This window comes from Rhinolophus sinicus, chromosome 3 (genome assembly GCF_057876585.1).
Source record: "Rhinolophus sinicus isolate RSI-liver-muscle chromosome 3, RSI-T2T, whole genome shotgun sequence".
In the NCBI taxonomy this organism is placed as follows: domain Eukaryota; kingdom Metazoa; phylum Chordata; class Mammalia; order Chiroptera; family Rhinolophidae; genus Rhinolophus; species Rhinolophus sinicus.
In genome coordinates, this window is record NC_142503.1 from 23,675,828 (window position 1) to 23,964,185 (window position 288,358).

At 38.3% G+C, this 288,358-nt stretch overlaps 4 protein-coding genes and 1 long non-coding RNA gene across 16 annotated transcripts; 1 reads left to right on the plus strand and 4 right to left on the minus strand.

Annotated features, from left to right (window-relative positions):
- Nucleotides 1–4,801: 4,801 nt before the first annotated feature.
- On the minus strand, nt 4,802–46,685 carry LMBRD2 (LMBR1 domain containing 2). 7 transcript variants are annotated; one of them, XM_074329000.2, is made up of 19 exons: nt 46,459–46,685; nt 40,134–40,236; nt 38,703–38,932; nt 38,344–38,441; nt 36,996–37,091; nt 34,207–34,374; nt 33,078–33,288; nt 26,970–27,044; nt 25,659–25,772; nt 25,159–25,342; nt 21,869–22,050; nt 21,198–21,331; nt 19,687–19,792; nt 18,939–19,036; nt 16,745–16,848; nt 15,505–15,551; nt 14,073–14,178; nt 11,753–11,882; nt 4,802–9,762 (listed from the first exon to the last, which is right to left on the minus strand). In XM_074329000.2, exons 3-19 carry the CDS (start codon nt 38,874–38,876, stop codon nt 9,723–9,725), a joined length of 2,067 nt encoding a protein of 688 aa, XP_074185101.2. In that variant the 5' UTR covers nt 38,877–38,932; nt 40,134–40,236; nt 46,459–46,685; the 3' UTR covers nt 4,802–9,722. The 7 variants fall into 7 exon arrangements, with proteins under 7 accessions (XP_074185101.2, XP_019592806.2, XP_074185095.2 ...); XM_019737247.3 differs by having other exon boundaries at nt 4,802–10,785; XM_074328994.2 differs by having other exon boundaries at nt 4,802–10,809.
- Nucleotides 46,686–46,817: 132 nt separating this feature from the next.
- On the plus strand, nt 46,818–78,109 carry SKP2 (S-phase kinase associated protein 2). The gene is made up of 10 exons (XM_019737226.3): nt 46,818–47,012; nt 47,382–47,653; nt 58,850–58,961; nt 61,338–61,481; nt 62,760–62,894; nt 64,385–64,483; nt 65,639–65,769; nt 71,447–71,498; nt 71,680–71,787; nt 76,188–78,109. Exons 1-10 carry the CDS (start codon nt 46,969–46,971, stop codon nt 76,399–76,401), a joined length of 1,311 nt encoding a protein of 436 aa, XP_019592785.1. The 5' UTR covers nt 46,818–46,968; the 3' UTR covers nt 76,402–78,109.
- Nucleotides 58,340–61,344, minus strand: LOC141570723 (uncharacterized). The gene is made up of 2 exons (XR_012495167.2): nt 60,915–61,344; nt 58,340–58,680 (listed from the first exon to the last, which is right to left on the minus strand). It is a non-coding gene; the product is annotated as an uncharacterized LOC141570723 (long non-coding RNA).
- A 1,680-nt stretch (nt 78,110–79,789) lies between the features above and the next one.
- On the minus strand, nt 79,790–128,696 carry NADK2 (NAD kinase 2, mitochondrial). Of its 3 annotated transcripts, XM_019737223.3 has the most exons (13): nt 128,081–128,689; nt 117,663–117,751; nt 116,652–116,740; nt 115,530–115,611; nt 109,644–109,727; nt 108,136–108,272; nt 103,223–103,301; nt 94,417–94,482; nt 92,984–93,079; nt 86,733–86,788; nt 86,543–86,596; nt 84,176–84,299; nt 79,790–81,912 (listed from the first exon to the last, which is right to left on the minus strand). In XM_019737223.3, exons 1-13 carry the CDS (start codon nt 128,666–128,668, stop codon nt 81,774–81,776), a joined length of 1,683 nt encoding a protein of 560 aa, XP_019592782.1. In that variant the 5' UTR covers nt 128,669–128,689; the 3' UTR covers nt 79,790–81,773. The 3 variants fall into 3 exon arrangements, with proteins under 3 accessions (XP_019592782.1, XP_019592783.1, XP_019592784.1); XM_019737224.3 differs by lacking the exon at nt 94,417–94,482 and having other exon boundaries at nt 128,081–128,696; XM_019737225.3 differs by lacking the exons at nt 117,663–117,751; nt 128,081–128,689 and having other exon boundaries at nt 116,535–116,670.
- A 4,398-nt stretch (nt 128,697–133,094) lies between these two features.
- RANBP3L (RAN binding protein 3 like) lies at nt 133,095–178,011 on the minus strand. Of its 4 annotated transcripts, none has more exons than XR_016020605.1 (14): nt 177,442–177,998; nt 154,915–154,973; nt 154,025–154,064; nt 152,776–152,853; nt 149,836–149,907; nt 149,362–149,501; nt 145,725–145,828; nt 144,446–144,530; nt 141,782–141,884; nt 141,297–141,427; nt 139,804–139,924; nt 138,023–138,165; nt 135,469–135,596; nt 133,095–133,903 (listed from the first exon to the last, which is right to left on the minus strand). XR_016020605.1 is itself a non-coding variant. In XM_019737316.3 (14 exons), exons 1-14 carry the CDS (start codon nt 177,530–177,532, stop codon nt 133,860–133,862), a joined length of 1,401 nt encoding a protein of 466 aa, XP_019592875.3. In that variant the 5' UTR covers nt 177,533–178,011; the 3' UTR covers nt 133,095–133,859. The 4 variants fall into 4 exon arrangements, 3 of the variants coding, with proteins under 3 accessions (XP_019592875.3, XP_088652612.1, XP_088652611.1); XM_019737316.3 differs by having other exon boundaries at nt 135,469–135,658; nt 177,442–178,011; XM_088796486.1 differs by lacking the exons at nt 154,025–154,064; nt 154,915–154,973; nt 177,442–177,998 and adding an exon at nt 151,897–151,971 and having other exon boundaries at nt 135,469–135,658.
- Between the last annotated feature and the right edge of the window lie 110,347 nt (nt 178,012–288,358).

The window sequence follows — 288,358 nt, forward strand, 5'->3', positions numbered from 1 at the left end:
CCACGGGTATGAACAGGCACCCAAAGACAAGACCAGGATTTGGGCGCCTTCCCGGGGCAGAAGCCAGGACAGCATGAAGACCACAAGCGGCGCCGGCTGCCCAGCGGTGCTCAGTCGCGCTGTGTCCTGCGGAGCGGAGCCGGGGGCGGTGCGGCCTGCGCAATGGTTGGTTCCTCCTGCCTCGGCTCCACACAGCGATCGCTGCAAACTCCTAGCTAGCCTACCGGACCAGAGCCAGGTGTCTCATCGGTGCTTTTTTTTTTTTTTTTTTTTTTTTTTTTACCTCCGCCTCTTCTCGGCCCTATTGATTCCGGCCCTGCTGACTTGTCACCTTGGTCCTGCTTAGAAACCTCGGGCTGGAGTCGCTACGAAAATCACATGCCCCTCTTCAAAGTAGGTATGTGACACTGTGAGCAGCGCTGGCCCAGATACCGGTAAATTTTGGCTATCAAGTCTGCCTTCGGTAATCCCATGTCCCCTTTTCTGGATCTTGCTCCCAACTTTTGGGTGCCCCAGCGCCCTTTTCACTAATTCTAATAGGCACACATACCTACTCTCCAACCCCCGCCCCCCCAGCGCCACCATCTCCTCCCGAGGAAGGGATCTGGAGTTGATGAGGTTTAGAAGGCATCACCAGGGTGCCCCTCTCCCCCCAACCAGTAGCCTAGTGAACACTCCCCATACCTATTACGTATAATCCAGTAGCATAGATCACTGCGGGATGGTGACAATAAATTCATCCAATTACCTGACTCAACACAAATTTATTGAGCGCCTATTATGGGGTCAGGCACGGGTGGTTCTGCAAACAAAACAAACAAAAATCATTGCTCATGGAGCTTATGTTTGAGTGAGAGGTGATATTAACATGTTAGTATGTTAGGTAGTGCTAAATTTTAAGGATTAAAAATTAAGTAGGGACGGCACCTCTGAGAAATGACTTCCAGATAAGGACCTGAAGGAAGGGGGCGAGCTTAACCAAGTGGGTGCCCAATGTTTCTTAATAATTGAGTATCTGCTGTGGGGCAGCATTATTCTTGGCGTTTACAAAATCACTACTTGATTCCAATCTCACAGCCACCCTGAGGAGTATTGTATTATAAGCCATCCCACTGTCCCCCAACCCCTTTCCTTTTAACATACATGAGGTTCAGGTTTACTTGGGGGTCACTGACTTAACCGGGTTTCAGGGTTCCCAAACACCATATTAAGAGATGCCATTTTCTTATCAAGTCTAATCATGCGTGTATTTTTGGCTCTCCCACATACATATTATAGCATAATAAATAAAAGCCTGTTTCTTTTTTCATCCTTACGCCTTTTCTCTTTCTTTGTCTTATGGTTATGGAACATGCAATGTTGACTAGAACTGGTGATGGTGGGCATCTTGCCTTGTTCTGGACCTCAAAGGGAAAGCTTGTAGCATTAAGGATATTTGCAGTAGTTTGGTGTTCTTGTTTATACATACACATGTCTGCATATACATATGTAGACACATCCTTTAAAGATACACATCCTTTTTAAAAAAAGAATGCTTGTTTTAAAAAATAGGACTTTAAAAAAATATAAATCAGTGTTGAATTTTATCAAAATGTTTTCTGCATCTATTTGAGATGATCCTATGATTTTACTCTTTTCAACTATTACATTGACAGAAATTGATTTTTTAGAAACCTTTTACATTTTGAAATACATAAAATATAAATGTATGGTATAGTTAATAGGTAGTTTAAAAAAATGCTTATAAAAAACACCCAGGTGAAGAAACAAGATGTTGCGCCCTGACCCAAGGCCTATGAGGGATTCTAGAGTGTCCATCCCCACCAGTGCAGTACCTGGACTTAAACAATATTGTAAATCACATCTCATGGCTTTGTTTCTAGTTTGCCCAGCCAGGTATGCATTTTTAAACAATAAAGTTTAGTTTGGGGCTGTTATTGTCCTTTTGCTGTTTCAAATTAATTGGATTAAAAAATCTTTCCATCTTTCCTCTATTTGAAGCTACATCCCATTTCTACTGTTCTAATGATGACCAAAGTATCGCATGCATCCTTAACCTGCTTAACCAGTATCTCACCATGACCTTAGAAGACTACAACATGGTCTCCTCCATTCCCACCTTAAACGGTAAGTTACGTAATTTAATTTTCTATGTATTTAAACTTCATTGTGAAATAAAATATACATATAATAAAGCACACACAAAAGCATGTACTACTCAGCAAGGCATTACAAAGTGAACACCTATAAATCACCACCCAAGAAAGAGAACACAGGCAGCAATCCAGAAGCTTCTCTTGTGCTCCATCCCAATCTCTATCCCTTCCTTCTCCTAAAAGGTAAACAATAGCTTGACATGCATTGGAATCTCTTCCTTGTTTTTCTAAAATAGTTTTACTACAGTGCATTCATTTTTTTTAACTCTACCACTTAGTTTTGTTTTTTAATTTTATGTAAGTGGAATCACACTATATTATTTGCATTACATATATGTTTCATCCATATTGTTGCACAGCAGCGATTAGTTCACTTTCATTGTTATTCATGTATTTATCATGTTGGATAAATAAATCCATTCTGTTGATTGAACTGTTTATGATTGAGGCTATTATGAATAACGCTATGCACATTCTTGTGCCTGTCTCGATGTACATACACATGTTTACATGATATATACCCATTGCCAAGCCCAAAGTCACCTTGTTTTCTCCTACGTTATCTTCTCAAAATTTCAATTTTGTGTAATTTTGGCTTTATGATCCATTTTGAGTTAATTTTTGTGAAAGGAATAAAGTCAATGTATAGACTCCTTCTTTTTGTATGTGGTTGTCCAGTTGTTCCAGCATTATTTGTTTAAAAGACTCCTTTCTCCATTGAATTGCCTTTATTCCTTTGTCAAAGACCAATTGACTATATTTATGTGGGTCTATTTCTGGGCTCTCTATTCTGTTCCATTAATCTATTTGTCTCTTCTTTCACCAATCCCCCAATGTCTTGATTACTGTTGCATTAGAGTAAATCTTGAAGTTGGGTAGTGTCACTCCTCTCACTTTGTTCTTCTTCAATATTGTGTCGGCTCTTCTGAGTCTTTTGCCTCGCTCCATGTAAACTTTATAATCATTGTGTTAACATCCACAAAATAACTTAATGGGGTTACACTGAATCTATAGATCAAGTTGGGAAGAACAGACATCTTTTTTTCATTTTCTTTTGAGCAAAACAAAATCAAATTTAACAGTCTTAAATGTGAAAGTAAAAACAAACTAAAAACACAAAAAAAGCAAAAGAAAAATGAACAGAACCCAAAATGTCAAGGCAGTTATGAAGAGAACTTTGAGGGTTAATCTTTAAAATCAAATATCAAAGGTTATTTCTGTTAATAGATAACTGGCAAGAAGTACTTTCCTGCTGAGTGTTCACACGAAAGCAAAGTGTCAAAATAAAATCAGACTATAATACAAAAAAAGTCACCAGAAGGGATGTGAGAAATACAATGCTCAAATGGTTATATGTTACTAAAAAAATAATGCTATCTTAAGCACTCAAGTTATGCTAAATGCTCTTGGAAACTGGAGAAATGACTGTGAACAACAGTAACCAATGTGTGGGGCACCATGCATGGCAATGTGTGGACAGGAATTTGGGATATCAGAGTAGCAACATATCTTCAGGTGTGTGTGGAGCTTAGATCTGACTCAGGAATACATGGAAATTCCCTGGAACTCTTGGGTCCATTCCCATTGTGGCCTGGGCTTATGAAACACGAAACACGTTCATGTCCTTCCCTGGGGGCGGGGGGCCTGGTCCTGAATGTGGTCTGGGTGTGGCTCACTGGTGGTGACACCCATTGTGTGGGCCTCCAGCTATTGTCAGAACCACCTGGTAGAGTTCGGGGCTGGGTGAGCAGGAGATGAAAATGGGAGCTGCTTGGAGAAGCAATTTCATGTCAACCAAAGCAGAAATTGCTTAAAACATTGAAGTGGTTGAGAAAACACACTCAGCATCTAAGAACTGACATCTTGACAATATTGAGTCTTCCTATCCACGAACATGAAATCTCTATTTATTTATTCTTTGATTTCTTTCATCAGGGTTTTGTGGTTTTCCTCATACAGATCTTATATAGTTTTGTTAAATCTATACCTAAATCTTTCATTTTGGGGGGTGATAATGAATATGGTATTGTGTTTTAATTTCAAATTCCGTTGGTCCATTGCTGGTACATAGGAGTGACTGACTTTTGCATAATAACCTTGAATCTTACAAACTTGTTATAATCACTTATTAGTTACAGAAGTTTTCTTTCGATTTTTACATAGATGATCATGTCATCTACAAACAAAAGACAGTTTTATTTTTTCCTTCCAAAATGTGTATCTTTTACGTCCTTTCTTATCTTATTGTATTAGTTAGGACTAATGTAAATGGTGTTGTTTTCTGTTTCAAATTTTAATTGTTCTTTTTGGTATACAGAAAAGCAAGTCTCTGTTTTCTTGGTCATCCTGGCTAGGGTTTCATCAATTTTATTTATCTTTTGAAACACCCAGCTTTTGGTTTTGTTGATTTTCATTATTGTTTTCCTGTTTTCAATTTCAGTGATTTCTGCTCTAATTTTTATAACAATTACTTATTTTAATTATAAACTCAGGATAATGTAATATAGAACCTAAAGCACATGTATTTATCTTAAAACATTTCTTTTATAATATCAGTTAATAAATTTATAAGGGACAAAGAATGCTTCAGTCTACTTTAAAAAGTTTAATGTCAATGATGTAAAATGCATAAATAATGAGCAAAATTTCTTAGTAACTTGTAGAAATGTACTTTATTTCATGCAAAGCTATATCATTTTCTGTATTTTAACAGCCAATCAAATTAACATTTCAAAAAATTCATTACATCAATAAATTAAAATACTACAGAGTAATTGCAAGTCCATGAGTTTGTCAAAACCAAAATGAGAGAACATTATGCATAGATAAGGCCAAAGATGCTAATTTACTTATAGGTAACAGTTTGTGGCTTTTTCCAAATATATATTTGAAAATGTAGTGAGAATCTGCAGAGAAAAATAGTTAAATCTACAGTCCACTGATCAGATAGAAAAACATTTGTCATTACATATCAGGTAGCAATGGCTGATTAAAGATAAATTTGCCCTCATGCACAAAAAATGAACATAATGAACATTTTGAAAAATTGTAATCTGGTACACATTCGAAAAGACTTATCTTTTATTTCACCTAATCCACTGAATTAGATAAATATCACATACTTTACTAATGCAACACAGAAATTAGTCTTTTGGTATACTTTGCTTAGGTACTGGTATATATCAAAACATACTGAAGAAAAGTAGGAATATTTCAAATTCACACTGGACTACTGAACTTTAGAATATTGCCCTAAGGAACTAGGTTCTGGGCAGAACTTATTTGAGAAAGATTTTTAAACTACTACAATTAGTTACTTACAAAAACATTTTATAAAAATTAAATACCAGAAATTAACAACAACATTAGAGCTCTTTTTCAATGCTATAATTTATAAATATATATTAGATTACAGTAATTTAAAAGACAGGTCCACAGGTTTTCTACCTTCTAAAATGAGAAAAAAATCCTTTAAGCTGTTTTCAAAATATGGACAAAAACAAATCCATTGGATTGCTTTCAAAAAATAAATAAATAGTCTCTCCCCTACAACTTCGGTACTAAGTAGGGAAGATGCTAGCCAGCATTCTTTTGAGAAATACAGATCTAAATGACTAGGTTGATAAGATTTATGGCAATAATATCAACTCAAAATGGTGTTGTATAGTCAGATTAATAAATTATGACTTTACCCTACATGTCTGCCATAGTAAGCCACTCTCTATTTTTTCTGCACTAAGTACAGTAAAAAAAATCACTTTTTGTAAAAATAATTTGAGATCAAGATAACAACAAAAGAAAATATTTTCAGGGGAAAAAGTTAATTCTCCCCAGGGAGTGTGTTAAAAACAAATACTTTCAGGGTATCGATGAGTAGAGGAACATGCCAATATTCTTGCATTAACAAACTTAAATTACAACAAGGCTTCCATCAACTTCAATAGACACAACTTTTGAAAATGAGAAGAAAGTTTTAGAAAAACCAGGCTGAACACGAAAGGAATTAGAGGTGAGGTCATGTTACCATTGCAATGGCACTGGGGATGAGCAAGGCTAGCGCCTGCTCTGCTAGGAGAGGTGGTTCACAGGGCCTGGTCCCCAGGAACTAGGAAGGGAATAACACTGCCTGGTCTTCCAGGTCTCTGAGCAGGAAAAAGTCATTGAGTTAGAAAGAAGTATCTTACACACAGGGAATTCGTATTTCAGAAGGATTCCTGTAACCCTCTTATTGTTCCAACCTCTCCTAATTAAAATTTTAACAATGGCGTATGGTACTTACAAATTCCTTTTCAGAAAAACAGGTTTCAAGGTTCTTAATGTATTTTGTTTTCATTTTTTAACAATCACTGCTTTTGGAAATCCATTTCTATGCCAAAACATTACATTGAGAATAATTCATTTTACTGGTGTGCTATCCTAGGAGATGTAAAAGACAACACACTGAGCCAGTATACATCACATTTACATTCAGATGTTGCTTAGTTGAATAGTAAAATCTGTTTCACTACTTTAGGTGCAATACCGCTAATTCAAGTAGTGGGATTTGTCGTCAGAACTAGTTCCATTTAAGACTACTGATCATCAAAAACAACTGTGTGTGTACACAAAACAAACAGAAGAAAAATCTGTCAACACGTTAAAAGTCCCACTATATAGAAAGGCCTCAGAAAGGAAGGAAGGTGTAAAGGAATGAGGAAACGGAAAAGAAAAGGTTAAGATAAACCTCTAAATCCATTTACTTCTCAGTATTTAGAATTTAATACGTATCATTACACTTTGGAGATTCAAGAATGTTAAGATTTTTCAGGCACATGTTTGTCTCAGTGTAAATATATTTATCCTTGTGATTTTCAGGCATGGGCCACTCAAATCACAAGTAAAACTCACATTACTGAACAGTGTGAATTGTAAATATGGAGAGCTTATTTTTCCTTTAAAATGGTAATCAACACACTACCTAGACCATTCTCTAAATCTATTAAAGGCATAAGAAAGTGAAGGTTGTTATTGTACATAAATGAAATTCCTTCATTAATATGCTAAAATATACTTATGAAAATACACACTACCTTTCCCATCCACATTTAATTTTATTTGGATACACAAAAGGCATAAATTTAAGAACTGATAATCTGATCAAATAATAGAGTCCAAAAACAAATCAATTGGCAGCATTTCTTTTTGAAGAATTGTCAAAATCTCTGATCTGTCCTTTGTAAATCGAAAACCCTTGAATGTTTTGATTTAGCTCTTACCGCTCTTGTGAAATGAGGTCTTCTTGTATGATTAAATTATTCCAAAACTCCTTATTCATTTGGTAAGAGAACAAATTCTAATAATTAGGCTTATTTCTTATTAATGATTTTCACGAAAACACTCTATTGATAACTGATTATTGATGTAGTAACAAAAATTAATTAGCAATTTACAGGTGATTCATGAAATTAATAGATTATTATTACTTTCTGCAATGGTTATTTTGAATTACTGGCTTACTAAATATCCTTACCTAACAATTATTTAGAAAAATAATTTAGAAAATTTGATCAGGTATTTATTATGTAAGAAAAACATTAAAAGGTAATTGACAGAAATAACTCTTCAAGAAATGTACTTTGCATGTAAAGTGTATTAATTTAGTAGTAATGTTTTGCAGTAGATGTCATTACATTTTAATAAGCTTCTCAAAAAAAAACAACACTTTTGTTTTTACTACAGGTTTTTACCCAAGGTGGGTTAATAAATATTAACTTAGTTCCCCAGCAATAAACTCTTAGTCTTCAGGGGTTAAATCATTACATTCTGAACTCAAATTTACCCAGCCAGATAACATTCCTATATGATTGTATATAAAATCCTATAAGACAAATGCTGCTTAAAAATTTGAATACTCTGGATCACTTAAATAACCAAAAATTATTTTGGGAATAACTCTAAAGTCATAAAGGGAATCTACTGTTTGTGAAGTATGCTTCCATTATTATAATCATAAAAAATTTAATAAAGGAAAGTGGTAGATTCCCTTACACATTCCTATCAATTTATCTTACGGCACTGTAAGTTATAAAAGTAATTGGATAATTTCTTCTCTTTTCCTACTTCTCTTTCTACAACAGCATCTGAGTTTTATGACAAAACCTTATGAGAAACATTACACTTAAGGAAACTATTCCAAAGTAAACCCAAAGACTACATAATAAAACAATACCATTTTCACAGGACTTTTGATGAATTATTCCCAAGAGAATTTTTGCTTTGGGGATTTGTAAGCTTCTCTGTAATAATGAGAAACTAGACACCTTTGCGGGATCATTTCCCCATCCAACACCTTCAAGTACCACCAGGAAAAACAGCATAGCTAACAATCAATTTTGTTTTCTTTTTAAACCCCCGTATACAAACATCAACTCAAAACCCTCACAATAGCTTTGTGAGGTAGATCAGAAGGTAAATACCAAGTATCATCTTCATTTCACAAATGAAGAAATAGAGGCACTGACAGGTTACTTGATTTGCCCACAGTATTCACTGGTCAATCATGAAGTTACAAACAATATTACATTCTCTCTGCTTCTGGCCTATTGCTCTTTAACTACACTTTACAATAAAAGATAAGAGAGTGTGTGTGTGGGTGTGTGTGTGTTTTCTAAATGGACACTCTATATGACCTTCAATTCAGAGTAAAAATCTATTCACTGATAATTATTTTAAAGAGGACCTAATCTCAAAAATCATAAAAATTGAAGAAAATCAGGTAATTAGGATGATACATTATTCTTTTCGGTATCTGCATCTTAAAAAATTTACTAAGTAAAGAGGAAAATAAAAAATTTAAATTACGATTCAGGGAAAGATCACCTTCAAGAAACATATAATCTTATTGTTAGAGTAACTATATAATTCATCTTCAAACTGCAATGCTTCAGAGTGAAAGTGAGCAGTATTAAAAATTACACAGGATAGATAAGGGTAAAGGGGATCAAATATATGGTGATGGAAGGAGAACTGACTCTGGGTGGTGAACACACAATGGGATTTATAGATGATGTATTACAGAATTGTACACCTGAATACCTATGTAATTTCACTAACAATTGTCACCCCAATAAATTAAAAATAAAATAAAATTTAAAAAAATTACACAGGATAATAGGTGTTACTGAGACTGTCGTGAGCAAGCTCAAGTACAGTCACCACTGGGTGAATCCATACCATGGATCCTCGAAGGCTTGCAAACATTTCAAGGGCATAAAAATGTCTCTGCAAGCATGTTCTGCTCAACTATAGTCACTGTGTAAATAAAGCACTGATGATTTAAAATGTAATACCTAACTCTGGCTTAAACACAAAGGTTAAAAAAAATAATCAATTCAAAACAATTAGCATGTTAATCAAGTTATTACATATTTCCATTCTAACATACAGGCATACCTCATTTTATTGCGCTTCACTTTATTGTGCCCCAGACGTTAACATTTTTTACAAACTGAAAGCAAGATCCTTCACCAGCAAAGAGATTATGACTCACTTTATCTTGATACTTTATTGCGGTGGTCTTGAACCAAATCAGCAATATCTCCAAGATATGCCTGTAATTTTCTGTTTTCTATAAAACACAATTTAAATGTTGGTAATAACAGTAAATGGATTCACTATTTATCTTTGAGTAACCAGATGTTCTTTTTCAAAAAGTATAAACAGGCACCTTCAAAAATTAGAAAATTTTGTGGGACTCACTGGTAATTAAACAAACAAACAAACAAAAACCCCACTATTTACCATTAATGCTTAGGATTCTCTTTAAATGGAATGATCAACACTTAAATCAACATGCTAAATCATAAAGGTGAACACTTCTCTCGGAAATGAAAATGTTTTACAAAATAAGACCAAAGGCATAAAACCATTTCCCATTACTACCAAAGACTGAAAGAATACGTCACCCGATTATGGAACACATGTTAAAGATACTAACACTATCAGTTGAAGTATAATCTTAATTGTACATGCAAAAACCTCACTAACATGCATAGAGTTGAAAAAGAGCTTTCTACATTCAGGTATGACTGGCAAGGAAGCCTTGTTTTAAACATGGGTTTTGTAAATATAGTTATTTTTTGAGGTCTCCAACTCTTTGTGAAATACAGGATTAACGTATTCTTTAGAAACAGCAAAAATGTAAATCACAATAATAAAACAGTATAATATTATTTAGTTTGACTTATGGCTTCCTTGGACCTTTAAAACAATTTTCCTGGGGGAAAAAATCCGAAACAAACTGAACTACATGTTCTCAACATATACTGATCTTTATCATGAATTAAATCCTTCCACTGTTACTGTGCTTCTAAGGCAGAAACTTCAGGAATGGTATGTAATAAATCCTATTCGAAAAGATGATATCCTAGTCAATGAATAATAAACCATTATTACTAAGATGTAATTTTCAGTATCTTTTTTATCCTGACACTTTTCACTGAGAATACAGTGTAAGCTCTAGGGTATGTAGATGTTCATAAGACTGAACTGATGTGCTGACTGTGGTTATTCCATAAATCCTTTCAGACTTTAAACATCATCGAATATTCTGCTGCGAGACATTGAGAGGTATCGTCCACCAGGCTGATACCTGAAAGGTGGATAAAGAAATGATCTAAGGCATCAAAAATAATAAAGGAGGAGAGAAAAACGAGGACATGTTAAAAGGAAGTGGCTACCTAATTTGTAAGCACTGTAAAATCTATTCAGAAGCTGAAAGCAGAAATTTCTTCTCCAAGGACATTATCTCAAAGGGATTTACTTAATTATACATCAACCAACAACTGTTTAGTGCCTGGAATACATGTATAACAGAGTGAGAGATGTAAAAAGAAAGGGGTGAAGAGATATAAAACACATCATGGAACTTAAAAGATTTAATGACCACTCTTGATTGTTGAATATAAATAAGACTATTTGAGTTTTGTTTTGTTTCGTTTTTTGCTATTTAAAGGTAATACTATAGCAAATATCTTCATGCATATGATTTTTTGTTTTTGTTTAATTATGTCCACATAGCATAGTGGCTAAAAACACAGACTTTATAGCCAGAGTCCTAAGGTTTAAACACCTGACTTTGCCATTTACAAGCTGTGTGACCCTGGGTAAGTTACTGAGACTCTCTGATTTCAAATCCAATTGGAATTACAACCATAAAATACAATAATCGTTAAAGTGCTTAGAATGGTGTCTGACACACAGTCATAGCTATGTGGCTACTGCTAAATACGACAAATTTCATAAGTGAGATTGTCAGAACTTATTAAGATTGTCAGGACATTATTAAGATTCTTACTATCAATTTCAATTTTTCTTGCTTATTTATAATACCACTATTAGTTTATTAAGATACCAATTTCAATTACCACCACTGGATGGTATAATTTTAAAAATAGAAAAGCATTAGAATGTATAAAAAGGTATCAAAGGTTGCTTAATATGCTTTTCATTAGTAGTAAAGATAAACATTTGCCTTATGTTTATTTATCTTGTCAAGTCAGTATGTTATTAAAATTTTAGAGGAGTGCTGGAGCCAAGATGACACAGCTGGAACTTACCTTCCTGATTCAGATTCTAGAGGATCATCAGTAAACGCTTCTGCATTAAAATCCAAAGGTTCTGCATCTTGTAGGAGTTCTATTCTGTCCCTTTCAGTCCTATTATTAGCTCTGGTATATTTGGATGCCGCTGCAAAGGAAGAAAAAAAGTATTTACTTTTCTATTGTCTTTATGGGCTCAAGTCTTTGGACTCACAGACAGGAAAGTCGAGATTATAAAGGATCTGAATTTTGATTGTGAAGACAATATTAAGAAAAGATAACCATGTGGTTCCTTAAAATCAGAATAAAATGATAAATAGTATGATAGAAAATAACAAGGAAAAGTTCTCCCTCGTAGCTAGTCTAAGCTCAGACACAGCTACAGTGCAAAGACTTAATTAATATGAATTAGCATTAATATTTCACTATGGCATCATAACAGTGAAACTGTTCATAATCAAATCAAGTTTCAGTTGGTTTCATAGTGAATCCAGGGACTGTCCCACCTAATTTCTTGGATAGGATTTTCTTTACAGTGTACTCAACTCCAGCGCTTTAAGAAAGGCCTAAATCTTTTTCCCATCAGGCAGGAATTTAGGGCAGCAATGTCCAACAGAAATAAAATGTAAGCCCCATGTTTACCTTTAAATTTTCTAGTACCTGCATTAAAAAATTAAAAACAAATAGGTGAAATTAATTTTAATATATTTAATTTAACCCAATATAGCCAAAATATTATCATTTCATCACATTGCACCAGCCACATTGCAAATGCTCAACAGCCACCTGTGGCTAATGGTTACCATCCTGGTCAGCCACATCTAAAGCACTAACTCTCCCTGCCCTACATGGATAGGGTTTCTTCATACACAATCTCAATGTTTGCAGTGTGGTTTTGAGCAGTTCAATAGCTTCAAAATAACTGTATAATATAGTTCTTTCTGAAAACTTAAGGCAAACCTATCTTACATTTTCGTCATCTTGGACTCTGCCCTTCATCTTTTCTCTCACTCATCCAGCAAATATTGGTTGCCTACCCACATGTTACGTTCTCTCTAACTCATCATCCTAAGACTTTGTTTCCTCTTCTCTGAATCATTCTCCCACACTCTCAGATTCTCTCTCTGTGTTAACTCCTATTCCATGGTAATCAAACTTCAAAATCTTTCTGTAAAATCCTCCCTCTATGTCCTAGCTTTAATTAAATTTTAGCTCTCTCCTATTTCTTCCACCCGATTCTTGAAATGTCATTCAAATCCATCGTTTCCTCTTTATCTCCAGGACATTGCTCATTTTAGGCCGTCATCATGTCTTGACTGCATTTCCAAAATAGAACTGGTTTCTGTCTCACTTCCCTGAAAATCATGCTGTCAAAATCTTTCTAAATCAAAAATCTGAGCATACTTCTTTCCAGATTGAAATCTTATCTTTGGGATAAATTCCAAACTTCTGAGCACAATAATACATGTTTCCCAACTATATCTGCAGCCTCCCCTCTTATCAGGCTCCTCTTACTGAAGCTCTAATCACAGAGAAGAACTGCATTTCCCCAAAGGATCTCTCATGTCACTCATTCTTCCTTCTGCCTAAAACATCTTCGCCTGGCTAAGTACTATTCATTTCAAAATACTCAGTTAAGTATTTCTTTATCACGGAAATCCTTTCCCAATAAAGAACTGCTCTTTCCACCCCCTGAGGTGAGTTCCCTGAGCATCAGGTATGCACCCTTCTACTTTCTCAGCATTTCTGCATCTCCCCCTAAGAGAGACAACCTCCACCTTTTACTCCGTGCTGGGTCCTGCACAAAAAGCTTTCTTGTCACCTTTCCAGGGGCAGATGGCAGGATGAAGGACGTGGGGAGGTTTCCTAACCCAACACACTGACAGACGTCTCCTGCCTGGTATGAGTCCCTCACTAAATTATGAGCACCCCAAGGATGGAAATTTATGTTCCCTGTATACCTGGACAGTATTCAATGTATATGGGTCAGTCAGTAAATTATTACAAAAATGACTGAGTAGCCTAAATCTACTAATAGAAAAGAAAAACATCTATGTAAGTAACAGAAATAAGTACCTGCATAAATATGCCTGGGATAAGTAGTACTATTATTTAGGGTAGTACAATTACAACTATTCATTTGCTAGCCCAGGTATCTCCTTCCCCTACCAGAATGCATATTTCAATTTTCCTACCTCTGATACATTAAGGGATGAAAAAGGAAAGTCACTGCAGAATCACATTTACAGTTCTCTAAAGGCATTTCTGAATGAGTATCCTAATCCTCAGTCTCTACGCAAACATAATAAAAAAATTTCTAAGACAATAAACTACTTACTTCGGTTGGTATTTATATCTGAGAAGTTTGACTCTTTTGGGTCAATATGAACATTTCTGTTTCTGGTGGAATCTTCCCTACTGTGTCCGTAACGTTCTTTCCATTCCTAGGAAAGAAACACAGATGAATATATAACAAAAAAACTCACAAGCAGAAAATAATTCATCAGTGTCAAAAGATTATCTTTGTAAAGTAATGTAATTTAATCTTTTCATCAGAAATTCATCAGATAATCAGTAAAACTAGCACAGTGCCTTAAAAAGCAAAGATCAAAAGATCAATAATTTTTCTTATCTCTACATGATTTTAATAGTATCCAAACTTAACTTTTACAAATGAAGACATTTATATACATTTCTGCTAGCTATGATTATTTTAAGTTATTCACTTCTTCGATCTAAAGTGTCAAAAGAATATTACAACTATAATAAACTTCTTTGGCAATGTATAATTTATGAGAACTGATAATAATTAATGAGATGTTAACAAAATTGTCTTCTACCCAAATTAACTAAAAATATTAGAGACCTCTAACCTCAATTTTGATAGCGAAATTAAAGTTTTACACAAAGATAATTAGGTAATTACTCACATAGCATTGTGTATAGTCTTAACTTCACTAAAATCATATTAACTAGGATTCTGTTCATTAAATCTTACATTCGAAAGGCATATTAAAGGTCACCTAATTCAATCTCCCATGCAGCACAGGGCTTCATTGTAAAATAGCCACGGCAGGTGCTTTTTGGCTCTCTTACTAGATGACATGCAAATTTCCATGTGTGATCACCCCATTGCAATATTGGTAAACTGTGGAAGTTTTCATAGGTAGGTGAATTCTATCTCCCATAACTTCCACTCTGGTTCTATTTATGCGTCTGAAATAAATAAGAAGTCTCCCTTTGCATGACACACACTAAAATACATGAAGACCACTATCATGTCTCCTGAGCCCTCCCTTCGCTAGGGTAGATACACTCAGGTTTTGAAAATGTGTGATAACTCATTTTCTGCCTTGTCACTCGCTAGGAGGAGGTTAGTTTGCCTCAGCAAAAGGAAGATTGAAGACAAATTAAAGAGGAATACAATTAATGTCATACTATAAAAAAGTGTAATTGTAAAGCAATCAAAATCACTTTCATAGAAAGACTGCACGAATTTATTCCTTCATTCAACAAACGGCACTTACTGAGCCTTAGGCAAGACACTGCTGGACACGAAGTAATTTATCACTAATGACTTTTTAAATCACATCTGACAAGACACCTAGTATGTACATCTGAAACTACTAAAATTACCTTTCTTTAAAAATATATCCTGTGTCTCTTCCCGCTATTCTTCGGTCTTCAGCCAATTATTCTAAATCAGTAAGACTCTATGACATTTGCCATTAACCCTGAGGCTACAGCAGTTTAATAAGTGCTGTACTTACTCTTCTTCGGTGTTCACCTTCTTCTTGCCTTTGCCTTTTTCTCTTCTCTAGAGACAGAAAAGTGGTCTCAAATTTGGTATAACATGGTTTAATTAGATGGAGAGTAACTGAAGTAAAGGTATCAGGCTATGACCAATTTCCTTTAAATTACTACAAAGTCAAAGGTAATAGGTTATTGTTGGAAAGAACTCAGAGATCACCTACCTCCACAGAGAATGCACTCTTTACTTTGGCTGGAGATGGCCCTTTAGGCTTCGTCTAAATAGGTTTCAATGAGGAAAAAGTTCTTCCTCATGGTGACTTGCAATGTGGTCCTCTGTAACTTCTCTTTTCTTGATGTCCTATCTTCTAAATTAAGTTCATACTTCTTTCTACATAAGAGTCTTGCCCTTATTCTCTTCTGGCTATATACTCAGTGTCCGCCCCCGCCCCCGACCCCATAAGATATGGTCTCCAGACTCATAACTCTGGCTATCCTCTAAATCCTTTCTGACTTATCAGTCTTAATCTTAAAAATCTTACCCAGGACTGGATATGATACTCCTTATGAGGTCTAATTAATGCAAAAAGCACTGGAACTATTACACTGACTACACACCACCTTCCTATGAGAGCTTGTGAAGGCTACACCAGCTTATTTTGAGCTGCAACACATTTGGGCTTACATTTAACTAATAATCACACAAAGCCCCAGACTCAAGTAGGGAGAATGTCTAAGAATCAATGTCCAAAAAGCCAAGTTTTGTTTTTCTTTTTCCATTATCCAATCATCACTTGAACTTCAGGAAATTTGATCTGTTCAGTTTTGAGGTTAGAGTCTAGGAGAACGCCATGTATTCTAACAGGTTGTTAATGATTATCTATTACATTCTAAAAACCAGCTTTGGCTTGAATTATTTTGTACGTAGTATTAAACTGATGATTCTTTAAATTAATGAGTTTTATAGTTGTATTGAACTTGGCATATCCGTTTCACAGCAAACATGAAATGACTCCACCACCACACAAGGGCATTATTTAGCTGCAAACATACTAAATAATTTCTGCTGCAGAATTTCTTAAAGACAAATGAGACAATCATTTATATTTTCAAATTATTTTTGCTATGAAGGATTTATGTAGGTTTTTAGTTGAAAAACATTAATTTGTAATTTCTAAAGATAGATTACGAATTATACAAACATTAATTTTATACCTTGAGTCTTAGCACTTTCCCTTCATTTTAAAAGACAAATCTTACCTCGTCTGATTAATTCTTTTCCTTCATCAACTAAGTCTGATGTCATATCATTATCTCCCATAAACTGCTGGAAGCCAAGTAGATTCAAACAACGAGTTCCCAAACTAATAAAAGTAGATTTTCAAAAAGATAAGCATTACTTCACATTGTAAATATTTATGTAAACTGTTCTTTATTGTCGTCACCCCCAAAGAAACCTATGTTATATTATTAGTTATCTCAACAAGCTACCTCGAGTTATATTTGTCTTTAAGAAGTATTATTTCCCTTTCTAAGATTACATGCCTAGTACTACACTGACTAGCGTATGCATCACGCCTAGATTTCTTGTAGAAACAAATTAAGTTGGGTCATTAGCAACCTTCAGAAAATTAATATATAAATTATTATATTATTATTATTATAGGATGCTAAATAATAGCGAGAATACAAAAGGAATTTGTTTCTTTTCTTATATTCAAACATAAATTTTAATACTGCTAATTCTGTGACTTTACATATTGCCTTGCCATCCAATTATTCTTGTGGAAATACTATACCCCAGGATAAGAAACCCCAAACTTGGTAACTATCTCTGGAAAGGTCTTGGCTTTGTGTAAAGCATCAGGAAATGCATTACACTCTCTAGACAGTTAAGTCTGAAGATTAGCTCTAGGTGTGGCTGTGTTGCTAACAACATGGTAATTATTTAGACTAATTATGGCAGCATTTAAAAAGAAAATGCATCTATAAAGTCAAGTTACCATTGAAATGTCAGCAAGGCATTGCTTCACATACTTCAATAATAGAATATCTACTTTGAGAATTAATTTGAAAATGGAGGAATACAATCTTTTTCTCCCTTAAAGACAAATTGACATCCAAAATTTATCCTAGTGAACTCTAAAACAACACTATTAAGAAATTATTTTTAAGTTTAACAATTTTCCTTTACACATAATTCGTCGTATTTGTTTCAGACTTTATAGCTGACAAGGCAGTATCCCACCCATCTGTTACATGATCCATATAACAATCTAAGAAGGCAGGTAAAAAGAGACGCTAATCTTACTAACATCATCACTAACACGAGAAGACATAATTTATACATCACATGATCTTAATGTTCCATTAATAGTTTATAAACTTTTAAAATGAATAAGCATATAATCAAAACTTAGTTTCAGACATTCAAAGGATGATTGTTCTCTTCCTTTAATACATCATTTTCACAGTATATAAACCTGTCTTTTCTACCTTATACAAAAAAACCCAAAATAATAGATTTACTATCATTTCATATTAAATTTTATTTTAAATTAGAATCCTTTAGCTCCTTTACTTATGAGTAGGTAAAATATAGATGTTTTTAAAAATTCAATAGATAATTTATTTCAAAGCATACTTACCTGTTTATTCAATATTCTAATGTGAGTATATACATATTATTTATAATAGGTACTGGTACTGGAAAATTTAAATTAAAAAGTGGTTGGATGAAACTCATTTTCGTTAGAAAAGTAAACTGATTAACATCAATAAAATATATTTTTTAAGTGGCATTTTTGGTATGTCACGGAGCATTCAAGCAGTGAAAAGGGCCAAGTACAGGATGGGGGCACCTGACATGTGGAAACAGGGAAGCCAGGGCGCTAGAAGCCAAGCATACCTGTCCTTTAACTCCTTTTGAATCTTACCTCTGCCTAGATTCTACCACTTTTCCTCATCTTATAAAAAGAGCAGCCTGTGTACTTTCCAGCCTTACATGTACAGCCTGATTACAATTGCTCCTCACCCGATCTTCTGTGATGGCTATGGTCTGAAAAACCAAGAAACCCAGCAATAATTATGGGGAAAGCCCTAAGACTAACTTATGTTACTGGATAGAAGCTGGGCATGGGGTATTTTATAAGCTACATTGGCTGTCAGTGTCCAATGCCAGGACTCAATATTCTGTAAATTAATCCTATCGCTTTGTAACCTAAAACTTGCAACAGAATAATTCTACTTCTCTTTTCTTGAAAATATTTTCAGAGAACGAGCCTTACCTGATCACTCAAGTAATCCTTTACACTATCCCCAGAATCCCCAAAGCCACAACAAAACAAACAAAGCCAGAACCCGACCAGCGAATATTTTAAAAAGCTTTGAGAAGAAAGGACAGCCAGATTGGGCTAAGAGTATGTGAAAAAATAAGTAATGTTAAGTTTCTTACCTAAAATAAGTAGCAATGCAGAGAATTACGACCAGCATAGGATAATATATATAGAATCCATCTGCAATAAAGGATAAAACTTTCATGGAACCCATAATCTGAGGAGCAAGAAAAAAGTAAGTTAAATCAGTACAGTTCTATATTTTTCATTCTTTTCCATTATTAGAAAATTCAGGCATAACCAGCTATACCAATAAATTTGGACTTTTCAAAAAGTAGAAAGCACAAAGTGGGCTGATTTTTAAGTTCTCATCACAAGAAAAAAAACTGTAACTGTGAGGTGATGAATGTTAACTAAACTTATTGTGGCATCATTTCACAGGGCATATATCAAATCATCATGTCATACACCTTAAACTAATACCATGTTATATGTTGATTATATCTTAATTTGCTTATTTATTAAGGTTTTATCCTAAACAAAATTAATATTTTATAAATATTACTGAAAATTATATACATAAGACTATAATTGTAAAAGTTAATATTATTATTGGTCAAGTCTATTGATTCTACTCAGTTGGATGACCTATGTGAACCAAAAAACATTTTTTTATAATAAAAGAAAGCAAAATCACTTTTATCCAGTCATTAGTAATTACAAATTACAACCTTTAAAAGAAAGTTTTAGCTATTAAAAAGATCCAAATAATGCTATAGAACTTTTCTGCATTAAAATAAATTTATAACAATAAAATCCCATACAGATAATGAATCCAAAGAACCGTAGTTTTCTGACCATACTTACAGATGTGTAAGCAGTTGGCTGCGTATTCTTGTGAGAGATGGATGAATCCATATGGGTCAAACCCAAGAAATTAAGACATAAAGGAGGAGTCAAACGGCAAAATAACCTGCAATAAGCATTTATAAACAGAATATATAAAAAAAATAAAGCAGCAAAATACATTTTCTATTATATTGAAATGCATTAAAAACATTTCACATCATTGGAACTATTTTCATTTCCGTGTATTATACATATTTTGAATTATTAATGTAACCTTCCTTACTTGAGAAACATTCTGAAAATCCTATTAATCACGTCTTCCTTAAAAAACACAACCTACAAGGTGAGACTGCAGTGTCAGGCTGCCTGCTTTGGTGGTATTCACCATTGCTTTATCCCAGGCATTTGTGAAGTGTCTTTGTACAGGCCTCTTCAAGTCTACCCTCTGTGCAATGTGTCCCAGCAGCATGACAGGGATGGTAACATCCTCACCGTGAATTGTACACACTACATAAAAGATCTGAAGTTGTATTAAAATATATCACCCTGACAACTACAGGTATAAAGAACTGTTAGAGCTCAGTTTTGTCCAAGATAAAAAGAGTAGGGCGAGAGGGAGTATATGAATACAAAGAGGTAATCTGAGAAGTGCTTGTATATCTTGTTTGTGGTGGTGGTTATATCTTGGTTGTATATCTTGATTGTGGTGGTGATTATAGGAATGTAAACACACACACACACACACACACACACACACACACACAAATAAAGGAAGGATAAAAAAATGATGAGAATTAAATGTCTGTAGTCTAGTTAACAGTAATGTATCAATGCAAATTTCCTGGTTTTGATATTATCCAACAGCTATATAAAAATATCTCCATTCAGGGAAGCTGGGTAAAGGTTAATAGGACTCTTTGTATTGTATTTGCAAGTTCCTGTGAGTCTATACTTAATTTAAAAAAAAAAAAAAGTCTTAGAGATGCTTCATGTATTGATTCCTATGTGAACCTCCCAAAGTCCAGCCTTTATAAATTACCCAATATGATTTATCTAACAATGTGGGCAAATAACAGATGGTGCAACCTAGTCCAAGCTGGAGCCATTTCTCAAAACTCTTGCTAAATCTCTTAGCAAAAATTATTCCTGTTGGTTTCCTCAGTTCTCTACAATTCAGCTGAGGCCACTGAATCTTAGGATACTCTCTAGGTCTGACTTAGTCTCTAAACTCTCAAATGTTCCTATTTTTTACTAACTTATTTATTGAACCTCACATTGGTAAATTCAGGCTCATTAAGTCTTTCTTTTCCTTCCTAATCTATTTCCTTCCTAATACCTATTTTAACCTTAAACTTCAAGCAAGATGTTTAGTAGCAATCAACAAACATCTAATATTTAAACCTAATCGATTAGTTCAGAGAAATGCAGGTGTTAGTGGAAGACCTATAAACAACATGAAATAAAAGAGAGATCCGTAAGAATACAAGCATTGGAGACATTTCCCTTATTTCTAAACACAATCTACTTACATGCCACTGAAAAGAAGACTGTAAGCATCAGTCTGATGGTGTGAAGCCAAGTAATAATAGTTAAAGACCCGAATCCTGAACACGGTAGAATAAACACAGATACTTAGGAAGAAGATGGAAAGAAAGCAAGCGATCTGAAAAAAACAAAAACAAACAATTAAGACTAATGGACTGCAGCACTTTATATACTATCACAAGCATTATCCATTATTGCCTGCTAACATTTATTGACATTTTAATACTTAAATACACTAACTGTTGTTTTAACCACTTAAGAAAAAAGTTATGAAAAAATTTACATCTCAACCAGTTCCACATCCTATCCCTCAGTTTCAAATCTACTGCCTGAAGTGAGCCTGCACTCTCCCACGCCTTGGCAACTCTTCACATGAAGACTGTAAGTTATGGATCAAAGTATGTAAGAGGATCAAAGTATTCTCATAAAAGTATTTGGCACTATTTTGCATCTTTTCATCTCTTCTCAAATATTGTTCTTAGTTTTTATAGTCTGGGTAAATTGACGAAGCTCATATTTGGAAGTTTGAATAATAACTGTGGGAAACTTCAACGCTTTCATTATTACTAGAAGAAATACATGGAGAAAAGATACAGCAGTTAAGGATTACCTTATGAACTGACATTTATTTATGACAGATCTAAAATAAACTGACCTCGATATAAATATAATTGTATGTTTTCTCAGCCAGCTGTATGAAGACTGCAAAGAGGGATAAGACAGGTGTAGTGCTAAAGAACGTGCACTCTGACCACACAACAATCACAGAGAAGATAGACAAAACCACAGCAAGTATTCTATAAAACCATGGTCGCAAAAGACATTCCCAGTACCATTCTGGAAGATAAAAGAAAAAAAAAAATGATTAGAAAAACCACAAAGGAGTAACAGGGTATTTATACTGTTTCAAAATATCTCCATACCAGATATCTAATTGTAAAGAGAAAATTTTACAGTCGAGGAACCAGGCAGACACCATCCTAACTGAACGACCCCCAGTAAAGGAACACACGTCATGTGCCTCCTGCTACAATGCGATGAGAACACAACATCACTGCTGTGGTATTCCAGCCAAAAATACAGAACCTGCATCTAATTATGAGAAAACATTAAATGCAAATTCAGGAGCACTCAAAAAAATAAAAAATAAAAACCCAACAACAACAAAAAAACTGGCCTGTACCCTCCAAAAACATCAATGTCATAAAACACAGAGACTTATAAATTGTTGCAGATTAAAGGAGACTAAGGAGACATGACAACTGAAGGCAATGCACGACCTGGAATTTTTTACAAGGAATATTATTGAAACATTTAGCAAAATTTGAATAAGGTCTGTAGATAACAGCACTATATTGATGCTAATTTCCTGATTTTGATCACTATACTTGGTTATATAAGAAAATGTCTTTATTTTTAGAAAATACACACTGGAATATTTAGGGGTAAAGAGGCATCATGTCCAGATTCAACTTTGAAAAGATTAAGGAAAAATACATAGGCAGAGAGAAAGATAAAGAAATGAATATGGTAAAATGCTAACATTTGGAGAATCTTGGGTGAAGGATATATGGCAACTTTTTGTTAAGTCTGAATTTAGGTGAAAACAAAAGTTAAAAAAAAAAGAAGAAAGCTCACAAAATTGAAAAGCTGTATTTCACTTCATTCACTGAAGAGTTGAGCTCCTAGCTCACCCTAAATCTTTTCAACCCTACTCTCAGCATAATTAATTCCTGCTGATTTCAATATCAACATAGGTGATACCCCTTTCAAAACTTTGGTCTTTCATTTCCTTGACCCCCACCCCTCCAATGATTCTGTCTTCCACTCTACAACTACTCGTTCCGTAAACCCTCTATTGCCCAGAACGACAACCCTTCATTATAATCTCATTACAACATCCTTGTAGCCAAACAATGCCTTCACCTAGTATTCCAACTACTGACTACCTCTACCTGGACCAACAATCCATGTATTCTACTACCTTTCTATTGCCACTTAACACTCTCACGTCCTTTATTGCTTTCTTTACCCCATAAATAAAGCTCAGATTCCATCATCTTTGAGGATACTCACTCTCCAATATATCAAGTCTTTTGCTTCCTCTTGCTTCCCTGTACTTGCGAGACTGAACCACACCCTGGCTACCAACTCCTTGGCTACCGTGAGCCTGCACCCACGGAGCTGCACGTGGCAGGAGTAAGACACATCACTTGACTGACGCGTCTCACTTTAAATTCTTAATCACTAGCTTCAAGTGGCCCCCGAGCGCTGCCTGGCTAGCCCACTGTAACTCACCAACTTTCTCCCATGCACCATCTCCTAAGCAACTATTTGGCAACTTCTCTCTTTCTTCAAATCTCTAAAATCTCTTCCCCTATACTTACTCTCAGCACTTCACCGAGAAAATAAATAAAGAAAATAAAAAGCTGGCAGAAGAAAACCTCCCCAAATTTCCACCACTACATCTTCTTACCTGCTCAGGTACATTTGGGTCTTACCTCCTAATCTAAAGCCTCTCTCTTTATTGCTCACTATTTCCCATTTCATCTCTCCTATACACAGTCATTTTCTTCTATCTCATCAAATTTCCTCTAAGATATCATTCGCATGTGACAAGCTATAATTTCCCTTCACTCTACCATCCTCTGTCAGCTAGTACTTCTTGTCTCTATTCCTTGTTATAAGAAAAACATTTTGAGAGTTTTCTATATTTAATGTTTCTATACCTGCTCTCCTTATTTCTTTTAAATTCTAATCAGGTTTTTTACCCTCACCCCACCTCACCTCTCTGAAATCCAGTCAAGTCTTAATATTCATGATAATGGACCCACCTGCAATATTTGCAAAGGTACTTTGTACACCCTTTTCCTCAAAACACTTACCGGCTTTGTTTTCCTGTCTTACTGGCCGCTCCTTTTCTAGTCTATCCTGCTGGTCCCTCCTCAACCTGGTGTCTAAACTCTGGAGTACCTCAGGCTCTGTCCTCAGATAATCTCTTCTCTCAGTCACTTCTTCACTGATCTTATCCTGACCCATGGTCCACCTATCCATTGATGACCCCCTAAGTATAGTTGCAGACCAGACTTCTCCCTAGAACTCCAGTTTCTATAGCCAACTACCAACTCAACATCTTATTTATACCTTTATGTGTATATTGCCTGTTTTTCTCACTCCACCAAGGGAGAAATTTTTGCCTTTTTCATTCATTGATATATATACCAAGCACCTAACAATACATAGCATATAGGCGCTCAAATATTTATTGAATGAATGAAAACAAGTGTCACATCATTCACTCATTTAATTAGAAAAGATCTTCATTGAAGAAGTTTTCTGAGACATTTGTTATGGCCATTATGTGTTTATACTCAAGACCAAACATGCAAAAGAGAATCAAGTGAACATTACCATTTATTTGAATACAAAAGGTAAGCAGAAGTTTCAATGTTGTGACACTGGTATTTTCATTAAGTTCTTTATACTAAATTGGTAACACTGAATAAAGTGTCATAAATAATCATAAAGTAGAATGGAATAATTATGACCATTGAGTGTAGGTTTTGTAAATAGACTAATAAATGTAAATAAATAGGACTTGTTGGGGGAATATTTTAGTACTATGTCATGACCGTAGGAGAGACCCAAGCTTGTGTTATAAAATTGCTTAAAATGCTAATTATTTTAAGTATATATTCTGTACACAAAATATGCTTGATTTATTGCATATATTTTTGCATAGAGTTTTGGTTATCTGTGAAGTAACAGTGGACACTGATAAATAACATATTATAATATATGACAAGTAAGATAGTTTGTCAGATTCATAATTTACCACATGATATAAGTCAAATACAATTCAACTCTCCATTGGTAAAAATATATATATTTTCCTTGAGAAAAATTATGATCATTAAACTTTGAAATTTATATCAAATTACATACCAACTGTAGGATTATAAAAATATTGGATAAATCTATTTTCTGGCTCTGGCGACTGAAAGGTATGAACAAACTGATGAGTAGCACTAGTTTCATTTTTTGCAACATCTTCTAGATAAAACGCTTGTTCCAAAAGAATCTGCCACTGTACTTGAGTTCGACGGTGCCTCTGAACTGAATAAATAACCTAAAAAAGAGAGCAGAGGGTATGTCTGTTAGTGTTCTAATCCAACAGTGATTCAACTCCCCACTAAGGAGTTGTTTTGGTTGTCACAACAATGGGGAACTGCTAGTGGCATTTACTGGATGGGGCCAAAAACGTTAACATTCTGGAACACATTTAACAGTTATGTTTAGTGAATAATTCTCCTTCCCCAAACGCCAATAGTACCCCTGTCAAGAAACATGAAAACATTTCACTCAAAATTCCTTTTTTTGTGGGACGTATTTATAAATCTAACTAAAACATCAGTACATAAAATAGCTATTTTTAATAAAGTTACCTGTTTATGTAGTTTCACCAGACTCTTTTCACTTGGGTAGGTATTATGCTTTTCATCAAAATCTTCATAATCATCCATGTTCCTGCCCATTTTTTCCTGGTATTCTGTAGGGCACTAAAAGGAACAAGTAAATTTTTTAAAATCTTATTTGCAAAAAGATAAAAATTTTATTTTTATTAAAAAATCTTCATTCTTGGGCATTTCTAATTTTCTTACAAATATCACCCTTTACTGTCACGTCTAAATAGTTGGAATTTTAGTTGCTGACATTTTAAAAAAAGTTTTAAAAGATGCACTGAGTTTCTTCTTACCTCTATTAATATTAATCTTTGTGCTCAGATATACTGGCTGGGGATGGCCAGTGCAGGGGAGCTGACCTACATGAAGTAACTAGTATGTGAGAGGATTATTCTAGGTAAGTGCTTGATGAAATTATCAATTATTTGCCTAGCTAAATAATGAAAAAGAATCACAATAAATCCAAGGTGCTGAATTTTTGAAAAGGATAGTACAAAGGAATACATGATTTAGAGTCAATTGCCCTACTGTTAGTCATTTATTATCTACATGAACTCTGGCAAGTTAGTTAACTTTCCTGAATAGGTCTCAAAAGGTAGCAAATATGAGAGAAATGATTAGACAATTGATTCTCATGACTATTATCTTAGCCAAAAGAAATACTAACTAAAAATCAATATAATAAATTTAAAATATAGGAGAAGAGATAGTTCAGTGGTTCTGTAGTTGCAGAAAAGATAACTGGGGAACTTATTTTTGGAATAATTATTTTTGAAAGTATATGAATACTCTTAATTCAATAATAATACATCAAAACCATAATTGTACAGCTTCTTACTAAATATGTATTGAACATCTCATGTCATTCATTTTATAATGTATGGAATATATTGCAAAATGACATGCAGGAAGCTGACTGAAACAAACTATTACAGCTCTTGTTTACTTGCTTACAGAAGATATGCCTTTAGTAACCACATTCTATGACACGTTTACAAACTGTAAAGGCCCATCTCCATCATTATGTTGTGGCAATAATTATACATTACTTAACATAACCTCTGTCCTCACATTTCAATGGAAAATATTGCCAATAAGTAATGTTAAACTTGTAACAACAAAGGAATAAATTTTATGTACACATTACTACTGGTTTACGGTCAATATTTCCATGAAAATGGAAAGGAGTTGGGGAGACTTCTGTGATAGGCTGTTCTCATACTTTCCCAATGCTTTTATTATAATATTATAGAAATTTAAATTTCAAAATAGCTGAGAATATGATTTAATTACCTTTTTAAGTATTGTGTCAACACATTTTCTCAATGGGTGGTTATACTTGATGCTTTCATTCACTTTACGAACCTCCTATAAAAACAGTAAGAGAAATAAAAATATTTCCATTTCTATAGATCAGATATTTGAAATGTGAATGCTCTCTAGGTATTATATAAATACACATATGTTCACAAGTTTAATTTCAATCCAAATTACTTAGCGTATATACCTGAAGTTCCATTCAATGAATAAAAAAGAACACAAGTAAAAATACGTACAGTTATATAATAGCTATATCTGTACCCTCACACTTTTAATTACTTTCTAGATTTACTCCCTTATCATTTGCTCACTTGGTACACAAAGATTATAAGCATTATAAAAAATTCATGAAGGATCAGACCAACTTTGTGATCCTAAAAGAACAGGACTGTTTTACTTCACCTTGGTCATTAAATTATCCCATTATCTCAAATCCAGTGAAGAAAACAGAGGAAGCAGAACAGGTTAGCAATGTCACAAAGCACCTGCTCCTTTCCAGTGGGAGAATACTCCACAGCAGTCACAACTAATGATTCATTCCATGTTGGTTTAATAAAAGCACATTATAGGCCAGCACAGTGCTGTAAGGTCTCCACAATCCACACCGGAGGGTAGGGTTGGAAGACATGGTGTTGTAAGTCTTTGACTAAGATTAGAGTCTAGTGATGCAATCATTAAAAAAGCAACTTATGGTGATGGAAGGAGAACTGACTCTGGGTGGTGAACACACAATGGGATTTATAGATGATGTAATACAGAATTGTTCACCTGAAATCTATGTAATTTTACTAACAATTGTCACCCCAATAAATTTAATTAAAAAAATAAAATTAAAAAAAATAAAAAAAAAAAGCAACTTAATGAGTATGAAAGGCATACAGGGGTTAGGGAGAACCAGTACTTCTAAAAGAATCATAACATTCTATAATATTAATGAAATTTTTAAAAAGATGGAACCACTGTTCTAGATAAACGGTATGTTCAAAGGCTAGGAAGCAAGAGAGAACTGACCAGACTATTAAAAAGAACATTCTGATTGTAGGGTAGAGAATGGCCTTAAGGTATACAACACTGGTGGCAGGGAAACCATCTGGTACATAGAAAAAGTTAGGAGAAAATACTTGCAACTTATATGACAAAAAACATCACTATCATTAGTATATGGAGAGCGCTTACACAGCCACAGAAATGGAAAAATACAGAAGGAATACAATTGGTCAATAAATATCTGAAAAGATATTCAAGCTCACTAAAAACAATTACAAATTTTAAACTGAGAACAATTTCTTACAAAATTATAAAAATTGGTATCATGTAATGAAGATTATATTCCCCTATACAGTCAAATGTGGAAAGTAATTTAGCAACTAGCCATCAAAATTTTAAATTGCTGACCCTATGAATAATCTGTACCAAAAGACATTGTACCAAAGCTTAGTTTAATGAGGAAAACACGATATTCAAACAGAAATGGTGAGAAAACTGCTGTATAATTTAGCATGGGAGACTTTACGATGAACTGATTATTAAAACTGAGATAAAAAGCATGAGTAGGAAGTCAGTCCATCAAAGGAAGGAGCAAGAATATTCTAGGCAGAGGGACAGCATGTAAGAAGGCCTTCAAGCAGAAGTGAACAAGGAATTTCAAGGAAAAACTCCAGTGTGACTACAGGGAAAAGAAGAATGAGGGCCTGAGAAGCATTTGATTAGGCTGAGTAAGAGCAAAGCACTCCAAAAGTCCTTAGTAAGTTTATTTTGAAGGCAACGTGTGAGACCTAAACATGGAGTGACAAGAATTGCGATTTTAAAAGGTGCTTGAAGCATCATTACATTACAATTTTCCATTACTAAGCTGCCTTAACGTTTGACTTGTTATTACAACTTTGAATATAAACTATACAGTCTGGTTATATATTATATATGAAATATATTTTTCCTTTACATTCTTTAGCTATATTAAACCAAAATAAGTAATGAAACAGTTAACTATTGATATTTGCTATAACTGTTATAAAATTAAGTTTCCTTCAAAAGCTTGCAATTTTTATAAAGTGTGGAAAGTATTTGAAATATTAGCTTATTTTCTTCATATAAAATAACTCTGAGCTCTGTCAATACTGTGCCTAATCAATTCTTTACTAGGCAGGCCAGATAATATCCATTAGGTCAGGATAATAGACAATTTTCAGTAAGAAATAAATAGTTATTTCTCCCTCTCCAAAATCCTCTACCTCGAAAGATGACAAAAGGTAGAGGTGACTCCTTAGGCGATCTAGCAAATGCCTTTTGAATGGTTTGACATGGCTTATAAGTTTTATTAATGCTTCAAAGAAAAGTAAGAGACACACAATCTATACAGTCACTTCAAAGAGAAACATCAAAACACTAAACTGGTTTTTATAAAACTGCATTTGGAAGATTTTATGGATAGCTGAAAAGTATGATTAATAATTAGAGGGTTATCACTTTGTGAGGGGTGTAGATGTTTAACTAGTACACTGTTTTGTACACCTTAAACTAATTTTTAAAAAAAGACTGGGGAGAGGAAAAAAAACAATTACAAAAAAAAATAAGGGTGACTGAACTTTGTGTTCTGTTAAAAGATGTATTCAAAACCAATGTATTTTAAGTTTTCTCTCTAAGTAAATTATTCATAATCTTGTTCCATGCTTTATTCTGCACACCTCCATCAACTTGGTCATCCTACACGACAGGATCATGTCTCTTCCCCGCTTGCAAGGTGCCAGTGATTTCTCACTGCTTTCAAAATATAGCCTGAACTTTTCAGTCTGACGTCCAAGGCCCCTATCAGACTAAAAACTATCTTTCAAAGTTTACAAGCTTTATCTTTCCAACATAAACCTCATACTCAAATAATCTGGTTTTAAAACCTCCTGATATCTGACCAGGATGCTGCCAGCTATAAAAAATTCTACCCATCCTGCAAGGCCCTGGTCATATTTCACCCTCTCCCCTGATCATTATTCAGAAGTGAAACCTCTCTATATTAGAGCATTTCCTTTGTATAATTCATATCACATTAATCATAAACTATAAAGGACTGTACAATTCTCCACCCTAGATAGTATCCTAATGGCCACTTCTGTAGAGCACTTAACACAGGAAGAAGACAATAAATATTAAATAATGAAAAAAAATTTCTTCTCAAGTTTATCAATATTCACACATTCAGAAAAACATAAAAGATCCCAAATTCCCGTGAAATATATAGACAAAAAAATTCATACTTGGCATGCATTTTTTGAGGGAAGAAAAAAGGGGCCAAAATTCTCCTGCTGTCTATGTGGACCTGCTGCTATTTTCGAAACATCTATCAAGAAGAATGGTTTCTTACAATATATAAATGTATCAAATTATCATTTTGTACACCTTAAATTTACATGATGATACATGTTAAATATATGCAATAACAAAGAGTGGTTTCTAATTTACCTGGAAAATTTTCTCCTATCTAAAACTTTTTAAATCCCTCACACCTTAAACGTATAGCAAAACAGCAAAGGCACCGATACCTATCCTTAATTTTCCACATCCTATTCCTAAGTAAATGGCTCCTGCTTCACAACAACAAAAACAAAACTGATCATTGTTCAGACACTGAAGATTCCTCCTAACAAAATCCAGATCTCAAGTAACAAACAGGATTTACATTTGCTGAATATTGAATGAGCTGGTGGAATCCATATTCCTCAAATCGGAAACAACTGAATTTGATACCAATTTTTGAGGGGAACACTATCACCTTACATTATCTTGTTTTAATTACTTTATTATCAAATAGAAATTTTCAAACATTTTTCAAAAAAATTCAAATTTTCAGATATAAAAACTATCAGATATAAATGATCTTCTTTTAAAAAATGTAATATCTATCATATGCCCGAGGAACTATAATAGATTACTATTTATAGGAGATTTACTCCTACATTTTGAATCAATGTTTTCTGCTACAGTTCTTACATTTCATAGGGAATGAAAGCTGAAAAGTCAACATAAAAATTTTCAAGTATACACTTGTTTGTTTATTTATTCATTCACTTAAAAATGGGTGTACAAATGTCTGAGTCTGGAGGACCAGGGAAGATGTTATGGTTTGAATTTTGTCTCCTCCAAACTTCGTACGTTCAAGTGCCAACCTCCAGTACCACAGAAAAATGTGATTTTATTTGAAAGTAGGATTGTTGCAGATATAATTAGTTAAATTAAGATAAGGTCATACTGGAGTAGGGAGGACCCCTAATCTAATAAGATTGTGTCCTTATAACATGGGGAAATTTGGACACAGATAGGAACACAGGGAGGACACCACGTGAATATGAAGGCAAGGATCTACAAGCCAAACAGCAGCAAAGACGGCCGCAAACCACCAGAAGTTGAGGGTATGGTAGAGATTCTCCCTACAGTTCTCTGAAGGAACCAACCGTGCTGACATCTTGAGCTTGGACTTTTAGCCTTCAGAACTGTGTGACAATACATTTCTGTTGTTTAAACCACCCAGTTGTGGTACTTTGCTATGGCAGCCCTAGGAAACTGAGACAGAAGGCTTGCTTCCCTGAAGAATTCTCCACTTATGTTGAGACCTGAAAATGAAGTAGGAATTAGCTGAAGAGAGTGGAGAAAGGGCATTCCCAGAGTTTGGGAACATCGTGCTCAAAGGCAGAGAAGAGAGGCAGTGGATGTAATGGTTAAGAGCAGGGGTCAGCAAACCAGATCGAATCCGGCCCAACCACCTGTTCTGGTTTGGAACACATCCAGTCATTCATTTATTTACATACGTAGCTGCTTCCATGCTACAGGGATAGAGCAGTTGCAACAGAGAGCATATGGCCTACAAAGACTAAAATACTTACTATGTGGCCCTTTACAGAAAGTTTGCTAATCCCCATTAAGGCACGAATTAAAATCAGATAGCCTGGCTCTACCACTCACAAGCTGTGTGAATATGGGAAACTTACTTAACCTCTGTGTGCCTCATTTTCTTCATTTATAAAATGGGGATTAATAAAATCTCCCTCATAAGGCTGTTGTGAGACTTAAATGTATTAATATATATGAAGTTCTTAGAAAGCCATTAGTATTAATAAATAAGTCTGTATACTTGTTTGCTATTATCATCACCATTATTAAGTTTGAGGAACCAAAGTTGAGACTTGGGCAAATTTAAGTCTATAGAATTGTTTACTATTTCATTATCATTAACAAGTTTGAGGAACCAAAGTTGACCATGTGAGGAAGATAGAGGAAGATAAGGGTGGAGAGCTAAACGTGGGCCAAATCATTTTTTGGTAGGCCACATTAAAACATTTTGGAGTTTACGCTAACATGAATGAAAAGCCTTCAACATGAGGTTTTAAGTTGGAGAGTAACATCATTAGAATAGTATGTTTTCCCAGAAGAGCAAAATGTTAGGTGACTACAATAATCTCACTTCAAATCAATAACCAAATTATTATTTAATAATAAAATTTTATAATTTGTTACATATTTTTGTGTGTATTATTGAAATTTATACTTTTAACAACTTTGTGAAGTTAGTTGAAATCATCTGCATTTTACAGGTAAACTGCAGTGACTTATTAAGATTACTAATAGAAACTAAAGTTACTGATACAAATTGCTATGCAAATTGTTCTCTACAGAGGTTTCCAGATTTGGTGGGACTACTTTGGGTTAAAGTTTCAGGAAGAAGTGTCCTCTGATTGCTAATTTTCACTTCCACTATGTCAGGGTAAGTAACCATATAACTTATCATCTATTCTGAGAGACTTCAAAAAGTAAAAGAAAGCACTATCAGAAGTTACCCAAGGACCACAAGCATAAACCTGCACTGCTGAATATATTCTCCCAGTATATAGTCAGTTAGACTATAGAGATGACAGGTCACGAAGCTGAGCTGCCAATAAGAAGTCATCCAAATGGCGAAACATTCTTAAGGATTGCATATTGCCAAGTTTTCAGTCTAAAGCCCATCAATGTGCTAACAACAATAATTCAAACAGTGTATCCAAAAGGAGATACACACAACTTGCTGTTGACGGTTAAGGTCTAAAACTTGCTTACCTCCATGACATCTTCTAAAGTCTCTTCTGCATCTGCTTTCTCTGTCATCAATTTGGCTGCCTTAAAATAAGTTTTCATAAGTAGATAACCTCTTTTTGCTCCATTCCAATATGACCGAGGAATTTCCACCAAGCCATACCCCAACAATAACACAAGAAGAAAGAGACCCCATGTATTTGCAGCGGCTATCCCAATGGTCTGAAGCTGATTCCTAAGAGAGAGAAAACATAGCTGTGATAGATTAATTTTTCTGACAAAAATGTAAAATGAAACTACTCAATGTTAAATGGTTTGCAGAAAACAACCACCCTAAAGGATGGCTAAAATTTTATATGAAAAAAATTAGACCCTCATAGCCTCAGCTACCCTTTTAATAACAGCATATAATCTGTGTGTTTTAATGAAAAATTAGAATGTAACTGCAGAAATAGGCTTTAACATAGGAAACATTGCTACTATTATAGTTAAAATGAAAATCTAGGATCATTCATGAGAAAAATTATCCCGAAGAAAAGATATTTTTCATTAGGTGCTTTCTTACTCAATATTAACCAAGAGAAGCCTGAAAAAATTTTAAAGCTTGAAAAATTAACTTGTGCTGAGGCAGACCTACACAAATCTCAGGAATGAAACAGTGAGGAATATCACTACTGATCTATTCCTAAATTTTTCAGATCTAGCACTTCACATACATTACAGATCACAAGTATGATACTGACTTCAATTTATTGCAATGTCTGAATATAACATTAAAGAGAAATATGCTCTCAAACTATAGTCAGAACAAAAGAAAAAATATTAACAATTTCCAATGAAAAAGAAAACTAGAAATTTTGTCACATACAAAATTTGAAAGCCTATAAAAAAATCATGAGGATTAATACTTTTAACATATGGCTATTAGACAAAACATTAATCATTAGTGTAATAGCTGTATTTAAAGATACTATTCCATATTTTCCTTCTTAGTAGTAAGGATTATTCAGATATTCTTTTTGAGGAATCTATAAAGCATATAATTTGATATGTTTCTCAATGAAATGTCTGTTTACCTACACGTACGCTCTAAAAATTAATTTAAAAATGGAAACATATACAGAAACAATGCTAAGAACACGATTTTTCTTACCATTCTAAGTGCAAATGTGGGTTTACAGCAACATAAATTAAAAATGCTCCAAAAATCAGCAAATAGGTGCCATAATAGATTGCATTCTCAATCAGTGCAGTTTTGATCTTTCCAGTGATGGAAAACCCTCCTGATCTTGCATAGGACTGCATAAAAGGTAACAGAATCCTAGACAGTTGGAAAGAATATGATTAAAAAACAGTTGGTACGTCTGTATAATCTCAAAATACTGGAATGCGTGAATCTCAATTTTAAAATAGTTCTTTTCACAAACAAATACAATTTTGAGTAATTATTAATACCAAACAAACTGTAAGAGATGATTGAAAACTTTTGTAATATTAAATTCGGGGGGGGAAAAAGCACATTCCTGGGAGCAAAGGAGGCCACAAAGACCAGCAGAGACTTCAACAGAGTGCATGAATTACGATGAGGTTAAAAAAAGGAGTTTAAAACTTTTATGAAGAGTTTGGACTGTATCCGAAAAATAATGAGGAATCATTATTTAACAGAAACGAGACATGATCAAATTTTAGTTTTCTAAAGACTGGTCAGACTTCAGTATGGAGAATGGACTTAAAGGGAATAAAACTGGAACGATGTGGGAGAGGGTAAGGAGCGGTGATGTGGTAAAAAGGAGGGGAGAAGACTGGCTCTCAGTATACCGATTTTGAAGAACCTAAGACACATCCCAAAGGAGCTGCACAGGAAGTCGTTGGCTAACTAGCTTCAGAGTTCTGGAGAGAGGATTAGAAATAAAGATAGATTCAGAGTCATCACCATATCAATGGTGATGAAATAACATTGGCAGATGAGATCTAGAAGGGTCATACGTAGAATGGAAAGAAAAGAAATGAGACTGACCCCTGAGAAATATCTACTTATAAGGGAGAGGAAGAGAAACAGGAGAGGAGGAGAGGTCAGTAAAGGAGACTGATACAGAACAGTAGAAAGGCATGGAGGAAAACTAAAGAGTATGTATAGAGTAGAAACCAAAAGAAAGTGTTTGAAACTGGAGAGAGAGAACAATAGAATCAAATCCTGCCAGGAGGTCAGTTAATTAAGAATGTGCATGTATGCGTGAAGGAGTGGGGGTAGAAAAGGGTTCAGTGGGTTGAGGAAAGAGTAAGCAGTGAGCAAATGGAGACACTAAATATAGACTATTCATTTAAGAAGGTGGGGTAGGATAAACTATAATATGTTCATAAAATGTAATATTTCACAGAAATGAAAAAGAAAATAATGCTTCTACATATAACACAACATAGAAGAATCTTCCAAATATATAAGTAAAAAAAAAGAGAGGCAAAAAAGTACATACTGTATAATTCCATGTTTATAAAGTTCAAAAACAGGCTAAACTAATGGTGATGGAAGTCAGAATCCTGGGTCCCTTTGGAGAGAGTAATGACTGGGAGAGAGATATGAGGGAAACTTCTGGGGACATTGTTAATGTTCTTTATTATCATCTGAGTGCCGGTTACATGGGTGTATTCACTTTGAAAAAAGTAAAACTAAACACACTTTTCTGTGCTAACTTATATTTCAAGGTCTCCAAAAAAAAAACAAAAAAAACTTAGTTGTGATGAGTAGATCACTGAGGTGGAAGATAGAAAGCTGGAAAGGGTTGTGACTTGAGAGACTTTGTTTAAGGAGGAGAGAATTGTGCATGCTTTGCACAAGTATAGGTAAGTATATAGGTAACAAAAACTGAAGGGGATGAGTCCATATTTCAGGAAGAGGGACTAATTTTAAGAGTGACTCTTTCTCGGTGGGGAAGGAAGAAAGGATGAGTACATAGGTAGGTAAGTTTGTTAGTGAGAAGCTGCAAGAGCTGCCATCTGATGACTTCTATTTTCATGTGAGGTAGAAAGTAAAGATGTTCAAGGAAAGAAGGTACTGTTTCTAGGATGCCAGAGAGAGAGAGAGAGCGAGAGAGAGAGAGAGAGAGAGAGAGAGAGACAGAGAGACAGAGAGAGACAGAGAACTACAAAGCGAACAGCAGAGGTTTGAAGTGATTAGAAAGACTTGTTGTGGAGAATGGAGAGCAAGCAGACTAGAGAAACAAATAAGGAAAATCAGGCAATGTTGAGGACCCAGCTGAGTTCAATGAACATATGAACATGAATTTACAGGGGTATTACGCTGCTGTGTGACTTTTCTCTTGCAACGTTCAGAGCTTAGTTGCCTGAAGAACAATCTGAAATGCTCAGTAAGTAGTAAAGTGTAAGTCTGGAGCACAGCAGAAATACAAAGCAATAGTAGATAGAAAACAAGATTTGGAATGCATCACAGGTCAATGAAACCATGGCTACAATTAAAACTATGCAGGGAGAGTCAAATAATATGATGACCAAACATGGGACCACAGAGAACACCAACATTTAGGAAATGGACCAGAAATGGAGCCCATGAAGGATGGGCTAAGGATGGACTGAACAGATAGAAAGAAAACCAGGGAATAATGATGACATTAGCAAGAGCAATTTCACATAATAATGGCTCTGGAAGACTGAACTGAAGGTCAAGAAAGGAAGCAATATATGGGAAATGGTGACAAGGAAAATTTTTTTCTATTTTCTATTTCTTGTTTGTTTTTTTCTTTTCAGTTCTTTTCTTTTACAATGGGAGGGACTTGAACAAGCAGAAAGGCAGAGGATACAAATTTAAGGGAAATAAATAAATAACACTTGAATAAATTCTAAAATATGAAAGTTCACTGAAAAAAATAATGACCTTTTTTAACATTAGCCAAAATTTAAAAAATGTTGTCTTTTACTACCACTTACCACGTTAAGAATTGTGACGTCCAATATACTACCCTCCAGAAAATTGGCATGATTCCATCAGGAATGTAACTCCATGGCTTGAAACACGGATGTTGGCTGTTGAATAACAATTTAAAGCAGATTAATCATAAATGAGGACTACTTAAAAGAGTTATATAATTAATTTGTACACGGCAAAGTTTATTTACATTCAAATTTTAAATTATTGACTCTAACTTGTAAAATTTCATAGAAAACAAATTCAAAGCTGATTGTCAAACTAAAAAAACACACGAAGGGAACAAAACAGCTTGAGGACACAATTTTCACATAATAGACTAATAATGCAATAGTTTTTACAAGCAGATGCATCATAAAATTAAATCTCTGATATGATTACCTTAAAAACTGATGATTACTTTTAAAATATACACTCATCCTATTTGTGGCGTTGGTTATTTTGGGGAAGGAGAACAGGGAGGAGAAAGACACTGGGTGATTAATCCCTGGAAATTAGAATGCTAATTAATCAGTCACAGCATAGAGCCTATGGAGATAGATGCCAATATCTATACATAATCTGTTAGAACTTTCTGAAAATATGTGTATCTGACCATAGATTCTTCCATTAATAGTCAGTCTTCCTAGACTGTAAGGATATCCTTCAGTCCAAGGGCTTCCAATAATCCACAAGTGCTGCTGACCTAGATCCAATTTTTAATGGTGGTTCAGTGGGGAGTAACATCCACATTTTAAATTAGCCCTTGTCCAGGTTAGGTTTTTAAAAACTAAAATAAAATCTGTATAAAGATGTATGCAAATACTACTTAAAAACTTAACAAAAGCTACAGTCAATATTTCTTAGTTTTTTATTTGGAAATTTGACAATTCAATATAACCTTTTGATAATTTGAATTTTATTCATTCTCAGTCTAGAAATGATTTCGAGGGATGTGCAATATGAAAGGAATATCCTACATGCAGAATAACTCCCTTGTCCTTTATTATTACCTTGTATATTAGTAGACAAAAGAGAAAATGCATGACGTATTTTTTATATCGGAGAGAGGCTTCTCCAAGTTTCTTATTAGCATCTACTGGAAGGCCTTGTACACCAACAAATATTTAAATTTACTTAAGATTTAAATTTAAACAGAATACAAAGTAACAAAATCTACTAGTAAAGGATGGAGTTGGGGGAAGGAGGGAAGAGGATCGGGATAAACTTTAATAAATATAAAATCCAGATGGCAAAAACTGACAATTTTTAAACAATTTGCCTTCTACAATATCAAGAAAGAAAAAACGAAACAAACAAAGGAGGGAAGGAGGGAGGGAGAAAGAAAAGAGAAGAAAAGAAAGAAAATACCTTGGAACTGGGGTAGCAGGTGTGTACAATCCTGTAATGTTGTTATTCTCAGGAGGGCTTGAGTTTGCAGCAGCATGCTTGCACCGGTTGTATATTGTCTGAAGCAATGAATGCATGGTTAAAAAATGAAAACCAAAAGGTTACCAAGTACTTAAGGGATATTGGAGAGTATCAACCTATCCACCCCAAATTATCTTCCTGGCTATGCTTTTTAATGATCAAATTCATACAGTGATATTTAAAATCAAACTATAAGTATAACTTTACATAATTCAGCTGTCTGAAGAACTAACATATCTCAAACATGCTATATGATTACAAATGCCTTTCAAATAGTCCAAGTCAGTTTCACGTCTTACCGTACTAACATCCAGAGGCAGTATGAAGACAATAAGAAAGCAGAGATACCAAGCTAGCAGTGTTCCAATAATTACAAGTCTATGCTGTTTCTTAAAGTCTCCATATCGATGAAGTAGGAATAATGCCAGAAAAAAGACAAAAATAATCTCGAGTCCCAAAGCTGCACCGCTCATTATTGAATGTTCACTCTGACTAACCAAAGTAATTCACGTACAGGACTGGATCATATCTGTAAATTGAAAAAAAAAAAAAAAGCATTATTAACATAGGAAATGACCACTTGGGAATTCTATAAATATTTGTTTATTAAGGTATTAATAAATTCTTTGGAAAACTGTCAGGCTTTACAATGGACTATGACTAAGATGAAAAGGATAATTCCTACTCTCGAGTTCTTATATTTTTTTAAAGCATATCTTAAAATTTCACATAAATTGTATCTTTAGGAAAAAAGTTATTTTAACAAAAATTACACTAGTTCTAAAAATATTACAAAATAAGAATACCAGATGTGAACAGTTTAAATATAGTGTCATTTGGAGCTTGTTCCTTAATGTTATAAGCCCTAATAGAATATTTTATACAAATACACTATTGACTAGATCCTAGGAAATTAGATATTTTATAAAATAAAGTTTTCTAAGTCATCCATAACCCATTACTTAAAATTCTCTAAAAGAGAGGGAGGGAGAGACAGATTATTTTTAAGCCAAGAATAGATTAAGTGGTTAGGCTATAGCTTGACGTAAGATGTGCTGGTGAAAAACGTGACCAGCCTCAAGATCCAGCTTTAAAAAAATATTATTCAATGTGAATTTAACATAATTATTATCTGAAAATTCCTTTATGGTTTGAGTTAGATATTTATTTGCCTGAAATTGTCCAGTGGAAGGGATGTGACAATCAGAGAAAAAAAGACTATCAGAGACTACCAAGGAAATGCTAATTCAAGTATGGCAGAACCAAATGATGGAATATTACTGATGGAATATTACTGAAGCATAAGGAATGAAGTTTGTTAAGATCATTTAATAACATAGACAATTACCATACCATTTATTGAAAAACTAGATTCACACATTTTTATAATATGCATAAAAAAAGAATAAGACAACAATGAAATATATACAGATATCAATAATAGCTAGGTTATGGTAAGATTATGGGCATAAGCAAACCACAATTTATAAACTTGCCACTAGCTAATAATATTTTTTTACAATGGCTGTCAATTTTTCAGCCTGATTCATAGCCCATACTTTAAAATGTCATAGATAAGTAAACAGAATTATAGATCCTCTAAGAAATGATTTGCTACATCACTTCCCCATACTTATTGCATTAGTCTCCCATTGCTGCTGTAAACAATTACTATAAACTTAGTGGTTTAAAACAACACCCATATGTTTATGTTTATGTGGGTCAAATACCTCATGGTTTCTGTGGGTCACATGTTCAGGCACAGTGTGGCTCAAATGAGTTCTCAAAATTGAAATCAAGGTGTCAGCAGGTTTGTGTTCCTCTCTGGAGACTCTGGGGAAGAATACATTTCTAGGATCATTCAGGCTGCTGGCAAAATTCAGTTTGTTATGGTTATAGGAATGAGATCCCCATTTCCTTGCTGGCTGTCAGCTGGCATTTGCCCTCAGCTCTAGAGGACTCTCTCTAGGCTTTGCATGTGGCCAGCAATGAGTGGCTTGTCAAATCCTTCTCATTCTTGGAATCTGCCTTTCTCTTCCACCTTCAGCTGGAAAAAAGCTCTGCTTTTAAGGGCTCGTTTGATCTCACTGGGCCCACCAGAAAAATCTAGTCATATTTACTGGTTCCAGGGATTAAGGCTTCGATATTCTTAGGGGTCTATTATTCTGTTTACTACACCATCTATTTCTGTTCAAGTTGAACTCCTGATGCCTTGTTATTGCACATGAAATTGAAGAGGAAAACTGGGGTTTCCCTAACCTGACATGAGAAAATAATAATTTTAAAGTCTGTATCTTTAACTTTGTACCTAAATTCAAGGTAGAAATTTTTTTTCTTTTTTTAACAGTCCAGAATGATAGCACTTTCCAAGGTTCCTTATGAATTCCTATAGCCTGTTTTGGTTATTTCAGCTGAATAATTTTCTGCTCAAAGCAAGGGATGCCTTATTCTCCATCTGATTCAGTTATTTGTATGTTAAATTCATAAAATAACTGTCAACTGAAATCTAATAAAAACAAACAAAGATTGGACAACTCCAGTTTGGTTTATTAAAAAAACTCATTGCCAGGGAGGACAGCAATTTGGCAATATGTACCAAAGATCTTAAAAAAGGTATCATACTCTTTATCCTAGCAATTCCTCTTCAAAAAAAGGAAAACCAAAATGGGAGCAAAAAATTATCTACAATGTTATTTTTCACAGCAGCATTATTTAAACGTGAAAACATAGAGGCAACTTAAATGTTTGTACTAAATAGTCCAGGAAGTCTTAAAAATATCCACTAGTCACATAGTTATTCATTGCCTTTTGAGAAAAGCAGTGAAGGGTGTCCTAAATGACTAATCCTGCTAACCTGGCAAGGACTGACGGGAGCAAAGAGCTGCGCCTGTGTCAAGCACAGACTACCTAATAGAAACGCTCCATTGCAGACAGTGACTAAAGAAGTCCACCAGATCCCACCAGCCTAGAAGAAAGGGGAGATCCAGAGAGACACCTTAGAGATGTCAAAAGGGACACAGGTGGGACCTGAGCGAGCACACACAAGAAAGAAACACACACACACACACACACACACACACACACACACACACGCATGGACCAATATAAACCAAAATGCTAACAGTGGCTGTCACAAAGTAGTAAAGAGATGACCTGTAACTTTCCTTGTGCTTCCTTGTGCGTGTTTTTAATTTTAAATAATGAACATGTATTATTTTGTAATTTTAAAATTATTTAAAAATCAATATAATAATATGAAATAGAACACATAGCAAAACTGAAAAATGAAAAATTTTGCTGTGGCGTTATTAAGTGCCTAAACATTACAAGCATTTTAAAATACAAATGTTTTATTATACCATGGTAAACCTGGGTTCCAAATCCCAACTCTGTTTACTAATTGTGTAACCTTATGCAGTGTAAGCTGTTAAATGAGGATAATCACCTCACACAGGTCGCTAAGAATGAGAGATAAAACACCAAATCAGAGTTGCAGGCACCGAGTAGGTCTTCAATAAATGCTTGCTGCTAATCTCCACCTCTTTCCTATCATGTGCTTCTAGAAGATAATTAGTTGCCTCAGTGGTCTCAAAACATAGCTTTACCCTTTGGTCTTCCCCACCCCCAGAAAAACTATGGGGTACCCAATGCTTTCTCTTCTCATTCTCTGTGATTACCACAGCCTGGCCCACCCTCATTCCTATAAAAAAAAAAAGTGATCTTTGCTCACAGAAACTGCTCCATTTGCCTCCGATGACAAATTGGGATTACCTGCCTAGGTCTGCAAGGCAGCCAAACACCACTGCTTCATCTGACCATGGTGAAGAGACAGAATACCTCTTAGAGCCATCACAAGAAAGTGCATTTGACACATCAATGTCATACAGAAAAGACAATGCCATTCTTCTTGGCACATGATCAAATAGAGGTGGATCAAAACGGATCATTTGCTGAACTGTAAATATGTGCAGCTGTGCAAAAATATACTCAAAGGCAAAATATACCTCTGACCACACAACGGTCCTATAAATATTCTTCAAATATTAATATGTATAGGTTAAATGACAAGAATAAAAGAAGAAAATGCTAAAATTTGGAGACAAATAAAAATTCAGTCCCATATGATTACAAATGAAAAAGGGATTTAAAGTTATTATAGTAACACCACAGCAGCAAAAGTAGATTTCACTCAAAATCAAAACACTAGTTCATTCAAATTTAAGCACCTGACATGTAGGCATAGTCTTCTTTTCAAAACACCAGTTCCGAAAGTCTTAAACATTTAAAACCCAATTCAGTCTTTTATCAATCATCAAGATAACACAGAACATCACTTTCAAACGCCTCTCATAATTAGCATGTTATGTTACTGACTTGGAGTCGTTTCCTAAGCATTTTATGGCTGATAATGGTTTCTCAAGCTAACCATACTTTAAGAGGAAAATTTAGAAATTAAAACAATTTTGAAGCATTGAAGCATTCCAAATATTTTCTAAACAGAGAGAGATAAGGAAAAGACAGGAAGAAGGAAGGAAAGGAGGAAGGGAGGGAGGGAGGGAGGAATGGAGGGAAGATTGGTAGCAATTGAACAGACAAAAATTTTATCTAAGATTCTGAAGTTGAGTGAAAAATTTCCAACTAGAAGTTAATGATTCATCAGAATCAGACTGTTAATTTAAAATGTGCACCTTTACTCAGCTATGTGAAATAATAAAAAGTAGGAGACAACTCAATATCCTAATAATAAAAAAGAATCAGGACCACATGTGAGTGATGAAAGTCAACAATTATTTACCCTCCAATCAAAGTTTACATTCTGAAGATTATCATTATTCTCATGATTCAAGATTTCAGGTACAGGTAGAATTCAGCTTAGGATACAGATAGAATACCACAAGAAATGTCATTAAAAATGTGGAAAAAGTCGTTAACATTTCTTGAATCCATCTTCAAAAAATAAGCTGATTCGGCAAACCAACCAGATGAACTGAACTGTACAGCATGACTGCCCTTCCGACGAAAGATGGACACAAAAAAACTTTCACCTTTGGCAAGGCATGAGAGGGAGAGGTAGCAACCACGTAAGCAGGAAAGAAGAAAACAACTGGAATTGTAATGGAAGATTTCAGGTAAAGATATTGTAAGACTTATTTTGGTAGTTAGAGAATAATCCTTAGAATCCGTCCTAGCAAGACAATATTTTTTTTAAAAAAGGAATAGCTAACGTTTGGTGTGAGTTTACTAGATTCCAAGGATGTGCTAGCATACTTTACTGAATTAAACCTCATAACCCAGTAATAAAGGACTGTTAGTATCCTGTTTAACAAAGGAGAAACAGCACAAAAAGGGTCAGAGCTGGGATTCAAACACAGGCATCCTGCCTGCAGAGCCTAGCTCACAATTAGGATACTACACAGTCTCTTCTACAGTGCAGACAAACTTTATTAATACAATTTCAACTGTTTAAATCATTTATTTTGTTCAGGTTTCATAGTGAACAATTACAAACATTCTCCTATTAACTATTCCCTTAAATATATCAAGGTAGAATGCTAAGAAAGTCATGTTTAATACAGAATTTCACTAAGCCTTTTTATTTTGCAGGTCAGGCAAATAATGTATGCCTCTAATCTATGCGGGAAAAGTAGGAAAGAAAACATAGATAAAATAAGAATTGGGAAAGAACCCTTCTTGGACTTTTGTTCCCCTAAGCTAAATAACATTAAAAAAAAATAACTAAAGGAATCTTAAGATTTACCTCATGCTATTATGGAGCTAAGAAAAAAGCACACCACCCTTCTATTTAAATAGAATCTCTTTTGTCATATTTGATTTTCAAAAATACTAATATATTACTGAATATAGATAGAGCTTATAGTCAAATGTAATTTCCACTCCTTTTTGGCCTCTCCTGTGCCGACAATATTGACCACCTTGTAACTATGCACTTTGGATGATAAACACTTTCCCAATTTGCAAAGTCACTTCGTATTCTATCCTAATCTTAAAAAGAGTACCAGAAATTACTCACTTTAATGTTATTTGCAGGCATTAAAAAATTAGTTCATCTGTCCTAGATATTGATCTAGTAATTCTACTTCTAGAAATTTGGTATACCTCTTTTACTAAAATGGGACATGGGTGTGCTGAGTAAGACTCAATGAATAAAATTAATCAGGAAAATAATCCATATCAGTTGCAATCACAATGTAGTTTTTGAAAACACCAGACATCAATCTCTACATAGCTAGTAATTTCATGTCTTCAATGGATACAATTCCTTAAACAGAATTACATGTACCAATTTAAACTTTTATTTACTATATTATGAGAACAGCCATGATTAGAAGGAATGCAGAAAAAAAGTATTCCCATTTTGGCAAGCTAAAGTTTTTCCGTGACCAGGGCAAACTATTAGGCAAATGGCTATTTTAGAATTTGAAGACTTTGAATTTCAAAGTTGACAGGCTCTCTCTCTGAAGTCCTATACAGGACCTCATGTCCACCAATTCAGATATTTCTAATATTCTGAGAATTAGAAATGTTCCCTAGCTCTCAGGCAACGAATAGTTAAATCACAGCAAAAGAATATTTCTCATCTTTAAATTTAGAATCACCTCGTCTATTAGACTTTCCTACTTATAAGCTCTATTTAAAGTGGTCTTTACATGTCAAATTTTTGTTTATTCTTATTATGGCATTTTAAATAGTTTTTTTTCTTACTTATGCTTTCTCCTCCATTAGTTTTTAAGCTCCATCTTGTTCAATTTCCTGAAGGAGACTATAACATTTTTGTTAAAAATAATTTCTCTAATGACTTGCAATTTTAAGTGAAAGGATGTAGATTTCAAACTAACTCAACTGCTTGTTCCTTAGCCAAAGTAACAAAGACAAGTTTATGGAAAAAAATCGGAATATTACATTTTAAAATATTTTCCATGTAACACTAGTTTAATGAATTCTGAACATTCAGCCTAGTTATTTTTAACCTAGTTTCTATCCAAATGAATTTGTGAACAGATCCCTTTTCACAACAATTCCACCTCCTTTCAAGAACAAACTAAAAGTCATGAATACCTTTCTGTCAAGAGTCGGTATTTACTTTTCAAGCTAAGAACCGAGCCCCAAACAAGCACATACTCGGGCAAAGGAGGTTTAATTCTAGTACAAAGTATATCAGTTAAAGAAATAAGAAGGTATGTCATACAGCATACTGATGTAATGTTTGTGGTGACGCTGGCCTGCTTACTGGTGAACTTCATAAATCTTCTCCATTTTTATTAGGGTTGGAATTTATTCCCCTTCTCTCTTCCACTGTTTAGCCGGGCTCACGGTCATAGTATAGCTCGCACAATGGATTTCGCATGGTCATCCTACCTGGAATATGGCACACTCTCTACTCTAACCGCCTCCCTTCCAAACTCTTCTCCCGGGAGATAGACTAAAGGCAGCTCCCTTTCAGACGGCGACGCAACCGGACGCAGGCGGTGGAGCGAAAGCAACAGAATGGCTTTGCTGGTGGCCCTAGCATCGCACTGTACAGCCCTTTGCAAACACAGTTACCTTATCTGTGCCGGTGCTAGCATTTAGGAGACTTGTCAACACTGCAAGGGGATGTGCGGCTTTCCCAGGGTACACAGGCATCACTGTGGTTTCCTGCTCCCCTAAAATTAAACAACCGCCTCTCGTTCGAACTGCGCTTTCATTTACAAAACGCTTTCACACGCGTTATCTAATCTGACCCTCACTCCAAGCCTGTGAAACGAGCGTGGTGGTCGCCGTGCCTATTTTACAGATGAGGAAAGGATCCAGTCCACAGACCCAGTCCTATTAAGGGCCGCAGCTTCCGGGCAGAGGTGAGCAGGTGTGACGCCCGCGGCTCGCAGCCTCTCACCTGGCCGGCGGGCTGGGCCACCGCCTCCACTCCGCTGCTGAGGACTTGGGCCCCGCCGCCGCGGCCGCGGCCCCTCGGGGTTTTCGGAGTCCCGTCTCCGCCTACGCCCGGCCCCACATCCCAGACCCCAAAGTGCTTCACGCTCTCCCCTTGAGGCTCACCGTCCGATCTCCCCAGACAGCGTCTGGAATGACCGGGAATCTCCGCGTCCGCCACAGCCTCCAGGATCTGGGACCCGCGCTCCGAGGCGATGGTAGTGGCGGTCACCAGAAGGCCTGCGGGTTCCCGGGAAAGGAATACCCGGTCCCGGTCACACGGATGACAAGTCCCAGTCAGCCGAAGCGCCGCCCGCTTCCGCTTCCCCGCCTATGCCGTGAGCTGTTCAACCCCGCAACCGAGGAGGGTTGTGGGTATCTCGAAGGCTGGCAGAGCTGCAAGGGAAGGAAGTAGTGTCGAGCCATCCCGACTACGCGGCACGGCAGAGACTACAATTCCCAGCAGGCAGCGGGGCCGCAGACGGCAACCGCGGAGATCAAGTAGACAAGCCCTGCGCGCGCGGCGGGGATAGAACGTTGGTAGAGTTGGCGGGTCTCGCTGCTGGGGGCCGGAGCCACAAGCCTTGCACCGCCGCGCGCCAAAGCGGGAATCCGGGAGGCTGGCAACTGCAATTAATGCATGCATTTAAAACTCCCGAACCTGTGGACGCCATGCACAGGTAACTCGATTACAAAAAGCAGCAGGACATGAATGGACTGTCTTAATTCATTTAGGCCATGGATACTGTATTGGGCTTTCCTGCTACCGTTTTGAATTGCTGTATGATTTCCCTCCTTCGCTTGTCTGTTCCCTCCACTTTAAGAAATTCCTGAGGCCTTCTGCATGATCGTAAATCAAAAAGCCTTTTCGATTTGTTCGGTTATTTTATCTTTCATTCTTGGGAACTTGCCTGCGGCACGTAAAGAATGCAATTCAGTTAGTTGCTGTGAAAGTTTTCTACATTGCATAACTTGCAGTTTCCTTTAGGCCTACCAGTTATTATGGGTGTGTTTCTGAAAGGAGCAGGGGCTATTGTGCATTTCTACAGGAAACACCTCCAGGAGATTCCTGACCAGAGTAGCAACGTTACCACCAGCTTCACGTGGGGATGGGATTCTAGCAAGACTTCTGAACTGCTGTCAGGCATGGGGGTCTCCACCCTGGAGAAGGAGGAGGTGGACAGTGAGAACATCCCCCAGGAACTTCTTTCAAACCTGAGTCACCCGCAGAGCCCCCCACGTAAACGGCTGAAGAGCAAAGGGAATGACAAGGACTTTGTGATTGTCCGCAGACCCAAGCTAAATCGAGAGAACTTTTCAGGTAAGATGCAAGGGTAAAACTGTCAGTCACACAAGGGGTTAGTTGAACTATTTTGCTGGTAAACCTTTGTTCAGGGGTCTTTAGGATGGGGCCCTTAAAAAAATGCCTAATTCTGAAAGAAATGGAACAATTCATTGTCGCTGAAGTATGTAGGAATCTTAGGTATGTACTATCTTCTACTGCACAATTGATTTTTAACCTATGTGAAATTTTAACCCTTGAGAAGACATTCCTGCCTTTTTCCTTAGAAAGGAATCTGCCGGCTCAAAAGCTAGCTCGGTGCCACTGATAAATGGGAACATAAGCAATGATCTTCTTCTAAGACTTTTTGTTTTTATTCTGCTGTTCTATAGCCCTGGTTGAGCTTTTTGCCATTATGATTTGTCAAAAGACTGCTAAAGTGAATGTTAAACTAAATGGAATTTTAAGACTTAACCTGCCCAGGTCCACTCCCAAATGGGATTCTTCTGGTATGCTCTATCTCCATTATGTAATGGAGACAGAGCATTATTTGTTCAGTCACCCAACCCAAAAACCTGAGGGTCAGTCATATTCCCACCATCCCCCAACATCCAGCCAATGATTGAATTTTTTCCCTCTTGTCTCCTAAATATTTCCCAAGCTGTCATCATCACTACCCTGAATATTTGCATCAACTCGTTATTCCAGCCTTGTCCTTCCTAGATCCATCCCCCAGAGCTAGAATGGACTGACTGAAATGCAGGACTCACCATATCATTCCCCGCTTAATTAGCATCAAAGCCGTAGGGTAAACAGTGTATTACATTGACCTCGGGTTATCAGTTTTTCTTGCCAGTAAGCCATTTAAGACATTCATTCAGCAAGTATTTGCTGAGTACATACTATGTGCTTGGCATTGTTCAAGGTGCTAAGGAAATAGCAATGAGCAAAGCATAAAGATTCCTACCCTTATGGAGCTTCTGTTCTAGAGAGGACACAATAAACTTGCTAAATATGGTATGTGGTATGTTAGAACGTGATGAGTGCTAGCTATGGTGAAAAACAAAAATTGAACAAGCCAAGAGGGATTGGAAATCCTGCGGTGGGAAGATGGATTGCAATTTTAAACAGGGTATTGACGGAAAGCCTCACTTGAACAGTGAGCTTTAAGCAAAGGCATAAGGAAGGCGAGGGAATGTGCCATGCAAGTATCTTGGAGAACAGAGCCCTAAGCCGAAGGAGCAGCCAGTGCAAAGCCCCTGGGGCAGAAGCATGTCCTGTTTCTTCAGGAACAACAAGGAAGCCATTTTTCAAAAGTGAGCAAGGGGGAGAGTAGTGGGAGATCAGGCTAGAGGTGATACTGGGCAAAGTTGTGATGTGACCTTTTAAAATGATGCACTGATGTGTGGAGACTAAACTGTATGAGGTCAAGGGTAAAAGCATAGAGACTTGTCAAGAGGGGGGTGGCCAGATTCTGGATAGATTCTTACATTAATAGAGTTCTGGAATGATGGGAAATGACTGGGATAGATTCTGAAATTGGAGCTGATAGAGTAGGATGACTGTTGAAATTGTTGAAGAGCAATCAGAGTGTAAACTGGATTTGGGTGGGTGATGGTAGAGAAGAAGAAACAGATTAGAGAAATAAAAAGGAAGTCGTGTAGAACCAAGGTAAATAAGTATATTCCTAAATTCTCTCATCTGGCTTTCTTTGCAGAAGGGTTGCTTGCTTTGCTTTAAAAAAAAAAAAAATCTTTTTTTTTTTTTTTTTTTCAGTTTTCAATCCTTTCTTTAGGAAAGAGAATCTTCAAGCTATGATCTTAGAATCTATATCAGGAGTTTGATTAATTAGAAAGGCAGTAAAAACTTGTGGTGAAGTCAGACAAATCTGGGTTTGAATCCTTATTCTGTTTATCAGCCTTGGGAAGTTATTTGAGCTCCCTGTGCCTTAGTTTCTTTGAGAAATGGACAAATAATACCCACTTCATAGGTTGCTGTGAAGATTAAATGAAAGAATGCATGTAAAACTCTTAACATGCGCTGCCTGTACATAACAGTCAGTAAGTAAATCCATTTAATTTGGTCAACAAAATGTATGACATCCATATCAGAGATTACTTCACTTTTTCTTTTGTCATTAATATTGTTAACCTGACCCTATTAGTGTAGGTTGTTTTTTTTTCCTTCAAAATTTAATGTCACTGCTTTCTTTAGTGTCTGGAATGCAGCACTAGCAATTTGATGTTTAACCAACCAAATGTAATAAAAAGTCACTTCCTGCTAAACGAGCAGATGTTAATTTGTCCAGTGCCGATAGCTTTTAACGAGGAATATGATTGCTGTATGGGCTTCCACCTTCACATACACAGTTGTAAATAAAAAAAAAGACATTTTTTTAAGTAAGGCACTGTGGAAACAAGACAAGATTAATGGATGGTTGCTGTCTTCTAGGCAATTACAAGTCAAGTCGAGGAGGAAAGAGAAACTCACAGCAAAAGATGGCAGTTAGCAGCCAATGTGTAGTTCAGGCAGCAAGTGCCATAGGAGGCCAGAGGGAGAGAACTGCCTGTGCCAAAGTGACCCTAAGTTTCCCAGCTGCAGAGGGTTTCCTAGGGGAATCCCCACCGGATGTGGACGGTCTTCCTCCTTCCACTCAACAAAAGCACAGGCTCTGAGAAAATGGAGAAGGATCTGGAAGTGGTCCAATCAGAGACTAGATTATTAGAATTGACTTCAAATATACAGAGGGTGCCAAAAAATGTATACACATTTTAAGAAAGGAAACAACTGTATTAAAATTGTAATACTCAATACATACCAATAACAAAATATGAATACAAGTCATATGTATACCTTTTTTTGTCACCGGTGGTATATATGTAAAGTGAGAAGAGAAAAACATAGTGAATTTTATTTTTATAATCATTATTACCTAAGAGAGAGAGAGGCAGGGAGGGAAACTACAGTGTTTCCCTGAAAATAAGACCTAGCCGGACCACCAGCTCTAATGCATCTTTTGGAGCAAACACTAATATAAGACCCGATCTTATTTTACTGTAAGACCGGGTCTTATATAATATAATATAGTATAAGACCGGGTCTTATATTAATGTTTCCTCCAAAAGACGCATTAGAGCTGATGGTCCGGCTAGGTCTTATTTTCGGGGAAACAGGGTAGTATACATTGTACGTGTGTGGAATTACACGCAATGGAGACTGCTGAGTTGGTGTGGGTGGAGGCCACAGAGATGGATTCCGTGATGCAGGAGGAGGACAGCTGGTACAGAGGATTCCCAGTGGGCCTTTAGGAGCCCACTCCAGTGTACTGGATCGTCATTCCAGGGAGTTTTGTGTGCAGTTGTCAGGACAGGTGGCTAACAGCTCTGCCAGGATTAGGGTAGAACAGGCCACACCTGCTATACATAGAGATCTGATGACAGTGGCCCTGGGCTGTGAGTTTTTCTTGGTTCTTCACTCAGCAGTCTCTCCCTGCAGGCTCCAAGCCAGGTTCACATCTGGCCAGTAAATCCTTTTTATCTGTTTATTTTGGAAGATAAAAACTATGTGGCCAACTGTACCAGGACAGGTCTGATTGGCCCCTGGGGTGAGTGGAGTTGGGAAGAAATGGCCAGTAGCAAGGTCATTAATGAGCAGTAAGAGGACCTACATTTATTCATGGTCATGAAATGCCTGTCCTGGTCCCCTGTCTTCCCCACGTCCCCCTCCAAACAGAGGATGGCCATGAAAACACTGTTGAACTAATTTGTGGATCAGCTCTTCCATGGCTATTAAACTGCTTCAAATTCCAGACCCTACACTGGTTCTCAGACTGGAGACTCCAAAGTTTAGAATATGCTGATATCCCCAAGGGAACTTGTTCAAAGTGCAAAATTCCTGAGATTCTGATCAAGAAGTTCCTGCCTTGAGCCTGGGAATCAGCTTTAACACCCGCAGGCAAACATTTCCTCCACTTTTTTTTTTTTTAACCAGTAAGTAATGTATTTTACATTGCAATCCTGGTGTGTATCTGAAACAGAAATTTCACAAAACTATGTTTCTCCTTAGTAAGATATTTCCTATTCTGTTCCATTCCATTCTTTCAAAAACATTGCTGATCAAACTAAATTCATGTCGTGACTCACCCATGAATCCCAGCCTGCAGTTCCCAAAACTCAGCTCTGTTAGAACCTTTATGGGACCCTACCAGGCATCATTGTTTGCTCTGTAGATTCATTTATTCGTTCAGCAAAGATTTATTGAGCATCATTCTAGAGTTTAGGAATACAGCAGGGAACATAACAGGCAAAAGACCCTGCTGTCATAGAGCCTATATACTGTACCTTCTCCAAATCCCAATTTTCGTGGTTTCTCCATTACTCTTCCCACACCCGTGCATAAGCCAGACTCACAGAAATCTAGGGTTCTGAGGCTGAGGGGTGGGGGGTCATTGAGGACCTCTGTTTTTTGTTTTGCTATGTTTTTCTTTTTTCAGTTTTGCCCATCTACCCAAAAAACAAACAAACAACAAACAAACGAAAAAAAACCCATACACCAAGAGCTAGCACAGTCTAGTGCTTTCTCTGTATGATTTGTGGGAGGAGGGAGGAAAACGCATCTCAGATGGCAGAATCTGTTAGGTAGTAGTAGCTTCCCAGAATGGAAGTGTGAATTGCTACTACTCAAAAACAAGCTAGCAAAAGCAAACCTGAGGCTTATCTTTAAGCCCCCACCCTTCAAAATACACACAAAAAAGTAGGTGTGAGCAGCAGTGCCTGCTTTATCCTTCAAATGTAATTTATCTATGCTTATAGAAAGAGAGGAGCAATTTCAAGAATCAAAGTTTTGTTTATAAGTAAGATTACTTTGGAGTTTTAAGTTGAATTGGAGTGTGGGTGATGTTCCGAGGAGTAAATATGTCCAATGAGAGGAGTTACCAATCGTGCAAAGATGAAATGCACAGAAAACTTCAATAAGAGGCTCTTTCCAGAGGAGTGTAAGAGGTGTGGGCAGTGAGGAGGTGACCAGAGTGGACAGCTGGGTTTGTACCTGAGGGATACGTGGAAATGGTGACGGCTGAGGGTCCTGATAGCAGGTTTGTGAATCCAGCCAGCTTTCTCCCGTTCATGGCTCAGAAGTGTGTTTCACTGCTTCCATGTAGTTGAAGACTAGAGGCCTTGGGCTGGGTAATTATTTCCCTTACTGTGCGGGGCTGGTGGTGTGCAGCCTTGGAGGGTTTAGAAGAGGCGAGCGGTGGAAAGACCTGTTCTGGACTTTCTCTTCCGCTCTGGGCAAACAGACCAGGCGGCCGTGTAGTCAGGAATCCAGGAAACAGATGGTTGATGTTTTGAGAATTCAATGTGGCAAGTAAAATTAGATTAAGCATATCACAAGCCTGGATACCATCCGCCAGAGCAGCTATAGAAAGACAGACTTCCACCCCATCTGCTCGGACAGCAGCCAGTTTCAGGCTGTGGCACCCCGACCCAGAGGCCCTAGAAGCACTGCCACCCTGTGGTTAACTGAGTGGAGCCCTGGGTACTTGGCTGCTTCCTGAGGCTGTGCATTTGCTTGGCCATCGCTCCTTCCATCTGGTAGCCGACACACTGATAGCTCTCAGCATCTTTTGTTTTGCACCCTCTCCCCTTCACCCCTCCCTCCCAGCTCTGATTGATTTTTTTTTTTTCTCCATAGCAAAAGTCAGGTTTAATTCTCTCCTTTCCTAAACTTATAGAATATCAAGTACCCAGAACAGGGCGAGCACAGAATTTTAGAGCACCAAGGGTAGAAAGAGGACACATCCCAGAATAGAAAGAGTCAGACCCTGGGTCTCAGTTCCCTCTCTGCCACCAGCTGGTTGTGACTTTGTCCCTTTTCTCATAGTTGCATCTTCTGAAGCCCCTTCCCCCACCTCACAGATTACTCATATTCTGACAGCGGACGTTCCCTTTGTGCCCTGGGTTTTTGTCTTCAGCCTTAGCCCCTCAGCCCCCAAATGCCAACAGTGCCGTGCCATTCCTATGTAAGTACCGTATCCCCACCTGCCGTGCCCTCTGCCACCGGGCCAGTCTTCAACCACCCACCTCTTAAGACTTTCTGCCTTTACTTTGGGGCGTGGGGTTTGGAACAGACAGAGCAGACCCACGTTTGCCTCCTCATGACTGCCACTTAGTAGATAATATGACCTCAGTGAGATTCTTCAGCCCTGCTGAGACAAGTTTCCTCATCTATAGAATGGGACAATATGTCTTAGTAGTGTTGCTGCAAAGATGAGCGTCAGCGTGCTTTAATAAATGCCTGAGACTTTTGGGGCTTTCAGTGAATGGCAGTTTTAAATGTTGGGTTATGTATTTGTTTATTAGTTCATCTCCCAGTGAGGCCATTGAGCGGAGACTATGGCTAGCACCCAGCTCCCAGCACTAGTGCATTAATTAGGCACCCAGGAATGTTTGTTGAAGTGGAGCCATAGGCAGGCCTTGTCATTTCACAAATAGGGAAACTGATCCTAGAAGGCCAAGAGTATTGCCTTTATATAAAATCAAGCCAGCATTCTTCTCTCAGCTGTCAGTTATTCCTTTGTGAAATATCAGTTGAACACTCTCTAATATTCATTGCCAGGCTCTATCCTAGGCACTGGTTATGTAGTAGTTAACTGGTTAACAGAAGTTAATCAGTCACATAAATACAGATTGAGCACATTCACAGTTTGTATGAGGGGAGAGTAAAAGATACAATGGACTTAGCAAAGATTTTTCAAATGCCTGTTACATGCCAGCATTGTGCTAGGTGCTGGGTGTGCAAATCTGGGCACGGGGCCTATGGCGGTGACCTGGGAATGCACCTTTGAGGAAGTGACAGGGAAGCTGAGATTTGAAGAACGAGGAGGGGTTGGGCAGGTAAAGATGGAAGTTGCAGTGCAAAGCCCTCCTAATTCTATGCTTATGTTTCTTGCGTGGCTTCATTCCCTGGCTTTGCTGTCTTCTGCCAACCTCTGCATACATTGCTATGCCGAATTTTCCTCCTAGCATTTTAATTACCTCTTATTGTTCTTCTAATTGTTCCTGATTTCTTATGTCTTCACAATAAAATAGGAAGCACCAAGTTCATTAATTCTATTTCTCCTGCCCTGCACTTCACAGCAAGCCTCCCTAATTTCCCACTCCCACCCCATCGTTAGTGGGCTCTTCAGTGCCTTCTCCATAGCTCCTTGGAACTCACCTTCCCTTAGATGCTGAAGGCTTTCTCCTACATGCCGATGTGACACTGCTTCAGGGCTTTCTCTGGGCAGGCATGCTGGGGAGTTAACATTCCTGCCTCCCTCCCAGAAGCCCATAACCAGTGACCGACAACAGTTGCTGGATTAATACCCCAGCACCCATTCCCTCAGCTGGGATGGCTCTGGGCTGGTCTCTTGCGGTCCTCGCAGATTTGAACCCCAGTTGCCCATAGTGATAACATGCTTATTAACGAGGGAATCGGTTCCCTTCCCTTCCACATCTCTCTCCATTCTTTCCAGGGCTTACTGAGATCCCTTCCCAAATAAACTACTTGAATTCAGATCTCAGGATCTGCTTCTGGGGTTCCTAGGCTTAGAGAGAGGGCGATTTGGGGGTCTTGGTAAATCACAGCACGGCCCCCTTGTCCAAACCCCACTGAGACTGTGGGTGTTTTCACATAGGTGAAAATTCCAAGCAGCATTGAAAAGAAGAGGTCACAAGAAAAAAATGCGCACATTTCATGGGGAAAGGAAAGGAATAGAGGCAAGAAAGTGTGAACGTGCTGCGTAATCCGTAATCTTTTCTCATACATTAATCTCCACAGTGAACAACTCTGCAAGGTAATCTTTCTCTCCTCATTCCTACAGATGAAGAAACGGAGCCCAGAGGGATTAAGTAACCTGCCTGAGGCTCACAGATTTGGGGGTAGCGTAGCCGAATTCTAGGCAAAGCTTCTTCCTCAATCCAGAGTCCTCACACTTGGGAGGCTGAGCTCCTGCTGCCAGGATGATCTTTGCAGATCATAGTAAATTTTGACATAAGATTCAAAATAACTAAGTGTGTAAGTTTTTGCTAAATCAAATGCTAGAACCTGACCTACAGATGCAAGAGGCAATAGAGGTCAGGAAGTTAAGACTTAATGGAAGAAAAACTTGAGAAAAGCCTGTCCATCAACTTTTTTCCAATTTGGAGAGCAGAGCAGGAGTCTGGTCTGAGAACCTCCGTCCTCTGTCCACACTGACCTTGGAGGAGCTTTGTGGTGGTGACGGAGGGTTGTTGCCACACTGAACAGCTTCAGGGTCATCTCCAGCTGCCTCCTCGGGTCACGGTCCAAGGTCAACATAGATGATCTGCCTTCCTCCCTCTACCCCTATGTTTCAGAGCCTCCGTCAGTCCTTTAATTTTGTCCTCTAAAGAGAGAGGGTCAGGCAGTAGTTGAGGAACTGCACATCTCTTACTCATTCTTTGATAGCAGCCACTTCTTCCAGGAAGGCTTCGCTGACCACCTCTCCATCCCCATACGCTGCACAGCACAGCACTCTGAAACCCACTGCATCCCATTATGATACTTCATGGAGATTTCCTGTTTGTCTATGTTCAAACTCTGAGCAGGCCATGCCTTGTTCATCTTTGTATCCCTGGAACAGACCCGAACATACATTACATGTTCAATAAATGTATGAATGGATGAATGTTTCAGGCGTTGTATTAGTTCCTGGAAATACAAAGATTGTAAAACAAAAATAAAAATAAAAAAGAATTCTTGTGCTCAAGAACTTGTGGTGTAGTGGGCACCTAGACAGATAAGTAAGTAAATAATAAATTGTGAAAAAAGTGACCTGTTTTTGGTGATATCATGGAAGGCCTTCCATAGGAATTGGGGCTTTCATAGCAACTTGATTTTAAATGAATGGCAGTCAGGGGCGGCCACAGCCCATACAGAGGCACTGAGATATAACACAGAATGACTCGTTCCAAGAATCACAAGTAGCTCTCAAATAGCTGGAACATATTTCTAGATGATGAACCTAGAAAAATGAGTTGGGCCCTGACATGAAAGATTTGAACTTTGTGCTAAGCAGTATAGACTTTAGGCTAAATATTTGGGGGAGGGGGCACTATTAAAGGCTTCTAATTGAGGGCAGGCATGATTGATTGAGACAGATTGCCCAGGAATACCAGCCAGAGGCAGCAGCTGCCATGTGTATCACCCTCCCTGATACTCTTCATCGTGTTATCCCAGAGCCTGGTGCAGTGTACGTGTTCAGTCAATACTGACACCTTTTAAATGGGGGTTAGGGGGGTATATGAGGGTTCTCCAGAACAAGTAGGAGACACATGGAGATTTATTGCAAGGAATTGGCTCGTGCAGTTATGAGTATGGAGGCTGGAAAGACCCAAAGGCCTGAGACCCACGAGAGCCCATGGTGTAAGTTTCAGTCCCAGGTTGCAGGCAGGAGACCCACATCCTCACTCAAAGAAGGGAGAGAGACAGTTTTCCCTTAACCAGCCTTTTCTCGTCAGACCCAGGACTGGATGAGACCCACCCACATTAGGGAAGGCAGTCTGCTTTTCTCTGGTTTGCTGATTCAGATGTTAATCTCATCCCGAAACACCCTCGCAGACACACCCACATAGTGTTTAACCAGCTATCTGGGTGTCCCTTGACCTAGTCTAGTTGACATATAAAATTAACCATCACAGAGCGGAGAGGAGAGCGCTAGAAGTGGTGTAGATCGAGTGAAAGAACGTAGAGAGACAGGGACAGCAAGGTATTGAACTCATCTGAACACTCAGTGTTTCCTTGCGGCATACTTGTTTCCTTGGCCATCGTCATATTATTCTGATCTTGTGCATTAATCTATACATTCATAGGTAAATGTTTAATACTTGGTGGATAGCTGTTTAGAGATTGCTTTTATAAGACTAAGGAAACTAGCCTTCCGGTATTTACTTTTTTCTCTCTCTAGTTTATTCTGAATACAGTGGCTAGACTAATCCTTCTCAAATTTACTTGAGATCCTGTCATCCCTTGCACAGACCCCCCTCTAGTGGTTCCTCAGCACATTCAGAGTCAAAGCCGAAGATCTCATCATGAGGAAGAAAGCCCTGCATGACCTCATATTTTTACCCCCCAACTCTGTTTTTCTGCACTGGACTCCTTGCTGGTCCTCAAAACAAACATACTGTTCTGTACCTGGAACACACCCCAGATACTTACAGGGCTGGTTCCCTCACTGTGTGCTGGTCTCTGCTCAGTGATTGCCATCTCTTACGTAAGGCCTTCCCTGACCTCTTGTTCAGACTTTGAACACCCACCTCATTCTCCCTGTCCCCTCCTGTACCGTGCTTAATTGTTCGGCATGGCACTAATCAATTTTAATCTACCATGTAATTTACTAATTTTTTTTGTTTATGTGTGATTGTCTAGTTCTTCCAACTGTAATGTAAGCTCCATGAGTACTTTGTCTCCCCAACACCTAAAACAACCCCGGGCAACATAATAAGTGTTCAGTACACCTTTGTTGATTAAAAGATGAGAGCACCTGTCTGACATTACACTTGCAGGTAAACTGACTTCTGAGTGCTTTCTGTAAACCTGAAAGAAAAGGGAGGAAGGTTCATTTGACTTTTAAATAAGGGCACTGCTTGATAAATGCTCCACTGAATCCACTCCAGAGAGCAAGGAGGCATTCCTTGGGGACAAAAAAGCATCACGCTGTCTTAGACATTGTGGGTTTTTTTTGTTTTTGTTTGTATTTAAAGTTTGTTGGGGTGACAATTGTTAGTAAAGTTACATAGATTTCAGGTGTACAATTCTGTATTCCATCATCTATAAATCCCATTGTGTGTTCACCACCCAGAGTCAGTTCTCCTTCCATCACCATATATTTTGTCTTAGACATTGTTGTCAGGCATCTGAGAATGGGTGGGGACTTGCTCTGAACAATCCTTAATACAGTCCTCGCTGAAGATTGCCCAGCAGGCACTGATGGAAGAATGTTAGGAAAAGTATTCTTGGGGTTCCCTTTTCTCCTTTGCTGAGAAAGTGTGGTGCTTACTTCAAGGTACCTAGACAGTGAGTGAATATAAAAACAATTGTGAGGATGAGTAATTCGATTAGCGTGAAATTCCCATTCCAAGCCAAATGTTGTGCATTCTTGAGGTGCGTAAAAAGAGTTAACAGACTTGACAGAGTGAAAGCATGGTGGTGGGAAAACTTGTGTTTTTTCTGTCCAAGGTGTTTCCTGGGACTCCCTTCCAGATGAGCTGCTCTTAGGCATCTTTTCCTGCCTGTGCCTCCCTGAACTGCTCAAAGTTTCCAGCATCTGTAAGAGGTGGTATCACCTGGCGTAAGTATTTCTCACCCCTTTTGGTATATTTGGGGGGGGGGTGCAGAGGAGAGGACAGTTATCTGTTCATTCATTTGGGTGTGGTGAAACTATAAACCAAGAAAAATATAGTAGCACAAAACAAAGTAAGTGTCTTCCAATTTTTATTAATAATTAGTGTCTTATTTCTGAGTGGAAGGGAGGAATCTCCTGGAGGTGAAAATTTACCCTTTTCTGAAAACCTCTTTTCCCTGCCTTTGGCGTAGCGCATGTTTACTGGGCACCGACTCTGTACTGGGAGTGAAGAGGTTCGGGGTGCGTGAGGCCCAGCGGTTCCTCACACTGGGTGGGCTGGGTGGTGAGTCCAGTGGGAGAGGACACAGGGCTGTGGCTTAAGAGTGAGTGGGAACCCAGCCCCTGCCACTGAGGCTATGTGTGACCAGAGTAAGGTACTTGACACTCCCGAGCCTCATTCCCCCACAGATAAAAGGGGGCTAATGGTACCTTCAGGACAGGACAGTTCCGAGGATGAAATACAAAGATGCCGCTGGCGCAGTGCCCAGCTCATGCATGTGTTCAGCACATGGCAGCCACAGTTTTGTTGGTTTTTGGGCAACACCTTTCAGGTGTGGAGAGTGAGCTGCACATGGGAAGTCTTGGGGAGCTGGGAAGGCGGTAATAGGCCAGATGTGGGGAAGGAGGCTTTGTGTTTCAGTTTGAACATTTTTCCATTTTCACCCCTTGTCATCCCCTTCCAACCTCTGGCCATCTATCTCTCTTCTCCTTCCACGTTTCTAGGACTCTGTGAGCTAGCAGGAGCCCCTTTCCTTCCACTCAGGAGTGTCCTGGATATAAGACACCCTAGGTATTAATATTTACAGGAGTGGGCTCTTTGCTTAGAAGAGCCACAGAGAGGTTTGCATACCTGCAATGAGGGAGCAGGTGGTGGCTGTTTCACCCATCCCCACCCAAGTGACCCTGGTCTGATGGTCTTTTTCCGCCAGCTGTCTCTTTCACGCAGCGTCTATTACTCTTCATCTCAGTTGTCATAAAAGTAATAACTGATATTTATTAAGCACTTGTTATGTGCCAGGCACTGCAGTCCTGCCTTCTTAATAACAGAGATCAAATAACACAGTTTCTTTATGTAGAATTATTTCAAAGCCCTCGCTGGCTTTCTGCTTATTTCAAGCAGTATTAAAAACTAAAATTCTAGTAGGCATTTAAAGTGTTCCCTCATGTGCTCAATCTTGTGTGTGTTTTTTTTTGGTAAATTGAATTACCCTGTGGATGTTACAGCTCCTTTATTGTGTGTTCAGTACATTTTGGTACCTCCTTTTTGCTTTAGAAACACTATCCAAAATGTTAGTAGTATTTTTCCCTTTTCCTTTCACATTAGTTCATGTATACATGTACATTTCTGTTCATAGATATATAAAATGTAAAAGATACTGTGTAAAACATAACTGAACTATGACTTTTTCCTAGTAGATGTCCAATAGCCATACCTCATGACAAAGTAATGCTAACTTGCCTTCTTTAGCTTATATTTCCATGTTATTTAGGGTAATCGTGGTAACCTGTTCTTAACAAAAATGGCAAATGGAGTCATTTAGGCCATTCTGAACCTATCACCTCATCAGTACTCAATTAAGCAATTTCAACAGTCATTTCTAAAGTCATCAAATAGAATTGAATGCTGGAATTTTTTTCCCTGAGCCCAGATCATTGCATCACTAGTAACAGCCCTGAGCCATCTAAGTTAGAAACATGTATCAAGAGGAGGATGGTAGCTTCTGCATGATGTGACCAAGAAACATTGAGTAGCGCCTTTAAAATGTCGTAGCTAATTTATAGCCAACTTAGAAACAAAGGTGTCATGCAGGGTCTCTGGTCCCGCTCCCCGCACCAGAACACAGGACATGGTGAGGCCAAAAAGGAACACCAACAGAGCCATGGATAGGGGGATCATACCACTATATTCTCGCTGGCAGCTGGATTGGAGACACAGGAAGCAGGAGCCGCACAATCCGCAATCCGCCGTCCACTTCTCTGCCAACCGCGCTTGCTAGTCGCAATCTGCAGCCTGCTTTTCTGCCAACCGACCAACAACTTGCTAACTGCAATCCGCGCTTGCTAGTTCAGCCACGGCAGTTATATCACTGACCAATGGCTAACTGGTTACAGCTGACGGTCAACTAGTTACAGCTGACAGCCATCTATGACCCGAGCCATCACCTTTTCCACGTGAGGCCGAGAGCCTGGAAACTGCTCTCTGGGGCTCTGTCCCCACAAAAGGTCTCTCCAGAATTTGCTTCAAGTCCATCTATTGGCCATGTCCGCCTTGTTAGTAACGTGTTGAGAGCTTAACCAAATCGAGCATCTCCTCTTTTCCAGGTTTGACGAGTCTCTGTGGCAGACCTTAGACCTCACAGGCAAAAACCTGCACCCAGATGTGATAGGGCGCTTGCTGTCTCGAGGGGTGGTTGCCTTCTGCTGCCCACGGTCATTTGTGGACTCATCATTAGTTGAACATTTCAGGTAAAAAAAGAAAAATCCCCTGAAAAGACTAATTCTAAATCTTGAGGTAGAAAACCGATGAAAACTTCTTTACTTCTATGGTCAGCCTTACGTAGCCTTTGACAGGTCATCTGTGCAGTGTGGAAAGTTCATTGCATGTTTTGCTGAGTGGCCGTGGGGTTGAAACATGGCACAGGTTTCCGTGACACTGGTCCCATTTTAACTCAGGGTTACTAATGGGCTCTTCCCAGCGTCAAAGATGCACAGTAGCTTCTGAAGTGGGGAGCTCGGCCTCTGGACCTGGTGAACCCCACGAGGCAGGAGCCAGCAGGGCGCTGAGCAGCACACCCAGGGCAGCCTGGAGAAAACGATGAGGAGTCTTTTCAGATTTTGGAGCTCTGGATTTCTCATCCTGTCGTGGACAAATTTGCAACCTGAAGAAATGCCCTCTTTTTGTTTTGCAGAATACTTTGAAAAACTATTTCCTCGTTACTGATCGTTTTGCAGTATGGCTTAGTGCTATCTCAAACTTGAGTAGAATGACTGGATACTGAACAGAAAAATAGGCTAAAGACAGCAGAGCTAAGGAGAAAACATGCACCCTGACTAGGGCGCTTTTTCCCTTCTCTCCATGATCAGATGGCAGCTCCCACGGGTTTTCATCCTTCTCCTGTGGCTGTTCCTTCATGTTGTCCTTTGTTTATGCCCTAAGCCTGTCCCTAGCTGCCTTCTTTCTTCATCACACACTCTCCTTGGACAAGCTGTGTCCTGTACACCCACATACATGCCGGGACTCTCAAACTCGTCCATACTTCAGCCCCGTCTTTCAAACAAACTCGTTTGTAATGACCTCAAGCTTCCTCGCTTGAATTTTCTCCAAGTACCTCAGTATTAGCATATCTAACATTCAGCTTAGGCCCCCTTTACAACTTGCTCGTCCCTGTCGTCCCTGTTTTGGTCAATGCCACTACTTGCCACCCCTCATCTTCACCGGAAGTCGTCATCTCCTGGTCACATCCAGCTCATTCTCATGATGCCCACTGAGTAATTTCCAAGTGGGACTATATTGGCAGCAGCATCTTGACTTGACAAAATCCCCCTTGAATTTTCAAATGAATGAGAATGAGAATTAGCTAGGAGCAATTTGTTTTATGACCAAAGCTATAGCTAATACTTGAAATGGGAATTTAGTGTCTTGTTTGTGATTGGCTGCTTATTGGGGGAGGACGACGGGTTGTATTTGACCTGGATGTATTTGACCTGTACCACACAGAGCCTCTCTTTCTCTTCTGTGTTCAGCCCTTTTCGTGTCCAGCACATGGACCTGTCTAACTCGGTCATCGATGTGTCCACGCTCCATGGCATTCTGTCTCTGTGCTCCAAGTTGCAGAATCTAAGCCTGGAAGGCCTACAGCTTTCGGATCCCATTGTCAAGTGAGTGGCAGCGAGGGGCATGTCCCAAAGGCATCTGTTGTTCCGTGTATTAATTTTGTTTCCTGAGTATAACTATGGTGCCCTTCTGTCTGTATCCAGAGGGACTCAAAAAATATCCAGTGCAGCATTTCAGCTTCTGCAAAACTTCTCAGGACTCATCTAGGCAACCAAAGTGTGCATGCTAAGTTTATGCCAGGCCTTCTGCAAGGTTCTAGAGATACAAGGATGAGTAAAGGCATGGTCTGTGCCTCATTCCTGGGAGACACAGATAACTACAGTGCGGCTGCTTGTTAAATGTGTTGGTGGTGAATATGTGGCAACACGCAGAGAAATCTAATTAAATTTAGGGAGGGCCACCTTCTCGGAGGAAGTGACTCTTAAGCTGAGTGTTGAAGATATTCAGGGAGGAGATCTCCCCATGATAGGAGAAAGGAAGCAGTCTAGGTAAAGCTGCCTGCGTGGTTCTAAACTCGTGAGTAACTGGGAATTGCTGGAGCACAGGGTTCAGTGAGGGAGTGACAAGAGGTGAGGATAGATAAGGACCACGTCTCAATGGGCCCCTGCCATGTGGTAAGATGCCTGGACTCCATTGTAGACTATAAGGAGGGAAGTGTGGTGAAGACAGCAGTTCTGATAATGGAAGGAACATGGGCAGAGTTGTAATTTAGAAAATTTACTCTCCGGGCACCTCGGAGTGTTAGTCAGACATGGAAGAAACTAGATTACTTAGGACATTGTGCTCGTTCAGGTGAGAAAGGATGAAACCTAATGTAATAATAATAATAGCAGCTAATATTATTGAACACTTACTATGTGCCAGATACTAAGTTCCTTGAAAGTATTCTCGTTTACCCCTCACAACAACGCCATAAAATATATTCTTATTGGTCCCTTTTTATATATGTGGAAACTGAGGCACAAGCTGGATAACATGTTCAAGGTCACAGGTAGTAGGTGGCGGAACTGAGATTTGAACCTGGCAATATACCATGATTCTGGAACTCTCATTTAATCACTGAGTTTCACTTCCTGAGACATTTGGGAATGTGGAGGAGAGGGCAAATTTGAGAGACATTTAATGGAAAGAACCTGGTAACTTTGAGTAGAAATTTGCTAACAAGTTAATTCCAATTATAGGTGAAATGGAAATATGTGTGTTCCATTGCTTTCTAAAAAAGTTTTAAGAGTACATTGATGAATGTTTCTTCTCTACTTTGTGTCAGGCACTGTGCTAAGCCCTTTGTTACATTATTTCATTTTAACACCTCTACCAAGAAGGTACTGATACAGGTGAGTAAATTTCACAGATGAGTAAACTAAGGCAAAGCATCCTGCTTGGGATCAGAGATAGTGAGGTGTGAATTTAAACTTACGTCTGACCTGAAGGCCTGTCTGCTCGACTACTTCGCTAGCCTGCTTTCCTCGGCATGCTTGTTGATCAAATAAGAGTGTCTTCTTGGTATTCTTCAGACATGTTTCTCTTTTTCCAGCAATCTTGCGCAGAACTCAAATTTAGTGCGGCTGAACCTTTCTGGGTGTTCTGGATTCTCCGAATCGGCCCTGAAGACTTTGCTGAGCAGCTGTTCCAGGTAGGAAAGATTTGAGACGTGACTGTAGAGCTATTGTTTCAAATATACAATTATCCCTCACATCTGAATAGAACTGGGAAATATCTTGAGCTATTCCTAACTCCGAGCTCTTGATTTGGATAATGCAGTAATAACCTTTGCCCTCTAAACTTTGTCCAAACTCAAGAGCCAAAGCGATGAAGTTTGCAAAGGATACGTGTGTAGTGATCCCTTTTTCCATTGTTATTAAAATAAGGAAAATGTAGTAATATGTTCATCAACAGTATGGTTAAAAGAAATCTGTTTATACCTGACTATACCACCAGGTTTTATTCTCCTATAATATCTGTAGACCTAACTTGTTTTGATTAAATTTGGTACATTGAAAATACACACCATGAATTTGGCTGATTCCAGTAAAAACATCATTTATATTGAATATTAACATCAGTGTATAAATAAAGGCTACAGATGTGCAGATATTACTAAGTGAATACACAGTAGTGTGTGCATGTTTGCTTTTTAGTGTCCCTGGTCTCTGTGCATATATCTCATAGCAGTATACCTGTGTCTCCTTAATGATCAGATAAAAGTAGATTGCCTTTGGAGAAGAACATTATCAAAATCCTGCATTTTCTCAGGAATGCCAGGAATGGGGTGTGTGGTTTAAAGGTTGGACATTTTCTTTGAATCCGTCCTTTGCTCAGTTAGAGGCCAAATAAGATGAAATAGCTTTTTGCAATGTCAGCGTCTCTTTATCAGGAGTCAGTTTTTTAAAGCATCTCAGATGGTGGTTTAGTCTGTGTAGTTGTTTGCTAACAACCTGGGTGGTTAAGAAAGCAGGGGCTGGAATTTGTACTTCCAGTTCTGGAATGAGGTTTGAGCCCTCGGGGAGGATAGTGCTCCCCTCCATTTCCACAAGGGGGCAGCAATCACTCAAGCCTTGGCTCAGATCCGCCCGGGACTTCCTAGGGCAAAGTGCCAGGGAAGTGTCAAACGGGAGAAGACTGTTTTAGGTGAGCAAAGGTAGCTGCTTAGAGAGGCAGAGGTTCTGTGCATAAAATGGTAAGGAATCTATGGCTTTGTATTCGCTTTGCAGCCTGAAGCAGTGCTGCCTAGAGAACTCATGCCTGCGTGATGGTTTTCATGCTTTCTTATTGCCCCTCTGGTGTGCAGATTGGATGAGCTAAACCTCTCCTGGTGCTTTGACTTCACTGAAAAACACGTGCAAGTGGCTGTGGCGCATGTGTCAGAGACTATCACCCAGCTGAATCTCAGCGGCTACCGGAAGAATCTGCAGAGATCAGGTAAGAGCCCCGGGACCCTGGGGCCTTGGCAATATAGAAGGTTTGGTTTACTGAGAGTCTCCTAAGTGCTATCCTACCCATGTTGTCTCGTTTAATGCAGTGCCTTTGTTCTTATTTCCATTTTTCAGATGAGGCAGCTGATCGGAAGGGTTAGGTAACAGCAAACAGCTAGTCGGGTAGCGTCAAGATTCGAATCCGGGATCTAGAAGTGGAAATCTTCATGCTTTCAAACAATTTATTTTTTAAACAGAAGAACTTCTTTTAATCAATTACATTTTTAGGTAAAACTCCAACCTAAAAGGAGATAAGTACAGTGTTTGATTAGTATTAAGCAACGGTTCTCAACCAGGGGCAGTTTTGCCTGCAAAGGAACACTTGGCGAGGTCTGGAGACATTTTTGATTGTCACGGTTGCGGGGGTGCCCCTGGCATCTAGTGGGCAGAAGTCAAGAATGCACAGAACAGCAGAATAACACACAAAGTGTCATCTGGTCTAAAATGTCAGTAGTGCCAAGGTTGAAAAGCCCTGTTAGAAACACTGTATTAAGTTCACACTTAAAACTTTAACTTTTGAATTGAGTCTAAGGACAGTGAGGGTGTTTAGATGGACACAGGCGTTTGAAGTCAGGAGTCATGCGTGATGTTTACAGTCTTCAGGAGCCTCAGCTTTCAGCTACACTTTGTCTAATGGGGAGAATACTTTGATTTGCAAAGATAAGTATTTGCAAATGGCAGGTTTCTTTTTTAACAGCTTCACCTTGCAATCTCAGACTGTGGGCTGCACAAAAAGTTAGGCTAACAACATACCTCAAGCCCATCTTGGTGTCTTGATGTGGGTGTTAGCTCATCTGAGTGTGTTTTGTTTACTATAGCTTTTGTTATATTTTAAAAGATACGAATCACACATTTGCAGATTGTGCTTTCTTAGACATCCAGTAGTATTTGAAAACTACTTCTCTAGGACATGGTGTGTCCTCTGGTAAGATACACGTATATCAAGATATAGAAGGTCAGAGTGAGACGCTGAGTGGCGGGGGCTTGGGACCTTTGCCCGTGCCTGTGTTTTCAGACAAGGAGACGCTGTCTTCAGAGATTTGCAGAAGCAGCAGCTGTGTCTTTCTTACTCCTCCCCTCCACAAACAATATTTCTGTTCTACACATTTTCCCTTTAAACAGTTTTAAAACTGATTACAGTATTTTATAGTTAGTCTCAAAAAAGTGTGACATATGGGTAAATACAAAAACAAATCATCCATAATCTCACCGTCATCTTGCCAGTCTTTCCTATCCAAAAGTGTTTTTTTAATGGGACACAGTTTGTAGAATATTTTGTAATATGCGTTTCCCCCCCCAGATATCCCCATTTCATTAGTGACACCCCTAATGTGGAGTCATTTGTATTGATTCAATAATAATTTATTCAGTTGATCTTGTAATGGACCTTTAGAATCTCTCCAGTTTTTTTCCTTTTATGGACAGCTTTGTCATGGACAGAGAAAGACCTTTGAGCGCATTTTTAAGGATGAATTCTTAGAAGTGGAATTGCTGACTTAAGGGTTAGTCTTCATTCTCAAACTTGGGAAGGTGCTTGTTGCCAAATTGCCTTCTGAGGATTTTAAACTTCCACCAGTGAGTGTGTTCTTCACCTTGAATCTGCCACTCGTTCCTCTTCATCCCCAAGAGAATAGAAGGCAGGTCTCTATTTGCGTTTCCTTGTCATATCTGAATTTCCCATTTCTTTATTGTGAATTTTTCTGAAACGAAACGAGCTTCTGGGTGCAAGGTCAAAAAACTGTGCTGTAGGCAAAGAGCCGTTAATTTTGCACAAGTTTGGCTTAAAACTCTTTGTCCTTTTGAAAAAGAATAGGTAGCCTGTTCACTGAGTTTTGGCAGGAGTAATAGATACTGAAACCCTGATTGCTGGACACATTCAGGGCGAGGACAAAGATGCAGAGTGTAAGTTGAAGTGTTAGTTTTCTTTTACTTAATGTGTTAACAGTGGCACACTACCTCGTTATAGGTAATGTGGATTTCATTTTAGCTCCTAGACTGGCCCACTCTGCCATTTACTGGGTGTTCTTAAGCAAGTTGATTAACTTCTTGGTTCCTCAGTTTACTCATCAATAAAATGGAGATAATAGAACGCCCCTTCTTAGAGTTATAGTAAGGAATAAATGAGTTAATAGACATGCAGCATGCTAAACGGTTCTTGAGAATTCAGTAATTGTTGGCTATTATTGCCACTCCCAGCCAACCATTACAACCTCCCTGGGGGACGGTAGATAAGCACTGAAGGAGGCCCTGGAAAACCGAGCTTTTGGTCTTGGATCTGACCTTGGCTTCTCTAGCTGAAATTGGCTCGCCTTTAAAATGACAGGTTGGATTAGGTGTTTTCTAAGGTCCCTTCTAGCTCAAATGGGCGTCCAGTTTGTGGTGAAATGAAGTGGACAGTGAAGAGGGAATCCTGGCAGTGACTACTGTTTATTAACCCTTCCCACCAAGGGAGGACTGAAATGGGGGTGGAGGTGGAGACTAACCACTTTTATCCCCCAGGGTTCATTCTTTCCCAGGTGGTACCAAGACAAAATTGCATCTGATTTGGGATTTTATAGATGGCTGGTTAGTTGGTTAGATGATGCGTCACTCAAAACTGTATTGTGCACTTTCTTTAGTCATTCATTAAATAAATGTTGATTGAGTACCTACAATGCACAAAGCCCTGTTCCAGACTTGGGAGATGTGGCCTTCAGCTAAACAAATGACGTCACTCTTGTGAGCTTACCTTTTAGTGGGGGAGCCAGATAATCAACAAATAACTAAATGTTATGAAAGAAGGTGAACATGCAAGGAGGGAAAATAAAGCAGAGTAATCAGGTAGAGTGTAGCAGGAAGGGGGCCATTTTCAGAGGAAATGATCAAAGAGAGAGCCTCTCTGAGGAAGTGACCCTGGAGCAGAGAAGTGAAGGAGTGAGCCCTGTACATATGTGAGGGAAGAACATTCTGGAACGAAGGACCAGCAAAGTGCAAAGGCCTTAATACGGGAGCCAGTGTGTAGCAGGGAGCAGGACAGTGACGGGATGAGACAGCCAAGGGCTCTAAACCAAGGCAAAAGCTTTGTTCAGATTTTTTTCCGAGTGAGATGGGAAACCATTAGAGTATCCTGAGCAGGGAATGCTATGATCTGACTCACGTTGTAGAAGTCTCATTCTGGTGCTGTGATGAGAAAAGGCTGCAGGAGACTAGGCTGTTAACATTCGAGTTGGTAAGAAATGATAGGATCTGGGGCACAACTGAAAGCCGACAAAACAGGAGTAGTAACAGATTGGATGTGGGATGTGAGAAAAACAGTCAAGTATGATTCCCAGAGTTTTGGCCTATGCAACGGGATCCGTGAAGTTACCACTTATGGGATGGGAAGACTTTAGGGAAGGAGATTTAGAGGAGAAATCAACTATTTGATTTTAGGCATAAATTTGAGGTGCCTTTCCCATATCCCAGTGGGTATGTTGAGGCCATTGAAAATGCAAGTCTAGGATTCAGGGGCAGGGGGAATGGGCTGAGGATAAGCTGTAAGAAGAAAAAAAAACCCCTCAAACGTTCATGAAGTTTGTCTGTTTTTAAAAATAAGTAACACTTATTGATTCATTTTCTGATTACCAAGTAGCACATGTGTCTTTCTTCAAAAATCTAAAAATTTATCTATAATCCCACCACCCTTGGTAATTGCAGTTAATGTTTGGGTGTATTTCTTCCCGCTTTCCCTGCACCCCTTCTTTGTGTGTCAGTTTATGTGTAAATATGAGTTTGTGAGTGTGTTTTAACTAAATTGAGACTATAATGCATTGTATGTATTGTGTTTTCACTCTACAGTATACCCTGAGTATTTTTAAGGTCATGAGATATTATTTAAAAGTTTTTTAATAACTACTATTATCATTGTGTTCCAAAGAATGGATGGAGGCTAACAAAAAATGGGTGAAGTTTAACGTATTAAACTAATTGGGGGAAGTGCTATTATAACAGTTGCTACAAAGAATATCTTTATGCCCAACTCTCTTTTTCTAAAAGTAAAATCACTGAGCCAAAAAGGAAAGTGTGAAATGCTCTGAACACTTTTATTTTTTAAAAAATCACTTTCTCTCCTGAAAGTCTGCATAAAATTAAATATCCACTTGTAGTATATGGGGAGACATGCTTTATTACATTTCATCAATTCTGGGTATTATAATAGAATTTTTTAATTTGATGGCTGAAAACCAATTATTTCCATTTTAGTTTGCATTTCTTGCTGCATTTTTATTATCTCTGTATTTTGCAAAATATCTATTCATGTTCTTTGCCCATTTTCTATTGTTTATCGTTTTTTGCTCTTTGTATAATAAGACTACTAACTATTTAATGTATGTTGCAAATATGCCCAGTTTTCTGAGGGTTTTCGAATTGTTAGTGATTTGTTTTGCTTTAACATGGTAAGAGTTTTAAAATTTTTATGTAATAAATTATCGGTTCCCTTTATGTTTTCTTTTATGTTTAGAAACGCCTAACTCAATCTGTATTTTTGCATTTAGAACTTTTTAATATGTGTGGAAATTATTTGGATATGTTATTGAAAGTGCAGAAATACATTGCTCCCGGTTGTGGTAGCCATATTGTTTTTTAATAATCCGTGACTTCCCCCATTGAGTTTAAGTCCTACCTTTATGATACGTTGTTTGTTTATACTGTCATGCACCACTTAATGACTGGAATATGTCTGAGAAATGTTAGGCGGTTTTGTCATTGTGCAAACATCTGAGGTTGCACTTACACAACCCTGGATGGTACAGCCCACTGCACACCTGGGCTAGATGGTGTAGCCTCCTGCTCCTAGGCCACAAGCTTGTACAGCCTGTCAGTGTACAAAACAACATGAGATTAAATCAAGTGCAAGAGAAAAATGGTGCTATCAAGAGCTGCAGTACACAAAGGGATATGCGGCAGCTCCTGGCCTAACACGGCATACTGTTTTACAGCAAACTTTTTTTTTTTTTCATAAATGGGAAGAGTACAGGAAAATAATGACAACAACTCTAGTAAATCCATAAACCAAGAACATAGCCGTGTATTAATCATTATCTAAAGTACTACCCACCTGACGTAACTGTGTGCGCTATACTTTTGTACAACTGACAGCACAGTAGGCCTGTTTTCACCAGCATCACCACAAACATGAGAGCCATGCCTTGTGCTACGACTCTGACAGCTACGGCTTCACTAGGCGAGAGGAATTTTCCAGACCCATTATAATCTTGTGGGACCACCGTTGCATATATCGTCTGTCATTGACGTTGTTATGTGGGTATGACTAGAATGGTTTTTGGGTTTGCTTTTTGCTGTTGTGAATGGGATTTAAAAAAAAAAATTTTTCCATTCAGTTATTGCTGATACATTCGTAAGCTGTGGATTGTTGTCAACCAGTCATTTTACACAGTTCTCCTAGTGTTTCTAGTAGTTTTCAGGTGATCCTCTCGGATCTTCAGGGTAGAAAATCTGCCGAGATGATAATTTTGTTTTTCTTTCTAATAGTGTGTGACTAGTGTTCTGAACTGACAGCACAATGGTAAATGATGGTACTGAGAGCAGATACCCCTGTCAATCCTTATTTCATAGTGACTTGGTTTTTTGTTGTTTTTTTCTAGATGTCTCTACCTTAATCGGAAGATGCCCCAACCTTGTCCATCTAGACTTAAGGTATTTTTTCACTTAGAAAAAAAAGTGAAAAGTCATGATTGCTCATTGAATGACAAAAGGTTGTAATTATGTTGAATTGACGGAACTAAGTGTGTTGAATTCAAGGAACTAAGACTATTTTTTTCTTCTCCATCTGGAATTGATGGGTAGGTTTTGAATCTTTCCTTCTGCTCTGTTACAGTGATAGTATCATGCTGAAGCAGGACTGCTTTCCGGAATTTTTCCAGCTCAACTACCTCCAACACCTTTCACTCAGTCGGTGCTATGATATAATACCTGAAACTTTACTGTAAGTATTTTTGTTTTTTAAAGCTAGTAGAAAGCAGGGACCCAAGGAGATGTCCCTGTGTGTTCAAATCTGTTATTATTGATAGCAGTTGTTTAAAACTTCCACCTCAATATTAGTGTGCCACAAACTGGTTAGGAAAGACCAGCAAAATAGAAAAACCAAGGCAAAATGTTTTGCTTAAAATGGCTGGTACAGTTGAGTTGACTGAAAGAATTCACCAAATATTATTTTCGCTGTGAGCAGGTTTAAATATTAGAATACTGTACTAGTGTCTGGGGACTTACAAAGGAAGGTGGCCTTTAGAATTGGGGGAGGTAGACCCAATGTGGGGTCTTGTTTTTTTCCAGTTTTTTCAAATCAACTGCCTGATTCCAAAAGGCTTCATCTGGTCTTAGAGGAAAAGTTCTATAATCTGTCCTGGAGAGTCAAGGAATGGGAAGAATAGACATATTTAAGTGGTAAATATTGTGAGAATCTGCTGCTCTCTTTGAAAGGGGTTGAGACGGAGGTCCGAGAGAGTGAAGCTACTTACCTTAAGCTGCACAGTGAATTCATGGTTGAGCTGGGTCTACCTCCTAGGTCTCTGTTCAGATGCAGAATAGTCTGTTTAATCTGGTAGTTTTTACAAGGGTTGATTTTTGTACATGTTCAGCAATTTCCACAAAATCAAGGGTGTGCAAAGTAAAAAGGAATCCTGTCTATCTTTTTTTGTTTTGGAAGTGTTATACTCCAGTTGTCGGAATTAATATCATCACTTCTTTATAAGAAGGTTTCCTTTCTTTCATCCCGAAGGGCTGGAAAATTCTTCCTTATGTCAAATGTAAATGTATAGCAAGTTTTTTCTAAACCACAAGAAATCAGTATCTTCGACTTGGTCAGGCCTCCTTCCCTCTTATTCCAGGCATTATGCCCCCAATGAGGCTGCTGACCTCAGTAGCTCACTATCCAAAAGAAGATAATTGAGCTTCTGGTTCCTACCAAAGAATGGTGGTGAATTTGAACAAAGAGTTTATGTAGCCTTCAAATTACTTGTTGGATTTTATAAGGTAGTTTCAAGAATTAATGAATAAATCAGATACTTCAGCAATACAGGGTTAACTAGTAGAATTAGGGAATGTAGTAATTATACGTTTAACTAATTACTTTAATTAATCTTGGGACTCGGGGCATGAACTGGCATCTCATTTGGAAAAGCACTGTCTAAAAGGGATGCCAGTATTTCTTTGCATGACTCTTAGGTGGTTAGGGTCCAAATTCATACACATGGCACTCTTCTTAAAATCTCCTGCCCCTTGTAGCATCCAGAACTCCTAGGAGAATGTAGCATCTACCCAAAAAGATTTCTCTGTCCTCCCTCCTTTCCTGTCCTTGCCACCTGGGTTTCAGATTTTTTGCCTGTGCTCCCCTCTGGGGAGTGCAGTGATCGTTCTTTTTTTCAAGAGAATCTATCCATGTGTCTTACCTTTGTTCTTTCTCTGTGGAGAGAAAGAAGCTAAGCAGGTAATCTCCAAATGCTTTTTCTTGAGCAGAAGCTCAGAGGCTGGGAGCCCTCACATTGTAACATTTTTATCCAGGTGGGATAGTAACACTTGCTTAGTGATACCTACCAGCAGTGTGAATTGATGGCCAAGGGCAGGAGCCTGCAGTCCCAACGTAGGTGTGAACCCTCCCTGCTTATTACGACTTACTTGTCTATATCCTGTGTTGAAATAAGAGAAATGGGCATCAGAAGTTTAATTACAAATCAGACCACCAGAAAAGAGTGAGAACAAAAAGAAGAAAGATGCTGTTCTTGATTGAACTTGAAGGTAAAAGAATATGTTTCTGTAGGCACTATAAATAGTACACTGGTTTACCTTGTGACTCCATTAAGATGAGTTCGCTAGTGCTCGAGCCTTAAAACTTTCTCAGAATAAAATATCTTTCCTTCTAATTTCAGCCATTCTGGCAGCTGTTGTATTTGGATGCATAGTAAGAATTCTGGAATCCTCAGCAATAATTTCCAGAAAGCCATTTTATGCCGAAGAATATTTATTTCTTATCTCAGAAATGGGAAAATAAAATTTGAGTGTCTTTCTTCTATATTGGGAATGTTTTAAAATACTTGGGAAACTGTACACAATTTTTTTTTTCTTCAAGACATATTCTCATTGTATTTATTCCCTTACTCCTTGATTGGTTTGATTCCCTAGGTCTAAACTTTCTTGTAATCATTCCATATTTCTCATGCAAGGACGAAACTCAAGCTGGAGGTAGTAAACTGATCTGAGACTAGAAGAAACTAAATAGAAACTCTTGTGGTAGGAGAATTTATAGTTGAGGGATTTAAGATTTTATAAGGAAAAGAGGACTATGTAGATGAGGTAAAGAGTGAACCTGTGGAAGGAAGGGGTTATAAGTATCTTTTGTTTATTAAAACTAAACAAAGATACTTAAGACATTATTAATGTCATTTTATACTTAAATTAGAAATAATGGCTCTTAACCTGTTCATTTCTATTTACTGTCCCTTACTTTGCTGAGGGTTTTTTCATTTGTCTGTTTTTTTGGGGGTTTTTTTGGTATCCTGAACATTTTAAAGACTTCCTGGTTTTTCAGCTTGGGAAGCGTCCTTCATCCTTCATCCTCATACAGCTCATTCCCTCCTCACATACGACACCTGCATATCTGCTAAGAGTCGGTACAATTTTCTTCCTCATCAGGGCTCATTCTCAGTGTTGTTGCAAGAACACTTCCTCTTCTGCCATCCACTGCAGCTCCTTTTCTTACCCCCACCTACAGTTGCTTCTTTACACACAGTCCACTGCAGGATGTAGGATTTGGCTAATGTGGATATGTCAGAGCCAGAATTCTCGTGGGTATTACCAAGTTCTCAGATACTCACAGCTTGCAGAAGAGAGATTTAAGGTTGGGCAGGATTGCTGTCCTCTGAAGTGGTAAGTGTAGCCATCTGTGTACTGGGACCTTTCTTTGTACTCGTTTCTATATTCCAGAGATTCAGTTACTCTAAGAACAACAATGTGTTCTGATTTTCTTTTAGGTCTATTGTGACCTTCAGATTTTATTGGCCCCTTATGAACACCGAGCATATTGATTTTATTTGGATAGTACTGTTGTTTTCTAAATTACTCTTCATGCTCTAGACAGCTAACATTAAATCTGTCTGGTGTTTTAAATCTCTCTACTATTGAACAATACGCTTAGAATAAATACACTTAGAGAAGTAGAGGAAAGATGGGGGGGACAGGTTAGGCATGGAAGGTCTTAAGGCAAGATGAGCAGTTTCAGTTCCTTAAACACGAGGGAAGCAACACAGGTTTTGAAGCAGGAGAGTGACGTCATGTAAGCTAGGCTTTAGGGAGATGCTTGGACACTGGTATATAGGACCGGCTGGAAGGAAGAAAGAAAGATTGGAGGCAGGAAAGACTGAAGGACCATTATCATAAGGAAAGTTTGTTAATTACTGGCAATATGAAAATATAAAGAATGCTTCTAACTCTAGGTTATTGGTATGTTCATTGAGCTGCAGTGGGATTTTGTTGACATTCCAAACTAAATATTCCCTTTCCTGAGACTTTGTACTGTGTGTCCCAATCTGGAGCAAATACAGATCAGAGAGATGAATATCTAAGCACATAGATCTGGGGTAGGAAGAAAGAATCATTACAAAAAAGTATTTACTTTGGGTAAATGAGCTCCCTTGTGTGTGTGTGTGTGAACCAGTATTTCCCTGTTGACAATTATACTTCACCTCATGTGGAACACCTAAGAAGATTAGCTTTTATGTGACACAAAAATGGTAATGTGTAGAGAGGTATGATGGCTGTTGCCTCCTCTAAAGGTGTGACTGATCGCCCCTCTTCTCCCTTGGCACCCAACTCCATAACCCCGTCTAAAATATCTTCGTGAAGTCTGTTAGGTTCCATCACATATAATGGACTTTTTGACTGTTCACTATGAAGTTGTCACCCTTGCTGACATCTTTTAAGAGGGGGAGCCTAAAGTTGAGCCCTTACGTTGCACATAACCTTTGGTGACTTCCAGCTGATGCCACAGTAAAACAGTTACTCTTACCATCACTAGCTTGCTAGCTTCTCCTAATAACACAGTAACACCTTTCAGTATAAATCAAGAATGTAGAAAGGCAGCAAATATGATTGGATTTTAAACAAACCTTGGAGTTTTTCAGCTGCTAGAAATTCTACAAAATGCACTGGCACGTCTCCTAAGGCCATGGTTGGAGTCACCTTTGCTATTTTCTTAAATCATTGATTGCAACTCATGCTTTCAGGGTGCATTTTATTGAATATGATACAAAGTGTCAAAACCGGGTCATGTAACTCTAGTGGAACAGTTTCCATAGATACTGTGACTCTGAAAGTCTCTCTCTTCCTTTCCAGTGAACTTGGAGAAATTCCCACACTAAAAACACTACAAGTTTTTGGAATCGTGCCAGACAGTACCCTTCAGCTGTTAAAGGAAGCCCTTCCTCATCTACAGATCAATTGCTCCCATTTTACCACCATTGCCAGGCCCACTGTTGGCAACAAAAGCAACCCGGAGATATGGGGCATCAAATGTCGACTGACATTGCAAAAGCCCACCTGTCTATGAAGTATTTATTGCAGGATGGTGTCTCCTTTTTTTTGGAACAGGGAAAATAGTAGGAAGCCCAACTGCCGGAGTACTCAGCTATTTTTATTCTTGGTTTTCCCGTTGCCTTCATCCTGCAAGTATATCCAAGAAGCATTTGAGAGAGAAAACTATGAAGTGTTGCTTTTTATAAATGACTATAAAAGCTTCTGTCACTGCTATGCCCTTACGAGCCTAAGTGTAGGACTTAACGAAATTTTAGGAAAGTGAGCCTGTAAGTTCACGATATCTTAAAGAGCAAAATTTGAGCCGTCTCTTTCAGTGCCCTTATTAAATCTGTTTAGACTCAAGCTTAAAAATCACCAGCAAATCATTTTCATGATTCTGTATGGTAACTTAACTTTCCTATTTAATTCTCTAGTATTGCTTTGTAAGACATAGATTGCTGTTTGTATTGTGTGGGCTGAACAGTAAGAATCATAGGATGGGAGATTTGTGGCAATCTTTTCTGGGGATAGAAAAAGAAATATGCACATTTCAACTTTGCCTTTTCATTTGTTAGGTGCTTGGAAGTGACTAGCCCTGAGAAATCCACCTTAAAACCTAAGTAAAAAACAACCAACCAACCAGCCAGAGGTACAGAGTTGACGTAGAATTTGAAGGTTCAGGAGGCAGCTTCCTATGACAGGTTAATCTGCAGTCCCCTGTAAATCACATGGATGAAGTAAACTTGACTCATTTCCCAGAATTCTAAATGAGCTGAAGAGATATAATTGTGGTCTTGTGACTTTATGATCGAATGATGTTAACGTGGGTTCTTTAGCTTTTTAAATGCCTTGCTTTGTTTTAGAAACGTGGTAATAACCAATCAGTCTCTGTTCTGGAAATGCTGATGGAAGGCTGAACTGAAGTTGCCTGCCATTTTCTTTCCTTGCTGAGGTCCTTGAAGTTATTTTTGTATTACTCTGGAATCAAGTACTTTTAATCGTCCTTTGTTTTTTTAAAGTGTCTCCCACAATGGTTGCTTGAAACTACCCATTTTACAAGGTTACTGGACCTAAAGTTCCCTCAGAAGAACTGCATGTTCCTCTCAATCACAAATACAATAGAAGCAGCTGTATGTTCCCTAGTTTCAGAGCAGAAAGCACAGCGTGCACCTGCACACAAGTTAACTCAGGTGTTGAACCTTTTGTAGCATCAGTGATTTTTTAAAATGGCACACAGTAGAAGCAAGAGAGTTAAATTCTACTTAAAACACACACACACACATACACACACACACACAAAACACTAATTTCTTGTGTAAATTGATGACCTCCCCATATGTGCAAAATGGAATAGAAAAGCCAAAACCTACCATTTCTATTAACATTGTTTTTTTTAATCAGATTTTTCAAATGTTACAAATAATGGTATGAAGTGCCCTTATCGGCCTGTATCTAAGGAAGAACATTTTAAAGTAGTTATACTGGAAATGATTATGTTTCAATTTTGTAGTAGTTAAAAAGTGCTAAATACTACTTGAAATTCTTGTTTACAGATTAGTGACGAGGGCCGGTGATAGGATCCGGTTGCACTGACTTCCGGATGCCCTCAAACATGCAGTACTTCCAAACTCAAGTCCAGCCATAAGCTATTTTGCTAACATGTCAGAGTAATCTGTATTTTTGTATGTGATTTCTACTTTTATAGACTTGTTTTAAAATAAAGAACATTTTTATAAAAATGAGTACTTCAGCTAAGTTGTATTTCTTTTTTCTTTCTCTTTTCCTTAAGTACTGTAGTTAAAATTATGACTTATTTCACTTAGCATAATCCTGTCAAGATCCATCCATGTTGTCGCAAATGGTAAGATTTTATTTTTTTATGGCTGAATAATATTCCTCTGTGTGTGTGTGTGTGTGTGTGTGTGTGTGATGAAAATACTAACTCGAAAAGTATATTAACCTCTATGTTCATTGTAGCATCATTTACAATCACCAAGATATGGAAACAACCTAAATGTCCATTGATGGATGAATGGATAAAGAAAAGGTGGTATGTATTAATATCTTCTACCCATTTTTCAATCGGATTGGTTTTTCGTTTGGTTTTTTGCTATTGAGTTGTATGAGTTCTTTATATATTTTTGAATATTAACCCCTTATCAGATATGTGACTTGTAAATATTTTCTCCCGTTCGGTAGTTCGCCTTTTCGTTTTGTTGATGGCTCCCTTGCTGTGCAGAAACTTTTTAGTTTGATATAGTCCTCCTTTGTTTATTTTTGCTTTAGTTGCCTTTGCTTTTGGCAAAAAACAAAACAAAACAAACAAAAACATCACCAAGACCAATGTCAAAAAACTTACTGCCTATGTTTTCTTCTAGGAGTTTTATGGTTTCAGGTCTTACATTCAAGTCTATAATCCATTTTGAGTTAATTTTTGTGTATAGTGTAAAATTGTGGTCCAGTTTCCCCAACACCATTTATTGAAGAGACTGTTCTTTCCCTATTGTATATTTTTGGCTCCTTTGTCGTAAATTAATTGAACGTATATGCATGAGTTTATTTCTGGGTTCTCTGTTTTGTTCCATTGATCTATGTGTCTGTTTTTATGGCAGTACCATGTTGTTTTGATAACTATAGCCTGTAATATAGTTTAAAATTAGGGAGTGTGATGCCTCCAGCTTTGTTCTTTATCAAAATTGCTTTGGCTATTTGGGGACTTTTGTGGTTCCATACAAATTGTAGGATTGGTCATTCTATTTCTGTGAAAAATGCCATGAAGTTTTGATAGGAATTGCATTGAGTCTGTAGATTGCTTTGGGTAGTATAGAGATTTTAACAATATGTAAACTCTTCCAATCCATGAGCACAAAATATCTTTCCATTTATTTGTCTTCAGTTTCATCAGTTTCTTATAGTTTTCAGTGTACAAGTCTTTGACTTCACTCGTTAAATTTATTTCTAAGTATTTTATTATTTTTGATACACCTATAAATGGAATTGTTTTCTTAAGTTACCTGATAGTTCATTATTAGTTTGTAGAAATGCAACAGATTTCTATATTATTGATTTCGTATCCTGAAACTTTATTGACGGGGAGAGGCACTAATAAGTCCAGGGACCAGGAAAACTAGAAAGAAATCTCTTTCCATTGGATTCCCAAACCCTGGGACAGGCAAAAAGGCAACTCCTCTTGTTACCATGGCTCTCGCCAAAGTCGAAGTTACCTGAGGGTCTAAACTTACAAGGTAAGCACTTCATCCTCTAATATTAACAAATCCTGGTTCTGTGTCAAAGATTAGCAGTGAATGAAGTGAACAGGGCACAGAGTAATACATAGCAATGGAGAAAAGACTTGAAATATTTTGGGAAAATCTGGTTTTCAAATAATGACCCCATAAGAGTTAAGGAAGTGAAACAAAAAAGAAGAAATAACAATAGTTTAATTTTATTCACATACAGTTGCCATTAAAGGTTAATTCATAAAAACATTTTGGCTATTCTAACATCCTTTGCCTCTCATCAACTCTTACAAATAATACTCACCACACAGCAGAAATATTAGAAGTTATACTGCAAATGGAGCACATTAAGTGTTTTTTAACCCTTTAAAATATGGCTTATGAACAATTTTACACAGGTTACCTATTAATATGTTACATATTAACATCTATGATACCATTATGGACAAATTTCCTTGATCTTAAAGACAGAGTTGGCATTTTTGTCAAAAAGGCATTTTAAATCTAGGGGAGTTTCTATACTTCTTTATAAAGTACGTCATTTTTAAATCAAACTGGAAACTAGACACAACTGTTTTTTTTTGTATGCATCATGTGAACTCTTTGCTAGTGAGTATCTATTGCAGATACCATTAACTAAGAAAAGAAAAGCAGATTCTTGTTCTGGATATACATCACAACTCAGGTTACTTTTGTATAATAATATTTATACAAAAAAATCTGACAAGAACCTGTTAAATGTTGGGAAAACTAAGAGCACTCAATGTAATTATACATCCTAGCTTTTACAGATTGTACTTCTGAGTTCACTAGACTCAAGTTTTATCAAGATATAGTCTGTTTCATTCATCAGTGTATGAGTATATCCAGCACTTGATACAGCATTGCACAGAATGGGCTTTCAATAAATATTTCAACGATTAAACAAAAATTTTTAACAGCAAGTGAAAACACATACAAATTTGAATAAATGGCATGAGAATATCAATGGTCTCATGATGCAGCAACAGATGCTTTTTGTAAAAATTCTAAGAGTACGTGTAAGTAGATCAAGAATTAGATGAAAATAATTTCCTCCCCAAATAAAGGAACTCTCATGGGCGGGGAGGGGGCAGCCGAGGCAAGCCATAACATTTTATCCTCCAAAGCTAATGTGTGAGACTTGGCATATGAGCTAGGTGAAAACTACCATGATATTAAAAGTAGGGCAATTCCACAACTAATGTTGTGGAATATTTATTAAATATTTTGCATATTTATTAAAGAACCCATTTTCTTTCTGACAATACTCCAAATACTAGATGAAAATATTTTTTAAGGGTTTGACCAAACTCCTAACAGAATATGTCTAATAAGTTCATCCTTTTAGTCTTTGAATCCATGTTAGAGAGTTTTAAATATGGAAGAAATCTATTAGACTCAAATCAATTTTTTAAAAATTGTCCAGGACCTCAAATAGCTATTGGATAATTAGTACATTTGTAACAGCATCATGATTTTCTCCAGTTATAAGTATTTCACCCAGCACTGTCAAAACTAACCTGAAAGTCAATTAAATGAAAACTATAATTTCAAAAATGATTGTGAACTTTTTAAATCAATAAAGAGTCATAACAAGATCACTATGTTTTGAAATTAGAAAATTCTTAGCACATATAAAAACATATTTACCTACTTCAGTTAGGTCAATGTCAGGATTTATCAAAATTCTGCATTAAAATTTTTTTAAAATCTTGATTTTTAGGTGCTATAAAAAATATACACTAACCAAATGATATGTGTTTGTTCTGACCAATTCCACAAAGTTTGGAGGAAAGGGAAGGAAAAAAGTTAAATTTCAAATCCTAAACATTTAATCCCTTATTTGGACCTACCTCTCTAAGTTTAAAAAGATATCAGCACTCTTGGATACCAATCATTAAGTAATATAGAAATTTCCCTGGTATCAATTCTAAACTGTTTAGTTCATCCATTTTCTTATATAGGGAACATCTTTTCCATCAGAATCCAACAGAAGAATAATGCAAATCTCACCTTCTTAGTCACCTTTGAGCCCAAGGCCAGCTAGTCTCAACAGTAACCAACAAATGTAGCTTTATAACTGGTAGTCTGTTTCTGCAGTAGAGTATTTTCTCAGTAATCAAAATTTGTCATCTGAGGAAATCTTTCACTGTTCGAGAAGCACAGTTCGAAGTTCATCTTCTTTATTGATCATCATTGAAGCAATTGCTCCGTCATTAAACTCAAAAGAAGTTCCTCCATCCACAACCATACAGGCATCCCAACAACGAGAACGAACACAAACCCTAAGCAAAAAGCAACATTTCATTAAATATTAAAAGTTTTCTTAACCCTAAATAATGTTTTCTTTAAAATGTTTAATTTTTATCTGAACTGGTAGATCGTTGGGCCTGGATTTTAAAAATCAAGTTGCTATTTGGTATGAGAGAATTAGTAACTATGTAAATATATGGGTACATTATCAAAATCTCAAATTTAAATGTTTAGGATACCTCCATTCACCCAAACATCTGAGTGAACAAGTTCAGACTTGATGGAACTGACAGGCTTTCTTCATGTTTGAATGTTGAGTTATTGCCATTATAAGTATTTTAAGTATTGAGCATGAATGTAACTATTTTCATGTAAAACTTTTAAACTGAAGTAAAAGTTCTTTTACTTAAGTAAAAGAAGAAGCACAAATTATTAGGGTACAGCTCAACACACTTGTGTAATCATTCCCCAAATCAGGAATCAAGTGTGACCCAGTTCCCAGGAAGCTCCCTCACTGCCCTCTCCCAATCACTGCCCAGCCCCTCCTTCCAAGCACATCCACTGTCCTAATTTCAGTCACTAGGGAAGTAATAGCTTCATCTGTTCTTGAACTTTATATAAGTGGGAGAATATAGTATGTATGCTTGAGTCTGGCTTCTTTTGCTCAATAGTACGTTGGTAAAATTCATCCTTGTTATTACAAGTAGTAGTATTGTGTTCATTTTCATATATTCGTGTTCATATTTATATAAAAATAGCAAAATTTATGTCTCTTCTACTATTCATGGACATTTGGGTTTTTGCCTATTTGGGAGCAGTGCTGCTGTAAATATTCTTGAGTGTGCCTTTTGATGTATACCATTTCTGTTGGTATACACATTCTGTTGGATATATACCTATGCTATTATTCAGCTTTAGTAGGTAATTACCAAATAATTTTCCTAACAGTAGTGTATAAAGTTTCAGTTGCTCCACCATACCAACAACTGGTATTTTAGCCAGTCTGGTGGGTGTGTATGGTATCGTATTACGTAGTTTTAATTTGCATTTCCCAGGTGAATAATAAGGTAAAGGACATTTTTCATATGTTTATCAGCCATTTGGCTATCCTCTTTTGTGAAGTGCCTGTCTAAGACCTTTGGCCATTTTACTATTGGGTTACCTGTCTTTTTCTTACTGTTCTGCTGGAATTCTAATATATTATAGCGGGGTTACCAAAAAAATGTATACACATGACTTGTATTCATCTTTTGTTATCGGTATAATATTGAATATTACAATTTTAATACAGTTCTTTTCCTTTCTTAAACTGTGTGTACATTTTTTTGGCACCCTCTGTATATCCTGGATATGAGTCCATTGCTGGATATAGGTACTGTAAATATCTCACTCTGTGGCTTGCCTTTTCATTTTTTATTGGTGTCTTCATTAGTACAAGTTCTTAATCCTAATGTACTCAATTTGTAAATCTTTGGTTGTTAAAATGCTTTCTATGATGTGCTTAAGAAATACTTTCCAACCACCAAAGTCATGCAGCTAGTCTCCTATTTATATAAGCAAGAATTTAAATGAGTCTTGAGTACAGATTTCTTGATTAATTAAAATCGATTCTCAAATGAGTTAAGTGATTTTTAAGTAAGATGAGTTTGTTTTTTAAGTGTCTTTCTTGGAAAAAAAAGCAATGATATATTTTCAAAAAAGAAAATATGCACACTATAAGCAGCAATTTCAAATTAAACTGTTCTCTGCTTGCCGTGAAACAGATTACATTTTTCCATAATTATAGTAAGTTTTCTTGTTAGTTTGGAAAATTGGAAAACCTTTACAAAATAAGAAATCATTTTCATTTATGTATATCCTCCCCCTTAAAAATAAAAAACACGCAAATTTAACAGATGTGGGAGGGAAAAGAATTCTTCTCTGAAGGTTTACTGCTATACAATATAGATTTTACATAAATTTTATCCTGCTTTTATTCCACAGCATATGAAAAAAAGTTGCTTTCCAGTTAGTTTCTTTTAAAATGATAATTCGATTTTATTGTGGTCTTAATGCAGTAAAAAAAAAAAAAAGACAAATCTACATCACCCAATTAAGTAATTATGCTCCTTCTATTCAGTTTCTCTAAAATGATACATTAAGTTTTGAAAGAAAATACCATTTTAGCCTGGTTAGCATGATACCGAAGGTTCTACTCCCACCAAATTTAGTTTGAATGAAATGAATACTTATAAAACCAAGTGTGCTTTATAATACAAGAGATGAAAAACAGTCAGTCACAGTTTAGAAGCTTACTTTGAGGTGAAACAGCGCTGACGACTGCTTGAGAAAACTCTGTTTGCTATTGGTTCTCGAATACTGAAAAGTATTTTGGGTTCTTCTGGACTGTAGAGCAGCGATTCATTATATTCATTTGTTACTATGAAGAAAGAAAAACCAAATATTAGCACTTTCAAAAAACTTGAGAAGTGCAAAATGAACTATCCCCAACTTAAAAGCAGTTCTGTTCCAAAGATCTGTTTGCTAGCAAGTTTCTTGGAACTCACAAAATAGTCCATTAAAAAAAACAAAACACCTTATAAATGAGGAGTAGGTTCCAAGATTAGCCCACAGAAGCCTACATCACTGACAATATAGAAGAAATAAATACATTTAGGAAAAAGGAAAAAAAATACAAAGTTAATTATTAAACAAAAATAAGAGGAACTAGTTTATGGCACTCAAAAATGAAACTTGAGTTGCCATATTCCCCCTGCCAAATTCTTACCAAAATACCATGTCAAAGAGTTTATGAGCATAATTATAAGTTAATAACCTTGCTACAAAATGCAGTCTCAAACAATGACAAGTCATATGCTTTCTCTACTGAAAATGCCTTTACTCAAGATAGTTTCAGAAATCTCTGGGACCTGCTTTCTCTCTAACAAAGAGGCATGTGAGAGTTAGCATGCAAAGCACAAACTGGTTAGTCAACTGGACAAAGAAATGAGGCTTGAAAGAACGTTTAATTGAATAGCAAATTAAAAGACATTACAAGACTGTCAGATAATCTAACTTCTTTACCAAAATTTCATTTGAATTATTTGGTTTCTATTAAAAAATCTAATTCACTATCAAAAATAAAAAGTTGCCTCTGGGAACACACACAAAATATGTGTTAGCTCTGAAGAAAGTAGTTCCAGAAGTAATGGTGACTGCAGCACTGGCATTCACTATTGCTTCTGAAGAGCTTCAAATCCACAGTGTAATAACATTCGTTCAGTTTATTAAGGGAAAAACAATCACTTATACCCTTAAATTAATTTACATACCTGACATAAATATCAGTTGGTCTATATACATGTTTTAAGATAAATTACATAATGAAGAATCAATTACTATAAATGCCTAATTTTCCTTTTTTTGATACAGATTTAATGCTAATGTTACCTCATAAGCCATGATTAAAATAATCTTTTAGGTCTCAAATTGAGAGAGGGCAAACAGAGTCCATTTTAGAGAAATGAAAAGGACTTCAGAGATTTAGCCCTGTTTTTAAACTACTTTAGAGGCAAACCATCTCCCCAACCAAGGAATTCTTATGTAGAAATCCAAAATACACAGATAAATGAACTGACACTGCTAAAATACTTTATCATGTATTGCTAAATCGTTTTAAAGGCAACCAACAGGAATGAAATTATTCTGATAACTCAAATTCAAGTATCTGTGCTTATGGATGGATGACAGTTACAATCTGACATGTTGATATCCATTTGTGTCTATATTTTATTTTAGCTGAATATATTTTTTAAAATCCTTACAAAGGTAAGCATATGCAACAGTAAGAGTTTGGGTTTTTTTGTTTTTTAAAATAAATTTACCTTAAAATCTTAGGATACTCTTCAATTAAACAGAGACAGTAAGAAAAGCTTTAGTTTGATGTCTGTACAAAAATGATCCTGGTAGATGAGTGAACTTTGGAGTGTTAAAATTTCATATGCAAATCAAATGAATGTGTTTTTCAGTTTAAGCTTTAAGTATTTTTTAAAATAAAATTTAAAGAATAAATTTGAAGAATCCCTATGCACCAGTGATCTACTTGTCCTCCCCCATTTTACGGTTGCGGAAGCAGAGGAGTGGAGAATGAGTCTTGCCCATAGTTCCACAGTGAGCGCCTGGTTGGTCTGGGACTGGAACCCAGATCTTCACATTCCCTGGTCAGTATCCTGTCTCCCAACAGTGCTAGTTCTCTTAAAGGACCCTGAAGTAACTGGGCAGTTGGTAGGAGATAGTTAAAGAGGACATCTTAGTGAATATGAAGATAAGCATTCACAGCTCAGTGAATTCCTTTTTGTTCAGAGGATATTAATGGCACCCTGAGTTTAGGTGTGCATTTCCCATTTGCCAGGAATGTATTTTTCTGTGCTCCCTATTCCCCAGGACATGGCTGCAGTTGCACTGTTTTTGCAATAGAGGTTATATTTCACAGCTGACAAAAATCATAATATAAAGGCCAGTTTTAAAACCTTTATTTAAAAATATTTAAAGGGATATTAAGAGCATGTTTGAGTCAAAAAGTAGTGCTTTGCTAATTAGACAAGCACAGTTTACAATAACATCCTTAAAATTGATATAGAACTTAAATGAAACTGTTAGCAATTATGATCATTTGTCACTGACCTTTCTCTATCAATTCTCTGTTCAACGGAAGACTTAAATTTCCTTGGCGTTTAGCTATTGAAAAAGGAAAGGGGGAAAATATCTTGATTAAAATGTTTTGTATCATATAATAGCAAACACATAATAAAACATATACATTATGTATAGCATATTATAAATATAATGTATTAATAGCAATTTTGCTACTCACCAATATTTAAAACATCTTCCACAGCCTGAGTTGCAACCCTGTTAATATTGAATGACCTAGAAACAAATACCACATAAATTCTTTCTTGTTTCATTCTAAAAACATACTAAAAATGAAAAAGGAATAATCTACTTAATATACAAAGAACTCTGAGAAATTATCAGGGATAAAAAACAACAAAAAGACAATAGCCACCTCACCCAGTTTTAAAAAGTGTATAAAAGTACATGGACAAACAGTTCATGGACATATATGAAAAAAATGCTCAATCTTACTCATACTTAAGGAAATACAAATTAAAACAAGCTTTTTCTCAGATTTGCAAGAATTAAAAACTAACAAACAATGTATTGGCGTGGTATGGGAAAAGAAGTATTCTCATGCACTGATGGGATTGTAGAAGTTGTAGTCGGAGAGTAATTCTGCACTATTAAAATTTAAAATGAACATATTCTTCAATCTAGTATTTTATCCTACAAGATAACTCACACACAATACACAAAGATGCGTACAAAGATATTTACTGAAGCATTGTTTCTAATAGCAAAGCAACTCAAATATAAAATATATATATATCATATGAAACTGATTAAATAAATTATAGCTACACAGCAGAGTACTACCTAGATATTAAAAAGAATAAAATAGAACTGCATGTGCTGATATGGAGAGATAACTCATATGTTAAAAAAAAAAAAACCAAAGGCATTATATAGTATATATATTACTTATCTGTTTTACTTATATTAAAAATATATATAGTGATTGTGTCTAGAGATTAGTATTAGAGAGATGAAATTAAAGGAAGACTAGCTTTTCATTGTATACCCTTTTGTACTATTTAACATTCTTCAACATGTATAAGTATTTCTTTAAATCATAAAAAAGGTTAGAAACCTTTTCCCAGTATGATGCCTTACTTAACAACTTAAAAACAGATGTTAACACAAACATGAATAACTTTTAAAAGTAGCTGTCCTGGGGTCTATAAAGATGGTTAAGGAAAGGTTTAAAAAAATAAAATTCTCGGAAATTCAGAATTATTCCACTGCCTCACAACTCTTCTCATATGGCATCAGATCATCCTAATGAAAAGGAATAACCTAATGAGTCACACAGCTCTAACCTAATTCAGTGGCTCTTAATTTTTTTGAGGAGGGGAGGAGTAAGAAATACTCCATATACCATTCTAACCCTACATTCTTCACATTTTGAGAAATATGAAAACATTTTAAACATCCTCTTTAAAAAAATGCAGATACACAAATTTTTACATTAAAAATTTGGGGTCATTCACAGACCAAATCCCTATGCTAAAAAAATCTAGAATCTGGCCCTTGTCTATTCTGTTTTCCACCATTGTCTGCCCTCCAATTTCACATTCCTACCACACCAAGCTCATTCTTGCCTTTGTACCTTTGTTCATTCTTACTATGTGGTAAGAAAGTACTTTAAGTGTCCTGACTTTCTTACTGTTTAGTATGAGGTCCACAATACCTATTTCACTATTATTACTATCACACACTACGAGACGTAAAGCACCTGGGGCCCTACCTGGTTCATGGCAAGAACTCAACATTGAATGAAAATGTCAAATGCAAGGGTATGTGTAAGTCATACTCTAATTTCTCGGGATATCCACTTTATTGGAAGAAGATACTGTTTTAGCATTCCCTCTATTGTACATCTAAGAGTCACATAAAAATGAACTGTGTTTATTAGGGTTGCATTGAATTACATAAAGAGCAAATTATTTTGGTAACTAATATCTCCTCATTGTAGTTAAGACTTAACAACAGAGGTCTGTTTTAATATTCCTAGATTCCTATTATTAGGGATACCACAATTCAACCCAAACTAAGCCTTCTAAATTGGCATTAATTTCCTGGAGCTCAGCCAATTCATTCTACCTTTAGAAGTGGTCTGCATTCTACATCAAAGACAAACTATATGACTAAGCAGGTGTTAGCTAGCACATGACAACTTTTTTCTTGGGTCCACACCCTCACCATTCTAAGAGTTCCCATTTTAAATCAGACATAACTTCTAGTAAAGACAATGAAATAGACAAATTGAGTCTCATAGCTTCATCATCTAGTAAAACTTTCTCTCTTAAGAACATCTCCTCACCCTACTTAAGTGTGCTACGACAGAATGTATGGAGAAAGAGGATTGGGAGCAGTCTTAAGAACAAATGGAAAAATGTGTGATCCCACTTTGTAGTACTTCTCCCAGTGTCCGCAGCAAATCATGTTCCAACTAGGAAGAGGACTGAGGTGATAATGCAATAATTCAGAGACACCTGCTGTGTCCTATGTCCCATAGAAGAACTTTTGGAAATGCAAAGATGGGATACTTAATTCCTAAATCCCCCTTTTCTCCCCTAGGCACATGGCTAGGCTATACTGTCCAACCCCTCTTGCCATCTAGCCATGTGATTGAGTTCTAGCTAAAGGAACGAGAGTGGACGTCATGGAAAGCACTTCTAACTCTGTCTTGCAAACCTCCTACACTTGACCCTCCATGCCTCCACGCTTGTCCTCCTGTGACTTGATGTAAATGAGCACAGCGACTTTAGGAGCTGTTTAAAATATGGTAGAGCTGCATGATGGAAGGAGCCTGGCTCCCTGAATCACCACTTGGAGGAGAAGCCACCTGCCAATTAGAACACCCACTCTTTACAAGAACAAGAAATAAACTTCTATTGTGTTAAGCCACTGATACTGGGGGTTTATCTGTCACAACAACTAGCGTATCCTTAAGTTATATATTTCCACATGTTATATTCAAAGCAAGGGCTGAGAAAGTCACATGGGAATACAAACTTATCTCCTGTATAAGAATGAAAAGAAACAGGCTAGCCTATTCTTTTCTTTCCAGTGATCTGTCAGGCATCTATAATTACATCCAGAATTTAAATCCTGCTTTCCACCATTAATTTAAATCCTGCTTTCCACCATTAATTAGCCCCATAGCTTTCAGCAAGTCAGTTAACATCTCAGATTCTTTATACTCTATCAATGAACAATAAAATCACCTACTTCCAGAGTAGTTTTGAGAATTTAAATAATATACTTAGTTTGGGACAAAGAAAATGCACAGAATTGGTAGTGTGGTAAGATAAAAATTATTAACGTATAGAAATGTATAGCTTTCTCTCAGCCTGTAGGATTCTCTTCTCTCCCCCCATTTTCTGAAGAGAAAAAGGACAGAAGATGAATGGGAAATGCAATCGTAGCAAAAGAAGTATCAGTAATGGGAGTGGGAGGGCAGAACATGTTAGAAGTAAGCTGCATAGGCTGCGCAGGGACTGAATAACCAAGATGGCAGAGACAGGATATGGTTAGTGCGAGAGAGTTCTATACCAGAGCACAGGAGACAACCGGGGATACAATAAGCAACACAGAAAAGATGAAAATTCTAATCTAAGCCGTACTTACGCCAAAGCAACATCAACAGAGGACTCAACTATAAGATGTATGGCAGAGGAAGGGGGAATGCATGGCAACTTACGGGCTATTCTTTATGCTCTTCTCACTATGGAAAGGTTGAAAACTAAAACTATCAAAATTACACGTACACACACACACACACACACACACACACACACACACACACACACAAGGCAGAAGTCAAAGCCCACTGCCTTTAGCATAAGCACTATTTCAGTGAGATTAGCAAATTTACCTTGATAATTCTTCAATACAGCCTAGGGTGATGTCTAGAGAGCTCCCCCTCTCCAATGAAAAAGGCATTGGTTTTGTAGTCAAGCACACCTGTGCCTGTATCCAGGTTCTGACACTTACTAGTGGTGTGACCTCAGCCTAATTATCTGTCTTTGCTAAGCCTCATTTTCTTCCTTTACAAAATAAGAGATACTACTTTCTTGCAGGATTTTTCTAAGGATTATAGTCAAGGTATAAAAAGTACCTGGCACAGTATATTCAAAGGAACAGGGGCTAAATAACTGAGAGTTTGTATTATAATGCATAAAATGTAACTTACAGAATCACAGAAGTTTAGAAGATAAAGTAATCTTACTATTTTATTTGTTCCATTTCCCTCGTTTTGCAGAAAAAGAAACTTGTACACAGTGACAAAGATAGTCAGTGGTTTAGCCAGGTTTCTTAACTTCCAGGCCAGTACTCTTTTCAATAATAATCATTTTGCTCATTTTTAAAGGATGAGGATACTGAGAGAAGAAAAGGGAAAGGATATGGGAAACTTTCTAATTCTCAATCTAGTTTTCAACAAGTAACACACCATGTTGAGCAGAAAAGATGTTACGAAATTATAGCTGTTAATGTTTTCAATTTATGAGATGGTTACAAAATAATTTTATAGCATATTATATGATTAATTTTATTGTTTCAAATAATTAATAGAAAAGTCACTTTAGAAATACAGTTCTTCTCACTGGCCCTCAGGAAAATAAGGTCTTAACCAATCTTTTTAAATAATACTTTTCATTTTTTCCCAAAGGTTCATTTACTTGACTAAGACTAGGATTTTTTTTAAGATTTTTAAGTTAATGAGTACTTATGAATGAACTGATATGATGTCTGAAAATTATGTCAAAATAATATGGGATGAGAGGAGATAGGGGAACAGAGGAAACAAGATTGGGCATGAGTGGATAAGAACTGAATCTGGCTAATGGGTAGATGGGGATTCATTATACTATTTTGCCTACTCTTGTATATATTTAAAATTTTCCACAATAAAAACTTTTAAAAAGTAGTGCTGAAAAATAGGAAATAAAACTCCATTTTATACTATCCAAACTTAAGAGCACATTTTGATAAGCACTGTTTTAGCTGTATTAGTGAATGTGTATTCATTTATTCAGAAAGTATTTGCACAAATATCTACTAGGTACTGTGCTATGCATACAAAAAAATTAAGCTGGGGGAAAAAACACTAATCACCATCCTAAATGCCTCAAGTTGCTCAAACTAGCTGGGTATTAGCTTACTAGATAAATAATAATGTGGTAAGTGCTATAATAGTGTAATGAGAAAAAAGTGCTGGGGAAGGACAAAAATGGGATTAATTATGATTATGAAAGGAACTAAGGTTTCCTACAGAGAATGATATTTGAAGGCTATTTTTCAGCCAGTGGATGGAAAGTGGAGAGTGTTCAAACATTCATTGCAGAAAGAAGTTGCACTGAGGAAAAACAAAAAGCCCAGAGAGAACACAGCTTGTGCTGTGAATTGCAAGTAGCTTGCAGTGTCTCCAGGGTGCTGACGGGCTAGGGCAAGGGCCTCAGGTCATTATTTGACAGACTGAGTAATCTGAACACAGTCAGGAGTCAGTGAAAGTTTTAAAGCACAAAAGTGGTATAGTCATATTTTATCTACATTTTTGAAACATTACTCTGCTGGTAGTATGGATGACAGCCTGAAGAATAAAGAATATTCACCAAAAAGATGGAGGCTTGGACCAAATAGCAGTAGAAACTGAAAAAGGGGGTCAAAGACTTCCGAAGTACAACTAACTGGATTCAGAGACTGGTATGTGTAGAGGGGAGAATAGGGAGACCCGAAGGTAAGAGCAAGGTTTAGAGGAGTAATGTATTGTCTCTAGAGTATGAACTCAGGGTAAACAGTGATACTACGTGTATTAAGCAGTACAAGGAACACAGGCAGAAAAACTGAAGACAATAAACTCAATTTTAAATGCACTAAATTTGAAAATGCTATTAACATTCTACCTACCAGTCAATTTTAGAATATGACTTTGTACTCAGGAGAGAAGGCTGCCACAGATAAAAGTCTGGGAGGCAGAAGTCTAAGAAGCAGAAGAGACTGACTACCCAGAAAGAGGTTATAGGGTAAACAAGATACAAGAGACCCTAGGTTATCTCAGGTTGGGCTTTTAATGCACAAACCTCCAGCATGTTTTCAGTATTGTACTTTGCTTTCTTTACTATTATTTAAAACACTTTTCATTTAAAAAAATACATAGTACCACAAAGATTTCTCATTTTCTTTTTTCTCTTTACAAACCTCGTGCAGTAGGCTAAATAATGACCAAGTAATGACCAAATTTAGGCTGCACCTGTAATCTAAGAAGTCAAGGCAAGACCCAATCCATGAGTGAAGCAGAAATTGAGCCAACCAACATGACCCCACCAGGCTACCTCTTATGTATCAGAGACCTTAGATATGCCGTTATGAGGTAACAAGCAAATTACATTACTTAAAATACTTCACAAAAGTTGATAAGCAACATCCCAAGTTACTCACCAGGCCTTTGATCCTGTTCCAGTACACAAATTGAGCCCTGAACTCTTCTGTTTTTCCCATGGACCATCATCAACTGAAATCTCATAGTAGGAAGCCCTATGAATTGAGAACAGAAAACTGGATTTGCTGAACTTACGGCTCATGGTAAATAAGACAAACATCTTTTTCAGAACTGATGAAATCTAAGTAGACCAGCCTGACTTAGACATATCTTAGTGGACACACGTATCATGATGCTAATTCTAATACTGAAAGTGAATTCTATGTGACAAAGTTAAAAAATAATAAATCTGCATGTCTGCATCCCTCTGATCTATATGCTCCTTTCTATCCACATTTTTAACATTTTAAAGAGGGGCTTCTTGTAAATTTTTACCTAGCATTGCTGCTGCTGCTTTTATGGAATCTAACATACATAGGGCCTTATTTCAGAATTCCAAAAGAAAAGACCATTCTTAGGCAAGTTTCATTCCTGGTAGCTATTGCTTGATATGTCTCAGTCTGCATCTAATCCTGCAAGTTACCGATAGTTTCTCTTAAATTTCTGTTTCTTAAGTTACATACTAATATGCTTTTTGAATTAACAGTAAGCTAACAGAGATAATAAAGTTCTAAAGAGTATTCTCAACTAGTACTTAACTAGTGGACAAAACTGGAGATAAAACTAAAACTGTAATTTCTTTAAAGATTTATATTTCTTAGAGTATTTCATAAAATGAAATCAAGTGGGTTTTCTGACACCAGCAAAAATGACACTATTCTTTAACTGTATGAATGTATAAATGATTTGCAACTATTCAAAGAACTTTTGAAACATGCAAAAGCCTATTTTGTAAACTATATCTTAAATTAATGGTGTCATTGATCAACCCTGGGTTATTTTCCTCCAGCAAATAAAAAAGTACAATAAACCCTTAGTAAAATATAGCTTTCAAAATAATGACAATTATTAGACATACTTGCAAACACTAACACTCAGTGGATAATTTCTCTCTTACTCTAACCCTTTCCATTTCTCCTGCCAAGCTCTGAATCTGAAGGTTTTACATGATACAACTCCTTTTCATTTTTTTCTCTGAAGTCAGCATTCTTCATAAAAATAAAAGATAGCAGGTTAATAATCACATTTAATCTATTTCATAGCTTTGTTATGTCCTCTTAGAAAGTTAGGAATTTTAGTCACATTAGGAGCCTATTATATACAGACAAGCCAGCTAAATCCATTGCCAGAATCACACAGAAACGAGATTAGAGGTAAGTGTGGCTAGAAGAGAAGCAGAGGTGGGGAGGAAGAGTAGTTAGGTGAGAGATGTTGAGCCCAAAAGAATGAGCAAATTTAGTGTGATTCTCACATGCAAGTTTACCACGATTAGTCAACTCAGAGAATTTTTGTTTCAGGGAAATTATATTTTTAAGGCAGCAATAAAACTCACAGTCCCTTTAGAGTGGGTATACTTCTTCTTAAATTGTCCACTGATACAGCCCAAGAATAAGACATTCTAGGTTAGAACAAATAGGAGAAAAGAAAAGAAATTGGGCTTTTAAAATGTTCTTAAATCTAAGAACATTATAAATGAGGCAGGAATAATATTGCTGCACTTTATATTTTCCAAGGACGGCACCTAAGTTTTCGGGGCATAGTAAGCCTCAACACAGGAGCTGCAATCGGAAATACTGGGTTTATATGACCGTTCTGAGGCTAATTATATGACCTTGGACAAGTTATTTGAACTCTCCAAATCTCAATTTCAGTGTTTTCACCGATAAATACCACTACCTTTGTCATAGAGCTGCTATGAACATTAAATGTGATAACATACACAATATATACAGTGCCTGACATAGCAGGATCCAGTAAATGTTCATTTCCTTTCTGCCAATTGTCTATGTCACAGCATCTTTAAAAATAAGTTCTGATACCTTCAATAGTGAAACCTTTTTCAATAGCATTAGAAGCCAACCCCTTGCTGTCCTTATCTTAGTAAAGATATAAAGTGAGGCATCAAAGAACACAAAAAGAAGCAGCATCAGAGATAGACCAACCAAATCACTACTGCCACAGAAAATAAAAGCATTCAATCTAAAATTTACTGAGATTTCACTGAATTCCCAAAATCTTATCAATTTATCTCAGTTTCCCTCCTGTTATAAGTGATTTAAAGCTCTCAGAAGTTACAACCTCTAAAATATACAAACGGAATAATTTAAGCCCCCAATGGCTTCCCTAGAGTAAGCATAAACTCACAAAACATTTTACCTTTGTCATCTATTTATTTTAATGTAGACTTTCTGCAATCTCATTTAAATTTGTTGCTCTCATCTATCTTATGTCTTTAGCAATAATGACTAGATTATATCACTGATTCGAGTTACAATTTCTTCCTGCTCTCTTCAGTCACATAATAGTATCCACTATTTTGTTTCCATATTGCTTCAAACTTGATATATAGCAAAAGAAAAAACTATATATAGCATGTCTCACTATGACAGAATACATGTTTTACACTTTATTAAGTTCTTGAAATGATCGTTCCGGAAAAATGGCGGAGTGAGGTGAGCCTCTGTAAAGCTCCCCTGGAATTTACAAAGAATCGAACAACAAAAACTCCACAAAGGACTCCCTGCACAGCAGACAGGCAAGACGAAGAGGCCCACTACCGACTGAAATCACCTACAGGTGGGAGATTCGCGCGCGCGAGCGGGGGGGAGGAGGAAAGTGAGAAGCGGGCGGAGACGCAGCTCCGCGGGCGCAGGACTCAGACCCAGCTCAGTGCGCCGAGCTCGCTGCTTCCCGGAACTACCGCAGCTGCGGGAGATCGGACTGCTAGGGCTCCGCCAGGGCTCCACAGGGCTGAGGGGGCAGCATATAACACGGCTGAACCCAACGCTCACGGCAGAGACCTCGGAGAAAAGACTGAGGGAAAAAGGCTGAAAACGGTGGTTTAAGCCCGCACTGCCGAGCAGAGAACGGAGCCTTAGGCACTGAGACTAGCCGCCCCCTCCCTCCCCTCTCAGAGCTCGCCCCGCCCCCACCTGCCCGGTGCTAGAAGCGAAACAGTAGCAGTGTCAGATCAAAACAACAGAAAATTTGCTATATTTGAGAACTGTGGCCCACAAACACAAATCCACAGCCCAACTAGTTCCGGCAAAGGGAAGAGAGCTGTGGAAGCAGAACAGGCTGTGGTGGTGGTCGCTGCCATTGCTCTGGGCCACCTCTCACAGCTCACCCCGCCCCTGGCCCCACCTATCTGGGCGGTTCCCTGCAGGAGTAAACAGAACTGCTGAACAAAAGAAAGACCTCTTCCTATCAACTTGTTGCAGAAGTCACTCCTGTAGATGTCTAGGAAGAGAAATAGTAAACCAGTAATCGCCATGAGTAACCAAGGCAACAAGATAGCTCAGAAAGAAAGTGAAAAATCTCCAGAAAAGGCACTTAAATATACAGAAATATGTGACTTAAATGACAGAGAATTCAAGGCTGCAGTTCTGAAAAAACTCAACGAGATACAAGAAAACACAGATAGGCAGTTAAATGAACTCAGAAACTCAATTAAAGAACAGTATGAGCATTTTACGAAAGAGATTGAAATTTTAAAAAAGAACCAAATAGAATTTCTGGAGATTAAGAACTCAATAGAAGAAATTAAGAATGAAATAACCAGCTTAGGTAGTAGAGTTGACCAGATGGAGGAAAGAATCAGTGACATCGAAGATAGAAACCTGGAAATGACACAGATAGAAGAAGAAAGAGACTTGAGACTTAAAAGAAATGAAAGAACTCTACAAGAACTTTCTGACTCCATCAGAAAGAGCAATATAAGAATAATGGGCATACCAGAAGGAGAAGAAAGAGAGAAGGGAACAGAGAATATATTCAAACAAATCGTCGATGAGAACTTCCCAAATTTGTGGACAGAACTGGACCCTCGAATCCAAGAAGCAAATAGAACACCTAGTTACCTCAATCCCAACAGGCCTTCTCCAAGGCACATTGTACTGAAGCTGTCTAAAATCAACGACAAAGAAAGAATCCTCAAGGCAGCCAGGGAAAAGAAGACGGTAACTTACAAAGGAAAGCCCATTAGATTATCATCAGATTTTTCAGCAGAAACTCTACAAGCCAGGAGGGAGTGGAACCAAATATTCAAACTATTGAAAGAGAGAAATCATGAGCCAAGAATAATATATCCAGCAAAGATATCCTTTAGATATGAAGGAGGAATAAAGACCTTTCCAGACATACAGAAGCTGAGGGAATTTTCTAATACACGACCTGCACTACAAGAAATACTAAAGGAGGCTATTCGACCACCATCAACAGGGACAATTTGTGGCAACCAAAACTCAAAAAGGGGGAGAATAAAGGCCTGAACCGGAATATGGGAATGGAGAAAGTAAGCGTGCTGAAGAAAATGGAATACTCTAAATATCAAACTTACTTTTACATAAACTTAAGGGTAACCACTCAAAAAAAATCCAGAACTGAAATATATACTGAAATAAAAGAAGAAACAGAGGGAAACATCATAGAATACCACCACACAGAAATAATAGACAACAACAAAAAGGCAAAGAAACAATGGAGACACAGCCTTACCAGAAAACTAAAGATAGAATGACAGGAAATTCTCACATATCAATAATCACCCTAAATGTAAATGGACTGAACTCACCAATAAAAAGGCACAGAGTAGCAGATTGGATCAAAAAACTAAACCCAACCATATGCTGTCTCCAAGAGACACATCTCAGCTACAAGGACAAGCATAGACTCAAAGTGAAAGGGTGGAAATTGACACTCCAAGCAAATGGTGCCCAGAGAAAATCAGGTGTAGCCATAATGATATCAGATGAAACAGACTTCAAGGTGAAAAAGATAACAAGAGACAAAGATGGACATTTCATAATGGTGAAGGGGACTGTAAAACAAGAAGACATAACAGTCATCAATATTTATGCCCCCAGTCAGGGAGCACCGAAATACACCAAGCAACTACTAACAGAACTAAAGGGAGAAATTGACCAAAACACAATTATACTAGGGGACTTAAATACATCATTGACAGCTATGGATAGATCATCCAAACAGAAAATAAATAACGACATAGTAGCCCTAAATGACACATTAGATGAAATGGACATAATTGACATTTATAGAGCACTTCATCCTAAAACATCAGACTACACATTCTTTTCTAGTGTACATGGAACATTCTCAAGGATAGACCATATATTGGGACATAAAATCAGTCTCAACAAATTTAAAAAGATTGAAATCATACCATGCATATTCTCTGATCACAAGGCTTTGAAATTGGATATCAACTGTAAAAAGAAAGCGGGAAAAAACACAAATACATGGAGACTAAACAACATACTTTTAAAGAAGGACTGGGTCAAAGAAGAAATTAGAGGAGAGATCAAAAGATACATAGAAACAAATGACAATGAAAATACATCCTACCAAAATTTTTGGGATGCAGCGAAAGCAGTTTTAAGGGGGAAATTTATCTCATTACAGGCCTATCTCAAGAAACAGGAAAATTCCCAAATAAATAACCTCATGTTACACCTTAAAGAACTAGAAAAAGAAGAACAGGTAAAACCCAAGGTCAGCAGAAGAAAGGAAATAACAAAAATTAGAGCAGAAATAAATGAAATAGAGAACAGAAAGACAATAGAAAAAATTAATGTGACAAAGAGCTGGTTCTTTGAGAAGATTAACAAAATTGACAAACCCTTGGCTAGACTTACTAAGATAAAAAGAGAGAAGACACTGATTAACAAAATCAGAAACGTAAAAGGGGAAGTTATCACGGACACCACAGAAATACAAAGGATCATCCAAGAATACTATGAAGGACTATATGCCACCAAATTCAACAACCTAGAAGAAATGGATAAGTTCTTAGAAACATATAGCCTTCCAAGGCTGAACCATGAAGAACTGGAAAATCTAAACAGACCGATCACCAGTAACGAAATTGAATCAGTCATCCAAAACCTTCCCAAAAGCAAAAGTCCGGGACCAGATGGCTTCACTAGTGAATTCTACCAAACCTTCAAAGAGGATCTAATACCAATTCTGCACAAACTCTTCCAAAAAATTGAAGAAGAAACAGTACTCCCCAACACATTTTATGAGGCCAACATTACCCTGATACCAAAACCTGGTAAAGACAGCACAAAAAAAGAAAACTACAGACCAATATCTCTGATGAATACCGATGCAAAAATCCTAAATAAAATTCTAGCAAATCGAATACAACAATGCATTAAAAAGATTATTCATCACGACCAAGTGGGGTTCATCCCCGGGGCACAAGGATGGTTCAACATACGCAAATCCATCAATGTGATACATCATATAAACAAAATAAAGGACAAAAATCATATGATTATATCAATTGATGCAGAAAAAGCATTTGACAAGATACAACATCCATTTATGATTAAAACACTTAATAAAATAGGTATAGAAGGAAAATACCTTAACATAATAAAAGCCATATATGACAAGCCCTCTGCTAATCTCATAATTAATGGAGAAAGACTGAAGCCCTTTGCTCTACGTTCAGGAACACGACAGGGATGTCCCCTATCACCTCTGCTTTTCAACATCGTGTTGGAAGTCCTTGCCAGAGCAATCAGGCAAGAGAAAGAAATCAAAGGCATCCAAATTGGGAATGAAGAAGTTAAATTATCACTCTTTGCAGATGACATGATGCTATATATAGAAAACCCTAAAGACTCCACCAAAAAGCTATTAGAAACAATCAACGAATACAGTAAAGTTGCTGGCTACAAAATCAACGCACAAAAGTCCATTGCCTTCCTATATACCAACAATGAAATCTCAGAAAAAGAAATACAAAAAACAATTCCTTTTACAATTGCATCAAAAAGAATAAAATACCTAGGAATAAACTTAACCAAGGATGTGAAAGACCTATATGCTGAAAACTATAAGACTTTTCTGAAAGAAATTGAAGAAGACACAAAGAAATGGAAAGACATTCCGTGCTCATGGATTGGAAGAATCAACATAGTTAAAATGGCCATATTACCCAAAGCAATATACAGATTCAATGCAATCCCCATCAAAATCCCAATGGCATATTTTAAAGAAATAGAACAAAAAATCATCAGATTTGTTTGGAACCACAAAAGACCCCGAATAGCCAAAGCAATCTTAAGAAAAAAGAACTATAATGGAGGTATCACACTTCCTGACTTTGGCCTGTACTACAGGGCCACAATAATCAAAACAGCATGGTATTGGCAGAAAAACAGACATATAGACCAATGGAATAGAATTGAGAACCCAGAAATAAAACCACATAAATATGGACAGATAATTTTTGACAAAGAAGCTAAAAACATACAATGGAGCAAAGACAGCCTCTTCAATAAATGGAGCTGGGAGAATTGGATAGCCACGTGCAAAAGAATGAAACTGGACTGCTATTTGTCACCATGTACCAAAATTAATTCAAAATGGATCAAAGACTTAAGCATAAGACCTGACACAATAAACTGCATAGAAGAAAACATAGGTACTAAACTTATGGACCTTGGGTTCAAAGAGCATTTTATGAATTTGACTCCAAAGGCAATGGAAGTAAAAGCTAAAATAAACAAATGGGACTATATGAAACTTAAAAGCTTCTGCACAGCAAAAGAAACCATTGACAAAATAAAGAGGCCACCAACTGAATGGGAGAAGATTTTTGCAAACAGTGCCTCCGATAAGGGGCTAGTATCCAGAATATACAAGGAACTCATGCAACTGAACAACAAAAAAACAAACAACCCAATTGAAAAATGGGCAGAGGACTTGAAGAGACATTTCTCCAAAGAGGACATACAAATGGCAAATAGACATATGAAAAAATGCTCAACATCACTAATCATCAGAGAAATGCAAATCAAAACCACAATGAGATATCACCTCACCCCAGTCAGAATGGCCATCATCAACAAGACAAATAGTAACAAATGTTGGAGAGGCTGTGGAGAAAAAGGAACCCTCATACACTGTTGGTGGGAATGCAGACTGGTGCAGCCGTTATGGAAGGCGGTGTGGAGGTTCCTCAAAAAATTACGAATAGAATTGCCATATGACCCAGCAATCCCTCTCCTGGGTATCTACCCAAAAAATCTGAAAACATTTAGAGATAAAGACACGTGTGCTCCAATGTTCATTGCAGCTTTGTTTACAGTGGCCAAGACATGGAAACAACCAAAATGTCCTTCGATAGATGAATGGATGAAGAAGTTGTGGTATATATACACAATGGAATACTATTCGGCAGTAAGAAAAGATGATATAGGAACATTTGTGACAACATGGATGGATCTTGAGAGTGTAATGCTGAGCGAAATAAGTCAGACAGAAAAAGCAGAGAACCATGTGATTTCACTGATATGTGGTATATAAACCAAAACAACAAAAGAACAAGACAAACAAATGAGAAACAGAAACTCATAGACACAGACAATGGTTTGGTGGTTGCCAGAGGGTAAGGGGGGTGGGGGGTGGGGGGTGGGGGGTGGGAGATGTGGGTAAGGGGGATCGAATATATGGTGATGGAAGGAGAACTGACTCTGGGTGATGAACACACAACGGGATTTATAGATGATGTAATACAGAATTGTACACCTGAAATCTATGTAATTTTACTAACAACTGTCACCTCAATAAATTTAATAAAAAAAAAAAAAAAAAAAAAAAAAAAAAAAAAAAAAAAAAAAAAAAGTTCTTGAAAGAATATTTTTATTTCTTTGAAGAATATATTTTACTTTTAATAATTTTTTAAATTATGTATTTTATCACCTTCCAAAAAATTAAGATAGCACTACCTTTATCTTACTCATCTTTACATCCCTAGGGACTCGCATATTACACACAGCACCATATATTTTCACTGAATAAATTCTAAATTACATTCATCAAAATAATTACAACTACTCAAAAAGATTGTTCAAAGCATTCTGTTGAATCAGGCAGGCTTTGTTCTTTTCAGTACTACCTATGTAAGTCATTGGTTAAGATGTAGATATTTTTTCTAACGAAGACAAACTTTTCTCACCATAATTAAACTTCTTATGAAAGGAATATCATATGGAACTTAATATGAAAGGAATATTATGACTTATAAAAAACAGATTTTTAGAATACATGGAATTCTCAGTAAACTAGAGCATCAACTGCATGGCCTTCAAAAGGTCCCATGGTTCTGGTAGCAGGAAAGTGGGACATTGACTCATCTCTAATCTTCAACCCAAACTTACTTACGTATATGAAAATGAGAAGGCAAGTTCTAAAGTACCACCAAGAGTTAAATTAACTGTATATTATGGCCGTCATTCTCTAACTGGTAACTAATGTTACACAAAAAAAGTTTTGCAAAAAACAATTCTGCTGACAATTTAAGTCTAAATTATATTCAACACTCACAATTTTATCAGTAATAAAACACATACTATATTTTTATTCTCCTAATGGAGAACTTTATTAACTTTTTGCTAATAATGGTTATAAATCTCAAACTGTGAATACACTTGCCTTAAGATGTTGCACTAAGAAGGATGCAATTATCACTTATGTAGTATTCTTGCCAAAAATGTTTAGTCCAAATCTTATCATGCAGAGAAGGAAAAAAAAATCTAAAATAAGGCATATTCTGCAAACCAACTGGCTTAAGACCATTAAAAAATATTAGTATCATGAATGACAAAACAGGATAGGACTAAGAACCTGTTCTTAATTAATTCAAAAGGGCCATGATGGCCAAATGCAATGTATGATCCTTAATTGGACCCTGAATAAAAACAAGCAAACAAACAAATCAGCTTTAAAGGACATTATTAAGATAATTAGTAGGGAAGTTTTAATATGGGCTGTCTATGAAAGTTTTGTATCAATTGCAAATGTTTTCCTTACATCATTCTCTTAAAACATTTATAAAGCACCTACATGATAGATTAAAGGCTCTGGGAAATACTGCTGTATTTTGTTTAACCTAGGGTTTCACAAACTTTTGGTCATAGAACCTTCTTTTCTCTTAATATGTACTAACATGTATGGAGGTCTCGAAAATATGTCATCAAACATTTCATTTCTATTACTTATACAGTACTAATTATTCACAAATCCTAGGTTGTAGAAGTTGAATAAATATTTAAAATATACTAAAACATTAAATTCCAAACTCAAGGTCATAGGTTTAAATGTACCTGGATGATAGACTTTCCCCAATGAAGACTTCATTTAGTGCTCTTACTGGCAAAAGCTGGGGTGCTGAAGCCTCGGGCCCTGCAAGTAACGAAGAAAGAAAATCCCAGAGAGCTCTTTAAATTTTAGGAAAGTTATGATATAAATTTTATAAAACATTAAAATATCCATATTTTTGTTTTAATAATGTTGAATCTATAGTTCAACATTAACATATAAATCAAATATCTCTTATTTAAAGTATTCATAATAACCTCAAAGTCACCTAATATTATAGCTGCAATGAAGCCTCTGTCTCTCCAAAATAAACCTTAATTCTCCTTGAAACAATTTTTCAAGAGTGATAAAATGTTATTTATCCATCTCATAAAATTCTTGTCACATTTAACTTGGTTTTACTCTAGAAGCTGCAGAGGTGGAAATGATCAAGTACTTCCACAGAAGAGCCATTTCGGATTTAAGCAGCAAGTTATATGCATGGCTCATGTTGGAAACCAAATCAATTATGTTAGAGACAGATTTTTTGTTTGTTTGTTTGTTTTTGTTTTGTTTTAAGAAAACCTCAGGAGTGGTTTTAACAACAGCAGCATTGGAGGAACGCTGCCACATCTCCTTTTGTGACTCCTAAAAAAATGTCATCTTTTTTCACTCTATAAGGCTGTATGCCCAGCTTAAGCAATCTTCCTTGACGATTACTTAAACATCACTCCATCACACAAAATCCTTCAAAGGATTTCCACTGCTTTCTGGATCAAAATTGTGATTATTAACTTTTTGTCTTTTATCAGTCTCCAACTGGAAATGCCAACCCCATCTTCTCAATGTCACCAATAGTAGATTCGTTCCACTCAAGAATCACCATGGGACAATTTCTCTTTTCTGTCTCCTCCACACTTTCTCCTAAGTCATAGCTTAAAAGTCCACCCCAATTGTGGTAGCTAGCCTCCAAGATGGTCCCAATGATTCCTGCCTCCTGGTATTCACATTCTTGTGAAACTCTTCCTCTCACATCATAGCAGGATTGATCTATGCAATCAATGTATGGCAGAAGTCATCTGTCACTTCTGAAATCTGGTTAAAGAAAACACCCTGGCTTCCACCTTAGTTGCTCTCTCAGAGCACTTGCTCTGGGGAAAGCTATTTCCTGAGCAGTTCAGTGGAGCAGTTCAATGGTGAGGAGCTGAAGCTCCCTGCTAACAGCTATGGGATGAGTTGGGAATGAGATCTTACAGTCCCAGTCATGTCTTCAGATGCTGCTGACTTAGCTCACAGCTTGACTGTCACCTCCTAAGAGATCCTAAACCATTACTGATAAGCTAAGCTGATCCTGGATTCTTGACTTTCACAATCTCTATGAAACCATAAATAGTTTTGTTTTAAGAGGCTAAATATTGGGATAATTTGTTATGCAACAATAGATCCCTAACATACATTAGACATTAATACACTAATAAAACTTTTCACCATTGCACCAACACAACCACTGATCTAATATTCTCCTCTGACTTGCTAGCCTAACTATTATATTCTTCTGTTTATATGTTTATTGAACATTAATTACAAGTATCTAATTTCTTATGGATTATTACTGCCTAAAGGGGACCCAACTAATCTTGCAAATAGTATAACAAGTTGTCATTACAATTCTAAGTACCCTCTGAAAACTTGTTATTTGACTAAATTACAAAATGGGTTAACATTATCAGCTCAATCTAATACAGTAGAAAAAACTTGACACAAAAAGGTATATAAAAAATTTGATGTGTTTAATCAAATTTAATTCCACTTATCACTACAAAACCTGCTAACTTTTGAAACATAGTTTGGTACTAGATATATATATTCTCATACCTAATAGTTTTATAAATATAAAAAGCTAAAAGGTATTGTTTAAATTATTTTTCTCTACCTAAGATAATTACGAATAGAATTTATTTTACCTCTCTCCACAGATTTTTTACGAATGCTTAACTAACAGTAGATACTCATGAAATATTACTAACTAGTAAATCTGAATTCTCACCATCAACCTGTAACCATATGTTTTTCTTTTATATGGTCTTGACTACCTAGAACCATTTTTCTTCATCCTAATTTTCCTTTCCATATTGCGCTTTTATTGTCTGTGCTTGCTGAATTTCACCTGAAATCCTTTGTCAAAGGAATAAAATATGTAAAATCACTTCAAGTCTCATTAATCATCTTAATTCTGCTTATATGTTTTCATGCTAATTGACTACCAAACATTACTTAATCACGAAACTGTTCATTTTAAACTTGCTTCCATAGGACGTGAAAAAATTGATTCAATACCAATTAACAATTTACTATCCAAAAGAATAGACTATAAAATTAATTATAATTTCTATTTTTAAATACAGAGTTGTTATACTGTACTAGTGGCAGGGACTGCTCCGCTGCGTGGTCCTCACACTGTCATGCTGCTAGACTATGTTTCTAGGTCCATTCTCATTGGGGTATACCCAGGGGACTAGGAATAGCCATTGGAATATGAGCAAGAGTAGTGAAAAAGCCTGGTTCCTGAAAGTTCCCTTGGGATTCTCTACATTGTCTTCTTCTACCCACAAGGTACAGAGCATCCAATGGAAGACTCAGAGGCCTTAAATGATGTTAACACGTTGCTTACGGATCACAAGAATCTTCACGAGGGATTTAAACCCCGCGGTATGCAACATGTTAAGAGCCATTATTTGGAAGTTGCCTGAACACCCGCTGCACAGTGAGATGAGTTGGAAATAAACCTTCATTACATTAAGCCACTGAAATTCTGGGGTTGTCTATCAAATCCATTCACTTATCCAAATGAATATGACCAGCCTTGAAATAAGAAAGTTACTAGTTTATGTGATAAAATTTAAAAAATAATTAATTAACCCTACCTTTCCTTGAAAGTATACAGGTAATAAAAATGTATTCTTCTTCATTAACTTGTATACAAATACAATCTAGCTAAGGATAGATTATACAAAATGGAAAGTTTTGTTTAAAGTTACATCATTCCTTTTTTAAGCTGAAAAGTTAAAAAAACTAGGTGTTTTTTTTTTCTCTGTTATCTTTTGTTCTGAATTAGAAAGGTAAATAAGGGATCAAACATGGTGGCATATTTATAATCTCAAACCTCCTCCTATATTCAAAAATCCCAAATGGCAGTTTACTAGGAAATGTTGTTACCTGCCAACTTAAAGAGAATTTAAATAGGAAATATGAGACATACCTTGAAAACTTACTCAATTTTTGTCTCAGAAAATAAAGCTCTAAAACAAACAAACAAACAAAAAAACCAACCTCTACCAAAAAAAACAAAACACCTCTAAAATAGTGTCTAGACATGGTACATATTATATACTCGTTAGTAATAATATTAATGATTTTAAGTATAAGCAATTTCTAGTATTACTATAAAAAATCTTACACTATTCTGATTCCAGATTCTTTGTATGTAAAATAACTTACTCCAACTACAATCCCCATCACCACTACCTCTTCCAGTTTCTCTCTGGAAGCTTGTAGGAGGTTTTTATCCCTAGTATTCTGACATACTTGATGTGGGACCTTTTACCATTAATTATGCTAAATAGTTTGTGAGTCCTTTCAATTCAAAGACTAGCACTTAAGTTTTGAGAAATGTTCTTTTATTATTTTTTAAATTTTGAACATTTTTGTTCTTTTTCTAAAACTACCATAAATCAGATGTGAACACCCTGATGTTAATAAATTTATATCTAATTTTGTTTCTATATATATTAGTTTATAAACTAAAAACAGTGAAACTGAGCAATGAATCTTTGAATGCCAATCTGTTGCTTTCCTGTTAGACTGTTGATGTAAAGAGCCAAACTCAAAGTCTTTTGGTGGTGGCAATAACTTCTTTTAGTGAAGAATGAAGTAAAATTTCTAGCTAAGATTTTTAAATCTTACTTAGTAGTTACTGCAGTCTTTCAAAAACAGTAATAGGAAATCAAGTGCATGTAATTACTTGAAAGAGTTCTACAATCAAATGATTTTTATTCAGGGAGAAAAGGAACATCTTTAAAACATGACAAGAACATAGGAACATGCTAACGTATAAAGCTATAAATCACCATGAAAAACTGAAAAATAAACATCAGGAACCATGACAAGACATACACAGAAAGCAGATATGTGAAGGTAGCTTTTCCTGATAAGTTTAGCCAAGAAATAAAACACAGGAGAAAAACACAAAATCTAGGTATTTAGGATATCTCTTAAGATCTTCTTGCATCTTTAAAGTCTTATAGTTACTGGGAAAAGTAGAAAAGTATGTATAAATTATAGTCCACAAATAAGCTCAAAAATGAGAATTCACTTTAACAACTTACGACAAAAAAGCTGCATATCACCTTAGGGTAATTTCTCTTTGCAGCTTATACAAATATTTGAAACATAAATCTTAAAGCTGGGATGCAGAATTTCCAAACAAAAAATGTTTTAATCCATAACTATAACTATGGTAAATATGTTTCAATATAACTATATAAAATGTATAATTATTATGAAATCTTCCACAGATTGGCTTATTTTATTTCTACTGCTTTCTTTCTCCTTTTTGACATTTCAAAGATGAAGGCCAAGAATCTTTCCTAAAATATCATCGATCCCCTTGGACATTTTATAATCCTTCCCTAATCTACTAGATTTCAAACCCATCCTAGAAAACATTTTTTTCTAGAAATATGCTGTATTTGTTACTTCAGTATCTAATTATAATAAGTTTTATACCTGAAGTAGTTCGTTGTACTAAGTCTTAAGTGTTATCAGTGGCACTAAAATCCCCAAGTAAGTTAATTATAAAGTATTATTTCTAGAAATTAGAGATTAAAGGAACTATACGTTAAATATTGCCCCAAATGCATCTAATTCCCAATCTACTTACTTTCATCATGAACTCTTTCAATGTTGAAGGCTCTACTATGTTGATTCAAACTTAGTTGCTGTTCGTGAAGGTCCACAGGAACAGGATTTATGCCGGTCCCTTCAAGGTATAACCTGATTCGCTGCCTCCATAACCACCTTGGAAGAGTAAAGGAAAAGCAAGTTATGTCAAGATAGAATAAATTAAAGATTAGACATTATAATTTATCAAATTAAAAAGTTAATGTTAAAAAACTAGTTATTCCATGAATAAATCATACCAGAAAAACCTAAAACCCACAGATTCCTGCTCCAAGACAGACTTAGATGTTTATTTCTCTTTTCAACTATAATGAAAATACCTAATGTATGTGTACAAAATCTCCCAAATAATTTGAAGTAAAGTCAAATTCTTTATCAAGTATCCATTAAATCCAAGATACTGTTTTCCTCATCAAAAAGTATAACATATACAAAAAAGAAAGCATTCTGAAATTAAAATAGCACTGTGTTAAGGTGATTGGATTAGATGAAAATCTGTCCCCTAAAATTCTGTAATGATGATTTTATTTTCACAATAAAAGCAAAAAGAGATCAATAACAAACATGTAAGATTACACTTAAAACTTAAATAACATTTTTGGTAAAAGTAAAGAAAAAAAGAGGTTTAACTGATTTCAAAACCAAAAACTGATGTATCAAAAAACCAATGGGACAGATCCTGCTAGATAAGTATACAGAAATATACTCTGACTTGCTAGCTATAAATTTATTCATTTGTAGAGGTGTCAAACTCCTGAAATGACCAGAAACTAGAATCATTATTAATAAAATGATTCCAGAAGTCAAGAATATTTAATACAATTTCCCAGATACCCAGAGAAAAAATTTTCTCAAACTATAAAATCTAGTCCAAATCAGGAAATAAAAAGTAGTCCAACCCAGCTCTCTCTAATATAATCAGGCAACTCTACCTCAGCCCCTCCCCTCCACTCTTCTCTTCTCAGGGCATTACCATCACTGAACAAATTAAGTGAAAGAAATATGAAAAAAAAATCCCCAGCACTTAAGAAACACCTAATACATAACTTCGAGAAACCAAGAATCTGAGCAAGGTTGGAGTAAATCTAACCCTCAGACCTTCTGGATAGGAGAAGACGAGGATGAAAAATATAAAATCTCAGACAGTTTGAACAATTTTAGCCAACTGTTTTAACTACCTTTCTACCAAACTGCTAAGAACATGTAACAAGGTTAAGTAGAGACATGACCTCTATCTCATCAAAGGAGAAAAACCTCTACCTGCAATTATATTATAGGCCAAGTGGCATTTATCAGGGTTTCTCCACATAGTTCCAACTGGATGAGAAGGAAAGCAAGTTAGATGTGGTTGTGACTCAGCTAATGTATTACTATTTTGGCTACTCTTATAACTATGGACTAATCCAATTATCATCTAATTTGTTCTGTTTAACAGCATTTTTAATGGCACACATTTAAGACATTTATATAATAGTAAGAAGTTCCTACCTGAACTCACCACGATAGAACTTCTGTAAGGCTTCTGGGAAGGAATGTGTATATCGAACAGGAAGACATAAATGACCCTCAGACCTTTATTTTAAAAGGGATTTGGGATGGTGGAAAAAGAAGAAGAAAACATACTTAATTCAAAAGGTATCACTAAACTACAAAAATCACAAATGAAATTTTTAAAATTTCTACTCTACACTTCATTTTTTCCCCACAAAATTGGCTGTACTTTCAACAAGAACAACAACAAAAAAATAGACCAAATAGAAATAATAGTTTAAATCCAGCTTTATTGCCGTGATACATACTACTACTTAGTTTCCACATTATAGTGAAATTAAAAAATAACAGAGAATTTGCTGCTGATTGACTACCCTGCAAAATTATCTACTGGTACAGTGGTGTTTGCATCTTACCTGTAAATTATTTAACTATTAACTTTGGGCAAGTCACTTTAGCATTAACTTCCTCATCTCTAACGGGTGATAAAAACATCAATCTCTAAAGGTCATTCGGAGGAATCAAACTATTTATATGAAAGTGCTTTGAACCATAAATCTCTTTTAAGTATTTAAAATATTCCAAGTCACTAAAAGAGAACTCAGAAAGCTAATCCAATGTACTCTTTCATTTATTCAAAAAGCATATCAGGATGAACTCCTTCAAGGAGTTAACAGCTTTATGTCAAAGACAGAAATTTTTTTTTAATTGCAAATTATGAAGTGTTAAGATTGCCTATATACTGCCATAGGAAGATGAGAGAATGTGGCACCTAACATGAGAAAGGTATCCAGGAAGCTCAATCATTATCATTTGTAGAATGTTTTGATCTTGAAGAAAAGGTTGAGAGTAGGCTTGATAAAACAAACTCTTGATAGTAACTGCAAGTTAACTTATAAGTGTGAAGAGCAGAAAAAAAGGTTTTTACAGATTGTGACTACTCAGTTTCTTTATCTGCGAGGGCCAACACTCGCGAATATAAAAAATGTTATATTCACTGCAATACTTTACATGGTGCTAAGTATACAAAAGGTATCAACAGTCACTTTGTAGAACAATACCTGCTGAGGTCAACTGCAGATCTAAAAGACTCTAGAGGGAAGAGTCTCTCGTGAAGTCAGTCAGATATCAGCTAGGACTGTAAGCATCTGAAAGCTCGCCTTGGCCTGGAGGATTCACTTTCAAGGGGATTACTCACGAGGCTGGAAAACTGGTGCCAGCTGTTGGCAAGAGGCCTCCATTCCTCGCCATGGGAGCCTCTCCATAGGGCTGTTTAGGTATCTCACCATGGTGGCTAACTTATTCCAGAATGAGCAATCCAAGAGACCAGAAGCTGCAATACCATTTGTGACCTAGCCTTGGAATCTACACTGTCATTCCATATTCTATTGGTCACACAGGCGAGCTCTGATGGAATATAGAAAGGGGTAGGGAACCCCAAAGGTGTATAGATACCAGGACGCCATGACCACATGCTACCACATGCCCTCTATCCCATTCTGACTAGTAAGCATTCAAATGTCATAGTTACCAGGCTCAGTAGAGTGAGTGCTGAATACAGAAGAGACCAACATAAATTATGCATTTAATTTAGATGAGTCCATGTGAATGAGCCATCTTAGAAGTGGATTCTCCAGCCCAAGCCCAGCCTTCTGATGCCTGCAGCTCGAGCTGACATCTGACTCTAACCTCCTGAGAGAACCCAGGCCAGATCTACCCAGCCAGGCTGCTCCCGAGTTCCTGACACAGACACCATGACAGATAATCAGTGATTATTGCTGTTTCATCCTCTAGGTTTTGGGGTGATTTGTTCCACAGCATTTGATACCTAATACAGAGGAGAAGAAAATTAAGTTGAATGTTAACTTCTGGGAGTATTTCAGTATTGTGAGGCACCATTGTGCTTAAGAAAAAGAAGTCAGGCAACCTGAATTACTGAAGAAGCTAGGAGACTTAACACATTTCTGCCTGAAGTCAAGAAGAGAAACCGAAGGACTTCTAAAACCTACTATTCTCGATAGAAATTAGAGAATGACACCGTCTATTTATCAGTTTCGAAATCCCCACAAGCTTATGAGTGCTAAGTCATCTTTTTAAAGGGAAATACATTTTAATAAACAGTATAAAATGTGATCACTAAAGTTAAGAATCCTTACTTTAATGAAATGCCATTAAGAAGTTCTAAAATACACACACATTGACACTGAAGGCAATCAAATACTAATAATTGAACCAATGATCTCAATTACTTATGCTCAGGGAACATTTGCTCAGCTAGGCCTGGGTCCCCAAGATCATTTAATTAATCATTCATTTCAAATGTTTGTTGCCTACTAATATGTGTAATAGTGACAGAGAAAACACAAAGCCCTGTACTCAAGGAATTAATCGAATGGAAGGAGAATCAAGCAGAAAATACAAGGAAGGGATAAGTACTCTGTACAGGGACTTAAAGTCAGAGTCCGGGAGACGCACCGGCCTGGACAAGAACACAGCTGAGAAAGTGGTACGAGGCTACTGTGGGCAAAAGCACATATGAAAGTATGAAATAACAGGGGCCTTGTGAAGAACTCCTGAGTTACTCTTTCAAATAAGCTCTTCAACAAAGCTCCTCAGCAGAGCAAAAGCCTCCACGTGTGAGCCTCCAACCATGATGTTATCAGATGCTCATATGTTACATTTGCACTTAAAAACAGCCTTTGGGGTGGAGGGTGGAGGAAATAGAAGAAAGTGGTCAAAGGTACCAACTTCCAGTTACGAGGTAAGTGCTGGGGATGTAATGTACAACATGATGACTGTAGGTAACATTCTATGGTGTATTTGAAAGTTATTAAGAGAGTAAATCCCAAGAGTTCTTATTACAAGGAAGAGAAACTTTTTTTCCTTTTTTTGTATCTATATGAGATGATGGATGTTAATTAAACTTATTGTGGTAATCATTTCACAATATATGTAAATCAAATCAATATGCTGTATACCTTAAATGCAAACAGTAGTATATATCAATTATGTCTCAATAAAACGGGGAAAAATACAATTAAAAAAAAAAAAAGGAACGAAAGAAAGATCCTAGGCTATTCCTAGAAGGACTTCAGTAATATTTTTTTAGCTGAAGAATGCATAGTGCCTGTGGGTAAATGAGGATAGATGAAACTAGAAAAGCAGTTAGGCAACAGACAGTGAAAGATCATATGTATTATGCTAAGAATTTTGCAATGCATCCTGAAGGTCATGGATTTTAATTAAATTATTTTCATTAAAGAGGGGATACAATCAGATTTGCACTTTGGAAAGAACATGAATGCAAAGTATAAAGGATGGGTTGGAGATGGCGAGACTGGAAGCTATTACAGTAAAAACAAATTATTAGGTTGGTGCAAAAGTAATTGTGGTTTTTGCAATTATTAACCTTTTAAACCACAATTACTTTTGCACCAACCTAATATAAAGGCCTGAGCTATGTTTAGTAGCAGTGAGGACGGCAAGAAGTGGATTCAAAGGTAGGATCCCTAGAACGTAGAACTAGATCCCTAGACCAATCTGATAAGAAAGATGGGGGATGGGAAAACACAGTTTCAGAGCTGGTTATGACTCCATTCAAGTGTGGTGCGGGAGAGGAAAAGTGATGGGTTCACCTGCAGAAATGTTACCTTTTTAATGCCACTGGATACACTCAAGTAGAGGACAGTACGGCTAAAATAGCATGCGGAAAGGGAAAAATAACAAGAAATAAGGACACAAAACAATAGTCAGGGGCCAGATATATGTCACAGTTAAGGCGATCAACCATCCCAGTTTGCCTGTGACTGACAATTTTCTTGGGACCTGGGACTTACAGTGCTAAAACTGGGAAAGTCCCTCGCACAAGATGAGTCGTTCACCCTAGTCATAGTAAAGAATTAGATTTTATCCTGAGTTAAATGGAGAGCAACCATAAGATTTACAGCAGCGAAGTCACATAATATCAAACTTTCATAAAATGATCGCTCTGGCTGCAGTGGGGAAGAGACTATAAATAAGAGTGGAAGCAGGACTGATGATAGATATAAGATTTTGGAGTCACCAGGATCTAAATTAAAACCATAGATATGAATCAGTTATTCTAGAGAAAGTATAGAGAGTGAAGAAGAAAATAGACATATGAAAACAATAGTACTTAAGCAGTGACCAAAAAATAAGATCTTTCAAAAGAGATAGAGACAAAGAAGTAGCATTAAAGATAGGAAGAAAGGGGCGTCATAACTGTCAAAGAAGTACAGATGCAACAAGGCAGCAGGTAGCACCAAAAATTTCCCAGAAATCAAGTGAGACGCGGGCTAAAAGGTCCAGGAGATGCAGAAACCAGGATACCACCAGTTTGTAAGTCACAGGCAATGTCAATGAAGTGGATGGGCAAGTCCAGGACAGACTGCAACGGGATAGAGAATAACTGTGAAGGAAAGAAGTGGAGACACCAAGCGTAGGGGTAAAGGAAAGGCAAAGGGACAATCATCCGGAGAACGACACAGGGTAAAGGATTTATTAAATCTTCTTGAAAGGTGGGAGTCTTAAATTTTTAGACTGAAAGGAATCATGTGCGAAGGGAAAGAGGAAAAAAGGCAACAAATGATGGGTCAAGATTTTTTTTTTAAGCATGACCTAAGCTCATCTAGTGACTTTCATTTCCTTGACGAGATAAGAGAAGGGTATGTTGAAGGAAGGAGATTACGAAAGTGGAAGACCCACTCTTGAAGTAGCTACCACAGAGAATGGGGAAGAGACACGACTTGGACCATAGGCAAGTTTTTTTGAGACACTCTGAGAGCACAGTTGTAAGTGCTAGAAACTACCAATTGAAAGTAAATTTGGAGCCACGAAGCCAGAGTTTCTGGGATTTTTTTTCCCCAGATGGCCTCAGCAGTGCTGATGCAGGAATAGAAAGGATGATAGAGTGATCTAGGAGTAAGAAGAAAGATAATGATACAAAATATTTAAGATATTTGTAAAAAAAAAAAAAAGTGATAAAGTAGGGGAGAATTAAGAAAATAGCAGGGATCGATGCACTAAAAGTCAAAGGGCAGATTTAGTAAGATTGAGGGAATAAGACTGCTGTTAAGGCAGGAGGCTGGGGTCAGTGTGGAATTAAGATTTGAGAGATGGGAGATTCCAGATGATCATAAAGCCCAGGTATGGTCACAGCTGTGTGTGGCTGGAACAGAATGAGGGTAAGTGTCAGTGAAGCTGAGGAAAGAAAAGAAAAATAAATGACAATACAGTTTGGTCTATTCATTAAGCCAATGAAGTCACCAGAAAATCAGTGGCGGCATAACCAGGAATGTAGATGAGAGCCATGAGGAAGGACAGAAGATTGAACAATATTAACTCAACCCTTTTCGACAATACCACAGGTCACCAATACTCACCTAGGTCAAGGGGGAGGTCTATTCTGCCACAGACACTACTCCCAAACTACCTGGAAAGTCAGATGTGAGGACGTGTCCATCCTATATCAAAACCACCAATGCCAGCTAAGTGCATATGTATGCTAAAAACACTAGCTCTTTCCTTAGAAACAACTACATAGAAGATAACTCGACTAGAGGTAGAGATCACTTTAACAAGCCTAAATTTCATCACTAAAATGTATCTGGAACGTAGTTCTAACGCTCATGATAGCCAGGAGCAATGATGCCTCCACTTAAACATTATGTACCGTAGTCAACTCCCTGCAGCAACAGAGCTCTGCAATGTAATTATGGGACAGAAAATAAAGAAGAGCTTCCAAATTTTAAGATTTATCATAAACAGATACTCAGCAAAGCAAAGCATAAATGTTTGTCTGCATAACATGCCAAAAAAAAAAAAAAAAAAGCCAAACAAACAAAAAAGAACGTTTTTCCTTACCGCTCTGGATCCGTGTTTACTCCAATAACTGGTTTAAGTCTGTCCAAGACTTTACTTGCTGCCAGAAGCATTGTGCCATCACCTGAAGGACAGAAGACATAACCAGGCTTGTTATAAATCTAATTTGTAACATCACTGGAACATTAGTACGTTTAACAATCACACCCCACCGCATCCTAACTGCCTCATCTGCTCCACTTCCTTTCTACCCACTATCCCTTCGCATTACTGCTCCCACTCTCATCTAGGATTTCTCAGCAGTGGCAAGACTGACATTTCAGTCCAGATAATTCTTTGTTGTGGGGAGCTGCCCTGCGCACTGCAGGAAGTTTAGCAGTATCGCTGGTCTCTATTCACTAGATGCCAGTAGTATACCTCAGTTGGGAATCACTGCTCTAATCCTATCCCTTCTATTAACCAAGTCTCTTTCCTTCTCTCATAACATCACTCCAAATTCATAACTTATTTTAATGAGAATATATCCAACAAGGCGTCCCACTTCGGATTTTTCTCTCCAACAAATGTTGCCAATTTAAAGCTTTAGAAAAAATGTTCACTAACTTAATAAAAAATGTTCACTAACTTAATAATAAAGCTCAGGAAAAAATAAGTATGAGCATACTGGGGCCAGAAAGGGATGGAATTTATCTAATCTCAGTAAACTCTTCAACAATTTCAACCTTTTTTTAAAGACTGGCATAATAAACCAAAATACAGTTATAATGAATCCTCTGAATCGTATTTGAAGCTACATGCATACCTTAAATAGACACATACAAATATATATGCATGGAACCTCACAATAACATCATTCACTAAGAGTGAAATGTTATATAAGCAGATCTTTTTAAACCTGATCCTAAAGATCCAAATTCACTGAAGTTTCTATAATGACAATTTTTAGACATTCAAAGAATATTATAATGAACACCCATATAATCCAATATTCTGTTTAAGAGATAAAACATTACACATACAGTTGAAGCCTGCTGCGTACAGAATTACCTCTTCGTAGAAGAGACACTGAAGGCTTCATTACAGCTTGACCACAGGGTGTTTGGAAATATGAGCATTAAAGAGCGTTTCTGTGTTCCCACATCTTTACTTCTGTAAAGCTATTACCTCCAGCAGCTATGACAGCATCAGCCCATTGAACAGTTTCTTCATTATATTCTCTCCTCTTTACTAGACGAACCTCAATTCCCTCATTCCTAAGACAAAAAAGTAAAGGTTATATATATATATATATATCAAATTTCTAGTAATAACATAATAAAGGAGTATGTTTTTTGAGAGGTAGATTATTACAATGGATATGTAAAATAAACAATTCTGTTTTATAAACAAATTAATGTTTAGCTTTGTAAGATTAGCTTCATTTTCTCCTAATTACAACAGCCAATTAACTACGTTAAGTCAGGAAGCATGTGAATAAACTGAAAGTTAAGGACCACCCTAAATCTCTATGTGCTTTAAAAACATCCTTTATAGCTCCTGACAAATGGCAATATTGACTAGAATTTCATTTCATTTTCTCTACTCCTTCGAATACTAAAATTCATTAATACAAAAATAGCCCAGAAGACTAACACCTTGAGAGGCAATTTTTTATTATAAAACTGAACAGCCATTATTTTAAATTCAGCAAACAGTCGCTAAATGCCAGACACCGGAACAGTGACTAAAAACTTTCTAATTTGCATGTTCTCACACTGAGTCTCTTGTACACATATAAACTTATTCACTGACTACATTTAGTCCCAAAGTAACTCAATTTCTATAATGATAATTTTTAGACATTCAAAGATTATAATGAACATCCATATAATCCAGTATTCTGTTTAAGAAATAAAACATTACACATACAGTTGAAGGCTACTGCATACAGAATTCTTTGTAGAAAAGACACTTCTTGAGCAGACCAAATAACTCAAAATCTGTGCAGTTTTCAAGAATATGATAAAAATTCCCTTAGAAAAACTATAATAATCAAGTCCATTAACAATATAATTTTCTTAAAATGATTTTTAATGGCAATATTGATTAAAAATGTAATGATTAGCTGCTAGTAAAAAGAAAACCAGGAATTCCTGAATACAAAAGCCCACCCGAAGTCCAATCCCACAGACTTACCGTAAACTATCTACAATATGCTCTACATTTTTGGTGTGAATATGATGTCGTTCAAGCAGTCCACTGTAGCTAGAGCCTTTCAATGCAAGCTACATCAAAATAAAACAAATGTTATCTTATTACATGATGTATATTACATATTATGTTATATTTCTTTAAAAAGTCCTCTGTAAAATAGAACGGGATTTTTTTTTTGCGGGGGGGGAGAAGGCACATTTTAATGATGAGCTGTGAAAGTTGTTTAAAGTGAACTGGAAAGTTGATTTCAGAAAATCATAATTTGGTTTTAATACAGCTTTAAGTTTCCTGAATCCTGTAGTCAACAGTATCTCAAAATTTGCATGTTTTACAGCTTGAGTGTTTTCCTTATTTAAATGGATTTTTAACATATTGCATATGGCTACCTGAAGACCAAACAAAGATAAACTAATATTTTAGAAGGCAGTTAGTTGACCTTTGTTCCACTTGGATTTGCAGCTCACTTGCATTTAGATTTATGAACTCTATTTGGCATTTACTCTATGCAATCCGTCCTGGTTAGCTCCCTCAGAACGAATAACTTTTAGATTGAAAAACATACCCTTCAAGAATTGTCTTTCTTAGTCTATTACAGTGATATTTTATGTCACTATTTTACCATTAATATTCTCCTTTTAAAGTATGTCTTCTAAATAATCCATAAAGTGAAATGTTGGGAGAGAAGTTTAGAAATATCCTCAACGAACATCCATTTAACCAAGTAGGAAATTTGTCCACCAGAGTAAATGCTAGAATTGAAAAGCATGTTGTTGTTTTTTTCTCCAAATTCCCAGCCCTTGTCTGTTTATGATACAAAATCAGTTTTTCAAGTACCTGTCCAAAATAAAATCTTAAATATATTCTTTTGTTTTAAATTATTACTTACTGAATTATAAAGTAAAACCAATTTTTAGATAGCATTTTTAATATGTATCTTACTTTTTAAAGAAGGTTATAACAGCATGAAAGATGCATATATAAAGAAAATTTTAATTACATATAATCTTATTACCCCAGGATAATTTGTGCTAATATTTTAATGCCCACCTTTCCAATCTTATGAGTACTGGGTTAAGAGTTTTAAAATACTTTTGCCCTCATCCTATAACCTAAAAGGAAATGTATGCTCCTCAAAAGAGCTGAGGACCAACCCATTTGGCTATTTGAAAATTAGTAGATGACAATTCACAAAGATATACTAGATCAGACAGCTTGTATAGCAGTTTAAAGCCTAGATATGTCTCATTATATTTAGACAGAGCAAACCAATGACAAGAATATTTTTTTAAGGAAAGCAGGGACCAAGGTAATAATTGCTTTCATTTAATCCACAAATCAACATATACGAAGTTTGAAAAACTGTTCTAAGAGTAGAATTTCTGAATATGGATGAACACAGCATTAACCTTCAGATTACTACTATCATTACCCAACTACAGATCAACTAAAAAAACTGCAGTAACAGTATCTCAAAAAATATGGATCACAAAGCTTTTCATCTCTCCTCTCTCCCCGGGACTCTCTAGTTTAAGACTTTCATTAAAATAGATCTTTATGCTGGATGCTGATGGCTCCCAACTGCTCTCTCTTACCCCGGCCTATCTTTAGGGCTCCAAATGAATGCAGCCAGCTGTGTATCTGACATCTTTCCTTGGCTATCTAACAGGGATTTCAAATTAATATGCTCAATATCAAGCCCTGATTTTCTAGATTAGTGATCATGCTATATTATTTTGTCACAATCATTATATCTCATGAGACCATTTCAAGAGTGAACACTTTACACAGCCAGAAATTAAGCTCTACAAAATTAAATTTATTCATAAAAATATTTGAGCACCTACTATGTTCATTTAAACATTAGTTGAGCTCAAATGTATTAAATGGGGCACTGAAAACTGCTAAGCTTAATGAGAACTAATTCAAATGTACAATAAGTCTATTGGAATAACTTTTATCAAATTTACTGCTTCCAACCTGCTATAAATCAAACTTAAGGGTAAATGGCCCTAAGACTTCAATTCCCAGCCCAGAGTTTTATCTTATGTTCCAATTTTTGGTTTGGACAATATAGAACATGTACCCATGAACAAGATGTAAATCCTACTGTGTGTGGGTACTGTAAATTCTAGTCCGTTGGTTCAGAAGCTTTGGTTCTTACTTCCTAACTCTCAGAAAATTAAGATTACTCAGCAGTTGAGTGTTAGGAAATTTTGGTTTGAGATAGCGAAGGGGGTTGAATTTATGGGGAAAATAATTTTGGAAAACTATAAAAAATCTTGAAGTTTCCCATGATTTTAGTAAGTTTTCCTATACCTCAAAAAATTCCAAATATAAATACAAAGTTCATTTAGCATCAGAACATCTAATATTGGAGTAAAAATGTCATTTTATACACTCTTGCTCCCAAATTTCTTCTTGTGAACTATTTCTCTAATAACTCATGGTTCAATAAATTTAGAGAATACAGGTTCTTATATCAGTTGTTTTCTTTAAAGATCTAGCTGGTTGGGCCAGGAAGCTTCATTAATATGAACTGGCTAAACTAGGCCGACAAAAGATAAGGCATTTTTAAAAATCACGTAAAAAGCATCAACTAGTCTTAAATCACTATTCAGGTGTCCCTTACATTTTTAAGTTTTTTGAAACTTAAAAAAGTTTTCAAAGGCTGTTAAGTATTTCAAGCTATCCCTCTGAAAATAAGACTTCAAGGATTTAAAAACACTTTAATCAGACACAAAAACACGACTTCTTTGTAAAATGTTTTACAATTTTAGGTTAGAGAAATTATCGAAATTTAGAACAGTCTCAATTTTGCAATGCTACATCTTAGATATTTGAGACAAAGTCTTTATTTATTTTTTCCCAAAACCTTCTTTTAGTTCTTATCTGCATTAAAAAAAAAAAAAATTCTTTTAAAAGATCATTCACCAGGATACATGGAAAAAGCAGTGTGAATCTAAAAAATCAACAGACACATTTCAGTGTAAGCAATAGTTTCTCCTACAAAATCTCCCAAAACCAACATCACCACATCCAAGGAAAATCTGATGTTAAAACACAATACAGCATGAAAAGAAAACAGGAGGATTCTCAATGAACAGAAATTTACCATACCTTCAGGTCAGATGTGATAGGCATGCTATTTTCCAAGTGGCCCAAACATTTTTAAGTATCACAGACATTTTTACTTGACCAAAACTGAGTTTCTTACAAATATCACTTTTAAAAACTTGTTTTACTTATCAGTTGAATGTTACTACTTTGTACTCAATGTAATTTACATGAAAGCTCAGTAAGGGAAGTCAATAGGTCTTTTTAAATGTAACACAAGAAATGCACAAACTTTTGAGACAATGACAATTTGATATGTAAACTCACTAGGCATAATTTAAGCACTCTTAAACGTTTCCACACTTAACTAAATGGCACTGAGTGTTTCTCAAAATTGCCTTAAAAGGATTAGTGACATCTAATTAACAGCTAGAAAGCAAACTACATTCACATAGCATGATCAGGCCTAGTGCAGTGAATCCTAAGTATTTCTTCAAATATATAATATTTGGTGTTTATTTTGGATCATTTCTATTCCACTTATCCTTTCTCCCAGGCTCTCTTTTACTTTCCCTGTTGTTCTCTTCCCACTTCTGCATTCATCTTTTGAATTCTGTTTACCTACTCCCTGATATGTTGGTATTGTTGTTGATATGTTGGTATTCCATCTTTGGCTTCTTATCTGCTCCCACTTCATTTTGAGTTACCTCCTCACTCCAGGGACTTGATCTACCAAGTATACAAAAGTAATTATGAAATCTATACTGTTAGCTCAAGGCTTTTTCTTGAGCTATAGGCTCAAATTTTCAAGTCCTTACCTTTATATCTACCCACAGATAGATCAAGTAACTCTCCCCAAAACCTTCCAAATCTGATTATATACTCCTCCTTCAAATTTGCTCGAGTCCCATGTATCAAGTTAACAATACTTCCATTTACCTAGTCAACAGAATAAACCCAGATGTCACCTTGAATTCTCCCCTCACACTCAATCTCCACAGCCAATCAGTGGTGACGTCCAATAATTATAACGTGTAAACTGTATCCCCAATCTGTCCTTTACATTCATGATGCCACTGCTTCAGTTCTGGACAATATCAACTCTTATCTGGTTCCAGGCAACAGCTTGCTTCCAGAATTCTAAACCAGTTTTTTCTTTAAGTTTTTATTTCCCATTTCCCCAACCTAACCACACTACCAGAAGCCTGCTTTCATACTATTCCCAGAATGCGAAAGTCTCAAAAAAATTGACCCTCATCACTACATTCCTGTGTGAAAAGAGAGTAGGGCTGATCAATGATTGTATGCTGCTGCTAAAACTGAAAACCACTACAAGATAAAACCAACTCCTTCACATGACACCCAACACCTTTTAATGTCCAACCTACATGTTTAGCCTCAATATACAAGGTCTGACAGTTAAGTTTTCGAACTTGTTCCAAGGATGTTGCTAACATTTTTTGATATCAGAGGGATTGTTCATTATGAATTTGTACCAACTGGACAAACAGTTAACCAAGTTTACTATTTGGAAGTGCTGAAAAGGCTGCATGAAAAAGTTAGACGACCTGAACTTTCTGCCAATAATTCATGGCTTTTGCATCACGACAATGAACCAGCTCACACGGCACTATCTGCGAGGGAGTTTTTAGCCAGTAAACAAGTAACTGTATTGGAACACCCTCCCTACTCACCTGATCTGGCCCCCAATGACTTCTTTCTTTACCCGAAGATAAAGGAAATATTGAAAGGAAGACACTTTGATGACATTCAGGACATCAAGGGTAATATGATGACAGCTCTGATGGCCATTCCAGAAAAAGAGTTCCAAAACTGCTTTGAAGGGAGGACTAGGTACTGGCGTCGGTGCATAGCTTCCCAAGGGGAGTACTTGGAAGGTGACCGTAGTGATACTCAGTAATGAGGTATGTAGCACTTTTTCTAGGATGAGTTTGCAAACTTAATTGTCCAAACTTCGTACATGCTCTTAAGCAGTTTTAAAACTACTCTTACAATGGTTGCTATATCAATCACACCAGCATTATTATTAAAGAGAAAATAAACCATACTACATGTAAAAAGACTAAATTGTTTCATGTTATCTTTTATTTCAAATATGAGTGTATGTACTAAGTCGTGGTAAAATTTTTGACTGAGGATTATAGTCAAAAACGTTAGAGTTTTTATTGGCAAAAAGATGAATTTCACCACTATCTTGCTAGTACTGTTCTCTCCCCCTTCACATATAAATTCTTCCCTATTCTTCAATATTTAATTAAAATACCCTAAAATTGAAAGATACCATTTCACTTTCATCGCGTTGCCAAAAATATTAAAGTCTACCAAGTGCTGATGAGAATGTGGGGAATCAGGAGGTGGGTCAATGCCTATGGAAAAGTTATTTGTACTTCTAATTGCAGCATTTTTTAAAAACTGAAAAAAACTGGAAACCTAACTATATAAACAATGGAATACTATACAACAGTTAAAATGAATCAACATGTATCAACACAGATAAGTTTCTAAACCAATAGTGAAGAAAAGCAAATTTCTAAATAGGCACATATTCTAAAGAATACATTATTGATTTAACTTTTTAAAGACATACAAAATGTTATACTTTTTATGGACACAATCATATTAATAAATAGAAAGGTATATGTAACAACTTCAGGCTAGTGGTTACCTTTAGGGAGACAGGGAAGGGGAAAATTGAAAGGATGGGGTTTTAGTCATAACTACATTTCCTTTAAAAATACCTGAAGTAAATATAGCAAAATGAGTATCTGTTAAATCTAGATAGTTCAACACGAGTCTAGTTACTTTATGAAACTGTTTTATATGGTAGAAATGTTTCATAACTGAAAATCTAAACTTTAATAAGATCACTAAAAAGTCTCCTTAAAAGTTAAAAAAAAATTCAAAGGTCTTCTTTTCCCCTTCATTTCTGCCCTTCGCTGTATTATTCTCTCCCGTCTCTGTATTCCCGTAGACCCCTTATAGTTACAACATGATTTAATAAGATGCAGTCTTTGACCTCAAGTCTAGAGAAGAAAATCATCACAGATTATGCTCTAAAGTGGAAAGATAAAAAACCCAAGTATCATGAAGAAGATAGTGAAGAATACCAAACACAACCTTGGTGGCCAGAGAGAAGCACAGCAAGGTCACCAAAGATGACTTCCTGTGAGAGTAATGTTTGAGCTTGACCTCAAAGGAAGAAGAGGAATTGGCTAGAGGATGGAGGGGCACTGAAAGCAAAGGGAGCTACAAAGGTAAAGACACTGAGGGATGCAAATGAAACCACACTAAAATACCATTTTCAACTACCGGGTTGGCAAAGACCCCCAAATATAAACTGTTGATGGAAAACCAAGTACCTTCATTCCCGGAGAAGGTATACATTGGTACAGCCTCTAAGGGAAGCAATCTGGCAATTACCTATTAAAATTTCAAATGCACATGCCTTTTGGCTCAGCAATTCCAGTTTTAGGTATTTACCTTAGAGCTTGATTCACACATGTAAGAATTAACACAAATATTATTAATTACAGAAAGTATTTTAATAAATTTAAGGCATCTGCACACAATGAAGTACTATACATACTACTGAAAAAAAGAACAAGGTGCAGAATAGCTTAAATAAATATGCTGTTGAGTAAAAAAGAGATGGGACAAAGAAAAAGAATATGTCACTATGTTGAATATATAATTTCTGGAATGAAACAGAAGACAAGAATTAATCAGAAATGAAGTTCAACAGGTAGACAGGAGTCAATTCATGAAGGGCCTTGTTTGGCACATTAAGGATCACAAAGGTTCACCGATAGCAGTGTTTCTCAAAGTGTGACCCAGGGACCACCTGCAGGCCTGGGAACCAGGTAAAAAAATTCTGAGTCAGCAACCTTAAGGGTGTAGTTCAGAAAGGGAATTCTTCACAAAGTGAATCAGACTCTTACAGGGAGCTAAGGCATTTGCATTTTAACAAATTCTCTAGGTGACCCTACAGGTTATGGGGAGCTTTAGAGGCGTTCTAAACAGAAGAGTGGACAAGATGTTTACTTTAGATACACCACTCTGGTGCCTGTCTCTGGAAGATTTGAGAGGAGTGAGGTTTCTGTTAGAAGGCTCTGGCAGTACTCCAGATCATGTTCTTTAATTTGATAAATACTCACATTGCATACACTACACTCATTGCACACCACATGGCAAAAGTAGTATCTGCCCAAGAACTACAACCCAAGCTACACCATTGTTTTCAGGAAGAAGAGAAAGGGAAACCAAATCCAAGGCATTACAACTCCCAAATCTGCTAAGAAGGCAACAACTAGGAATAGTTTAACCCTATAATAGAAGGAATGCTAAATGAAAATTATTCTATCCCATTTTGAAAATAATTTTTTAAAAATAACCTATAATGGAAACTACTATAGGGAGTTGCACCTGAGGTTGTAAGATTTGGGGTTTGGGAAGAGGAAAATGGAAACTGCTCATTTCTTATTTGGTATAAATAAAAACGTTTTTAAATAAAAGCTTTTTGGCCAATAAGGTACGATGTCAAAACCCTTTCCAATTAGCTTTGATTCTAAAGGTATATAATCTGTGAGTCTCTTGGACCCTATTAATAAAAGTTCTACATTTGCCAATAGCTATCTATCTCTCTTATGTGAGTAAATTGTAATAATAGTTGAATTAGTCCTTGCATGGTCATGAGTCAGTAGAGGTAAAATCCTTTCCAGAAATCCTCTATTCACAAGAAAAGTTATTCGTCAGTTAGGGGAAAAGAAAACCAAGTTTTAAAAATTAGGCAATGTAACCAATAAGAAAGAGTAACTGAAAATCAAACTTTGACACAGTTTGAAGGATGTAAACCTATTTTGCACATGCTCTATCAACTAAGAAGTATTTCCTCTGATTGTTTATGTTTCTACAAAGTTAGAAAACCATGAGCCTTCAGGATATAAAATATTGCCTTCCACCCCTCATTTTCCATTTTAACCAGTAACCTAGTAGAGATAAATTTGCAACAAAACAACCGCAACCACCACGGCCACCAAGAGCACCCTCTGATAATAAAACTTCGTGTTACCATGACACTATAGACAAAGCAGCCATGGTGCCAGAAGACTCAAGCAAGCACTTAGCCACTTTCTTTTATACCCAATTCACACAATTCATATACCTTAGTATATTTTACCCCCAACAAAATGGCAAAAAATACTCATCACCTTTTCATTTGTAATACAGAATCCCATTTTAGAACAACTTCACACAGCCTTGTATTCTTTGACCTGTCTGGGCTCCACCTATTGCTATTTTATTTTAAATACTGACCTTGACATAAATGATAAAATTCAAAATCAGTAAGGAACTAACACAAAAAAATTTAATTGAAATGACAACTATTTCAAAACTGTGTTCTATAGTCCAGAAGTTTTACTTCAAAGTTTTCTTATCCTGAAAAGCATTACCTAGTGATAGACAAATATTTACGTTAGATTTCTCTTCAGATGTTGAGCGGGTACACTAGGCAGTTCGATTTTTAAAGACTTATTTGCTTACATTTAAAAAGTTTTGATTAGTGGCAACCTAGTTCGGAGGTCCAAGAATTAATCTATCTAGATGCCACCCATTTTTCTGAGTCCTTGATAAAGTTATTCAGAGTTTCAAAATGCCAGCTTTTCTAGGGCCTGGAGGCTATCTAGTCCAACCCTAATATTCCACATACTGAAATAGGTGAAAGCACTTTGAAAACTGACAGTACTCACAAAAAGTATTGTTTTCATCTGTAAGGCCCAGAGAAGTTAAATGGACTCCTAAGAAGTTAACTACACAGCACCTGGGCCTAGAACTCCAAGCTCCTGACCCCCCAATCCTACACTCTGTGAACATCTTTGAGTGTACTGTTTGTTTTGTTTTCATTGTTGTGGAAGTTGTATGAAGAACATATTTATGGGTATATAGCATTTGACAATTTCTAAAAAGTAGATCTTACAAAATTAGGAGTACAACCCAAAGGACATACCTCTTTTCCAAATCAGAAAACACCTGCCTTCTGAACTTCCTGCCTCACCACCAATTTCATGCCCTAACACAAACTTAACTACTCCAACTTTTTGCTCAAACTGTTGTTGCTTTAGTCTTTAAATGGGAGGATTGTTTTCTATAAATTGTCACCTTCAAACACTTAGGGAAAGGAGAGAAAAATCTGCACCTAGCATTCCATCAGATGAATGCAGGGCCCCTCTTCAATGAACTCATTGAAGAATCAAGAAGTTTAATGCTGAATAGATTGTGCTTAAGCAAACGTAATTTACAATTTTATTTGGATACCGCTACAAAATATTACAAAAAAAATTGCTGAAGATTACAAACCATCGTTTAGAACAAGCTGTCTACCCTTGTGCAGAATTCTACAAGATTATGGTAATAGGCAATTAATTCCAAAGCCTTTTGTTGCCCATCAACAAGAGATTTCCAATGGAGATTTTTCTGGACATATTGTTTGTAGTAGCCTCGTGACTCTCCTTTTGCTCAAGTTGGTGAATGAGGACATGGGATCAGAAGCTTCAAAAGGAGAGGGAAGGGGGTAATCAGGGTTTCTTCCTTGGGTGGATTTATAACACCTGCATCAAATATAGTCTATTGTGGAGATATTGCTACATTATAGACATAGGCTCTTTATTTCGTAATCACCAGGTTTGCCTGCCCTTTGTCTAGACCTTTCTACTTAACAGATATTCAAAGTCAAATTTTCTCCTGGCTCTTCCCAGTACCAGAGACCCCAGTGCTTTTAAAATAAACTGCCAGAACTTGGGCTGACCACCACGTTCCAGCACGGAAACGGCTCGCCCATGCCGCTTTCCGGAGAGTCCCAGGACTCGCAGTCCTACAGAGTAAAAGGGGGTGTGTCCGTGGCACCTTCGCCCTCTTTTCCACTTCCCGCAGCGGCGCCCCCATTTCTCCGGGCCTGGGGAGCTGTTCCCAGAGCGTCCAGACGTCAGTCACCGGCCCACCAGTCTTTGGACCTATTGTTGCTATCCCCAAGGTGGTGGGGGTGGCGAGGACAAATGAATCCAAAACCCCTCTGACTGTGGGAGCCCCTCTTCCCCCCAGGCCTCCTCGAGACGACCCCACCGTGGGGAGGCGGGGGACCTCTGCGTCTCAATTTCTCTGACACACACACACACACACACACACACGCGGGGCGAGGGGGCTACGAGCGAAGCCAGAGGGAGTGGGGGACAGCGAGCGTGGCAGGCAATGCATCTAGGGTGCCTCGGGAAGGAGGGTCATCCCGGGGGGCCGGACCGAGCCCAGACACAACGAGGGCAGCCGGGACCCACCAGCTGCTTCAGGTCCTCCTCCGAGAGCTCCGCATAACGGTACCGCTGCTGCTCGAACTCGTACCGGGTGGTTTTCGCCACCACCACCACCCGGGACGGGAGGAAGCCGCCGTCGGGGCGGCTGCCACAGCCCGCCAGCTCGCGCGGCTGACCGTGCCCCAGGTGCCGCCGGCCGCCGCAGTCACTGCCGAGACGCGGCCGCGCGGCGGGGCCTTCCGCGCCCGGGGCCCTCAGAGCCGCCGCCCGGCCGCCCGCCACGCGACGACAGCTGCCTAGAAGGAAGCCTCGGTAGCAAGTCATCGTCGGCCCGGCCGAGGTCGCAGGCCCGGGCTCCCTCCTCTGCTGCCCGCCGCCGGGTGTTCCCGCCGCCCGCGCTGTCCTAGCCTCTAACTTCAAGCCAGGCGGCCAGAGGTTAAGTGCAGGGCCCTGCGTGGCCCGCACCACGAGGGGGACGTGCCCAGACGTTGACGGGGGCGGGGAAAGCCGGGCGACAGGGAGTGGGGAGACCCCACACAAGGTAAAGGTGGGCGGGGAAGAGGTGGAGGCTTCAGGGTGGTGGGTTTTGTTTGTTTGTGGATCCGTTTCCATCCACGCCTGCGCAGTGGCTGCTCCGCCGCCCGGGGACAGACCTCCCGCTCCACCCACTTTCCAGGGGGTGCAACCCCGCCCAGCTAATTCTGCCAACCAATCAGCCTCTCCGACCAACTCTGTCAGCTAATCAGAGCACGCTCCGGTTTCGGAACTCAAGGAGCTGCGGGGATTGGCTGAGGCCAGGGCCAGGGCTGGGATTCGTTCTGGCGTTTGCGCTTCTGTGAGGAATCCAGCTGGAACCGGTCTGAGAAGGCGCGTGGGCTGTGGGTGGGGTTTTAAGCGCCTTGCGGGGGGGCATGTGCGTGCAACTCCTTGTTGGAGTACTTTCCTTTTTCCATTACTGCACATAAGACTAGACCACAGAAGTCTAGACCCTTTGTTCATTCATTTAATCAACGCATGTTGGATGGCTGATACAACGCTGGTCTAGGGGCTGAGAGACTGACCCAGGACCAACTGCATAATTTGCAGAGCCTTGTATAAAAAGAAAATGGGAAGTCCCTGTTGAGAAATTAAGAGTTGCAAAACAACAGAGGGCAGTAAGCTGAGCACCTGGCCCATCTAAGCATGGGGCCCTGTGGGACTGCACAGATTGAAGCCCCTTGCTGACCACCAAAAAAACAGCCCAGAGGGAGAAAGAAGCTGGTACCATATTTCCATGAAAATAAGAAGTAGCCGGACAATCACCTCTAATGAGTCTTTTGGAGAAAAAATTAAGGCCTGATCATATTATACGACCAGGTGTCATATAATAATAATATTAATACATACAATACTGGATCTTATATTAATTTTTGCTCCAAAAGACACATTAGAGCTGATTGTCCAGCTACGTCTTATTTTCAGGGAAACACAGTAGGTAGCCTTTGAGGAAGTTAGAGGTTAATGCCTAGAGAAGTCTGGCCAAGGGGAGCATTCCTAGATGGGGAGATAAGGTTGAAAAGTAGGACTAAAGTGAAGGGTTAAGAATGTTTGTAATTTGAAGTTCATAATATAGGTAGTTAGCCTTTTGAGGGCTTTTTAACTGCTGAGTGAGTCCTAAAAGCAGTGTTTGATGACTGTTGATCTTTGTTTGGAATATTGACCACGTTGGAGGCAAGAAGAGGAAGGGAGACTTGGGTGCTGTTGGAATAGTAATAGAAATAAAAGAAAATGCTATTATAAGAGCAGACACAAATGGAAGTTGCACATCCTAGTATTTATCCCTCCTGCTCCTTAGATCCGCCTGTTATGGCACCCTCTTTGCTTCTCTGTAGTTCTAGCACTATCAGTAAGTAGCTTTTGGACTTTGGGCAGGTTACTGCATCTTTTGGGGCCTCAGTTTTCTTATCTATAAAATGAGTGAGCAGTACTAGACTGATACCAAGGCTCTATCAAGCCCAAATTGATTAAATATGTGACTCTTACTTTTTGGCTGGCCACTACCTCTGATATTCATTCATCGGTTTACTGAATATTTACTGAGTCCCTACTATGTGCCACATAGTATATTAAACTGGGATATACAACATGGAGTCAAATACACCATGGAATCTGATGTCTACTTTTTAGTAGGTCACTGACCCCTTCTGGCCAGGAAATTTGCCTTACAGCATCTGCTGATAGTGACTTATAGTGGAAACTTAAGCACACTTCTAAATTTCTGTGGCATGTGAATTACTCATTTATAACTTGAACATCCTCAAGATCCTTTCTATTCTTACTGTTCTTTCTTACTCTATTCTTTCTTACTCTGTTCTTTCTTACTCTATTCTTACTTTGTAATTCATTAGATATAGGGAGGGAATAAAAGGAGAAATCACAGATGACACATGTTTGAAACTTGGATGTATAGGAGAATGTCGATTGATCCATTTGACAGAAAAAAAAAAAAAAAATGAACCTAGGAAACCAGTTTGGGATCACAGTCTACGAGTTTGGTCTTGTATCTAAAATTTCAGACCTCTTTTATTCTCATTTCACAGATAGGAACTCAAATTTTTGGATCTCCCCCATTTCCAGCTACAAATTTAAACACATTGACATCCTCTCAGTTGGGATATCCCTTTGTCCACTGTTATTTTTTAATCCCATCGCCTTCTACTGCCTCAAAACTATTACTCCATCAGGTTACCCCCTTTAATATATCTTTAATTCTCCCTCTCTACTGAATTTTCTGCTTCATTATTTAAACATGCTCATATCAATGACAGCTTAAAAATTTATTTAAAATCAACTTTCTAAGCCTTAGCTTTTTACATATTGTCTATCTTCTCTTTACAGCTAAGATTTTTGAAAGAGTAATCTGTTCATATTGCCACATCCCTGCCTCCTATTCATTCCTAAACCAGTTGTAATCATTTCTCCCCAACACTTCACTCATTACTGCTATTTCCAAGGTGACCAAAGATCTGATTGTAAACTCAGAAGACATTTTCAGCCCTTAAATGACTTGATCTTTATGTGGTATTTGAAATGGTTATCATTTCCTCTTGAAATTTTTTACTCTGGCTTCTAACACACCAGTCCCTAATGGTGTTCCTCCCATCTATTCCCGTTTTGAGGTTCTTCCTAGGCTCATCTTCAGGACCTCCCCTCCCCTCACTTCCCTTCTCTCCCCTCCTTTCCCTTCCTCTCCCCTCCCCTTTCCTTCTCTCTCTGCTCTTTTGCATGAGTTCATTCAGTATTGTCTAAAGAGCTTGGACTTTGGATTTTAAAAGACCTCAGTTCAAACTCCAGCTTTACCATTTATTACCTTTGTCAACCTTGGACTAGTTCCTTAACCTTTCTGATCCTACTTCTTCATTTATAAAATATAATAGCTACCTTATAAAGTTGTAAATATATGTACAAATGCCTAGCCAGGTGCCCATTACAAAGTATACTCTTGGCAAACATTAGTCCCTTTCCCCTTGCATGACTTTAGCTACTACCAGTATCTGTAGCCCAGACTGTCTCCTGAGCTTTAGATGCTTATTTTTATCTTCCCGTTGAGCCTTGTACACACAACACAAGTCAATGGAGATCAAATTATTTGATTGCCTGCTATGGTCCAGGCATCCTGCTAGATGCAGGAGATAAAATCATAAATAAAAGGTAGTCTGCCTTCCATGGAGCATAAAGTTTATGCAATGGTAGAGTTATACACAGAATGCTATAGACATCTGGAGGAACGGGTCTTCACTCAGCCTAAGAGGAGTTAGGGAAAGCTTTCTGGAAATGTCATGAACCAAGTCTTAAAGAATGAGTAGGTATTAGCCAGAATCAGCAAGAATGAGAAAGGAATTCCATAATGGTATAGAGCCATGAAATAGCACTTCTGAAATCCTAGAGAATTTAGAGGGAGGCAGGCAACCATAGGAGGTGAGGCTAGAAAGTAGACAGGGAAAAAGATATGGAAAGTATTATATCTATGCTTAGGACTTGGCTTTTATCCCATAGATACTAGGAAGCCTTTAAAAGGAGAAAGTGACATGATTAGCTTTGCAAAGATTATGAACAGGAATTTCTTGGAAGAAACATAAGGAATGAAAGATACTCTACCTTATTAGAAATCAAAAAAATACAAATTAAGGTAATAGTGAAATCGCCTTTTATGTCTACTAGATTGGCAGAAATTAAGAAATTTTGGTAATCCTCTAACTTTTGAGAACCATTATACATCAAGTATTTATTAGGCTAAACATTTACCAGTTATTTCAATAACTCCTCCAATGCCACAGTTCTGAAATATCAAAATATTTTTAGAAATCATTTTGGAATTGTGAATTTTTTCACCTTGTTATGGGGACAAGAATGTTTATGTTCTTGCAAAATTCACAGGTTGAAGCCCTAACCCCCAAAGTGATGGTATTTGGAGATGGGGCTTTGGGAGGTAATTAGGGCTAGATGAGGGTCTGAGGGTGGGAGTCCTGGTCTGATGAGATTATAAGAAGAGACACCAGAGAGCTTGCTCTCTCTCTAACCATGCTCCCACAAAGAAGAGGTCATGTGAGTCCACAGTGTCCTCCTACAAATCAAGAGAAGAGGCCTCAGAATGAAACCTACCTTGCCAGCACCTTGATTTTTGACTTCCCAGCCTCCGAAACTGTAAGAAATAAATTTCTATTGTTTAAGCCACCCAGTCTATGATATTTTGTTATGGCAGCCTGAACAGACTAAGATGCCTCTAACAGGAGAATCGTTTAAGGATCAGAATCAAAAGTCATTTTGAAAAGATGAGGTGATCACAGTAGATTGAAAAATGAAACATAGTTGGAAGCACTGAGACTAATTTTCTTATGTAACTCATTAAGTGTTTCTGAAACAAAAATCAAAAGAGGAGCATTAAAACTTTGTTGCATGATTGTTGAAATTACCTTAGTCTACCATAATAATGGCATTTAAGAAAAAATTCATTTGGCTCTATATATTTGTTTTAAGAAAGGTCTCTGGTCACACCTACTAGAATATTAATGATAATTTAATTACATAAATAAAGCAAAGGACAAGTTAACATATTTTACTTTTTGTATACTTAGTGTTTTGATACACAGGTAATGTATTTTGTTCATTCCTTCGACAACTATTGGATACTGACCAAAAGTCAAGCATACACAAGGTGCAATGGATACACGTCCAAGAACATATTCTCTTTAAAGGAATTCATACCATGAATATATAATTTTATAGTATTAGGAAATCCAAAGGCTAAATGAAAATACGCATTTCCCAGAAGAAAAACATGCTTTAATGATATGTTGTTATGCAGTTATAGTGGTTTAAAAAAAAGGGGCTAGAAATTTTTTAAAATATTTGTTTTATGGCCAGACAATGTATGACTGAAAAAATAAATATTTTAGTTAGATATTTATCAAATTCAGCAATTTATAATTTTAACTATTATATCCATCAATGTGATGAATAGTCCAAATTAGTTATCAAATCCTATTCTAAATTAACTTCAAAAATCATAATTTTGAACTTCTGAAATCCATGTATTTCTTAAATTCTGTCATTTTCTCTACAGTATTCAAAATGTAAAACCTCAGAATTATTAGACTACATGAAAGAAAAATTTTGATTGCAACAAATTATATTTCATGAACTTTTCTATAAAAATTCTTCAAGGAATGAATAGAATCTTCTCATTTAGTTAGGATGGTTTAGCATTTTCAGTAAGGTGGCCAAGCTTTTTGCAGATGTTATCATGTTTTATAGTAGGTAGCACTCATGAACAGGCAACCGACTGTCTGTGGGTCCACCTAGAAGGATCTGTGATATAAATGTAAAATATTTTATTATGCAGTGTTATATTCAGATTAGATTTACTATCAAATACAAGTGAACATGAATACTCATGGATATGCTTACTGGTGAAGAAATGAAATCTATAGAATTTATATTTTTATAATAACATTTGCAAACATGACATTTTCAGATCATTAAATCTTTCCTTAATTTATGGACAACAATATTTAAAAAATTAGATTTTTTTATTGCTTTCACAACGTTTTACCATTTGTATGCAGCATCTCCTGGAGAAGGTGCTAAATGAAAGGGGAAAAAAATGGCAGGGGAAGGTGGGGTCATATGATTGACATTAACTTCCATCGTTTCTCATCTATGGAGATAGTTGCATATTACCCTTTCCTAAAATGGAATATAGTAAAATATAGATTCCATACACAGGTCATTTGTTGATGAGAACTATGCCATTTAATCCTTCTTTCAAGTTAACATTTTTAATGGATACCAACTCATTTTCTAATAAGACCCTATTTTATTGTTGACAATATAAACATTATAATAATATAAAAATAATTTCATAGCTTTCAAAGAATAAGTCATTTAATAATAACAATAAAAGTCATATTCACTTAGTTCTCTAATTCACTGAGTTAAGCAGTTTATGATCCTGATTTTCATGTTTTGTGCATTTTTCCTCTTGATTACATTTTTAGTATTAGGCAAAGGAAGATATTTCATTAAGTGCTGCTCTGTTCTTTGATGGATTCTTAAATTTGTATGATTAAAGTACCTTTGAGATTTTAAATGATTAAAAGTTGGAAAACTGCTTACTAACATACTATCTTTGTAAGCATATTACTCATTCCTCTGTAGAGCAGAATTTAGGGCTTAATGGAACTATTACTGAAAATATTTGGGTGACTTTATTAGAATAGCTACATCTATATAAGAAAGCTGGGCTTATTGACAATGTTTTTCTCCAAAAATAATGATGAACTTTAATTTTAAATCCACTCATCAGGACAAGCAGTGAAACCTAAAAGTCTGTTTACTACTGGTTCTACTTCAACCTTGCTCAATTCATGAATCCTGGCACAATAAAAGAAATAATACTTTTTGCCTCAGGCAAAGAAAGTCTCTGAAAATTAAGTACTAGACAGATTCCAAAACCCTAAACAGGGTTTTCAGTGTTTCAAGCCAGATTTGCTTGGTGGCTCCATTATAAGTATTTCTAATTTTCTTATTATAGCCAATATTAGGAGAATGAGAACTGAAAAGAAATATGAATAAATGGTTAGTTTCTGGGTAGCACTGTAATTACTTTAAATTGTAAATGTGGTCTTTTATGCAATTTAAATGTGAATCATATGCAGGCATCATGATGAGGCTGATTTTTGGTAAAATCCTAATCAAGGCCACATATAGAAGACAGATTTTCAAACCTATTGCTCGGATCCAAACAGCAAGTCTCTAACCCCCACTACTTGAAACAGATACTCTCCACTTTTTAAAAATCTATTTCATATATTAGGATTGTGCATAAAATTTCTTTCTGAAACCTCCCACCTAACAAAAGGAAAGTTACTTACCGGATCTATTTTTAGTTACTCCGATGAAATCATCCTCATCCTCATCACAGCTATCACAGTTTAATTGCTGGACGACCGTTTCTGACTGGCTTTCAGCTTGATTTATGTCTTTCTGCTTATTGAAGCTTCTAAGAGCAACAAGACGATGATGTATTGCTGCATACAGATACCCAGTATCTTTGGCACTGGCCTGCATGAGGAAAATTAATTTGCTAGGACTATAAATGACTTAATAAATAGCCACATTTTATGGCGTTTTAATCTTTCACTATTAATAAGGAAGGGATTATATGGCATAAATCTAGAATGTAAATAACCCTAAAAATTAAAGGGTAAAAAGTCGATTTACCTTGAACCAAACTGAATCCTAAAGTGGGTAATTTTATGAGGTCCCAATGTGTGCCTTTTAAACTGAGAAAATGAAATTTTGTGATTTAAAATTTCTGTTTGAGTTTAAGTTTGTAAAAGACCATCCTTCCTCCACTATTTTACACTGTAGAAAATTGTAGGACTGTGGGAGGAGACGTCTATTTCCTTTGCATCACTTGGCTTAGACATCCCCTGCAAGCCACACAGCTCTGTGGAAAAGCAGAGCTCATTAGAGCAGTCTCTGAGATGGTACCATAAACACATCAGAAGTCCTTGTTTTCAATACTTTTCTAGGCTATTTTTATGATTGCTATCAATATAAAAAATCATAGTAACAATGCCATTGGTATAACATTTACGGTTATGTTATTTTTTATCCAATCCTTATAATAAAACTATGGTTATGTATACCATTTTTATTAACAAAAGCACGTAGCACAGGTATTCAACATACACTTGTTTCCCTCTTCCTTCTACAGATGAGATTAGGGCCCCAAAAGGTGCCCTGATTTGTCTGAATTTACACAGCTAGTTGGCAAATTGGCTGGGACTTGAATCCCAGGTTTTTGTCATCTTTGAGGTAACATGGCAGTAGTTTACATTTTTGTATCTTTTCACAATTTCAAAGAAAACCTGAAAAATTTTCTCTTTGCAAACCCTCCAGAGAGCTAGTCAACATTCAACCAAGAACTGAAGGTTGAACCAACTATATGCCAACTTTCAGGAGAAGAGTCTTAAATTACATTTTTTCATTTGCATGTTCTTAAGTTGCCTTAAATACTCATTTTCATTGATAAGTGAAAAGATTACATATGTATATTTCACAATCAATGTTAGCTGTCTAATCTTCTCAACCACTTTTTCTTTTTATCTATGTTTTTTTCTATTTTTTGTTTTTTTATTTTCTTAGTTTTTCTTCAACCACTTTATAAAGTATATTATTATTATCTTTATTTGGCAGATGAGTAAAATCGGATTAAAGAAGGCTAAATAACTTGCCTGAAAGTTATACAGTATGTACAGTATGGTACATATGTAAATATGTACACACACACACAAAAAATATATAGTATAAGACCAAAATGTTAAAAGTTGACCATCTCTGGGAGTGGAACTTTAGGTGATTTTTATTTGCATTTTATTTGATTGTCTCTAAAAAAAATATTCTACAATTTAAAAAGTCATCAAGAGTCAGATACTGAGCAGCAGAATCTAATCATAAGAAACATTGTCAATCTCAGTCTCAGTCTCAGGCAGGTTATGGACCACTCAAAGCCAAGAGGATCTGGCCTGGAAGAGTGTCAAATATTACCTCCCTAAATGGCAAACAGGGTTTGGGCATCATCTTACTTTTAATATCTTAATTCTCAACACCATTTACACCTAACAGTGCACTTACTGGTAGTTAATAAAACCTTTCATTTTTCACCAGTGGTCACTTGCCAACTTCTTTTTCATTACTATATGGATGCCAATTTACTTGTATCATGACCCTCTGCCTGAAATCACTTGGGTGCTCAGTCTTCTCCAGTCTTCTGGGTCTCAGCCCACAGGGGAAACCAAGCCTTTTCTCTGACCTGATTCCTGCCAGCTCTCTCTCTTGTGCCTGGATATCTTGTATTTGAGGTCAAGCGTTTCTTCTGCAGGGAACAACTAAAGCTCTGCTCCCATCCTGTTTCCTTGGAGATTGACTCATGTCCAGAATTGGAATGTGCTATTGGACTGGTTGTTTTAACTTGCTTGCCCTGTGTTTTTCCATTTCTCACTGATTCCTTTCTAGTCATCTCAAAGCCTTCTCAATTTCAGCATTCAGTATAAGCATCAGGATGTGGATTCTACTGGCTTCCTAGGAGCCAATCTTGATAATAGGCCCTTTGGTAACTTAGTAATATTGTTGACATAATTTCAATAGTAAAGAAAGATATAGATAGAGGTTTGATGGTGTATATCAATACAAATGTTTGGGACAGGTACAAATTGATTACTATAGACTTTGGTGTTGATCTCTAAATTTCATATAAAATTCAGGTCTTGTATTAGACTGTAAACAACCAAAATGAATGGCTGATTTTTTGCCAATGGTACAGGTTATTATAATAAAATGAAAAAAAAAATAGTAGTTGCAGAGATCTATAAATATAGTAGGGGGGAGGGTAATCCTCGATCACTGAAATTTGTTACTTACCTGAATTAAAAACACTTTGATGCTATAGTCTTCTAAATCAGTCGCTGTTATTCGTATATTTTTGTGGTTCGCTCTTTGAATCTCCATTTGAGCCCAGAGTTTGCTATTGAGAATCAGCCTCAGGCTGCCTTGATTGCGCATAACTAAAATAGGAAAATAAATATATCAAACTACACAACAGTTGATTCTTAGCCTTCCAGGGGAATTTGCCATTTTTGAAAGCAAAGTACACCCTGTAGTTGTTTTTTCAGACTGCATTTTCACTATTAAGTTGTAATTGGACTAGATTACAACTTGGTTTTCAAAGTGGGCTTATGTTAGAGGACTTTTTTTTAGCCTAAAATGCTGAAATTATATATGTTTTACTATAATACTAAAAATGATTAAAATTTTAGAACTCCTTTGAGGACCTAGTGGCCTGAAGAATTTATCCAAGAACTGTTTAAAATAGAGAAAACTGAAACGAAAACTTGAAGCATTCAGAAAATGGAATTAGTTAAATGATGGCATATCTATTCAAGATATTATAAACCCATTAAGAATAATGAAGTTAATTATTGATGTATAAAGGTGATCATGGTATACTATATAAAAGAAAAAATCAGGTTATAAACGAATATAAACACCATGGATCACTAATTTTTCAATATATGTATACATATATGTATATAGAGAACAAAGTCCAGAAAAATATAATCTGTTAACAGAGGCTATCACAGGAAGATAGGCCTATGAGTGATTTAAAAATTTTTTTGTTGATCTATATTTTCTGTCTTCTATAATGAATGTGTATTACCTGTATAATAAAAAGAAAAGTTGTTTTGTGTTTTTTTTGGCAGGCAGTGGGAAGAGTGGAATTAAATCAGAGTAGAAAACAACCAGCTCCTACCTGCCTTTGGAATAATACTTGGGTTATTAAGAAACCAGTTTGCCAGTTACAGAACTGAAGGTACTGCTTCTATTTTCTGAGTCTGAATTCTACTCCTTACCCACTTCTTGAGCTTGACAGCCGAAACTCAACAAATATCCACATACCTAGATCCAACGTTTATCTGTGGTCTCCTCCACACCTTTGACTTCCCAATATTGACTAGTAAACCAAACCTATCCACCCTACCCAGATCTCTGCCTGGGCTCACTTTCAGTTTGGATCTCTGAACAATGGCCAGTGTGTCTTTTGGGGTGCAAATAACCTCCTGAATCTTTCACTTTAATTGATTCCAGATTCTAACCATCACTCTGTCTGCAGGATTCAATAACCACACACCTGTATTTCCTTGAAAACTGACTCTTCATCCCAATCCACACACCGTGTTTAGAATGGCAAGGGTAAATTATAGGGTAAATATTCTCTTTTAGAAAAATTATTTTCACTTTTAAAATAATTTGCATCATAGTCCTTTAAATAATAATCTGATTACTCTTTATATGTGTGCTGGGCTCTGTTATAATGCTTTACATGCATTATCTCACTGAATTCTCATTGTCACTCAATATGTCATAGACTGGTATCATCCCCATTTTAAATTGACACAACTAGGGCAGGTAACTTGTTCAAGGTCACCAGTTAGTCACTCGGGGAGCCAGAACTGGAACCCATGCAGTCTGACATCAGAGCCTCCTCTAAACAGGAAGCTGTTATAGCACATTAGAAACAATATTGTTTTCAACAGTCTGATTTATTGACATATTTTATAACACATCTCCAGAAAATGATATGCAACTACATTACAAATATTACCCTGAGAAATAGTGTCTTGCTTTACAAAATCATTCCTTACTTAGTCTTGACTGGAATGTTCCACAGTCACTGCTTGCTGTGTCATTCAGTCTCAAAGCTCCTCTGCCCCTTTCAATCCAGGACTGTGTTGTTTTGTTGAATATGAAAAGCTTACAGTTGATCTGAAGAATAATATTTTAAAATGTAAAATATATAGAACATTTTTTCAAAGTAAATTCTTTCCTATGCTATAACACTTTTGTTTGATCTTTTACTAGTATAACCTTTGTTAATGATTTCTACATCAGCCTTTAAATTTTACTTGACTTTTAAAACCATATAAATTTTAAATAGTTCAAACACTAAAAAGCAAAACGTTGTACAAAATGAGAAGTCCTTCCCCAACCCTAATTCCCCATCTGCCAATTCCTACCCTCTGCAATGAGTAACCACTGTTGCTAATATTTTGTTTATCCTTCCAGAGATGTTTGTATGTATATACATGCCAATACATATATATGTTCCCATTTTTTTCTATAAATGGTAGAATATCATACATACTTTCTTTTTCACTTAACGATATATCTATATACACACCAACTTTTTCATTAAACTTAATGTTATTTGAACTATGTAATTTGTTTGAAAGTAAAGAAATCATGGAACTATTTGTATGCTTAAAAATTTCCAAGAATACAGCATGAGAACTAGGATGATCCCAGACTATAATTTAATGCTTACCAATGGTTCTCAAATATTGCTGTGTACACGAATCACTTAGACGACTTGTTAAAAATACAGCATGCCCAGGCCTCACCCCTAGCAAGTCTGGTGTTAATCTAATCTCACAGTTATGCTTTGAGACAAACTTGTATAGTAAATGTATCAGTAGATCATGGGGGAAGAGAAGAGGAAAGGCGAGAGTTTGAGAGAAGAACAGATGTAGATAGAAAGGCAAAGAGAAATCCGTGCCTTGTTGAAAATGATTAAATTGTAGTAATTACATTTCATATGCCTAGGCTGATATCCAGACCATTCAACATTCAAATCTTATATATGAAACTATACTACATATGTGAAATTCTTGATTTAAATGAAAATCAGAAGTTACTTAAAAACTTTCAAAAAGAAAACAAAATTCTTTTACTATCTTGAACTATAATTCAATTCATCTTAGCAGCATTTAAAAATATTCAGTGTAAGTAGAATTTTAAAATTATATGATAATCATGCTGATTATAAAAGCAGATTGGAAAGTATAAAACATAGGTCAAAGTTATATTAAGAAAGGTTCCTGAGCTGTCTTCTTCCAAACGAACTAATGTGAATGGCTGTAAACCCAACAACCCATTTTCCTGCAAATTACATGTACAAATGTAAGAATACAACAAAATATTGGTTTAATCTTAGGAAACGTCTAACATTTTTATTTAAGCAGCTTAGTCTTCTTGAAAACTATCCTTCTGCCTTTATTTTTTAAAATCTCCCTGGTGATAGTAATTTTATTCTGTGTATGTAAGTGCTACCAGAAAGAGCAATATATGATATACAAACCTTTAACACATTATATTCTGCTTCCTCCCCTGTTATTACATCAATTTTCTCCAGCAAGCACTTTGGTGATGATTTAGAAGAGAAAGCAGCAGCTGATTCAATTAGGGATATATTTTTAATAGAGTCTGTTCCTAAGAGAAAATAGGGGGAAAACACATAAAAGACCCCATTTTCTCTACTGTGAAAGTTCTTTGTTGCCCCTATTAACACACATATCTCCTTATCACTTTATAACAATGAATGTTTCCAAAAACCCAAAGTGTTTGAGTTTACGTAAATCTCTTTAACGATTCTCCATATCATTAACGCAAAGATTTTAAAAACCTTCTATATCATGTAACCATATTTATATGTTTTAATATTTACCAACAAATTAAAAATACTGCACTATTGTTTATATATTTTATAGATATTAAACAAATGACATGGGTAAACAGGAAATAAACTAGTTGAATCAAATGTTTTACAAATGAAATGATCCTTACTTGAGTTTGGAGAGTTGATAGGAAATTTTAAAGTGGATTTGAATGGTTTTTCCTTGACATAGGAATCATTTTCAAGTTGAGACTGGGTGAGTTTTTGAGTACCCTAAGTGGGAGAAAAAGATGTATTACTTATTTTTATCCTCATCGATTCATAGTAAGCCAAAAGATACTTTGGTCTTCTGTTTCAACATGGCAGAAAACAAACCCAACTGTTACGTCTTTGTTTGGGGTCCCTGAGTACTGAACAGGGAATTCCTATCATTAGAGGACCTCAATTCTGGTCCTCCAGAAGCATTATCCAGTTAGCACCAGCCTGCTTCAGGTGGGATCTAGTTCCAGGGACAATGTGAGAAGTTTCAGAGGCCCCAAAGGAGGGTGCAGCTGTTCCATGCTACCACCAGACTAACCTGGTGTCGAAGGAACTGTAACTACCACCTCTGTTTCAAGGTATTTCAGTATTCCCAGCAACTCACTCGTTCTAGCCACTTCGTTAAAAAATAATAATAATAAGTTATCCAGAGAAGCCTCTAAGCTGTCTCAGAGATCATCTTTATAGAAAGAATCTTAATTTTTCCTCCAAGACAGTTTTTGCCAATAATCGCTATTAAGGCTGCATACGTGGGGCTCTGCACATGTGTTATAATCAAGGTCTGTGTGAAAAAAGATGGAGTAATTGTCATGCCATTTATGATACTGGATGGCCCCCTGCAGAATAGAGAGAAGTAGAATGATAGTTCAGAATTTAGGTTTGTCTTTTCCCTTCTAAACCTAAGATTCTTTTCACATTATTTAACTGGGCATCAAGATACTCTGTTAAAATTAGTAGGGATGGGTATAATTATTTCCATTTTAAGAAAACAGAAACTAAGGTACAGAAAGCTTAATGTCTTAAAGCACATGGTCAGCTAACAAGTCAGGAGGATATCTGGCCCCCAAATCACAAGGCCAGAGGATTATTGTATTAACTAGAGGACAAATACCAGTTATCTCCATAGCTCCTGCTATCTTTATGATGGTATCAACTTAAAGAGCTAGGAAGCTCAGGTTCTTTTGGAAACCAAATTGACAGTGCCCACAGGAAATGTGCACCAGTGCCTCCTCCAATTAAATCCATAACCCTGACTGTAGTTCCTTTGTATACATATCCCTCTGTCTTCCTTTACCAGATTAGAAGCACCTCTAGAGCACAGCGTCTCCTTTGGCTTTGCATAACCGCTTATCTATGTCCAAGCCTGGCTGTATGTTTGAATCACCTGATACCTGGCTTCACCCACGGAGATTCTAATCTAATTGGTTTGGGGGGATGCCCAGGCATAAGAAATACTTTCAAGACTCACCAGATGATTCTAATATGCAGCCAAACTTGACACTAACGCCAATACTTTATACATCACAAGAACACAATACATTTGTTAAATTGAGTTGAGTGTTAAGGTTGATCCTATGACGTTTGGAAACTATTTTATTTTTGTCTGTGACATCTTACAGAAGCTGTGACGAATCTAGTGCCAGATTTAGCAATAAATGTTACAGAGTAAATGTGCCTAAATATACTGCTTGGAACTTCACTCTGGAAGTTGGTCCATTCTGACGCAAAGGTGTGGGTCAACAGCTCTAGGATTGCAGGAGTTAATCTTCATTTTAGGAGTGACGGTGCCTAAACTGAAAAACTATGGTGATACTCCTTGGAATTGGAGGTTAGCCTTAAGTTGGTGTGGAATAAACTAGGTCTTAAAAGTGACTGATATGTGGAAACCCTAAAAATCTTGGAATAAACTGACCTCATGAGTTGGTCCTTTTGTTAATCTGAGTCCTTTCACTGGTTTTAAAATCTCTGCAGCCCCCTTGGGGTCCTGCATGTAACTAACAGCCATAAGGCAAGCTAGCCAGCCACCTTGGCCTATCTCAGCCAAGATTCTGGCCTGGGTAAATACTGGAAAGGGTATGAAGAGGTGATGGATCAGATGAAATCACAGGCTCATTTGCTCCACAGTTTTCACTTTGCTGTATACGAGTAATTCCCCTCTGTAGATGATGTTGTTTTAGAAACATGCCTCCAGAAGGGCAGAGCAGCAACTGCCTAATGCAGGAGGATGCTTGATATCGAATAAGGAGGATAGTAATAATAATTGGGGGTTTCCACTTGGGAAGTATATTCCCCTAGGCAAGTAAAGTTTTCTCTTAAATCGCTGTCTCCCCCCTGCCCACCGCCAGTTATAATAATGCTTCTCAACCTAAGAGCTTGAAGGAGAGGGTTGTGGTTAATGAGAAAAGATTGCAATTTCAAATTCATCTTGTTATGAAAAATACTATTGAAAAACTGTATTAAAATATTATTAGTTAAGCTTATCTAACTATTGCAGATAATTCTGGGATTTCTTTGGGTACCTTTGGTTTAACACAAGTCAAGAACTATTTAATATTTCTCATCAGTAATAATGTTATAATTATACAATTCTCTTCCTCTGTGAGTTCCTGTCTTTTATTCTAACAACTAGAACTAGCTTCCCAGGAGAATCTTTCCAGTTAAAGAAAGAAAACGTGCTTTTGAAGCCAGGAGTTAAAGAATATGCTCCAATTTACCACTGTCTTAATTAATTTGTCTTCAGAAATATGAAATGACAGCTCTCTATGTAATAATAGAAACATTTGTGAAAATCTTACCAAAACTCTTTCTACCATGTTTTCTCCAAAAACAAAACCAGAACTGCAGCTTTTAAAAGAATACTGATCTTCATTTTGTTGACATCTAAGGAAAAGAAATAAGCATTTGCTATTTAAATTTATGAATAAAACCATTTTAAATCTTACCACATGAAATTATGAGATAGTTTAATAGATTTATGTAAAGTAAACATATTGATATAAAAACATCTACCCCTAACTTTTGTTTATCTGTACTTTATGAGAAATAAGTAAAAGTTGAGATAGGTAATTTCAGGGATCTATTCAAAGAATTTGACAGCTGTTACAGTGATACACCATAGGCTGAGGCCAGTCCAAACAGGCCCTGTACCCATCTCTGAACCGGCCATGTGATCAATGGGGGCGGGGGGTGGGGTTTCCAATCCTTATCTTTTTGCTCTTCCAGCACAGATTCTCCAAGCTCTAATCTCCACTCTCCTCTTCCCCAAGTAGTCAATGCTTTTATTGATCAGAGGCTCCCAGGGCAAAAGCTAAATCAATCTAACAGTTATACTTGAGTGTGAATTGGTTTAATTTTTTTTTTCCTCCCAGAAACCTTTTTTTTTTTAATTATTAAAAGTGTTTTGCATAATGAGAAACTCAAAGACATGCAGCCCCCTATCTGTAGGCAGATATGCTCTGGGGTCCGCACTGTATCCCTAGTATGCATAGTAGGTGCTTGCTTCGGTACCTGCACAGGCCCTAATCAGGAGTCCAGTCATGTCCACAGCTAGTTTTAATCTTCTCTCAGATCAAACATGCCTTCATCACTGGTGATACTAGTAAATATTAATTTTCGCTTTGCATATTTATGCTGCTTTCTTTGTTGTCTATCCAATCTATGTCAATAAATAATAAATAATGCCAAAAAAGAATTAAAAGGAGGAAATAAAGAATGCCAAAGAAATGGGAGGAAAGGCTAATCTAGTAGCCAGATAACTAATGCCTAACTAAACAAAAATTTAGCTATACTTATTTGAAATGTTCTCATCCAAGTCAGTGAGACAATGGAGACAATCCAATATTAACGTGATATTTAAACATTAGACATTTTGAAGAGCATTTTAAACTTGTGTTCTTTATAAAATCTCCTTTCTTTTTGTTTAACTTTTATTTATTTCTAAGAAAATCGGCTTTCAAACAGAAATCTTGGCAATTTATCTGTACAATGTCAGAAAATTGTTTTCCATAAATGGTCATAATGATGAAAGCAAGCAAGAATGAAAGGACAGCACTTGTTCCCTTATCATTAGCTTACCCTACTGATGTAGCACCCAAAACATTCTGGTTGGTAGACAGCTGGACTGAAATTCTGGCACTTGGTAAATTTTTACTTAGCAAACAGGAGTTCCTCTCAGAAATCTAAAGGGAAAGAAATCCATCTATTTAAATTGCTTATGATTGGAACATCAGACAAGAAAACAATATAGTTAAATGTATTGAAAATTTAATATGTTCAAGTACTGCTGTAAGCATTATAGGTACAGTATCTCACAACAAACATGTACTCCTCACAACAAATCTCTATACTTTGTCCATCTATTATCTATATTTTACAGATGAATAAACTGACCTAACAAATTTTAAAAACTTGGCCCGGCCAGGAATGGGGCTGACATTTGAGTCTGGGTCTGACACCAGAGACCGCAACTTAATCATAATATTCAGAAATCCCATTCCTTTTGTTACTTTTACTTTTTCAGCCAGATGGAGTTCATTCTCATTTCTAGATTAGTAAATCTATCTTTCAGGACTATTTAATACCTGGAAACACCCTAAGAGCGTCACCAACACCGCCACCCAATGTAAAGGAAACTCCATATCTTCATCTAGAAACTTTCAACTAGTAACTTAATCAATTAGTTACTCTGTCTATACACATCACCGGCATTAATGTATACATGAAAGAGTGAGCAATTTTAGAACTGGAAAGAACTCTGTAAATGATTTAGTGTGTCCAGTGTTTTGTGGACACCTCCTTCCCCCCACCAAAGACTTGCAAAGATGTTATAGGGAATTCATGTCTTTAAAGATAATAAAATCTGTTTCCACTTTAATTTGAGATCAATCAAGAGAAATAGTTTTCCCTTTATAACACAATTTGAGAGCTGAAAAATACATATAAAGAGAGTATGTGCCATTGGTTAGCAAAGATCAAAACACATGCTCATGACTTGTCACTCAGAGGATTTATCTCTCAGCCCAAACAGTAGTTCTTACTCTTATATAGCTTAAAATAGTTTTATTAGGCATAAACTGTTTAAATTATACAAACTAAGTGACCATTGATTAATGACAGGATGAATAAAAATTGCTCTGATTTTGATATACGAGGTGTGATCAAAACATACAGTGAATGTTTAAATTTAAAAAATTTATTACAGTAAAAGACACAATGCCATTAGTCCCCCTCAAAATACTCCTTCAAACACATTTATCCCATCGTTCTTGCCACTTTCTGAAGCAGTTCTGGAAGTCCTCTTTCATGAGTGTCTCTAGTTGCACTGTTTTGGCTGCCTAGATGTGCTGAATCGATTGAAAACGTTACCTTCACGGTCATTTTGACTTTGGGGAAGAACCAGAAGACACATGGTGCCAGATCCGCTGAAATAGGTGGATGAGGACACACTGTAATGTTTTTATTTGACAGAAGTTGCTGTACCAGAAGCGATGTGTGACATGGAGCCTTTCCGTTGTGATCACAAAATACTATGAATGCTGTTGCTGAGTGCCATCCAATGGAAAGGCAGGGATCTTCAATACAGAAAGTAGCACATCAAACCTTAGTAACAGTGGGTAACAAGTTTCAACTTGTTCAGTGCAGTCAGTCAGGTGTGAGCTATGGTTGAGAGGTGTGTTTTAAAGTGTGCCGTAAATCATCCTCCATCATGACAATAGTCTACATCACACATCGCTTCTGGTATGGCAATTTCTATCAAGTAAAAATATTACGGTGCGTCCTCATCTATCTTATTCACTGGATCTGGCACCAGCTGACTTCTGGCTCTTCCCCAAAGTCAAAATGATTCAGGACATTGAGGCAGCCACAATAGTGCAACTAAAGACACTCACAAAACAGGACTTCCAGAACTGCTTCACAAAATGGCAAGAATGATGAGATAAGTGGGTTCAAGAGAAGGGGAGTATTTTGAGAAGGATTAATGGCAATGTCTTTCACTGTAATAAATGTTTTTTCATTTAAACATTCACCATATTGTTTGATCACACCTCGTACAAATTAATAGGGAACATAAAAATAATGTTTCTATAAAATTCACCTAGAGATAATTTTCACTAGATCTATAAATTACACTTATTTTGCCAGAATTCTTACACTGCATTTAGTTTTCCTTTAGCTCTTCAAAGGTCATCATTAAATAGAAAGTTCAATGATGGGCATATCCCATTAGGCTTTTCACTAATTAGGAATAAGTTCTCTATTCATAGCCTTAATAAGTTATGCAAGAAATAATGCTTACAAACAATAGCCTAAAAATTTCTCTTATGCTTAATCATTTAGGAAGAAAATGCAAGAAATATGTTAAATTTTATTTTTAAAATATACAATGAAGATTTTAAAAAATTGTGCCAAAGAAGAAATATTGATCTACTTTTGATATCATAACATGCAATAAAAATTTTTATATATAATATATGGTACATGCTATTCCAAAATCAAATACAATATAATAACATTTTATAGATTAGTCAACACATCATACTTTTCCCTATAAACTTAAAAAAACCAACATACATCACTTTTTAGATAAAAGAAAGTAAGTAATATGGTGATGATTATTAAGTTATTTTTAAATAAACACTTTTAATAATATACTGATTTAAAATTTAAAACATGTTTTACTTAAAAAAAATCCCATCTTAAACCATGAATAAATGATAAAGCGATTTTGAAAATTCACAATGGGTCTCATGAAATCATATCTTACAAAGAAAACTATTTAGAAATACTTCTTCACTTCAGTAATAAAAAGAGAAGGTTGGGCACTTCTTTCCAAGAAAGCAAACATACATAGTGGCAGAGGTAGGATTAGTACCATTCTGATTATTTTCATTGAATTGATGAAATCACTGGTATTTTTAACCCGCCATGTGTCATTGTCCTTGTATTCAGTATGGAAAAGCGAAACAAAACTTGGTGATCAACCCTCAATAGTTTAGCTGGAAACAAAATGACTGATGAAATTAACTCTCAGATTCCAAACGAACAATCCTGTGTCCCAATCCTCTCAAGTGTCTGCTTCTGGAAGACACAGCTAGAACTATAGCAAACCCGTATCTGCCTGGCCTGAGCAAAATGAGTATCTCCTTAGAAAGGCCACGGCAAGTGATTCAGCCCCCCCACACAGTTGGAGGAAAGAAGTCTTATCTGTATCCAGAGGCTCCCCAAGCCCTCCCATTTATACTGTGTAGGTAGTTGCCTTCTCCTGTCTGTTATGCATGAAATGGGTCTGGAATGGATCCCTGGTGTGACCTAGAGCAGCAAAAAAGCACTAGGATTTTGACCAGCTGGGGATGCAGAAAGTCGCTGTCACTTTTTGACTTGTGACTCCCAGCCCCCGCCCCCTCATATTCTCAAGCATCAGTGCACTGGGACAAGACCACAAAGGTTCCCACTACACAGGACTCAGCTTTACAGTTTCGGAGAGACCACAACAATCGTTTCTTGGAGCAACTCTCCAATTTAAGACAATACATTTAATGAGGTTACTGAGGGTTTTTTGCTGCCTACTCTGGGTGTTCCTCCAGCTTAGCAGCTGATTCTGCACCAGCACAAACCTCACACAACCCCTAATTCTGGATGTGGGGCCCACAACAGTCTACTAAAAGAAAGGACGGGGGATTGAGGTCAGTCCTACCATAGGAGGTTTTCTTACGTTATTTTTTGCTTTTTCTTGAGTCTTGCAGTGTTCCAATGCATTGTGTGCAAATTTTTTTCTTACTTTTTCACACCTTTGAGCTGGAGGTGGCTGCAAAATAGCAGGTCTTAGAACATGTTCAGAATGTCTGACAGGACCTTAAGAGAACAGAATTAATGGGTCAATATATCACTAGTGAAAGACTTCTTCCTCCATATTTTTGACGAATGCTTATTTTCTCAAGTCATCATTACATGAGGGGTTAATGTTAACTAATCAAAGTCAAAATAGCCAGTGAATCACCTACTCCTTATTCCCGGCCTAGCTTTTACCCAATAACTATTTATTCTGACCATGGGACATAGCTTACCAAACACATTTCTTCATGTTTTGTCACTCAGCCCTGCCTCCATACCCCTATCACACACATATGCAGATTACAATATAGATGGCAAAATGTAATTTCTGAGGTTTTTGTAATAAACTACATACCTCGTTTGGCACTGTTTATGTCAACGTTCCTTTGTACAACAGTTGGTGTCATGAAAACATTGTTTTTCTTCACTGTAAGAAAAAATATTTAGAAAATTTTCCATCTATGAGAGTGGTCCGTTTCCACATTTGGATTTTAACAGTTTTGTGCGGAACTCACCAGTAGATGTCAGTGTTGGCACTAACGGAGGAGTAGGCAACGGGCGCGTGACAGCGCTGGTTCTGCGGAAACTGCGTGATGGCAAGACAGTTTTGCTACCTAGTTCTGCTTACTCTCACACGTGCAAGTGAACATTAGGTCACTAACAGGCCAGGCAGTCTTTAGAATCATGAGGTAGAGTAATGAGACAAATTCTACAGATTATAAAATCTAAATTGGGAATGAACCCTCTGTGAGCATGAATATGTATTTCTTATGGAATGTTATAAAACTGTCAGCAAATTCTGCCCATCTCCCCACTCTAATGATACCTGAAGAGAGAAGTAAAGATGATGATTATGCTAGGTTATTTTTCTATGTATGGGATTAGTATATATTCCAAAGAAATCACCTCTTGGTTGCAAATTGCAGACAGCAACCTTTGAGCATTTGATTAATAGAGGTGAGGAAAAGAATAAGAACCGCTTCTTCAAAGTATTATAACATATTATAAATGTTGGGGTAGGATTGCTTCTCTAATTCTAAGTTTTTACGATCTGTAGTATTGAAAGCCAACAATCAATGGACCATATAAAACTACTATTTTTCTCCATTCCAACACTACCAATATTCTGCACAACAGAAAATGAAATGGTGCTTACTGATATGAATGTTCCTTTATTCATTCTTTCTTTTTGTGTGTCTGATTTAAAAAAAAAAAAAAGAATTGAAGGAGTTACGTACTTAGATAAGTTAAAGCTATCCCTTTGCTTTTTGCACAAACATAATAAAACAAATCCTCTAGGATTAGGACCCCTATTCCTCTTAATGGAATTTGTCAGTAGGGATTAGAGGGGGCCTATTGAGTTAGAATGTATCTCCTGTGTATCTGAAAAGTGTCTGACATCTTGTTGCTCAGTCATGCTTGGAATGACTAATTAATTTGAATATTCACTGGTTCCAGGTAGATGGGGATCAGTTAAAAGACAGTGAATAGTTTGTATTTTTCATTTCTTAGTGGCAAACTTAACTTGGAAAAGTCAGTTGGTTGTTCAGTAGAAACAAAAACACACAAGAATATAAATCGTCATTTTAATATAGAGGGCCGGCCCGGGGTCTCAGGTGGTTGGAGCTCCATGCTCCTAACACCGAAGTCTGCCGGTTCGATTCCCACACATGGGAGAGTGGGCTCTCAACCACAAGGTTGCCGGTTAGACTCGTCGACTCCGGCAAGGGATGGTGGTCTGTGTCCCCTGCAACTAACAATGGCAACTGGAACTGGAGCTGAGCTGTGCCCTCCACAACTAAGATTGAAAGGACAACAACTTGACTTGGAAAAAGTCCTGGAAGTACACACTGTTCCCCAATAAAGTCCTGTTCCCCTTCCCCAATAAAATCTTTTTAAAAAAAATTTTAATGTAGAAAATGTTCCAACCATTACAAATATTTTATTACATAAAATAGTTTTACTGAGCAAAGCATTACAAATTTCAAATAAAAAGAAGTAATGTTTTAATTAGTGAAAAGTTCAAAAGGAATCATAGTCTAAACTTTAAAATATAATTCTAAATCATAAACTTTAGAGTAAAAATCTAAAGCATAACTGCATATTGTGAATACCATGTATATATTATAAACTGCATAAATAGAGGATAAGAAAATAAAGCAAGTTATTTTATAGGGTTGCCTTATACAACATATTGCTATCATAAACATGAAATCCTAAAGAAAAAATCATCAGATTCAAACTTTCTACCAAAATAAATAGATATGCTGTCTGTACACATACTTTGCTAAGACTTCTGTTTTATTTGCCACTAAAATGTCAGCATTTTATGGCACCTGAGAAAAGAAGATCATCATTTATGAGAATGGATTTTAAAAAGCGTGTCAGGCTTAAGGTTCTAGAAACTCTTTATTACCTGGCCCAGAAGGGGGGAAGGTTGGGAGTTCAGTGAAGGATGATGATCTCATCCGCTTCTGGGACAAGGTTCACACTAAAAGCAGATTGCAAACTGAAGTGAATACGGAAGTGGGTTTTGTGTTTCTTTGGACTTGGATTTTTTGCTGTTTCAGAAAATTTTCTATATCACTAACTTAGAAAAAAATATTTGTCTTTTTATCAATAAAAATAAACTGTACCTCTGCTGAAGATAATAAATTAATTTCCATTCAATTCAGTAAATATTTGAGTGCTCACCACTATTGGGCATGAAAATGACCTCAAGGAATTTACAGTGGAGGAGACAGACATGACATAAATTGCTGTATTACAAGGAAGAGCATGATGCAATCGATAATAAAATGAATTACTGGAATGCTTTGAGTGTAGCAAACTAAATGACCGATTTACTCAGAATACAGCAGTACATGATCAAGTGCTTAGAATAAAGTGTCTTTTTAAAAGGCGGACATCTATTTATTTAAGTGGATGGTTACTTAGGGGAAAATGGCAATTTTCCCTAATTACAAAGCTAATACATACTTAATGCAGAAACTTTGGAAATACAGCAAAATACAAAGAGAGGGAAAAACCCTAATCACTTGTAATTTTACCTAAAATAACCATTGCTAACATTGTGGCTATGTCCTTTCAGACTTTTTCCAATGTTGATAAATTTATTGTTTAAATAGTGATTCACTGTACAATCCATTTTATAGCCTGCTGTTCTCATTAACAATATATTGTAAACACTATCCAATGGGTAGACTTTTAAACATTATCCATTTGAAAAGTTTCTTTAAAATTTCACACTCAGTAAACATAACAGTAAACACTCAGCAGTTAAGGATATGCCTACCTCCTCGGGACTGAGAATCTGTAGAATGCAAAGTAAAAGATGAAGACCGTATACGCTTTCTTGAAAAACCATTACACTCTGCAAGAAATTCAATGTGAAAGGTGAAATGATTGCAATGACAAATTATCCTCAACCAATGATATGGGCAGATAAATAGAATTTCATTTTGTCTACATAAATTATCACCTGATAACATTTTAACTTCTGAAACACAATTTGAAATGTTAGGGTTAAAAGCTTGGTGATTTTAAACCAATAGGCTTATCATCCTAGTATGAAAACATCAGAAACGAGTGGCTTCAGCAGAAAATTGAGTACAAATTCTGAGATAATACAGAGAATGTTTTGGGTAGGTTAAGACACAGGCAGTAGAGAATAATGGGATTTTAGAGTTGCTAACATTACTGTTCTCAGGGACCATCACGTCATCTTTCAAAACAAAAGCAAATCTACTTTCATGTTTTGTTTTTTTGAATTTTATTTTAATTTGGAAATATTTTCAAACTTACAAAAAAGTTGGAAAAGTATTACAAAAAATTCTCACATGCCCCTTAGCCAGATTCACCAATTGTTAACATTTTGCCTCACTTGATTTATCATTCTCTATTTCTGTACGTATTTTTATGAATCACTTCAGATTAAGTTGTGTGTATTACGCCACCTTCCATCTAAATAGTTCAATGAGTATTTTCTAAGAATAAGAACATCTCTTATATCAGTAAGATGATCAACTTCAGGAAAATTAACATAACATACAATAAACTCTTATCTAACCCACCAACCCTAATTTTGTCCATTGACTGAAAATGTCCTTTTAGCATTTTTCTCCTCAGTCCAAGATTCAGTCCAGGATCATATATAGCATTTGAATATCACAAGTCTTTAGTCTCCTTTAATCTGGATTAGTTGCTCAGGCTTTCTTTGTTTTGAAGAATATGGTCCTCATGTTTTAACAAAATGTCCTCATTTTCAGTTTTAATGTAGTTTAATCTACACTTTCCCATTGAAATCTTTATTAATTAAATTTATTGGGATAACACTGATTAATAACATTATATAAATTTCAAGTGTACAACTTCATTATACAACATCTGTATATTCTATTATGTGTGAGCACATAGTACTTTCATGTTTAAACACAAAAAGGACCATTAAGTCTTACATAGTCTGTGCCCCATGCCAAAATGCTGTTGTCTGCTTATTTTCTTTGTATAAAGATTGATTTTGAAATACAGGACGTAAATCATACCATGTTCTGCTGCTTCACACAGGGTTTCTTCTGCAGGTCTCTGGAAGGAAACAAAACTGCCAATGAGAGCTGAGGGCTGTTTTTACATCAGATTTCCACCCTAGTCACTTTATAAGAGGATTCTCAAAAGCCAGGTCTATTTCGCTAGGCCCGGACAAAGCCACTCACTGTTGCTCACTAGGCACGTATTCAATAAAAACCAAAGTCAATAGAGCAGTTTTATATTTGCTGACTGCAGAGTCCCTTGTGGGAGCTTGTTTAAAATGAGGATTTTCAAACAGCAAGGACGCTGAAGCAGTTGGCCTGGGGTGAGGCCCAGGAACTTGATTTTAAACAAGGGCTTTGGAATTAAGTTTTCCTTTAGTTCGTTTTGTGGGTAGTAGGGTAAATTTCCTGCACAAACAAGAATGGATAACAAGAAAATACTAATTAAGCTAAAGTGAAAGTGCTACTAATCTTATCGTTTGTCTTTCAAAGCAGGTGATTTTAGCATGATGCCGAAAAATCAGATAGCGTCCTTAAGATCCATTTTTAAATCAAATATCGCAATTTACAACTTACTTTTACCCAGTTTTAGGCTGAGTCAGTGATGGAGACCCATGAAGAGACTTAGCCCTCCTAATGTTTTCACTTCCTCCCCTTTCCAAATCACTCCAAAAAAAAAAAAGCTCATAATTTAGTAAAAATGACATGGCTTCAAGACAAGGCTACTGGCTTCCCATTTCAGCCAAATTGCTGTCAGTAAATTCACATATAAATATTCTCTGTTAAGTGAAGAACAAGAAAATAAACTTATTCAACAGTGATATCGTTTAGTATAGCTAGCTTTTTGAAATACAATTTTCTTTGTCAAAGTAAAACTAAAACAAAGAAAAGTTACTTGAACTTACCTTAAAAGTTTGTTCTCTCTTTTCAAAAACAAATATTGGTTGAGCAATAACAGGTTTTTCTGTAAAAGAAAAAAACAGGCAAGGAGTAAAATCATATTCTGACATTTCTAACACCAAGTGAAAATATTTGAAGGTTTTTTTTTTTTTTTCCCCTCTGACTTTGGGTAAAGTCCAAATTGTTTTATGTGGATACTATAAATTACATATTTACAAATAACTTTAACAGTTAATTACAGAAATAATTACTTGGGGAAAGTGATACTAATATATTTCCATAAGTAGATCATCCCATTAAAAGAACACACTTTAAGTGTTTAAGGAAAACAGACTTGCAATTAATTGCCTTTAGAATTTCATCAGGATATCTCTATTTTTAGAATAAAAAGTCCGAGGGGTAGAACATCACATCTGGGAATAGAACTTCTATTTGGATCTGATCTCAAGGTATAAATGTATAGATGTACTGTATTCCGTCCTTATAAATAGTCTAGAAATAATTTATATTTCCTTGACTAGCTTAGCCATATACTAAGTTTTCAATATTTAGACTGAAAATCAGTCTTAGTGTTATAAAGTAGCTAAAGTTTGTCTTCAGCCCTGCCAATTTTATTAATCTTTTATATTTTCCTATGTGACGTAGGACAATAGAGAGAAACTCATTCACTCTAGGGTATAAATGAGTGATAACAGCTTTAAATATCAGCACTCCAGAATTCTTAGGGAAAATTATATGGCTCTTAAGAGGTAGGCAGGCATGTGTTCAAACATAAGTTTCACCAGTAATTGGCTTTATACTTTAGGAAGCTTCATATGTCTGTACATTAGTTTCCTCATCTGAAAAAAAATATAACAGTACTTACCTCATAGAGTTTATGTGAAGATCAAGGGGGTTTTTAGATCTAATTAGTTAGATTTTAACAAAATAAACAAAAAAGGGCATTAAAAGGGGGTATTAAATATGTGACATGCCACCAATCTCATTGCAAAACTCCTACCTGACTTTGCTAAATTATGATAATACTTTCTTGATGAGCCCAAATATGACCTCAGAACTTTTCTCATTACAAGGTTCCTAGCAGCCATCACCAATATTTTTCATCTTGACATACAAGCTGAGGTAATTTGCCATCCCTAGGCTGAATAAATAAACTTCTAGCTGAGGAATTTCAAGGAATTATCAGACAATTATATCTTTAATATGCCAGAAAGGCATTCTCCAGTTCCCCAAAATCTTATCCTGTAAGTCTGTGTCATCAACTCCGTCAGACCACCCTTTGCTAAGCTCCTGGGGCCATGTAAACATTTTTCAGTCCAATGAGGTAAAATGTTCACTTTTCCTGCAAGTACTTACTGCACTGTCTGCCCTTGGAGCCAAGTGAGCCCCAGTAGAATATGCTCAATAACATATTGGTAATCCCATCATTATTAAACTATGGCTCAATTCTTTGTTCTTTCTTGAATAAGCTCCTTTTCCAGAAATTACATTAGATTTAAGAAAAGGGATCTCTTTCCTTTGAAAGGAAATAGTCTTTGTGAATACGCAGGGGAACATTTATGAATTAGACTAATAATAAGCCTCTTCCGAACTGGACTTAGGATAGTCATTCTTAAAATATCATGATTCGACCTAACCTTGGCCTAACAAGACTTTCCCTCTATCAAAACATTCAGCTAAACATAGGCAAAAGCAATCGTCAATGGCAGCATTAAGGAGGAAATTACAAAGGATTACTTGCAGCTTGGAAGACATATGGTAATGTAGGAAGGCCATTTTTATTCATTATTTCAGTATATGTTGACTGAAGATTTTCTGTTGTGCCAGCCACTGTGGTGTGGTCTAGGTATTGTCGGATTGAAGGGTCAGTGCAGCCACTCCTCTCCCTGACACTGCCCAGCACACTAGTCAGAAAGCAGATCTCCTACCTCTGCTTCCATCTGGATTCTCTCCCTCTCTCCCAAGCAATTCTCTTGGCTCCAAAGCCAAAGCCAAAGTAAGCATTTATCAAGCCATTGGGTCCATATCAGTTTTCTTCCCTGACCCAGTAGGAAAATTTGAAAACAAAAGCAAAGTCCTTGAACTTATATAGTCTTAAATTTATCCTTTATTCTTTCTAATCTATTGATTAATCAACCCATTTATTCAACAAGTATGTACTGAGGGGTGACTGTGTATGAGGCGCTTTGAAAGGTAAGAGACAAAAGACAAGTGGCACAAGCTGAAGCTGAAGACGAGGCTGGAGCTTTGCAAAGCCTTGGAGCTTGTGCCAAGTTTTGCTTTTATTCCAAGAAAAATAGGAAGCCAATAAGAGATTTAAAGCAATGAAGTGATTCACTCTGATATGTATTTTGTTTTTTAAGATCACGCTGCCTGCTATGTGGAAAACAGATTAGAGGGGGAAGGGGTTGAGAGACAGGAAATAACTGAGAGTCTAAATTCTAGAAGAGCTGACTAGATGGCGCTTTATTTCTTTGTTAATCTTACATCTATGAATTCTTTTGAGGCAAATGAAGTAATTAAAAATTTAAAATACAGTCTTCTGTTAAAAGGAATGAAGATGAGGGAGGAGAAACTTAAGAACTAAAGATTAATTTTGATGCTTTGCTTGTTTTAAGGTTCATATAGCACTTAATGAATGTCAATATTCAGTGTTGTTTTCTGAAATAGTTCATTAAGAGGAGACATTTATTCATCCCGCAGCTGTTATTAAATACTTGTTATATACAAGAAAGAGCACAAAGTACTGTCAATATAATTCAATATCAGTTCACCTGTCGTTCTGCTCCACAATGGAGGTGCACTGTGGGCCAAAGGCTTTTATCCATCATCTCGTCTAGTTTAATTTCAGTCACTTTATAGGTTAAAGATGGTTTCTACCATATTTACAGATACTTATTTACAGACAAGGAAACTAAAGCTCTAAGTGACTTTCTCAAAGTCATGCCTCTAGTAAGTGGCAAAGCTTTTAATTAAACCCAGGCTCCCTCCTACAAAATTATTGATCTTAACTCCCACCTGTCATTGTGACATATACCATATACAACTTTACCTATAAACTATCATGTTCTAAATGTATACCATATAATAATTCAGCACCATGCCAAGGAGAAAGCAGTATAAAAATAATGGCACTTATATTTTTGAAACTTTATCAAAGTTGATTGACATACACTTCTACTCCCTCCTGCAAATCACAATGAAATAACAATAAAGGGTTGGGTTTATTTGTTTTGATGGGGAGGGGTGGTTAGGGAAGACACCACAAAGACAAGGAAAACCGGAGACAAATAATAGCAAGAAAAGCTGCAAAGGGAAAGGATGAGTAGTAACTGACTTAGACGAGGAAAACTGAACCTTAAGTTATCAGTGGGGACACCCAAAAGCAACATAGTTTATCCCACCAGAGAACCACCAAAAGTCCAGGAATTGGTATTGCTAAGTACTTCTGGAGTCAGAGGTGATGTCTGGCTGAAAAGAAGAAGTTTTATCTATGCAGCAACAAAGCAACGGTCTGTCCCCATCTACCCCAGCAGAAGACTGGACAGTTATTCCATAGAAAAGATAAAATATCAGGCGCCATTTCAGGTGGAAGTTCTATAATGAAAAAAAGGGGATTAGGTGAAAGCTTACATACTATATTAATTTCCCATTGTTGCTATAACATATTACCACAAGCTTAGTGGTTTAAAACAGTACAGATTTGTTACTTTACAGTCTGGAGCTCAGAGTCTAAAACGGGCTGGACTCAGGAGAGAACCCACTACCTCGCCTTTTCCAGCTTCTACAGGCCGTCTCACTCCGTGGTCTGTGGCCCCACATCCTCCAGTCTCTGCAGCTGTCCTATCTCCTTCTCTGCCTCTGACATGTGCCCCTCCTTCTTTGCTTATTTTTGTGATTGCATCAGGCCCACCTGAATAACCCAGGGTAATCTCCCCATTTCAAGATCCGTCTCTTAATCACACCTGCAAGGTTTCTTTTACCTTCGAAGGTACACATTCACAGGTTCTGGCCATTAGGACACAGACATGTTAGAGAGCCAGTATTCTCCCTACCATGCATACAAAGTGTTGGGGCCCTTAGCTCTCTTTCTACACTCTTCACAGAATGCTGCCAGGAAGGTTTATCACCTCCAGGCAGGAAATTAGAAGCTTTTTCCCTGGAGAGTCTAACCAACACAAAAGAAAAGATTTAAAGATATTGACAAAGGAATTCCCCAATGAATGGTCACCCAGATGATGACTTGCCAACTCAGGTACACATAACACCAATCAGCTTTTAAGGAGTGCCCTTTTCTTAAATATACACATACATACATATGTACACACACACACACACACTGCGGGTGCCAAAAAGATGTATACAAGTGGACACTTTGGTCAATGTTGCTCAAGCAGTAGTTCCCCGTAATCAGAAATGTCTGGACGCTGATAGTAACCACTTTGAGCACCTCTCGTAATTGCAGAACTCAAACGTGACTTGTATCCATCTTTTGTTATCAGTATATACTGAGTATTACAATTTTAATAGTTTTTTCCTTAAAATGTGTATGCATGTTTTTGGTACCCTCTGTATATACATATACATACACACACACATATATATATTCCTCATAAAAATGAAACATCCATGAAGCAAAAACAGAATGCTGTGTTTTTTTAAAAAAAAGAACAACAGCACAAGAATAAGCTTTTAGAAATTAGACTTTGAAATTTCCCCAAATTGAAAGACATAAATTTCCAGATTGAAAGAGCCCATCCACTGTTCAGGACAATACATAAAAATAGACCCCTACCAGTGCACATCATGAAATCTTAGGACACCAAGGGTCAGGAATCAGAATGCGCTGTTTCTCAACAACACTGGAAATTAGAAATCAAAGGAGCAATGCTTTTAACACTCTGAGGGGAATGATTTCCAGTCTAGAATTATACACTAATATAAACTATCGAGACTGCAAGATCTCAAAATACGTATCACACACATACCCATTCTCAGAATGCTTCCGGAAGAGATGCTCTACCAAAAGAGCCAGTAAACTAAGGATCAAGAAACAGGATCCAGGAAACAAGAGGGATGAGGGCAGTCTCCGGGATGACTGTGAGGGCATATCCCAGAATGACAGCGGCACTCCAATCACAGATCGGTGTTGTCCCTGAAAAGACTCCGGGAAAGAAGTCTCCAAAAAGATGGGATGAAAACTAGTTGAGTATGTCAAGTCATCAAATATTTTGAAAGGATATTTAGGTGACTGGAGGAGAGTTTGGGGTTTGACTGATAATAAATAGATGGAGAACTAAGAAAACAAAACAAAAATATGACACAATTATTAAATCCAGGGAAAACAAAAAGTTGGGCAAGAAAGGAATCATAAATCTTAAGTGGAACTGTTGTGAAATAATTGCAGTAGTTTCACAGTCACAGTGATGTCAATACTGGATATTGAGCTAATCAATTGTAAGATACATCGATTTTGGAAAGATGGGGCAATAGAAAGTATGCATATGGGTGGCCGGTTAGCTCAGCTGCTCAGAGCATGTTGCTACTAACACCAAGGTTGCCGGTTCGATCCCTCCATGGGCAACTTTGAGCTGCACCCTCCTTAAAAAAATAAAGAAAGAAAGTATACAAGTGTTTGGTGGTAGTGATTGTAGGGTCCAGAGAAATCTGTGGAGGGGATATAAATTCTCCATAGTGGTAAATCAATAGTGCCTAAATGAAAAAGGAAAAAAGAAAGAAATATCACTGAGCCTAACCTAAAGAAAGCTATGAGAGTTGGATGCTGTTGCCTCTGGGGACCAAGAAAAAAGGGTGCAAAGAAATGGGCAAGAAGGAGACTGTTGTTTTTTCCAAAAATCTTGTAGAACCATTTGATCCCTTAAGCCACATGAAAATATATACATTTTAAAAAATAAAAATTAAATTTAAAAATAGGGTCATAATTAAAGGAGAAATCTCATGGTCCTTGCCAAAAATAGACTTTTTGTTAAGTTATACTGTCTATTGGCATACAATATCTTATTTATTGGGCTTAACTCTTCTTTGCATAAAAATATATGGAAATAAAGGTGTAAGCAAGATGAGTTGAGAATGCAATGGAAACTCCCCCAGAATAACTGAAGATCTGCTCTTTACAATTCCTTTTAAACTTCTGAGAGGCATTCCATGTTCTTGTCCTTCACTTTTACTCAAAATACTCCTCCAAGTCTCCAGACAAGAATTCAGGTAGAAAATTATGCATATATGTAAGAGCTTTGTTCTTCAGGATTCTAAAGTGCTCTAATGGTCAGTGATAACAGTAAATATAAACTTCTTTTTTTTCCCTATTCTAATATGTGCCCTAATTACTCCCCCAAACTTCGGGTGGGTTGTCAGGTCTCATCCTTAGCCTTTATTTCCACATGTTCAATTGGTACTCAATCTCTAACAAATAAACCTATTTCAACCTGGAAACTAACTGGAGGCTTTTCTGGATGAATCATCTCAGAGGAGGACATTTGAAAGGATCTACTGAGCCAAAAGCATATCCATAAGAGAAGGAAGAGATTGAGGATGGAGTACCTTCAGCTCAGAGTCCGAGTGGGAATGGGAGCCAGCTTCCAGGGGCCCCAAGTTTCTGCTACGCAACTTTTCCCACATAGAGTCCTGCAGACTCCTTCTTGCTGCTTTGGTAGTTTAGGGAAGGTGAAAAGCGAGTTCTCTACACTGGCTAGAACCAGGCGACTCTAGCCAGGGACAAAACAGTTGTGAAAACAGTCTTGGCACAAAAGAGAATGACAATAGCCCTGCTGCAGAGAGGCAGGTGCTGCCAAATGGGTCACGTCTAACTGCAAGCAGGGCTGGAATTATCCACTTGGACTGCAGCCTTGGCAGGCCCTGCATTTTTCTCTCTCCTTCTTCCTGGACTTATCCATGTGTCTCCGCCACATCCTCTTCTCTAGTTTCTTCTCCTGGTGCACTGTCTCACCCCCGTCTCCACCACTGTCCTCTATACCCTTGACCTCTTCACCCTCCTTCACTTGTGTCCAGCTCTCTGACGGGTCAAAGTATGGGTTTTGGAGCTCTGACGTCACAGTCCTAGAGCTGTGCTAAAAAGAAAAATTACTCCACGCCTCAGATTTTTCCTCTTTCTGTATATATTTTTAAAGGGTTGTTAGGATTGAAACAATGTGTGCATGTGAGAGCTACTAGTACAACTTCCTTCTCAAACCTTTTTGGAATAAAGCAGACTATCTGCCTATCTATTGTCTATCTATCTATCAATCATCTATCTACCTGTCTAACCACCCATCCTCCGTATACATACATACCTCTATCTGTATCCAGACATACACATCCATCCATCATACATACATAAACATACAGAGATATGTCAAAATACAGGTTGCACAGAAGACACTCAATATAAGTGAGATTCTCGTCCCTCCTCCTCTCTAGTCCTGTGTGGTCACCCTGATACTCTTGTTCGTTCTGGAAGAAATGCCTTGTTTCTCAAAGCCTTTCTTCTTCCCTTCACTCATTAACTTATTCTTGCCCCCTAGTTTTCTTCTCACTTCCCCTTGTTGAGCACGTTTCTTTCATATTCTTTTTTTCTTTTAACATCAAGAAATTTCTGAATTCAGGCCTTGGCCCATAAATAGCCTTAGAGATCCTTGCTCCTCAAAATGTGATCCAGACAGAGCAGCAGCATTGACTGAGAACTTGCCAGAAATGCAGACTCGCCAACCCCACCTCAGACCTACTGAATCAGGACCTGCATTTTACATGAACTCCAGGTGATTTGTATATGTATTTGAGAAGCACTCCTCTCAGCACCTCCAGGTTTCTCTCGACTGAAACCAAATTTAGGAAGATGGCAGTGGAAACTCCTGGAATCAGTGACTAAATCTCTAGGTATTCTGAGTAACCTGACAATTAACAAGAAAAGAATTATGATGCAAACCACACACCAGGACTGTTAATGATTCAATGTACCTGAAATCTGACTGTTCTTCCTGAAGAAAAAAAAAAGTAAGAAAATGTCTCTGCTTGAGATTATTTACTGTTAATTAAGACATTCATTTCTGCAAAGCAAAAATTTATCCTGGAACCACAAACTACATCAAAAACATTTGTCATAGTACTAAGATTCTTCAACAAGAATTTGGAAACATCTGAAGTCTCAATGTAAAAAATGGTGTATTCTGTAGAAAATATAGACAAATCATAGTTGGTGACCTTAATTTCTGTATGGAGCCCCAGGAAGAGGAGACACAGAGTGTCTGAATCACAATTTTAATTTTTTGTTTTTTTAAAAAAAGAACAAACAAAAACTCAAAACTATGTGAAAATATTCTAAGATAGTTTAAGAAAGGGCAAATTGTAGCCCAGAAGAAAAAGGAATCTGGACCAATTCACAAGAGAACCACACGCATGGGACATTCTGTACTTATTTCTAGCCATATACGGAGGAACTCTGTAAAAAATTCAAAAGGAATGAAATAAACCACAAATTACGCATAAAAATATTTTAAAAGTATGTCTTTAAAGAAAGGGATGGTAGGGCCACAGAGTGACATTAAACTGTGAACAATCTTGTTCCTAGTGTGCGCGGTATTTTGTACTGACTTGAAGGTAAAATAACCAGGACATGAGGCGGTTTACACAAGAAGTTTCCAGGCTGCCTCACAAAGCACTAGCTCAGCTTGAGACACAAGATGAATGGAACCTGCTGGAATGAGTCCAGCCCTGGTCATCCCTGCTGAAGTTACAAATGATTTTGTGTCCTATAAATATAGTATATGAAATAAAAGGGGGAAACACTCGCCCTTTTCAATGCAATTCTGAATTTTTCGAACTGCTCTAAGTTTTTGTTGGAAATTAAGTTATAAATTGCCAACTCTAAGAAATCTAGCATTTCTAGTTTTAATTCATCATGAGAGGCACACACAGAGACAAAAAAGAGTAACATTAGAATAAAACAAGGAAAGTTATTCCTCTTCTCGTCAATACCATGCTGATAAAGAAATCACTCATTTTCAGCATGGGAATCATTTCAGAATAGGAAATCAGAGACGATGACAAAACTCTCTCTGAGTTCACTGAATACAATCATCATCACTCAGAACTTTGTCTAATCCATAATTATCAAGGGATCTATTCATTTTAAGCTCCAAAGACTCTAGACTCTTTTCTCCACTTGTTTGTACATGAGTCTAGATTTAGGCACAGATCAATTTTGAAAAACGAAGGCCCAAGGCATAGAGATAATAAAAGATTCCGATGTGAGCAAGAAGCAAGGAGATTCAGAGGTCGTATCAAGCATAGGCCTTGCTACACTCCTGGAGGTAGGACGAAGCCCCTGAAAAATTCTGTGTTGGATGCCCTCTCCCTCCAACCTCAGATCCAAACTATGCTGCTGAATTTATAATCCAGTCATACACATGTGGTAATGGGTTATCGCCGGTGACTTCATTTCATTTGCATTTTAGAATCTGGAGATTTGCAGCAGCTATAATTGAAGAAAAATTCTCATTTCTTAAAGTCCTTTACTTCACTAATGTCTTTATAAATACAGAAGTTCACAGATTCAAAAAACAGAGAACTTTAATTAAATCATTTGGTATAGAACATCTGGCAAAATCACTGTCCATCAAAATGCAGTGATGCTGGAAGAAAGTGGCTTTATCGTTTGGAGAGTGTTCTGTACTTGATCCCAAATGATACGGTCATCATGTGCAGTCTGCGCTATATTTGGAAGTGATCAGTGACTTTTTAAAAAGACATAGCATAGCCCATTAAATTTTACTATTGTTCCAATGTCAAAACATTACTCTTTAAATTATTTCTTTGTTCTTTCCTCATAAAAACAATAGCTACCATATGACATGCTTATACATGTCATGACTAGTCTTGACCCTTTTGCCTTTTGAAATATTTAACTTAATATGACCTGAAGAAGTAGTATGAAAAGTTAGACCCTTTTGATATCCCATGATGCTTCTTTTATATATGGGCTTAATATAAAATCTTATGCTTACATCATATTTTACCTATTATAAAACATATTTAAATATATTAGTCTTTGGTGACTAAATGAATGGCAAGTAGGAGCCAGAATACATAATTTTAAAAATCTAAGCTTTGGTGAAAAACAGACCTGGATTCAAATTCCAACTCCTCAATGTAGTAATTGTGAGCTACAGCAGGTCATTTGATCCCACTGAACCCAGGTTTCCTGCTCTGTAAAATGGGGATATTAGGATGTCTTCATAGAATCGTTGTAAGGAGTAAACAAGGTAATTAGGTAAAATGCACATACAAAATGCTCAGTGAACAGCAGCTCTTCCTACATGACATGATCCTCAAGAGGTAAGTTATTAAACCCTTGTACCACGAGAGAACTAAGGCTCTGAAATTACAAGATGTGCCCAAGGTCACACAGTTAGGACTTCGAGATCTGGGACTAAAACGCAAGAGAGCAGACTCCAATTTCATGCTTTTTTTCCCGTAAGAAAGACACCCTCCTGGTTTCTATTGTTGGTTAAATGACTATTTTACAGCTTCTTCTCTTCTGAAGTTGTGGTCTGCTCTGGCTATGAAAGCTCTCCTGCTTCCAAGGTCTGTGCAAGCCTGATTGAGGTGTGATCCCAGGCTGTGTGAGTCTTCCTGTATTTTTGCCATCTGTAAACACTGCAAGACGCTTCACTTATTTTTACCATTTTCTGTTTGTATGTGACTCTAAAGAGGAATCTAGCAATTCAAAATCTCCATGTCAAAATTTTTTTCAGCCACTGGCAAAAATAACTCAGAAGAAAGTATTACCTTTGACAGAGCATACCCATTTCTCCATAATTTGAAGGTGTTATTAGATTTATCTATAAATGAAACTACTGTGTGCTTTTGTGACAGTTACTTGCAATCTTTGCTTTCTTGAATATGTTTAGAAGCAGCAAATGCAAATATGGGATTTGTGGCTGGATAACGCCAGCAAGAGCTGCTCGTGCTTGCTCTACTCTGTTCCTTCATTGATGCCCATGAGGTAATCAAGATGCAAACTATGTCCTGAGATGTGCTTGGTCAACTCAATACCATTTGGAAATACATATTTTATTTGACAGCATTCATAAATCACATATTTTCCCCTCAGACTAACTTGCAGTGTGAAAATGCTTCCCTATGTTAGAAATGGGTCTCTCCATTCTGCTGAGGAAGGAGGAAACAGAGTCTAGGTTTCACAGCATGTTGAAGATAATATTGAGCAGGCACATGTACAGGTTTAAAATGGTGTCCTTAGAGTTCATGTTAAGCAATTCTCTAGTGTTTTCTGTACTGCTACCTTAGTGGTGATTTTGACACAACATAATCCTATTAGTAAGAATTAAATCACTCTTCACAAAGACTATTCATAAGTCGGTATAGCTGATATGTAGCTTCATACACCCGATTCAGATACATTTAAGCTCTTCCTCTTCAGTAAAGAAGCACATTATTTTTAAACTTCTTCATTGAGTCCAAGGACACAGGACACATGAAGAAACTTGGTTGCTACTTCTCCCAATTCCAAATCACTTTTCCTTAAACTTATTCCCCTTTGTCCTGAGCCTTTGAGCAAGCAGGAGAAGACGCCCCTTGTTTTCCCATTTCCACAGGAATAAGTGAATGTTTTCCCACTCAGAACAAGACCTCGGAGGTGTAGGCAGGAAGAAAGGAGCAGAGCTGCCACCCAAGGCGCTCACAGGCCAGAAGGCCTGGACCTCATTCTCCTCTCGGGCACTCGCAGAGCCTGGCAGGCTGCCGTTCACCTTCACTGAAATGGCCTGCTGGCCCTTGGGGCACAGAGACAGAGCAGGAATAACCAGCTGCCTGCTGGTGGTGGTTCTGCACAGACGGTTATTGCACTGACTTAGAACCAGTTCAGGAGGAGTAAAGGCCAGGTAGCAATTTGTAAACCTTACCAGAAACATTTTGTTCATCATACTAAAGAAAATTACAAGAGAAAAACTTTCCGTTTTTATAAATTTATATGACTTGAAAAATTCTCAGGAAAACTGAGAACGCTGCTTTGTATTTATTTATTTTCTTTCCTTCAGGCTATCATGATCATTGAAGTATTATGACAAGACAAGACAAAAGGATTAGAGGAGATACTGTAATTATGTGATGTCTTTTTTTTTTATTGTGGAAAGATATACCTAACATGAAATTTACCATTTTAAATGTTTTAAATGTATAGTCCAGTGAATTAGGTATATTCACATTGATGTGTTAACTATTACCACCATCCATCTAGAGAACCTTTTCATCGTCCCAAATTCTGTACCCATTAAACTCTAACTCCCCATTCTACTCTCCTCCCCAGCCCTCGGTGACCACTATTCAACTATCTGATTCTATGATTGGACTATTCTAGTTACCTCATATAAGTGGAATCATACAATATTTATCTTTTTGTGTCTGACTCATTTCACTTAGCATAACGTGTTCAAGGTTCATCCATGCTGTAGCACATATCAGAATTTCATTCCTTGTTAAGGCTGAATAATATTCTACGGTATGTATGTGCCACATTTTGGACCTTTTTGTAAAAGTCATCTTTTCCTCATTTGTCTCTTCCTCCTTTCTTTGCTTCCATTTGGCTCCATATTTCTCACTAACACCCACCTTCCTTGCCTCCCTACACATATTTCCCTTCCTCCACTCTTCCCATTTCTCCTTTCTCTCCTCCCTTATATACTCAACATTTTCACTACATGGTTAATATTAGGATTATTATATACCAGGTATGTAATAATCTTTTTACAAAATACTCTTTTATGAATATTTTAAAAAATGAGATAAAACTCATTTATCTAGTTTTAATTTTTTAAAACCATTTTAGAAACTTTTAACAATGATGGTCCTTATGTCATAAGATTCTTAGATAGATGTAGTTGGAGGTGTAGTCGCAGATTTCTGCATTAACTACTACCTTTGAATAGGTTACTTCTGTCCTCTGGTTTCCGTTTTCTAATACGTAAAATCAATTGTACTATGTGGTCTTTGGAGCCCTAATATTCAGGGACTTATGAAGATCAATCACGTGAATGAACTTCTTGGCAAGAAGATATTGATTTATTTAGGAAGCTTAATTCCCTGCAATGAACTTGGTAATGGACAATAACAGCATTGTGAGTTTAAGCCTTAAAATGTGAACAATGTTCACAAAGATAGAAAGAAGTTTGGCACATCAATTATGGTGTTTTTTTGCAGATTTGTTTTCTATATTTTTTCCATTAAATTTGTAGCTAGTTGTTTTCTACAAGTCCCTCTAAAGCTACTCAGTTGCTTCATCCCACTATCAAAACATCCTACTACTAATTAATTCTAGCTTATTGAGTTTTCAAAAAGAAAATGTGGCAAATAACACCAAAACTTGAATCCATACCTGAGAATGAAGCTCCTTACAACAAAGTTCGATCTTGTTAAACAAACAGAACCTCATAATCTGTAGGGCTGCTTATGTGCCTTACCCATTCTCAGCTTATAAAAACATACACACAAATCTTTATCTGCAACTTAATTTCTTTGCAGACCAAAATGGTCCATTTCCAACATTCAAAGACTTTCTCCTTACTTTTTTTCTCTGTAGATGGCAACAACCCTCCTTGTTATGAATTACCTCCTTTTATCACCACAAGAAAAGATTTGGTGCCAATTACTTAAACCAGTCATTACAGAGGTCTGAAGCATGGTTTCTCCATCTAGCTGGATCCCTACTACAGAGGAATGATCAAGTTACTGAGCTGTAGTTTTCGGAGGCCTGGTAGTTTCTTGGAATCTGCTGAGGGAAAAGAATTTGTGTCCTGTCAGCCTGGGGTCCTTTCAGGACCTGAAGCCCATCCTACAGTGATACAGCTTTACAAAAGCGCTTCCCTCTCTCTCCTGTTTGAATGTATAGGTCAAGTCCTGCCTCCTCAGTTCCAATTTAACACCTGTCCTCCTGGCTCAACTCACAGATGCATGATTTATATGTTCTTTTGATGTTTCTTTAGTTAGTATCAAAAGATATCTTCGGACTCTCCTCCCTTGTTAAAAGTATGGATCTTACTCCTATGACCTCTTACTTGTTTACTGTCATCCACAGAGGGTGAGATATCTGGCCACTGGGCAGAAGAAATGTAGTTTCTTACTAAACACAAGTATCTACTGCACTTTTAATCTTGGCTTTTGGATATTATGCCAGATTTACCAACAGAGTTCATGAAAAATAAACACAGGTGTGAAATTTATCTTGCCTAATGTTAAGATTTCAAGTCAAGTTAATGATTTAATACAATGATTGAGCCAGTACTTTGAGTAGTCTTTAAATGAAAAAGTCAAATATAATAATAACTATTATTCAGCCCCTTTTAAATTTGGAGTTTTGGATACTGCTTGCTTCTTTTGTCAAAACTCAAACCATCTCTCCAAGGCCACACCGGTCCAGTTCCAAAAGTGACACACCACTAACTTTCACACTGCAAGCAGTGTACAGGAGGTAGACTGTGCAGTTATTTACATTTAAATGATTCTGTTTAGGCTAGAAGCAGGCCACTTGCTCTAGGCTGATGTGTTTACACTGATACAGCTGTGTATTCTCATCTACTTGGCATCAAATACACCCTTTTGGGAGACAGTTAAATGTGGTTAGTAGTTTACATAGAAATTAGTTGGTGACATCAATAACAACACATTTTAAACAACTGAACCACAAACTGAGTTCAGAGGCCAGCCATCTAGTCAGGCCCTTTACTTAGCTGAGCATATATTTTGTGCCCCTTAAGAGGAAGTGAACATGGGTTAAAGCACAGGCTCTGGAGTCGGATTTCTTGGGTTAGCATCTTGGCTGAAGCCTCCAGCCATGAGATCTTGACGTTATCTACCTCATGAGGCTTTTGTAAAGAAATGAGCTAACATAAGAAAAGTGCTTAAAACAGTGTCTGACATAGGACAGGCACGTTACAAACATGCTTTGTTTAAAAGTGATATATTAGTGCTGTGGTGTGGTCCAGACATAAACCCAGCTTACTCAAAAAACTTGTACATGTTCAATGTGAATGAAATAATTATGGGCAAATCATAGAATCTTAGTTTTGAAAGGGATCTTATAGGTCTCCTAGGGGAACTTACCATCTAAGCTGTGCACAGCATCCTAGTACATGGCCTTCCATACACAGCATATCAACAAGGATTAAAATGCACGCTATTGCTGGAGCACACTAGCCACGTGTGGTGGCACACTGGAGTGTGTGTTACACGTGTGCCATGATCTTGCTCCTTCATCCCACAAGGTCAGCCTCTTGTCTTCACCCCCAAAGTGCTGTACACATTTAAGATTCATCCACGTGATTACATGCATCAGAAATTCATTTCTTTCTACTACTGAGTAGCATTCCGGTGTATGACTATATCACCATTTTCTTATCCATTTACCTGCTTAAAAACACTTGGGTTGTTCACATGTTGGAGCTCATAGGAATACAATCTGCTGTGAACATTATTGTGCAAGCTTTTTATGGCTATATCATCTTTATTTCTGTTGGGAAAATGTCTAACAATGGAATTGCTAGCTGACGGTAGGTGTAGATTTGACTATATAAGAAACTTCCAGACTACTTTCCAAAGTGGTCACACCATTTCACAGCAGTGAAGGGGAGTTCTGGTTGCTTCACATTCTCCCCAACACATAGTGTCATCAGTATTTTAAATTTTAGCTATGCTGATGATGTGATGGGGTATCTCCGTGGTTTTAATATGCATTTCCTTAATGACTAATTATATTGAGCATTTTTTGATGTGCTTATTGGCCCTTTTTACATCCTCTTTGAAGTGTCTGCCAGATCATTTGCCCATTTTTAATCAAATTGTTTATGCTGAGTTCTTTACATATTCTGATTACAAATCCTTTATCAGATCAATGTGTCATAAATATTTTCCTACAGTCTTCTCTTTTATTAATGTTTCTTTAAAGAATTGATATTTTTTAATGTTGATAGCTTATCTATTTTTTAGGATTAGAACTTTTTGTTCTGTCCTAAAACTGCCTAATCTAATTTTGTGAAAACAATTTCCTATGTTTTCTCCTAGAAGCTTCATAGATTTAGCTTTTGTATTTTAGTCATATTCCATCTCAAATTAATTTTTGTGCGTGGTAGGTAATGAGCTTCATATTTAGTAATGTGTTTATCCATTTGTTCCAGGACCATTACAGGAAAGACTATTTTCCCTCCTTTGAATTATCTTGGTATCTTTGTCAGAAATTATCTGATCATATATATATATATATATATGAATGGGTCAATTTCCGGGCTCCCTCTTCTGTTCCAATGAGCAGTTTTCCTTATACCAATATTATACCATCTTGATTATTATACCTTGAAATCCAAATGTGTAAGTTGTCAACTTTGTTCTTCGTTTTCAAGATTGATTTAGCTATTCTAGGTCATTTACATTTCCTTTTAAATTTTAAGTTGGCTTGTCAATTAAAAAAAAGTCTGTTGGAATTCTGACTGGGATGGCTTTGACTCTCAATTTTGAGAGGATTGACATCTTACTAATATTGAGCCTTCCAATTCGTGTATTTAGGTCAATCTTCTTTAGCTTCTCTCTGCAATGTTTATTTGTTTTAAGTGTACAAGTCTTGCACATATTTTGTTCAATTAATCCATAAGTTTTCCTTTTTTTCTATTAGAAGAATACTTTAAACTTTTAATTTCCAATTATTATTTGCTAATATATTGAAATACTTTGTGTGTGTGTGTGTGTGTGTGTGTGTGTGTGTGTATTGACTACTTTGTATGCTGTTATCCTGTGGCCTTGGTAAACTAATTTATTAGGTCTTATATTTTTTTAGGAGACACTTAAGGATTTTTCTACACAATCAATCATCTGTGAATAAAGATAGTTTTACCACTTCCTTTCCAACACATAAGCCTTTTATTTCTTTTTCTTAACTTAGTATACTGGCTAGGACCTCCAGTCCTATTCCATAATGTTGAATAGAAATGATTATAGTTTTCTTCCTGATCTTCATAGGAAAGTGTTAAGTCTTTGACCAATAGTGAAAATACTATACTAGCTGTCAGTTTTTTTTAAAAGTTCTTTATCAGGTTGAAGAAGTTCTCTTCTATTCCAGATTTTTTTGGAGTTTTTACATAAGTGATGTAAGAAAAATGAAAATGAAGGCTTTTTTTTTTTTTTTTTAAGTCCAATTTCAGAAATGTAACTAGGGGTAGCTTTGAGCAGCTATGGCTTTAAAAAAAATTGTGGTAAAATACATGTACCATAAAATTTACCACCTGAATTATTTTTAAATGTACATTTCAGTAATGTTAACTGCATTCACAATGTTGTGTAGTTAATCTTCAGAACTCTTTTCATCTTGCAAAACGAAAACTCTGTATCATTAAACAATAACTCACCATTGTGCTTTCTGTCTCTATGCATGACTAGATATCTTGTATTAGTAAAGTCACACAGTGTTTATCTTTTTGTGGCTGGCTCATTTCACTTAGTGTAATGTCCTCATGGTTCATCCATGTTGTAGCGTGTGTCAGAATTTCCTTTCTTTTTAAGGCTGAAGAAATTCCATTGTATGTACATACCACGTTTTGTTTATCCAGTCATTTGTCAATAGACACTTTTTGACTGTTGTGAATAGTGCTGGTATGAACACTGGTGTATAAGTGTCTGTTTCAGTCCCTGCTTTCAGTTCTTTTGGGTATATACTCAAAAGTAGAATTGCTGGATCATACGGTAATTTTAAGGAATTGCCTTACAGCAGATGCACCATTTTACATTCCCATCAATGGTGCATAAGAGTTCTAATTTCTACACATTCTTGCCAACACTTGTTGTTTTCTATTTTTTTTATAGCAGCCATTCTAATGAGTATGATGTGGGAAAATGAAGTTTAAGTCATTATACATATTTTCCAAATCCTCACATATGTGCCAATTATTAGGGAGGATTGTTATGGAAAAGATTCCTGTCCTGGGGGCAAGCTTGAACATGATAAAGTCTAATAGAACATGAATTCTCCTCATTCCTAATTATTTTTAAATGGTCTATATTTGTTTCTACCAATCTGTGCCTTTAACTGCCAATAATGGCTTTGCAGATAGAACAAAAGTCATTTGAGCGTCTCTAAGGCTCCTTTTTAGCGGAAGAAAAACAGAAATATGTGGTCTTCTTCCTCTAATCTTAGTTCATTTAACTACGTATCACCCAAAAGATTTCATGTTGTCTATGCAGTATCATTACTTTAGAATCAGAAAAAAGGAAAGCGAAAACAAATGTAATTTTAAGAAGCATAACATGTATATTTTTCTCATGTTATCTTTTCATAAAAAAGGCATTATGTAGTTGTACAATACTGCTAGGTTCCCTTTCTCACGGCTGTATCTTCATCCCCAACACAAATTCTTTAAGAGTTCTAAATTAAGTACATCCACAAATGTTCACAGAATATACTTAAGGGAAACAGTGCATTCACAACAATCTAAATGTAATTTAATTTATCTGGCTTAGATTCGGATCAAATTTGATGGCACGGTAACCAGGCACAGCTTAGCTTTTATATTTATTGTTACTAAGTTCTCAGCTAGATTCAGTGCCTTCTAAAACCCTCTAAAGGAGTATGGCTAAAATACAAACATCATCAGATAAATGCAGCAAAGCCAGAAAACTAGGAAATCGAATCATTTTTTTCTCTCACCTGAAAAAGTTGAAAAAGTATCATTAACTTAGTTCTTATTACTGAACCCCTCAGAAAAGACATGATAGAAAACAACCTTGGGAGAAAATCATCTTTGCATTTCCAGGGTCTCATAGAGCATCCAGTACTTGGTAGGTATTCAGTAAAAATGCATTGAATAAATAAATGGTTGAGGGTATTAGTCTGTGTTTTTTGACTTCTGTGTGTACATTCCTTGATGTCCAGAAAACTGTCTTAATACTAAAAACAGAACACATTCAGAAACTCATGGCCAAAGTGTGATATAATAAAACGTACTTCTGGTCTTTGCCCCTCATTTCTTACACAGAACTTCAAAAACCCTTTGAACTTCCTGACTGATAGTTGTGTGTCTTTGTTATGCTAATGAGACAACTCAGGGTGGGTCCTTAGATAGTTTCAGCAGGAGCTGGCCACACCTGAAAGACTATGCACATTTGGAGAGGGTAGGAACTTCCAGCTTTGACCCTCCAAGGAGGCCAAAGGGTCTGAGATTGAGTTCAGTTATAGCCAATGATTTAATCAGTCATGCCTACATAATGAAATCCCATATAAAAACTCTGGATATGGAGGCTAGTGGAGCTTCCTGGTTCATGAACTTTCTGATGCACTGGGAGTGTGGTATGCCCTAACTCCTTGGGAACCAGAGCTCCTATACTCAAGAGTCTCTTAGACCTTTCCCTAGGAATCTCTTCATTTGACTGTTCATTTGTATCCTTTATAATAAAACGGTGATTGTAAGTACAGAACTTTCTTGAGTTCTATGAGCCATTCCAGAAAATTATCAGACCTGAGAGGATCATGGGAAACCTAAAATTTGTGGTTGTCCAGGCAAAAGTGTGGGTGGCTTGGAGACACGTGCAATTTGTAGTTGGCATTTGAAGTGGGGCAATCTTCTGAGACTGAGCCCTTAGGTTCCGGAGTCTTTGCTAACTCTGAGTAGTCAGAACCAAATTGAATTGTAGGACGCCCCATCAGTGTCAGAGAATTGGTGTCAGAATGTCATAGAAGAAACTACAAAACAGCAACAGGTAGGAGAGGAGCCTACTGGATTCTGCTCTGCACTGGCATAGCATTTGTTGCCAGAGATTATAATTCCCATGTGGGCTGGAAACCTTGACTCAATTGGCTTAGGTTAAATTACGTGCCCAGCGTCTGGCACAGTGGTTTGCATAGTCATTGTCCCAATAATTGCTGGAGAATAAATGACTTTTATCTATGTGATCACCCAAAAAGTACATTTTGTGAGTGAGTCGGTGGAGAGAGTTAAATATCTCAGAGTTAACATAAAGCACTTCAGCATATCTCATGGATAGAAAGTATACATGTGTTGAATCTGGTCATGCCCTCTGAAGAGTTAAATGTCAGTTAATCATGGTCTGTATACTAAATAAAAGAGCTGGAACCTTGGTCTGGTTGGGGGTAGGCCAAAGCCACAAACCCAGAATGCTTCAGTGAATAAATCCACAGCCAGATCTTACTCTCTCAAACTAATGGCTTTGCTTCTTTGGACTTTTGCTGAACTTTGCATAAGAGCAGGTACAAATATAGCTTGGGGGAAAAATTGGGGCCACTGCACTGAATGAATACTTTGAAACTCTGGGACAGTTACTGGAATGCTATTTAGCAGCATAGTAAATCCTGCCCAGTGTCACTTGTCAGCTCAGATTTCCAGAAGACATTTCTTGTAGCAGTCAATGGTCAGTCTGCATTGCATTAGTATGCTTCACAACTTTATGTATTGTGGTTTATGTGGGCAGATATTTTGAGACTCAGCTGTGGAAGAATATGGCTGCTTTTAACATTCTAGGCAAAAGCTCCACTCTGAGAAAGCAGACTAGACTTTTAGCCTTGTTAGTATTTTGGGAAGTATGTCATCATAATGATATTTCCAGGCTGCTCTGGCAATAGCCGTAAGAGAGAGACCATTGACACAGCCTCCTTAAATTAACAAAAGGGGGGATACCATTTTCTACTTATACAATTGGAAAAGAATTTTAAAAATAATATCCAGTATACTGAGACTATATCTCTACACTACTGATAAGAGGGCCATTTGGCAAAACAAGTAACTTAAAAACATGCATACTCTTTGATGCCACAGTTTCACCTCTAAGCATGAGTCCTAAGAAAATAATCTTATCTCTGTAACTATTTATCCATTAGTTTATGTTAAACACAGTGTTGTTCTTAATAGTGAAAAATTGGAAATCCACAAAATGTCTTAACAGTAGGGAATTGCCTGAAGAAATTTTGCTATATCCATATGAAGGAATAGTATTCAACTGTTAAAAATAAGGTTGTAGAAGAATATATAATGACATGGAAAATTGTTCATAGTCTATCGCTAAGTTAAAAGCCGCTTACAAAACACTATGTACACGGCAAGTCTATTTTTGTTTAAAAATCATGCAAAAGAATAATCTGCCCATGTGCATAGAAGAAAAGGCTAGAAGACTACACATTCAAATGCTAATAGCAACTATTCTGGGGTTCTGATCTTTACAGGAGGTTTTTACCATTTCTTTTATGCTCCCTCTAGCAAATCTTATATAACAAATATTATAGCAGCAATTTGGGGGGGGGGGGGTAGCTTTAAACATTTCAAAGAAAATGAGCAGCAAACAAACAAACAAACAAACCTATGATGAATTAGGATTATTTACTAATAAAGGAGCAAGAATGTTTTACAGTATTTGATTAAACCCTGGCACATTCCAGGACTTGACGTTCAAAGGCAGTTAGTTCAAAATAATTTACACGAGCCCTCATGGCACAGAATGGTCTTAAAAGTTTTCTCTGTTTTAATTTAATATGCGGCCTGACATAGTCACACAGATGCCACCTCGGAAATGACAGGTTTCAGCTCTCTAGCTAACACTCTCCATGCCATTGACATCTAACAGTGAGGCTACGGAAAAATAAATGAAGAGCTCGTAGCCCAGATCCATACATAGACAGATCCATCACAGATTATTCAGGAGAAGTTAGAAATGTGTGGAGTAAATCCTTAACCTCTGGTAGGTGATGATACCATCTGTGACAGCACCCAACCTTTTCTACAAGTGTCCTTTCCCTGACAGAATGGATTGGAGACATCATCTTATCTAGTCACATCATCCAACTGCCAGCAACTGATGCAGCTGGCTGGGTAGTGGACTCGAAATTTTAAAAAAAAAGACTGATGGTGAAAATGGCTACAAGGTAGAGAGCTTAGTGCACATGAGTACCCATCCTGTGAAATGTGGCACTTTTCCCTGTCTGTCTCCAGCTGTTCCTGGACCATAAAAGGGAAAGAGACAAGAATATATTTACGTTGCCCACAAATGAATGAGCCAGAGATCCAGACAAACTTAAGCTTACACTTGAAGTCTAAAAGTGCACCATTAGTGGCAGGACAGGGGAGAGAGTTCCAGCCTAATTTAAAGCTACTCTCAGCAAATTCCCCCCTTTAGCTGATCCAACCCTGCCCGGACAGGCATTTTGAATTACACAAAACCTAGCATACTGTAGAAAAATGGCAGTGGCTAGAAGTTTAAGCACATATGTTTCCGTATGACAACTCCAAGGAATATGCGTTCTTGATAGTCTTCCACAGTCCTCTGGGGACCAGTAGTGAGTCCAAGTTAACTTACCCTTAGGCATCTCCCTTACGTCTAAACTCAGAGTTTAAATGGAAGACTGCAAAGCATTTCACTACCAGAGATTCCCCAGGTATTTCCCCAGCCCACCATTCTTCCAGAAATGCAAATGGCCAGGAGGTCACAGAATACATCACTCATTAGCCTGACTGACTCACCTGGCTGTCGCTCGTCCTCCAGAAGCTTCAGTCTACAGGTGTGCAAACGGTTGAACAGGTGGCTGCAGCCTTCTCTGTGTAAGGCAGACATGGCTGTGGCTCCAGTATCACTAGGGCATTTCCCTCCCTCCACCAGTCACCTAAAACGGTCTTCACTAGACACCCAGAACCACAGGCGTACATGCAGATCCTGTCCTTCTGTGTAAAACATTTACTTCTCTAATAAACTGCCAAATGTTTCCCAGTCATGATTCTTGAAATAAACATTTACCAGTAGAACTTCCCCTACATATAAAGATGCCAATTCATTTAGATAAAAACACAACTTAATTCTTCTTTCATTTCAAAGCACATTGAAGCTTTCCCCCTTATAGTGTAAAATCCTACAAAGTAACTATGTCTAACAGATTACAGTTCGGGCATTTTTTGACTCCTTCTTCTGACATGAAATCGAATGCTCTGAGTATTTAGAGAGGACTGCTAGAGTAATACAAACACAAGGGGAGAAAAAGTGCTGTTGAGTTAAATCAAGTATTATAATTTCTAAGCCTGGTCCGAGTTACCCTCTGTGACAGCGGAAAGAGAACAGTTCTTAAGGGAAGCTGGAAGGAGGAGGAGCCGAGTGGGCCGGGCTGATTAGCATAAAGAGGCGGCAAGAAATGGCAACAGAGTCGCTTTGAATAAGAGTGACCAACGCAGGGATTCTAAAAAGGAGTCCTGACGTTACAGTAATTATATATCTGACTTCTGCTACTTTGTCATTAAAAGCTCAAAGCAGGGGTTTATGCTGCATGGATATTCATGGGAAATCTAAAGGTCTAACAGGAACTGCTAATGAGTCCATGGAAATGTACTGCTGGAACTTTCAATTTCTGTAAACACCTTCAAGTCTTCAGAGACGGGCAGTTAGTTATAAAGCAGCCTGCCTGCCAAGGTAACTATTTGGTATTCTGCAAGAAAAATAAACACACAAAATGTTATCCTTCCAGCTATCTCTCTGTTTCCTCTCAAATTCTCTACTGCTACTTCTAGGTCATAAGACAAAGCTATTTCCAGTGGTGGCTTTTTGTGTGTATGTACTGAAAAAGCATATTTCATTGAAATATTGAAGACACTTTCTATTTCACTGAAATAACAGCATACTTATTAATGTTTAAAAATAAGCCCGGACACCTTTCACTTAACTTGGAAGCTTGATACCTCTGAAGTCATAATGAATGCTGATGGACCCTGCCCTATTAGATTCAGAAAGGAGGTGGTGGGCAAAGAGAAAGGAGAAAGGGGGTGCTGTTTAGCCAGAGCGTCTGGACCCTGCAGCTTCCTGCGCATTTTTGGAAATTGGTGCTCAACTTGACACCATAACTAGAATGTTACCTCCTAGCCAGAACTGGGTGGGCACGCTCATTTTACTCGTAGACAATGAACGATTCCCTAAACATTCTCTGAGCTATGAGAACTCGTGAAATGTGTAACTGCTCTTTCAGAATCCTTACGATTTATTACACTGTTATTATTGTAATAGTCTATATCGGTTTCAGGTCCCTCACAGTATAGCAGCTTATGGAAGTGGTTAGCTATTTGAAAGAGATTCCTGTTATTAGAGACCCGTTGTTTCTGCTACAAATGGCCGGCGTTTACCTCCTGCTTCACAATGGTCACGGTGGAAGGCTGAGGCATTTTCTTCATGAATGACATAAAGCTATCAATATTCTACCAAGTGGTGGACCTCACTAATGAACATATTATATAGGTAAATAAAAAAAACCCACAAAACTGCAAGCCAGCCCTTAAGAGAAATGGATTAAAAAATGTTTTACCATATATATGCATATGTGTATATATATATATATATATACATATATATTCATATATATACTCATATATACATATTTTTTTCATATATATATGAATAAGTAGAAAAAAATAGCATAATAAGCCTTATGCACCCATAATTGGGATTCAATCATTATCAACTCATGGACAATCTTGTTTCAAAGCTGTGTTTTATCACGGCCACTTCCCCCCTCACTTCACCATGGGATTTGAAGCATTCCAGATATCATTGTATTCATAAATATTTCAATATGTATTTCTAAAATGCAAGGACTTTAAAAATAGGATCATAATAAAACTGTCATCTTTTTGATAATTAAATATGATTCCTTGATGTAATTAAATATCCAGGTGGTATTCTTACTTTCCTGATGTCTCAATTTTTTTTTTTTTTTTTTTTTTTACATTTTGGTCAAATTGGGATCCAAAGATCCATGCATTGTATGTGGCTGGTAAGTCTCTTAAATCTTTTTTCTGTAGGTTTCTCTCTAAAAGAATATTTTACTTGGAGATTAATATCTACATTTACCCTAATCTGTGTCTGATTTTTCAAAGAACACCCCTAGATACCTCTATTTTTCTTACCCATGCATGGATGTAAAGCTGGGTAAAAAAAAAAAGGAGAGAGGAAAGTGAATAGTATAGACTACAGAGGCCTAAACATCTAGCTTTCCAGCTCTCGTGCACTGCATAACCTTGAAACAGGTATTTAACATCTCTTGGGTTTGTGCCTTCACTTGTCAAATGAAACAAATGTTTGGTAAGCAATGAGAGAAATTATTCAACACTCAGTCTATGAATATGAAGACCTGGGAAAGGAAGGATTATTCTGCTTTGTCTTTGTCTAGAGCCTGAGGAAAAAGAAATAGATTTAAAACTAAAAATCTAAGTAGGATTTGGGAGTGTATTTGAAAATCTAGGCCCTCGATTCTCAAAGCTGGTTGAGTACCATAATTACCCTGGGAACATTTTAAAGATAGAGATCCCTGAATCCCAGCTGCAGGGTCTGAGGTCTGGGATATATATATATATATATATATATATATATATATATATATATATATATATTTAACCCCTCCCCAGCTTTATTGATATATAATTGACACATAACACTGTGTAAGTTTAAGGTGTACAATGTGTTGATTTGATAGATGATTACTACCATAGCATTACCTACGACCTCCATCCTGCCACATAGTTACCATTTCTTTTTTTGTGGTGGGAACGTTTAAGATCTACTCTCTATGCAACATTCACATATATAGCATAGTATTATTAGCTAGAATCACCAGCTTATACGTTAGCTCCCCAAACTTGTTAATCTTATAACTGGAAGTTTGTACTCTTTGACCAATAACTCCCCATACAACCCATTCCTCCCAACCTCAATCCCTGGTAACTACCACTCTACTCTGTGTTTCTCTGATTTTGACTTTCTAGATGGAATCTATATATTTTTAAAGACCACTTGTCAAGGTAAAGAAGCATAACCTGCTTAAGCAGATCTGGTTTGTTCCACTATTTCATTCATTATATCTTTCTCAAGGGCTGGTGAAATCAAGCAAGCACTCTCTGAATATTAGCAGTGCTACTCCAGTGGTACAACTAAGGGTATAGGGACGATCCCAGGGAAGTGTTGCTGCCTAGTTCCTCTATGTCCCATGGTTGTGCATCATTGAGTCATTCCGAGACAGAGGCCCTGATTAATTGCTTGAGTCAAGGGGACTCCTGGGGTCTTATATTGCATGTTGAGTTACACTTCTGCTCTGGAAGGAGTCTCTGTTTTGACTCACCAGTTTCCACTGGAAATAAGCCAGTGTAGCTGAAAGCAGTATGCTACCAGAGCATATAAAATAACATTAGATGTATCACCCATAGTAAATATCAGCCATAGCCTTTACTTTTCAGAGACACCACCAAGTTAGTAGCTCACAATGGGCATATTGTACTTATTTTTACTCATAAATAAAAACAAGACGTCAGAATGCAGAAGGTGAAGTCTGGTTGGGTCAAGAAACAGGTGAATAATATTTGGCATTTTTATTTTAAATTTGATTAAAAATTAATTAGCATTCTTGAAAGTCAAGTTTCTTCCCTTATCAAACCTCTGTGATGCCAAAGAGATGCCACTGGTTTCCTTGGTCTGAGTTCTTCCTTCTCTCCCGTAGTCTCTCTGCTCAATCTGCATCTTTGTGCTACCAGAAGGGTAGGGTGGAATGGGATGTCACAGATAAACAATCGATCTTATCAGCTGGTGTGTGGGGGTGGATACTGGAAAAATTGGTATTTTATGATAAGAATGCATTGCTCAAAAAGTATAGTGCTTGGTTGAATAATATAAATGGCACTAAGTTTATAGGAGCATTTTCTTTTTCAGTTGAACCATGTTTAAAAAGCAGGAACACATGTACATAATATTAGTCCACAAGTGAGTTACTTGTTTAAATGATAACTTGCCTTATTTCAAAAGTATTAAGATATCTAGTCTACAAGTATGTCTGCTCTTTGAAGGTCTTCGGACTGCTTTGAATGACAAGGATTACATAAATAAAAAGCAGTGGTATTGCATTCATCACTCTCACCTTCAATGAATAGGATAAAAGACCCCAACAGAATGCAGAAATGAAAACTATGAGGACCTGGCCTGCATCTCCTGATCCCCAAAGCGCTCAGGAATTATTCAATGGTCATTGTAGCTCAAGACTGATGAACGAGTGTTAAGGCTTTAGATTTTCTATTGACTTTAAAGAAGTCAATTATATCATCCAGGGGGAGATTTTTTTCTAAGTACTCTTTCTTGCACCAAAGACATTATGGATGAGAATGTTGAGTTTCAGGATCTCACAGTGGCTTATGGAACATGTATATCACACAGCAGCATCAAGGTGGGCTTTTGTGGCTGCCTAGAGTTGCATTACCCTAAGTTTCTGTATGTTTTAGCTCAAAGAGTTTCCCAGGTAGCAGTTGGTTGGATTCCCATAATCGCTATTTGTAAAACATAGGAGATGCCAATGGTTGTATTAAGGGATTGTTTTGCTTGAACTTGCTCCTGTCCATGGATTCAGGACGCTACCCTGGCATAGCAACAAATGCTTACTTATCAAAGGGCCTCACTATTTGAAATTGCTCCCATCGATCTTTAATCCATTGAACACCAACATTTCAGTCTTGGTTATCAGAAATATTGCCTCACTCCACAAACATTGCTTTGGCAGTTAAAAATAATTTTGGCCCTTTCACAGATGACCCTCAGATTTGGCTGCTGCAGGGCTCCCTCTGGAGGTCAGCAGAGTCCAAGGTCAGTTACTAAAATAGCCTAGGTCTCAACACATGATAAATCCCTGCCTTTTCATCCACCACCCACGAGAATGGGGTCTTGTATTTGTGATCTCAGGAAATGGTTACCTGTATCTGAGGTTGCAGGAAAGTCACTGATTATTCTCCTGTGGATAAAATTGGATCATTGCTGTGTGCTGGTATTTAATCTCTGTAGCTGTACATTTTTCTGTCTTTATTGAAGCTTTTTAGCCAAAATGAAAACAAGACAAAATAAAACCAAAGGTCAGAAAAATGTGGAGTTCTATTTTAAGTGGCAATGAAACCCAGAGTATAGTGGTTCTGGTTCCATAATATCCACCATCTGGGTAGCTTCAAATGATCCCAGAGTCTGAATTCCATCTCAAAGTGTTTGAAGTACACAGGCATTGGGGTCAATGGGCTTGCAGTAGAACTGAACTCTTTGAAGGTGAATACTTATTAACTGGGATCATTTCCAAAATAAAGCAAATTAACTTGCACCAGATCAAACTTCTGCTATTTGAGTTTAATTTACATTTACAGGAATAAAATTATAACCAAACTCTGTTCCTCCTTCTTTTCTTCCTTCTCTGTCTCTCTCTTTGTCTTTTTTTCCTTTCATTCATTGTATTTTATGTTAATTTGGTGGAGTATAACTTTGTTATATTAAACATGAAATTATTCTGTATCTGGAACTTGCTTCAAAATAATTTGGGTGAGGAGAATATGGGGAATATAGATGAAATAAGATTCACCATACATAAACGGGGTCAAATACTTGGTGATAGAAGGAGAACTACTCTGGGTGGTGAACACACAATGTGATGTATAGATGATGTATTATAGAAATGTACACTTGAAACCTATGCAATTTTACTAACCATTGTCACCCAATAAATTTTAATTAAAAAAAATTCACCATACATTGTTAACTATTAAACCTGAGCAATGAATACATAGATTTATTACGTGTTCACATCTACCTTTATATATATATTTAAATTTCCACATATATATTTAAATTTCCACAATGAAAAGTTTTAAAATATAGTTACTTTTAATGAATCTAATTGAAAGGCTATAATGAATAGCCAATGTGCTAGATTTATTAGGATGAGGAGAGAAACTCCAAATTTCTTTTTCCTATTTATGTTTTTACTTCATATATTATCTAATATATAGAATGGTAGGGAATGCGAGCCTTCATAATGTGTTTGTAGGGAAGTACATAAATACACTTTATAAACAAGCGAAGCAACCCACACCAAAGTATATTCTGAGTTACCTGCTGGTGGCAGGGGCATGCTCATCGTTCAGAGACTGCGGCACAGGAGGCAAGCTGGGCCTGACGTGAAGCTGACATGCTCATGGTTAGAGAGAACCAAACTTCTGAACTGTGGAGATGTTCCCTTCCATACCATATTCCTAATTTTATTACTATTGTATTATTTCTGTTTTTAAAAATGTAGTGAGGTGTGCCTTAGTTTGGGCTTCTATAGCAAACTACCACAGACGGACAGCTTATACACAATAGAAATGCATGTCTCGCTGTTCCAGAGGCTGGAAGCCTGAGATCAGGGTGCCAGCGTGGTGGGGTCCAGGTGCAAGCCCCCCCGGGTTGCGGGCTGCTGACTGCTCTTTGGATCCTCACAGAGTGGGGACAGGTGAGAGAGCTCTCTGAGATCCCTTTTATAAGATCACTAATCCCACACATGAGGGCTCCCTCCTCACGACTCAATCACCTCCCAAAGGTCCCACCTCCTAACCCCACCACATGGGGGTCGGGTTTCAACGTATGAATTTTGGGGGAAACACAAATGATCAGTCCATAACAAGTTGTATTTTCAAGAATGGAAGAGAGTTTGCGATCCAAATTCAGCTCCTTGTTGGGGCATTGAAGAAAAAAATATCTATGAGCTCTGTATTCCCACATATATGAGTTCAGAGGCTTGCTTACAATATTCAATAAATACCAAATAACTTTTTATCGTAGAACTACAGCCACTTCTCACTTCCCAACCCAGAGGCCTGTGAATGCACGCATACACCACACATGCACACACATAACCCTTATCTCTCTGGCATTCACAAATGGCATTCGAGGATCAGGTGTTGGAGCTCAGACATTGCTCTTCAGCTTCAAATAACAAGAGTGCCTAGTGAGTGAGCTGCAGCGGGAAATCCTAGAATCCTAGGTTGGGAGCTCCCTGAACAGTTGTATCAATACCAGGGCCATTGAAGCCACGCCCTCGTCGCTCCATGAGGACTCAGAGAAGACAAAAGGGTCAGAATATAGGATCCTTCTCATTGTCTCAGAGATCCAGTGGCATAATCATATGAGAGTGGTGCAGGGTAAGTCAAGAGAGAATCAACCTTTTACTCTATCCTTTAAATTGTTTCTCACTTAGTGAGAGCTTGAAGCTCTCCCAGGAACTCTAACATCCAGATTTAAATGTTACTGGCACAATTAGATAAAACTACTGCTATGTTTTCCTGCTCCCTTCTTCTGTATATTACACATATCAGCAAACATATATTTCTTCATTGTTGGCTTTTCAAAGTAAGCCTGTGTAGATAGATAATCCTAAATAGAAACTTGAAGAAGACAATAGAGAAAAATATGATTTTAAATTACTTATAGGAAAGACTAATCAGAAAACTTGACTGAGCCCATGCTTCCAAATCCTCTCACTGCCTCCCTGCAAATATTGCTTTGCCTGTTTGGGGAGTGAAAACATGTAGCACAGACATAGAAGCATCCAGTCATATAGCCAAGCAGTGTCAGGGATGAGAAGCAATGCCAAAGGGGCAGTACACCGACATGGGATTTGGGCCTAAACAGAGCTTCAAATAACATTGAATTAATAGTCAACCTTTTTAATTAAAAAAAAAAAGATTTGTATATTTTATATAAAATTCTAAATTTCAGGTTCTCGTGACAAAATTGGAAGATTTGCACCACCCCCCTTTAAAAAAGCAGGGCTGGCCCGGTGGCTCAGGCAGTTGGAGCTCTGTGCTCCTAACTCCGAAGGCTGCCGGTTCGATTCCCACATGGGCCAGTGGGCTCTCAACCACAAGGTTGCCAGTTCAACTCCTTGACTCCCGCAAGGGATGGTGGGCTCTGCCCCCTGCAACTAAGATTGAACTCGGCACCTTGAGCTGAGCTGCCGCTGAGCTCCCAGATGGCTCAGTTGGTTGGAGCGCATCCTCTCAACCACAAGGTTGCCGGTTAGACTCCCGCAAGGGATGGTGGGCTGCGCCCCTGCAACTAGCAACGGCAACTGGACCTGGAGCTGCGCCGCGCCCTCCACAACTAAGAGTGAAAGGACAACAACTTGACTTGGAAAAAAACAGTCCTGGAACTACACACTGTTCCCCAATAATGTCCTGTTCCCCTTCCCCAATAATAAAAATCTTAAAAAAAAAAAAAAAAGCAACAAGTCTGCTAGGTAGAATAGCCTATTATAACCAATAGACTCTAAAACACAGTGCCTCAAAGAAGATAGAACTTTCTCTCTTTCTCACATAATAGTCCAGAGATGAGGAAGTGGTCCAGACTGGGTAGGTGGCTCTCTCTGAGATCATCTAAGAACCTTGGTGGTTTCTATTTTGTTGTTCCAAAGGAAACATTTTTATTTACCATTTTTTATTTTAAAAAAGACTGCCTTCACCAGAAAACCGATTCTTGGCCTTCTGCAGCTATCCAGATATTGAATGAGTTAACGCAAATTTAAAACTGCATCTTACAGATGATGAATAGATATTTAATAGCACTAATATTTATAGAGCACTGTTGTGAAGGTTATAGGTAAAGGTGGTAAGACAAAACAAAAACTGATAGAAAGTTCTCTGCAAAGCGTTATATGTGACCTATAGTAACATGTATGTTGCTAAAGAAGAGAGAAAATATGCAGTGTTCTTTCATTAGGACACAGCTGCCTCATTTGTACTAACTGCAAATGTCTATCAGATATTCCCTTCATATTCTTATTCACTCTGTAGCAGACATTGTTGCATGACTGCCTATCTGAGGCAACCTTCTGACATTTACATCAACAGTAGAACCCAGAACTCCTTGCAGAATTTTTCTTTGATGACATCTTTTAAAAAACCTGCATAATATCAAGCAGGAAAGAAGTAGGGCTTCATTTTTCCTTGACTTTCTTCACATTCCCATTTTTTCTCAATGCAAGGAAATCTTTGTCAGCCCTATGGCTGAGAGAGCCAGCCTTTCAGCTGTGGGAATTTTCCAGTTGCATGAGAGAGCTTCATTACAAATGATCTCCACTCTCACCCTCAAAAAAAAGAAAAGAAAAAGAAAACTATTTGAAATGATGGTGACTCCCCAAACAGATATTTTTGTTTTCTCTTTTCCTGATTGTATGTTATGGCTTATTAATTGCATGTTTAAAATTATGTCATTTTTATGATTTATAAAGTTCTAAATAAAATACTATTTACAACTGCACAAAGCACCACAGATGTTAACTAAATAAGATTGAAAGATAGCTGTCCAGCCTGAACTCGAGGGGAGAACCCCACTGGGAGCTGACTAACACGATCTGTTTAATCAGCATTTGGCAACCTCAATAAATTACAAACATGGCAGATACCAAGCAGAATTATCTACAGTACATTTCAGAGAGCCAGCAGTGGTATAAGAAATAACATTTGTATTTAAGGGAATTAGGATTATGAAATAGACTTAAGTATGTAAGTGGGAACTGTCTAAAAACTATTAAGTAAAAATATATGGTTTTCCCCCTTTGAAGCTCATTTGACGCAAACTTGATAAGTTTCATTTTGAGTTTGGAAGTAGGCAAGCATTTTGTAGTTTCAAGAGATTTAATCATTTAAATTCCAAAAAGCTAATATTAAATCAAGATACCTGAATTGCCCAGCAGAACATGGCAGAAATTTGGTTTCATAATAGTTTCAAGTGAGGGATTATGTTCTTAAAAAGTCTGTGTGGTTTGGGAAGCAGACTTACTGGCTTTGAAGTCAACCTGGTGTTATGCTCTAGGCCAAAAAATGTCCTGGAAAGTCATGAAAGAAGTGATGTCCTCCAATCCCCAATCTGACGTAAAGCCTGGCCCACCACTACCAGCTGGTGAAAGGTCCTCGGACGGTTTCATAGGGCACATAAGAGCCCTTGTGCACCTCCAGTGGCAGAAGGAACTCAGCAAGCTTACAGTCCTGTAACAGAGCCTGTCCAAGTTCTTAAAGGGATTCAGGAGCTGCTGGGGTATCAGAAGCCACGGAAAACAGTAGCGGAAGACAGTCGTTCATTGTGTCATTTCTTGCCGGTAGTTCTCACCCCTGGCTGCATATTAGAATAACCTGAGAATTTTAAAACATTCTGATGCTTGGGCCTCACCTCCAGGAAATTTAAATATGTAGGTTTAAGGTGGAGCTTGGGAACAAGTATTTCTAAAAAGCTCCCCCAAATGATTCTAATTCACAGCTAGGATTGAGAAGCACTCTCTAGACTGTAAACTCCTTGCGAGCAACTTACCACGGCTCATTTCAACGTCTACTGTAATGCCTGGTCCCTGGCACACGACAAATATCGTTGGGATGAAGGAAGGAAGGATCATAAAAACAAAGGGTTATCTTCTAAACCAAGATCAGCCATGCTGCCGCCAGTCCTCCTTTCTGTTTATCCATCCACCTTGATGGATAAACACCAACGGCACTTACGTAACTAGGTCCACGATAGTCATCACTACCTCACTCAAACCTGGCCAGGTGGGGGCCGTGCTTTGGAGTTCCTTCCTCAAATTTTCTAAGTCTCTTCCCATACCTGTGATGGACTGGGGATGGCAAAATGTACTGTAGGCGTGGCATCCTGCACCCAGAGCAGAATCTTTGGGTCTGTGCTTTCCACCTTGTATGTGGGCTCCACTACATTCCTCCAGGAACTTCTAGATACAGGCCTGCGGGGCTCTGGTTCCAGAAGGGGGGCCCAGCAAGTGGACTGCTTCCACTGTTTAATACATATTTTCAAAGGAGAACATATGAGATCGGGCTGCCAGAATGGTGCTGACATGCCAATTTTGGGTGACTCAAATTATTTAGATGGACAGGGTCCATGCAAAAACTATATTTGGGGCTTGGGGTGGCTGTGCCTTTAGAATATTGATTCTTAAGTTTCTTAGAAATGGAATTGTATGCTTTCCTACACTGCTGATTACATTATAAACCGTACTTTGTGGGGCGGGAGCGGAGGGGGATATCTGAAAGGATTTATGGGGTTAAATCAGTTAAAAACAACTGACCAAATTTTCTAGAGGAATTGCTTTATTTAAACATTTCTGCCTGAATTTTCACAAACATTGTAAGAAAATTTCCAAGTGTTTAGAAAAGTGGTGAGGACTGAAGGAGGCCTTACCCATTCTTTTTCTCTGTCTCAATGCAAAATTATTTTCAACTTTTAAGAACCTGATACCTTTTTTTGAAATGCTTTTCTAAGGCAGGGAGGATGGAAGGCAGCTATATAATCTTTCAAGGGCAGTTTATCCTCATTGATTTTGTAATATTGATCAAATGTTGAAATGTTTTGGATATTTGCATTAAATACATTATTATATTAAATATATTATAAATATATTATATTACCATGTATTGGAAACATATTATATATAAAATATAATATATAAATACATTATTAAAATTGATTTCACCTGCTTCATTTTACTTTTTGATATGGCTATTAGAAAATATAAAGTTACATGTGTAGTTTGCATTTGTGGTTCACATTATATTTTTTCTGGACAGCACTAAAAGTTGTCAAAGGCATGCATTACCTTGAAAGTTCGTGAACTATGGGCATAAACATGGAAGCCTCCTTAAAACTAGCTGGAAACTTTGATTCAGACAAACTGAAGAAAGTAGCCATAGGCCACAGGGACGGAAGGAATAGGAAAACCCTGCCAGGGCATGGTCAGAGGACCTCAGAAAGGGGGCAGAACAAGTCACGAGAGGCCACGAATCACCTCCCGAGTTATCCTCTGAGCCAAGGTGGCTGTAATAGGCAGTCTAAGTTTCTTGTGGCCCCAGAGGTCCCATAAGATGGCTGGAAGCACAGGTCAGCTTGCTAAGCAAACCCCCATTCCCCAGATACAGGAGAAGCAAAGGGACCCAGTACCAGCCTTTGTCCCAGGCAATAAGGCCCTTGCCCTGGACCCCCACTTTAGAGGGCTCTGCGTATGACCAGTAAATGCATTTGCTGAACAACACATAGGGCGGCCACTCGGGATCTGAGATCAGTGCTGGCACAGACCAACCTGCAGCCCTGAACTTTTGCTCTCTCATGGATGATTTTCAGGCCCCAGGGAAAGCTTCTCCATTCTCTTAGATCCTCTAAACAAAGGCATTTTATCCAAAGCCCTGAAGGTTTGTGGGCTGTGCTTCTGCTGAGGCTGTTTGGGAGCAGGGGGAGGATTTTAGCAGTACATTCAGTGAAAGCACTTCCGGGAGAAACAAATCAAAGTTATTAACTTTGTAAATCCTTCCTCTCAAATAGTGTGAACGCAGAAGATTCTTTTATAACAAAATAATGGTTCCCTTATAGTGCCAATGTTTCATTTTCTTTCTCATGTTTTAGTTCATACTAATTTTTAAATTGAATCTTATTAAATATTTTTATAAAAATAAAGCTGTTTGCAATCCCAGAATTTAGGGTCCATGACATTGCCAGTGTAAAGGACAGGAATGGGTTACCTGTTGGTAACAGTGGGTAGCTGAGGAAGAATTGCAATATCGTTCACGATACCCTTGAATGTGAACACATGTATGTTTAGGTGTAACGTGCACAAAGCATGGTTCCTGTCCTTCACACTGGCAATGGACTTAAATTCTGGAATTGCAAATAGAGCAATTTAAGCAATTCTAATGAGTAACCAGGAGTATAACACCCAGAACAGGTATCTTCCTGGTCAATTCTGTGCCAATTTTGTGACTATGTTCCCAAATCCTGGCTGATTCACCACTTAAAGCTGCACTCTTTCTTCTCTATCTGTGTTGTCATGGCCCAAGATCCTGCCAACCGATTAGGTCCTTGCCTCGGGTCCTTTACTGGTGGCTGTGTGACAACCACATCAGTAACCTGGGAAAATTAGCCTGTGACAAAGCCAATTAGTATCACTATTTCTACTTTAATGAAGCAGGTCAAATAAGAAAGCTGCACTGGAAAATTCCTGGACCTGCCAGGCCAGCAGTCCTTGGTTTACAGCACCAAATTTATTCATTCAATAGCATATATTGAGCACCAGCTATGTGCTGGACACTGAAATAAAATGACTAATAAAGAACTCACAGTTTTTTATCTGTCACCTCAGAAAGCAATTATTTCTCAGCCAACTGGGGTTCACCTGTTTTTAGCCCTAATATTTGTCATTCTCTTCCAGACTTTAGAATCTGATAGGCCAGTATTTTTTTAAGTTCGAATAGTTACCAATCTTTAATTTTGCAAGGCAAAAAAAAGAAAAAGAAAATCAAATGAAAGTATTTTTAACAAACATAAAGCAGCAAGTATATCATCTCAGCCTAAGGAAATACCATTTAAATGAAATTAATTTAGCTTTATGAAACACTCCACACTATTCTTGTTTTCTCAGAAAAAAAAATTTGCTGCCTCTTAACATCTTTCTACAAGATTTGTTTAAAACCAAATATTTTCCCTTCCCTTTCTTTCTCTTCTCTTCCCTTCCGTTCCTTCCTTTCCTTTCCCTTCCCTTCCCCTTCTTTCTTCCTTTCTTTCCTGACAATGAATAGTATCCATTTTCCTTCTACAAACAAACAAGCCAGGAACTGAATTACATTTCCAGCCAACATGGGGTAACAAAACCAGATTTACCCTCCTACCTTAAAAAATCGATAAGTGAAGAAAATAAATGAAACAATGGTTTTCAAGACACTGGTATCATGCAATGAAGAACAGTGATTCCTGAAAGAAAGGAAACCAATGAGGAGAGCCTTGCGATTACCCCAGCTTGCTGTCCTAAGAGAGATTCTAGTCTGTAATGCAGGGAAGGGGGAAGCCAGTTGGAGCCTGATTTGAGATGGAGCTGAAAGTCTGGGGTGAACAAGGTGTGTATAGTTCACAGGAAAGAGTACTGGGAAAGAAAGAGCTTTACAGACAGAGATACCTGAAGACCTGCAGTTTCCCTTGAATTTTCAGCTGAGTACTGACTAGCACATACATACAGGTGAGAAAACTGCCTGAGGCCAGGGACAGAATCACTTGGAAGGGGGAGAGGAAGCTCTTATACAGAATCAGAATAGTCCTTGTACCCGGAAATCATACTGGAGAACTTTATGATTCATGGGGCGTGGGGAGAGTACTCTGAAAGGTGCTACCTCAGTAGTGGGGAATTTACTAGCGCTACATTGAGGACAGTTATGATCCCACCCAATAAACCATAAAAGCAAGATCTGAAAGGCTCAAACTCTGTCCCAGAACAAAGTGCAAGAATATTTATAGAAATATAAAGCACATAACAAAATTCATAGGGACTGGCATCCAATAAAAAAAATTATCAGGCAGGCAAATTATTACTAGGAACAAGGAAAAATACAACCCATTATAAGGAAAATAATCAATCAATCAATAAAAAAACAACAACAAACAAACTGAGAACTAAACAGATGTTAGAATTAGCAGACAAGAATATTGAAACAGTGATTATAATTGTATTAAAAAAGTTAGAGATATGAAAAATATAAAAAAAATAGAGCCAAATAGAACTTTAAGAGATGATAAACACAATGAGATAAAAAATACACTGGACGGGATTAGCAGTAGATTGAACATTTGAGATTTAAAAAAAAGTGAACTTTCAAACAGAATGATAGATACTATCTAACATGTAATACAGAGAAAAATGAGATTAAAAAAACATGAACAGAGCATCAGCGAACTATTGGACAATTTCAAGTATACCAATATATGTGTAATTTGAGTCACCAAAAGAGATGAGAGTCAGGGGAAGGCAGAAAAAAATATTTGAAAACTAGCCAAAATTTTCCAAGTTTGATGAAAATTATAAATCCACAAATTCAAGCACACGAAAGATAAAGAAAGCTATGCCAAGGCACATCACAATCAAATTGCTCAAAACCAGTGACTATGGTCTCTGGGTGAGAGATAAAATTCTACTGCAAGCAAAAATATCTTTCAAACATGAAGGCAAAATAAATAGTTCCACCTGAAGATATTATTTAAAAAGAGAAAATTAAACCCTAAGTAAATAGAGAGAAAAAATAATAAAAATCAGAACAGAAATCAATAAAATAGAAAACAAAATAAAACAAAAGAGAAAAATCAATGAAACCAACAGCGTGCTGTTTGAGATCAATAATATTTATAAGCCTTTAGGCAGACTGATCTGGAAAAAAAGAAAATAAATAAAATTATCAATATCCGTAATTAGAGAGGTGATATCACTACAGATTACATACATATTAAAAGAATAGTAAGAAAATATTATGAACAACTTTATGCCAAAAAATTCACCTTACAGGTATTGACAAATTCCTTGAACTACACAAACTACCTAAGCTTACTTGAATAGATAATTTGAATAGCTCTATAGCTATTAAATAAATTCAAGAAATCTACATTGTCAATTCTGCTAGAAAGAATATGTTTTAATATATTAAGTCCTTTCTGCTCTTTTACAAAAAATCAAATGTTGTGTTCACACATTAATGTTACCTGCTAAATTTAGATAACCAAACGGTTTTATTTAATGTTTTTCATGACATCTTTAATATCATTAAGTATACCTTCTCCAGGTATTTTCGTTTCCTGGAAAAATAAGCACAAGTTTTACCTGTGCCTGAATTTGCCAGCCTGTATACACGTAATATGCCAGTGTTGCTGTTGTGGAGTTAACAGCAAAATGCAACGAATTGGGTTCCAAGTAATAAACTACAAAAGACTGTAAGATAGAGCTGGAATTCTACACAGCTTGAAATGCACACTGCCCTCTTCTTGGGATGGGGCCATACTTTTTTCTCCATCTTTCTCTGGGTGCTAGCCAGAACCAGGGAATACAGAAATGCATGAAAAAAATTTTGATTAATTAATTGTTAGTGCTGAAGAAAGGGGGTTACACAAATGGTGTCCTTCAGCCCTTAAAAATACTTTTGACCATATAAATTCTCATTTCATTTGAAAAGGTTTCCTACACACCTTCTCAAAGAAAGTCTTGAAAACCCATTCTAGGACAGGTAATAATCTGAAGTACTATTCTGAAACTGAAATATTTGTTTTTTTGTTTGTTTGTTTGTTTTCGAGCTTTATTGAAGTATAACTGACAGATAAATTATAAGCGATGTAAAATGTGCAACATGATAATTTGATACACATCTGTATTGTGAAAGGATTTCCCATGAGCTAATTAACACACCCATCACCTCACTTATTTATCCCCCCCCTCCTTTTTTTTGGTGCAGAGATGAAGTGTATGGATGAATCATCACGTTTGTCTTGTGTTTTATCAAGTTCACTTTTCAGGTAATATTAGTTTGATGTTCACCTTGTTGAAATTCAAAGACATGAAGATGTTCTAATAAAGCAATTTACTATCTTCCTTTGCCCTTGGCGTGCATCACAACTTTTGTCCCTTTAAAGTTACACACGCATTCATATTATTTACCTATAATTACCACTATTCAGTTTTCGTCAAATTAAGTGTGCCTGTCCCAGAAATATGAAAAACAAAGCTTATCAGAAGACTGGTCTTTTTAATATTTTTCCAGCTGTCCTCTGAGAATTCACTGCCTGTTGCTTTGGACAACATTTTTCTTCCTGCCTGTGAGATCCTGAGACACTGGATTTGCGTTTGTTTGTGTATTCTTCTTTTCAAATCATCAAGAACTACATCCTTGGGCAATTAAAAAACACTGAGGAGACAGCGGGGAGCAGAACAGAATCCCTGCTCTTTGGAGTTTATACAGGTGAGGAGTGTGCAGTGCAAGCATAAGTAATGAACTGCAGGTTAGGAAGTGGTCCCTGGCTCTGGCTTCCTATCTTGGGGAACCTTGTGAAGTGGAAGGATCCAGGTCTCTTAGGAGTCTGGCAGATCAGCTCGTGATGGAGCTTGGGCTGGTGTCTCACCTAGCACCGCATGGGTTAGGGAACACAACAGGATAATTGGGGCTCCTGCTGTCACATCCTAGGGGACTTTCTTTGCTCATGTTTCACCTTCCTTTCTCTCAGCCCTTGCCTGGTTACTGGAGGAAAAATTCCCTCCATTCTTTTTTATTCTTCATGCCCTCCTCCTTTCATTTCATTTCATTAAATGTCTTGATGACTTTTGAACATAAGAGTGATGCGAATAAAACATTTTATGAAGTCCAAGTAAAACCTCGTGTTTTCAAATAAAATGAGCTAAAATAAATCAAAAGTGACAGCAACCTCTCTACAAACCTCTTTACCCCTTATAGGCGCTCAGAGTGCTCCTTTAGAAGGAAGTCTCCATCTGCCTTCACATCGTATTTTAATTAACTCTGCTTCTCTGCAGCCCCCCCTTTTCCCTAAACTGGGCCACTTAAATTAACCTGTGGATGGAGTTACCCCCTCTCTAATCCAGAATGTGACTGGTTCAGACCATAGATGGATAGAACTTAAGGAATTCTAGCCACATTCATCCTAAAAGTCATGTTTTACTGCTGAATGAAAATAAACATGACTAGGCTGAGCTCTGGGATTACGCATTACTATTGGTTCTTTAGAAGACTCTTCCAATAACTCCAAGGCATACCTTAGTTTATGAGCTATGGTAACAAAGAATACGTCTCAAAATGAACGACCTCAGAATCACAGACGTGTTTCTTTAAAAATGCCAATTTTCTGGGCTTAACATGATATTGTTCAAAATCTCTGGGGTTGGGGCCTGGAACCCCATTTCAATAGCTCCCCATGTATTTCTGATACACACTCAAGTTTGAGAACCTTACAGGTTCAAATGCACTGGTATGTATACGAGTACATACATTTTTAGAATTGCTGTTTTGTTTCTCTAGTAAATGGGACCAGAGGAACTGGATAAAACAGAAATCCCGTTAAAAATTATTCTCTAAAGGAATTAGTATTGGGAAACTTCGTATTCATGTGACTTGAACTTTAATGATGTATCTTTTCCATTTGCATAATTAATGCAAATCCTTTTTTATACCTCAGCCTAAACTTGGACTATGTTATTTCATTTCTTGTTATTTCATTTCTACCTGATTCTACTGAGCAACTATTCATGTATTTATGCAGCAGACAGCTGTGGAGGGTCCTTTATGGGCCAGGCACTGTGCTGGGATTGGACTGCGCCATTAAGGATCTTACAGATTAACAGGTGTGGGAACTGGAGTTTTGCAGGCAAATAGGTAACTAGGAAATTGTGATACAGTAAGGTAAGCATCATAAGATATGCACAATACCCAAATGAAATAAACTACGAAAACAAGCCATTTTCTTACCACAGTACGAATCTCCTGACTTCTGCAGCTGAAGAGTCAGCCAGCCATGGGCAGGGTCTGTGGTTTTTTTGCCACCAACAGAATGCTCCACTCAGTATTGCTATTAATAAAACTTCAGATAAAGGAGTATTTCAGCTTGCACAGAAGAAAAGCAGTTTATGCATGATTGTAACTGGAAGAAAATATCCCCAACCTTAAGGGACTTTTTCTAAACAGGAGAAGTATAAATGTTTCTACTGGTCCTCTTACCTTAAAAAAAATTGGTAGGTATAGTAACTCTATTCATAAATTGAATATAGGTATGTTAAAGAAATGTTTGCTGATTTTTTATGTTGCTAAGGGTGGAGTCTTGGAGTAAATGGCCCATTATTTGGCAGAACACCTCAGTCAGAATCTGGATTTGTGGACTTATGCCCTGATCCTAGTTTGGTAGAATCAGGAGTTAGATCACAGTTTCTCAGCATCAGCATTACTGACATTTCAGGCTGGATAGTTCTTTGTTATGGGAGGTGGCCCTGTACATCGTAGGATGTTTAGCAGCATCCCCGGCCTCTGCTCACTAGATGCCAGTAGAACTTCCTTATTCTGTCAGGACAATCAAAAATGTCTGCAGACACTGACAAATGACCCCTGGGGGATGGGAGGCAAAGCTGTCCTCAGTTGAGAACCATTGGGTTACCTGGATAAACTACTCTGCTAGAAAGTAGCAGCAACTTGGGGATGTTACGCTGACATCTAGGGAGATCGAAAAAGGAAAACACAACTCCCAGCAGCAGACCTGGCTTCAGAAACTCCCAATGATAGGGCAGTCATTGGTTTTATAAGAAGAGTAATGTCTAATAAAATTGTAAATTTCAAATTGTTTCCTGTTTTGTGCTGAACTGAAATTTCTCTTCCGCTTTCCTTTTTTTTTTTTTTTAACATCCAGTAAAATTCTATTGCAAAATAAGGGAATGCAGCCTCCCCCACTTGACACCCCCCCGCCCCTCCCTGTGAAGTCAGTAGGCACTGCTGCATCCCAGAATTCTAGGCAGTGACCAATAGTGAAATAGACAGAGGTCCAAGATGACCTTAGGAGCCGTGAGTAGGAGCCAGAGAACAACGGAGAAGCTGCATTGACTGACTTAGATGTAGATTTGAAACATCTCCCCTTTCCCCAAACTCTACAGAAGGAAGGTAACCGTTGTAGGGGAGGAGACAGGCAGACACAAGAAAGAATAACTGATGGCAGTAAGTTGCTAAGCATCCTGCAATTACAGGACTACCTCCCGTAAGAAAGTTACTCAGTTTCTCTTGGAAATGTCTTTGACTAGAGTAGCAGGTTATCATATTTCATATGGAATAGGCACCATAATTTCTGTATGTATGGAAAAGGATTAGACAATCTCTTGGAAGTTACTTCTAAATTGATGCTTTTAAAGCAAGATATGAATGTCAAAACAATGAAAACAAAGTAGTACTTTTGTTTTAATTATTTTAAAAAATAAATTATTAAGATTTTTAAAAAAATCATTTACTTAGAGGGGCAGCAGGACGGCTTAGTTGGTTAGAGCACGAGCTCTCACAACAAGGATGCTGATTCAATTCCCAATGGGATGGTGGGCTGCGCCCCCTGCAACTAAAGAGCGAAAATGGTGACTGGACTTGGAGCTGAGCTGCACCCTCCACAACTAGATTGAAGGACAAACGACTTGGAGCTGACGGGCCCTGGAGAAACACACTGTTCCCCGATATTCACCAATAAAATTAAAAAAAAAATTATTTACTAAGGGAAAACTCTAACGGCATACAAAGTAAGTCCTAGGATATTTTGCACATGGTTACAGTAGGATGTTAGGGATATAGGTAATCCTTTCTTCAACCAATTTATTTTTCAAACGTGTCATTACTATAAATATATAGATATCGATATATAGATATAAATACGTTAGTACGTTAGGTGATTCCATTACAACTAAGAAATTTAAGCAAATGGGCTATAAACCAGGTTAAGATTATCTTCCTGCAGAAATCACTCTAACAAGGTAGGATTCCTTTAGGTTGAATTTAGAAATAGGACCTATAATGTTATCAAGACTTGAACAAACGTGAAGGGAAGAGAACAGGAGCCCAGCATTTTCTACTTTTATTAGTCCTGAGAGATGCTCTAAGAAATAAAATGTGCTCAAATATGTCTGAGGCATGCCCCACAGTATAATAGATGCCCTTCTTGCAGGTTCATGATTCACATTGATACACAAAGACTGAGAAGTCCTGCCGAATAAACAGTTTAACTTCACTTAATTCCAAATTTTCCAAGCTTACTTGTTAGTCTATGGGATATACTTTGAAAAACACCAGTGTAGGCTAATCAATGGTTTTAACATCTGAAGAAAGAATGGGTAAACAGAAATGTGAAAAAAAAGAAAAAAAAAAGAAATGTGTATGATAGGAAGGGGAGGTTGGCATGAAATAAAGAAAAGGGAAAAAAAATTAAGAAGGTGTCAGCTACCTTTCCCACTGGGTATAGGAGACTCTCACTGACGAACATGAGTATTTTGGTTTGATTGGTAGGCACCTACCTGGGATGGAGATGGATATGCCAAGCCTTTTGAGTTTTATACAATAGCCATTTAGATCATTCAGCTACTCCTCTGTTTCCATGTTCAACGAGCAGCTTTCTGGCTATGATTTGGCTTTGTATATAACTTTACCTGTAGGGAGAAAAAGCAATGATATTTTTCCAGTGTGCTTGATAATTTCTCTTTGCAAATTATTAAATTAGCTTCTGGCATGAGGCTCCTGTGAGCTTCATCTGCTGAGTAAATCCCTCTAATCCTGATTACTTCAGGGAATTCTGGAAAAAAATCAGCTTTGCACCTGCAAGCACAGCACTGATTTTGGTTTTAGTGATTCTTCCTAGGTACTTGTGCCTTCCACTCTGCGGCCCAACTCAAATAGGTTCCTTTAAAAACAACTTATTTTCATTCCTCTTTAACTACAACAAAATGACAAAGAAAAAGAAAAATCTTAAAACAACAACAACAACAACAACAACAACAAATCTCATTGCATAACCCTGTGCTTCTCAAAACTGGGAAAAACAGATACACAGCAGTGAGCAAAGATGCATGCAAATCCCCAAGACAAGCATGGTGAATCTTCCAGAAGTATCCATTTCATTCAATCTAAGAATTACATGTATATTGAAACAAGCATGAATATACTTTGGAATGGAAGGAAAAATCCCCCTGAATTTTTAGGATAAAATGTGAAACAAAAATATTTCACACTTGTGGAAGACCAGTTTGGACTTTGCCCTCAAGGCTGCCCTGGGAAGGGGGTGGTGGCATGGTAGTAATAATCATCACCAAGCATGATGGGGAAGAGTGGGGGTCATGGCTTAAGCAAAACTTAAAAAGGAAAAAAAAGTAAGATTTGTCAAGCACCTGCCTTGGGCCAAGCATTTTACATAAATAATCACACAAAACTCATAGCAGAACGATCAAGTTGGCATTTTATCCATTTATAAATGCGAAGGTAGTAACAATGATTGAGCCAGAATTTGGATTCGATCTTCCATTCCTGTGCTTCTCCTACTACGTCAAAAGTGTTTTAAATAGTGATTTGCCATCCATTAGTGCAGGGTCTGCAACCTTTTTTCGTAAAGGACAACATGGTAAATATTCCAAGCTTTGTGGCCATATGGTTTTTGTCACAACTACTTAAATCTGCCTTTGTTGTGTAAAAGTCATCATAGACAATATATAAATGAATGGTTGGCTGGGTTCCAAGAAAAATTTATGACACTGAAATTTGAATTTTTTTTTAAATTGTAGCATATCACAAAGTATTCTTCTTTTTTCCTTTTCCAAGTATTTAAAAACCATTCTTAGCTCTTGACCATAATTTGCCAACTTCTGCATTAGGGAGCTGTAAAACTATATTTAGGGAGTTACTTCCAACATTAAAAAATAAAAAAAAAAGATACACAATAGAACAGAAGAGAAAATATCACAATATATTGCATATGGTAATAGTTAAGTCTCACTAAATAAACCTCATAACCCACAACTCAGAAAACCATGATCTACAGGGTAACCCTCAAAGCAATATTTATTTACCTTTGCAACACTATCTGCATTGGTGTTTAAACAAATATCTGGGTATCATAGCCTAGGCAAGTCGACAAATAAACTTAACCATCACACCTCTTACTAACAAACCATACCTCCCCTTTTCCAGCCCCCCCACCCCCAAATAAGAGGACAGAGGTGTCCCTAAAGGGCTGTCTGTCTTTCAAAGTACCTTTTTTCTACTCTTAACAGACAAATTAAGATTTTCCTCAAAAGGAAATGTAACAGAAAAATTCTTTGAATTTAAGGTTTATTTTCAGGAACTTGGAAATAATCAGTTTAAAACCACAGCTTAAAATATTTCAGACTGTAATTCTAATCATCTTTGTAGGTTGTATTGAAATAGCTGGCACTTATTTCCTTCGGCTTAAAATGCTCCAGAATTTCTGGCGTAAAAGAAGAAGCTATGGAAAAAAAAATGTTTCATATTTACATGCATGTAGACTTCAATTTCCTTATCTGCAAATGAAGAGAACTGAACTGAGTTATCTCTAAAATCTTTTTTTATATCCAGTCCACAACCATAATGAATCTGTACCCATAATGAGTAGAGTAGTCATCTGGCCTGAGAATAGGGAGAGTACAGGTGTGTGCAATGGAAGGACACACTAAGTGCAATGGAAGGGCATACTAAGCACAATGGAAGGGCATACTAAGTATTTCCATATGGCAGCGACTCAGGACACCAAACTATGGCTTCTCTTTTACCTCTGTTGTCATCACGCCCCAGTCCCATTCCATCATGATTATCAAGGACAAAGAAACCAGATTATTGATAGCCAGGCTCAGGGCAGACCTTGGCATGTTGGACAAAATTGATTTGAGCAAACCAGATCAGATTTGTGACCTTTGCCACCAGGCTGTATTAAAGGGTTGGAGGAGGTGAGGCTCTCTCGTTTTGGAGACGTGAGAGTTTGTGGAGTGGTCCATTTTCTTGAAGAAGCCAGGCATTGGCCATACCCCATCTGGAGTTAGAGGCACCAAGAGAATTCACCCAGTGAGTGCTAAAGGAATAATCTGGAAGACAGAGTTTGTTTGCATTTCTCATCTGGGGCTCTCTAGAGCGATGATGCACAGAGGGGAACCATGTCAGCCAGTACAGGTGATATAGACAGGGAGAGAATGTCCACAGACTGCTCCCCACTCGTGGTGTGGCAAAGGTGTGCGAGCTTTCCATGGGCTCAGCATGAGCTCTGGAAGCTGGTGGGGACAGAAATTGACTTGCTACCCAGACCTGTACAGTCTGATGGAGAATCAGGGCATGGGAGACTGGAGGTGGGTTCCTGGGCAGAAGGGTAGAAAGTACATTCCTGTTGGAGTGTCCATGCCCAACACAGTGCAGAAGGTCATGTCAAGTGTACCACACCTTCAACCTCTCAACAGACAAGGCCACGAGCAGCGGGAGCAAGTTCAGGAGTGACCACAACACAGATGCACAACCTCCCAGCACCAACACTCAGCAGGTGCCTGAGGCCTCTCCCCTGGCTCTCTGAGGCCAAGGTCAGACCACACAATTGCTCAGGCTCTCCCCACTCTAAACACCTACAGTTCCAGGATCATTAGGGGACATGCTGAAGATGGTGTAAGATGTGACTTCAATTCCTCAAACATGGCCAGCACATCTCAGAAAGTGTTCTAGGCCCCCTCTTGCCTGAAGGCCTGTGCACTGGCTCTCCACTCTGCTGGAATACTCTCTTTCATGGCTAACTTCTTGCTTCCTTCAGGTCTTTCCAACAAGGCCTGCCCTGACCACAGTATTAGAATGGCACCCTGTTGTCACCCTCGCCAGCACTCCCAATCCCTCTTGCTCTGCCCTACCTTCTTTTTTAAAAGCACCTGTCACCACCTAACAAACTATGTAATTCACTTGGCTAATTCGTTAATTGTTTATTATCTCTCTCCCTCTGCCAGCTCTATGAATTCAAGCACCTAGAAGAGTTTCTGACATACCGTAGACAGTCAGTAAGTATTTGTTAACTAAATGGTGACACAAGGCTGGGCAGTCTGAGCTCAGGCTCTGCTGGGACGCTGCTTAGTGACTTTGGGCAAATAATTTAATCACTCTGGGTCTGTTTCCTCTTGGAGTCTGTACATCTCCAAAAATAATTGTGTGATTTATTAAAAATTCAATTGGGTGGATTTTTTGTTTGCCTCTTAAGAATATACCAAGTAATTTCAAATGAACACCCACAAAGACAAGCAGACAAGCCCATCATCCCTCTGAACCATACTTTGTTCTTTAGGTAGCTCAGATGCTAATAACCTAAGCCTTTTCACACTCAGATTCGTTGTTATTCTAAGAATTATTTGCTAATGGAAACACACCATTGGAAGATCAATTTAGTGACCAGTACATGTTTTCCACACTTCCTCTACAAACCTTCATGCTGGGGATTTTCCACTGCTAGGTTATTGCTTAGGGGAAAATTTTAGAGCAGCAGGAAAAAACATTGATGACCTGCTCCTGCTCCTGGTATAATTCATCTTGATCGGCCTCTCTAAGCACACTGGAGATGTATCAGCTAGTACTGACTGTTGGATGCCTTTTTTTTTTTTTAATCTACCCATGTTTTGTGAGTTTTGCTATTTTTTCAGATGCATTTTGTTGGCTTCACATAAATATGAGGCAGTGTGTTTTATGTATTATATGAATGTACCTAGCTATTAGATAAACACATCTAATATGTATAGATTGTATTTAGTGACACACAAACATATGAGAAACTGAAGTAGTATCTTCCCGTTGACTTAAAAGCCTCAAGAAACTAGATAAATAAGGCAAAAGGATTCCAAAGCAAGCAGAAGGAAGGAAATAACAAAGAACAGAAATCAATAAAATTGAAAACAGAAAGAAAACAGGGAAAATCAAAGAATCAAAAAGTTGGTGCTTTAAAAAGACCAGTAAAACTGACAAACTCAAGCAAGACTGACAAAGAAAAAGAGAAGAAAAATTATTAACATAAAAAAATGAAGTAAGGGATATCACTACAGAAGTCAAAATGATAATAAGGGAATAATATGAACAACTCTACACACAAATTTGACAACTTAGATGAAATGCACCAATTCCTTGCAAAACACAAATTACCGCAACTCACCCACCATGAAAGATATGATTTGAATAGTCCTATAAATATTAGGGAAATTGAATTTATAATTTCAAAGCTCCACCAAAAAAGTCTCCAGGTCCAAATGGTTTCACTGGAGAATTCTATCAAATTTTTAATAAAGAATTAATATCCATCTTACATAATCTCTTCTAGAAAATAGAAGAGGAGGGAACACCTCCCTAGTGTTTAGAGCTAATTAAGTTCTGAAATTGACTAATATCTGGATTATTTAGGTGTTCAAATCCCATCTTTCCTTAGAAACTGGTGGTAAGCTTTTCTCCTTAGATTATTTGTGTTGCCACGCAGCAGCCTACCCATCTGTCCCCTTGTACCTGCCCCTAAAGAAAGGAGAGTCTGTGAGACGGATCCTTTCAGGGACTTTGCTTCACCTTTGTGCTTGCACCTTATGTCTCCCTGTTTGGCCCCAGAAAGATGGCTGGTCAGCCACTGACAGGTAAGAGTCCCCACGGGTGGTGGGGGGGCAATTCAAGCCAGGCACAGCCACGTGGGGACCAACAGAAGAACCCACGGGGTTCACAGAGGTGGGCACAGACCCCACTTTTCCCCAGCTAAGGAAAGCCTCTGCCTCTGTGGCTGCATTCCTTCCCACAACCTGCAAGGGAAGTGACTCAATGATGTGCTCTCCATCTATTCATATGCATAAAGGTTTTGTCCCTTGGGGAAGTACATACATCCTGAGACTTAGTGTTCTGCTTCCTGCAGGCAAGGGTGATTGGCTTGAATCAGTTTCCTATTATAATGTATGGGCATAAATCTTGAGATTAACAAGCTTTATCTACTTTACTTCCACACCTAACTAATAAAAGCTAATGCGTAGGCCTGATTCTGGGCTCAGTCCTTGAGGCTGTAGTCACTTGGCCCCGCTTGCACTCTGTTCTCGGCTACTGTCTTTTCTTAACCCTGCACCGCCCTCCTCACTCCCAACAACCCTCGTTGCACGGGATGCGACATATTTGGACACTATTTAGTAGGTACTTGCTAAATATCTATGGAGTGAATTTAGGCTTCCAAGGTGCAGTTCCCTGGGTGCAATCAGTGTGGCCCTCCCTCTACCCCGAAATCTGTGAATTAAGAAGACGAGTAATGGACACTCCCATTCACAAAAGGAGGAAGAGGAAGCACATAGCAGTCCTTGTTCCATAGTAGTTTTGACATCCACATGGGCACATGTCGTCAGGGTCTCCTACTACAGTGCAGGGAATGTCCCTTGATTATCAGGTCCACTTTGCTCTCTCCGAGTCTTTTTCCAACCTACTGTTTTTGGTAGGTCTTGGTTCCACTCTCTGAATCTTGGCTCTGTCTCCTGAGAACTCCTTTCTTTGTCACAAGATAAAGCCCAAGTTAATAGCTGAGTTGGTTTTTCTTTTTCCTTTCCTTTTCTTTTTTTTTTTTGTTTTTTGCCTGGTTTCTGCCTATATAAATTTTAAAGTCCAGAAGCCTCATTTTATTTTGTACTGTCCCTGTTCCTTTTAATCCAAACTGGTGACACATTTGCCAATACAGTTCTCTTTTAAATTTCGTATCTTTTTTATGCATCAAATTACAAATTCACTTCATTAAATAAAAGCCACACCCATAAACTTCTTCAAGACTGGCACCTCTTTCCTTTAGACTGCAAACCAGGACACTGTGGAGCAATGCTCCTAAGATTTCAACATCTTTGTGAGGCCTTAACAAAGGGTTGCACAACCACAAATCAATGTCATACAATCTTTATTTGATCTTTTCTCAGGTCCCAGTTTTGCTGTCAGCATCCTGGATTTCACCTTTACCCTGAGACCATATCTTACTTTGAGAAGATTTGACGCATGGAGAAGCTAGATATTTTCCAAAGTAGCAAGTCCAGGGCAAGAGACATTCCCTCTAAATTATGTTTTTAGAATAAATAGATTCTTCCCTGACTCATTTCTGTCATCCCTTATGTTATCATAGTTGGCTAAAAGAAACCAACTTTCATTTTCAACATTTTGCCTGGAAATCTCCTTAGTCAGATACATAAATTCATCGGTGTGTTTCTTGTCAAACTCTTCGGCACTACATAACATGAATGTTGTTTCCTCCAGCTTCCAATAGCAAGTACTTCATTGTGGTTCCAATTTCCACTACTAGTCCCCTTGCCACCTTTCCAGCTGCTACCTGGTACAAAACCACTTCTACGTGTTTTAGGTTTTCTTTATGGCTAGACATCACTTCTAGTTACCCATTTCTGTGTCAGTTATATATCGCCAGGTAAAAAACAACCCTAGACCTTAATGACTTAAAAACTTTACATTGTTTTTCCTCATGATTCTCTGGGTTGACTGACTGATTCTTCCACTGGTCTCACCTATTAGTCATGAAACTGTATTCGTCTGGCACCTGACCTGGTGCGATGGGCCAGCATGCGTTTGTTCTCCACATGGGCAGCTTGGGCTTCCTCACATGATAGTTTCAAAGCTGCATTTCAACATGGCTGTGTTCACATACCTAGCACTTTGTTCAAATGGCTGCAACAGCCAGGCATCTCTCTCTCCCAGTGTTCTCTCCAGCAAGGGAGTGGGGCTACATGACATGGTGCTGAAGGCTATAGGAGAACAAAGACAGAAGCTGCCAAGTGCCTTAAAACCTAGGCCTTAAAGCCCAGGTCTACAACCAGCACAGTATCACTTCTGCTGCATTCATTGTTCAAAGAAGGTGACATGACCAGCCCAGACGTAAAGGGAGAGGAAAATAGGTACCACTTTTTGATGGGAGGCATGGCTAGAATTTGTGGTCATCTTTAATCCACTAAAGCGACAATGACTTCAGATAGTGTAAGAGTCTCAGTGCTTCCTGATTCTTAGATTTTGCTTTATTTCTTACAGCCTACCTTCCACAGAACACTGATAGTTATTTGAGAGCAAAGATAAGGATCATTTATATATACCTCTAATCTGTCACATAATAAGCACTCCAGAAATGACTGCTGGGTAAATGTTGGCTGAAGGAGATATTCAGTCTGACTTTTGTAATGTGTAAATTATTTTATTCTAATTCCATGTAGAACAGATTTCCATTGTTAAATTTGCCAACTCTCATTAACTGAGATATTTGATTAACCACTGCCGAGTATTCCCTGACTATTGGTTTGACAGTAATCTTACTATAAGTAGGATCTTCTTTAGTACAGTGGAGCTCCCCATAAATAGTCTTTCTCTGGGGTAGCAGTTCTTAACCCTCACTGCATAATAGTCATCCGGGGTGCTTTAAAAAATACCATGCGGGAGCTCTTCTTCCTAGACTAATTAAACCAGGATCCCTAAATGCATTAAGATTTGTCTGTAGGTAAACCTAATACGTAGCTTGGGTCATGGGCCACTTTTCTAGAGCTAAGACTTTTAAACTGTCTTGCATTCCAAGGAGTCACCTTTGGCCCAATCTCACCCAGCTTCGACCATAGCAGTCTAGCTTTTAAAATACTCATATGATGTATATTTATATTGTGAACCATTTAGTCATGGAAAGGATTTGATGCTAAGATAAAGTTTGAAAACATTAGGATGTTGTGATAGCCTAGGACTCTTGGATTTGTGAAATAGAACAATAAGCACTGAGATATTTTTCTTGGCATTTTTTGGGCTGATCTACATGAACAACTTTGAAGTTGTGATTGTTTAATAAGAGGCAGGATGTGCCTTCCCTACCTCCAGTGTGTTTCTCTGTTTGTGCAAAGCCTTCTGACCACATTGCCGAGCTGAAGCTCATTGATCATCTTCTCTGTGTAGTCCAAAGGTTACACAGGTCTCAGTGTCTGTGCACAGCCGATCAAGAGACCTCTTCTTGCCTCTATGGAGCGTGCTTTGCTGGACTCAGTGACTGATTAGCCCCCAAGGCTTGTTTTTCAAAGGAAGAGATGCCAACTCATTGTCCTTAAACTCGGCAGACCTAATTCTTGTGGGGAGACTTTACACTATAAAGAAGGGCAAGAACTGCTGTGGAGGAAAATTTCAAAAGCATTATTTCTTTAAGGACTAAACAATGTCTTTAATAATCAAAGTAGAATCAAGGTTATTTGGATACTTCCTCAACTCAAGGGGTCAGATGTAATTATTTCCCATCCTGGTAGCCCAATTCGGTTGATTCTAAAGATAAACCTCTACAATTTAGCAAGCCAGATTCCTCAGGAATAAAAGCTTATTTACAAGGGCCATGTGGATCTTCATTTCAGGGATCCTCTAAAACAATGGCTGGTCCCACCCACATTTCCTCTCCTCTCTGTCACTCCTCAGTCTCTTGTAATCTGTTTGATGCTCATACCGTTCCACTCAAACTTCTCTAGCAAACACCAAATCGATGGATTGTTTATGGTCCTTAGCTGGCTGTACTTCTCAGCTTTGTTTGACCAGGAACCTCTTCTCTAAATTCTTACTTCCTTGGCTTCTCCGACAACACACTCTGCTGGTTCTCTTTGACTGTTAATTTTCTGTCCCTTTAATGGCTTCTTTATCTTCTGTCCTGACTTTAAACATTGGGGATACTCAAGTGTTTATGTTTGGCCCTCACCTTCTCAGGTTACATTTTCTAGCAATTCATTTACATTCTTTGTTTTAACTATTAACAACAGCTTAAATCTCTTAGGGCTCAGGTGTTACCTACTGCTGTTGTACTCAACAAATATTTCCCAAAACAAGGCCACTGTGCCCATGTAGACTGGTCTGCAGAGGCTTCTAGCAAAATCCACATGTTGTGCTATAACCTTCCACCACAATTCCTTTTGTTGGTTTCTGACCATCATTTTATATAATTTCTTTCCTCAGATCATTACAGGTCTTGGTAGTTTACTACGTGGCACTGTCAATGTCCCCTATGAAACCCAATTGCAGAAACATTTTGTCTCTTTCTTCTTGCGCAGACCTAAATGACATTTAAGGGCTCTCTTGAGAATCTCAAATTGACATAAAATATATTCTTATGGTCTGTATCTTTCCTGCTTTAGACCTGTAGCTAGAGTTTTATCTTTATCACACATTGGAGACACTCCTGACTTTGCCTATAAGAGACCCTTGGGTGTCAATTCATTTCTGGTTATTTAAGATTATCCTTGACCTTGATAAGACTGCTGTAGTAATTTGAGGTGGTACTCTGTAAGGCAGCATTCAGGTCTAGCTTATTTACTACTCTGTCCCCAGTATCTAGCACATAGTAGGTGCTCACTAAAGAGAAGGTGATAAAAACCTATGAATGACTATACCTTTGTACCTCTCACCTAGTAACCTAGGTCCCCCTGGCTCATAATGACTGAGACCTACGCGCCACATTTATTAGGCCACAGGGAGTGTGGGTTTGGGAATTCATGTTGACACCAGACAAGTTTCGATAACCACAGAGAAGGTTTAGTTGATCATGTCTCGTTCTGTTGTGTCAAAGGCCCTTAGCCCCTAAGTCTTTCAAGGCAGAGCCTGGCTCTGTTGCTGAGCACCACTTCCCGGGCTGGTTGCATCATAACTTTACTTTAGCATTAGGTTATCCTGCAGTTTATCAACTGGGAATGGCTCAAGAACAGATCCTAAAGGCCTTTTAATGGGAATAGGAATTAGGAAAATAAGGGAATCTGATTTCCAGTAAGGCTATGGGAATTTCCCATAGGAAGGTGTGGCCCTGGAGTGGCCCCAGAGAATGACATGTTATGACAGGCATCTTATCCAGTGTTTTCAGACTGCTTTGTAAAAATTCTCAGATGGCTAAGCTCAGCGATCAACTTCCACAACTACAAAATATCAAGGACGCATTTACCCCATCAGCCTCCTGCCCTAGGACTCTGGTGAACAAACCAAGGTTTTTTTCTCAGAGAGGAATCACTACACTGCATTTGGCTCACAAGGAACCCAAACAGTTGCTCTTTTCAAACCTCTGTTTGTGTCAACATTACTCTTTAACACCTGTATCTCTGTTTTTATATTCAAATGTTTAAAACCTACACACTCTACGCGAGAATTTTCCCGTGGAACTTTCTGAAATAATAGAAATGTGCTATATTTGTGCTGTCCAAACTGGCAGCCGTTAGCTCCATGTGACGACTGGACGCTTGGAATGTGGTTAGTGGGACTGGGGAACTGAGATTTTAATTACATTTAATTTTAGTTCATTTCAATTTGAATATTTGCACTATGTAAGTGGCTTCCATATCGGACAGCACAGCTCTGTTCAACTGAAATACATACAAACACAAAGGAGAACGCATAAAATCATCCTTTAGGTATTCTAAAATTATAAAAGTAACATATTGTCAATAAAGAAAAAAAAATTTAAATAGACGCACGTGGGGGAAATACTGAGAAAACTCCTATCTCAACACCTAAATGTAAGTATTGTTAACATTGTGGTATATGATACCCTTTCGATTATTTCTCTTCAGTTTTATGTAAGAAGGGAAAATGGTGCGAGCTAGCCCATATATGATTAGATTTGTCAAGAGTATTGCAAGAAAAACCCCAGAGGAGCCTGGTTTTAGTTATAATAGGCCAGAATCTGGCTCCTGCAGACAGCAGACCAAGTGGCTGCCTCTGGGGGTGAATGGCCACTTTCGTCTGCACATGAATCTCTTCTCCGTAAGCTGTCCATAATGCCCCAAATTCCCACGGTATTCAGAATGATGCATTTCTGTTAAAAGTTAAGTATTATGACATTATGCACCTCAGGAAATGATCGTTAGCACTTACTTTAGTTGAAGCACCGTTCTAATTGCTGAGGGTGTAGCATGGAACAAAACCAGCAAAAACCCTTGTCCTTCCAGAACTTATTTTCTAGTGGAAATCAAAATCAAAGTAAAGTCAAGTTTAGAAAAATGGCAGCAAACTCAGCAACGTCCTTTGAGATGACTGGAGTGTCACGCCTGAGGCAGCGGAGGCAGACAGGTGTGACTCTACCTGAAGCACTGGTGTCTGTCTACCATCTCAGGAAAAACTGTTCTCGGCGCTACCTGATCTGAATGTCTCCTTGGCAAACTGTTCATGTGTTTCCTAACCTGATAAACGTGACACTCCTTCTAGGCAAATTACTTACCCGTTGGTCTAACCATACCTGGTATTGTCACTCATTTTTTTTTCTAATTCAGATTAGTATGTGATGAAAATTTTAAGCTAGCCAGTCAAAAGCTTCGCTTTCAGTTTGTGGCAGGTTAAATAATACACACTCCTTCCTGGGGGGAATTTCATCTGCTGCTTAATCTGCAAAAGACACAGCCAAAAGTCTAACCAGTCTTAAACTTACTCTCAACCAGTTTCTTGTTGAGAAGCCTCAGAAATTCACTGGGCCTACGTCCAGCTCTGTCACAGGCCAGCAGCCCATTCTCACCCTTGTGACTGGCCATCAACTCTCCTGAAACACAGCACGAAACCATAGGTTTAGCATGGCCTTCCAAGAAAAAAGGAAAGGATATCCAGTTCATTTCCCTTTCTAGATGCAGTTTATAGACAGGCAAAACGAAGTGAGGTTTGCTTTTAAGCACTCACTCCCCACCATTTGGTTATGGCCTCAAGAGCAAAATTTAAGGGAGTGCCAAAAACACCCTCAGTAATCAAGATAAATAATATTTTAAAGCAACATTTTAAAACTCAAAATTAATGCAAAAACTCCACAATGCACAAAATACCATATTTTAAAGACAGGATCTATTGGGGGTGAATGCCCTTGGCTGGGCTTCAGTGTTCTGGGGGCCTTCTCAAGCTATGCAACGTGTGGTAAGTTACTCCACCTCTCTGTTCTCAATTACAGAGGAACAAACTGAAACCCAGGGAGGTGCTCATACTTTCAAGGAGCTATGAATTAAGTCAGATTCTCTTGGGGGAGGGAGTGCATTCTAAACGTTGGTGATTTTAAAAATTCTGCCTAGTAATTCTAATGTGCATTAGGGTTGAGAAGAACTAGGCTGGGAAATAATAAGCTAATTGCAACTAAAATGTAAGTTGCTAAGCATGGATTTGTGTATTTCTCCTGCCACATGTTGTCAGCTCTTTGGCAGTAATACTCTTTCTGTTGGGGGCAGTCTGAGATTCCGGCAGGGCCAGGGGAAGTAAGGAGGAGTATGTAGTGACCTCCTACTTCCTTCCAGCCATCGTGCTACATGCTTGCCGTTTGGCTGAATTCCCCCCGCCATCAGATGAGGTCAGGACAGTCCCCCACATTGAAGAGACAAAGAAACTGAAGTGCTCAGATAGGGGGGCCTTCCAGAAAACCCTCCACTAGCCTCCCAGAGCAGATTCATGCAGCATTGGACTTACTCATTTCACAGACCCTCCAGAACTGGCCCCATGCCCACCCTCAGCAATGAACACTTCAGCACCACTGAAATGCAGCTTTCTATTTAAATAATTGGACAGCCCCACATTGTCCAGCAGTTTGAAGATCATTGGGACAGAATGTGGGAAACAGAGGTTGAACTGGCTCTAGGGTCTGTTGAGGATGGGACATGCCTGGACAGAGATGGCAGTGGCTCCAGCCTAGGTGATCCCTCTGAGAAAAGGTTCCCACTCCCTCTCTTCTCTTCCCGACCTCATCTTTCCCATACTTAAAATGATTCGAGCTCTAACTCTGTGCCAAGACGTTGTACAATAGATTATTTTTTAATCTTCATAAGAACCCTCTGTGGTGGGACCTCTTAATTGATGAAGAATCTGAGACTCAGTGATGTCAAGTAACAACCTGGCTTCTCACGAGCTGGTAAGGAGAGGAGGTAGGATTCCAAGTCAAGTGTTTCTACTCCAGGGCCCGCACTCTGATGCATGGTCTACACTGCATATCCAAATACCTCTCCAGTCAGGAGCAGCTATTTGAAAAATGGTGGACTGGTGCAATGTTTTTAGTCAGCTGGTACTGTTGGCATTACTGAAGGCCCAATCGCTTTCCATTGGTAAATAACATAAAATTTCCACCATCTGGGTATTTTCCATTTAAGAAGACAGCATATTTTACTTAGGCCAAGTGGTAGTTTACTCACAGCCCAAGGAAAAGCTAGAAATAAAGAATTCTCTATAGTTTGTCTAACCTCAGCCCATGATTACATGAGCTTGCTTCTGATCATATCAGTAACTTTCCACTTCAGTCTAGATTAGAAATACTTCCCATCCCCCCCAAACCCAGTGTATATTATTCTTGCAGCATCAGTAAGAAGATGCAAAGTGACAGCAATTTCAGCATCCATAGCTTTTTCTTTCCTCACATTGAACCCAAATGTACTCTTCATCTTTTGGTCCCATTTCCTAAAAAATTTGGGATCCAGAGAAGATACTTGTGGCCTAGGACTGTATTTTATGCACCTGTGTATCTCCAGCACCTAAACAGTGCCTGACACAATGTAGCCACCCAGGAAGTGTCTGACGAATGAATGAATGAATGAAGTGTGTACTCTGTGAAGAAGGTGCTACTGAACCACCATTTATTGGACGTAAGCAGAGAAAACTTTTTAAATATACAGATGGGTTTTTGGCAAGCCACCATGTATGTCATCCTCTGCCTTGCTTTCCCTGGTTTTTCTAAACTACTTCCCTGCAGGTACATTTACCAAGACATCCCCTTTGCGGTCCCAGGATACCCTCACCCCACTAAGTCTGGAGTTAATCAAGCTGGGGACAGGAAGTGTCTATCGGTGACTTACATATCCACCGCCTACGGGGGCTTAAGATTAGGACAGGGTCCCACAGCAGGATTCTGGGTGCTCAGCTATGTCTGCTGGATTTACCACAGAGTCTCCTAAAGTATCTCTCTAACCCTCACAACAATCCAGTAACATAGATGCGTGCCTGTTACGACTGGGTTTGTGTGCATAAAACAGAACCCCTGCCACAGTCAACTAACCAAACAAGAGTTTATTTTTTTCACATGACAAGAAGCTGCAGTGCCATCCAGGGCTAGTCGTGTGGGCCTCAGTGCCGTCAAGGTCTTAGGCTTCTTCTAGCTTTCAGACCCACCAAGTTTAGCTTGCGGCTTTGGGTTTCACATTCACTAGATGGCTGTTTCTGTTTCAGCATCCTGCCTGAGTTTCAGGCAGAAAACAGAGGAAAGGAGGATGGAAAAAAGCATGTGCCAGCTGAATCCACTCCTTTAACAGTTTTTCCAGAACCCCTCCCAGGGATTTCTGTTTATATCTTACCAAATACCCCTGGGACTCTGGGGATATTAGTGTTTTTAATCAATTAGGTTGTCTCTGGAACAAAATTGGGGTCCTGTTTATAAGGATAAAGGAGAGAGAAGGCTGGTGTGTAATAGTGTCTTGCCATAGCATGGCAGCATCCGGGGCTTCAGAGCCCTGGGGGCCATGGTTTGGAGGGGCACCTTTGAGTGACCCAGGCCACAGTGCCAGGCTTCTGTCTTGCTTCTCTTCTTTGCACTCACCCTCCCTCATACCTCAGTCTCCCCCCTGAACTAGGGCTCTGCCCCAAACCCTAGCCAACTCTCCAAAGTCCTTTCTGGCTTCTCCATCAATCCCTCTCACCACTAGCGGGGTCCTTCTCTCTGTGGACTGGATCTCCAGTGCTGGTCACTGCTGCCGACCTCTGACTGACTCTAATGAATGGATGACATCCTTGACCACAGTCCCCTAGCTACAAGGCTGGACCTCTTTGAACGTGAGACTGTCCAATTCATCTCTGACCTTGACAAGGGGATGATGCAGAACCTGTTTCTACAGTCAGGTTAGTTTCAGTGCCCAGAGAGTTGGGGAAGGAGGATCTAATTTCCTGTGGTAACAAAGTTCCAGAATGCCTTGCATTGGGCCCCTCTTGAGGCTGGATGAACCATACTCAGAGCCTAAGGGAGGCGGCTTCCTTCTCCCTCTCATGTCACCTGACTACTGAAGGGGCATCCAGGGTGTGGTCCCCTCCAGCACACAAAGGTAACAGCTCTAGGGCAGCATCACAGGGGTTAGGATTTCAGGGGGCTAGGGGGCATGTCGCTATCATCTAGGCTGACTGTTGGTCTTTACCCATGAGAAACTGATGTCCAGAAAGGTGGAAATAACTGTCCTAAAGGTGGCAGAGCTGCACTCACAGCTCATCTGGGATCTCAGCCACACCGCGCATGGGCACCATGTTAGGGGGAGCTAGGGATCTGAGATCAGCTGTTGGGATACTTCCCAGAGCTCTCGCCCAGCCTCCTTCACCTACAAGCAAAACATCCAGTGAGCTGCCGAGAAGGCTGAGGGAGCGGAGTGGAGGTGGCTACAGGGAGCATGTCCCTGTTCTAAACTAGGAGAGCTTTTTGGGGAGAGCTGGGAAGACAGGATCTTCAGGGGAGTCAAATGCTGAGTGGTTGAATGGCCAGAATTTCAGACATTCATAGTTCCAGGCACAAATAGGGAAACAGGTATGGAGCAATGGTGGAAATTGTTGCAGTAACCGAGGGAATAGTAATGGCAGCTCACACTCACTGAGCACCTACTGTGAGCCAGGCACCAGGGTTAGAGCTTTACCTGAATCAATTTACTTAAAGCTCACTGAAGCGCTATGAGTTTGGTTCCAAAGGCCCACAATCCTATATCACAAAGTCCGCAAGGCCAAAGGACTCTGAATTCCAATTTGGAATTTTTCACATTTTAGAAAAATAGTAAGGTGCACATACTGCATATTATGTCGTGATTCCCAGAAGGATCTGGGCAGCACCCAGTAAACAAGCACGTTGACATTTCTGCCACAAGTGGGCTAGACAAAAGCCATAAAAGCCCTCATGTCAACTTGCCTCCAAATAAGTGCGGGTGTCCTCACTTCTGAGAAAGAATGTTAGGCTTCTGAGCTTTGAGGATTTCAGAGCTTTTGGACTGCGGCAATATCCTCATTTTTCAGAGGAGAACACTGGCTCTAGTCTGTGCTCTTAGCTATTGTGTGCTGCTGCCTGGTGGCAATGCACTCCTGTCATATTCTGTACTGCCCACATCACAATAATATATGTAACCTCATCCAGATCTCATAGACATGCGAGGAAGAGTGAGCAAACTCTGCTGCATCTCTTTAACACCTGGGGAAATAGGCTCAGACAAGTGGTGTCTCGTGTCTTGCTCAAGGGTACAGAGTGATGGAGAGAAGTGGAATCCAAACCACAAGTCAGGCCCTCCAACTCCCGGCTGTCCTGACTCTGACTCCTGTGCCATTTGAACACATTTCTTAGGAATTATTTAAAGGAAGAGTAAAGTGAACAGAATGTTAATATTTGTGATACTCTGAAGAAGAGGTTTGAAATGGCAGCAAAATCAGAGTAGAAACATGGCAATCTGTGCCAACTTTTTGAACAAATTTTAGAAGAGGATTTGACAGACTTCTTGTTGTCCCCAAGTGCCACAGAGCAGGGATCTGAGCAGTCAAGCAAGGGGACCTGAGAGAGAGTGCATCTGTAGCTATCCCACCCCTCCTGCAACTGGCTTATTGTTCTCTGAGACTGAGATGACCCCCCCTGATATTAGGGCTATCTAAAGTCTCCGGCCTATCTCCAAGGCCATTCCAGAAAATAAACAAGCAAGCGGACAACATCCTGAACGCTGGAAGGTTTGGGCAGGAAGCCTCTGATGTCCAGCCCCAGGGGTCCCAGAGAAAATGTCAGAAAGCCACAGGGAGTTAGAAGAAGGGTTGTCTTCACTAATCAGGAAGGGGGCAGAGGAGGCTGCAGTCAGCCTTGAGAGTGAATAGATGAGAGATGCAGAGGACACTGCCTAGCTCTTTGTGCTCAGAACATATGCAGCCCCCAGCACAGACTGGAGAACAGGCAGCGGGAGAGGCAGGTGGCCCTGGAGGAGCCTGGCAAAGACAGAGATGAAGGACCTGGGAAGAACTTCAGTACTCCTTCCTCCACCTTCTCACAGAACCACTTCACGGCGCATCCCTTCCAGCAAAAGTTTCTGGAGATCTTTCCACTTCTGGCTCTAGCTTGAGTTTTTCTACTGTGTTTACCCGAAAATAAGACCTAGCCGGACAATCAGCTCTAATGCGTCTTTTGTAGCAAAAATTAATAATATAAGACTTGGTATTATATTATATTATATTATATTATATTATATTATATTATATTAGGGTCTTATATTAATTTTTGCTCCAAAAGACGCAGCAGAGCTGATTGTCTGGCTAGGTCTTATTTTCAGGGAAACATGGTATCTACACGAGGAGGCTCCGGCCCCATTCTTTCGGGCAACACCTTTCATTTCATGCAAATAAACCTACCCACCTGCCTACACAGACATGTCAGAATCCCAGAAGTAGACACAGTGTAGTCTCCTAAGTGCCGCATAAGTTGTGTGCTGTTCAGAGGAGAGACCAATAAAGGCTTCACCGCTTAAAGTGGTCTTCATGGAAATTAGGATTTGGCTTAGTTCTTGAAAAAAGGAACAGAACAGGCCAGAAGGCAAGAAGAGGATGTGGGTGGAGATGGAAAGAAGTGTTTTTCGGAGACTGAGGAGACCAAGACTGAAGCAAAGTTTGCGGCTGTTGAGTCGTGGGAAATGAGGTTGAATAAATTCAGGGCCAGAGAATGGAAGATGCTGCAAGCAAGAAAGGGCAGTATGCTTGATTTAGTAGGAAACAGAGAACCTTTAGAGCTTATTCATCAGCATGATTGACAGCTGAAAGCTGCATTTTCATATTTGCTGATTGACTCAGCCATAAGGAAAGAAATCACGAAACCACGCATACGCGCAAAACTGAAGCTACAAACTGTTTTAGAGTTATATAACTTTGTAGTCCGAAATAACTATTTCAGACCTCTCAACCTAAGCTTGTTTTCACATTTCCCCTCATTCCCCAGTATGAAATTAAGTCATTTGAAGAGAAACCCAGCACATTCTGTTGAAGTTATGCACACCCCTGCCAGTGAGGAAGTCTGAGGCGTGAGAAGAATTCACTATCTCTAGCTAAATTCTTTCATTCCTGAACTAAAGAATAAGACCATCTAGTCTTTGAGAAAAACACATGGAATATTCTTAGGTATTTGAGCTCGTGTCAACTTCATCTCAGGCACACGGCTGTTCCAGGCTGATCATTACTCTTTCTCTGATAGCCACTTCCTTCATGCTGGCCCCGGGGCTCGTTTACAGGAGACACTCTGGGTTTGTGCATACCATTCCTCCACCCCCTCCTCACCTGCCAATAAACACAGTCCCCCCTTCACCCAATACTCCCCTCCGAACAACTACTCACCCCTCCATTTGTAACTCGCACAGGCTTTTCCTGCATTATTGACCAAAGGATTGGGTGTATACCCTGTCCTCTAATTACACTGTTCTCCCCACAGTACAATTGATCTGGCCCAAGGTAAATCCCTCCCCTTTTTGTACTTTGTCTGTCTAGATGGCTCCTTCCCCACCCAGGGCCTATTGGCCTACCTTCCTTCTATCCTGCTTTATACCCTATATTTAGAAATGTTAGCATGGGAGTCGGGGAAACCTGGAAAATTAAGAGGCAAAAGAATACAATGCAACTCTTTCCTAACCTTTCCTTCTTCTCCTTAAAACAAACGAACAAACCTGGGGGGTTGGATGGATTTCTTGTTGTTACTTCTGTTTGCCTTGGAATTTTTTGACTGTAACATTTACATATTTGCTAGGGTGGAAACAATCACCAAAGCTTAATATGTGACACTTCCTAGAAAAAAAGGAAGGAAAACATTTCCAAAATAAGTCAAGCTCTAGTTGCAGAGATTTGGGTATTAGCCACTCAGAGGAGGCACTATCGCTTCAGGCCAGGGGCGGCCTTTCCAGCACAATGAGGAAAAGGCTCGTGAAGGGCCAGGGCACCCCTCGCTTGGTGCTTCTGCCCCGAACCCTTCACATGAGTAGTCAGAGGGTTATTCTTGTCTAGGGTTGCTGTGATTTTTCTATTTATTTATTCGTGAATAGATAATACATGTCTGTGGCCCAGAATTCAAAACATTCAACAGATTATCAGGTGAAAAGTTAGCTTCTTTCCTTTTCCTGCCCCCAGCCACGCTGTCCTTCCTAGAGGTGACACTATGATCATTTTCTTAAAAGTCCTCCTTCCAGAGACAGTCCAGACATTTTCCAAAAATAAAGTTAGAGTTATTTGAAGTGCTTCTGTTGGTTTGTTTGCTTATTTTTTCAGAGACATCACATTCATACAGGTTAAAAAGAAAAACAACAACAACAACAAATATAAAAGATAATCCGTGAAGTCATGCACCCAACTCTGTTCCCTACTGTCTTCCCGGTTTCCACTCTCTACACCACCACTGCTTACACCTCACTGGGTAACCACTTTTGTTATGTTCTTATAAACATATTCCAGACTTCTTAAAGGCACATACAGCAAATACAATTTCTATTCTTCCTCCCAAGGGATCCTCTAACTTTGGGACTCTATAAAGACAACAAAAAAGGTTATTTGAAAAAGCAAAATCTGCATTAATGAAATTAACTATACGCAGTTCATGATGCAATCAACCTAAGCAGTAATATATATATTAGGTTGGTGCAAAAGTAATTGCGGTTTTCACAATTTTTTTTTTTTTTTTAAAGTTTAAACTGCCATTACTAATACAATGAACTACAAATAACAAACCACAGATTTAATGGTGTGGGGTTCCTTTGCTTCAGGCATTGTGACCCCTTAAAAGGGACCCTTCCTTTTAAAAAGTATTTTAAAATTAATATCTCGTGGGCCTAAGCAATCAGAATAGCTGCCAGCAGGATAGTTTACCACAGCAGGTTTACCTGCTACCCTCTACATGTGTGTCCTGCTGCCTTTAGAGCTTATTCATCAGCATGATTGACAGGTGAAAGCTGCAATTTCGTATTTGCTGATTGTCTCAGCCATAAGGAAAGAAATCACAAAATCATGCATACGCACAAAACTCAAGATACAAACTGTTTTAGAGTTATATAACTTTGTAGTCCAAAAGAACTATTTCAGATCTCTCAACCTAAGCTTTTTTACACATTTCCCCTCATTCCCCGGTATGTCCTGTTTGCTTGTGGGTCAGCCTGGGCCATGCTGACGTTCAACGTGATTTGTCACCTAGGTCAGCTGTATGGTTTTGCCCACCACACATGGGGGTGGTGTTCATATCGCTGTGGCTCTTGATGCGAAGAGGGAGCATCTGCCCGAAGCCCCACCATCCTGTGGACACCTCTATGTGGGGAGTTTACAAGTCCTCCCTGACTCCAGCAGCCTGGAATTTTACTGTGTAATCACTGCATTTTCCCGCATGGATGGGCTCTGTCAGCCCCCACATTAATAGCTTTGTAGATGACTGTCTTGTTTACCTACTTGGGAGGCCAAACCAGAGAAGAATGTCCCAGTTGTAGGCTCAGGAATTTAGCTATGATCCAGCTGCATTGGCTCCTGCTGTTTCTTCTACTTGGAATAACTTTTCCACACAACCCCAATTTTTAAAGTTCCACTCATGCTTCAAAATCCAGGTTACATAGTCCCTGAGAACAACCAGGTCCCACATTTGAATGTATTTCTTCCTCACCTTGACCCCTTATTGCTATTTCTCTCATACAATCACATTCTGCTTTAGCTGTAATTCCAGCTGTAATTACAAATACGTTCTTCCCCACCTTAAGAGTATAAATTTCGTGACCTTGGCATAGCTAAGTATGGTGCCTAGGATCTCAATAAATCTTTATTAAACAGAACTGAATTGTTTAGTTTAACCCTCACCCTTGATCCAATTAGGTGGCATAGTGGGTAGGGGGAGAGGGGTAGTGCTGAAAATCTCTTCCTTAATGTTTAGAAGAAGGAGGAAGAAGAGAGAGGGAGAGGGAGAGGCTTTCCACATGGACAGTGTAGTAGGAGGAAAATTCAGTCTCTAGTAGCCTCGGTAATTCTAAAGTCAAGTGCCTGGCAGACAGCAAACATTCAATTCTATCATGTGTCGTAGTTTGTGTTAGGGTGACCATCACCATCTCTGGGCAGAGAGCTTGGACAGTAGGCAGCTGAAGTTAGGAGATGCTCTTTGAACCAAGGCTCAGACCACTTCCACTCCCAAGGTGCTGTTTGCTTAGAAGGAGGGAAATACAAAAGCTGTTAATAAAACTTCAGGGAACCTTCATTTCTCACTGGGGAAGCAGACTGAGTAATAATTGTGCGTGTTTTGTCCAAGTCTGTTCATTGGTTCAAAAATAAACACTCTCATTTCTAAACTGACAGCAATACGGAGAGCCACAGGCCACATTTTTTTTTTTTTTAATTTGCCGTTTGGTACTCTTCATTAGTGTTCTTAAAACATTATTTTAAAAAATCGATTCAATTATTCATTATAGTGTCAACACAAATGGACAACTGAACTGAAATGTTAGGAAGTTTTCCAACATGAAGCAAGTAGAAAAAGCACTCAGCTGCAAAAGGACGTGGAATATTACAATATCTAAAGCAAAGTTTATAGGTAGACTGCAGATACCACAAAGCCCTGCAGAAGTTCAGGAAGCAGAGAGCTAATGACTGGAAGCTGCTTGTCAGTTGTGCTGGAAATTTCCACTACTTGTTTTTGGGCTGTGGAAGGGGTTATACATGGAGAAAAGCTGTGTGTGTGTGTGTGTGTGTGTGTGTGTGTGTGTGTGTGTGTGTGTGTGTTGACTCTTCCCAAACCCTTTGCAATACTATGTTCTGTTTTCCATCTAGCTTTCTTTGGAGTCACCAGAGGGCCCTCTCCTGGCTTGTTTATTGTATAATATAACCAAAGCCCTGCTGTACATAGCCTTACTCCCACTATCTGACCTATTAATATTCCCATTGCAAAGGCATTATTAGTGATACTTTTCAGCGAAACAGTTATTTAGAAAAATGTAATAAAACATATATTGACTTGTATAAAAAAAGGAAATATTAATCCAGGCCGTTTGAGTTTATGAAGAATGACAGAAGTCCAACTCCTTAGAGCAGAAAAGGACTAAGACAGCACTTGAGCCAACCCCTTTCTTTTATTATATGATGATGCAATTGAGGCACAGAGAAAAGAAGCAATGTTCCCAGAGTCACAAAGCTAAATACAAAGCCTGGATTTAGGACTCAAACAATGTGTTGTCAACCACATAAAGGACAGACATAAGAGTAGCCACCCACTGTAGTCACGACCTACAAATTGAGAAATGACATGACCCCTTAGAGAGCCATGTTTGGGAATCAGAAATACCAACGTGGCACATTTAAATTCTATTTCTGAAGTATAACCGCTAAAACAAACATTGCAGGACTTAAATATCCAAAAAAAAAAAAAAAAAAAAAAAAAAAAAAGTTCAAATGAAAAGAGTTGACATGCCTCTCTACATGTCTACCTTTCTTGTAGGAGCATGCAGACCCAGGGGAGGATGACAGGTACATCACAGGGGTGTGGGTGTGGCCAACAATGGAAAAATAACCCATCTGGAGCTGCCAGGAGCTGGTCTGTCTAGGGCTAACCCACAGCCAACCTCAGGTACAACTGTGGAAGACATTTGGCTAAAAGAAGAAAGAACAACAAAGAAAGGGGCAGGAAGACACCGGCCTGCCCTGCTGATGCCACTCTCTTGATCTTTGGGGGTTTCTTTAAGTGTATGAAGAGTTTCTGCTTGTCTCTCTTGGCAATTATTATGTGAAACATCTTCTGGACCTTTGCACTCAGTCAGGCGGTCGCTATGCTCCCCCAGCCTCTAAAAGCATCATTGCTCTTGTAACATGGCTCCCAGGACGTGGAGATCCCAGGCAGGGGAGCTTTCCTGCTGGGAGCAGGGAAGGGGGCTTCCCATGGCCAATTTTGCAGGGCCACAGCAAGGGGGCCTCTGTGGAAGCACATTCAGGAGAGCCCTTCCCTGGGTGAGCAGCATGTGGTGAGTGGGGTCAGGCTGACTCTGCACGACAGTGGCCCTGGATGAGCGCTCCAGGTTCTGTCACCACCAGCTTCCGTGTTTTCATTGCAACCATGTCAGGCTCATCAGCAGTTAAGACAGGAAAGGCCTGTGGTCTGGAATTGTAAATGGACCTGTATGTCAACCTTCTCAAGACCTTCTCAGACTTACCCTCACCACCAAAGGAAAAATAATCATCCACCACCACCAGCAGCCAGGAATCGGAAACCCCTCCCATTCTAAAGCCATTTCCTGGAGTCAAGTTTATCTCAAATTTCCAGAGGAAGAAAAAAAAACTGAAGCTTAGAGAGGTTAAGGTACCCAGTGAAAGAATCGGGATTTGGATATGGATTTTCAACCTGGATGTTAGTGTTTTTAGTTTTTGTTTCGTTTTGTTTTTTTCTGCTCACCAGAGCACCTCTTATCAATTCAGTGAGTAAGAGTTTAGCAGGGCAATTCAGTGTCTGAGGTGGACTGTAGATGGGCAAAGCAGGGACACATGTTTATCACAGGGAGAGGAACATTAGGAGCATTATTCAGTCCAAGTTACAATCAGTTAGAGTACTATGACTGGCATCCCCTCCAAAATCATATAGAAGGGGGGTGGAGCAGCTTTGCAAATGAAAGGCAGATTGCTGCTACCATAAGAAGCGAGAGGAGGACGCTGAGCTGTCCCACATGACAAATGTCCATTACAAACTACTACAAAGAAGGCTGTGCCCAGGGGCTATGCGGAGATAATTGACAACGTGGATGAAGACTCTTATTAAATAAATGGGAGATAAAGAATAAAATGGGTCTTGTTTTCAGGGTGGTGAAATGGTATAATTAAAAATAAAAAAGCAGGGACCCAAGCATCAGAAGACCTAGGCAGTTGCCTAGCCCAATAACCTGTGTGGCGCCAAGTCTCGTCACTCAGTCTCTCTGTGTCTCAGATTCTCTTCACTACTAATTCAGGTGCTTGGTGGCTTATCAAACTCAGTGCCATTGATGTTTTTGTCTGTGTAATTCCTTCTTATTGGGGGAGAGGGCTGTCCTGGACATTATAGATGTTTAGCAGCATCCCGGGTCTCTACTCACTAGATGTTAGCAGCAACCGCTGCACCCCCAAATGTGACAATCAAAAATATCTCCAATACCAAATCATTTACTTGTGTTCTTTCATTTGTACCATTCTTTCAACTAAAGTAATCTGGTACCCCCCCAAAAATGTCTCCAGATATTGCCAAATGTTTCCAGGGGGACAAAATTACACATCCCCTGTTGAGAACCACTAGGCGGGGTGGCCTCTGCACCAGCTGAGACACAGGCTTGGCTTCATGTTTCTGAGACTGAAAATAACAAGGGCTAATGGAAGAAATAAATTTATTTTTCTCTTATAGCAAATCACAACTGATAAGGCAGCTCGGCTCTGCCACGTTAACAAGTACCCACACACCTTTTATCTTATTTTGCCATTCATAAGGTGTTTCCCGTGTCTGGTTCAAGTTGGTCTGCCATTACAAACACATTGCAGTCGGCAGGATGGAAGAAAGAGGATAGAGATGAGGAGGGTTGCATGCCTTCCCTTTAAGGGTATGGCCTATAAGTTGCTTTTGTAACCATTCTCATCCCATTGGCCAGAATTTAGTCACATGGCCATATGAAACTGCAAGGAAGACTGGTAAATACTATTTGTTCTTATGGGCTGGAATGGGCCCAGATGAATTCATTCAAAATCAAACATGGGACTGAACTTTTCTTTTCCTATTTTTTTAATTTTTTGTTTGGTGGAGAGAGAGTTTGGGAAATAAGTCCTTGGCTGACTTGGGTGGGAAGCAGAATCTAGTTCCCTCTGTGCTGTTTGCGTATTTCCTTTCTCTCCTCTGACCATCAGAGCCCCCAAGACCAGGTGTCTGAGTCAGAGAATAATTCCAGGAGCCCTGCAGATCTGGCCGTAAAGCTCAGAGGTCATCAAGTTCATACTGAGGAACAATGCTGAGGATCAACTCTCTGTTTCTTAGTAATTGTAGAGAGAAATGTGTCACTACTGAAGGCTCTGGGAATGTGTCTGAAGCTGTGCTTAAAAAGACTTGTGTAAAAAGAGAAATGGAAGAAGATCAAAGCGAGCCATGAAGTGTCAAAGATTCTGCCCAGAGCTGGATGCCTTCTTATACCATGGGAGGCAGCAGCCAGAGGCAAGTGGGGAACGCCACACTCTTATTGGGGCATCACTGGAATTGTTACCTACGGATCTAATTTATTATTGCTTGCTTTTCTCTCCTAGACTGGGGAGTTGTATATGATACGGTGTTTCCCCTCTGTTAGCTGAAAACAGCATGGCAGAGAGGGTTTCATATCCCAATACTCTGTACTTCTTCATAATACTTATCGCATGCTTAGTTAATTATTTACATAACTACCTACTCACATTATATATTTATATGTAATTACTTATTGTAATATATAACTACCTATTTGTAGAATTAATATCATTTTCCCCTGGTAAACTAAAAAAAAAAAAAAAAAAGAACACTCCATATAGGGAGAAAAAAAAAACGTGCTAAATTGAACTGCACTTGGTTCCTGGCCCCAAAAAGCCAGGATGAATGAGGAAGTGGTTTTCTCTGTTACACAGCAAAGTGGGCCTTCTAAGTTAGGGTTTGTTAATTTGTCGCTCTTAATTTCATATGTGTTTTGAGTAGGCTATGGCTACAGTGACTGCATTTTGAAATGTTTTTGTTGTGAAGTGTCCTATCCATACAGAAAAATACACAAAACATAAATGAATGATCATAAAGTGAAGACATTTTGAACTTTCCGTAAGTAGAATCACACGTTTTCTTAAGATAACTATTTTTAGAAGCAAAATCTTGGTACTTACGTATACCATTGGGTCAATGAGTTGAGATATTTGAAATAAAGACTGCCTCAATACCCACAACACATAGTCAATGTAACTGTCGCTCTGTGAAAAAAGTTTCTCTCTAGATTCTATGCTTATTCCACTAGCAGCAAGAACAGGCTCTGATGACCAGTGCAAGAGACACAGAAGCTCTTCCTGGGAACCAGCAGCTTATCCCCAAATATAATAATTCTCTTGGGCAAGAATCCAGAAAAGTTCCACAGCCAGTCAGGCACTGACAGATGGGACTTAGGAGAAGAAGGAGGAAGAGGCGGGGGAAAGGGAGGAGGAGGGGGAGAAGAAGAGAGATTGAAGACAGAAATAAGGTTTTGCCTTCTTTCTTATTTTAGGAATGGTCATTAAATAGAAACATTCATACTAAATTTGATGTTTGATTTGCTTAGAGATCAATAACTACTTGAATCAGGAGAAGGAGAAAGAAAATTGAAAATTAAAGAGTTAAGAATCTATATTAGTCAGCTTTCAACTGAGTTTTACTATGTAACAACCAATCTCCAAATATCAATATTATAGCTTACAACAATAAAGTCTTTTTCTTTACTTACATTACTTCAGCCATAGTAGGCTGCCACTCTTTTCCACATGTCTTTTTCTTCTGCAATACAAGTTTGAGATGCTGTTCTGATCTGGAACACATCATTCTTGAGGCAAAAGAAAGAGAAAAAGAGATGGCAAAACACTCAGTTGGCTATTAAAACTTCTGCTTGGACCTGACATATACCATTTCTGCTTATATTTTATTAACAAAAGCAAGTCACTGGGCCAAGCTTGACATTAACCCTTTCTAGGAAGGGCGAATAATTGGGGAAAATAATGCAAAGTATTACAGGAATCATTTTCTAATGAAGAGCTAGCAGAAAATATAACATGAAAATCAGGGGGAAAGAGAAGTAATTCACCAAAATTAAATGAATAGTCAGGATCTATCCATTTTTAATGAACCATCTGTAGAAGAAAATCCACTGAAAAATGAAACCTATATGTCAGATGAAACCCGACAGTCCCTATATGAACAATGACTTCTTTAAGAAGCATCTTTTACTCAGTGCACTAGATTTCCAGTAAATTCTTTGTTTTCTTGGGGAGATGCAAGAATTCTAACAACTCAGATGAAAGAAAGAACCAGAGCCTAATCCCTGCTTTGTACCCAGAAGCCTCCGTTTTTAGGCTGGATTTTCGGTACCTGTTCTGTTCTCTAATCCTCCCCTTTGTGAACTCCTCTGTGAGGACAGAAAGTCTCCATCTTCGACCAAAAGTCGACTGTGATGTATTTTCAGAAATTTCACAATGTCTGATCCTTGCTGACAACATGAATCCTGTCTTCATATCAAAAAGACAGGAAAATAATTCCATTTCTTCAGATTTTTTTTTTGCCATAAATCTTTTTAATTTAGACATCACTTTCTTAATCCTTGCAGAATTTATTTCCTTGAAGCTCTTTGTCTTGGAAATCAACATTTTTGGCCTAATTTTCAGTGACTTGGACTGGTGGATTATCTGCTTTAAAAGTTGAGTCAGGAGACTCCCTTGTCTGGGAAAATTGTAACAGCAACTGGATTTCAGTCTTCAGAAATGCAAGTCTGACACCTTCTGGAAAGTATGTAACTATCACACTCACAAGTAGTTTCCTTTGTCCAATGTTCAGAGGGCCGGCTGGATACCTGTCCGGGACCGTGAGACGGGTCCTAGGGACTTCATTTCGGAGTTCCTGACCTGGGCAGGATTCAGACAGCCATGAACTTGGATGGGAAAAACATTACATCTCTATTTCCATTAGTTGCTATTTGAAATTTAGCACTTTCTTTCATTATGAGTATAGGCAATTAATTAGTATTATTAGTGATGTTAACAGTAGACATTACAGATATTTTCGAATCATATTCTAGTTACTGCAAATATCACAAAGTATTTTTTATACTCATCATTACTTTGAAATCACAACAGACCTTATTTGTGTTAGTAAATAAGTACATATATTAATATTCAATTTGCTTTTTTATATTTTGATTTTTGAATATTTCAATATAATTGGCTTCCCTCGAAACCCCATGTGTTTTATTTTATAGCTTTACAGGCTATTTAGAGAACATGTTTATACTTTCCACCAGACAGCTAAGGGTTTATGGCACGAAAGATATTAAGAATGGCTGTTGTATTATAGATGCATTCTCGAGGGAACAGAGGACTATAAAAGAAAATACAGAACTCTTTCTGTCTTTTTTGTTAAAATGATGATTTTTAGTTCTTGTGTATAGAATTAAATGGCAAGAGTTTCTTTTTTGTACAAGAATATTTTAATATCATGTTAATCATCAATGTACAAAACTTGTCTTTTCTTTTTTTCTTGTGAAACTGGACCCTAAAACTGTTGGTGAGAAAACTCCCTCCCTCCATCCAACACACACACACACACACACACACACACACACACACACACACACACACTATTTGTGTTTAGTGCTCTAAAAATATATTTTTGAAACTGTGAAATTGTTTTGAATTTTTATATCATGTGATACTTTCTGAATGCTGAATTGCGATGAAAAATGGGGTGCGACGAGAAATTTTCAATTGTTCATTGAAACACTTCTACATCAGAACTGTTAGAAACATGCCTGAGCTCCACGGTGTTCTTGGTCAAGGAAAGGAGCTAATACGGCTCCATACAGTCAGCTGGTGGGGCAACTCATTTGAACAGAATGGACTCGGGAATGGGCTGCCAAGCCTGGGTGGGCTCCAAGTGCGTGGTATACAGGCTGAGGGAGCACTGAGCTAATGGAAAGCCGAGAGTTGAAAAAGGGTGAATGTTACCAGTATTTCATAGATGCCTTCATTCTGTCTGTATGTCAGAGGGTCAGGTTCATATGAGGGGCGTGAGGGGTTCTCAGGGAGGTAGGCAGTTCCACAAATCAGTGGGGTTGACAGTCACTTCTTTTTCTTCTGCTTTCAGGCTGCTGAGACACTTTAGTTTTTGTGTGCCCAGTTAGGTGGCTTCATAAATGTCATTATCTAGTTTTAACTAAACTTGCCCTCACAAAATGGAGTCTCGCATGAGCTCTGGTTGAAGATAACATTTGCAATAACACAAAATGATAAACCTACAGAAATACAATGGCAGAGGTGCAGTTACTCCTAATATGAGCCCTTCAGCAACAACGCAAGGGATAAAATAACTCTCCCATCCCATATGATAATGAATTGGACCCCCGAAAATTGAAGCTACCAAGATTATTTAATACATGAATTTGTTCACATTGTTAGTAATGATAGCCTTGCCCATAGTGTAGATTGCGTCTGAAAAACCAGTTAATAATGGTCGTATCTGTACATAATTTATATACATAAAGTCAAAAGTTACTAATAAAAAAGTGTGAGCAAAAGAGTTTTAATATCATTATTGTAAAGTTTTTGAATTAATACTTGAAAAACAAAGTCTGTCGTGAGTTCAGAATCATTATAAGAAGAAGTGCCCTGTTGGCCAAAGTAAGTTTTCTGACCAAGGATAAACATAACTACAATGTGGAAAAATGAGAAGAAGACATTGTTGGTTGATATGGACATGGGGTATCGGGGAGCGTATTTATCCATCTCTGTCTTTGTCCACAGACTGTGAACCCTGTGTGGGCAAGGAATGCTTATTAGCTCTATGTCCCCAGCAGCCAGTCCTCAGCCTAGGATGGCTATGGGCTCGAATGGATTCAAAGAAACAAAGGACTAAAGGGAATTTCACCTTTGGCTTATAGAATAATTTTTCTTTGCCCCTTACTGTGTTTCCCCGAAAATAAGACCTAGCCAGAACATCAGCTCTAATGTGTCATTTGGAGCAAAAATTAATAAAAGACCCGGTATTACATTATATTATATTATATTATATTATATTATATTATATTATATTATATGACCCAGGCTTATATAAGACCCAGTCTAATATAATATTATAAAAGACTGGGTATAATATAATGTAATATAATATTATATAAGACTGGGTCTTATATTAATTTTTGCTCCAAAAGATGCACTAGAGCTGATGGTCTGGCTAGGTCTTATTTTCGGGGAAACACAGTAGTATTTCCAGGGGATGGGTAGTTTATTGCAAGATGTAAAGCCACTCTCTGTATCCAGTAGAATTCAAATGACACTATCAAGAGCTTGAGTTGGTGGAAACAACAACTGCTAGAGAGAGATAAAACCTCCTCCCCACTCTGGGCCTCCACCAGCTTTTGCACATTGCTCTATGTCACAGCAAGTAGAATTTAGTGCCATATTTGTGTTTCTGGTTGTCTCCCATTTTTAGCTGGGGAGCTCCTGGAGAGGAGATGCAGAGTCTTACTCATCCTTGTTTTCCTGCTGCCAAAAACAATGGCAGACACAAAGAATGGGGGAGGGAGCAAATACATATGAACACCTGCTCTGTGCCAGGCATTTGACATGTGTTATCTCTTCATCACATTAACCTTATGGATGTTAAATTACATTCCCAAAGTCACAAGTAAGTGTGGGATTCAGGATTTGAATCTGGGCTTGATTCCAAGTCCAGGACGCTTTCTGTTACCCCATATTATGTTAATAAATGTAGGACACATAGATTAGTTGATGAATTAACAGCCTCTTCATCGTGACTCTCAAAAGATACAGTGCTCGCTACCACACAACGGAACCCACTTCATTTTCAAGATCCCCAGTTATTAACGTCCTTTTCTGAACTAAACCCTACTTCCCTACAGTTTCCATTACTGCTCCTAGTTCTTCTTTGGAGCCACACAGAAAAAATTGTAGTCCCCTTTCCATAAAATCAGACTTTAGCTTATGAAGAAGACAACCACGGCATGTCTCCCCCTCACTAAGCAGTTCTTTGTCCTTGCCATAATGACCAAATAGCTTGCAGGAAGCAGAAAGGATGCCTACTCTTAATCTTTCAGTGCAGCCCTTTGGCCATGAAGTACATAGCCTTCTCTAGCCAGATACCTCTTGGGCCTATAACAAGATAGACCCAAATGGGATGTTTTCCTGGCACTCTTTTACGCATCAAAACATGGCAGTGAAAGCTCCTGGGCCTTGGCCTTTTTCCCTGGAATGTTCACTTATGCTGGGTGCAGGCCTAGGGGAAGCTGGTGACTGACTCACAAGATGCCTCTGGACGGACTCTATGAAAAGGACCTTTATCAGCTTCTCTCAAAGTGCAGTCAGGAGCCACCTGCATCGGAGTTACTGGAAGTCCAGGTTAAAATGCAGATTCCTGGGCCCACCCCAGAATTCCTAGGTCAGAATTCCTAGGCCAAGACCTGGAATCCTTACTTCTTAATAAGTACTCCCTCCCTGAATGATTCTAGTACAAACCCACATTTGGGAGCCTTGGGCTAAAGCAAGGCCATGTCTCAGTGACATGGCAGTTGCCTTTTCGTGTAATCCATGTTGGTGAATGGCAACCAGAGTCTGTGCATGTAAATAAAGAATATCTTTTAAGTGGGATTGTCAATATTAGTATAAGAAAAGCAAAGGCATCTGCCAAGTGAGTTAGCAGCAATCACAGATGAAATCAGGATAAAAAGATGGGATCCTGTCGTCAGCAGGGCTGGCCTACCATTGCTAGTAAGTGGGCACCTGCACCAGCGGATGGATCAGATGGAAGATGGGCTCCTAGTGTTAGCCTGACCCGTCTGTGGGCTGAGGTGACAAGGGACACAGTGGCTTCTACCAAACTCGGTATCTCATTTGGAGTTTTCACTAAGATGTCGTGGGTTGATTTTACTTCTTAAGGATTTCTGAAATACACAACAACCTTCCATCCTTACTCCCAAACTCTTTTACCAAAAGAAAGGATATTGTGATCTCAACTGAATAAATTTTGAATCCTTTAGGGCTCAAATGATACTTAGATGAATTAAATAAACACAGTCCAGGAATCAAAAGTGATAAAAAGAAATTCAGTTTTTTTTACTTGTGTTTCTAAAAGAAATTAAGAGAGATTCAAATCCTATCACTCGGCACTATTTAAAATCTCCTTTCCCATTTTCTTTCTCTCTCACACCTCTTAGCTGCCCAAAGGCTCTTTCTCCTCACCCTCTCAATTCTCTCTCCAGAGAGCCTCTATGAAGTGGGGCTGAAAGGTCAAGAGTAGAGGAAGGGAACACAAAAGACAAAAGCCTTTCAAGAAAGCATGTCCTGAATTCTTGGGGATTCTGTTCTGAGAGCCATTGTGTGACCTATCTAGGACATTTTCAGTTCCTCTAGAATGGGGTTTGTGAAGTCATTTCCATCACTGTGTTTCCTTTTCAGCCTATAGAGTTGAGCATGTGTTTAAAACAGATAGAAGCCACCAGGCAGGTTACCAAGAGTGTAGAAGTTCATGCACAGAACAGTCTGTGTATTTGATTTGGAGGATGTGTTGGTGATTTTATGAGTCAACCTGATTAAGATGCTCATATTGCTGGTAAAACATTATTTCTCAGTGTGTCTGTGTGGGTGTTTCTGTAAGAGACTAGTTTTTGAATTGCTACACTGAGTAAAGATGGCCCTCACCAATGAGTTGGGCATCATCCAATATGTTGAGGGCCTGAATAGAACAAAAAGGCTGAGGAGGAGCTAATTTGCTGTCTTCGCTTGAGCTGGGAGACCCATCTTCTCCTGATCTCGGATATCAACATTCCTGGTTCTTGGGCCTTTGGACGCCAAACCAAAACTACACAATTGGTTCCCCTAGTTCTTAGGCCTTTGGGCTTGGACTGAATTACACCATCCCACAGGCTTTCTTGGTTCTCCGCTTGCAGACAGCGTATTGTGGGACTTCTCAGCCTCCATAATCACACGAACCCATATATATATATATATATATATATATATATATATGTATATATATGATGCAAAAATGTATACACATTATAAGAAAGGAAAACTATATTAAAATTGTAATAATATATACTGATAACAAAAGATGACTACAAGTCATGTTTGACTTCTGCAATTACAAGAGGTACTCAAAGTGGTTACCATGAGCATCCAGACACTTCTGATTACAGGAACTACTGCTTGAGCAACATTGACCAAAGTGTCCACTCGTATACATTTTTTTGACACCCCCAGTATATGCGTATATCCTATGGGTTCTGTTTCTCTAGAGAACCCTGACTAATACAAACAGTAAGCAAACATTTTATTCTCTTAATTTCAACTGTTTCATTAAAACCCAGAGTACCCTTTTCTGGTAAACTGCTTGATCCTACTCAGCAGGTGAAAACAGACCAGAGGAAAGAGCCAACAGTCAATTTCAAGTGGTTTCATTCCCTCATTCCCCCTCCCACCCCCACCCCAAAAGAGATCAAAGAGCCTGGACTCTGAGCTCAAAGCAAAATATTTACATTGTATCTTGCTGAGAACATCAGCATTTTGGAGAAGTACATTTTGGCCTAGGAGATGAAAAATCACTGAATGATGTTGGGAATAACCTGATAGGAAAGGAGGAGTTAAAATGTTGGGATAGGTTTTTCCAGCTTTGATTTCTTAAGGAGCTATTGGTATCAGAGGCTGAGCAAATTTTTAACAGGTAGGCCAGTGCCCAGGATCCCAGGCATTCCCAGTAACAAGGTGCAAAAATACAGATTATGTCTTAGTGTCCTAGAATTTCTTCTCCATGTTGACCCTGGATGGATTCTGCATGAAGAAATCCAGATTTACAAAAATGCAAATTATTTATGAAATATCCTTCAATTTAGAGAGTTACCATAGGAATATACATGAGTGCAGTTGAAAAATATGATTCCAGATATAAGACTCTGATTTACCCAGAGCTTTACAAGAGTACATCTGCATTACAACAAACCCTGCAGAAAAGTCCACAAGACCCAGCCACTTAATAGCAGCTGAGCAGCCGGGCCCATCTGGGAAATAAACCCGGAACCCCTTCAGACAAACTCACTGTGGCAGGGTGACCGGCAGTGACCGAGCTTCTGCCAGCTCATTTGTGGTCAGTATTTTTCACAGATGCTCCCTGGTGAGTAGCAATTTCCGGATATTTTTCAAATGATTTTCATCCTGCCAGCTGGGCACAGTTCAGGGAGCACAGCTTAGAGAACTCAACCGGATGGACCAATCAAAGACAGCTTGACTCCCTGATGTGGATTAGACGGGGTTTTCTGAGCCTTGCCCTGAGGTAAGCACAGCCTGTTTCCCTCCCCTGTTGATTCCATCCTCCCCCGTGCACTTCCTTAATCCTCTTTGCCTGACTATAAACTCACTATGCCGTCATGCCACCCCCTCCCAACACCTTCTTCCCAGGCTGACACCATTAATGAGTAGGCAATGGGATAAAGAGAAAACAATATTCTAGGAATAGGAAAATTTAAATTTAAATCTAGTCCCAGTTCTGCCACTAACTAGCTACATGGCCTTGGTCAAGTTGTATAGCCTCTCTGGGCCTCAGTTTCCTCTTGATGACTAGTGTATCACTAGTTCATCACTAGTCTCACATAAGGCCTTTACTAGGCCTTTACTAAGTCATCCAAGTCATTCCATTAAGCTGCATATCTGATGACAGCCAACCCCTCCCCCAAACTCTAAGTAGGTTTCCTGAAATATATCAGGACATAGGATTTCTGAAAAAAAGTTGTGTTTGTTGCATGAGCCTGCCTCAGTGACAGTTGGGGCTTAACATTCAATTTGGAAGAAGACATGAAATCCATTATTAATGTTGCTCGAGGCAAGAAGAGGCTGAAAGAAAAATCAATGGTGAAATGAAATTTATCACTTGTCGGTGAGTCTGAAGCCCCAGGACTTTTCCTCCAGGGTCCCAGGATCCTGAATGATAAATAATAAATCGAAACATGCTCTCCTCAACCTTTAGGTTATGCAAAGATGGAAGGATGATAAGAGGATAAAGAAAAGAGAAAGGTTTTGGAAACTGTAATTTTATTATTACTATGCTCTAAATTAAAAGAAATGTTTCTTCAGATTATAAAATAAATGCAGAAATTCAGAGAGTATCAAAAAATATAAATCATAAAATCACTCAGAGACAACTACTCTCAATATTTTTACTATTTCTTTGTACCTCTTCTGGTCTGGAAACGATGAAAACAGTTTCTTCCATTCCACTATTTGAAGTATCAGTCTTATCCCGAATCATCCTGGCTCATGGAAATCTCTGAATCCTAGAGAATCCAAAGTACCAGCCCTACTTTTGTTTTTTTTTCCCTGTAATTTCACCCTTACCCAAAATGAAAATAATGCTAACAAGTGACTACTTGGATATATGGCAGAATTGAGGATGGGGGGTAAATTTTGAGGGTTACTCTTGCTTAGCATTTGTAAACAAGTCTTTGTCTGTATCTCTGTTTCGATATGGGGTACAAGGCAGTTTTTTCTAAGATGTGCTTTTTACTCCTCTGATTTAAATTCTTCAACGGTTTCCCATTGCACTTTTGAGAAAATCCACACTCCTCAAGAGGAATTTAAGGGACCCTCGTGGTTTGTACCACTCTTCCCCACTCACGGCTCTTGCGTTACCAGTCCTTTGCCCAGGCTGTCCTCTTGCTGAAGCACTTTTCCTCTTCCCATTGCCTGGCTAATTTCTAATTTACTCATCTGACCAGTTTAGGTTCTTTGCTATATGCTCCCCCTTTATTCTTCCCATGTGAACACTCATTGTACTTCACTGCTATGGCTTATTTTTTGCCTTTCCTGCTAGACTCTAAGTCCCTTGAAAGCAATGACTAGCTGTTTGGCTCACCACTGTATCCTTAACCCCAAACACTGGCTTTTTTGCAAACTGAGTATTCAATAAACACTTGTTGAATATTGTAATGAATGGCAGCCTTCATCCACATTAATCAAGAAAGCTCTTCAAGAGAACATATATATATATATATATATATGCTATTGTCACTCAGAATGGGAGATTTTATAAATGGTCAGCACTGAAGAGAGAAAGAGAGAAATACACTTGTGACTGTTTTTGAAACTCACAATACTTGGCTTTAGAAAGTTGACCCTGACCCTTTATATAGCTTTTGTATTGCTACTATGACTCCTAAATTTCTCCAGAGTAGGACAGGAACTAGCGAGATGATGGATACTTCTATGTTCTATGACCCCAGAGAGTACCATTAACATTTGCGTTTTACCTCTTACCCCTCAGAGGGTTAGCAGAGGCAACCTCTAGCATTAATACCCGAAGACCTCACATGCAGGATTCTCACTAGCACTAAAATCTATAATGATAAGCCATGCATGCAGGAAATTTCCAGTTATCAGAGGAGTGGAGAACTGGGGCTCAACTGAAAGTAGCAGGAAATCCAAAGTTACACATATTTGGCATACTAGGCATTTTTCTATGAATGTGACAGCCAATTCTGTCTTTACAGAAGAAAGGGTTCTCATTCTCTGGGTGAATAGCCCCTTACTTTCAGGGACAGGGATCCAGGAGAGAGACTTGAGTCATGGAAGTCAACCATTATTAATGAGCTGTAGCATCTGCCTTCATCCTACGTACAATGCAGCAGCCCACTGCTCCAGCCACACAAATTCCCTCACTGACTTCTGAAAATGTAGAGGGGGGAAAGGAGAAAGGAGATGCTGTATCCCAACATCCCTAAGGGGGGAGGGGGTGTCATTTAATCATTCTATCATGTTTCTGATAGTTGCAATAATTTACAATGAGCAACATAAACTATGAAACTGTCTCATGGTTCTGTTTGCTCTGTAAAAGTGTAAAAATCCCTTCCTTTATCATTATAGAAAACAAAACTATGAGCAATCACACCTTAAGGAGACACTTACCCCTTTGCATCCATGTAAGCTCCATAACCATTCTTTTCATTCTCTGTTTACATTATTCTTACTCACATCATGCTTATTCCCAACTCCAAGCCATTGCTCATGCTGACCAGATACTTAGAAGAAATGCCTTTCCCTCTCCTTCTCACATTTGTAAATCCAACCCACCCCATGAAGACCAACTTCTTACTGCCTTCTCCCTAAGATCGTTCACAACACCTCCAATCCACATGGTCTGTCATATCCTGGACTCCTTCTGCACTTATAGACAACATTACTCTTTTCAATAATTAATTATGCTCTGCTGCATTGTCTCTTGGCTGTTTCTAATGTCTCTCTAGAGTTCTGCTCCCTAGTGGACCTCTAAGTCCCTGGAAAAAAGAAACTGTGACTTAAACTTCTTTTGTGTTTTTATTACAGTATGTGCCACACAAAAGATGTTGAAAGATGTGATAAATGATTGAACGATCATGAAACTAAGAGTGAACAAAATGAAGACCGTAGTGGTAAAATCCATAATATTTCGTTATAGCCAGTTAGGAAATAATTCATTTAACAACACAGACTGAAGAGAAGTCAACATATTAGTTTTGATTATCAGACTGATGTCTTTGCAACCCAAGAGCCAGATTAGAAATGAAATAACCGGAAGTGGAACACATGTTTTCTGGACTTTAGTGTGAAACTATTTATGAACAGTTTTCCTTCACCAGCTGATTGAAAGCACTATTAACCATTTGTAGCATAAAACGGATGTCTGGTAAACCTGCTTTCATAGTTCAATGTTGCCTGAATGCCCACTGCTTCCATTTTTGAGCAATATCTCAAAATATTTAAGATTTAAATGAACTATATGAACATTTACCAAAAAAATCTACCACCAACATCATACTTAATGGTGAAACTAGAAGCTTTCCCACTAAGTTCAGGACTAAGGCAGGGATTTTCCCTTTTGCCATTCCTTTGCAACATTGCATCCTGGCTAAAGCAATGAGAAAAGAAAAGGTAATAAAAGGTATACAAATTGGGAAAGAAGAAACAAAACTGTCTCTGTTCACACATAATATGACCTTCTATGCAGAAAATCTGAAAGAATCAACAAAAGCACTCTGGAACTAATAAGCAATTACAGAAAGGTTGCAAGATACAAAGTTAACATACAAAAATCAATTGCTTTCCTACATACCAGCAATAAACAAATGGAATTTGAATTTAAAAACACAACACCATTTACATACATACTCCAAAAAAATAAAATACTTAGATATAAAGGTAATGAAATATGTACAAGATCTATATGAGAGAAACCACAAAACCCTGATCGAAGAAATCAAAGAAGAGCTAAATAAATAGAGAGACGCCCCATGTTCATAGATAGGAAGACTCAACATTGTCAAGATGTCAGCTATTCTCAATTTGATCTACAGACTTAATGCAATTTGATTAAAATCCCAGCAAGTTGTTATGTCGATATTGGCAAACTGATTCTAAAGTTTATATAGCAGAGCAAAAGACCCAGAATATTGTAGATCAAAGTCAGAGGATTGCTACTACCCAACTTCCAGGCTTACTATAAAGCTACAGTAATCAAGACATTGTGATACTGGCGGAAAAAAAAAAAAGACAAAGAGATCAACTAAAGAGAACAGACAGCCCAGAAATAGACCCACTATAAATATAATCAACTGATATTTGACAAAGCATCAAAAACAATACAATAAGGAAAAGATAGTCTTTATAACAAATAAGGATGGAATATGTAGATATTCACATGCAAAAAAATGAATGTAGACCCAGACCTTATTACAGCCTTCACAAAAAAATTAATTCAAAGTGGATCATAGATCTAAGTGTAAAATGCAAACTGTAAAACTCCTAAAAAACAACAAAGGAGAAAATCTAGATGACTTCTTAGATACAACATCAAAACTCACAGTCTATGAAGGAAATAATTGATAAGCTGGATTTCATTAAAATGAAAAACTTCCACTCTGCAAAAGATACTGTCAAGAGAATGAAAGACAAGCCACAGACTGGCAGAAAATATTTGCAAAAGATATCTGACACAAGACTGTTATTCAAAATATATTAATACAACAAACTCTTAAAACTCAACAATAAGAAATGAAAAACCCATTTAAAAAATAGGCAAGAGACCTGAACAGGCACATCACCAAAGAAGATATATAGATGACAAATAAGCATATGAAAAAATCTCCTACATTATATGTCATTAGGGAATTGCGAATTACAATAACAAAGAGATACCAGTACATACATATTAGAATGGCCACAATCCAAAACAATGACAATACCAAATGCTGACAAGAATGTGAAGCAACAGGAACTCTCATTCATTGTTAGTGGGATGCAAAATGGCACAGCTACTTTGAAAGACAGTTTGATGGTTTCTTACTAAACTAAACATACTCTTACTATATGATCCAGCAGACGTGTTTCTTAGTATTTACTGAAAAGAGTTGAAAACTCATGTTCACACACAAACCTACACACACTGATGTTTACAGCAGCTTTATCCATAATTACCAAAACTTGAAACTAACCAAAATGTCCTTCGATTGGTGAAGGGATGAATAAACTCATACATCCAGAAAATGGAATATTATTCAGCACCAAAACGAAATGAGCTATCAAGCCATGAAAAGACATGGAGGAACCTTAAATACATACTACTAAGTGAAAGAAACCAACCTGAAAAGGCTACATACATTGAGGTTCAACCATATGACATTCTGTGAAACTCTGCCGAATACAAGGATTAGTGATTGGCAGTGGAGTAGGCGGAGCACAGAAGAATTCTAAGGCAGTGAGACAACTCTATAAGATAATAGGGGAAAACATGCCATGATTTATTTGTTCAAACCCACAGAATTACATTAGGTTCCACCAAGAGTGAAACCTAATGTAGACTACGGACTTTGGGAGCTAATGATGTAGGTTCATCTATTGTAACAAATTTCCCACTCTGGTGCAGGATGTTGTGCATGTATGAGGGCAGGGGATGTACCAGAGGTGCCAAAAATATGTATACAAATGGACACTTTGGTCATTGTTCAAGCAATAGTTTGCTGTAATCAGAAGTGTCTGGACACTGATGGCAACCACTTTGAGCACCTCTTGTAATTGCAGAAGTCAAACATGACTTGCATTCATCTTTTGTTATAGGTATATATTATTACAATTTTAATACAGTTTTCTTTTCTTAAAATGTGTATACATTTTTTTGGCATCCTCTGTATATGGAAAATCTGTACTTTCTGCTCAAGTTTTCTGTGAACCTCAAACTGGTCTAAAAAAGTATACTTCTTAAAAGTCTGGAATAAAGTTCTATGAAAACAAACTGTATGTTGATCTCAAGACTTTGGAAAGTTCTCACAAAGGAAAAGAAACTACATTCCCTGCATCTTAACAAGAACGTTATAGTTCCGTCCTGAAGGTGGCGTTTTTGTACTATGGTCAAAGAATTCTTCCCTCATTTGTTAAGAAAAACGAAAGAAAGAAAGAAAGGAAAAACTTTTCCGGATAGTAAAACAACTCATAAAACTGTCATGAGTAATTCCAGCGGCTGGGCTGAAATGGAAGGCTGCTCAAAGCACCTCCGGTTCTCTGTGACAGAGGTGAGCTTTTATACATTATAGACTTACCTGTGAACACTGGGGCTCATAATCCAATTTACAGGTGCCTTATTGCTGAAAGAATATTTGCAGCTGACTCTCTGGGATTTGTTACAGGCACCAGTAACTTCATGAACTATGGAAGACCACAGATAGTCCAACAGGAATGAGAGGTCTCAGACCTGTACAGAACCTGTGACCAATTTATTCTCAGCCACGAACAGCTGCACTGGTGGAACTGTTTGAACTTGGGGAAATCCCCTAATTAAAAAGTTCCTAAGCCCCGCTTCTGCAAACGAATTGCCTCTGACACATGTTAAACACACGTATTTCTGGACTTTAACTTCAAAGATCCTAACGTCAAGAGCATCAGTGGAGCCCAGGAGTCTAGGTTTAAAAAGCTTTCTAGAATGGCCATTACTCAACTATATAAATAGAACAAATTACGGATATAATCAGCAATATAAGTGAAATATCAACAATATGCTGAGCAAAAGAAGCCAAGCACAAAAGAGTACACACTGTATAATTTTAAATATATATATGTAATGTATATTATAAACTATATATGAAGTTCTAGAATGAACACAACTAATCTAGTTGATAGAAATCAGGCTGACAGTTGCGTAGGGGTTGTGTGGATTACCTGCAAAGGGCCATGAGGGAACTTTCCAGTAAGAGGGGAATGTTTTATATTTTTATTGGAGTGGTGGTTTTATGGGTATATAGAGTGGTCGAAACTTATCCAACTGTACACTTTAAATTATGGACACTTAATTGCATATAAATTGTACCTCAATAAACTTGATTTAATAAAAACACTTCCTAGGTGATTCAAATGTACATCCACGTTTGGGAACCACTGGCCCTTTGCTAATGGAGAATGACCAGATCTTAAGTGCACTTGAACCACACTAAGGCTCTTCTTTGGCATTTATACTACTTCCACTGAAAATTTCTGAGCCCCAGGGCACCTTTACGACCAAGTGGTCTGCCTTCTGGATTTTCTGTGAGAAAACTGAGACTCAGAAAGTTTGAGAGACTTTCCAAGGCCACATAGTAAGATACCAGCAGATACCATATAACAATCCAGGGCCTGACAGATTTTTCTTTTCTCTCAGTGTCACACTGTATTCACAGGAATAAGAAAAGGAAATGGCTAGTAGATATTCCTTGCTCTAATTAAGGTTCTTTATTTTGCCTTCCCATCTACAGATCAGAGCTACTTTGTTACCTGAGCCAAAGAAATTGAATAGGATAAAATCTTCCAAGGTATGGTGGAAAGACTGGTTCTAGGCTTGTTCATTCAACTAATAATCCACACATAATTTGTTGAGTGCGTGTTAGTCATGGCTCCAGGCACATGAGATTCTGCCTGGCTCATTTCCATTCATGAAGAGAAAATTTGCTTGATTTACTGCAGGAAAATAAAGTTGTGGTATAAGAGAAAGAAGTAGAAAGAAGAAAGAGGAAAAATTTGCCTTGATTGGAAGGCTCTTAAACAGGTGCCTCGCCCCAGAGACCAGTAAGTCTTCTCCACTGAAGGCCCAGCGTGGAAAAGGGAAAACATGGGTCTCTTGGATTATTTGGGTATTGACTGTCTTGAAGACTGGTGCAAGGAATGAATTAAGTGAGCTCAAGATTCCTTTCATTCTATGAGTCATGGCTTTGCTAAAATCACTCAGTGATTGATCCTACTTGGCCCCATATGGAAGCAAAGTTCAAGCGACAGGACAGGTAACAACAAGATTGGAGTACCCTGGCAAAACACAAACTCGCACAGGCCAGACATGCTCCCGTTTGCTCTGGATGCCTGCTCATCGTGTTGCAACTGTGTCGTCTGCCATCTTAACTTGTTGTTCTGTGAGACCATAAACTACTCGAGGGCCCAGTCTCCCTGCCTTTTGAGTGTGCTTCAGGCACAGTGCCTGGCAGAGAGAGAGAGAGAGAAGGCACTTGATAAGTGTATGATGAATGAATAAAGTGTCATGATAGTGCTTTCCAGGGCCTACTCATAGCTAATACGAATGAACCCCTCTGTGTGCTGAACTCTTTAGAGATATTACCTCATTTAACCCTTAAAAAGACCTGATGAGATAGTTACTATCATCATTGTTTTCATCGTCATTATTTCCATAGGAAGAAACACACCTAGACTTGCAACCATTATTCTCTATTGCAGATTGGTTTTAACACTGTCGGTGCTGTGGGAACAGGGGCAGGAAGTTTGAGAGAAAAACAATCTATGGATGGTTTTGGCCCAAATCAGCCAAGGTTCCCAACTCACACAACAGGTAGTTTCTCAGCAATCTGGGTGACGTTTAGGTAGACTTGACATTTCAAATAGAGAGAAAAGAGCCAATGGGTAGGAGTGACTTTTGTCTCCCATCAACCCTTGATTTCCCCTCCTGCTTCCCACTTACTGCTGACAATGTACTGAGAGTTCACTACATGCTGCACACCATGCTGAGCCCCATCAGTGCGTCACCTCAATGAATTCTCAGCACAACACACTGCTTTCAATTGTTTTCCTTTAGCTTCCAGGTGATGTATTGGTTTGTGGGTAGGTGAGAAGGTATTGGTGATAGCCAAGGGCTGTGTGTTCATCTACAGAAAGCAGGAAGAGATACAAAAGCTATATTGGATGATTTTTTTTTACCAAACAAAGCAAAAAGAACTGTCTCCTTGACAACCTGCCATGTCTGTCTTGGTCAATTCCAAAACAGCCAAGGCAATCACAGGACTTCAGAGGCGTGTGCAGCCATCCGAGCTACCGTCTCCCCAAAAAGAAGACCTAACCGGAAAATAAACCCTAGCATGATTTTTCAGGATGACATCCCCTGAACATAAACCCTAATGCGTCTTTTGGAGCAAAACTTAATATAAGACCCGGTCTTATTTTCGGGGAAGCATGGTATGAAATCCTTCACCTCAAACAGCTCATAAGCCAAGAGGGCAAGGAAGAATCTATTATGGCAGGAAAAGAAGGAAAAAAACACAGGTGTGGGTTTAATTTTTATCTGAAAAAACTGGAGTCATTGATCCTCTCTTCTCCATCAGGCAGAGTCACCGATAGACTGCCTTGGCTTGAACTGAGAAAAGGAGCTCCCGTGGGCAAACTTGGTGATTGGTACAGAGCTTGGTGAGCAGAGGGTAACTTCCGCTCTGTGCCAGGCCCCAGGCTCAGTGAGAGGGCAATGGGGCTGGGTTTCCGCCCCACACACCCCTTTGGCAGGTGCCTCAGAACAGCCTGCATCACTGTCTGTGGCAAGGCCACCATCCGGAAGAACACGGATGTCCCCAAGTGACAGTCCATGGACCTCACACCACTTCCAGGTGGGTTTTATTGTCCTATTCATGTCTGAAAGAATTTGAATTGCTTGTCAACCTTAAAAATTAGGAAATTTCACACAAAATTGAGATTTCAAGCTTTCCTTGAAAAATTAGAAGCCCTGGAAACACCGTGCCTGCATTCCTACATAGCAAAATGGACTGGAGCCAAAAAATGCTGCCTACTTTGTGTGTTTACTTATTTTTTATTTAACACCACTCTCTCTTGGGTTTTATTCCACATTAGCACAGAAAGAGCTACCATTTTCTCTTTTTAAATCATTCTTTGTATTAAGTTTTTGAATAGATAATACTTGTATCGCTACAAAATTCAAAAAATACCAAAAGGATTAAACACATTGTCCCCTGGTCACCCAGGGTTGCTTCCCGAAAGGCACATACTTGCACAGGTTGTTGTGTGTCCTTCCGGAGTATTATCTGCACACACACGCAAATATATATGCTGTATTGCTAAGACATGGTCAGCTGCAAAATGTACCATCATTTTCTGTTCACTGCGTAAGATAAAATCCCAGTGAAGTCATGACACTATGCCTAATGATGGCTCTGCTCCATTTGTAAATCAATCATGTCAGCCCCTTATTGCTTTGAAATTTGTTTTATATGTTCCAAAGTACTGGAAAGTTGTTCCTGCCCTTCTTTTGCGTTGCCTGAAATATGGCAGGCAATCCATTTACACGTAGCTGGCTAAGAAAATGTAACAGTTTTACCTATTTGTGGACAGCTTCATTTCTTAGGTCTTATAAAAAGCTTAGTCATTGCTTTGAACTCTTGAGATCAAAGATATATATATATATATATATATATATATATATATATATATATATACACACACATATATATATACACATATATATACACACATACATATATATACACATACAATTATATATACATACATGTATATATATACATATATACATACATATGTATGTATATATATATTTGATTGAGGCTATTCCTCCAATTTACTTTGGTATACATGTGAGGCAGGGATCCAAATTTATTTTTTTTCCAGTTGCTATCGCTAGTTACTACAGCTCCCACCACTTCATCTTATTTTGGACAGCTTCACTCATGTTACTTGTTTGACCCCTATAGACATTTGAGTTCTCAACACCTGGACTACCGAACAAATGGCTGGACAGTGTAATTAGCAACCTCACTGGCAGTCTGCTTGCTCAGAGGGGCGGGGTGGTTTCGGCACAAGCAGCAAAGCCCTGTGAATAAGACCGACGGAGCTGTGCACACAGGCTCATCTGGGAAGAACCCTCAGGAGCCCGCCCATCGCTAGAGTTGCTGGGGTTGCCTGACCTAGCAACCCGAGCTTCTGCCCTCTGGCGTGATTCACCTCCCTCTTTCTTGCGGGTGATGTGTCTTAGGAGGGCACCGTCAGAAGATGTAAGGAAAGCAAGTAAGATTTATGTCAGTACAAGACAAACTAATGAAGAGCAAAGCAGGAATTGAAGCCTGGGAATACGCTTCACATACGTATTTACATAAAACACGTAACAACTTGGTACAAATTGACATGGCTGTTCTAAGACAGATACATCTGTGACTTTAAACTATGCCTTGCACTTGGAAGATGTTTCTCAGACAAATTGCTGAGGTGTGAGTTCTAGTCCTTACTCTGCTAGGACACCTGGTACATCCTTGAATAAGCCACTCACTCTCTGAGTTTATTAGTCTAGTCTACAAAGTTACGGGTTTAGACTATAATCTAAATCTATAGTCTTCTTGGGTTATTCCTACAATGTTCCTTCAAGTATCTTCAAATAATGCATTTGTGTAAGCTTCAGTCATCATTTGAATGTGTCGATAAAGCAGTATGCATACGTCATACATACATTCTTGAATGCCTACTATGTGTCAGGGACTCTGCTAGACGGTGGGGCAGATTCATAGAATAAAGAGATCGGTTTTGCCTTTGAGATAAGCAGGAAATTTCAATGTAATGTTATGAGTGCCACAAGAGTGTTTCAGGAAGGAAAAAGAGCTGAGCCTCTTTGGGGCAGTAAAAGAAAAAATGTAACATGATTGGGATTGAGCTCTTTTCAACAGACCGAGGTGTGGTCAGGTTGTGTCTTTGAGAGAATGTGAGGTTTCCAAGGCAATGGTGGGAAATGGAGTTTTACCTTTGTGATTCTGAAAAGCCACTGTAACTTCCATGCAAAGCTTTCCCTAAGTTTTCCTATACTGAAGGGACTCAAGAATTTTGCGTAGGTCCTACATTCAGTTGGATTTGACTGGTAGCCCCCTCCCCTAAGAATCAGCATGAATCCCACCAATTTAGAAATGTTCAGCCGGCGTTTGTGCTTTGTGTAGCATTGCCTGCAAAAAGATGCCAGGGTGAGAACTTAGCTGGAAAACAAGTATTCGTTCAGGTCTGATGAGAGCAGTAGGATAAACTCCAAAGAGGCTACTGATGGGACAGAAGCTATCCTATAACAGGCGCCTGACTTCAGGCTTGCCGGCTGGGGGTTGGGGGAGCTTAGGGGTTTAGGGAGACTGTGTGAGGGAAGAGAAGGTCGTCCACCCCAGGGCTTGTGTCCCCAGGGCCACATAAACTAGGAGGCAGGCATTTGCAGTGACAAGGTGTAATGTTTATAGTCTTGTTTCTAACCGTGACCACATGGAAAGCTTTTCCTCATGGAGCAAGCAGAAAATCTCTCTGGCCTCAGTCCTCATCTACGTGTCCCACCCCAAACATTGCTTTAATTTTTAAGGAACCATTTTACTCAACTGTGAAAAAAATATACCCGCAAGAAAATTAAAGAAACTCTTGTGAACAAAACCTGAAACAAAGGACTCTGCTCATGAGAGAGCTAAAAAGAAAAAGGAAAAAAAAAAACACACAACAAAACAACTGTTCTGGAAGTTCAATTTAAAATCAGTATTTGGAATGGAGAGTACATTTTTTCACAGCAGCCTCGTTATAAATGGTGATTGGATTCCCAGATGAGCCCACGAAGGACTAAACTCACAATGTTCCTGTAAAATTAATCATTCTGCCTTAGCCCTGTATATTATTTGCTTTTTTTTTATAAAAAAAAAGAAAACTGTATACATTCATTTTTCTACCATATAAGCTCACTGGAGGAAACTTTAAAAACAGAGAAAAGTATAAAGAATAAAGATAAAAACAAAACTTACCAAACCTACCACCCAGAGATAGCCATTTGAATATATTTTATTCCAGTCATCTAAAATTTTTAACAGATTTTTTGAGATATGGTAGACATACAATGAACTGCCATATTTAAAATGTGTAATTTGAGAAGTTTGATATATGTGTATACCTGTGAAACCATCGCCACAACCAATATAATGAAGATATCCAACATCTGCCTTCCAGAAAACCCTCCAGTCCCTTTGTAATTCCTTCCTCTGCCCCCCACTCTTAGGCAAATACCAATCTGCTTTCTACCACTATAGGTTAGGTTGCATTTCCTGTCATTTTATAGCTACTCATGCAAGGAGTACCACTCACTCAAGGGAGGGCAAGGCAGCTAACTTGAACCTGGGTGGGGAAAGAGCAGATGTGCCGCATCTCAGGATCCAGAACGCCCAGTTCATGTAACTCCCGGAAGTTGATGGAGTCATTGTTAAGAGCATAGACTCTGGTGCCAGACAGTCCAGGTTCAAATCCCACAACTGCTTTTTATTACCTTCAGGATCTTTGGCAATTTTCTCAACCTTTCTATGCCTCAGTTTCTTCATCTGTATAAAGGGGATAATAGGAGTGCTTATCTTAAAAGAGTTTAATGAATTATAGTTACGTGCTGCATAGAGACGTTTTGGTTAATGATAGACCACACATATGATGGTGGTCCCATAAGATTCTACAGAGCTATAAAATTCCTATCACCTAGTGACATTGTAGCCATTGTAATGTCATAGCACAATGTTTTACTCACATGTTTGTGGTGATGCTGGTGAAAACAAACCTACAGAGCTGCCAGTGGAATAAAAGCATAGCACACACAATTACTGTGTTTCCCTGAAAACAAGACCTAGCAGGACAATCAGCTCTAATGCGTCTTTTGGAGCAAAAATTAATATAAGAACTGGTCTTATTTTACTATAATATAAGACCGGGTCTTATCTAACATAATGTAAGACCAGGTCTTATATTAATTTTTGCTCCAAAAGACGCATTAGAGCTGATTGTCCAGCTAGGTCTTATTTTGGGGGAAACATGTATGTACAGTACATAATACTTGATAATGATAATAAACGACTATGTACTTACTATACTATACTTTTTATCATTACGTATTTTAGAGTTTACTATCTCTAGTTAAAAAAAAGTTTACTGTGAAATAGTATACCATGTTACGCCAGGAGCAGCCTCAAATATCTCATTTTACTGTGTCTCGATTACATCATTTTCTCTTGTGCTTGATTTAATCTCGTTGTTTTATAAATTTAGTGTAGCCTAAGTGTGCAGTGTTTATAAATCTGCAGTCGTGTGCAATCATGCCATTGGCCTTCACATTCACTCACGACTCACTCACTGACTCACCCAGAGCAACTTCCAGTCCTGCAATCTCCGTTCATGGTAAGTGCCTTATACAGGTGAACCATTTATTATCTTTTATACCATATATTAACTGTACCTTTTCTATGTTTAGATATGTTTAGATGCACAAGTACTTACCATTGTGTTACAATTGCCTATAGTATTCAGTACAGTAACACGCTGTACAGGTTTGTAGCCTACGAGCAACAGGCTCTCCCATCTCCCTCAGGTGTGCAGTGGGCTGTACCATCTAGGTTTCTGCACGTGAACTCTATGATGTTCACACAATGACAAAATCGCCTAACAACACATTCTTAGAACATGTCCTATTGTTAAGTGACACACAGCTGTGCTTCATTTAAAACATTTAGCTCAGTGTTTATCACATGAAAAGTGACATGAAACTAATAGCTGTTGCTATTATATTATGATCTGTATATCACAAGCTAAGCACGGCAGAGGTGCTATGTATGGAGGAACTATTTTGGGTCAGAAAAGCTATGTCTTTTAAGATATTTTAAGTTGTTAGAAACAGACATATTAAGACAATGGCTTAAAGGGGAGGAGCTTTATTATCTCAAAGACAAGAAGTCCAGAGTAAGACAGCTTCAGCAGCTCAAGAACGTCGTCAAGAACGTCAATGTAAGAAATGTCCAAACCTAAAGAGAATTTTTATATTATTTGAACCAACTTGACAACAAATGCTGGGAAGGAAAATCTCAATGGATTGAGAAAATGCTCCAGAGAATGACAGTTTTGCAGCTTATTTTATACATTAAAACCAGAGGAGGAGATGTCAGGAGGGTTACATGAAATCCATTAGTGATAGATTAAGAGGTTGGGAGAAGGGAAAATGAGGAAATCTCTAGAATTGGATAAAAATAAAAAGCAGAGACACATACTTCTTCTGTATTGGTGGGCACAGGATAATTAATAATTAACATTTACTTCACATAAAGATGATATGCAAAGAACAAGATAACCATGAGGGGTTCTGTGGTCTGGTGCTATAGTGTGAGGTTTGTGCCCAGAAGGGTCTAGAAAAGAAGATTATTCTGACATTTCAAAGGTATGTGATCTTAGATGTAAAAAGACAATAGACAGGCTCACTTAAGGTAAAGACTGACCTTTGTCAAGGAAGCTACAGGCCAAGGACATGACTATCGGCCATGACCTGCTTTTAGTTAAGAACTTTTACGTTCAAACCATCCTACTGTGTTTCCCTGAAAATAAGACCTAGACAGACCATCAGCTTTAATGCGTCTTTTGGAGCAAAAATTAATATAAGGCCCAGTATTATATTATATTATATTATATTATATTATATTATATTATATTATATTATATTACATTATGTCATGTCATGTCATGTCATGTCATGTTATATTAAAGACCGGGTCTTATATTATAGTAAAATAAGGCCGGTTCTTATATTAATTTTGGCTCCAAAAGACGCATTAGAGTTGCTGGTCTGTCTTATTTTTGGGGAAACACGGTATGTGGTTACTATTGTCTCTGAGTTTGTAGGGCCTGCCATGCAGGCCTCCCCTGAGCTTGTCAGGTTTAGTATGTGGCCCCTTTTTTATCCACAAAAGACTCAACTCATTTTCATATTTCTTTCCTGCTATTCTCAACAGAATGCCTTTTTCTTGGGGTTTGTCCTCTCATGTTTTCGAGATGGCTGTAGCAGCCCTCAACACCACAGCCTCCAGACCACATACAGAAGCATTAAGAAGGACTTTTATTTCCCAGTGTATCTTTTAAAGATGGAAGATAAATTTCCCCAGATGCCCCACCTCCACTTATGCTTCACTCTCGTTGAATAGATTTGTTTCACATGCCCATGCCTAAACCAATCACTCACAAGGGGAATGGAACTCTCAAGATCATTGGACCAATTTTGACTACCAGCTAGGAAGTGGGGTTAGAGCCCACCTCCTCTGGAGCACATGGCTGAGACAGCTTCATACCCAAATAAAGTCAGTGTTCAGTTAGGAAGGAAAAGGGAGAAATGGCTGATGAGCAGGCAACCAAGAGTGACGGCTACAATGGCCTTCCCAGCACCTGGCAAAATCACACAGCCCTTAGCCTATGCATAAAATTGACCCCTGGGTCCAGATAGGCCACACTAGACATTTAGGAGAATTTGTGGGAGAGGAAGATACACTTCTTCCCACCTCATCAGGGATATGGGGACAAAGATAGATTTTATTCTCCTACAACTCAAACACACACACACACACACACACACACACATACACACACTATTTGGGGAGTATTTGTTAGTTCGGAGGAGTGTGAGGAATGGAAAACAGTGAGGAGAGGAAGGGGGAGGCTAGTCCTGAATAAATTGGCGTGTCAACAAAGGATGGAGAGGAGAACATTAGCAAGAAAGAAAAAGGATGGGAGCTGGAGAGCCCCCAAGCCCAGAAGCTGGGAAAATGAAGGGACAAATTCAGGAAGGAATGTGATTCAAACTGTGTGCACATCTGAGGAGCAGAAAAACCAAAGGAGCCGCACAAAAGGCTACACAAGAGAGGGGAGGCCGGGTGCGTGGGGGGCGGGAGCTGGGAGGAGGGCTCTCTCAGAACGAGTGTAAAATGGCGTTCTAGTTTCAATGGCAATGACCCAGCATCAATTCCAGTTTTTCTTAACATGAAATCTCTGCTGCTCTGAAATTACATGACTATAAAACTGCTATTTCCACCTTCCTAGGAGGCATGGAAAGGAGTCGAATCAAGTAGATGCTGGAAGCTAGGACAGAGCGGTGGCCCCTGGCCAGAGACGCGCAGGGACACCAATGTAAACAGTTTCTGATTGGGGGGTGGGGGGAGGGTAGGAGCTCTGTGTCTGGGAGATCTGTTTACTTTTTCATGCCAAGACTTTCAGGGGGCCCTTTTGGCAGTGTTTTCTGAGGGCACAGCCTCACTCTTGGTATCCCATGGTGCTAAGGGGCAGGAGGTTTTGAAATATCTGGAAGCTCTCTGACCCCAAGTTAGTGGCTGCATTCTCTGATGAATACTTTTAATAACTGGATCCAGAGATGGCAAACTCAACCCTTCCGGGTACTGATGCTGTGAGAATAAAGAGAATAAACAGAATGTAGAGAATTGCCTGGAATTATTCTTGGAGAAAGCATAGTATTTGTTTAGAAGAAACACTTTACTAAGTCACTGAAGGTGAAGAGGTGTGACCCTAAAGCCGTCCTCAAGTCACAGATGATGCTCAACGAGCTGCTATGCAAGCGATGGAGGAGCCATTTTTGTTGCTTCTACCAGGAGAGAGAGAGTAGTTGAAACCCTCTGCATTCCAGTGAGAAGTTATTCATAAGTCTCTTTCCATTGGCCCAATAACTTTGAGTTTTTTCTTGTTCTTTTAGACATCTCCCATAGTGGAGTCCCCAGTAGATGTCTTAGGTCTCCAGCTGTTGCACAGGGACTGATGTACAAGAACTCTGTGCTCATTCTGTATAATGAATGGAAGCAGATGGTGAGACATTACACTCTGCCAATGTGCCCTCCTCCTATGCCCAGTTGTTCAGTGAACCAAGATTCACAAAACATTTGGCATGAGTGGATTTTTTTCTAAAAACTGGAGTACAGACTGAATCTTGCTCCTGAGATTAGTGGGAGTAAAATGGTCAGCAAGTGTGGCTATGAGAGCCAGAGGGACCCCTCTGCTGACATCTGGAGTCACTTGAGCAAAACACTATTTCAGCATCTGAGCATGTGGGGCCTGGGCAATCATCAATCAATCAATAAATCAATCGATCAATAAAAAAACAAAAAAGAAGAATTTATTTAAGTTCTTGCTTCGTACTCGACACCTATCCTAGCACATATGACAGATACACACTATGGGACAGGCACTGCCTTCAAGGAGTTTACAATCCAACTAACCTTCGGCACCAAACTCGAACCCAAAAGGGGTTAAACTGTGTGATCATGACTCTGAGGGCTGTAGAGATCAGAGAATAGGGATCCCAATAGAGTTGGAAACAGAGTTTTATGAGGGAGGATGGCTTGAGAGCAGAGAGGCACAATCTAGCCAGAGAGGAAGATGGGTACGGAAACACTCCAGGCAGGGGACCAACCAAGGCAGTGACAATGAGGCAGGGATAAGCGTGGCAGACATGAGGGACACTGGGTCCTGCTGGCATGAAACTGGGCAGCCTCCTAACCTGGTGTCACAGGAAGAAAAAGGGGCCTTCAGAGCTAGAGCGGTCTCCATAACTCAGAGAGGGAGGACTCCTCACATAAGCAAACATGGTCACACACTAGATAGGGTGAGTTTTCCGAGCAGGAGGGTTGAGAGGTCCATTCTGTGATTTATAACTCTGTGTGACCCTAGACGGCAGCCACTCCAGCCCCCACAGGGCCACTTCAGAGAGGAGAGATAGGTTTCTTCATAAAAATGTTATTTACCTTAATGCGAAAGTCAGGAAAATGAACTCTAGACCAAGAGGAGAATTTGTCATAGAGACTTCTGGTTTCCCCTCACAGCTCGCGGGCCGCCCTGAGTCCAGGCTGCAGACTGTTGCTATTCAGCCTCTGCCTCAGGACGAGGAAATTACCGATTCCAGTCTCACACAAGGAATTAAACTGGGAACAATACAGTATTTTACAATCCAGTACAAGCCGCATTTATCCAGGGCTTTTCATGCATGGCATCTTAAAGCTCTTTATGACCCTTTTTTTAAAAAGGAAAAAATAAAAAAAGAATTTAAAAGAAAAACCCTTCTAAACCCCCAAGCCCCCACTGAACTAAATGAGCCATTGAGAGTGAATAGGACTTAACAGTGGCCTTCAGAATGAGAACAGAAGTCGCACTCGGATGGAACAAGAACAACAGAATCAAAGGAAACCACAGCTCAGAGAGGCTACACGGGGCCTGAAATGTACCCCTTGGTCCTTGGGTGCCGACAGGCAATGCCATCTGGAGCTGGCACAGTGAGCTTTAGACGGGGCTCAGGAGATGGGTTTCTGGCTTCCATGTGAGTGCAGACAGGACCAGAAGGCCACCTCGGGACCCTCACGACAGTCGGCATCAGCCTCAGTATTTGCTTTACCCATCCAAGCGTCACCCTGCCCAGTGGCCATTGCATAGGAAGTGGTTCTGCTATGTGCCTTTGGAACCCATCCTAATTAGAGCTCCCCTTCCCAAGCCCCCAGTACCCTGGACGTCACTACACAGCCCTGGCCATGCCCGCTGTTCTTGGAAGTCCCTCAATCTTTGAGCAGCCTCTCCACACCTTCTTTGGCTCCCTCTCACCCTGCCCTCTGCACCCCCTGGCCTTTTCCCTGGATTCGGTTTCTTACACAACCAGCTCTCTGCTTGGCCCAATCTAATCAATTCACTCCTTTAGAGGTGTTACAAGAAGAGAATCACTTAACAGATACTTATCTGAAAATACCGTGTTTCCCTGAAAATAAGATCTAGACAGACAATAAGCTCTAATGTGTCTTTTGGAGCAAAAAATAATATAAGACCTGGTCTCACTTTACTGTAAGACCGGGAATATAATATAATATAATATAATATAATATAATATAATATAATATAATATAATATAATATAATATAATATAATATAATATATAATAACGGGTCTTATATTAATTTTTGCTCCAAAAGATGCATTAGAGCTGATCGTCTGACTAAGTCTTATTTTCGGGAAAACAGGATATATGTATTTACATCTTAAAGAGATCTCCGATGTTGTAACCAGAGGAGGGACCTGGAATGCCCACAGAGGTGGAGGACATCAACTTAAATGCTGCCAGGTACAGATGCCGAGGGTTGCCTTGGTGCACAAAGGAGTTTCTTCACAGACATGGGAAATGGAAGGAACTCATCCTAGGCTGTTGACAAAGTCAAACCATTGGCCTCATGAGTCAGTCCTCAACGCTTTACTTTAAATGGACAACTCTAGGTTATGGGTTGTTGTTTTTTTTGTTCTTTTGATTTCCTGCTACTGAGTGGAAATGAAGTTCTAGAACAAGATGAAATCAATTATTTTTTTAAAACATCAAAGAAATTACTTTTTGGGGGTAAAGTTTATAGTGTATAGATTTTGACTGCACCATAACACCTAACTTCCAGATGTTTTGTGAATACTGATGAGATCTCAGAGCACGGTGTCTGGCAAACAGCAGAGGTTCACTAACTGCTGACTCCCACATTCCTCCTCTCTGGACTCTCCCTTCCCTCTCCACCACTTAAATCCTTTATTCCCATCTTGTACTGGTCCAGTGTTCTTTAACAAGTTCTACCAATGCATTCAGGGGCCCCTCCTCCCCAAACCCTGGGAATGGTTAGTGCAAGCAGCAGTGTGGAGGGAATAGGTGCAGGGGATAGGAGGCCTTCCTCTCGTCCTGCTTCTAACCAGCTGTGTGACCTTGGACGAATCATTTCACCTCTCGCTCCTCAGTCTCGTCTATAAAACAGCTCATTGAATGAAATGATAGCTAAGGTCCACCATGGGTAAAATATGCCAGATTTGAGGAGAAGTGACAGGATAATACCATTAAATATTGTCAAACCCTCTGGATTATGACACTACTGTTTTTTAAACTTCCCAACCCCTTTAATTTTAAACACAAGCATTGTTTCCTCAATCCTATGAGTACTAAGACATAGATACTGAGATTTGGAAATGAAGGCCGAGAGACTGACAGGCCACCAGAATGCACCACAAGATGAGTGTGTGGTTTGCTGAAATGCGTATCCGTATTAGCCACCAGCTCATGTAATAGACACAGACAGTGGAGACTCCTTGTCCTGTTGTGCTGCAGTGTCAGGAACTTACCATGATCCCTAGGTCTGAGGAGCCAGTGACCTTCCGTGCCCTTCTGACAGCTAACTGGACAGAGGAAATAGAGGGAATGGAAAGCAGAGTAGGTGGACTGGTGTTGCAGACACTGCAAACGCCCACAGTCTGACTTCCATCTGCCTGTGCACACCTTGGCTGGAAGCTTTCCTCGGGCCCCCAGAGCCCACTTGGCCTGGGCACCCAGCAGGCTGTAATTCATACACCCCTGGAAGCATTCCTTCGCCAATGCCTGACAGGAGCTGATAAATCATATCTACATACACCCTCACCCAATGGTGGGACCACTCTGGGGTGGGCACCCCTCTCTGGCTGCCGACCTCCCCAGCAGGATGGTACTCCAGTTGCCCGCAGTGGTGATTTGCTAAACAGGGCACACTCTGTGAGGTGCTCTCCCTTGCCTGCCTCACTCCCTTATTCTCTTATTGGTGTTTCCTGGGATCACTTCCCAAATGAACTATTTTCAGTCATATCGTGTTTCAGAGTTTGCTTCTGGGGGAATCCAAACTAAGACAAATGTTTTAGCTCCTAAAGATATAGCTTTGCTCTAGAATTGATCTAAGGTTTCACTTCGTATCTCATTTATTCGTTCAACAAATATTTGTTGTACTCCCAGAGGATCAGGCACTGAGCCCTGTGGTGAAAAGCTGGGCATCCACGTTCCGCGGAAGTAGATGGGTATTTGGCTGAGAATCTCTCATGACAGGCAGAGTTAGCTGCAATAGGGCAAGAAATTAAAGGGCCACCGAGGTGCCAACCCTTGCTGGAGATGGCAAGGTCCAGATGCATTGGCTGGCTGAGCATCTAAAGATGAAAGACCCAGCTCTGAGAAGCTTCTAATCTAACACGCGCTGTCTTCCCCGGCCCCCAACCACACAAAAGCCTCTTTATATTGTGAGGCATGAGAAGGTAGTTCTGACAAATTCTGCTCAGGGAAATGTGTCGCAGGAATAAAGAACCATGCTGCACCCTTGGTGTTCGTCCAGTTGTCTGTTCACATCAGAGCATTTCCAGGGGCTGACCTGCCACAGGGGCTCCATCCAGGCCTTTGAAGCCTGCCCAGCAGCCTGGGAAATGAATATTACTCCAAGGATGAGCCCCTGAGCATGTCACAGAGGGCAGTGTACCCCTGAGGGGAAAAGGGCAACATGCAGACCTCCCTGTGCTATTCGGGGTCCCCAGGAGAACTCAGAAGTTTTAAAAAGGAACATCAAGTAAAAGTGACTGGGCTTCAGAGCCAAGCAACTGAGGACAGCAGCCGCTGGATAAACGCTATCTGCACATTCGCCTTCCAGGAGGCCCCAGAGATGCAGTGAGGAAGGTGGGCGGCGGGGAGTGTCATCAAGCCCATGTCAGAGGTGCAGGACGGCCCTTCTCTGCTTTCTTCGGTGCCACAGAGGCTGACTGAGGGCTCATTCCTGCTATTTACATGGGGAGCTCGCCCCAACCCAGTAGAGGAATGTCTTCTTTGGATTTACATCAGTCAAAGCAGCATTCCCAAACCTCAATTCTAATAGAATCAGTTACCAGGATCACAAAAGATGATGACGTTTAGTATTCAAATCGAATAATAGAAATGTCCATTTAAGCACATTTTTCTAATTCCCTATCTAATAAAAAAAAGAGTGTGAGAGAAAGAGAATTATATTTTTGTCTGCTTCCTTTCTTAAGTGGCTCTCTTCCACTTCTTTTGATTCTGCCCTAAGGCCAGACTGTTTGATGATCAGTGGAACTGGAAGCCCAGGGGAAGGAGGAGAGGGTGAAGCAGCAGGTTTCCTCTACCCGGCAATGCAGCCACGGGGAGAGAAGGGGCAACAGGCAGAGAGGTGGTTCACTGCTGAGCCGCTTCTGCCACCAGACTCAGCGCCACGCACTTGGGCAGCGGTCACTCGGCTACTGACCACCACATTAAAGAAGGTCCAAGCATGAGTTTTTGTTTCTCCTGATGAAAAAAAAAAAATGAGTATTGTGTTCAAAAATAAAATTTGACCACTTATTAATGGATTTTATTAAGTGGCATTTATTAAATGTATTTGATTTTGAAATTAAAAGGTCAAATCTTTAACAAATTAATTTTGGTGTACAGTTTAATGTTAGTAATGAAATAATGTGAGAGGAGAGGGGTGAAGACAGAACATAGTCCAGAATTCAGAGGATTTTTTTCCTCCCAATAAGAGCACTAATGCTGACTGTGTGCTAGTCCCGTGGAGTAAGACTATTCCCACCCAGGGAGCTTACACTCTGGTGAAGAGAATAAGGCAAATCCCCAAAGAGTACAGTATAATTTAGACTATAATAAAAAGTATTAGAGAATAGCCATCAAAGTTATATAGGAACTTAGAAGATGTAGCGACCATCTTAGTTATGGAAAATTCATTCATTCATTCAATGAATGGCACCTACGATGGCCAGGCACTCTTCCATGGCATTAAACCAACAGAATAAGACCTCCCCTGTGGAGCTTACTGTTTAGCCAGAAAAGACAGATAATAAACAGTAAGCCTACCAAATAAGTAAATTAAAGGACTTTTAAGAAGGTTTTAAATGCTAAAGGGAAATGGAAATAGAGCATCTGGATAGGCCTCTGCAAGGATCTTGACTTTCACACTGAATGAAGGGATTATTGGGGGGTTCTAAGCAGCAGCGCGTGGCATGATCTGATTACCATTTTAATAGGACCTCTCTGGATTGAGAACAACGTCAGAAGATGTGTGAAGGAAATATTGAAACCATCTCGTAGTTAACGTATAAGTAAGTCCTGTAAGTAAGTCCTACCTGCCAGATACTGTGATAATCAAGTATTACGGATTCTCTCATGTATCCGCCTATCAATTCTGTGGGGAGATATTATTATTATCTCTAGCACACTGACAGGAAAACTGAAGCTAGAAACTAAACCATTCAAAACCTTGCAGCCAACAGCAGGAACATGTCAAATGTTCCAACCACTAGCCTCCCTGCTTCCCGACAGTCCTGTTCCATTGGGCATCAGGCTCTCCTACAACCCACTTTCATGATATGGATTTCCTGGTCAAAAACCTAAAAGGGTTTTCAATGTTTGAAGCCCTCCTTCCGGAAGGTGATGTACCATGACTCTAACAGGAGCTCTCTGTTCCACCCACACCAAGAAATACTTGACTGTAATAGGCAGGCACTACGGAAAGGAATGCAAATGGTAAGGCATATCATGACAAAGGTTTTGTAATGCAATGTAGCAACAGTTGCAAGATATATATCTGTACTGAAAAAATATAATTCAGGCAAAAAGAGTCAGGCAAACAAAAGTCAGTTGAGTTGAGAACACTCAGCTCCTTGTTCTTCAAATATGCTCACATGTCAGTGTATGCTTGGCTCTTGCACACTGGCCCTCACGCATCTTTGTATCTTCATAAGAAACTTACAGCTAAGCACTGATTGTTAGCCTCAATTTACAGCTGAAGAGCCAAGCTTCGATATAAGTAATTGCCAAGGTTACACAGCAAGATGGCATCTTGGAATCCATCAGTTTTTAGTAACTCCAAATTCCATAGGCTTTTTATTGTACCATAGTCATTTGAATGGAGGGAGAGAGAGGGGCGGAGAGATGAAGAGAAGAGGGGACAGGAGAGGAGAAGAAGGAAAGATTGTCTCACACAAGGAAGGAATGACTGCCAGCAACATGAATGGCTGCCTTAAAGAGCACCCAACTGGCTGGTGATGCTGAGTGAGCAGCCTCTTACCCAAAGATACAGCAACTGAAGCCAAATTATAAGTAGGGCAAGTTCAGTTAGGAAGGGGCCAGGTGCCAGGGTGGGTGGTAGGTCCAAAATCAGGGAAGGATTTGGCCAAAACCTAGGTATGAACCCCAAATTGTGGTTCTACTGAGACATACAGCAGTAGAATAAATGGGGAGCATCTTGGGGAGAGGGTTGGGAAGTCAGGGTGCTGGATAAAAGAGGAGGACACAGAACGTCACTGACATAACTTGGTAGTAAGTCTTGAATAGAAGTATGATGGGGGGCAGACCCTCTGTGAGGGTCTTAAACCAAATGCCATTCATGTAACGAAACAGAACAACAGGGGCAACAATAGGTCATCAGTTGGCGGAAGACCTATGTGGAGGTCAATCCTTGTCCACGCTCAGACTGAGGCTCAGGATCGTCTCTCCCACAGACACACGAGGAAGCCCTGAGGTGTCTGGCGTCTGAGAGCTGAAGACTGATATTTACTCTCCAGGGTGTCTGACCACTTAGCCATTTATGTCATTACTTAACTCATCCACTCCCGATGTTCTAAGACCTTACAAAAAGATTAACGGATGGATGGATTGGTTTAGTGAACTGCAGTATCTTTTCCCTGTGCAATTCTTGACTCAAAACGGATTCTGTTGTATATATTTTAGATGAAATCTTGTAATATTTTTATTCAAGTCCTTTTCTCAAGCATCGAATTTTGTGAGCTTAGAGGATTCAAAGAAGTTCCTTCAATTTCTACGTTTTTGCCATCAATGCAGGACATGAGGATACATAAAGAGCAGTATGCATGATTCCTGTAAACTCTTATTTTTTGTTTTTAAACTTTAATATTGTTTGGGTTACATCCCTTCAGCCCCAAGTGATAAAAAGGTTTGGCAATTATTTATTTTATCAAAATCAAACCCCTGTAGAATTCTGAGGTCTGAAGGAAGGTGTTTAGAAAAAAATTACAGTAAGGACAGATCAATATATTCATCTTACATCATTGCATCTTACATCTCAGGTGATCTCTTCCTTTGTCAACCCCACATTGCTGTTAGTATTGCATGTGGTCACATGGCAACCCTGTGAACTAGGCAGGGCAGATGAGCAAACTAAGGGAAAACGTGCCTGGCTGAAGTTCTCATTCTTTTCCCTCGTCAAAACTGGGTGAGTACCCAGCTCTTAACCAAACAGTAATATAATAGGAGCTGGGGCTAGGATTCCCCCCACCCCAGCTGGGTAAATAAACTTCTCAAAGGAGAAAACTAGAAGGGAAAGTTAAGGCATATTTAAATTTCAGTTTCTGGAAACATGAGGACAAGGCATGGATTGATGGACTGGTATCAAATTTGTCTTTAATAACTCTTACCCTACATTCCTGTCTTATTACAGGCAGCTGCAGAACCAACAATCCCTAATGTACCTTAAAGGGCACAGGAGGATTAAATAATGTAGGAAGGATTTCCTGACAGGTCCGTCAGACTTAAATTTTGGAACATGCAAGACCGGGCTCAGAGCCTCTGGAGTGACACAACCAATGAACGATATAGCTGACATTCTGGATTTAATTATTTTTTTTAAAGGAAAATCTATTTTAGCCTTGAAATTTTTTACATTTATTTTACCGTATTTTACAGTCTAGAGTTGCACTGTCCAAAATGGAAGCCACTCAATGGCTACTGAGCACTTGAAATGTCACTAGTTTGAATGGAGATGTGCTATAAATGTTAAAAACACCCAAGACTTTGAAGACTTGTTAAGTAGCACATTAATAATTTGTATGTTGATTACACATTAAGATGACAATATTTTGGATATATTGGGTTCAATAAACTATATCATTAAAATTAATTTACCTGTTCCTTTTAGCTTTTTAATGTGGTTTCTGTAAAATTTAAAATTAAGTCTATGGCTTATGCAAGTGGCTTGCACAACATTTCTGTTGCATAGCAATGATCTACAGAATGCTTCTCTCTAAAGAACTGTAAAGAGTTTAAGATTTGACCTCACTTACAAGCTAAGTAGTCACCTACCACAGTTTCATGTGCACTGGTTTCTGCACAAGACTCTTGGGTCAAAGACAGAGGACTGTTTATTACTCACAGCAATTACAATAACCAGCATATTTGTATCAGCACATACAGTATCAGCATATTTGCACAAGTACACCAAGACCCAATTACCACAGGTGATGTGAAAAGGACTAGATGATACCTGTACATGTAGTGTATTGAATTACAGGAGTGGAACGTGGAACTTAAAGAACTTAGATCTTTGATAAAATGCAGTAAGCAAACCTGCCATTTGCTCTAGAAGAAGACATGAACTCTATTTTTAAAGGGTGCTAACTATACAAACATCCTTGGAAATATACTCCGGACAAAAAGGATAGTCAGTATATTGTTTGCAAGAAGTGCAGAAGTGTGAGAGACCCATGGAGAATTTCCACTAACATCCTCTTTTCCATCGGTCTTCTTTTCTTAGACTGTACATTTCTCTTTGCGGATGTTATCTTTTTACAGACAGATTTAATATATACTGTTAAAAAACCAATACTAGCCCCTAACTCACTGTAATTTTCAAAAGGGTTTGTAATTTCCTAATTGAATTATACACTATGATATATATATATATATATATATATATATATATATATATATATATATATATATATATCTTAAGCCTCACTTCTCTTCTCTGAAAAAAAGAAAATAAAACATTTTCCTGAAATCATTACAGTCAAAAGTTACTGGACCATTGGCAGCGTTGTAGAAAAGTAATACAGGAATCAGAAAACTCAATTAAAATAGGCTGATTCTCTGAACACACACATTTAAGAAACACTTGGAAGCACTGGCACTTGAAGAATATTTATTTAAATAAATAGTGATTGGAAGTCTCCTCAAAGTTTTGACTCCAGAGTCTCAGTTCCCACGACAGTATACAGGTCTGAACAGGCTCTGCCTTGCACCCTGGAATGTTGCACCTTCAATGCATTTCACAATGCAGAGGTGAGGCTGATTATTAAGTACTATTATCCAGATTTGACTGGCTTAATTCACTTGCCTCAAGCATTAGCAGTCAAAGTCAAAAGCAAGAGATGGTTCCAAAATATCTGGCCTCCATGCTATATTAACATCCTGGGACCGTGTCTATTTTTTGCATACAAAACCACTATACTTTTAAATGCAGTCAGTCACTAACAGCTCATTCTAACATGCTATATTTTTCTATACTGTTGCTTATAAACGATTTTATTTTAGTTCTTTTTTAATTATCACTATTTTACTTTTAAACTTTTTTATTTAAAAAGGTAAAAGATACACATATGAAAACAAAACAAACAAAAAAAACCACACAAATAAATAAGGCAGTGGGGGATACTGTAAAAAGTATTCTGCATCCCTCCTCTGTCACCAGCCACCTAGTTCTTCTCTCTGGAGGCCACCCTCCTTATTATTTTCTGTGAGTAACTCCAGAGATAGACCATGAATTTACAAATATGTTCCTTAAATTATGCACTTGATATGCATGCTACACATACTTTTCTGCTTCTTCCTTTTCTCAGTTAGTTATGAATCTTGGAGATTGTTTCATATCAGTATCCACCATGCATCATTCTTTTAACTGTACGGTATTTTATTTCATCAGTTTCCTGTTGGGGGCATGTAGGTTGTTTCCAGTCTTTGCTATTAGAAGCACCACTTACTTAGTTATTTAGCCAACACTTTCTCAGTGCTTGCCTTGTGCCAGGCTCTGCAGTGAATATTCTTGGACTTATTTCTTGCATGTGGAAACAGGTGAGAGGCACAGCGGTTTTGCTACTTTTCAGCTGTCCTTGGGCAAATTGCTTCACCTTTCTGAGTGTCAGTTTCTTCATTGACAATACGGGGATAATGCTTCATAGGATTGTCGAGAGGAGAAAATGAGTCAGATATTATACATATGTTTATATATGCAAAATACGGTGTTTAACATAAAGTACATGATAATGTACTTCTAATTTACATTTATAGATAAATGTACCTCTAATTTAGATAAATGTACCTCTAATTTATATTTATCTAACTGAGTAGATTTGAATATCTTTCCAATTGTCTGTTTATATCCTTTGCCTATTTTGTTATTAGGTAGTGACCTTTTACTTATTGATGTCAAGTGTTATAAAATTATAAATTATCTGTATAATACCTATCCTTTTTCTATGAGTTGAAAATATTTTCCTACTTTGCAATTTGTCATTTCACTTTATTATTTTTCTCAGCTTGTAGATATTTTTATTATAAAATCAAATGTATCTATCTTTTTTATATGACTTCTGGGTTTCATACTCAACTCGGAAAGGTCTTTCCTATTGTGAGATGATAAGAAAAATTGTTTCCTGTTTTTTTCTGGTATTTTAAACTTTCTTTTCTTTACAGTTAAATCATTGATTCATCTGCAAATTATTCTGGTCTTCGGTGAGGCAAGAATTCCACATTCTGTTTTTCCAGGTGCATAAAGATAATTTAAGGAAAATATAGCTTAACTTCAGAGAGTTTTACAATTTACTAATAGTACAAAATTTCTTTTCCCAGTGTGTATTCTATAGGAAGATGAGAGCGTGTGTAGCCCTTCTCATTCAGCTTGTTATTAGTAATAAGTACTTGGCCTTGAGGGCCAGGGCATGTCTTGCCTGTCTACTTACTGATCAGCGTACACTGGCACCCGCATATGAAAAGGAGATACTACCAGGAGACCCAGAGCGAGAGAACAGGTAAGCTGTGCCCAGGTTCTTGACCTCTAGAAGCCAGCAGATCATAAATGAAGTGTAAGCCCTAAGTTTTACAGCAAGTTGTTACTTAGCAATGGATAACACAATGAGCATAGATGAAAGTAGGAAGTCAATGCAGAAATGAGCCAATTGTATTTATTTCTAATTGCTTCCATTTTCGCAGTGAAGAAGGGAGCAAGGTGATCTGCTGAGAGTGAGGGTACATGCAGTAAGAAGTACTTGAAGTTTAAGGGGCGATGAGAAGGTATAGTTAGACCTGGGAGTGTTAATAGATCAGGGAAGTACTTGTGTAGTGTGATTGACAGGCATCATTTGAGGCTAAGATAAGTGGTCATGAATGTAAAATGAGAACAGTCAGCCTGGCTGTGTACCGCGTTTTCCCCAAAATAAGACCTAGCCAGACAATCAGCTCTAATGCATCTTTTGGAGCAAAAATTAATATAAGATCTGGTCTTATTTTATTATAAGACGGGGTATAATAATATAATATAATATAATATAATATAATATAATATAATATAATATAATATAATATAATATAATATAATACCGGTTCTTATATAATGTAATGTAATATAATACAATACAATATAATGTAATATAATATAAATACCACGTCTTATATTAATTTTTGCTCCAAAAGACGCATTAGAGCTGATTGTCCGGCTAGGTCTTATTTTTGGGGAAACACAGTAGCTATCTGCAAACATGTTCTCTTGGGTGGGTGTAGGGTACAGAGTCACAAAGATTCGGTTGTAGTCAGAACTAGGGTTTTGCCAGGTAAGCATGATAAAAAAGGGGGGGCAAAGCAAGGAAACTGAGGGTGACTAAAAAGGAATGAATATTATGACAGACCGTGGACTGTGGGCTGAATAGTAGCAAACTGAAGAGAGTAAAGAAGATGGCATGGTCAGTGGTTACAGGTCCTAGCAATGGCAAAGAGTTTTTAAAAATCAGATCTTAGTGAAAAAATAGGAAGTGATGTATAATTACTTTAGAAAACAACATAACGTCATCATGTAAAGTTGAACATTTTTATGATCTTTGACGCATCAAAGAGCTCCTAGAAAAACTCTTGCAAATATGCACCAGAAGACATGTACAAGCTATTTATAGCAGCAGAGTTAATGATATCAAAAGCTGGAAGTAGTCTTGGGAGGAATAAATGAATAAATTTTGATATATTCACACCATTATATTATAGAGCAATAAAACCAAACGACAGCTATTGGGTACACCAACATGGAGATATTTTGTTTATAGAATGATGTAAAAAAAAGTACAAGTTCCAATAGACTACATGCAGTATGACATCATTTTTATAAAGTTCCAAAAAATAACTGAACAACATACTGTTTAGGAATACATATATATGTGATAAAGTCATCTCTAAAATCAAGGGAATTAAAGGTGCAAAATCAGAAATAGTTACCTCTCGAGAGGAGGCAAGGAAATGAGGTGGAGAAGGAAGACATAGGTAGATGAAAATAAAAGAACATAAAATAATTAAACTAAAACAAAACAAAATAAAATAAAAAAGAGTGGTCAAACATTGGGATACTTGTAATTAAGATTCTGGAGGCAGTAAAATTCTTGGTAAGGACAGGGTCACACGGTGTGACCATGCAAGTGAATGACTAAGCTAGGATGGAGTATGAGATATTGGGAGCAGAGGAGGTCAAAGAGCTGAAAATGTACTGGAAGTTTCAACTATATGAATATTTAAATCATCAAGAATATAACCACAAGGTTGCCAGTTCAACTCCTCGAATCCCGCAAGGGATGGTGGGCTCTGCCCCCTGCAACTAAGGTTGAACACGGCACCTTGAGCTGAACTGCCTCCCAGATGGCTCAGTTGGTTGGAGCACGGGCTCTCAACCACAAGGTTGCCGGTTCGACTCCCACAAGGGATGGTGGGCTGTGCCCCCTGCAACTAGCAACAGCAACTGGACTTGGAGCTGAGCTGTGTCCTCCACAACTAAGACTGAAAGAACAACAACTTGAAGCTGAACAGCACCCTCCACAACTGAGATTGAAAGGACAACAACTTGACTTGGAAAAAAGGCCTGGAAGTACACACTGTTCCCCAATAAAGTCCTGTTCCCCTTCCCCAATAAAATAAAATAATAATTAAAAAAAAAGAATATAATGGGTATAGGGTTAGAGAAAGTGACAGTGAGCCAGAAACTAGGGGAAGTGACACTGGAATCAGTAAATGGTTGCCAAGAGGAAAGTGGTCGATAATATAGTCCAATATTGAGAGTTTCAAAGCTGGTCATTTTTATAGAGGAGGATGGGACAATGGTTTGGGAACAGCAATAAGAAGCAAGGAGGACACATGTCCACAAGGCATGGTGGTGCCAGGGACGTGGGAGAGAAACCAGCCACCCTTACAGAGGACTGCAGATGGAGCCATGTCCTTTTGGGAAGAGCTGGTTAGAACACAATGATAAAAGGTACTTTAGAATGAAGGGGATTTCCTGTCTATACATTGAGTTCCAGAGGCACAGGGGAAGAGACTTGAGATCTGAGGAAGGCTGAAACATGGAGTCAATAAAAGAGATACACAGATCTTTCAGAAAGGAGAATCTGGGAGATGAGAAAGGACCAGCGAGTCTTAGGAGTCTAGTGGTAACAGAGTTGTACAGAGTGAAGTCAGTCCAGAGGGTCGCAAGGAAGATAATGCCACTGAGATTATGAATGTTGGTGGGCAGGGAAGAGTGATGTCTTGCCAGAAACATTCAAGAATGTCTGCAGTCTGGGAATTTCTTCCATACTGTGAGAGAGGCAGAGGGCCTGGGGGAAGGGTGCTCCTTTGGTCCCTATGCCAACCTACTCCAACCTTCTGCTGAAATATTGATATCCAAAGAAAAGTTAGGATGGCTCCATTCAAACTTTATTTCTGTGTGTCAACCACATCCCTCCTCCATTCTTTTCCAGGATCACAGCCAAAACCATTCGGAGTCTTCCAGCTGTTACACAATACTCATCATTTATTTCATTTGTCATTATCCATTAAACTCATTAAAATTACCACTGGCCAAAGATCTTGAGCCTATGCTCAAAACCAAAAAACTCAAGAATAAAACAAACAAAAGCTGTTACTAATGGTAGAGAGGCCATCCTGTGGGACAAAGAAATGGACGGGGAAAGGAATTACTCCACTCAGTCATGGATTTAGGCTGGGGGCCCAGGGTGAAGAAGACCACTGCAGGGTCAGTCAGATCCCTTTGGCTGTCCTCAGTATTCCTTCTGAGGTGTTTTTCATAAGGGCTTTGGCCTTGGCAGGTCATTCAATCCTGAAGGGACCCGAGTAATTGGATGGTTCAGTAGTGTATGCCCACAAATGGCTACAACCCTCATGGATGGTGTTTTCAAAAGTAATAATAATACATGGACAAAGGTTAGAAAATTCAACCACATAATTCCAATCTCTATCATCAAAAATATCCATTATTAATCATATGTCATAATTCCTTCCAGAAAGTAAAATTATATGGCTATCCAGTGGAATAAACTTAAAATCTGACCATTATTCTAATTTTAATTCAATTCAACAAATATCCCTTTAGTGCCTCTATATATGAGGTCTTGTACTAGATCCTTAAGAGACAGAAAAAAAATGGCTATGCGTTCCCTGTCTTCATAAACCTTACAAGAGAGGTAAATAAGTAAAATTATAATGATAATGCAGGGAAGAGTGTTGTCCTATTTTGGGTTCCATCAGAAGCAGATTCTAGTCCAAAGGTTTAAGTGAGACAAAAAAAGGAAAAGCAGCCAATAAAGAAAGGATCAGGCTAGTGGCTGCTGTGGGTGACAGAGCTTCTTCCCACTGGGGAAATGCTGGGGTGTACTATTAAACACATGACTCAGGGTTATCCCACTCAAGAGGCAAGGGAACTGGGATATTTATATACCTTCCCAGAAAAATCCCTCAGTGGGGGGAAAAATAATACTATCATGGCAGTTGTAAGTCATAAACTGAAGTAAAGGTAAGTAAAGATGAGGAGACTTAGGAGGGATATGAATCACACCCTTGTTACAATTATAATCACTTAGTAGATATGCAAACAATGTATAACTGAGGGATAGAACAAAGAGAGCATAATTCTTGCTATAGTTTTAGAGAAGGTTTCCCAGATAAGGAGGTTTTGAGCTGGATCCTACTGTAGTAAATGTTTGCAATTCTTATTTAGATGTCTTCTTTTTGAATACTTTTCTTGTTTGGAGGGACTGCCCACTATAAAAGTCTATGCCTCCCTAGGGTACAGGCCAAAACTTCTTTTTTCCAGCTTCCCTTGCAACTACAGAGTAGACGTATTATCTAGGCTCTGCCAGTCCGATATACCCACAAAAGACCTAAACTGGACACTCATGATGTAAATAAGGTAGCAGTTTGGCTAGTTGTGATGAGGGTTGTGGCAGACACCCAGCTTCCAAAGCAGCAGCAAAAGAACGTCTTGCACTCCTTAGTGTCAGAGATGGAAACTGCTCTCTGTGTCCCATGGCAGCAGTGGGTCTACCCTGGACCAATCCTGCAGAGACCTTCCACTCAGGTGCTTTGGCCCTTCAAAAGTTTCTGTGAAATACCTAATATCCTTTATAGATTACTTGTCTGCTAAAACAAACTAGTGTGGTTTCTGTTGTTTGCAACCAAAACCTTAATACGATTTTTTTAAAGAAAGGCTTGTACAGACACAGAATTGTAGGCAAGGAATTTCAAAATCAGGAGACAGCACAAGCACAGGCATACAAATGTGAAAATCCAGAGTGTGTTGTTGGAAATATTTGCTGATTGGTGTGGTTGAGGAAGAAAGGAACTCAGAAATAAGTCCATTCAGATTCCTGGCAGAGAGAAACACTATGAAACTGAAGCCACACTTTGAGGAACAGAGGTGCGTGTCAGAATTGTATACTAGCTATGCGGGGGAAGAGAAAAGTGGTATGAGTGGATTTTGTGGCTACACAGTGGGTAGGGTTGTGAAGCAGAAGTAGAGCAATAATGAGCTGGAAGATGAAGGCAGAGGGTCAGCATGGGATAGTGGGAAAGGACCCGACTTTATCACACTGTAGATCTCAGTTTCAATCCTGTGACCACTTATTATCCACGACCCCCTATATACTTTATTTAACTTTCTTGAGCCTCAGTTTCCTTATCTTTAAAAACAAGAAAAATAAAACCTACTGTCCTAGCCTAATCAGCTTTAGCATTCCAGGGGCACACTAAGGCAACAGAAGCTGATTTACTGATCCATTGTAAAGAGAGAGACTACACATGAGAGAACCACAGGCTATGTCACCAAACATAAAGATAGATTTGTCATAGGGTTGTAGGAAAGGGTAGTGTTAAGTAAAATTGAACTGAAGTCATACTTTGAAAGACTCAAAGAAGTCAACATCAAGTCCAGGCTGCAAAGTGGAACCAGGGTCCTGTTTCCTTAGAAACTACCAAGTTAAGATGGATGTGAAATACTGAGTCCAGATACCTCTTATCCCAAGTTCTGCCCCTGGGTTGGAAACCAAGACTGCTTCTCTGTTTCAAAGTGACTTAGATCCTCTGGACACGAGTGAGATGGTTTAGACTTAACCAATCTCATTTTAAAACAGCACAGCTTCTCAGTGAGTAAGAAAACTCAAAGAAAGGAGTTATGACACTTTGTAGGAAATATCAGAATACAAAGGAAGGAGTTATTAGGATATTTTGAAGCACATCCTTGGGAGAAATAGTGTTTTCTATTAACTCTGCAACTAGCTTTACCTGTGTTTTTTATTCTAGGCAGATGAAAGGCAGGCCAGATATTTACCATCCAAGTTATTTTTATTTTCTGTCTTCCCTATTGGCCAAGGAATGACAGGATCAGCCTGAAGAATTTAACATTTTTCAGCTCTTTCAGCTCGTCGCCAGCATACAGGCTCCACTGATCATGTGGCTGTTTGGAGAGGTGGCCTTAAGTCAATCCTTTGTATTTTTTCATTGTAAGAGGAGCTGTTGGGTCATTTGACATGACAGTGGTTTTGTACCAGCACTTAAAACTCCATATGTAGGTCACATATGTGAGCAGTGTGACACAGACAAATATAAAGAGACGTATTTGATCAAAGTTTGTAGTATACTTGATCTTGAGATTAGGTCAGCTAATGTGATACAATCAGAGTAAGAATGGCAGTCATACACAGTTTGTCATGAGGATTGTGTTAGTATCTGAATATTCACTTTTGTTTATAGTCAAATATTCTACATGTAACTTGGAGTGAAACTCTCATTGTGTGCTTTGTATATTGAACTTTTATCAACCAATTGAAGTTTAAATGTATATTTTTTTTTCCAAGAATAAAACGTAACTACAATTAGATGTGATTCCATGGGTGTATACAATAATTCACCAAGTTGTACAATGAAGATTAATATACTTTATGTTGGCTATATCTCAATTAAAAATATTTTAAAAAAAGAAGAAGAACCAAGAAGAGGATAGTTTCCTTGCGCCTGAGTTTATACAGCATTTTATTGCAAGAATAAAATGAAGAAAAAAGTCATTGTGAGTCATTACAATTGTGTAAATGTACATACCTTTGAAAGTTCTTAATTGGTTATGTACATGAAAGTAATAACAATCAAGAACTTTCAAAGATAAGGGACTAGGGTGGCAGTACATTCAAATTTTAGGAGTGTGGTACGGTAGCTACCTAAGCAGTTGAGTTATGACTTGGACCTAGATTGTCTCATTCTACATGTTCTACCACTAAGTTATATTAATTGCATACAAGATATGTAATGAACTCCTAGTTGGCTGTGAATATCTTACAATAGTCAGCCTTTAGGAAAAGCTGACTTGCCGATGTAATGGGTGTAAGATGATAGGCCAAATTTATTGGAAAGGAAATAAAACTTGAGATCTTGCGTTCAATGAAGAAATTCTGAAACGGAAGTTTGACATTTCTCAAGGTTTTTATGATCCCCAAAGGAAGAAATAGCTGGGAAGAGATGAGTGCCCTTAAATATCTGAAGTTCCCCAAATGCCAACTCAGGAAATATTATACCCCAGCCTGCAGCTGGTAGATCACAAAACACCAGTGCTCCTGTGGGGACACATTCTTGTGGTCAGGAAGTGACAGCATTTTGATCTACTGAGTGTCTTTTTAACGGAATCTGAAAGTGAGAAAGTACATTTTTCCTTAGTGGCATTCTTCACAATCTACTAAAGAGTTTAGAGTCAGAGTAAATTAAATACCCTCAGACTCACATCCCTTTGCCTACTGGAGAGGCTGACCAATGTCCATCCTAGGCTCACCTTCGCCAAGGCCATGCATCCAGGATGTAAGGATGCTGAAGCTGAACTCCTCCCTGACTGGAAGCTCTACTCAAGGTCTCACCAGTGATGGGATAAAGAGAGCATGCTACCATTTGCTACAGCCCATAAGTCTCTTCATAACGACAGTTTTTGGAACAAAGGCTCAACTGCTCACACTCTTCAGTGTCACTCACCATTCCATCAAGTGGCCCACGAAGACATGCTGGGTCTTCTGAAGAGAAGCTACCTACACACAAGTCCTGTCTTCTAGACCAGGGAATGGCACTCTCTCAGGGTGGCATGTTGACTTTTCCTTCACCCCTAGTGTGGAAGGGGAGGGGCAGGGCAGGCAAAGCAGAGAAGTTGAGTTCTGAAGTCTCCACCTCCACTAGGGGTGCTGCAGAGTGAGGTGGTAGTTGTCCTTCCCAAGGCGAGGTCTCAGACCCCAGGGCAACACACCTCTCCTACGAGTCAACTTGGAAGCAGAAGACAGGGATACAGTGAATACAGCCTCACCACTACATGCTGTTGGCTCTGAGCAAGAGAACAACTGGAGGCCCGCATATATTCTTATCATTTTAACCAGATGAATTGGGAGATTTCATCTGACCTATTCAAGTTGTGCTGTTGATGAGAATAATTTTCTTGCTCAATTTGTTTTCATCAGTAATTAGAGAATTTTTCACCTATTAAAATGGCTAAGTCGAAAGAACCAGACAATAAAACAAACAAACAAAAAACACCCCTCATAATACCAACTGCTAACAAGGATGCAGAGCAAGGAGAACTCACTTACTCTGTTAGGGCACGTGCAGAAGGGGACAACACGTTGACAGCTTCTTACAGTTAAACATACACTTACCATATGACCTAGCAAACCACTACTACTGTGTTTCCCCGAAAATAAGACCTAGCCGGATAATCAGCTCTAATGCATCTTTTGGAGCAAAGATTAATATAAGACCCGGTATTATGTTTATTATATTATACTAATATTATATTATATTATTATTATATTATATTAGTCCCAGTATTATATTATAGTAAAATAAAACCAGGTCTTATATTATTTTTTGCTACAAGACGCATTAGAGCTGATTGTCCGGCTAGGTCTTATTTTCAGGGAAACACGGTCGGTATACAGAGAAAAAAATCTTCCCCTATTCCAATGAGTTAGTAACTATTAAACAGGCCACCCATCCTTTATTCACTTTTAAGCTGTGTAACTCCTGTGTAAAGCCTTTAACATACGAATGTGTACTATGAATCAGAACCACAAAACCCTTATTCTTTTTTGAGCACAGATTACCATTCCCCGGCACATCATCTGGGAAGTGCTGTGGAGTCACAACTCCACCTTTGAAGAAGCTGCAAGACCAAATTACGTGCTGCTGAAGGAACTACTATACACCTGGGTGGGGGAAAAATAGCATACAGCACATCAGTGCGCTGGGTCACATTAGCCTAGCAGGTCTGGATTCTCTCTGTGTCTCCAAAGAATTTCTGCATTTACTGCTTCTCCACAGGTGTTAGGAATAGAAAAGCATTCCTGGACTATTAACACATGCAAAGAGATTATACAAATACCTTCCAGGTGGTCAAGATCATAGGGGAAGGTAGGAAATCCACATACACTTTACAATGGGCTTATTTTCACTAGTTATGTATGGAAAAGTATCTAGAAATGTGACTTCCCATCCTCTCTGTCTGATTGTAAGACTGACACTGTCTATTCATTCATGCATTTGACAAATGTTTATTGAGGGCCTACCACACGTCAGACCGTGTTCTAGGTGCTGGGGATCCATCAGTTAATAAAACAAACAAAAACCCTTACTCTTGGGGAGCTTATAATCTAGTGGGGAAAGACAAATAATTACAAAAATAAAGTCATGCACAGAGTATATTAGAAGGTTATAAGTACTATGTAAAAATATAAAGCAGGAAGGAGGGTAAGGCAGTGCCAGGATTATAACTATAACCGAATGGCCCAAAAGACCGCATTGAAAAGCAAAGACTAGAAGGAAGTGACGAAGTGAGGTCCATGGATGTCTCGGGGGTGGGGAAGCATTTCCAACAGAGTAAATGGCACAGGCTCAGAGGCAGGATGGAAGGAGGTTTGAAGACCCGCTGTGTGTTGGGAGACAATGAGGAGAAGGGAGAAGAGCAGGAACTGAAGTCAGGGAGACAGTGAAGAGTCGAGAGGGAAGAGAGAGACGGGACCACTGGAGATGAAGACACATGACCCGATGTGATGTGTTCACAGGATCTCCTGGCTGCTGGGTGGAAAATGAACTGTAGGCACCCATGGGTGGGATCTGCGAAGCCAGAAAATAACATAACAGAGCAGAAAGATAACAGAAATATATAAAAACCTTAATTATAAATTCTTCACATCCTCTATCATTAATGAATCATGTTTGATATCTATTATCTTACTTGATCTTCATGACAACACCTATTACGCCCATCTCATAGCTGAGAAAATTGAGCCACAGAAAGGTCAAGCGTCTTGCCCAGCAACAGGCAACTCTTACGTGAAAGAACCTAGAACGAGTTCTAGAGTCAGAGACGCTGACGGAATCGAGAGTTCTTTTCACTGCAGTACAGTGTGCCAATTCCAGAGATCAAAGGAAAGGTTCTTCAGTGCTGAGTGGGGAAATGCTCAAGGTACAGGGTGATGGGTATGTTAGGTTTGTCCTAGAGAAAGTGAGACATAAGCAGAGTTGTTGTTTTTCTTTCACTTTTTATAAAAATATCATTGATGTATAGCACACAGAAAAGTGCACCAGCTCCAGGCAGAATTTTTAAAGGAAAGTTTGAAGTTTCCAGTCTGACCACCAACTCAAAGGGCTTTGAGAACACATGACAAAAAGAGGGTAATAAATTCTTGGAAAAATGTTCTTTTAGATACATATGAAACCTCTCATTAATTCTGTGCTTGGACTTCCAGAGTCAGAGATCAGACACTGCTCCACACACCACAAAAATGACCACTTTGAGACATTCCATGCAGTTCAGTACGTTCAACCCCAACCTTGCTTCTTACTGCTAGTACTGGAGAGTCAACTGATTGGAATGCGTGGGCTGCATTGAAAGGAAATCTCAAGTGTTAATTTTTCAAAAAGCAATTTTTTAGAGATATGAAGCTGAGCCCCTTTGCTGTTTTGTTGACTAGTGCCTTTATTCTGAGATGTCTATATGGTGGACAGGGAGGCATAGCACCCTTTCATGGAAACGGGGAGAGCGCCCTACAGCCAAGAAACTGAAGAGAAGAAATGGCTGAATTTCGTTCTCTTCTTCCTCCCCTCCTCCTCTTCCTTTTTCTTTTTTCCCCTCCCCTCCCCTCCCCTCTCTCTCTCTCTCTCTCTCTCTCTCTCTCTCTCTCTCTCTCTCTCTCACACACACACACACACACTCCTTCCTTAATTTACTCGCTGTACTAAAAATCTTGTTTAGTCTTTATGCTGATTCCAGTGCATCACAAGGCCACAGGATGGAAGAAAGTCAGGGGCTTGTCAATCCTAGGATGACAGAAGAGGGTGTCCCAGTTTTCAGAGCAGAAGATTTGTCCTGTCCTCTAACCAGTGTGAAACAAGTCATCCAACAGAATGCGCAGACCAGAGAGCAGGGAGAGAGCTAAGCTCCTCTCTCTGGCTCTTGCTTTATACAGATAAAAATCAAGAAAGTCTAATGATGCATCCAGGGTTACCCACATGGTTAAAAGCAAATCAGGGACTAGCATCCAGATCTCAGGGCTCCAAGCCCAGTGCTCTTTGCTGAAAACTACACTGCGCCCCTCAATAGCTCCTGCTCATCCTCACACTGCCCAGGGGCTAGTGGCAAGCAGAAGATGAGAACACATAAAATTAATAATAGTCATAATAATGACTGATTGACAAAATGTTATGTTACCATAACTTATTGTTATGATAGCTTAAAGTTATTGAATACCTAATATACATTAGGCATGAAAAGCTTCACACATATTAACTCATTAAATCTCCACAATGACCTTCTCAGTCAGTACCATTATTATCCATATTTTACAGATCAGAAACCTGAAGCACACACAGGTTAAGTGACGTTGTTCAATGTCACCGGTTAGAAAGGAAAACAAATAAAGCAAGTAACTCTAATCATACTGATTCCTGGGGGTGGAGGGATGAGATGTTCAAGTTGGTCCACAAAGAGGGAACCCATTATGGACGATCCCTGCAATGGAGTCCTGTGCAGCCACATAAAAGAATGAAGACGATCTCTATGTAGTGATACAAAGCGATGTCCAGGATATGTTGTCTGTCAGGGTCCTGGCAGAAAACATAAATTTGAGCACTAAGAAAGAAAAATGACTAAAATTGGTTATAAAATCTTCAATAAATAATATTCATAGGTTTATACTGACATTCAAAAGATGGAATAAAATAAAAAGAGAAAGAGGAAGAAAACTCCATCTGTAGAGGTAACTATTACACTAACTTATTAAAGAGAAATAACTAAGCATCTTACTTTACCTTTTAATCAAGAAGTAGCCATGAGTTTATCCACAATTAATGAAGAAAAGCTCTGCTTTATAAAACAATTCTAGCTAATACATGTAGACGGGATTATAGCAATAGAATATCACAATTTTATAACTAATACCAATAAGATAGTTGATCCAAACAAGAATCACTGATGGATGTTAAGGTTATTAAGGGAAAGGTTAGTAAAGGACAAGATGTTCGAGTACACCAAAGTGTCACCTGCACAGATTTCTTGCTAATTTGCAAAGGGTAAAGTGTACTTTTACAACGCACAAATCTGCTGGTCCCCATCTTAACCAAGTGATCAAATTTAACATCATAATCAGACAACTGGCTGTTCTGAAGTCATGAGCCTCATACCGGGATGCAATCTTAAACACAAAAAATCACCTACGGAGTATTCTTGCCAGAACTTAAACCTGAAGTTAATCCATTCTTTAGCTCTAACTTCTAGTTTACTAGACACACAAAACATAAAAGAGAAAATTAAACACCATCATGAGAAAACAATCAGACAAATCCAGAATAAGGACATTTCACAAGACAAATGGACACATCTCTTCAAATGATAGATGTTATTTTTTAGAGAGAGGCTATTCTAGAATAGAAGATTAAAACGATTTAACCGGACACAATGTACAAACCTTGACTGAATTGTGATTTTTTTGTTTAAAAGAACTATGAAAAATAGTTTTAGTATTTAGGGAAATGTGAGTATGGGCTGCATATTAGATGACATTACATAATTACTATTAACGTCCTTAGGTGTTAAAATGACACTGTTTTTGTGTAGAAGAATGTCCTTATTTTTAGGAGAAGCATGCTGAAGTATTTAGTGGTAATTAATCATATCTACAACTTACTTTCAAACACCTATATAGACCTAAGGAAGAATGGCAAAAGATTAGGAAATGTTTGATTCTAGATGGAAGGCATATGAGTGTACACTATACTAGTCATTCAATTTTCTACTATGTTTGAATACGGTTATAATTAAAATATGGAAAAAATACATGCATATCAAACAATATATAACCCGTAAGAATGCCTAAGGAGAAAGAGGAATAGGAGTGGGGAATGGGAGATATGGGAAAAACCCAGGAGGAGCCACGTCCTGACATTCAGAGTGCTCAATGAGCTAAAGATTATATTACAATTGACTCAACTCTCCACACCTGAGAAAAGAAGAAAAAAGACATCAAGTCAGCCAAGGGAATCCCCCGCCCTCACAGCTGGGAGCACACAGCTGCATGAGGGTGACATTTGAACCCAGTAGACCCACAGAAAGTGCAACAGGCTGACGACCTAGAGCACCTCAAGATTCAAGTTGGGTCTGGATGCTTTCAAACCCACTGGGTAATGCAGAGTTAGCTCCCTTGTGTAATGAAGACCTTATGTTATTTGATTTACAGCTCCTCTCACAATGGGAGATTTGTTCAGTAATCCCCAGGATTGTAGCTAAACACCCAAGGACCTGTTTATCAACTTGCCTATAGTCACAGCCCTGGCTCAGACACCTCTGTCTCCCTTGGGAATATAAATATGTTCTCTTTCATTCATTTAATGAAATGGCTCGTCAGCTTCCAAGCCTTCCAGGAGAACTCTTCTGTGTGGCCTCCCTGTGAGTCAGGTTAAAAAAAAAAATTGAAGATCCCTGAAGCCTCACCCTTGGTGGAGAAAGGAAGTGCTGAAGTGATTGCCTCTAATACTTAGAAAAACAGAATAAGAGTACAGGCCAAGAAATGTCCCTACTAGACTTAATGACATAGAGAATGTCATTAAGACAATCAAGAGAATGTCATCTCTCAGGTCTGCATAGAGATCTTGAGAGAAACATGCTGAGAATTTCAAAAGAGTAGAGGGTTCCAGAGAGCAGGAAACACATCTGCCTGTATTCCAATGCTTAGCCCAGTTTGAGAACACGATAGGTGCTCAATACATATTTGTCAAATGAGTCAATGAATCAATAAGTGATCAAACAATGCACGAGGGATTCAGACTAGAAAGGACAGGCAAATGGATAAAAGAGCCATGATGTTTTTCACTTAAACTGAAAAAGGGAATGATTTGAATAGGAAACAAGAAAAAAAGAACATGTGACAGATATTTGTATCTATCCCTTTGCTTTGGTGGGTTAGAACAATTTTCAAATAAACACAATAAATGGGAAGAATGTTGTTTATGCAAGTGAGATACAAAAAAAATGACTAGAAACAAATTATTCATGTGTACAAGAAACCAAAGCGTTACCCTACAAAGGTCCAAGGCTGAAGACCCTTAGCCCTGTTAGACCACTCTCTGATATTTCCGGTCTAAGAGCAGCAATCTGCAATCCTGGCTCTATCCTCCACAAAGGTTTCCATTTCACCCCCAGAAGTATCACAAAATTCTTCCCTAACTTCTCAAAACAAACTATTTTAATTCACTAAATTATTATAAAAACCAGGTGGTAATGGAGAAGAGAACGCTGTAAAATGAAAGAAGCAGTGATGATTCTCCAAAAGAGTTCAAAGTTCCTCTCCAGTCTAGACAGATAGTTGTTTCTGAGAAGACCACACTCTCCAAAGCCAGAAATACACAGGAGTTATAAAAATTCCCCCCAATTTTTGTCCCATTTCTGCGGGGCTTCTACTGGGATTGATATTTTCCCCTTCTCAGTAGGACGAAGAGGCATGTCTTGCTAGATGAGGGAAGCCAAGCTTGTGGGGCTGGCACAAAGCAAATATGTTTGCCTGGCCTGAATTATGTAAAATAATTGAAAACATCACTCCGATGGCCAACACCACAAGCACCATGTAGTGAATGCAGGAAAAGTCAAGGGTTTGTGACCGGAATTTCACACCGAGCCTAAGTGGCTGAGCAAGAGCATTTCAACATTCTAACTCAGAGACAGTTGCTGGGTTTTCAAAGTGAAAAATTACAGAGAGATGCTGTCTGCCCCATTCCATCTTCACTCACACATCTTTCTGGTAAACCCTGTTCTAGAGGAGCCATCTGCCTAGCTCCCATCTTCTCAGGGCCTTTCCTTCATGGAGCACTGGTCTTAAATCTGGTTCTATTGGATACAGACCCCGCTGCACCCCGTTCCTTCCTAAGCTTCCGCTGAACGGAGAACCCATTCTTGGCCTTTGACTATGCTTGTGTTGGTCTAGTTCAAAGTGTGATTTGATCCCCAGGGCTGGAATGCATCCAACTCTGAGTTAGGTACAGTGCTGGAAACCATCTGCCCTTTTGCCAGTGTCAGACATTTGCGGACATTTGTCCAATGTCATCGTCCCGAGAATCAGATTAGAAGAGAGCTTGCTTTGTAATTTTTCCTGTTTCCTCTTTTGGAAATGCATTTTACCTTGCTATGAACATTATTCCTTTCTTCCTGCTTTTCTAGGTTAAAGCCAAGAAGGCCCTGTGTTTGCTAATCATCACAGAACAAAACAGGCTGAAATCCATGTGTAGTCCCATCTCCATTTCCTGATGTTTTCAGTCCCAACTCTGAAGCTCAAGTTCCCATGATAAGCAAAAGAAACTTACTATCATTTGTTTGGACAAAAGGAGCTGAGGCATAGAGAAGCATTTCTTACAATGAAGAGTTAACCATGCAGAATCCCAGGTTTCACCCCCTGAGATGCCAACAGGTCTGTCGTGAGACTGACATTGGGCACAGTGCCATATGCAGCCACAGGGGTGGGAGGCCCCTGGTGGGGGAGAGACATGGGGCTGCATTAGACACTGAGACATACCTCAGCTTTATTAACAAATTCCCAATGGAGACATCGAGTCAGTCATTCAAAACTCGTGTTTGAATGTCTCCCACGTAGATGGCACTGTAATGTATGGCAGGAAGACGAGGGAACTAGGAATTGCAACAGGTGCTACTCTGACTGTGGGAGAAGAGAGCCACAGGACACTTATTAGTTCAGGGATGATCCAGTGCCTAGGATATGCCAGGCAAAAAATAAATGCCACATAACATTTGATACTGATGGCGGTCATGGTTTCATTGTTGCTTTTTCTAACTTGCCTGCTTTCTTTTCTTTCATTTCCCCTTTGATGGGCAAAAGCAAAGCCACCATGTTACCATGCTGTAACACCTGGGACACCTTTCTCTGCTGGGAGTATTACCTTCATAGGTACCTCAAGCGGTAAGCCCTCTCCTTATTTTCTGCTGTCCTCCAGTGAGGCGGGCCAGCCTGCACACCTTGGGAATTTATCAGAGAACGGGCACGTACTCTTTCCTCATAGGGGCTGGCAGATGAACACAGGTGCCAGCGGACAGAAGTATGTGGTCTCCTACCCTGAGCTCTTCCAAAGTGCCTGTGGGGGGACTATTGGCCAGACTGGTGGCCTCAGCACAGAATGTGCCTTCTACACTGCCCTCTGGGTACTGTCGTCTGAGGCTCTCTCCCTTTCCAGCAGCACCTCCTTCGCCCTTCAATGCCTGCCTGCAATTTAAAAAAATGTTAAAGAATCCTTTCATTGAAGCATAACATATATACAGGTGTGGCACAGTGCCGAGGTCACCTTCTGCCCTTCTAATAATGTTTGGTACATTTTTCCAAACTGCCTTTCATGCGTATGTAACTTCCTTTTAGCATACCTTTACCCAACCAACAGTCCTATGTTGTATTACATTTTCATTTAACATTTTATCATAAATATTTATCGTAAATAATTAGAGCATAAAAATACTCGAATGAGAATGTTAACGGCTATTTTATATTCCATTGTACTTGTGCCACAAAATCTATTAAAGCGTTTTCTCAAAATCTCCTCTCAAGAAATAAAAGCTTTAGTTGGATTTTTCAAATTTCTTGCTCTCGACTCCTGATGTCTTTCTTACATGAGAAAAAAGTCATGACCACTACTATATTGTATTGACTTTCAAATGTCACTCCTTGTAAGACATATCCACATTAATGTTCCTAAGAAAGAAAACAGCTCTTTAACAATGTCTGCAACTTATACAAATGCCTCTAAAGTGAGATATGCTTTGCAGGTATTACAGAATTCTCTATGGGCAGAACTTGGAGATCTAAACACTGTGTGATATGGATCTCTCTCTCTCTCTCTCTCTCTCTCTCTCTCTCTCTCTCTCTCTCTCTCTCTACAATTCTCCAGTGTCTTTTTTTTTGTGAATTTTTTTTTTTTTAGTGTATCCATTTTTATGATGTCTGACTATTAAGGTCATGATCTCTTCCTCAAAAAAATGTTACATACCTCATTACTGAATATCACTATGGTCACCTTCGAAGTACTCTCCCTGGAAAGCTGTGCACTGATGCCAGTGCCTAGTCCACCCTTCAAATCAATTTTGGAACTCTTTCTGGAATGGCCATCAGAGCTGTTGTCATATTACACTTGATGTCCTGAATGTCATCAAAATGTCTTCCTTTCAATATTTCCTTTATCTTCGGGTAAAGAAAAAAGTCATTGGGGGCCAGATAAGGTGAGTAGGGAGGGTGTTCCAATACAGTTATTTGTTTACTGGCTAAAAACTCCCTCACAGACAGTGCCGTGTGAGCTGGTGCATTGTCATGATGCAAGAGCCATGAATTGTTGGCAAAAAGTTCAGATCGTCTAACTTTTTCATGCAGCCTTTTCAACACTTCCAAATAGTAAACTTGATTAACTGTTTGTCCAGTTGGTACAAATTCATAATGAATAATCCCTCTGATATCAAAAAAGGTCAGCAACATCATTGCAACAAAGTTCGGGAACTTAATTATGAGACCTTTGTATCTCCCTGTTATACTGGGAGCAATAGTCTGTCCCAATGATCTACATCCTAACAGGAAGGATCACTTTTTTTTTTTTTAAATTGGGGAAGGGGAACAGGACTTTATTGGGGAACAGTGTGTACTTCCAGGACTTTTTTCCAAGTCAAGTTGTCCTTTCAGTCTTAGTTGTGGAGGGTGCCATTCAGCTTCAAGTTGTTGTCCTTTCAGTCTTAGTTGTGGAGGGCGCAGCTCAGCTCCAGGTCCAATTGCCATTTTCTAGTTGCAGGGGACACAGCCCACCATCCCTTGCGGGAGTCCAACCAGCAACCTGTGGTTGAGAGGACGCACTCCCACCAACTGAGCCATCTGGGAGCTCTTGCAGGGGGCAGAGCCCACCATCCCTTGCGGGACTCGAGGAATTGAACCGGCAACCTTGTTGTTGAGAGCCCACTGGCCCATGTGGGAATCAAACCGGCAGCCTTCAGAGTTAGGAGCATGGAGCTCTAACCACCTGAGCCACCGGGCCGGCCCCAGGCAGGATCACTTTTTAAAAGTCCTCCTTGGTTAGGCTCATATAGTGGAAATTACACTAGCTGTTATTCCATATCACCTAGTGATTTTGTTTGATGTCACTTGGAATTTTCTTTCTCTTGAGTGTTTAGCCAAAAATTCAAACTTCCTAAAAATGACTGCCTAATGCAGAAGGTGCACACTGGTAAATATTATCTGCAGATATGTTTTCTTTGGCCAGTACTGTGTGTGTGTTTAATATAAAGGTTTTGCCAGTATTTAAAAATTGGAAGCTTTCACATGCAAATCTCTATGCCTACATTTTCATTTTTCAAAAGTGACCTCTGAAAGCACTGGTAACACTGTGACCTGGAACTGATAAGAGGCTGACCACTTCCAATGGGACAAGGGCCCTCATGACTTGCCTATGGGCATTTGAGGTTGCAACTCTGGTCTCCTGAGTAAGTGAGTCTGAGCTGACATTGGGAAGGCGCCATACTGGATCCCACTGCATTTAGAATAAACCCAAGTGCACACCATGACCTAAAAGACCCTGTGTGCTGTGGTCCCTGGCCCCCTTTCTGACTAATTTCCTCCCATTACACATTCTACTTACTCGTCTGCTTCCTTGCCGTCCCTCAAACAAGCCAAACACACTCCAGCTCAGGCTTTGGCTACTTCCTCTGCCATCAATTCCCCCCCAGACAGTTACATGGCTCGGTTCCGAACTTTATTATCTATGGCTCAACTCAAATATCACCTCTCAGAGAGCATTTTCTGGGCCATCTTATCTAAAATAGTTCTTCTCATTACTCTATACCCTTTATTTTTGCAGCACTTATCTCTATCTGACATTTTATTGCCTATTTGCTAGATTGCTGGCTGGATGTCAGTCACCCCCCCTAGGAAATAGGCTCCAGGAAGGCAGGCTCTTTTACTTTTTTATTTTACTGCTGTACCCCAGCAGCTGCACCAATGCCTGGCACACACGTTGTCCAATAAGTAGATGAATGAACAGTATCTTGTTTTACTCAAATGACTGGTACCATCGTTTTCCTCTTCAGAGCAACGAGGAAGTTGAATTTCATCAACTCTCACATCATTTTCAATTTTACAGTTTTGTTCTTCTCCCCATAAACCTCACAATGATACAGGTTTCAACTTAGCCTCCCTGTCCTCTTAAAGAACATCAACAACGCCCATGTTATAGACAGACAGAAGCAGAGAGGAATATCAATAATGTAAGGCCAACTGATAAAAAGAAAGACTGGCAGCCTCACAAGCAAGGCAGGAGACCTGAAGCTGAAATGTTCCCAGAGGGGGAAGATGGACGGAGAACGAAGAAGTATCCCGACCCATGGAACACGAGCTTCCTGATCAAGATAAGGACCAAAGAGGCGCTCCTCTCCCCGTAGGGGAGTGTATCAGGAAAGCCGAAGACGAGATGCCAGACAACATTCTAGAAGGCCCTGTGTCTACAGGCTACTAGATCCTCTGTAGGTCCAGACACGCCTGACGAATGAACGCATGGGAAAATGGACAAAGGCTGTAACTCCAGCAGAAGCTTCTCCATGCTGTGGGCCAATGTTGACTTATTCTTGCCTGAGGTCCAGCTCTGCAGCATCCAATATGGTAGCCACTTAGTATGTGTGACTAAATTAAATTACATTAAAATTAAATGAAATTGAAAATGCAGTTTCTTGTTTGCCCTAGCTACATTTCATAGCCACATTGTGGGAATGGGGGTGTTGGCTATCCATTGAGCAGTACAGGTTCTAGAACATTTTGCATAAATTCTGTCAGACAGTTCTGACTACAGGCAGCCAACCACTTGGCTTCCCAGTATCAAGCCCTAGATCCCAGTTGCTTTTAACTGGGATTCCCCCATTCTCTCTTTCTTGCTGTAAGGTCTCCTAGTCTGTGAGGACCTAACCATTAAAACTGGACGCAGTGAAGTCCTAATAAACAGCCCAGGACTTGCGGCGATATTTCAGTTTTTGAAAGGGCTGCTTAGCACCCAAGTTTCATCCCGGACTCACTTCTTTGGAACTAAGTGCGAGGGACTGCAGGGCACATATGTGTCCTAACAGCTCAGGTCCTTCTCTGTGGCTCCCCCCTGATCATAGGAGCCCAGACACATTTCTCAATCATGTCCTGCTGAGCAATACAAATCACCTTCTGTCCTTAAAAAAAAAAAAAAAAAAATCTGACTCACTGGAGTTACTCCAAATCTCTTTCTTGGAACTCTCGACTTCTTTTGATGTTTATCAATACATCACTATCTGGTATGCTTGCCAAGATCATGTCTAGGTTTTGGTGATGTATCATCTCCCCATAGCTTGTTGCAAGGAACTTCCCACCCCTTTTACTCCATGAGCAGCAGAAGATGGCCAGATGCCAGGAAACAAGGACTCAGCTTTCAGCTAGACATCTTATTCACTAGCATAGCACAGGGCTGCCTTTGAGAGTCCGTGTGTATTAGGGAAGGGTTCCAGGAAGATGTGTGACTATAGAATAATTACAGAGGTCGGATAAGTAAGTTTAAAAAGCCTGGAAATCATAGTTATGGCCAACCCCTAGGCAAGGTGCTGAAGTCGCCAGTTTACCTTTGGCTTCCTTCCAAACTCCCCTGAGAAGCTTTCTCTTTCATTTTTCCCCTTTGTCCCCTTCCCTCGAGATTGTTCAGGCCTCTGTCTTGGCTTCTCACCCCTTCAGGGAAGCTTTTTTGGACTCTTTTTCTCCCATGGACACTTAGTTCCATCAGGCTCCTCTAGTTAAGACCAACCAGCTATTAGGACGAGCTAATTTATTTAAAAACAGGAGCCCTTCACCTGGTTCCAAAGATAGGTTTCTGAGGTAATGAAGACCCAAAGATATTACAATTTTGCCTGTGCATTTTTAAAGGTAAAGAGCCATAGATTTCATCAGATTCTAAACTATGTCCATGACCCCCAAAAAGGCTGAGGCCACTACGGGTGCATATCAATAGCTCATAATCATAGGAGGTTTTCTTCTTGGGTAATGTTTGCATTTTAACCACAGTGTGAAGGAGAAACCACCATCTGATAAATATCTTTGCCTCAGGAAATAATAATAGGAGAGTTTTCAGGCCAGAGGCAAGTGAGGTAAGAAAGACTCTCTGGGGCAGGAAACATCCTCGTATTGCCTTTGAGGCTCCGACAGCCTCCACTTAGGATCAACGGCAGCTTTTGGGTTCCACTGTTTCCCTTTGAACACAAAACCTTTCCACTCATATAAAATGTAGGGTTTTTTGTTTTGTGTTTTTTGGGGTTTTTTTACATTTCAAAGAAACTAATCAGGCCCAGGATGCCACCCATTTCCTTCATTACAGATAAATTCTGTGAAGAGGTGGCAGTAGAGTGTGGTGAAGGACCAGGAGACAGAGCTTTAGTCCACACTCTACCCACTCATTTGCTAAGCAACTTTCTGAGGATGGCTTGGCCTCTCTGGGCCTCAGTTTCCTCGTTTCTAAAATCTCTGGGCAGTCCTCTCCAGTCTTGTGATGCTAAGAAAGCTGCCAAAAATCAATTATATAGAAAATTTCTGTATTGTCCTTTTATTGCTCTGGAGAGGTTGTTTTCATATTTGAGGGGAACATATCTAACCGAACACTAAGTTGTTTTCTTCCTTTTTACTATGTTAGCATCTTGTCCGAAGTAGCAAAACCTGCTCTTGAAAGACTCAGAACAGTTTGTGGTAGATTGTAATTCTTGTCTCAAAAAGATTAATTGGAAGTAAACTCTATAGAAGAAAATTCAAAGCTCATTTCTATGCTTCCTGCCTTTAAGATCTTCTAACATGTAAATTGACCGTTACAAAGAGGATTAGTTATTAGAACGGTCTGCCTGAAGAGCAACATTCAGCTGCCCATTTATTCCTCGCCAGGGTCCCGGGTGACCAGCATCTTAATGGCTTTCTTTTCAGCTTTCAGGAGGATGAACCGCATACTAACTCCAGGTCCTGTGTTCCCCAATGTAACCAGTCCTAACAAACTGGAGATTCTTCTCCACCCCCAAATTGTGCTTCAAATTGGAACAAAATGCGGTAGTGATGGTCACTGAAGACATCCACACTCTGGACATAGATTTATTTAAAATACAAGAAAGCTGTGTTTGATCGCTGGGTTTTGTTAGCCTGTCCCATATTTCTGCCATATTGCTTATCAGCTTCATCTTTTTATTCTGAAGTACTAGATTCCCGCCCCTCCAGCAAAATTCCCTAGATGAGTACAGTTTTCTGATTTCTTAATTCTCCCCCATCACTGGGCTCCTCACCCCTCCTCACTTTTTCAAATACAAAGATCCCTCCTTACTTAGCAATCTCATCTGTCCTAACATAACTGAGAACCAGGAAGCAAACAAGAAGCACCATTAAAAGCCAGCATGGACTTATCACAAAAATTGTGATAAGTCTTCACTCAAACCAATTTACTTTTGCATTGCATATAAATTCCCTCTAGAAAAAAATGCAAGTGTCAAACATGAAAGTGTGTGAAGAAGGCCAGGCAGGCATGGAAGAGGGGAAGGTTCTGACAACTAGACTGCCAGCCAAGGAAAATACCAACGGACAGCCTGGCAATGAGACAGGAAACAGAAGACAATGAAAACATAATACAAGGGGAATCAAAGAATCTTTGCCGTCTAGGATTCCTAATGGTGAGATAAACAGACCCATTTACCTTACTGCTAACTAAGCACATTGTAGCGTATCTAGAATAGGGGTGGAATGGATCATCAATTTACCTTTGAAACAGGACAAAGGTAATATAACTGATTGAAAGAACTTTTTCACCTAAGCTTGCAACAGCCATTCTTCCTTTTTGATGTTAGTATAATACTGTGTTTCCCCGAAAATAAGACTGAGTCTTATATTAATTTTTGCTCCGAAAGATGCATTAGGGCTCATGTTCAGAGGATGTCATCCTGAAAAATCAATCATGTTAGGGCTTATTTTCTGGTTAGATCTTATTTTCGGGGAAACACGGTAGCTGAGCAAATGACTGCTCAGAATAAAGACCGTTTTTGCCATCCTCCCTTGCAGTTGGGTATGGCCAATAGGATGGGCATGGAAGGGATACAGACAACTGCCAGGTCATGCCCTTCTTTGAAAGGAGGTCTCCTGCTCTCCATTCTCCTCATCTGCTAGCTTGGATGTGGCTGGGGCCAGGACAGACAGCTACATACTGAGGATGACAGAGAAACAAGAGAGAGTCTGGGTCGTGGACACAGTGAAACAACCATTTTACCTTATACCAACTATGCTTGGTCTGTGTCTCTGTAAGAATATAAACTTGTCTTGTTTAAGCCTGATAGTTTGGTTTTTAGCAGCAAAACCTACATTCTAACTGATCAACTAATGAAACTTCTAACTGGGGGATATGATTTTGGGGACCCCACGAAATATGCTCCCAAATTCCACTTTCCCTCTCTTTTGTCAGTGGCCCTGAGGTGAAATGGGAAAGGGGGGATTTGGAGCCCAACATTGGCTCCACTGGCTACTAAATTTTCTTTATCTGTAAAATGAGAATCGAGCGAGTCAATACTTATCAAATGCTTCTGTACCACGCCTGCTTACGTGCATTATCTCAGTTAATCCTTACAACAACCCTATATGGTAGGTACTACTATTATCCTAATCCTATAGATGCAGTTAAGCATCTTCCCTGAGATCTTTCAGCTAGTGAGAGGCAAAGCTGGGACATGGGCTGAGAGTTTCCTGAGATCCCACAGCTCTTTCCCACTTCCCTCTACACCTGGCTTTCTGTGTTGGTGGGAGACTCAAGGCTAAATACGGTCATCACTTTACAAACCGGGGATACTGCTGGAGGGTGTTGACCGTGTTCTGTCTCTTTGAGCTAAGGCACTGCCTTACCTCGTGGCCACCTCATCTGAGATGAAACATTCTTCCTTCAGGTAAAGGATGTTAAAAGTCTTTGGTTAAACTATATGTAAATCACGGTTTAGTTAACCGTGGAAAATTTTCTTCTCCTCCCATTATAAATTGATTTTTTAGTCAAAATCTCATAGTCCGAGGTCTGTCCAAGGCCACAGTCCATAATGATAATTCTAGGTTACCAAGAGAAGTTTATATTCTATTCAAAATGCTTTGGAAGGCAGGAAACATACCCCAATGACAAACTCCCATGCTGAGAGGGGGCTCCCTAGATGAGGGAGAAAGACAAACTCCAGCTTTCTGGCCTTTCTTTTCTCACAAAGGCAGGAAAATAAGAAAGAAACACTGTTTGGTGCAAAAAAAAAAAAAAAGATTCTGGTACATGAGGCCTATCACAACTCACTAAAGGGAAAAAATTAAAAAGAAATGCCACTGTGAGAAGAAGGAAGAGCAAGAAGGAAAAGAAGGAAAACAAGTATGTAACCCATAAAGATTTTCTCCTAAGAGGGGTAGAGGGGGAAATTAAGGGTGGTGTAAAAGATAGATTCTGCTTTTCTGGGAAATTGCTCTCTAAGGATCATTCTGCTGTCACCTCCCACTGTATAAATGTGGCGACGGGCTAAAGGCAGGTGCGGTACCACACATGTGGAAGTCCCCTGAAAACGGCCAAGGGCACCCAGATGCTGATCCTTCTCTACCTGACCTGGCAGCACAATCTCTATCTCACAGTGCTAGAAAAACGCATTGTCCCCATTTCACAGATAAGCAACTTGATTCTTTAAGATGACAAACTACTTGTCCAAGATCATGTAGGTATTTAGTGGTGAACTTGGGATTTTAAACCCAAGACTGTCAGATGCCAAAACCAACTGAAAAACAGGATTCATTTTACATGTAGTGCCAGTGTTCCCCTTCGATTACCTCTTATATTAGCTGTCTACTGTTCAAGTGTCTCTTTTTTCATTCGACATTTATTAATCACCAACTGTGTCCAGTGGCTAAGACATAAAGACATGCTTCCTCCTGACACGAGGTTTGCACTGATGGCAAAAGCAAAGATGAACATAAGGATAATAAAGTATTAAAGTATTACAAGTACTATGGCAACAGTACCTGCAGAATACAGTAAAAAAATTAATTAATAGTTTTTGAGTGCTAGCTATACACTAGACACAGTGCTGAGAGCTTTGCCTATTAGAGGAGGGAGACAAAAAAGAGGCAATCAATTTTACTGAGGGTGGGGTTAGCTTGTCAGATTTAGCAAATAAAAATACAAGATCCCCAGTTAAACTTGAATTTCAGATAAACAATACTTACCACTTATCATTTATCTGAAATTCAAATTTAACTGGGAGTTCTGTATTTTATCTAGCAATTCTAGATGAGAAGAGTAAGGGTGTAGTAGAATATGTTTCATAGAAAAGATGAGTCTTGAAAATGAGTAGTTTTTCTCCAGATTTCTGCAGTGGGGAAGGAAGTAAAGACTACTGACTGAATCTCTAACCTCATAGAAATCATGACCATAAGATAACTATAAACTTTCAAAAGACCAATAGAAGAATTGCTTTCATAGGGATGTGTTAAGCCATCTCAAAATAATTTCATTTTTGGAAATAAGTGGGAAATGAATTAAAACATGTATTTGGCCACTTTGTAAATATAAGGTCTCCCACTGAGTTACGTAAAGGTGGAAATAATGTCAGTGAAAAAGCTCATGGTTGCCAAGCAACCTCTCAGGATGTAGGTTTCTCCTCTTGGTGTGTAATGAGGGTGTTGTGCTTTAGGGAAACGTCCCCTACCCTCTCAAAGAAAAGATCATAATAAAAGAGGA

Bases quoted from the DNA above. Each gene is read 5' to 3' on its own strand.
- LMBRD2 (XM_074328997.2), bottom strand. From the start codon at position 38,876: ATGAGCGGTGCAGCTTTGGGACTCGAGATTATTTTTGTCTTTTTTCTG. The intron at 25,773-26,969 runs GTAATTAAATCA...TGTTCCTTTTAG, and splicing joins TTGACACAATACTTAAAAAG to TGCCCTACAGAATACCAGGA. The intron at 10,810-11,752 runs GTAAGTTCCAGC...TTGATGCCTTAG, and splicing joins CTAGAATCTGAATCAGGAAG to ATCATTTCTTTATCCACCTT.
- SKP2 (XM_019737226.3), top strand. From the start codon at position 46,969: ATGCATGCATTTAAAACTCCCGAACCTGTGGACGCCATGCACAG. The intron at 62,895-64,384 runs GTGAGTGGCAGC...CTCTTTTTCCAG, and splicing joins CTTTCGGATCCCATTGTCAA to CAATCTTGCGCAGAACTCAA. The intron at 64,484-65,638 runs GTAGGAAAGATT...TCTGGTGTGCAG, and splicing joins TTGCTGAGCAGCTGTTCCAG to ATTGGATGAGCTAAACCTCT.
- NADK2 (XM_019737223.3), bottom strand. From the start codon at position 128,668: ATGGAAACGGATCCACAAACAAACAAAACCCACCACCCTGAAGCCTCC. The intron at 116,741-117,662 runs GTAAGTCTGTGG...TTTTTGTCTTAG, and splicing joins CATATTGTAGATAGTTTACG to GAATGAGGGAATTGAGGTTC. The intron at 115,612-116,651 runs GTAATAGCTTTA...TCTGTCCTTCAG, and splicing joins TGCTGTCATAGCTGCTGGAG to GTGATGGCACAATGCTTCTG.
- RANBP3L (XM_019737316.3), bottom strand. From the start codon at position 177,532: ATGTCTGCCTTACACAGAGAAGGCTGCAGCCACCTGTTCAACCGTTTG. The intron at 145,829-149,361 runs GTAAGAAAACCT...CTTTCCCTTTAG, and splicing joins AAGAAAAAGCAAAAAATAAC to ATTTCTGAGAGGAACTCCTG. The intron at 133,904-135,468 runs GTAAGTAACTTT...TTTATATCACAG, and splicing joins AGTAACTAAAAATAGATCCG to ATCCTTCTAGGTGGACCCAC.